A 288,358-nucleotide genomic window follows, 5' to 3' on the forward strand; every position below is an offset into this window, starting at 1 on the left:
AGAATTTAGGACCAAAATGTAAAACAATTCACTTCATCAGAATTTCAGGGAGATCTCAGCATACTTATTCAAGCTCTGTGACTGCTCAGTGTAATTGACTTTAAATGTTAGATTCTAGTTCTTAAACCCAAAAAAAATGTGGATTTATTCTTGGCAAGCCAAATTCTATTCCTTGGTGTTCCCTGGACACAAATGACATGGAGATTATTAAAAGTTTAAAGTATTTTTGGAAAAACCATAACTATTATGCCTAGCACTAACTAATTAATTAACTCTTCCATTGAATTAATGACAGGGTTAATTACTTCAAATGGGATACAGCATTTAGTTGGAGGGGAAAAAAGTTTTGGACATTAGAGTGGTTCTTTTGCCATCTTGTGGTTTCACTCCACACTGCAATGTGTGAATTAGATGTCTATAAAAGCGGGACAGATGCATTGTTCATCTACGTAATTTTAGTATATCTCAGCATGGTATTTAAAGCTGCCACTTAAAAATACCAAATGATTGCATTTGGTCCTTTCTTTCAAAATGCCAAGTACTCAAATGTTCAGTTTTTATTAAAAGGGAGAGTGTTTTCAAACACAGTTGTCAATAAATGAGACAAGATATGTGGAACAGCTGAGTTTACAAAGGAAAACTGAAACTTGCACAGTTCTCTGTTATTCTTATGTTGAAGCTACATTCTCTAAATGAGTGTCATTCCTAGTTTTTATCAGTGCAATTAATGGCATCTCTGGAAGATGTGATCAACAAAATTTAGACTACTTAACTTGGAGACAAAGTGTTGTTGTGTTATACTATGGGTTTTTGTTAATTTTTTCCATTCCCTTGTCCAAATAGTCATTTCCTTCTCCTCCCTCACTTCATTCAAACTGCTGACAAAAAGAGAGTCTGAAAGTTCCCCTCATCTGCAAAGAGCCCTTTCCATTGGTGAGGAAGACACAGCCTCAGGGTATTGGTGCCAAGGTCCAGAAAAACTTTAAGTTCTCCAATTCCCATTCCACTTTTATTTTCACCACAGGCTTAAAACATAATCTTATTCACACAGCATATGTACAACAAAAATTCTCCTACATGTTCATTGCTCAAGAAAATGATTACCAGAGAGAGGTAACTTTTGAAGCTAAAATAGAGCCCACAGCTAAAACAAGCAAAGCTACACTGTTCCGACTAAAACTAACTAAACATTGGACTACAGGTACATCCATCCTTAAATAATGCCCTGCTTCGTCTCAGACATAGCATTACAAATGAATTCACTAGAAAAGACTTCCTAATTTAGATCAGTTAGCGAGGATAGCAAATAGTTGGCTGAGTAATCTGTATCAGTTGGTTTAACAGCACAAAAACCATGCCAAAACTTAGAGGCTTAAAACAGTAATTCTGCAGGTCAACAATTTGGGCTGAGCTCAGCTGGGTGATTCTTCTGGTCTTCACTGGGCTCACATATGCTTCTGTGATCATTGGCTGAGGTGGCCAAAAGGTGGTTGATCCTAGATGGCTTTGTCTGACACAACTTCTCTGTGCCATCCGTGGTCTCTCATCCTCTAGCAGGCAAGCCCAGGCTTATTCTCCTGGTGGCTTGAGAAGGTTTCCAAGGCCTATTAAGGCCAAAATGTAGAACTTAGCTCAGAAGCATTCAAGGACTTGTGAGGCATAGGCTCAGATTTGGAGCAATGTCATTCTATTAGCAAAAGTGAGTCACAAGCCAAAAGAAACACATTGCAAAGGTCATATAGCCAAAGAAGAGTGAAGAATGATTGTGGCTTTTTTTCAATCTGCCCTTTTTATACCCAACATGTAATTGCATCACCCTTATTTGAATACTTTCCAATGGGTTCCCATTCAGTTTAGGACAATAATGTAATAATACAGCAGACTCCCAATGTCACCAAGAAGCTAACAATTTTCATGGAAACTTATTCAAATCATTTTCACAAATTGTCTACCCCAAACCAACCCTATTTTAACCTAATTATGTTATACATTAACTCCATAGATTGTAACCGGGAATTGATAGCTAACTTCAATGTTAAACAGAAAAATAATGCATTCCAGCAGGAAAAGTAGTGAACTAGGAATCAGATAAAACAGTTGCATTTTGGTTCCATCTATGACTCCCCTTAAGATCCTAAGATGGTGCTTTCATGATTAAACCTAAGGACCGTGCAGTTATATGAATTCGTAAAGTCCACTCAATCAAAATAAAAGGAATGAAGAAAGAAGAGGTAGAGGTGGTGATGGAGAAGAAGGAGGCAAACGATTTTCCTGAAATATTCTTATTGGGAGGTAGCCTGATAGAATAGAAAGAGTACTAGCTTGAGAAATAGAAAACCTGGGCTGTACTCCCAGCTCTACCACTTACTTGTTGGTGACCTTGGCAAAGAACTTAATATCTTTAGGGCTGTGTTTGCTCATTTCCATAAATTAAGGCAATGGATCTCAAAAATCCCTGCCACTGCTTAAAAAAATAATAAAAAAATAAGTGCTAACTGGAGTTTCCTGAGTTCACCATAGAATTACTATGCTTAATTCTCATCCTTCCTCACCCTCCCTCTCTCACTTCCAACCCATCCTGGAAAAAGAATTTGAGAACTATGTATGTAGAATGGCTTCAGTCCACTTGGGCTAAGAGTACTTGCAGTGTAAACAGGATAATTCAATATGCTAATGATGGTAGTGAGTGAAACTTGTTTGACAATCAGATTACATGACAGACAAGGCTGCCAAGAGCATCCTATATGTCTGACAGGGAGTGGGGTATGCAAAGAATGACAGTGACATAATGGAAATAAAGGCTTTTCTCAGAAAACAGGTGATACAACAGAGAGTAAAAATGTTTTGAAGAAGGCAGATAAGACTTTTAGATAAACTCCTTGAATAGCAACTGGCATTGGTGATTAGAAAAGGTATGAAAGCCAAGGGTCAGAACAGGAGAACAGAGTAGAGCTCAGACAGGCTGAATGGGGCTGTGTGCCAGAAAAGAGGAGATTCAGAGAGATTTCTAGGAATGGACTTCCAGGAAAGAACCAGTAATCAATTCAATTCAATAAATTCAACACGTGTGTTGAGAGCCTACTTTACCAAGCAATTGTCTTGCAGTAAAAATAAAACAAAATTTTAAATATCTTTGTTCTCATGAAGCATTTTAGCAAGGAAAGACTGAGTCCTATGAGGATAAATAAATCAAAAAAGGGGTTCCTGGGTGGGGTTGTGTAGGTTGCAATTTTAAACAGGGCAGTCTGGGAATGTTTCGAGAAGGTGGCATTTGAACAAAGACTAGAAGGAGAGGACGGAGGTTATGTAGGTGGACATCTAGGAAAATGTGTTCAAAGCAGAGCATGCCTCATATATTCTAGAATCTGCAAAGAGGCCAGTGTGGATGGACTGGAGTGAACAGAAGAGAGAGAGATGAGAGGTCCAAGAGAAGAGCTGGTGTCGGGGAATGCTAGAAAGCCATGGTAAGATCTTGAACTTTTACATGGAACATTCCTCTGGGAAGCCAGGGAATGGCTTTGAACAGAAGCCTGACTTGATTGCATGGGGCTTTGGACTCAGTTTGGCCTCATTGGTTACAAAAACTTATTTGAAGTATAATGCTAAGCGAAATAAGTCAGACAGAAAAACCAGAGAACCCTATGATTTCACTGATATGTGGTATATAAACCAAAAACAACAAAAGAACAAGACAAGCAAATGAGAAACAAAAACCCGTAGACACAGACAATAGTTTAGTGGTTACCAGAGGGTAAGGGGGTGGGGGGGTGGTAGATGAGGGTAAAGGGGATCAAATATATGATGATGGAAGGAGAACTGACTCTGGGTGGTGAACACACAATGGGATTTATAGATGATGCAATAAAGAATTGTATACCTGAAATCTATGTAACTTTACTAACAATTGTCACCCCAATAAACTTTAATTAAAAAAAACATGTTGAGTTTGAGATTCTGGTAGGACACTCAGAGCAATGCATTCAACTGGCACTCTGAAATGTTAACTGGAGTACAAGCATGGAGAAGGAGCTCAAAATACAGATTAAATATTTGTCTGGATAGAGATGATGGCTGAAGCAATCTGGGTGGATAACACTTGCTCTTGTCTAGCTAACACAGACCCTTGGGGAAAGTCACACAGAACAAGTCAGTTTAATGAAAATTTAGAAGTTATAAATTGAAATTGTACTACTAATGATATCATTTCTACATTGTTATGTGTATGATTTGTAACTAAAATTACATCTCCTAGCCTTCTACATAGATTTTAAAACTAAAAACAACCTTTACAATGTAATTATAATAATTTTCATTGTAGAATCAAGTAGAGTAACAGCCAAAGAAATGTGTCACTTGACATATACTGATTCTTACTATTGTCACTATCTTCTGGGTTCATCGTCACAGATTTTCTTTTTCTGGAGTACACTCTCAATTTTCCTTGTATACTGTCCATTTGTTATAAACTTTTTGAATGACTCATTTTGACAAACTCTCTTACCTTTGCTTGATTGTGTCCCTGGGCATAGATTCTAAGTTCAAAATCATTTTATCTCATGTTTGAAAAGAACTTGCTTTGTCTTACACCACCCAGTATTGCCAGTAAGCTATCTGAAGCTGATTCTTATTCCTTTGTAAGGATTTTGTTCTATTTCTTTATCATCTCTAAGGATTTCCTTTTTAGTCTTAGGTGTTCAGAAAGCGTTATCAAACTGTCTAGATACATCTTTTTAAATTTTTTCTTCTTGGTTCTTAGGGGATTCTTTCAATCTAAAGACTCTTTTCTTTCTTCAGCTCAAAAATTTCTTCTATTATTTCTTTTCTCTTTCCATTATTTCTGTTCAATCCTTACGGAATTTCAATGAATGCTGTACTAAATCTATCTACCATGTCCCTAAACTTTATCATATTTCTCATCTCTTTATTATCTATCTCTACCTTTCAGATTGCCAATTGGTTTTCAACCATGTCCTTTCTAGTATTTAGCATGTCTATCGAATATCTAAATTTCTATAAACTGTCTTATCCTCTGAGCTTGTTTTTTCTTCACCAATAGCCATGCTTGTTTTATAAATCGAATTTCTTCTTTCATACCTATAAAGAAACTAACCAGAATTTTTATTTTTTTACATTTCTTCTTTTACCTGAATTGTCTTTTCCAGTATAGTAGTTTTGTACTTACTGTTATTTTGTGCTACCTTTTTTCATCCTTGTGTGTTCTCTCTGCAGTTCTGTTGTTCTGTTTCCCTAATAATCCTTTCATTTTAAAAGGAGAGTGGGTTTAATGTAAAGGCATGACACTTGTCAATAGGCAGCTTCCCTGTAGGGTAGAAAGTCTAGGAAGCAGCCAACAGGCAGAAAGGGCTACCATTTGACAAAGTAAAGGACAGAAGTATTTTAGCATTTTATACCCATGGAGATGCCGCTGCCTATCCTTTAATTTTCCTCTGTATCTGCAATTTTGAGGAATCAAGTTCTGTTCTACTTCTTTATCAGGATCCAATATCCAAACGAGGAACCTGCTCCAGAATCTGCTTAATTTCTTTGAGAAAAAAATGGTGCTTAGTCTGTTATCGTAAACCAGAAATCTTTTCTTAATCAATCTTCTTTGACCTAGCAGGCATGACTAAAGTTAAATAATATTGAGATACTGTACTTTGCATTCAATAGAAACAACAAAATTATTGTGCTGCTGCCTATTATTATCACTATTATTATTGTTATTATTATTATTATTATTGATATTTATTAGTAGTTTTAGGTTTACAGAAAAACTGAGTGGAAAATACAGAGAATTCCCATATGCCCTCTCCCCTCCTTACACACCACTTTCCTCCATTATTCATATCTTACATTAGTGTGACACATTTTTTACTATCTATAAACCATTACCTTGCATTTTTTGAGGTATAATTGACATAAAGCATTTTTAGTTTCAGGTGTACAATATTGTATATGTTGCAAAATGATCACTGCAATAATAGTTACCACCCACCACCATACATAGTTAGTACAAAATGTTTTTTGTGATGAGAACTTTTAAGATTTATTTCCTTAGTAGCTTTCAAACATGCAATACAGTATTATTAACTATAGTCACCATGCTGTACATTACATCCTCAGGACTTATTTATTTGGTAACTGGAAGTATGTACCCTTTTGACTACCTTTACCCATTCCACTCACCCATCACCCCCAACTCTGGCAACTACCAATCTGTTCTCTATGAGTTCAATTTTTTAAAAATTCTACATACAAGTGAGATCACACAGTATTTGTCTTTCTCTGTCTTATTTCACTTAGCATAAAAATTACCTGCCTTAAAAGTAGCAACAACAAAAACAAAATTAAATACTATGTGGTAAATTGCTAACAAGGGTCCAATTATTTACCCTTCCGATATCCAGACCGTTTGCCATGTGACTTTGTAGTTCCTAATACCAAAGAAGTAGAGTGAATCTATTCCTCCACTCCCCACAAAATTTGTACTGCCCTTGGTGACTTGCTTTGGCCAACAGAAGATAGAAACCTTGAGTGTTTTTGCTTGCTTGCTCTTCCTTTTGTCACTGCCAAAAGAACATGCCTGGGATAGCTAGCCATCCTGCTAGAGGAAGAAAGATATATGGAATGGCCAGGTTGTTCCAGTCATCCAGGCAAAGCCATCCTAGATCAGATAACAGCCACCTGACTCCTGAGATGTAAGCCCAACCAGATTAGCAGTCACCTAACCAACCAGCAACTGACCACAGAAAAATAAGTGAACCCAGTCAAGATCATTCGAGCTAAGTCCAAATTAGCCAATCCCTACAGACTCATAAACTAAGTAAATGTTTAATGGTAAGTGCCACTGAAGTCTTGCAGTTGTTACACACTATTATGTTGACAACAGACAACTAGTACATACTATTTAAAAACATTACTAACATGGGAGCAAAGTAGCTGATAATGCTGCTTTGCAGGTTGCTATTACCTGACTCTTGAGATTCTGATCACATGTCCCTAAGGATGACTATTCAGAGTATTCTTGCCTCTTGGAAGACAGTTGCCATCCCAAAAAGAACATCTTTGGAGTTTGCATGAGCAAAGAATAAACTTTTACTGTACTAAGTTATTGAAATTTCTGGGTTGTTCATTACAGCAAATAGCCTATCCTAAATATCTAAGACTAAACTGACATTCCATAATCTTTTGTATGAGTTAAAAGTCAGTAACAAAGCCTTCAGAACTTAATTATTCTGATTTGCATATATTCATCATGCCTCCTGATTCAGACCTTTAATACATACCACTTTTTTATATTATATATAGAGATAACATAATCTATATGCTATGCATTATATATATATTTAAAAATAATAGATTACATACGTAAATTTATATCACATAATAATATAATAATGCATCCTTCAATTTATACATTCTAATGTACTGTCTACCGACAATAAGAGTTAATAAAAATATTAAGTCCTTTGGGTCAAGGGGCTTGATAATTACCAATCTAAGCCAAGAGAGTTGGTCTAATAGGCTAAACCAAAAATAGTTTCACTGAGCAAGTAGTTATCGTGCACTTACTAGATGCCCAGCCATAAGACATTGGAAGATCCAAAGAATTGTAGGAAATAGTCATTATGTTGGCACACACATAGGTTATTTTCTTATTTAAGCTTTTATAGGAGCTCGTATATATTATTTGTATTTTGTAATTCTAATCATTAGGTAATAAACCACTAAATATCTGTGTCTGTACAGTTTTCCATTAGAAATGGTACCTTCTACAAGTCCACACAATGGCTTTCATTAACTGTGAATCAACTGCAAATAATAACAACACATTTGAAATTTAAACTAAATAGAACTACTCAATAGGAAAGAAAGTGAATTGAAAAGAAATGTGGGCAACAATTTATAATGTGCAAAATTCAAAATCAAAGTAAGTAGAAAAACAGAATCTGTTACTTTCTTGACATTCATCTTGGCAATGATTTATTGGATATGACACTGAAAGCATATGTAATAAAAGCAAAAATAAAAAAGTGGGACTATATCAAACTAAAAAGTTTCTGGATGGGGATTCAAGACGGTGGAGTAGATAAACACTGTTCTTGCCTCATCCCATGAACACATCAAAATTACAACTAAATTATAGAACAATCAGCCTGAAGAACCATCTGAAGTGTAGTTGAACACAAATTTTATAACTAAGGATATAAAGAAGCCACACTAAGGATGGTAGGAGGGGTGGAGACACGAAATGGAATGGCCCCCAACCTCCATGTGGTGGATGAAAACTGGGAGGGATATCTCGGTCATAGAGGTTCCCCAGGGAGGAACAAGGGACCCCAGCCCCACACAAGCCTCCCAGCCTGGAGTACTGGTGCCAGGAAGAGGAGCCTCACAACATCTAGCAGTGAAAAATAGTGGGAATTCTGACCTTCCGGGTGAGATGAAAGGGTGCAGGAAACCCAACATTCTCTTAAAGGATCTGCACACACTCACTTGTAGGCACTCACCCGAGGCTCCAGAGGAGGGACAGTGACTCGGGGGGCATAGAAGACATATGGGAGGCAGACAGGTGTGTGGTTCCAGGCGAGGGTTGGAAGATAGTCACCGTTTTCCCTGTGTGAGCTGTTTCTGCCAAGCAGCCAGCAGGTGAGTGCCGTCTTTTCTGTGCAGAGCCCGCCCCCACAGGCCAAATCTGAATCTGATTGGCCTGGTGAGCTCTGCTGCTCCACCTGCTGACTAAGCTGGGACCTCACCACACGCAACTCCATACTGCAGGAGGCTGTATCTGCAGCTGAACCTTATAGGACCTGGCAGGTGGCAGCAGGCCTGTGTATTCTGGCTTTTTGCAGAGCTACCCCTGACCTGGTACTGGTAGCAGCTGTCCTTGGATCTCGCAGTGTGGCCTCTTCCACTCGCCTCCAGGCCCAGCATAGGCAGCGACAAATCGTGGATCACTCTGTAGCTCCTACCAGGTAGTCCCTGACCAGTCACAGGCAGTGGCTGACCTGAGCAGGCACCAGAGCCCCTCCCAAGAGGCTCCAGAACCAACATATTTGAAGGTTGGCTTCAGACCATAGCAGAGCACCACCCAATTAGCCCATAAGCAGCACACCAAAAGGGCAGTCTCAACAAGCCCCAGAGCACTATGCGGGGTTAACCCGCCTTTCCCTGTATAGCAGCCTGTAAGCTGCAGATGTGGCCAAACCCCACAGCCAGTCAGCCTGAGGGTCAATCCCACCCACTGATGTGCTAATAGCAATCAAGGCTCAAATACAACAGGTGGACACCTACAACCCACACAAAGGATACTCCTGGAGCACCCAACACAAGTGACAAGAAGATGGTACCACTGGGCCCCACAGGGCACCTACTACATAAGGCCACCCGGCAAAACTGAAAGAGGTAGCAGATCTCTAATAAATAGAAACAAACACATAGAGGCAGCCAAAATGAGTACATAAGGTAATACACCCCAAATGAAAGAACAGGGGGAAACTGAAGGAAAAAAAAATAAACAAAATGGAGGCAAGCGACCTACCAGAGACAGAGTTCAAAACAATGGTTATAAGGATGCTCAAGGAACTTAGTGAGAACTTCAACAAAGAGATAGAAAGCATTAAAAAAAGACATAGGACCCATAAAAAAGAACCAGTCAGAAGTGAAGAATACAGTAACTGAAATGAAGAATGCACTAGAAGGAATCACCTGTAGAATAGGTGAAGCAGAGGATCAAATCAATGATTTGGAAGACATGGAAGCAAAACACACTCAATTGGACCGGCAAAAGGAAAAAGAATTTTTAAAAATGAGGATAGTTTCAGAGACCTCTGGGACAACATCAAGTACAACATTCACATCTTAGGGGTACCAGAAGGAGAAAAGAGAAAGCAAGGGATTGAGAACCTATTTGAAGAAATAATGACTGAAAACTTTCCTACCCTGGTGAAGAAATAGACATACAAGTCCAGAAAGCACAGAGTCCTAAATGAGATGAACCCAAACAGGCCCACACCAAGACACATTATAATTAAGTTCACAAAGTTAAAAGACAAAGAGAGAATCCTAGAAGCAGCAAGAGAAAGGCAACTCGTAATTTATAAGGGAGCTCCCATATGACTGTCAGCTGATTTCTCAACAGAAACTTTGCAGGCCAGAAGGGACTGACATAAAATATTCAATATGATGAAAAGCTAGGACTGACAATCACTACTCTACCCAGCAAGGCTATCATTTAAAATGGAAGGATAGGTAAAGAGCTTTTCAAACAGGAAAAAACTAAGGAGTTAATCACCATCAAACCAGTATTACAGGGAATGTTAATGACTTAAGATGAAAAAATAAAAAAATAAAAAACATGAATAAAATGGTAACGGCTACATATCTATCAACAATTACTTTCAATGTAAATGGATTTAATGCTCTGATCAAAAACAAAGTGTGGCTAAATGGATAAGAAAACAAAACCCTTACATATGCTACCTACAAGAGACTCACCATTGAAAAATACACACTGAATGTATAGGAATGGGAATTTCATGAAAATGTAAAAACAAACAAACAAACAAAAAACCTGAGGTAGCAATACTTATTCCACACAAGAGACTTGCAAACAAAGGCTGTAAGAAGAGACAATGAAAGACCTAGTGATCCCTTTTCAGGGTATTAGAAGAAACCCAAAACACTACTTTGAGAGGACATCTGCATCTGTATGTTCATTGCAGCATTATTTGCAATAGCCAAGATGTAGAGGCAGCCTGGGTGTCCATCAAAGGATGAATGGATAAAGAGGAGGTGATACATACTGTATTTCCCCAAAAATAAGACCTGGCTGGACAATCAGCTCTAATGTGTCCTTTGGAGCAAAAATTAATATAAGACCTGGTATACATTTTATATTATATTATATTATATAAGACCAGGTCTTATAGTAAAATAAGACTGGGTCTTATATTAATTTTTGCTCCAAAAGACACATTGGAGCTGATTGTCCAGCTGGGTCTTATTTTTGGGGAAACACAGTATATACACAATGGAATATTACATGGCCATGGAAGGGAATGGGTTCTTGCCATCTGCAGCAGTATGAATGGATCTAGAAGGTACTGTTTTGAGTGGAGTATGTCAGACAAAGACAGATACAATGTGATTTTGCTTATGTTTAATCTAAAAAACAAAATTAAAAAACAGTAACAAACTCATAGATACAAAAAAACATTTTGATGGTTGCCAGATGGAAGGGAGGTTGAGGGGATGGGTGAAAAACAAGGGATTAAAAAGTACAAATCAGTTGTTACAAAGTAGTCATGGGGATGTTAGTTATGACGTAAAGAATACAGTCACTAATATTGTAATTACTATGTATGGTGTCAGATGGGTATTACGGTGTTTCCCCGAAAATAAGACCTGGCTGGACAATCAGCTCTAATGTGTCTTTTGGAGCAAAAATTAACATAAGAATTGGTATTGTATTATTATAATTACTATATTAACTATATTATATTATATAAGACTAGGTCTTATATTGTAGTAAAATAAGACCGGATCTTATATTTTTACTCCAAAAGACACATTACAGCTGATTGTCTAGGTAGGTCTTATTTTCAGGGAAACAAAGTAGATTTATCAGTGTAATAGATGGGAGAGGGTTGGGGGTGAAAAGGTGAAGTGATTAAGGAGTACAAATTGGTAGTTACAAAGCAGTCATAGAAGTGTGGGCTAAAGCATAGGGAATATAGTCAACAATATTGTAACAGTTATGAGTTCTGACAATTAAGTTCACGAACACATCCTGGAAGAAGTGCTACATACCTCATTGTTGATTATCATTGCAGTCACCTTCAAAGTACTCCCCTTGGGAAGCTATGCAATGATGCCAGTGCCTCGTCAACCCCTAAAAGCAATTCTGGAACTCTTTCTGGAATGGTCATCAGAGCTGTCATTGTATTACCCTTGATGTCCTCAATGTCATCAAAATGTCTTCCTTTCAATATTTCCTTTATGTTCGGGTAAAGAAAAAAGTCATTGGGGGCCACATAAGGGGAGTAGGGAGGGTGTTTCAAAACAGTTGTTTACTGGCTAAAATCACCCTCCCAGACAGTGCCATGTGAGCTGGTGCATTGTCATGATGCAAGAGCCATGACTTGTTGGTGAAAAGTTCAGGTCATCTAACTTTTTCATGCAGCCTTTTCAGCACTTCCAAATAGTAAACTTGGTTAACTGTCCAGTTGATACAAATTCATAATGAATAGCCCCTGATATAATGAATAGCCTCTGATATCAAAAGGTTAACAACATTGTTGCAACAAGTCCGCAAACTTGTCTGACCTTGTGTATTATGTAGAGGGTGGCAAAAAAATGGATACATATTTTAAGAGGAAAAAAACTATTAAAATTGTAATACTCTATACTGCTAACAAAAGATGAATACAAGTCATGTGTATAGTTTTTTGGCACCCCTGGTATACCATATATAAATATATGGAACATATATATGGAAACTAATATATGCCATGCACAACAAACATGAAGGAAAGTTGCAATGGGTCTCACATGTATCTTGGATTTTTTCCTAAGCCCTAAATATATGTCCTTATCACACAGCAGATCCCTCTTTTATCCCTTTATCCTCCCAGTCTCACTTATCTGTCTGGATTGTGTGCCAAAGCCTAGCCAGAAAGACATTTGCAGTTGTCATCTCTGGGTGGCCCTAAGTATGTGGCTTTCCTCTAAAAATTCTATTTTCAGTTGACAGTATAACACTTTCATCTTGTTTCCTTTCTGAGTCAAAGAGAAAAAAGACCTCAGTTGATATAACCTGTGCTGCTTGACAAACTTGCAGGAAAATTAATGATTTCCTCCAGTCGTAGGCAAGCTATTATATTCCCCTCCTTCTACAATGGTAAAATTAATGAACAATGGATGTTTTCTAAGCAGTGGTTGACAAATTTGTGTTTTAGAACAAAGACTTTTAAACACTCATTAAGAACATAAATATTTGTTATAAAAAAGGGGCTTTGAGTCTACCTTCTCGGCAAATTACAAGTATACAGTATTAACTACAGTTACCATACTTAGTCACACTACATGAGATCTCCAGAAGGAAAGCAAAGAAAGAGTGGAAGGAGGAAGAGGGGAAGGAGGAGGAGGGAGGAGCAGAGAGGGACAGAGGTGACAGAGGCTGTGTGTGTCCCACAAAGCCTAAAGGCATGTTAGTAACGTCTCTAAACCTTGATACCAATACTTGACAATGTTGTAACAAAAAAGAAAACCACAGATCACTATTCCCTCAAGAACCTAGACACACAAAAAACCTTAACAAAATATAAAGAAACTGAATATAATATATAAATAGAATAGTACATTATGTCCAAGTATGCTTTATCCCAGACAGGTAAGAGACCGAAATTGAAAAAAAAGAAAAAATGTAATTCACCAAGTGGTGAATTACAAATGAGAACACCATATGATCATGTCAATAGACAGACATTCTTGATTTTAGAAAAATCTTGATGACTGGGTCACACCCAATGTGATATATAGACGATGTATTACAGAATTGTACACCTGAAACCTATAACTTTACTAACCATTGTCACCCCAATAAACTTTAATAAAAAAAAAATCTCAGCAAACTAGAAATGCAAAGAAATTTTTCTAATTTTTTTTTTTTAAATCTATGAAAAGTTTATAGACAACGTTATACTTTAGGGTGAAATACTGAATGTCTAAATTGAGCACAAGACAGGATGGCTGCTCTCTACTCAGCACTTTGCTGGAGGTCCTAGCCAGTACAGTGAGTCAAGAAAAAGAAATAAAAGGCCCAAAGATTGAAAAGAAAGAAGTCAAAAAGTCTTTATTCACAGATATGATAGTATATATAGAATGCATTCATAGAAAATTGTGAGCAATCTTAAAAAAAAAACCTCTGAGTGAATTTAGCAACATCACAGAATGTAAACTGAATAGTCATGTACAACTTGATGGGGATACATTCTGAGAAATATATCGTTAGGTGATGTCATCATTGTGCATACATCACAGATGTACTTCACAAACCTAGATGGTATAGCCTACTACACACCTACGCAATACGGTATAGCCTATTATTCCTAGCAAAAAGCCTGTACAGCATGTTACTATACAAAACAATACAAAATTAAAACAATCACAAAAGGAAATGATGCAATCAAGAGATGTAAACAGGAGATGAGGCTTCTGTAACATGTCATACTGTTTTACAGCAAACTTTTTAAGTAGAAAAAACAAAATCTAAAATAATAAAAACTATAAAACACAGAAATCAGTAACATATTTATTATCATTATCATGAACTATACATAATTGTATGTTACACTTTTATATGACTAGCAGCACGGGTTTACACCAACATTACCACAAACATGTGAGGAATGCGTTGCATTAGGACGTTAAGAAGCTATGTCATCACTAGCTGATAGGAAATTTTCAATTCCATTATAATCTTATGGGACCACCATATGTGGTCTGTCGTTAACAAAAATGTCATCATGTGGCACATGACTGTATATAAAAATCAAATGTACTTCTCTATATTACCAACAAAAACTTAAAAAATGGAATTAGAGAAACAATATAATTTACCATAGCATCAAAAACACTGCAATGTCTAGCAATAAATTTAACAATAGATGAGCAATATCTCTATTTTAAAACTGTAAACTAAGATCAAGAGAAATGAAGATACAAATAAATGGACAGAGAGATCATTCATTGAAGAGTATATATTGCTTCAGATATGATAATTCTTCCCAAATTGATCTAAAGATTCAATGCAATCCCAAAGAAATTCCTGCTGGCTTTATTGTAAATATTGAGAAGCTAATTTTAAAATTCATATGCAAATGCAAAAAATCTGTAACAGCCAAAATTGTCTTAAAACTCAAATAAAATTAGAAGACCTAAAGCACTTGGACAACTTTTCAACAAAGACCACTAGATATCCATATAGGAAAAAAAAATTGACCTTGACCCCTATCTGACACTATAAAAAAGAAATTAATTTGAGATGGATCATAAAACATAAAAGGTAAATATAACATAAAACTTGTATCTTCCTAAAGAGATACCATTTCAAACCCACTGGAATAACTAAAATTAAAGACTGGTAAAACTAACTGTTGGCAAAGATTGTGAAACAACTGCAATTTGCATAACTTGCTGGCCAGGAGTGTAAAAATGATACAATCACTTTGGCAGTTTCTCACATTAACCATACACATATACTGCAACCTAACAATTCATTCATGGATATCAACCCCAGAGAAAAGAAAACATATGTCCATTAGATAACTTGACAAGAAAATTCATAGTATCATAGTTTTATTCATAATAGCTCAAAACAGGAAACACCCCAAAGATCTATTAAGAGGAAAAGTGGTATATTCATATGGAACACCATTCAGCAATAAAACATAAATGAAAATTGATACACACCCCAGTGAATGAATCTTAGACATTTGCTCAGTGATAGTGTGTTTTATGAGTCCATTTATATAGTTATAGAACAAGTAAAACCAACCTACAGTGATACATAGAATAGTGGCCCAACAGGTGAAAATGGGATTGACAGGAACTGACTTGGACAGAATAGGAAGGAATTTCCTAGAGTGTCAGAAATTTTGTGGGTTACTTAGGTGTAAGATGCGCTTATCAAAAACTCATTAAACTGTACTTAAGATCTATGCAATTGACATGTAAATTACATAAATAAAATAAATGCTTCACTTGAAAAAAGGTCAATCCATTGCAGGCCAAATTTTGGCCAGTATACATAAACATGGAAACATAGTCAGTCACATAACTCTTGACTTGGTAAAGCAAGTATAACAGTTCTCTAGTGATAAAATGTTTATTCATATATCAAACTTTGAAACTTCTTCTGGAGACCCTGAGAAATATAATACACAAGATCCTAGCCAGTTTCACATGAAAGAAATATATCTACACTGATTTTCTTTATTTAAATAAAAGCAAAATTTAAAGCATACTGTTGAATTATAATTCTGACAAATGGAACTAAAATTTTTTGGATTAATATGAGAATACGTAAAATAAATTCAGGAATAGATGCTAGCAATTTGTTTCTGACCTTTAACCATTTTCTGCCCTAAATCTCTATAGTTTTCTACGTATCTTTAGTGCATGGTAACATTAAAGAAGAAACCTGAGTCATTCTATAATGATCTTTCAATAGTAAAATAGATTCTAAGCAGAAGCATTATTGTGAAACCAACAGGTTTCAGAGCATGGCCCTACCAATTCCAATACATCAATTTCAGACTTCTAGCCTCTTAAACTCTGAGACAATAAATATGTTGTTTTAAGCAACCTAGTTTGTACTATTTTGTCACCACAGGCCTAAGAAAATAATACAGGTGTACCATTTACAAGTTCTCTCTTATTGGATTATTTTGATTAGTGATTTAAAATTAGCATTTGGAAAAGATTTTTAAATGAATGGACACATTAATCATGTCTCTTCTGACAAAGAAAGCCCTACATTTCACCAGGAGCAATGATTTTGGTATTCTTTTCATGTTATTAAAATACTATGAATATGGGCAGCATGGCAGGCTACGTGTATATTCATGGAAAAATTATAAGACACATAAAGGAGTTTAAAATGTTTACTGTATATAAGTACACACAAAGCTGAATAAAATTTTATTTTAAAACATCGTAAATAATTACAAACTAAACATCCAAACTGCACAAACTGTTATATATGTATATGTACACACACACACACATATATATATATACATTTATGGATACACAAATGTGTGTATATATACACACACGTATTTAAACTGTGCTTCATCTTTCATCTTTTTATCTGAGTAAAAAGAAGAACACTTTCCTCATTCAGGAGATTTTTGATGTTGTAATAATTACCTAGAAGTAAAGTGATAAGAAAATAAAATTATTTCCATAGGAAATCATTTCCTTTTTATTAAATATTTTAGCCATTACTAAGGAAATTAAAATATACAGCACCAAAAATCAATTCATCTAAACCAAAGTAACTCTTATTTAATTCCATGAACTGAAAAATCCAAGAGTTAGTTTTCTACACCTGAAACTAATAAAAAAATAAATTTAAAAAAATCCAAGAGTTAACTACCACCTATGATCCACCTAAGACTTGAAAGAATAAATTTCACATCATTATGATAATGATATAAAAATGAATTAGACAAGGGTGCAGAAAGGGAAAATCTCTCTGAACCCAATGGTTATTAGGGTCTTACTGTTGTGGATTCCCCTAAACTGGACATATACAAATATAGGTAAGTATAAAAGGTAGAATGTTAAGTAAAATAAAATCTCAAAGTTAAAAAAAGGCAAATGCTACCCTTAAATAAATCCAGCAATACATAATAGCAAAAATGAAATACAGATGGATAGCACACATAAGGCAGGTATATAGTACGGAGTACCATACTGTGACTTTCTATATATTAGAAATTGATACATATCAAGATTAATTAAGTTAATAAATGCAAAGTGTTCATAACGGTGCTGGCACATACAAAGAAATATATAAACATAGCTATTATTATAGTCTCCTTTCATTAGACTGTAAGCTCCATGAGGGCAGAGTTTTGACCTGTTTTGTTCGGTACCCCACATTCTTAGAGCAATGCTTGGTAGACTCTCAGTCACATTTGTTGAATGAATGAATGAATGAATGAATGAATGAATGAATGAATGAATGAATGAACAAAGGAACAAATTAAAATTCCTATTTCCAAAGACTTGTGTTCTTCAATAGCTGATGAAGCATACTATTCTATATGTTTAAAATAACCTACTAAAAATTGTTTGAGTACATGTCTTTGAGGTAGGACAAGAGAAATAATTTTCCTTCCACACTGGATGCAATATGTATTTTCTAACTAAATATGTACATATTCAGCAATAAATTATTATTCAATTTTCATGTACCAAAAACAAATATACTTACCTAATGACAAAATTAAAAGAAAATATGTACCAAATTTCTTTTGTATCAGTCACATCATCCTTCATTTTAATCACTGTGGCTTCCATTTTTATGGTGCTCATGAGCAACTATATAAATATTTAACCATGTGAAAGAAATGTCTTTAATTAGTCTTACCTGAAGGAATATAGAATGAATCCCCAGTTGTTACTATATAAGATGTTTCGTGTAAGGTACATAAAAGGTCACCAAAGTTAACGTAAAAAACCTGTAAAATTAAAAAGCAAAATCTCATTTCAAATAGAACCTTCACAACAACTATACTCCAAAGAAAGATAAAAGAAATGTGGCAGGCAAAATAACTGCCTTTGAAAGATGCCCATGCGCTAATCTCCAGAATTTGCTATGGTATATAGCAAAATGGACCTTGAGATGGGGACATTATCCTGGATTATCTAGATTGGCCCAATCTAATAACATAAGCCATTAAAATGGAGAATTTCTCCGGCTGGAAGCAGAGAAGTCAATGAAATTCAAAGCATGAGAAAGATCTGTGGTGTTGCTAGCATTGAAAATAAGAGGGTACAAAACAAGGAATGTAGGTTATTTGTAAAAGCTGAAAAGGACATCCTGGTCAACAACCAGAGAGGAAACAGGAACTTCAGTCCTACAACCACATGGAACTGAATTCTGCCAACAACCTGAGTGAACTTGAAAGCAGATTCATCCTAAGAGCCTCCAGAGAGGAACAGATCGCCCAACATCTTGATTCCAGCCTGGTGATACTCTAAACAGAGTTCTCAGACAAGCCCACCAGACTTCTATCCTATGAGATAATAAATGATAATAAAGGGTGTTGTTTTAAATCACTAAATTTGTAGTAATTTGTTAAAGCAGAAATAAAAAACTAATACAGGAAGAAATTTATTTCATTCTTCCTTATTATTTACTGGCTTATGAAAATTTCAAAGCACTGTCAAAAATACCACTTAGCTATACTGGAAAAATAACTATTATGTATAATAATATGTATAATAACTAATATGTATAATTACGTATATACCTCCTTAAAAAGTTTCATGCTTGGGACATGTAACTCAATCTGACTGATGAAGCACAGAGAGAACAAAAAGCAAAAAACATAAGCATCAACATTAAGAGGATAAATCTAACTCTTGGTCACACAGGCTTCCTTATTCAAACATGGCAATTTTCTTTTTTTTAATTTTTTTTTATTGGGGAATACTGTGTTTTTTCAGGACCCATCAGCTCCATGTCAAGTTGTTGTTTTTCAATCTAGTTGTGGGGAGGGGGGGGCACAGCTCCGTTCCAAGTCAAGACGCTGTTTTCAATCTAGCTGTGGGGTGACACAGCTCATTGGCCCAAGTGGGACTTGAACCTGTGACCTTGGTATTATAAGCACTGCACTCTAATCACTGAGCCAACTGGCCACCCCAAACATGGCAAATTTTATATTTAATACACACACTGGCAATGATCTGTTTTTGGGGGGCAACTAAATAAAAAAATATAAGGCCTTCAGACAAATTTTGAGATTCCGCCATCAAGAATATTTTGTCTAAGAGAATTATTCCGCCTCTTTTTTCTTACCATTTTGTAAAATGAGCCTAAAACACCAGAAAAACAATAGCACACAGCACTTATACAGCACATACTCTGTGCCAGCCACTGTTCTGAGCACTTTATTTTTATTCATTTATTGTATGCACCTACCAGTGCAATCGGTACTATTTTAATAGCTTTTCACAGATGAAGAATATGGGGCACAGAGGGGTGTAAATGTCACAATTTAAATGGCAGAACAGGGATCTGAACTCAAGCATTGCGACTCCAGAATTCATGTTCTTAACCACTAAATATATTAGTTCCCTAAGTAGGAAAAAAGCTCTTGGAGTGGTTCTAAATTTTATAATAAAACAAATATTTACTACATTCAAAAAAATTTTGCCTCAATTTAAAAGTAAACAAACAACACTACCCAGAAAGTGAACCATATATTTCTAAGTGTTTTTTTCCTTACTTAATCAGTTTGGCTCTCTTAAGTACACCATTCCCCATTTTTGCAAATATTTTACTAAGAAGGCTCTGGAAATCTTAAAATGATGAACTTCCATGAATATCTAATACCAACAACTAACCCTATTCAGAGTCTCTCTACTTACCCTATGCCACATTATTTTGAAATAAATGCCCAGCATCATAAATCATCTGTAAATATTTCAGTGTGTACTAAAAGATCAAGGTGTTTTAAAATGACCACAACACTGTTATCACAGCTAAAAATAAATGAATATTTAATATCAAATATCCAGTCAGTATTCAAATTTCCAAATATCTCTTAAATGTCACATTTTTAAGGATTTGTTTGAAATGGGATCCAAGTAAGAGTCTTAAATCACTGAATCTATAGTGGTTCTCAATTTGGGCATGATTTGGCCCCTTAGGGGACAAATGACAATGTCTGGGTACAGACAGTTTAGATTCTCATGACTAGAGGGTACTACTGCAATCGAGTGTGTAGAGGCCAGAGATGCTTCTAAACATCCTACAATGCACAGGACAGCCGTCCTACAACAAAGAATTAACCAATCCAAAATGTCGACAATGCCATGGTTGAGAAAGCCTGGTCTATAGGTTCCTCTTGGTTCTCTCTTTTTCATTTCTTGAAGCTATTTATTAAAGAAATTTTGTTGGGTATCCGATGGACATGCGTCCTATTTGGGAGACCACCTCAGGGATACTGTGGATACCTGATCATGGCATTGTACACCAGAAGCTAAACATTAATGAATGCCAACTATAATTTTATATATATAATGTGATGGTTCAGTGTGAGGTCGGAGGGATAGTGGATGGGGGGAGGGGGGTTCACAGTGTGAGGGATATAAATGATGAACGTCTAAGTATTACCTTGTCTTGTACACCTGAAACTAATGAATAAGTAAATAAATAAATAAATAAATAAATAAATAAATAAATAAATAAAATAAAATAAAATAAAATGGTAAAAAAAATAAAAATAAAAATAAAAAAAAGAAATCAAGCAGCAAAATTTGTTGTAAAAATCTTTGTTTACACAGCTGGGTTTTGCTGATTACAAACCCAGAGTGTCATTTGAAAGGTCCGCTATTCTTTAGTCCCTGTAAATTAATAGTTAGATCCAAGACTTAATCAAATTCGGGTATTGTGGGGCTTTTTTGTTTTTGCTTGCTTTATGTTTTTTTAAGATGTCAGAGGCAAGACTACTTCATAGATATTGTTGTGTTCTTCCATCAGGAGGCACATTATATGTGGCTGTATTCTTTCATAAATGTTAGCAGACATTGATACTCAATGCCTAGATCCAATGGTTTATCAGGGGTTGCAAAATGGTAATATTTCAGTCTAATATCCTTTTTTATTTATTAATTAGAATATTTCTAACAAGGACAAACTCCTCATCTATTATTTGGTTAACTAACTGTACAGTTTATATGAGAATATATTATTTCCTTTTATTTACCTTGTTAAAACAAATTGGCTTCCTAGAATTCTCCATCAGTGATGAATTAGTTTTTCTTTTTGTAGTAGTCTTACAAATTCAAGGATTTAGACTGTATGTCAATTGATGTGTATCAACCCACTAAAGTTATTCTTATTGATACTCAAGTTTTCATATCTTTGTCCAGTGAGAGCATCTTCAAATTAGATCCTGAGACCTTATGACCCAATCCTAATGGTCTCTGATAGCTTGCTATCAAGAATGATACAAATATTCCAGGCTCAGCCCCAGGCCTGGATAAGACATTTCTCTAAGAAACTCTGGCTCCTTTCAGTATGTTGCTGTCACTATTTTTGTTTTTAGTTCTGGAACATTTATTGTCTAATTTTCAAATATTTCTACTCTTTGTTTATTTGGTTTCTTCTCTCTTCTCCTGGTTTTCTCCTGTTCTTAATATCACTTAACTTTCATATTTTTTTATTTCTTAACCTCTCCTTTTCTTCTGGGAGAGCTCCCATAGTTAATTTGTTAATTCTTCTGCAGATTGATTTTAACAAATCTAAGCTTCTCTCTCTCTTATGCAGATTCTCTAGCACTGAGTTTGCAGGAAACAGTTAATGACTTAAGTTGTTTCTCTACCTTGTCCTTTTCATTTCTCAAAAGCATATATTTAAAAGTGTTTCATGTTAAAACATTTTTTTACTGATTTTCACCATAAAAATTTAAAGGCAATATTTAAAATAAAAATCAACCATAATCACCTAGTAACACGTTTTTCTACAGTCCCTTCAAGTTTGTCATTTTCATTTTTAAACTCTAATAAAAAAAAAGATATTTTTTTTTAATCTTGCAAAGTTTGCTTAAATGTTTATACTAAAGAACTTCTTATACAGCTATTCTTCAAAACAATATGTGTTTAAACTAACATAAAGATGCTTAGTATAGTCCCTGGAAAGTGCTAAATAACTATCATATAATGGTATATCTCATTACTAAATCAAAATATAAACATAACCATTTTCTTCCTGCAGCACATTTCAATGGTTTCTAATTTCTGCAATTACTGCCAATGTAACAGTATCTATATGTTAAATTCCCTAACTTTTATTTTCCTATGAAAAATTTCTGAAGTGAGATTCATAGGTCAAAGGGCACAAGTATTTTTCTAATAATTTCTACTAATTCAGTAATTATAAAGTAGCCTTTGACTTTAATGTAGATTCCTTTGAATGTTAGCCATGTTAAATACTTTTAAGTATTTATTAAAAATTTCTTTTGGTATAATAAAGGCAATACAGTTTAACGGGTAACTGCTATTAGTTCAATGACATTTCATAATGCTTATCTTCACTATTAATTGTTCCTTAGTGACTACACAGGAATCATCTATTACTTTAGTTACATGTACTATTTTTGCTCTTTTAATAATACCTGGAGATCTAGAACATTTTAAGATTGGATTAAAGAATATTTTAAAATATTTTACATTTGGATTCTAGTTATACTAATATAGTAATTTATTTGACCCTCATGTGTACCTTTTCTTTTCCTTGACTCAATTTGCCCTTTATTGTTAATATAAATTCAAAGGTTTTGATACTTTCATTTTCTTTTTCAGCTTACTTTAATTTTGTCAATAAAAAGAATAGTTTTGAATGATACTTCCAATAACACATGATTTCATAGGTTCTTGAAATGTTCCTTACTGAACAATGCCTTAGATGTAATATTTTTTAAATGCTGGTATAACATTAAATATTCGTGAAATTTGATGATTTTTCATATTCTATAATTTTCAAATTCAAAACGTAGAAATAAAACATATATATCAAACCAGTGCTGCAAGGGATGTGTGTCTCCAGTGAGAGAGACAGACAGATGGACAGAGACTGACTCACCTTGCATCTCATTGTAACTTCAGCCAATAATACTGCTGTTTACAGTGAATATATTATTTAGTACTTATTAAAGCAACTAGCTCCCAGTCCTCAGTCTGCTGCTAATTAATTACATGATTTTTGAAGAAGCCTTTTAACCTCTTTATTGCTTAATTGCATGGTGGAAGAAATGAGATTTAGACTTCATCTCAATAATCTCCTCTAGTTCTAAAATTCTAATGGTTTCTGTGCGAACCTATATTCTAAGATTCTTTTACATAAAGACCATTCCTTAAACTTCTAAATCTCAAGGCTACACTGCTATACAAAGAAAAAGAACTTTTAAATAACCATTGGTTGACTGACTCTAAACAGACTTAACAAATAAAAAAATTGCCTGTGCACTATGGTAATAAGATATCATTTCTGAGGAAAAAGCATTTTTAATGCCTCATCATGCCCAATAAATGAGAACTGTACCAACAGCAAAACATAAATATATGAAGAAATATACTCACCAATGTATCTAGGCCAACATGCTGCTTTCCCTTTTCTTGATGTGGCCCTAATATCAATTTCCCAGTAGAAAAAAGGGGTGTATCCAATGTTTTATATACTTTCAACTCACCATGCTCAATAGAAAATTGATATGTATCTCGTGGCCTTAAAAGATCTAAGAGGAAAATATTAATATAAATATAAAGCAATAGCAATGACATTGCTCTATCATGTAGCATATACACTTATAATTACAATAGTTATTTCTAGATATAAACCTGCTTTAGATCATTTACTCTGGAGCTCGAATGCCAGAAATCAAATCCTGTCTTTGTCTTACAAGCTGTATAACCTTAGCCAAGTTACTTATCCTCTCTCCCTGTGCCTCCAACTCTTTTCTTATAAAATGGGAAAATAATAGTTCATCTATGTTAGAGTTGTAAATATCAAATAAGTTAATTTATGTAAAGTAGTTAAAACACTAACACAAAGTAAGCATTAGGTAAGTCTTAGCTATTAATATACTATAGTGTGATTAAAAAATACAGTGAATATTTAAATTTTAAAAAAAAATTATTATAGTAAAAGACACATTGCCATTAATCCCCCTCAAAATACTCCCCCTTGCTTCAAACACACTTATCCCATCGTTCTTGCCACTTTCTGAAGCAGTTCTGGAAGTCCTCTTTCATGGGTGTCTTAAGTTGTGCTGTTGTGACTGACTCAATGTCTTGAATTGATTCAAAATGTTTTCCTTTCAAGGTCATTTTGACTTTGAGGTAAAGCCAGAAGGGTGACACGGTGCCAGATCCGGTGAACAAAGTGGATGAGGACACACTGTAATGTTTTTATTTGACAGAAATTGCTGTACACAAATCAGAAGTGATTTGTGACACGGAACATTGTCATGATCGAGGATGAAACCGTCTGCCTATTTCTCAGGCCATTTTCTATGCACATTTCTCAAAAGCTCTACTAAGTTCACCGTAGTGTTCCTGGGTATAAACTCAGCTCACATAATTCCATCAAGGTCAAAAAACACAATTAAGATCACCTGGATGGCACTTGGCAGCAGCATTCACCATATTTTTTTATCACACCTCATATAATGTCAATATTATTTCCACTATAGTTCAAATGAAAAACAAAAGTAGCTAAGAGACAAGAAAGAATTCCGTATCTTTAAAAAGTTTAATATAGTCCACAATATAAATTTATCATCATCATAGGTTCCTTTGCTTGTGCTTAACTGATTATTACTGTCTCTCTAGTTTAACCGACTTGTCCTCTTCGGTTAAATAGTCCTTGATACTCACAGGTATAGTCATAACAGTTGTTAAGACATTTAAACATTTCCTATATAGAAACATTGCCTGGTTGGTAAATACTTGATTTGCCCTGACTTACACCACACTATAGCAAATCCCTTGAGACCTCCCATGGTCAACTCGATGCGTGTTAAATATAGCAGGAGGCTTCTGGGACCTTTTGCTGGCCCTAACGTTAAGGATTGTATTTGTTTGGCTGATTGATGCCTTTGCTAGTCATCCCCCCAAAGGTTTCATGTCCCAGATACCATTACTGGCATTTCACAGCCAAGGTTATCTAAATCCTACCCACGTTCCCTTCCTGGTCTCCTAGTAAGAGTACATCCTGGTGTCTGCCAACTGACTTGCTATAATTCTCCATAAACAACCCTTGTCACCATGTGTCCTCCTGGTCAAAAGAGGCATGTTATAGGTGACAACACTCCTGATGGCCAGCACTTACATCCCAGAGGATAAATGCATGGTGCTATATGTCCCCTGCCTGAAAGCTGTTGCCATCAATGCTCTCCCAGAGTAGTACTTTTATAGGCTGCTTATTGGAATTAGACCCTCTACAGAATTTTGGCTCTTAAAGAGCTAGAAAGAGAAAGTAGACAAGTCAGTCATCAAGCCAGCAGTTTGTCCTTACTGGCTGTTAAATTAAGCATTTTCAGTATCATCCCTGGTCTTACCCATGAGAATCATTTTTCTTGTTTCTGGGTCCTTAACTCTCGTTGGCTGCAAAGGATCTCCCAGAGGTATATTCAGATTTACCATTAATTTATTCTCTGCAAAAGAAATACAACTGATGAGTGGGAACACACAATGCACTATATGAATGATGTTATTGCAGAACTGTACACTTGAAACCTATATAATTTTGTTAACCAATGTCAGCCCAATAAATTATAAAATATGACTGATATACAAACTGCTTAAAGTTATTTTCAATTAAAAAAAATCTAATATGAAATACAACTATGGACAAGTTATAAAGGAAAATTACCAGAGGCATAAAAATCTCTTCCTATTTATAAATTACCACTCCGATAAACAAAAACCCCAAAACCACAAAAATTTAATATAGAAACAAAACATCCTAAATTTCTTATTTCTGTAAGCCTATTATAACATGACAACTCTGAAACTCTTGCGTCATCAAGAAGTTAAATGTTCTGCATATTCTCTAAGAGAGCTAGATGTATGTAATACACTTTAGAAAGAATTCACCAAAAAGAGTGTTTTAACCATAGTTGGGCATGAAAAAGAGAAGCTTCATTTGACAGGCCAACTTACTCATGTGGAGATGTTTTATACTATGCTTTTAGTCACTTTTGCTTTTAAGGATAAACTCAGTTTGGACTTCTAGTCAAGAAGGCCAAGTATGGAACTGCTGTGCTCACCACCCACCATCCATACATCAAAATTACAACTAAATTATGGAACAACCCACCCTGGAGAACCACCTGAAGACTAGCTGAACAGAACGCCTATAATGAAGGATATAAAGAAGAAGCCACATGAAAACTGGTAGGAGGAACAGAGATGCAAAAGGAGCTAGTCTCATAACCACAGGTGACAGTTCAGAATCAGGAGGGATATCTTGGCTGCAGAGGTTCCCCCCAGAGGAACAAGGGGTCCCAGCCACACACTGGGGTCCCTAGTCGGGAGCACCAGTGCCCAGAAAAAGTCCCCACAATGTCTGGCTGTGAAAATCAGCAGGGATTCTGTCTGGGTAAGATTGAGGGCTGCTGGAGACATGCGCATCCTCTTAAAAAATTCCAACCACAGTCACTCTCACTCACAAACACTGGCCCTAAGCACCGGAAAAAAGACAGCAGCACAAAAAGGGCCAGGGACATATTATCTGGCTTCCAAGTGAGGACTGGAGGGGCAGTTGTATCAGGGAAAGAAGTACTGGCAGGTACCATTGTTCCTTTGTTGAGACCTCCCCACACAGCTTGCAGGTGGAGGCAGGCACCAATTTTGCATCTCCCTTAACCCGGCTGATCCCACTCACCACCCTGGTGATTCCGAGAACCTACTCTACCGAACACACACACCTGACCTGAACTTCTTTCAGAAGCTGTTCCATGTGAGCAGTTGGCCTCAGCCCATGCTATGAACTTACCTAAAATTTCTCAATGGTTCACAAACCCCAAAATAAGCAACAGCTGGCCTCGGCATGTCCTGTACCTCTTGCTAAGTGGCCCCAAATCCAGCACTAGTGGCAGCCAGCCTCAGTGTGCAGCAGACCCTCTGCCACGCACCTCCAAGCCCAGCACAGGCAGCTAACAACCACAGATCACTTTGTAGGTTCCTAGCAGGTGGCCTCGAGCCGGCTGCAGGCAACAACTTTCTTAAGCCGGCACAGGTGAGTTTCAAAAGAGGCCCCCAAACCAACACACCTCGTAGCCAGCTTCAGACCACACCAAAGCATCACCCAGTTGGCGCCACAAATAACATGCCTAAACACTGGATTAAAAAGGCACTAACACTAAAGAAAGTCATTAACATACAAGAGATGAGAGGAAGAGAGTAAGAAAGACACACAGAAGAACAACAAAAACAAACAAAAAACAATTGATAAAATGGCAATAATTACATACCTATCGCTAATTACTTTAATATAAGTAAATCAAATGCTCTAAGCAAAAGACATAGAATGGCTGAATGTATAAGAAAACAAGACCCATACATCTGCTGCATATAAGAGACCCACTTCAGATTGAAAGACACACTGACTGAAAGTAAAGTGATGGAAAAATATATATTTCATGCAGATGGGAACGGAAAGAAAGCTGGGATAGCGATGCTTATCAAACAAAACAGACTTTAAAACAAAAGCTCTAACAAGAGACAAAGAAGGTATTTCACAATGATAAAGGGATCAATCCAACAAGAGACTATAACCCTTGCAAACATTTACACACCCTATGTAGGAACACTTAAATATATAAAGCAAATATTGACAGACATAAGGTGAGAGATCAACAGTAATACAGTAATAGTTGGGGCCTTATATAAATGGATAGATCATCCATTTAGATTACCCAGACAGAAAATCAACAAGGAAAGAATAGCCCTAAATGACACACTATACCATATAGATTTAGTATTCGAACTCCTAGCCACAGCAATCAAACAAGAAAAACAAATAAAAGGTATCCAAATTGGACAGGAAGAAGTAAAACTGTCATTATTTGCAAATGACATGATACTACATGTAGAGAACTATAAGTTCCACCAAAAAACTATTAGAACTGATAACTGAATTCATTAAAGTGGCAGGATACCAAATTAATATTCAGAAATCAGTTGCATCTTTATACACCAGTAACAAACTATCAAAAATAAAAATTAAGAAAACAATCCCATTAAAAATTACAACAAAAAATAAAATAAAATACCTAGGAATAAATTTAACAAAGGAGGTAAAAGACTTGTACTTGGAAAACTATAAGCACTGAAGGAAAAAATTTAGGAAGATACCAATAAATGGACACATAAACAGTGCTTATAGATCAGAAGAATTAACACCGTTAAAATATCCATACTACTGGTGCTCGCTTTGGCAGCACACATACTAAAATATCCATACTACCCAAAGCAATCTACAGATTCAATGCAATCCCTATCAAAATACCAATGGTGTTTTTCACAGAACTAGAACAAATAATCCTAAAATTTATATGGAACCACAAAAGACCCCAAATAGCAAAAGCAATCTTGAGAAAGAAGAACAAAGTTGAAGGTACCACACTACTTGATATCAAACTATTCTTCAAGGTTATAGTAATTAAAACAGCATGGTACTGACATAAAAACAGACACAGAATAAAGAGCCCAGAAATAAATCCACCACCTGTATGGTCAATTAATCTATGACAAAAGAGACAAGAATATGCAATGGGTAAAAGACAGTCTCTTCAATAAATGGTGCTGGGAAAACTAGACAGACACATGCAAAAAATGAAACTACTTAGATGACATACAACAATAAACTTACATCACATACAACAATAAACTCAAAATGTATTAAAAACTTAAATGTAAGACCCAAAACCATAGAACTCCTAGGAGAAAATATAGGCAGTAAACTCTCTAACATTGCTCTTAGTGATATTTTTTGGATATAGCTACTCGGACAAGTGAAACAAAAGAAAAAATAAACAAATGGAACTACATCAAACTAAAGAGTTTTTGCACAGCAAAGGAAACCATCAACAAAACGAAAAGACAATCTACTGAACTGGAGAAGATACATCTGCCAATGATACACCTGATAATGTTAATATCCCAAATATATAAAGTCTTACAACTTAACAACAAACAATAAACTATCTAATTAAAAAATGGGCAGAGGACTTGAATACACATTTCTCCAAAGAGGACATACAGACGGCCAAGAGACATATGAAAAGATACTTAATGTCACTAATAATCAGAGAAATGCAAATTAAAACCACAATGAGATATCACCTCACACCTGTCCGAATGGCTATCATCATAAAATCAACAAATATGTTGGCAAGAATGTGGAGAAAAGGGAACTCGCGTGCACTGTTAGTGGGATTGCAAATTGGGGTAGCTACTTTGGAAAATAGCATAGAGGCTCCTTAAAAAATTATAAATAGAACTGCCTTAGGACCCAGCAATCCCACTTCTGGGTGTTTATCCAAAGGAATCCAAAACACTAATTCAAAAAGATATGCATCCCTATGTTCACTGCAGCATTATTTACAACAGCCAAGATACGGAAGCAACCAAAGTGTCCACTGAGAGACGAATGGATGAAGATATGGTACAAATATAATGGACTATTATTCAGCCATTAAAAAGAAAGAAATCTTGCTATTTGTGACAGCATGGATGGATCAAGAGGGTATTACGTGAAGTGAAATAAGTCAGACAGAGAAAGATAAATACCGTATGATTTCACTTATAATGTGGAATCTAAAAAACAAAATAAACAGAAACAGATTCATAGATACAGAGAACAAACTGATAGGTGCCAGATGGTAAGGTTGTTGAGGGCTGGGTGAAAAAGGTGAAGGGATTAAGAAGAACAAATTGGCAGTTACAAAAAAGTCACGGAGATGTAAAGTCCAGCATGGGGAATATAGTCAATAATATTGTAATAACTATGTGTGGTGCCAGATGGGTGCTAGACTTATCGGAGTGATCTCTTCGTAAGTTATATAAATGTCTAACCATGATGCTGTACACCTAAAATTAATACATTATAATACTGAATGTCAACTGTAATTGAAAAATACATTTAAAAATTAAAAAAAAATAAAACCAGTTTACCTTCAAAATTTCAGGAAAAAGTAGACATTAAAAAGTGAATAATGCAATATATAGATGACGTATTATAGAATTGTGTACTTATAACCTACAATGTTACTAACCAATGTCGTCCCACAAATTTTAATAAAAATTTTTTTAAAAGAGTGAATTTACTAATTTAGTGGTTACCAGAGGGTAAGGGGGTGGGGGTGGGTGATGAGGGTAAAGGGGATCAAATATATGGTGATGGAAGGAGAACTGACTCTGGGTGGTGAACACACAATGGGATTTATAGACGATGTAATACAGAATTGTTCACCTGAAATCTATGTAAATTTACTAACAATTGTCACCCCAATAAAATTAATTAAAAAAAAAAAAAAAGAGTGAATTTACCCTAATGTATCACATCTGAAGTTTTCAGAGGTAAATTTGCAAAGAGCTACTTCTCAAAGCACTGTTATTTATAATAAAATCTAAAAGTTACTTTCAGGAATAAGTTCATACTTCTTTCATCGTTATCAAGACAGATCTTTTTCCTATTAACTATTTTGTTGACTTTTTTCATTTCTCCTTTTGCCTTCCTTTTAGACGGTATTGAGTCTGGGGACAGTATTCCACCAATCACAAATCCTCCTGAAATTTGACAACAAAAAAGATAAAAGCATCACACCGGGGAAGTGAAAACTTTGAAACAGAATTTTTTAAATTAATAAAACAATTTCAAAGTATAAAGAACACACTATTATTACTACATTCTACAGCTAGTAATTCAAATAACACAAATACCAATTTCACTAATGTCTCTACTATCCTAAACGTAGAAGCACTGATAAAATATGATTGAATGACCTCTGTTGCTTGAAATCAGCAGGCATCAGTGAAGGCTTAAAACAAACAAACAAGAGGCCAGCAATGAACTATTTATAGTAATCCACATGTGAGTTTAGTTCTTAAACTTAGATATATCCATCAATGAAAGGAAATAACGTCAAGATAACAATGACTATACTTTCTTGCCCACCCTCTACCATTTCTGTAGAAATATATGAAGAGAACGGGCTGAGAAAAATAATGGAAATACTTAATCTTTGCCAGTTATAATTTTCTCATGTTCTGATTTAATGTTTAATTTTATGTAATTAGAAACCTAGTCATATAGAAATAGTAGTACCCTAAAAAGGCACACACACGCTTCAAATTATTACCAAAAAGAAAACAAAATCAACATCTCTATATCAGATTTGAGTCTTGTCACAATTTGGGGGGGATGATGATTAAATGAGGAAATGCATGCAAATATGTGAGACAGTGCTTGGCACACAATATACATAAATAAACCGTAGCAATCCTCATGCTCATTTTTCATTGTTAGACATTAAGGCATACATTTTACCTGATGGCCTTCCTTGATAATCTACTCGCTCCCCTCGCCAGTATTCCAAAGGTTTCAATCGTATTCTCTTGGTCCTGCGCACATTTGGTGTGTTGGAGGGCAATACTGTAAAAAAATATTCGACAAAAATGTACACATATGTTTAGCTGGATGATACTTTGCAGCAGAAAGATTGATATTACCTTCTAGAAAACTAATAATGTTTCTGTACAAAACGCTAGAAAAACAAATTTTAAGACATATTTGTATTAATAATTAAAGAAATGTAAATGAAAAACTGGACTTCTAGCTTGGCAAATATTTAAAAACTTGATAATACCTTATGTTAATGATGTTAAAGGTATACAGGACCTCTCAGATATTGTAAGTAGAAATATAAAGTGAAGACAATTTGGCAATACTTATAATACTGACTCAGAAATTACAATGACTAGAAAATGAGTTTACAATAATTTTCACAAAAATGGACAAAACTATAAGTATAAGAACATTCATAGTAATACTGTTTATAACAGAAACAGAAAACAAAAATTAAATTGAAAACCATCTAAATGCTCCACAATAGGAAATCTATACATTGGGGGTAATCATGTGTGCATACGTTTGTATGCGTAACACACATATCTACTCATTTTATTTCAACAATGCAAAGTTATATATACTAAGTTGAGTTTGTTGGCTATATAATCAAATTCCTATGTTCTTATTTTTTGTTTGCTAGAGCTGTCCAATTCTAAAAATAGCTTATCGAAATCTCCCATTCTAACTGTATTGTTTAAACGAAAATCTCCTTGCTTTTTCTTACACATTTTGGTTGCTGGTTGCTTGGTGCATAAGAGTGTATGATTTTTCTATCTTCATAAATTGTTCATGTCATCATCACATGTCCTTTTTACTACTGTTCAGCACTTAAATTCCACTTTGCCTAATATTAACATTGCACTACTATTTTATTTGTATTTATTTATATTTATTTATGTGTATATAATAACATACATATTAGACACTATCTAGCAGCAGAAAGAAATTTTCCTTGGTGACTTTGAAGAAGCAAGCTGCCATACTGTGACAGGGTCTATGGAGACAGTCATGCAGCAAGGAATTACACGTGGCTCCAGAAGGTGAAAATAGTGGCCAATTGCTGACAGAAAACAGGCACCTCAGTCCTACAGTTTCAAGGAACTAAAGTGTGCTAACAATCACATGAGCTTGGAAAAGGACCCTGAGCCTCAGATGAGACCACAGCCCAAGCTGACACTTTTGAATACAGCATATGAAACCCTTGAACAGAGGACCCAGCCAATATATGCCTGGGTTCTTACCCACAGAAATCATGGGATAATAAACTTGGGTTGTCTAAGCGACTAAGTTTGTGGTAATTTAGTACACAGCGGTAGAAAACAAATATACATTATCTAAATTTAACCAAATATATTTCTAGAATCATTCAGTACCACTGCTTCCTCTCTTTGGACTCAATTCTGTTTTATATGATACTTGGTTAGAATATCTAACATGAGTATTTTACGTGGAAGATACTAAAGTGAATCTTACATTATCTAAAAAATAAATTCGATTATCAGAAAGAAAACTGCCTTGGAGAGATGTAAGATTATTGGATTGTAATACATTTCTGAAAGTAGCCCATAGATATTATTCTTCCAGTGTTAACACAGATAAGCAGTGCTAGTCATTTAACTTTTACATTCTCTCTGGAAACTTTCCTCTATCCTGAAACTTTAGGAATTTTAGTCATGTATGTCTAGAGGTATATCTTTTTCAATTATGAGTGGTAGTTGCAAATCAAACTGCAAATTTAAGCCTATCTTTAATCCAGGGAAGTTTTCTTTAACTGTTTTCTCTCATCCATTTCTTTGTTTCTGGAAATCCTATTATTTGCATATTTTGTCTGCTCTCTCCATGTTATTTCCATTAGATATCTTTTTTCCTCATGGTTTCCATTTTCGGTATTTCTGCTCTGAGGAATACAGGAATTCCATGTCAACATCAGCTACTAACTGAACTCTCAACAGTGACTATCTCTACTTTCAGTTCATTTGCTGACTTTTTAAACTAAAAAATTATGACATTTTAGTACCAGAAAGTCTTCTATGCTATAACAATCTCTGAAAGTGCTCATGTTTCTTCTGTTAAACTTGTTATCCATCTACCACAAAAGTTATAGCTCACCAGAAGCTGACTACTGTTCTTAATGCATAATGCTTGATCTTCCTCTCTGGTTGCTGGATGCCCTGTTCAGGGACATTTTGCTTCTCTTTGCCTACTCCTGACTCTTCATCATTCCACTCAAAGACAAACATTAAGCACTGCAAAGTATAGCAGCAGTCTTTCTTCAGAGGGGTGGCAAAACACTGAGATGTGAGTTTGTGGTTGAAGCCATTAGAGAAAGCTTTACTCCTACTGGTTCTCTTCAGGTACAATAAGCACAAGAGCACCCACAGCCCCAAGTATAGGGAGAAACACAAAAAGCCACTCCAGTCCCACAAGGTGTTAGGTCCTATGAATCCTGATCTGCAAATATCTCTTTGGGAACCATGGAGTTTTAATCATCACATGGGCCTCTAGGTGGGTGCCCTAGCACCCAGCTTACTACTTACCTATCCTACTGTCATGCAGGGTGTCTGGCGGAGTCTCTGGTCCCACTCCCCACATAAGAATGCATGAGGCCAAAAGGAACACCCACGGAGCCATAGATAGGGGAGTCATACCACTATATTCCTGCTAGTGGCTGGGTTGGAGACACAGGAAGCAGGGGCCACACTCTCCGCAACCTGCCGTCCACTTCTCTGTAATCCGCAACCCACATTCCGCCGTGCTAACTGAAATCTGCTCTTGCTAGCTCAGCCACCATCTTCTTGCTAGCCCCCCATTTGCTGCTGGCGGAGCCACAGTAGTTATATTAGTGGCCAACGGCGCACTGGTTACAGTTGACGGCCAACTAGCCACAGCTGATGGCCATCTAATCAAAGTTGATGGCCATTTACTACCTGAGCCAGCACCTTTCCATGTGAGGCCAGGAGCCTGGAAACTGCACTCCTGGCTCTGTCCCCACACCTACTTATTATTTTGTTTAAGAACGCACTGGATCAAAATGGGAGTAAAAGTTGTCATGGATACCATCTACCTAGAAGCTAGAAATTATAGAATTCTCCGTCCCACATGCTTAACCTGTATGGGATCATGCCCCTTACTACGGGACAAAGAGTGAGGGCTACAGGATTGATTGGTGGATAACAAAGAAACTCCATGACCTGTGATGTTTTACCATAAAATTCATAAAAAAATAAATACATAGTTTTAATGTATGTGCCAATTAATTCAAATAGTATTTGTCCCTGCTTGAGAAAAATTAAGTTATATTTAGAAACAGACATTTTATAATATGAAAACATTAAAAGACAGAAATAATTTTACCTAATTTGTGATGTACTTTGTTCTCTCGTGTCATTTTAGATCTTGTTACTCGTGAGTCATCTGCAAAACACAAAAGGTAATATCCTGAACTATGACTACTAATTCCACGTTGAGTTAAAGTGTATTACTTGGTCAACTTCAGTATAAGTATATTAAACAAAATTTGACCTGACAATGCATTTTATTTCTCCTTCTGTTTCACTGTTGAGGAATAAAGACTAATGAAAAACAGCATAACATCTCTCTAGATTTTGGTACAATGAATATATCTAAAGAACATAGAAGTTAAAAATAAAAAACAGGGGCGGCCAGATGGCTCAGTTGGTTAGAGCGCGAGCTCTGAATAACAGGGTTCACTGTTTGATTCCCACATGGGCCAGTAAGCTGCGCCCTCTGTAACTAGATTGAAGACAATAAGCTGCTGCTGAACTTCCAGAGGGGCAGCCGGACGGCTCAGTTGGTTAGAGCGCGAGCTCTCAACAACAAGACTGCCTGTTCGATTCCCACATGGGATGGTGGGCTGCACCCCCTGCAACTAAAGATTGAAAATGGCGACTGGACTTGAAGCTGAGCTGCGCCCTCCACAACCAGATTGAAGGACAACGACTTGGAGCTGATGGGCCCTGGAAAAACACAGTTCACCAATATTCCCCAATAAAATGTATTTTTAAAAAAGTACAATTCTGGAACTCTTTAAAATAAATAAATAAATAATAGAAAACAAACAGGTTTCCTATTGCTTGTAGACTTCAGGTGAAATAAGCCATTGGGCAGATAAAAATGCAGGGTGTGATAATTAACAAATAATATGCTAATAATATAATCTATAATCTTTAAAGTTCTAAAATAGTACAACTGTACAGAATTTAGCAGTGTGCTAAGTAGATAAGGGCTCTCAACTTTAGTGTGGTCAGTAGCAGCTAAACACAGCTGCCACCAATTCTTTCCTTTCCTATGCCCAAATGTTCTTTATTGAGAGATGAAGTCTAATTCCCTTCTTGAATTTCTACTGGCCATAACTTGCTTGACTAAAAGAATGCAGCACAAATGATGTTCTGGGACTTCAAAGGCTAAGTCCTAAGAAGATATGCAGTTTCCACCTTGGTCTCTTACAACTTCACTCTGGGGACAGCTACCATATATGAAGATTCACTACCCCAAAACTGCCACGCTGTGAGAAAACCCATCCTAACTACATGAGAAGGCCATGTGGAGGAAAAGAGATGCCTGGCCAGCCCCCAACTATTCCAGTCACCCTTACTGGGTGACAAATATGCAAGTGAAGAAGTCACCTGGGACTCTTGGACTTCCAGCTCAGTCAAGCTGTCAAATTATTGCAACCCCAGTAACTTGCATGTAACTATAATACAAATGTGTGAAAGAGCAAGTGAGAACTGCCCAGCTAAGCCAAGTCAACCCATAGAACCATGAGAGATAAAAAACGATTGTATTAAAAGCAATTAAGTTTGGGGTGGTTAGTTATACAGCAGTACATAACTGGAACACTTAAAGTCCATGAAACACCTAAAATTTTTCATATACTTTTGTATATAATATGTATTTCCTTAAAAGTAGGTCTAAGCTTTCATTATATATTCTCACATGAGTCCATGATAGCAAGAAATTGTTAAGAATGACTGAATTAGATACTTTATAAAATTGCAAGTTTGGAAGAAACTTTAGTGATCATAAAATCTAATTTCCCGGTCCAGAACAGCCAAATCGATAGAGATCAAAAGCAGATTAGTGGATACTTAGGCATGGGGGGTAGGGATTGAGAGAATGGAAGGTGCCTGCTAAAGAATATCAAGTTTCTTTTTTTGGGGGTAATGAAAATGTTCTAAAATTTATTGTGGTGATCGTAACACAACATTGAATTATACACTATAAATAGTTTAATTACATGGTATGTAAAGTATATCTCAACAAATCTGTCACACACAAAAAAATCCAATTTCTCATTCAATCCCCACTAGACCAAGTAGAAGGCTAGTTTCAGCTTGAAAATTTTCCCACAGCAGAGGGCCTTGGAGGCAGCTGGTGGGGTCAGAGAAGGAACAAAGCAAATAAGTAAATATACTGAGGATAATGGGAGCCAAGTTTCTCACTATCTGAGAAGGGTTTTATAAAAATGGAAAAGAGAAAGTCAAAGGTACGGGACTGGAATTGGACATATTGATATGGACTCACGATTTCTAAAGAAAAATACAGAAATAGATATAGATGCTTGCGTATGTATAGTGTAGATATATGTATGTGTATAGTATGCATTTTGTATCTTAATCCACTAAGAAAACCTATCAGCAATGATATCCCAGCAACAATAAGCACACCAAGGACTCAGATCTGAGCATCTAAATGCCATCCTCCACTAGAAAGTAACTGGTTCCTTAAGAAAAATAATTGATTCCAGAGTTGAGGCAGGGGTCCTAGAACATCTTATGCTGAAAAATGAAACAGTATTCAAAACATGATAGAAACATGACGAAAGGACATAGGGACCAGTTGAAAGGACGTCTACTGGCCAAATAAGGCCTAGTTTATCAGAATAAGTGATAAAGATTACAGCCCATCGAATAAAATAGAAACCCAGTAGATGTCCATAATAATATGAATAGAAGAATAATGAATAAAGAAGAAGGGGTAAGAAAAACGATTTCTTTACGAATAGAATTACCATATGACCCAGCAATCGCTCTCCTGGGTATCTACCCCAAAAATATAAAAGCATTTCTCTATAGAGACACGTGTAAGCCAATGTTCATTGCAGCTTTGTTTATGGTGGCCAAGACATGGAAACAACCAAAATGTCCTTCAATAGATGAATGGATAAAGAAGTTGTGGTACATATACACAATGGAATACTATTCAGCGTTAAGGAAAGATGATATAGGATCATTTGTGACAACATGGATGGATCTCGAGAGAATAATGCTAAGTGAAATAAGTCAGACAGAAAAAGCAGAGAACCCTATGATTTCACTGATATGTGGTATATAAACCAAAAAGAACAAGACAAACAAATGAGAAAGAAAAACTCATAGACACAGACAATAATTTAGTGGTTACCAGAGGGTAAGGGGGTGGGGGGTGGGTGATGAGGGTAAAGGGGATCAAATATATGGTGATGGAAGGAGAACTGACTCTGGGTGGTGAACACACAATGGGATTTATAGACGATGTAATACAGAATTGTACACCTGAAATCTATGTAAATTTACTAACAATTGTCACCCCAATAAAATTAATTAAAAAAAAAAGATTTCTTATAGAAAGCTAACAAAATAATTAGGGAAATAGGAAATAATCTGGTATCATCATTAGTGGCTGATAATTCCGGTGGGAGCCTTCACAGATGCTAAGATTGGTGTGGAGGTTTGCAAAGGAATGAGCATCAGGATATCACTCCACAAACAACTGATTATGAAAGAGAAAAACTATACCTTTAAAGCAGGGAAACCTGGCAATAACTGGAATGGTGACGAAGACTAACGTCACCAGCAGGAGATGGGTCCCTACTGTGTGCCTCCTAACGTGATGCCCACGGATCACAGCACCACTTCTGCACTGTTTCTGTCACATTGTGCATGGCTGGCATCTGATCGAGAGGAAACATCAGAGAGACCTAGGTTGAAGGTCAACCTAAAGAATGAAAAGCTTGTACTTTCTAAAAAAATGTAAAGGTCAGAAAAGTTAGAAAAAGCCTAAGGAACTGTTCCTTATTGAAAGAAACTGCAGGAACAGGAGGGCTAAATGACATCCATGATCCTGGACTGGAGCCTGAACCACAGAGAAAAGGGAACACTGATGGAACTGCTGGTGAAACCTGCTGCACATCAGTGAAGGAATACCAGTAAGCCCTCCCGTAAGGTGGTACATAAGGTCTTGGGAACTGTGACTTTAAGTGAAACAACATATAAGGAAACGAATTTTACCCTAGGCTAATTGATATAAATAAGAATTAAGTTCCTATATCATATTTCTGATCACAGAAACCAAATCCACAAACTTCTAAATTAAGACCCGAAACACTTCCAATATTAAACACTGATAAATATTAGCTATATATAACAGTTAGGAAAGATTAATAATAAAAACAAGTAAGATCATTCTTTTCCAACCCATTTATGCCAGTTCAGGGTCGACATGGCTGGAGCCTACCCTGGACACTCGAGACTCAAGGTGAGAACCAATCCTGGGCAGCATGTCCTTGCATCACTGGGCCACTCACACACCCCCACACACATGCAGACAATTTAAACATGCCAAGTCACCTCGTATGCACATCTTTAGGATGTGGGAGGAACTCAGAGTACCCAGAGAAAACCCATGCAGACATGGGGAGAACATGCAAACTCCACACAGACAGTGGCCCAGGTCAGGCATCGATTTTTTTTCTTATGAGCATTGTAACAAAACACTGAACGAAACAATATCATTCGAGGACCTGGTGTCCTATAGTGTTATAGTAATGCTGACTTCCTGACTTAGATGGTTGAAGAGTGATTCAGTTCTTGTCTTGCATTGTGTCTGCACATACTCACACATAGTATGTCTGCAACTCATTTTCAAATAGTTCAAAAGAAGCTAATGATAATTAATATGTATAAACATATGTAGGGGAGACAGGGAAGGAGATGAAACAAATGTTAACTGTGGAATATGGATGAAGATGATATAGGATATCTGGGCAAGTTTAAAAGTATTTAAAAAAAATTTTTTTTTAAAAAAGCAACAGACAAAACTCCTGAATTAAACAGTTAAAGAACTAAAGATTCCTAGTAAGCATGGGGATGGAAGAAAACAGGCTATCGACAAAGGAAAAAAGAAAAAAGGCTACCTTCAAATTTCTACTCATCAGCATTAGCTATCACGAAGTAAAAGAGCAATAGCCAGATAGTTTAAAGGAAAAAAGATGACGCAAGATTGTTTTTACTATTCGACTAGTTGTTCAATTGTGTTGAAAAATTCCTGAGTTCTTGTTAGCATATGTGAGAATATCTACCAACTTTACAAAGAGGTATCAAGCATAACTGTTATGAAAATAAGTGTAAATGTTTAAACATTAAAGAAAAAAATACCAACAAAGCAAGTTAAAAATAAAAATCCAATCGTGCTATTATTGCTAAGCCACTTTGTTTTAGTTCTATAAGAAAGTTTAAGTAAAAGGGTGAACAAAAATCTAAGATACAACAAACCAAAGAAAGCAAAGACCACAATATTAACATTAGACAAAACAGACTGTAAGGTAAAAGCATTGTTAAGCGCAACATAAAGAGCGCCACGAAGACCAAAGCATGTACATTCCATACAAAGGAGCACATATGCTCAAAAAAGGCGCTTGATCAATGTACTGTACACCTGAAGCTGAACAATAATGAATGCCAACTATAATTTTATATATATAATGTGATGGCTCAATGCGATGTAGGAGGGATAGTGGAAGGGGGGTGGGGGAGGGGGGTTCACAGTGTGAGGGATATAAATGATGAACGTCTAAGTATTACCTTGTCTTGTGCACCTGAAATTAATAATAATAATAATAATAAAAGAAAAAAAATCCTAACCAAAAAAAAAAAAAAAGGCACTGAAACATACATCGCAAACTGCAGTAAATAGATGGAAAAACAGACCATTGCAGCGGACAACACTTCACAGACTTCACAAATCAAATGTAAGGACACAAAGGATCAGAATAATATAAAATGGTAACATGCCCAAATCTAAAATCCTATTCTTTTCCCCAAAATCTGCTCCTTCCCTAGTAGTCTCTAAATCAAGCAATGATACCACCATTCTTTCAGGTGCTCAGGCCAAAAACTTCATCCCTGGATACCTCTCTTTCTCTTACACCCCACATCCCATGCATCCCAATCCTGTTGACTCTACCTTCAAAAACACCTAAAATCCTACTACTGCTCTCCACATTCCACCGCTACCACTCTAGTACAAGCTACCACCCCCACTTATTATTAATTATTAATAACAATTATTATTATTATTAACATTATTAATGGATTATAAATGTCTCATCAATTGATTTAATGCTTCAAGCTTACACCAGCCCCCTCAAACTCATCAGTCCATCCCTAACACAACAGCCACAGTGATTCTGATTACAGATCCATCATGCCTCTCCTCTGCTCAAAACCCTCCAATGGCTTCCCATTTTTCTTAGTAAAAGCCCAAAATCCTTGCGACAGCATTTAACATCATCTATGATCTTTCATTCTTGTTACCTTATGATATCATCTCCTACTACTCTATCCATCTCTTCCTCTGCTCCAGCCCTCCTGGTCTTCTTGGTGTTTCTCCACCAGAACGGATTCTTTACCACATCAGAACTCTGCCCTAGATCTTCCTTCTGCCTGGGGCACTACTTCCCCATACAGCTGCAGCATTTGCATTCTCACCTCTTTCATATCTTTGCTCAAATAATCACTTCCTCAGTGAGGCCTTCTCTGCCCATCTACCTGAAAATGTAGCCCCCATTTCTCACCCTAAAATCCCTGCTTTATTTTTCTACTCTCAATATCCAACAAATCATAAATTCTGCTCTTTTTTTTATTGTCCTGGCCTCCCAGAAATTAAGCTCTACGAGGGCAGATATTTTTGTCAGTTTTGTTCACTATCATATTCCTAGCTCCTAGAATACATAGTAAGTATTCCATAATATTCCATAAACATTTATAAGTTCCATAAATATTCAAAGTACATTCCAAAACATATATCCATTTACATTATCAACAAAATAATGAGAGGATATATATTTTAAAATACATTATCTATAAACAAAAAATACTTTTCTCTTTTTCAAGGACCCATAGAAGAACTTCAAAATTCTTCCATGAATTTTATGTGATCTATGCATATTTTAGAACACAAAGAAAACCTTAATAAATTCAAAGAATACATACTACAGGCCAAAGTTCCCTAGAATAATGAAATGAAACTAGAAATTATTAACACAAAGCAAAACAAAACAAAGCAAACATAAAATAACAGCTAACATTAACATTTAACATATACCAGGTATTAAACTAAGCAAGGAATTATTCATCCTTATATCAATTTGTGGTATTGGAATTTATATCACCATTTTATAAATAAGGAAGCTGAAGCTAAGAACACTGAAATTTCTTACTCAAGTTAATATAGCTAATAAGTGGTAGAGCTGGCTTCAATCCCAGATTCCTGACTCTGGAGACTAGGTTCTTGACAGATGTACTTCTAAATAACTCCGGGGTCAAAGAAAAAGCACTATAATTTAGAGTACACTAGAAGAAGAAACTGCATTGAAAAGAAAAAGAAAATCCTATCAAATTAAGCCAAAATTATACTCAGGAATATTCGCTGCTTTTTTTCCACCAGGTAAAACGTAGAAAAATAAATATAAAAAGCATTCAACTTAGAAGAGAAAAATAATAAAATACATCGAAACACAGAGAGAAAAAAAGAATTTAAAAGGAAAAGTAATTGGTGAATTAAGGAAAAAAACCTTATAACAGATTAGATTCCAAGCACATATTCTTTAAGAGCATAAGGAAATTATAAAACTCTCCATAAAGATGTATTTTTAACTTTATTATAGAACGTCTCAAACATATTCAAAATAGAGAAAATAGTATAATGAACCTGCTTCAACCATTACTCAGCTCTACAAATCAATACATGACTAATCTTGCTTCATTTATACCCTTATCAACATTTTTAAATACTGGAAGAAGTAGGTATCTTACATGCCAATTATTTGATTATGTCCTACTTGAAAGAAAGGATTGTCATTCATCTCTCTCATTCTTTCTGTCTCTCTCCTCCTTCCTTCAATCTCTCCCCTAGGTATAAGGTCTTACAAATCTGTAATAGAGTTCGGCTCTTAAGAGTAAGTATTCAATATACATTTGCCATTGGTTATCATTTAAATAAAACATCACATACCTAACTCCATACGCATAATGCCATACACATCAAGATAGTAGAAAATAAACAATAACTTACCTGAACTTTGTTGAATTTCCTCATCATCTGCATCAGAATTATTCTTTCCAGACATTAAATAATTCTTGAGCCTAAAAGGTCCACTTAAGAAAAAAAAGTAAATCATAAAATTTGTGCTTTTATAATGCATATATCTAATTATCTATCTCAATGGTCATTTTTCTCCAAAACTAACAAAGGCTTTTTTTTCTTATAAAACCAATAGCAATGTTATGTCACTAAGAATATACTTACTTGCTGCACAAAATAAAGAATATACAATTTAATTCTATAACTGACTGTCAAACATGATAAAAACTTTATTTTATAATCTTTTAAACTGACTCATGGATCAGAGTTATGAATTTAAATCAAATCAAATAACATTCTTTAATAAAAATCAAATTATAAGAAATAATTAGAAATCAGCTTTTTTTTAAAAAAAAACTACCACAATCAAATGGAACTTAAAATATAATCCAGAAATTGTTCAGAGGTGATTCAGCTTATCTCAGTCCTAGATCCCTTTCCACCTATTATGAACCTATTATAGGCCTAGTAGTCCTAACCCAGCAAATAGTGGACAAAGAAATCTTAGCCATCCATTAAAAGTGTGAGAATCTGCTATAATTTACCATTCCTTCATTTTGTGTGTGTGTGTGTGTGTGTGTGTGTATGACTTCAGGTATTATAAAAGTAGGTTAATTTAGTTTGCTCACTGAGTGTGTCTGCTTTAAACATATAGCCACAAATTCTTAGATATTGTTCCTTTCAAGAGGTAGGGTCGAGTTCTACCCTCTCCATGAATGCGGTCTGTACTTAGTGACTTGTTTCTAATGAATTAAGTGGAAGTGACAGTGTGCAACTTCAGGGACCAGGTCATTGAAAGGCACTATGACGTCCACTGTAATCACCTTCTCTTAGATCACTTGCTTTGTGAAGAATCAGCTGCCATATTGAGCAGCCCTATGGCGAAGGCCACATTACAAGGAACTCAGGCCTGCAACTAACAGCCATGTGACCGAGCCACCTTATAAGTAAATCCTCTGGTTCCAGTCAAGCCTTCAAAGGAATGCAAACCAGATAGATATCTTGAATGTAACATCTGATGAGAATCCCTGAGCCAAAACTAACCAGCTAAGACTCTTCCAGATTTCTGACCCACAGAAACTATGAAACAATAAATGTTTGCAAGCCACTATTAAGCTTTGGGGTAATTTGTTACACAGCAATGAGTAATTAACATAGTGAGGAAATCCCATTATCCTTAGGACACATGCATACCTTCCTTCCAAAACTAAAGTCTTAGGCTCTCCAGAATCCGAATCAGACTCCTCTGGTGTTTTGCATGAATATCCCCTGGCCTGAGGCTTTAGATGAACATTTTGAGCAGTCACAATATTCTCATCTTTCGGGCTTTCTGTAACTCTATAAAAATGAAAAGTTTATAATTGTTTACATTTCTTCATAAACTATTTATTCTAGACACAATATATAAGTGGGTAGACAAACAAATATTGCTACCCCTGTTCAGGTCCTAGGACCAACAACCAGCCCAGGAAGGAAATTTAATTCTAGGACCTACCAAGAGTTCTAAATTTGAAAAATTCTGATAAGGGAAATGGCCTAAGATAGAAGCGATGACAGGACACTGGGACACATTACAGACTGGCAGCTTATGTCTATCACAGTTAATCTATCATAGTTTCTTGAAAATCCACAAATAACTGAAATTGTTTTCTCTGATACCCCTAAACAGCCTACTGGGGAATAGTAGGGCATTCAGAGGGCCCAGTCTCATCTCTTTGGTACATACCAGCTAATTACATAGTTTACCCCGATATACTCATATGCAAACAAGATACACTATTCCTAGACTGCACGATTTCCTCTCTTCTCTCACCTCTCTCTTACAAGTCTTATGTTTCAATTTGTTTCTTAACTCAGTTTACCAACTTATTCTTATCATAGTGAGAAAACAATTTGCACGCAACATAACTAAAGAGCATGCAAACTTCTGAATGTTCTTTGACAGTTTATTCCTGTAAATTCTACTGTCCCTCTAGGTCCTACCATCAGAGTCAAACAAAATAAAAGGGATTATTAGAGAATACCATGAACAATCATATGCCAAAATCTATATAACCTAAATGAAAATAACAAATTCCTAGAAACACACAAATTACCAAAACTGATTCAAGAGGAAATAAACAATTTCAAAGAACCTATAGTAAGAGAATGAGTCAGTAATCAAAAAAACAGCCTAGAAAGAGAAGTCCCGGCCCAGATGGTTGCACTGCTGAATTTTACGAAGCATTCAAAGAACACGAATTCTTCACAAACTCTTTCAAAAAATGGAAGAGTACTTCTCAATTCATTTTATGAAACTGGTATTATCCTGATATTAAAACTAGACAAAGATATCAGAAGAAAACTATAGACCACAAAAATTCAACAAAATATTAGCAAACCAAATCTAGCAACATATAAACAGAATTATATATTATGACCAAATGGGATTTATACCAGAGATGAAATTGGGTTTAACATTGGAAAACCAATGAATGTAATACATCATGTCAATAACAAAAATCACATGCTCATCTCAATTGATGCAAAATAAGTATTTAGCAAAATCTAACCTCTTGATAAAAGCACTCAACAAACTAGGAATGGGCTCAGCAAAGGTACACATGGGATTCCAATGGTCACTACAATGTTTTGCTTCTTAAGTGAGGTTATGGGGAATCAGGTGTTACTTTTGTTTTTGTATATCTGAAATATTCCATTAAAAGAAACTGAATGAGAAAGGAGATACGAGAATGGTGTGAAAAAGTTAAATAGAATGCGTACGGGGTATCTTTTTGCACCATGATGTCATACACTAATATACGTTAGGACACTGTCGTTCACGTCAGTACGTCCCCAACACCTTGCAGGTTCTCACACAAACCTAGTATTTATTGAATGCTGTATCATAAGCAGAAATGCATCTATATCGAAAGTAAAAATTAAACATTAAGAACAATAGTTAACTCACTTAGGTTGTTAGGACTGATAAGAATTCATTGAAAGCACCTAGCAAGAACTCAGCAAATAATAAGCACTCGAAATATGTTAACTACTATCATCATAGGGGGAGAAGTATTCTGATGTATTTCTAATGATTAAAATCACATTAACCTCACTTAAAAGGAAGCAACTGAAGTGTACACTTAAAAATGATTAAGAGTAAATTTTACATTATGTGTTTTTATCACAGTAAGAAAAAAAAAGGAAGCAACTCTCAGGCAATATTTACATTACATTTATCACTCACATCCCACATGCCACATATTACTCCCTATTTTAATATTAGGAAACAAATTCAGAGTACACTTTGCTGGGGCATCACCCAGCTAATTAACGGCAGAGCCTGACTATCAGGTCTGTCAGGCTGCAGAGACCTTTATACTAAACTGCCTCTCTATAATGATTAAACAACATAGAGAAACTATTAAATGCTGAACACAAAAATAACTACATTGTCCACATAACAAACATTACCCAGAATGATTAAGGCTTTTCTTCTTAGTGATGTCTTTCTCATCACATTCCAATGACTCATTCTGGGAAGAACCAGAAATTCCATCATCATCAATAATTTCTCTAGTATCTTTTGCATTTACAATCTTCTGTGCTCTTGAGCAGCCTGGATTAGTTCTCTTCTGCTCTTTAAATGGAACAGTTCTTTCCCCAATATTCTTAGATGATTGATTTGTTTTTTCAGCAGGTTTTCGTCTACTGCTGTGATACACTGACAATTCTTTTGTTATTGAAGAATTGCTATTATAAGCAAGACCTGAAAGATTCAATAATAACCTAAAGTTAGGATAATATTTATTCAGGTTAACTGGCTCACTGAAATACTAACATTATTTATTTATTTATTTGTGTGTGTGTGTGTGTGTGTGTTTGTATACACATATACTATATAAACACATACACACACATCAATCTCATAGGCTACATCTGTTTTCAAATTACATTAATAAATTATGTGCTTTTCCATTTTTTTCATACTTGTATGAAACCATTCAAATTTATCACAAGCTTCCAAAACCACCCTCTCTGGCTCTGCCCACTACTCTCCTACGTATATTGTAACGTTATACCTACAAGTATATTAAAACCCGAAATGTTGATATCTTTCCCAAATCTGTTTCTCTCATACCTTTCCTCATCTCAGTAAAGAATTGAGCTCCACTCTTCTACTTGTTCGGGCAAAAAACCCTGAGTCATCCTAGGCTCCGCCCCTGTAACTCCAATCTATCAACATTTCTTGTGTTACCCTCAAAAATATCATGAATCCAATCACTTTTCATTTCTTCCCTCCAACAATCTAGTGTCCATGCTTCCATTTTTGCTCAGCCCTAGTTTCCTCTCTACATCGCAATAAGAATAATCGTTTTAAAAGAGATCACTTTTAAGTCAGGTCACTTTATTGCTTACAATGTTCCAGTAGCTTCCCAATGCACTTTATCTAAACTCTATCACAGCCTGCCTCTCTGCCTTTATCTCCCCTGGCTTAGTCTTCTTCAGCCATACAGGCCTTCTGGATGTTCTTCAAATGTACCAAGCACGCCCCATTAGCACCTATACAAATACTGTTCCCTTGGTCTAGAGTGCTTCATACCAAATTATTTGTATGGCTCCCTCCTTCACTTTTTTCACATATGTGCTCTAAAAGATCATAATGGACTCTCATCACCACCTTTTATAAAACAATATTCTGCTCTGTCCTCTTATTCATCTCCACCCTTGCCATCTACTTCCCATCTCCATCCTTTGTCTGCTTTATTTTTCTTTATTATCTATCACTTTATGAATTATATATCGTATTGTTGGTCTTCTCCATTAGAATCTAAGTCCACAGAGAGCAATAATTTTTTGCTTTTTGTTTTGTTTTTCCATAGCTGTATCCCTATTTCTAGAATACTGTATATGATAGAGCCTCAATGAATATCTTTATAATTAACTGATTTAATATTTCTATCGATGACCCAATTTAACTCTGTCCTCAATAGATTTTCTCTGGAAAATTAGAGTATAAATCAACATAAAGCCTCTTACAGGATGATTTTTGGGGAGTTCCCAATGAACATAGTTTAAATGAAAATACTTACTCTGCTCTGATTTTACCACCCACCAATTTGATGGACGTCTGGAAATTCTTCGACTTCTCGTGACAACTGAAATAACTTCTTCAGGTACAAGTTTGTTCTTGGATCCATCTGAAAAATCCTTCTTTTCACATTCCGTATTTTTTTCCCCATTTTCTGTATGACGAACATTGGTGCTACTTTTCTTACTTCCTAAATTAAAGAAAATCATAAAAACAATCCAAAATGTACAGAACCAAAGTGTTTTAGAAACTTAATTTAAAAAAAATTCTCAATTATAGGAACTTCTTACTTAAATTCATCCTGTGTGTTTCTTGTCATCTCCATTTTTCAAAAGTTACGTGTTCTCAATAAGATCTCTAACTTTCTGTCACTTAAACTGCAAATTTTTCACATTGCCTGATAATTCATATATACTGCTGAGCCAAAAATAAATAAATATATTCTGAGGAACTGAAATATATGATTTCTTCCAACTACTTACCAATGTCCCAAGTAAAAAAAGGTAACTACTGCTTTTATGTTTTGAAATAATTCATGATTTCTATCAATCTAATTTTTGGAAGAGGAGATTTAAAGTGAGTTTTCAATAAAGAGATCTTTCCCATATGAAGGAAAAGTTATAAACAGAATTTTAAAAAGAGGAAACAGAATGCAAAGAGCAATGACGATGGTAAGTTAAATAGCTAATTGAAAAGGTTTGGCATCAACAGTAATTTCATTTCACTCAAAGGCAAATGGACAAAAAAAGAATCTAACAGAAGGGACAGATAAATTCTAGTTTTATTTTTGTGACTAACAACCAGAAAGGAGGAGAAATCAGGGAAATACAGACTATTTTAATATAAATATTGCAGCTGAGATGGGCAGAACCACCAAAATGGGTTTAACAGAGAATTTCACTTTTTCAGAAATAGGTTCAAAATATTAGATGTCAGTAGACAAAATGGAAATTTTTCAAATAAATTAAGAAACCAACATTTATTAAGCATCTGAGACAAAGATTACTATGGAGCCCAAAGAAGGAATTAAAATTATATCAAGTAAAAAAATACACAGTAAATAAAATGTATAAAAATATGTAAGAACTCTAGAGCAGGTATTACATATAACCACAGAATTAGTTATTGAACTATACAGAATAAAAAGAAAAGAAGGAGAACAGTTATACCAGCATCATCTGGGAGAGATTGTTTAAAAATATAGAAACTTGGGTCCCACCCCAGACCTACTAAATTAGTTTATCAATCAGTATTTTAACAAGATCCACAGAGAATTCAAATTCACATGCAAGTTTAAAAGCACTGTTCATTCCCCCCAGTTAAACCTGATTGGGGAGTAGATGGATAGAGGAAGAAATAAGCCAAATTATATGAAGATCCCTTACAGCAACATCATCTCTGATTCTATTTTGATAACAAGTTATAGGATTTAGAAATACTTTGAATTTGGGATAAAGAGAATGATTCATGCTTATAAAAGATGTAAGAGAAAAAGATTAAGCCTTAATGACACTGAACAAGGCACAAAAATGTTGATGAAAATAGAAAGAACCTACTTTACCAATATTGTGCTTAACAATAGTATCAACAAATACTTTGGAAGTAATGACAATGGGAGATACTGGAAGAGCAACAACACACAAAGTAAAAAAATTCAACAGTAAAGATCTTTTAGGGAGTAGAAGTAGAAAACAATAAAGGATCAATTTACAAAACACAAAAGCAAATGTATAGCACTTTCAACATGGCTGCCACTGATTAGTAGTTTAAGAAATTATCTGTACAGCTGCAGGAATCCTCATTGAAAAATTTCATTTTCCTGCCCCTTATTTCTCCATCCTCAGTTCTTTCTCCAACTCCTTTTCCTCTATTTCCTGCCCCCCACCCCGCCCCTTTTCCCCTTTCTTTTATGTTTATCAAAGTAGCCTGAGGAACTGCTATAACAAATGAGAGGTGCTCATGATAACAGAGATTATTGCCCATGTTCATGAACCAACTTAAAAAAAAAAGACAATGTGAACAATGATTGAGCGGAAAAAGAATCTGAGGGGAAAAAAATGCTAGCACCAAAACTTATTTGGACAGTAATACAGAAAAAGAGTATCATACAAAATCAAAAACAAACCAATTAAAACATTATTTCAGAAACCAGTTCAGGATCATTAAAAGTTAGAAATTGAATGTCAAAGAATTTAGAAAACTAATAAACAAGAACACATATAGAAGATACAACTGATATATGAACAGTTAATAATGTGAATAGTTGACTAAGAACTGAGGGGACATGTCATAAGTTAGGCAAATAGCTAGCTAGGAAAAGAGGTGACTTGTGATAAATTTTTACTACTGTAAAAACTGTTCCATATTTACATGTAAAGAAGTAGGATCCTGAGGGTGGGGCAGGTTTTAATAAACACAACAAAATTATTAATCAAAAATATAGTAATATTTCTGTCACTGATGATAATGTATTCCAATGACTCACAGACATGATAACAGCTAAGGTTAAGATATGGGGGATAGTTTAGGAATAGGACAGATATAGTCCCTGTTCTCGTGGAACTTTCAGTCTAGACTCAAGGGAAATACAGAAATTCACCAAGTAATTATGTTTGATAAAATAAAAAGGGAGCATATATAAAGAACACATTGGGCTTAAACCGAGTACAAAGCTTAGTAGGGAACAGGATACAAATTAGGAAAAATTTTCTAAGCAAAAGGAACAGCATATTAAAAAGCTCACAGTTGAGAAAGTGGTCTGTCTATGGAACTGAAGAAATTCATTATAAAGCAATCCAGGAGATGAATCTGAAGAGGTAGAGAGAGGCCAGGAGGTATATGTATAAACTGCTACAAAAATCTAAGAAATAAATGACTCTAGATTGGCTAAGGGGAGTAGAGTAGCAGGTGGAATGAAGAGAAGTAACAGACCTGAAAACTACTTAGGAAGAAGTCAAAAGACTGACTTCCTTTGGATTGCTAGGTAAAGAAAACATTATTTAGCTCCTTCTGAGCTATTAGATTTATTATGGCTCCATTTATGAAGATAGGAAAACTACAGGAAGAGGAATTTCCTATTGGAGGAATTTAGTTTCCAATATGTTCAGTTTGAGAAGCCCGTGGGCCATCAAACATGGAAAAATCAATTGGCTCAACCCAAGTCATCAGTTTAGGCATTACAAATTCGTCAAAGTGTTTTTTGAATTAAAGACAAATTATCATCAGAATAAATATATATTTGGAGTTAAATTATCTTCATATTTGTCTTTGAAAACTGATATGATTGTCAGAATAATGGTCTCCCAAAGATGGACTCATCCTAATCCACAAAATCTGTGAAAATGCTATATTTTAAGAGACTCTGCATATGTGACTGAGGTTATAAAACCTTAAAATAGGGTGATTATACTGGATTATCCAGCTTGACGCAATCTCATTACATGTGTCCTGGAAAGCAGTGGTCAGAGAGAGCGAGCTAAGACAATGGAAGAAGCAGCAAGAGAAATACCAAACGTGAGAAGGCTGGCATTGCTGGCTTTGAAGATTCAAGAGGGGAGCCATGATTCAAGAAATATAGGTGACTTCAAGTGGCTGAAAAAGGCACAGATTTTCCCCTAGAACCACCAGAAAAAAATGTAACCTTGTCAACACCTGGATTTTAGCCCAGTGAGATCCATTTCAGATTTCTAATCCATAGAACTTCAAGATAATATAAATGTATGTTGTCTTAAGCCACTAAGTGAATAGTAATTTGTTATGACACCAATAGAACATACAATTGGTATGGTAGTTAATCAGAACGTTATACTCCCTAATCAATCTAGATCAAAAGGAATTTAATACACGTGAAAATTAGTGTGCAAAATATAGCAGGTATTCAATAAATGTTTAACATTTATAATTAAAGACAGTATCATTCAAGTATGCTTTCTTGATATGTTTCTACTTAAGAAATTTTGGCTATATCAAAATTTTGTGCCTTCAAATTTGTGGATTCATATTCTACTTAAGGGATTAGTAAGAAAAAAACTTTCTTGTAATATAACTATCACCCTCACTTTACTCAGATTCTTTATGTTGTGTTTTCTTAAAATGGCCAACTACTAATTAGAAATTGAAGGAAGCAAAAAGATTAAGAATTTTTTGCTTCCAATAAAAAGAATATGGGACATGCCTAACATTTACAAAAGAGGTCTACAAATAGAAAAGATTGCTTTTTCCCCTCGTTTTTAAGCAGAATTTTTCATATACACAAAAACACACACAGACAAAACTGAAATCAAACAACTATTATTTCAGATGGTATAAAGTCTGTGTTACAGAATATACAAAAAAAAGCTAAAATAATGAGTAATTAGGTAATAACTATATTAAGGTGGAATTTGTTTTTATAAATACTAGCTTAAATATTGTGCTTTAATATGAACTTTCTCCCCTCTAAATCAGCAACATTGTATAGTCATCTAGAACCTTCAGGTACATACAACTCTGGTCAATAGAGTTTTCTGGTTAGCTAACAGTTTTGCCAATTTGAGCATCAAAAACATTTTCACTACTTTAAAACTTTTTCATAGAGCTTAAAAAAATATGGCCCTTGGAGGGGACAGATCCTGGGGCAGTATTTTCTAACCTCCTTTGAGTGTTATCTCCTTATAAGATTGTCAAGAGGGTTAAATTATATTGCACATATATAAAGTATCTAATACATTGGATACATGTTTTCTATTCCACTAACTATTCTGGAGAAAATTCTTTCTATAATAACCACCTTTTTTCTCTATTACTTAAAAAGTGGTACAAAAACCATAAATTGATCTATTCTTCCTGACAGTATCATCATTACAAACCTCAGTCACTGTATAATAATGACAAGGAGGGTGTCCACACTCTAGGTTTGTCTGGGCCAATCCCAGTTTATGCTTACTGTCTTTGACATCCTCTCTCATGCTCAAGTGTCCGAGTTTGGATGATAAGTGATAGTGACCCAAGATAAAAAGATCTATTGAGATAGTAGTCAAATCATTGTTGTCTTTCCCTTTATCATCCTGTGAATGTATGTTTATCTGTTGATCTAGAGACCCCACTAGACTGATCTTTTTTTAATCGTGAAAACTGTGTCTTAGTAATCTTTGTTATTTCAGTGTTTAATACTGTTGTCTGGCATTTAATGACTGTTAGATAAATGAGTAAATGATGGAATAGAAGAGTATGGATTTTTATCCTATAAGAAATAGGCCCACGGGTTTTTCTTTCCCAATTTATATTTAAACCTCAAGAATATATGATGCTGTCTTATTTGAGTTCTTTCAACTACCTGGTTTAGTAGCCTTCCCTTTTCACTTCTCCCTTTATATGTGCTTGCCATGTTAGAAGTTACATACACACACACAAAAAAAAACCATAAGACTTGGGATTGAATAATATGTAAAATAAAGAGATCTTAGAGAAAAAGTCTGTGGGCTTTTGAGGCTCTGTGTAGATTTAGGTTTACTTTGCCTACTTATCAAAGCTAAACAGGAATGTCACAAAAACATAAAGTAGCAGAATAATGTTAACAGTTATATTTAATATAAACACTTACCTACAGGTGGCATCTGTTTTTTGGAAGTGTGAACATTTTTCATCTCTTCGCACTCTTGCATATTTCTGCCTGAATCTCTTTGTGACTTGTCTTGGGCAATATGTGACACATTTATATTCTTATCTTTAGGCTGTTCCATATCAATCTGTTCTTCAACTACATTGGCCTCGGATTTTCTTTTCTGTTTTTCTTTTATAGTCCTTTTGTTTCCAGATGATTTTTCTGCATTCTCAGAATACACTTGATATTTTGTAGATCTAGAATTATTTTCCATTTCATCCGTCAAAGTACAATTCCTACCCAGGTTTTTTTGTTCAGAAGGCTGAGATTTCTCTACTGGGTGAGAGATGCTGGAACGTTTGTCACTTGTCAAAGTTGTAGGTGATATATTGTGATGTTTTTCTCTTGACTTCTTATTTTGATGGAGTGCAGTGCTCTCAGTAGGGGATACTGCACATTGTTTCTGAGGCACAGCCTTTCTTGGTATCGTAATCCAAGATCGACTGGCAAAACTTCTGTCTGATTCATCAATTATAAATTCATCCTCTAACAACTTCGTATCATTTGCAGGAGATGAATGAGGTGGAGCAGTTGTTATATGCCTAACAATAGGACTAAAAAAGGATGTCATAATAATTAATAGCTCAAAAAAATAAAGCTTTTACCTTTACTTAGTGAAAAAAAATAATCGATACAGTCAATAAAATCTACATATCTTTTAAAGAGCAGTTCACGTCTCCTCAATTTTCACTTACCCTTAAAAATCTGTCCCTCCTTTCACATTTCTCTAATATCTGATCACACTCATTTATAACACTAATGGGAGCACAGAAATTTAGAGCTGGAAGAAACCTACACCAACTAATTTGTAATAAATATGTAATCACCCACTACATATTTATTTAAAAATTGAAATCCAGATGTGTAAATATACTCCAGATACACTGACAGTACAAAACTGCATGTTATATTTTTATATACATTACAATTATATATACATATATATGTACACACACACACACACATACATGTGGGGGGAGAGGTGGTTTCCCCCACACCAACAAACAATTCTCAGACACCAGACACCAGGAGTATATCTGAGAATTCAACTCAATTCTGACACTATCTACCCAGAGATACCATCAGATTCCACAGATTAAGGGTTCAGTCCTAGAAAACTGCCCCCACACATGCACACACTTCAGATGCCAGCCACAAGCCCAGACTCTTGCTTCTGACCGATTAGATACAGACTGGATGTTCTCAACAAACTCCTCCAAGTCAGAATGCCAATTCCAAGTCCAGATTGTCACCTGTACTTCCAATCAACTGGCTATAAATGAGGTTTCCATAACCTCCTCCTTGGATTTGATTAATTTGCTAGAATAGTTCACAGAACTCAGATAAACATGTTACTTACTAGATCACTGGTTTATTTTAATAGGATATAACCGAGGAACAGCCAGATGGAAGAGATGCATAGGACAAGATATGTGGGAAGGCATTTCAGTCCACACTTGCCACATCTCCAAGTGTTCACCAACCTGGAAAATCTCCAAACCCCATCCTCTGGGTTTTTAATGGAAGTTTTCTTAGTAGCCATGATTGATTAAATCACTGTCATCGATGACTGACTCAACCTCCAGCCCCCTCTCCTCCCTGGAGATCTGAGGTGGGACTAAAAATTCCATCACTAATCACATGATTGGTTCCATTGGTAATCAGCCCCCATTCCTACAAATGCTTTCAAAAAGTCACCTCATTAATATAACAAAAGACACCTTTCTACACTCTCAACACTTAGGACATTCCAAGAGTTCTGGGAGATGTGAGCCAAGAATTGTGGACGAAGATCAAATAGATATTGCTTATAATCACAATATTGTAAAAGCCAAAACAAGATTATTTCTCAGATACCTTCAAGTCTAATATTCTAAGAAAATACTTATAAATCATATACTAAATTATATTATAGAAAAATTCCAAGGTTGAATAATTCACACACATTTGCAGATGTTTCAACATTATAATCATGGTATAGAAATAAATGGAGTATATGTAGAAAGGTAAATGCACTGGATTAAACAGCACCTCTTCCAATTAGTTGGGAAAGCTTTCTTGAGAAGGAAGAAATTATTCAAAGGATAGTATCCCTCCAAAATTCATAAATTAAACCCCAATGTGACAGTACTTAGGGTGGGGGCTTTAACAGGTGATTAGGTTATTAGGGTGGAGTGAACATGAATGGAATCAGTACCCTTATAAAATAAAATGGAGATTGGCATATGACGAGAAGAAGGTATAACAAAGCAGGAACAACTGAAAATGACCAAGTTGGTAAAAACAGTAAACTAGGGAGTGAAGGCCTTAAATACCAGCTGATAGATCTGAAGTTTATTCTACAGACCAGTGGTTCTCACCCTATTGCCATTAATTCTAGTTAACTAATGTGCAGCCAGTTAAGATTCACTGTTTTGACACCATAGAACCACTGAAGTTTTTCAGTAGACAAGAACAGATTAAAATTTATTTTGTAACTATCCTTTTATTGATACAATCAGAAGAAAAAAGATTTGTAACCTTAATAGTGAAATACAGGCACACTGAAATTTTCTTTCTAAATACTGCTTCATTTTCATATTATATAAATTAGAAAGTGCTGATGAGCACAAGCAGTGAAAGCTGAATAAACTAATTTGCTGTCACATTTAATAGTACCAATTAAATGAGAGTATGGGGGTGTTTACTGGTAAGAAACTTCACTTTCCTTAAAGGTTAAGCATAATTCCAATTAACATTTTGTCAATGAAGATTCATTTCAGTTAAATAGCATTAAGAACCTTTAGATACTGTCCACAAAATATGAAAGAAAATGTCTCAAAAGATAATTTCTTTTTTAAAAAACAAACAAACATAATTTCTTAATAACTCACCTGGATTCACTTTTTCTTTTTAAAGTTTCTAAAAACAATGTTGAAAAAGTCTTTTTAGCTTGTGGCTGAATTCCATGTTCTGACTCTTGTATTATTTTCTGAGATGTTCCCGACAATTGCCTCTCTTGTGGTCTTTCTGATATTTCATCCTCTACATCTGATACTTTATTCTCTATTTCTACTTTCTCCAAAATATCTTTATCTTCGAAGTTTAACCTAAAAGATTAAAAAGAAGGCAAGCTGAATGCACCACAGTTTGTTGAGTTATGAGTTTTCCTCAACTCCCTTACAGCGACAACACAGACAACTTACAAAAATTTCCTTTGGGCCTTTATTTAAAATTTATACATGCTGATTTGTAATCTCTTATACAAAATATGTAAGGCAATTTGCTCAGAAAAATCGTGTTGTATTTGTCAATAGAAAAAAAAAGAATGGTTAAATCACACACCAAGGAAATGTACAGCTTATAGCACTAGTTCTTAAACATTTAATATGAATTGAAGCATTTGGGAAAATCCTATTAAAATGTGGATTCTGATTCAGAAGGTCTAGGGCAGGATTTGAAATTCTGTGCAGCAGGTTCTCAAATAACACTGTTTCATTCAGCATTCTTTTAACATTGATGAGGTCCTGTAGAAACTTATCTCATTTATATCAAGTAGCCTATGGTAAAACATCACTTCACTTAAAGTCACAGAACCTACCAGTGATGTTTAGCGAGGGCTTACTGTATTACTAACAAGCTTCCAGATAATGCCATTGCTCTTGATCATCAAGAACAGGCCACACTTTGAATAGCAAAATCTTAGAATGTACTTATTAGGTCGGTGCAAAATTGCGGGTTTTGCGATTATTTTTAACCTTTTAAACCACAATTACTTTTACACCAACCTAATAACTCCTTAGTTCCAAAAATCACATCTAACCCTACAGAAACTATAATCACTGCAGAAGTCCCCAACAGCAAAAGGCCTTGAACGATCTACTTTGCTTCTTAAAGGTCAAAGAGAAAGCCCCAAGAAATGGACATAGGTTTACCACAACTCATCCTTAATAATAATCCTCTGTTACCCTAAGAAATGACCTGATAACATACCTACCCTTGTAATTACAAACAACATAGAGGAAACACAAGCTGTTTCTCTTAAGAAGTTATACAAAACCTATTATCAGGAAAAAAAAAGAATATGTTTTTTCATAGACTATAGAAAAGTTATTACCCCCAGCTTTCCTGAAGTACACTTTAAGGCCTTCCCTATTATATATACGAAGTCAGACAATTAAGTTCGCAAACTTGTTGCAATGATGTTGCTAACCTTTTTTGATATCGGAGGGATTATTCATTATGAATATGTACCAACTGGACAGTTAACCAAATGTGCTATTTGGAAGCTTAAAAGGCTGAGTGAAAAAGTGAGATGACCTGAACTTTTTGCCAACAATTCATGGCTCTTGCATCACGACAATGCACCAGCTCACACGGCACTGTCCGTGAGGGAGTTTTTAGCCAGTAAACAAATAACTGTATTGCAACACCCTTCCTACTCAGATCTGACCCCCCAATGAGTTCTTTCTTTACTTAAAGATAAAGGAAACATTGAAAGGAAGACATTTTGATGACATTCAGGACATGAAGGGTAATACAACGACAGCTCTGATGGACATTCCAGAAAGAGTTCCAAAATTGCTTTGAAGGGTGGACTAGGTGCTGGCGTCAGTGCATAGCCTCCAAGGGGAGTACTTCAAAGGTGATCACAGTATATTCAGCGATGAGGTATGTAGCACTTTTTCCTAGGATGAGTTCGCAAACTTAATTGTCAGACCTCGTATACTGAATAGATACTAAATACATATATGTTGTGTTCTTCTCATAACACGTTACTATTCCTCAATACTTACCATAAAACAAATAAAAGATTAAATTACGCACTTTTTCATGTAAAAGGTAAAATTTTTATAGAAGGATTGATATTATTTAAATAAATAAAAGTTACCTTTTTTTGGTTTTTAGAGAAATCTCTGTATTTGAAGACAGTGTATTTACTGAATTTTCAAAAGTGTAGGTCTCTACCTTTCGGGCAATAGATGAAATAGCATTTTGTGATACAGATGTTTTTGCATCCAAAAGAACAGAAGGTGAGCCAACAGATAAATAAAATTCCTCATCAGCTTCATTGTGATGATCTTTTATTAACAGTTTTTTACTTGATATTTTTCTTGAGTCAGGTGTATTTTTAGAACCAACATCAGTTGCCAAAATTTTCTGATGAACTTCAGGGGCCTGAACTAGAAGAAATTTTATAAAAATATTAAAATTTTAAAAATAATATGTGCTTTTAAAAAGCACCAAATGTGCTTTTTAAAATTCATCAACAATTGGGGCGGCTGGTTAGCTCAGCTGGTTAGAGCGCGGTGCTCATAACACCAAGGTTGCCGGTTTGATCCCCACATGGGCCACTGTGAGCTGTGCTCTCCACAATTAAACAATTTGGAGCTTATGAGTCCTGTTAAAACGCACTTAGTTAAAAGCAAACAAACAAAAAAATACCATCAACAATTTAATTAGAAATAGTTTTCAGAAAACTCACAGATCATTAAGTTTATAATCAAAGATCTATAATTAAAATACATAAGTACGTACTTTAAATGTTGTAATTTATGAAATTAATCAACTGAAATATGTATTTGGTCCAAGCTCTTAAGTTTTGAAATGACAGAAATCCTCAAACATAGAAAATTCACAATTTTATTGACAAAGTCAATTTATTCAAAATCTGAATAAATCTATGCACAGCTTAAATAATAAAGCCATCTTAGTGAAATTATGAGATTCAATCTTTAGGTTAAGAGTCAGTAAATAGGGCAGCTAGATTTATACATATACATACGCATACATAGATATAACAGATATAGATATATAGATATAGATTAACAGTATACAGATATAGACATATAACAGATATAAATATGTGTGTATATGTATGAAGAGTGTATATATATATATATATAGAGAGAGAGAGAGAGAGAGAGAGAATATATATATTCTCTTAACCCTCAACCTTTAAATATCAAAGAAAAAGTAAAATGGCTGGGTAGTATTCATACTGATTCATACTCTTAAGAAATAAATATTAAAAATTAAAAATACACCAGCATAGGGAATAGAGTCAATGGGATTGTAACAGCTATATTCGATATCAGAGAGGTAGTAGATTGGGGTAGGGGAGTTGTCACTTTGTGAGGGGCATAAATGTCTAGTACGTTGTTTTCTAAATCTGAAACTAATAGAATAAAATTAAAAATACAACCAAAAATGGCTTTTGATTCTGAAACAAGATGGCACAGACTAATTTTTTCTGCTTTTCATTCTAAATACATCAAATTCCCAGGTAGGTATCAATCAAACAACAATAATAGAACTCTGAAAGCTAGACGGAAGAAGGTATATTTGCTAGGAACATCAAGCCTCAAGCAACAATGTGGTGAATCCCCTGGGTTTTCTTTATAGCTCCCATATACCTCGACTAGGCTCTAAGGAACAGCCAATAGGTATAAGGGGAAAACCCTGCATCCTTTGGCCAAAGGACTTAGAGAAGAGAAACGCAACAGAAACCTAGTGGGAAACTCAAACTCACACTGCACAATGACGGCCACGGGCGCTCCATTCCGCAGCAGTGGCAGAGCAGCAAAGCCTTAGGCAGGGACAGGCTCTACTCCATAAGTACTGTAGGATGGCAGCAGCAGGGGAGCAAAACCCTGAGCAGACCCAGACCCACTTTAACAATCAGGGATGACAGGCCATGTGATACACAGGAAGCCTGTGACCTTCCTTGCCACTGCTTCACAAGCCAAGGTGACATTTTCATCCATTGGTAGTATTAACACACCAGGTCATCCCAAACCCTCCTTCCAACAAGGGCACCAATGGATAGTCTAATCTGAGGCAGGAAGAGCATACAAGAGGCCTGTATCCCCCTTATCCTGTCTTACACACAGCCATATAAGGAGATACATTCCCAGCAGCTTCTGACCCCAACCAGAATAAGGACGTCAGGATGCTCAGGAAAGCACCTTCCATCCAACTACACAGAGTTCTATTATTGTTGTTTGATGGATACCTACCTGGGAATTTGTTGTATTTAGAGTGAAAAGTAGGAAAAAATGAGTCTATGCCATCTTGTTTCAGAATCAAAAGCCACTTTTGGTTCTATTTTTAATTTTCTTTTATTAGTTTCAGGTGTAGCAAACAATGTAATAGACATTTACACCCCTCAGAAAGTGATAACACAGCACAAGCAAGAAAAGCTGGAATTCCAGCAGCATTAGAAAATGCAACATACCAAAATACCACTGCTAGGACTCTAAACACTTAACTGTCACTGGAAATAAAATCCATAAAAGTAGGCAAAAACCTACACATTGAACCAAAACAGCACAATTACATGCTACAACAAAAGATCTAAATACAATCAACAGTCTTCTAATATAAAAACAAAATGTTGAGGATACAATCAAAATAATTCATCATACCAAAAACCAGAAACACAACCTAAACAAGAAACTAGGATGAATAGACACAAATGGACAAAGATGACTCAGATTTTGTAATTATTTAACAAGAATTTTAAAGCAGCCAACATAGAAATGTTTTAACAATGAATTATAAATTCTCTTGAAACAAATGAAAAGACAGAAACTCCTAAAGATATGGGAGTTACAAAGAGCCAGTTTTTTAGATTTCAGCCATTCTTACAGATGTGTAGTAGTGTTTAATTGTTGTTTTAATTTAAAATTCCCTAATAAATCAAAACCACAATGAGATACTACTTCACACCCATTAGAATGGCTATCAAAAAAAAAAGCAGAAAATAACAAGCATTGGTAAGGATATACATTATAATACTTCTGCACTGCTGGTGGGAATGTAAAATGATACAGCCACTATGGAAAACAGTTTGATGGTTCCTCAAAAAATTAAAACACAATTACCATATGATCCAATAATATCTTTTTTGGGGTATAAATGCAAAAGAACTGATAGCAGAGACTGCAAGACATATTTATACAACCCTGTTCATAGCAGTATTACAATAGACAAATGATGGAAACCACACAAATGTCCACTAACGGATAAATGAATAAAACAAAATATTGTCTATATTAGTACATGCAATGAAATGTTATTCAGCCTTACAAAAGAAGGAAATTCTGATACATGCTACAACATGGATGAACCTTGAAGACATCATGCTAAGTGAAATAAGCCAATTGCAAAAGGACAAATACTGCATGATTCCAAGCCTATGAGGTCTTTAGTCAAATAGAGAGACAGAAAGTAGAAAGGTGGTTACCAGACTGGGTGGGTAGCGGGCAGGGTGATTGCTTAATAGGTACAGAAGTTTGGTTATGCAAGATTAAGAAGTTCTGTGGATGGATGGTGGCGATGGTTGCACCAATTCCTCAAAAACCAAACTATCAAAATTCTGCCAAGATGAGATAAATAACCTAAATAGTGCTATAACTATTAAAGAATTGAATTTGCAACTTAAAAGCTCTTGAAAAAGAAGTATCATGGATCAGATGATATCACTGGAAAATGTTATACCAAACATTCAAAGAAGAATTAAAACCAATTTTATACAATCCCTTCCAGAAATTAGTAGAGGGAATTTCCAAATCATTTTATAAAGTGAACAGCATTACCTTGATACCAAAACCATACAAATATGGCACAAAAAAAGAAAACCAAAGATCAGTACCTCTCATTAACTTATGTGCAAAAAATTCTCAACAAAGTTTTAGCAAATCATATCCAACAATGCATAAAAAATTAGCAATACACCATAATTGACATTTATAAACAAGCTACTCAACAGAATATTTTTCAAGTGTCCATGAAACATTCATAAAGGTAGGCAATATCCCAGGTCATAAAATAAATCTTCACAAATTTAAAAGAAATGAAATCACATAGTGTATACTACTAAGCCACAAAGGAATCAAGATTAGAAAATCAGTAACAGAAAGAAAACAGGAAAATCCCTAAGCACTAAGGTTAATGGACACCTAAATAATCAATGGGTTAAAAAGGAAGACTCTAAGTATATTTAAAAAATACATAGAGATAAATAAAAATGAAGAGAAAATACAACACATCAAAATCTGTGGGCTGTAGCCATAGCAATACTGAAAGAGAAATTTATACCACTAAATGAGTACACTTGGAAAGTGTATTCACTTAGCATACTGTTGCCAAGGTTCTTCCACATTATAACATGCATCACAACTTAATACCTTTTCATGGCTATACACATACACACATGTTGTTTATCCATTTATCTGATGATGGACACTTGTTTCCACCTTTTGGGTATTGTGAATAATGTTACTATGAACACTGGGGTACAAGTATCTCTTTGAGTCTCTGTTTTCAATTCTTTTGAGAATAAACCTAAGGGTAGAATTACTGGGTCACATAGTAATTCTAGATTTAATTTTTTGAGGAACTACCAAACTATTTTCCACAGTGTCTGCACCATCTTACATCACCACTAGCAATACACGAGGGTTCTAATTTATCCACATCCTCATCAACTGTTGTTTTCCTTTAAAAAACAACAAAAAAAAACAAAAACATTCTAATATGTATAAAACTTGTATCTCCTTTGATGTATCTTTTGATTTGCATTTCTCTAATGACCAGTAATGAACATCTTTTAATGCTTTCGTTGGCGATTAGAGTAATGTCTATTCAAGTCTTTTGCCCATTTTTGAGTTGGGTTGCTTATTTTTGTTGTTGAGTTGCAGGAATACTTTATATATTCTGGATATAAATCCTTTATTAGATATACTATTGGCAAATATTTTCTCCAGTCTGTGGCTTATCCTTTCACACTTTGGACAGTGTCCTTCAGACTACCATATTTGAAGTACATAATAAATATATAACACATGTTCTCATGAAGAATAACATAAAAATGTGAATTCTCACAAAATAACTACACAAATTAAAAGCAATTCTAGTTAGACTCCCAACCAAATTTTATTGGGAATTAGATAAAATTAAAACTTCACAGGGAAAAAAAGAAGGTCTGAGAATGGCAGAAGAATAATAATATTAGCACATATTAAAAATCTACAATTAGTAAAACAATATTGTGTTGACATTAAGAATAAATAGACCAAAATTCAAAAGTACATTGAACGAGATGTGAGATTTAATACATGATAAAAGTAGTACATTCAGAAGGGAATGAATTATTTAATTAATAAATGGACCTGGCATAACTGTCCATCTGGAAGAAAATAAAATTGTAAGATTATGTCACATAATACAGCAAAACACATTGCAGATAGATTAAAAATTTCAATTAAAAAAAGATGTTAAGATGAAAATCTACGACATTTTGTATACCATTCACACATTTGACAACTGAAATTTAAAAATTTACCTATCATAGAGTTAAAGATACTATAAACAAAATCTGTAATAATCAAGGGATCATTTGGAAAAACATCTGTCACACAAATTACAGATAAATAACTACAGAAATTCGATTCAAAGATAACTCATAAATAAGAAAACAACAAATGGGCAAAGGATATGAATAGACAACTCAGACAAAAGCAGACTCAAATAGCCAATAAACCTATAAAAAGGTGTTCAAACTCAGTAGTAATCATGGAAACAGATACTAAAGTAATAATGATATGATTTAGTACTGATCAAACTGGCAAAAAAGTAGAACAGTAAATAAACTATCAGATAAAAGGTATAATACTTTCTCACATTGTTGGTGTAAAAGAAAATCATAAAAGCCTCTTGTAAAAGTATGTGGCAAATACACACACACACACATATTTATATGTTTTCATTTAGGGGCGCTAATGAAGGCATGGAAGGATTCAAAGGTCTCCTCAGCATATGATGGGAATAATTGTTAGAAGCTTTCTCTTTTAAATCTTTGACTCTTACCTCAAACGAAGGACTTTCCTAATTTGGAAAATGCAAATAAAGAAAACAAAAAGCAGCAGCACACATAATTCACTCAATCGCTTCTCGGCCTTTTGGCTAAGATCAAGTGTGCATAATTCACTCAAGTAAATGGAACGAAAGGAGGAGAAAAATAACAGTGACTATATATATATACACAAATATTGAATGATTATGATGTAAACCTGAAATTAATTTAATGCTATATATCAATTATATCCTAATTTAAAAAAAAATGCTCAAGAAGCCCATGGAAAGTTCCATGAGGGAAAAAATTAAGGCTTCTTGTCAGCAACCAGCTCACATGAGCGAGTGATCTTGGAAATAGCTAGCCCCAGTCAAGCCTTCCCAAGACTACCACCCAGGCCAATATCTTGACCACCACCTGACAGATTTCAAAGCAGAACCATTTAACTAGGCTGTACAGAAATGCGTGAGATAAAAAATAATTATTGTTGTTCTAAAATAAAATAAAAATCTATCTGAAAACTACTAAAGCTATAGTCCCCATAATTCTTATTTAATGTCTCTTACTACATCCTACTTAGTAAGCAATGCTCCTACCACTAAAACAAAGAAACAAATAATCAAATGAAACTTATTACTCATGTTTAAAAAAGAAAACAAAAAACACTGACCACAGACTTGAAAGGGAATCATAAACAACTTTCACAATTCTGCCTGGGCTGACACTGCCCTTTTCACTCAAGGCAACATACCACCACCTATAGGCACCGCCTTCGGCATTTGTAACTTTTTAAATATATCTATCTAGGCAAATAACACCCATGGGCATGCCACCAACCTGATTCCTTCACAGCTTCACTTGGTTCTATAGTGAACTGCAGAGAGGCTCCTTCCTTTCTTGAAGAAACTGGAACTGACTCTGGATGGGATTTCTGGCACAGGGCCTAAAAGGAATAAAATATTAGATCTACTCTATTAAAATTATCAGTATTGATTAAATATATTTGCTATTAACTTGGGAAAAAAACAAGTTTTAAAAAACAATAAATCAACTGATGGAGCTGTACACTTTACTAACTACTTTAGAAAACTATTTGGCATTATCTAGTAAAGTTGAAATTTCAAATAACCTATCACAGAAACAATGCTGCTCTGGACAGCAAAAACCTATTCAGAGAGAGATTGGATAAATAAATTATGGGTATAGTCACATAACAAAATCACATATACAACAGTAAAATGAATAAACTATAACAACATGAAAAAATTTATTACATTAATCAAAAAAGCAAGTTGCAGAAGTACATAATAATCCCATTTACAAAAAGTTCAAAATAAATGTAAAAATATGTACCACTATACCTATATGCATATACACACACACACACACAATATAGTATTTAGAGATTCATTCTATGCAGGAAAGAACATAGCAGGCCTAATCATTTAAAAGGCCTGCTTACACTAACCCTTAGTTGGCACCTGGGACTCTGACTTTCAGAATGTTTCCTCCATTACCAACTGATAAGGTTGTACCTGCTATACCAGCCTGCCAAGACTGTTGTATAAACAATCTGATTTATGGTGAACACCTGCCTTTTTTGTTCAGGGAGCATAAAATTTTAGTGGGAAGAAGGTGCTTATATGTCACCTGCCTCCAATAAAAATGGCTAAGTCTCAAAAGGCTTCCCTAGTCAGAAAGACTATACTTTTTATTTCATTTAGTGCTGGAGGCAATGAGTACACTTTATGTGGCCCCTTGGGGGAGCACAGGAAGACTGACAAGGATTCCTCCCAACTCCGCCTGATGCTTCTTTTTCCCTCACTGATCTGACTGTATAGCCTGATTACGTGGCTATAATAAATCTCAGTCACGAGTACAACTATAAGCTGAATCTCCTGAGTCCTTACAGTAAGCACCCAACACGTGGATGGTATTTTAGGGATCTCTGTCACAAGTAGTGGAAAAAGTACTGACACAAATGTCAGCATATACCCACATGTAGTAAAAACTACAAAATAAAAGATGAGAATGATAAAACTGAAATTCAAGTAGTGGTTACCTTTGTGCAGAGAAGAGAAGCAGAAAAATGAGATCAAAATGGGGCATACAAGTATAATCAATAAAAGACTGATTTCCCAACATAGCAATACATTGCTTTGGTTTTCAGAAAACAACCAAACTTGTCAACCTGGATTAGGAACTTCAATAGTTGCCCAATTTCCTGAAAACCTAACTTATGTATTATTTTAGAAGTGAAGAATGTTTGTTATAATTTGACCATTCAAATTCCCAGATCTCTAATTTCAAACATAGGAAATGTCAAATCAAAATTTTCATAAATACCTTCAAATTTTATAGAAAAATCAATGGAAATATAAGATTCCTCTTTAAAAATAAGACTTACCGAACAACTAAAGTGTACCTAACTACATTGTGTATTGCTATTATTAATCTTAATATTAAACCTGTACCAGATTTCCTTTTTGCCTTACCTCTCTGCTTGGTGACCTAAGACAATTATCTTTTATTTTAGGTGTTGAATAAAGCACTGATTTTGTAGTACTTGTGCTAAAATCATTGGCAAGACCTAAAAAAAAAGTAAGAAATTTGTAAAAGGAAGTACAGAATAAAATCTTTTGGTTACAATTAAAAGCAGCCCTATAGAACATGTGAGGAAGTCTGCTGACTCTCTACACACAATTAGTTTAAAAGAAATACAGACATCAATTCAATATTCAAATGTTACTAGAATGTTAGAAATGTTCTAGAAATGTACTAGAAATGTTACAGAAACTAAAAAAGACAAACATGAGGCTGAAGAAATATGTGCTAGACCTTCTTTCACAAACTGTATAGAAGATACTTTTCCATGATTTGTCTTTATTTCTTTGATTGGCCTATTCTCTTAGTCAAATACGTTCTGATGCTAACCAATATACTTAGAAAATGTTTTGCCACTTCTTTAGAAAGGGGTACAAATCACCCAACATTATTTCAAGCTCTGCAGTGATCCCAAGAATTCTGTACGTTTATTTCTATTTTCTATGAAACACTTTCTCTTGCCTATGGTAATTACTTATGGATTTCTAGACTATGAGAATCCAGTATGAACTAAAGAGAATGACAAATTATTCTCATTTTTGCCAGTATAATCCTCAGTGTTTCAGAAGATACATGAAGGATTGCACATGTACTCAAAATTCCTGGGAAAATTTTTCACATGTATTTTAATGCTACAATATGATAAATTTACATTTTTATCCACCCAACCCTCAAAGTCCATTTGGAAATGAAGCTTACTTTTTTCTTCAAAACAGTCTTCTAAGATTACCAGTATGTCTTGGCCTTGCCCCATTTTAATGTCAGGTACCCTAATAAGAAGGAAAGAAGGAAAAATGTTAACATATTTCCCAAAGATATGTTATTTAGCTTACCATCTACTCTGAAAATTCCTTATCACATTATACAATGTCAATTTACCTAATGGGGAAAATATCACCTTTACTATCAGAGGACAAAATAAGTACTTGAGAGTTCAAGCATTCCCAGAAAACTATATGAAGTAGTATGTCCTTATCTACATTAATAATTATACTCCTTGATTGAACAGCCACGTCTAAGGCTATTTTAGGCTAATGCTGTATCTAAATAAGAATGTAAACTTTTTGAACAAATCCATTCATTTCTGAAATGCTTTTTTAATAACTACGTTCATAAGCCCTAACAACTCCAAGTAACAGTCTTCCCTACAAGTCCTCAAATGTACTTTGATTCACTATCATTAAACAGTAGCTTACAAATCAGTGTAACTTTGTAATTAAAAATTATATTGAGATAATTATAAACTCACATGCAGTTTTAAGAAATAATATAGAAGAGATCCTTTGTTCACTTTATCCAGTTTCTCCCAAAATGCAAAACATTTTGCAAAACTTTAGCATATTATCACAACCAGGATACTGATGTTGATACAATACACCAATCTTATTCAGATTCCTCCAGTTCTACATTACTCATTTGTGTGTTTATGTTTGTGCGTATGTACTTAGTTCTTTACAATTATCATATCTGTAGGTTTGGATATCACCACCAGTCAAGATACTGAACAGTTCCATCACCAGAAAGATCTTTCTACTGCCCTTTTATAACCACACCCACCTTTTCTTTTAGCCCCACCGAACAAGCTGCATCTTTCTAGTACCATTTAATCCATTCTACAAAATGCTTTCTTTCCCCATGGTGTCACCAGTCATTACTGAGACTGCCTCTTCCTGGTCCATCATTTGTCAGGTGACTTTCTTTTCTCACTGCCACTAAGTCACTGCATTGCTTGCATTAGTATTTGTCTGTTAGTATAATATACCTAAGATTACTATAATTAATTCGTGGGCATAGAAATCATTATTTTACTCAGAGGTAATAGTCTTTATTCATTTAAAAATTCCACTTTCTGAACATAGGAATAAAAATCATCTTAAATCATATGGAAGTATATAAATCACCCAGGACATCGGCAAAATCTTCTTCTGTAGCCACTTTTGAGGTGATCCTGAAAGAAAAGTATATCATCAATTTGGATTCTTTGTACAAAATATATTCAAATACAATTTATCTTCAAAGTAATTTCACCCCCAATATGAGTATGACAGAAAATGTAAGTTCTTCATTTATTCATCGAGCAAGTATTTTGTTAATTGTCTATTATAATACCTTAAAGACGAATTTTTCTCGATCAAATGAAAGAGAATTTGCCTCATATCTGTTCCCAAACCTCTCCTTGTACTAGTTCCTCACCCTGGGATTCATTCCATCTTCTTCTTCCTCTTCCTCTACATCCCCCCACACCTCTTCCATCACCAACATCCTAACTATCTGGGCTTCCAATAATTAAAGTTGGTTGACTGACGATATCTACTTATTTCCTTTCCCTGTAGGTAGATCCCTCTAAAATAGTGAAAGACTAAAATGGCCTAAAACAACAATAAAAAAAAGAATGGAAGAGAGGACTGCCTATACACAAAAAAATTTAACCTTTCCAAAGATGGAAAGCATTGATGAAACAGAATGAAAGCAGTAGTAGCCTAAAGTAAGCTCAGAGAATACTGTCCTGGACAAGGAGTGAGACCGATCTGCCCAGGGGAAAGCCATAACTATGTAGAACTACGAAACTCAAGACCTGAAGTCGGAAAAGAGTAAGAAAAGGAATAAAAACTATGCAATTAAAGAAAATCTATATAGAGGACAGTAGACCTCCACTTCGCTAATCCCAATAAACACGTAGCTCAAAAAGAGTAGTCTACTGTCTCTTTCTTAAATATCACCAGCATGTATGGATTACCAGACATCTAAAACAAAAGAGGAAAATCAAGGTACAAATTTTAAAAATGACAAAGTAAAAGGACCAAGAGGAAAGCAATATTAAGGATGGGAAAGCAGAAAATTTCAAAAACAAGAAAACTCTAATCAGTACCTTCAATAGAGATTTGAGATAATACTGGACTCAAAACTAAAGTGGCATACTATAAACACTAAACAGAGGAAGAAAAACTCTTAATAATTAAAAACATGATTGCCTAAAATAAAAACAATTATGAAAAAATTCTTTGGGCGGGAGAGGAGAGAAAAAAGACAAAGAGGAGATGGACAAATGGAGAAAGAATAAAACAAAGACGATCCAAAAATTAGGAGGTCCAACTTCTGACCAACTTCTAAACAGAACAAAGAAAAAGGAGATATACTCTAAGAAAATACACACTCGAATTTCCCAAATCAGTAGGACATGAACAGCCAGCATAATGAATTTAAGATTCATACCTCGGAAGTAACAGTGAAATTTCAGAAAAATTGAGCATGAAAAGATCCTAGAATGTTTGCGAATGAAAGAGAAAACCCCAATAAAAAGAGAAAGCCCCAATAAAAAGAGAAAACCCCAATAAACCCCAATAAAGAAGCAGTCCTAATCAATGGGAACCACAGGAAAAATAAAATACACAGACAAGCTATATTGGAGGTCAAGAGCATATCTAAGATACTTTGGGTACTATATTTTAGTTGTAAAATCTATAAAGTGAAACTAGTTACAAATTGGGTAGCAATAGGATGAAGTACATGCTTTTAAAAATGAAAATATTATCACCAATACCAAATATTTATTAAGCCTCACTGTCATCTGGCCCAATGGGATATAGATGACCCCACCCCATGAGGACACTCTTTACCCTGTTCATGCTCTGACATCCTGAGCTGGGACACTCTCCTGACTCCACTCATGCTCCTACACACTGCTCTGGGCCACTGCCATTTCCTATCCATATATTCTTCCCACAGCCTTGCTTAGTGCATTGTATGTCACACATTTAATATCTTTTTGACATGCCAAATAAATAAGACCAAAAACCTATGAGATAAAAATGTCTTTCTTTAAAGGGGAGAGAGTTTCACAGAGCCTGTTATCCTCAGGAAGTAACTAAGGAGCAAAGGATAAAATATATTTTACAGGAAACAAACTAAAGAACAAAGATATCTAACAAGTCTCCATTCATTATTTGATGAAAACTAACTCAAGAACTTTGGTCTCTGTCCAGCACTCAGCATTCTGAAACTGAAGTAAAGCTCTGAGAATGTTAGTTAACAACCTTCTAAGGCCTAATTTGAGGCCACTCTTCTCCTAATTTCACACAATAAATTAAAAGATCCATCAAATTTGCATATGTTTTTGAACAGTAAAATAACACCTGTGAAGTACTCTATTCCTCTTTTAAATAGAAAAAATTAAGGATTAGATAGTTTATTCGTTAGAATACTAATTGAGGACCTACTACAGGGTCAAGTGCAATTTAGAAAACATGTGATGGACAAGACATGGTCTCTTAATTCTAAATTAAAACTTACAATGCAAAAAATAAAAATTTAATTTTCAAAACAAATGCACACTCAAAACCCGCCAATTTCAACTCATTATTCAGTCAATTTCAATTTTAGTTTCTTCCATTCACTGTGAGATTATGTTTCTCAAAGAAAAAAGCATACAGATCAGCAGTTTCTAAACCCCAGCACTACTAACATGGACTGAATGACTGTTTTGAGGGCCCATTCTATGCATTTCGGGATGCTTAGCAACATCCCTGGACGCCACCCACTAGGTTCCCTTAGCAACCCTTCACCCACCCCCTTTCAAGACAACCTGAAATTTTTCCAGACATCATCAAATGTCTCCTAGGGAGTTAAAACCACTCCCAGTTAAGAACTACTAAAGTACAGGAATGACTAAGGATAATCTCTCCTCCCTCCCCTTGTCTTTTTAATGGGTTATGATGCAAAGTCAATTAGAACTAAGACTCAAAATACATCTAAGGTTATGACAGGTTATGACAGTTCATATTTGAAAAATGAACTGTGGTCAAGAGAATGAGCAGACAAGGCAGGCTGACATAAAATATTTGCAAAAGACACATCGGATTAGGGTTGTTATCCAAAATACACAAAGAACTCTTAAAACTCAACAATAAGGAAACCACCAATTAAAAAATAAATGGGCCAAAGACCTTAAATAGAAACCTCACCTAAGAAGGTATATAGATGGCAAACAATCATATGAAAAGATGCTCTACATCACGTCATCAGGGAAACGCAAATTAAAACATGATACCACTACACACCTCACTACACGCCTTTTAGAACGTGGTAATGTGTCAGTTCATCCATTGTAATACATGTTATCACTCTGGTGGAGATGGTGACCATGAAGGTGGCAATGCATGTGTGAGGGCCAGGGTTATACGGGAAATCTCTCTGTACCTTCCTGTCCATTTCGCTGAAATCTAAAACTGCTCTAAAAAAAAAAAATCAAGCTTTTTTTTCCGCCCCCCCAAGAACTGTGGGCATTTGGTAAATTTTATTCCTCCTCTTCCTCCAGTAGTCCTTTATTATGTACAATCTACACAATGGATGCGCGCACAGTAAAAAGTACACACTGTACAACCCTTGAATACATCTCTTTATGCATACAAATATAACGTCATATAAACGGGGCAGTACATCGATGCTGAAGACGTTCTTGACAAGGGAAATAAAGTAGAAGATACACGTTTAGGATGGGGATGACATGGGTTACGTATTACATCGTGACCATAAGCGATGTTTGCAACATGGAAGAGTGAACACAGAGTTTAAGTTCAGAAACACGTAAACAAAAAAATGAGTCCCCCTCCCCCGTCGTTTACAGCTTGCACCCTTTAATAGCGGCCCTTCCGAAAACTTCCTGCGTAACAGACGCTCCATAAATAAATCTGCTTCTCGAGACTGCGTGTCTGAGGCAAAGGCATCCTTTACGGCATTTCAACACTTTTATGGACAGAAAATTACTTGGAAGACTAGGGATTGGAGTTAGGCTACAAAGTAGAAATCACAAGCGTCTCTGAAGAGAAAGATGCCATCACGGCCGGAATTACGAGAAACCTTGAGAAAACAATACAAGTAAATAAACTCTGGCTATCGGCACACAATCAGTCCTGATCTCAAACAATTCGCGCGCGGCTTTCCCACTGAAATCCCCAAGAAGTCAGAGCACCTGCCCAAAGTTTCATTCTTCCCCGCCTCGGGCGCCAGGGCCTGGGGCGGCCGGACTCCCTCCCATTCGCCAGAAGGTGCCGGGACGCGCACTTACCAGACCTGACGCAGCCATGTTCCGGCCCGGCTCGCCTGCGCAGGGCGTCTGGGGTGGCAGCCCTCACAGGACGCGGCTTGAGGAAGCCGAGCGATGAGAGTCACGAGAGGGGCGCCAGTGAAGTGAGAGGCGGCAGGAGCTAAGAAACTTGGCACCCACAGGAGCGCACCAGCGATCCTCCTCATTTATTGGCTCGGACTTAGACAAACACCGGTGTCCGGCGTCCTCCACAGTTTGAAACAGCCTGCGCATGCGCAAAACAGACCGCGCCACCCAATAGGAAGAAAGCCGTTACTAGCGGGCGCCCTCCTTGTACCCTCCCACAGTTCCGCCCTTCGCAGCCCCGCCCCACGTTCTTCCCGTAGCCCCGCCCCGTCCTTCCGTAGCTGCTGCCTCTCTTCCGCCCGGAGCTTCACTTTCCCTCCTCCCCACGCGGAGGCTGGGCATAAAGCTGGGCTTTCACTTGGGAAGCACGGTCTTAGGAACGTTTTTTTCCCTTTGACTTTTCAACGATTCTGTTATAGAGTAAAAAGCAATTTTATTTTTTTATTGAATGTGTGGGTAATGTTTTCGTGATGCATGTATGACTTATGTACATGTATATCATTTAAGCGTGGTGTCCTGAAAGGAGTACTAGATCAGGAGTCTTGAAACCTGCTTAGGTGACTACCTATGTCCTTTAGGACAAATTGTGGCACTGTTCCGCTTATTTCCTTAATTATATACGTAATGGGAAAGCTAAATTAGATGCTCTGAACACGTCTTCCTACATTTTATGATTCTACCAAACTATCCTATTTCTATGATTTAATAAAAACTCGCATGAAAATTTTAATCAAAAAATACATTAATTATTGAATCATTAATTAAGAGTTGAGCTAAGGCCATTTTTTTGGTAGGGAAGAGGAATTACAAATTAACTCTGAAATCAGAGAAGCCCGCGTTCCACTATACTCCACTAATTCTACCATATTGAGCAAGTTAATTAAACTGTTTCTCAATTCCCTTGTCTGTAAATGGGAATTATGTTAAAAGTGTTGAGATGCTGGATTAATTTCTTTTAAGATCTAGGTGATAAGCCAGGAATATAGTAAGAATTCAATAAATAATGCAATTGGTGTTACCATGGTGATTTTTTTTTCATTTGGTCTTGCAGACATTTTGCCAATCAGTCTTCATTATATAATTTGGTGTTGTCACATTTAGAATAGATAATAAAAACTGTCATTTAGTGAGCGTGTACTATTTGCCAAGTTCTATTCTAAATGCTCTACATGCAGTAACTTACTTAATTCTTAGAACATTCCTATGAGAGAAGATGATTAATATTCCTATTTTATATATAACAACAGGGACAGGGTTTAAGTAACTTACCCAAGATCACACTACCATTAAATGACAGCACTGGGGATGCACCCTGGTATTCTGACTCCAGAACTGAGCATTTAATCATTATACTTTTTACCTCTCCGTGGGAAATTTTAGCAAGCTGTCATAGCTGTAGGTTTCCACATGTACAATGATATCCCTCTGCTTCCACTGGAAACAGTAATTCTCAGAGGTATTTTGAGAAACTTGAAATGTAATGACATGCTGGTGTAAAATGCAGGACGCAAAGGGTGTTGGGGATGACTGCTCTGTGCTCTAGAGAAAATGGAGCAACACCATTATGAAAACACAAAGTTATGGAGACTCCACAGTGCCCAAACTTTTCAGTTCCCTCTGCATCTGTCCTAGTATTTAATAGCCCCACCATGGTTTTGGCATCCCCAAATAGGGCAGCTTCTAGATAAATGAGTAATGTTTTTAAAATCCATATTTATCATTATAGACCCCTTCCCCCTCAAAATACATCAACTGCTATGACAAGTGACTAAATCTTTAAGTTTTCCATCACAACTATTTACCTAAGTAAGGTGTGTGTGTGTGTGTGTGTGTGTGTGTGTGTGTGTGTGTGTGTCTGTCTATGGAAGTATGTGTATATAGTAAGTATATGAGAAATAAAGTATCCAGAAATTTAACTTGAAAGGAAAGTAGAAACTTTTAGTTACTTATGATTTTGTGTAGTTTAAAATTGTAATTGTTAAAACTCCTTTAAATAATATTTTAGAACTTAAAAATTACACTCCAAAAATCAATTTGCTCTAGAAATTATAAGTTGCAATTATAATTTAAAATGTGCTAAAGTGAAATAAATTTATTTGTATAATTTTGAGTTGTATTTTTTAATATAAAATTTCAATTATTCTCTTTTTACTCTTCACTGCCTAATATTGCTGCATCTGCTAGGTACGCTCACTTTAAATAGGCTTTTTTGACAATATTATCCTCAGATAGAAAGGCTTTATTAGACTGTAAATGCCAAGTTAATAGTGTGCTTGCAATATGCCAACAGGTGGCAGCAATGTACACACACTCACACACAAAGTTTTACTTTGCAATGGGTGCTTGGTCTGCACTGAGTCCTTAATTCTAATACTATATAAACTGACCTTTACATTTCCCTAGTTACCTCTGATTTCCACTAAATAATTATGATATGGGTACAGATATGAAAAAAAAATCTGAGATGTTCTAAATTAAATTACAGTGGCTGGAGAGTGAAAGAGATAGAACTGTTAGTCTGGTAATGGCTGCAGGCCTGTTAACCAAAGACTTCTCACATTCCCCTTTTACCTGTTGGGATTTCAAAGTAATTTCTACATATTATTTTAGCCAGGCAACATCTAACTCCAGAGCCTCTGTTTTTTACTTACACAGGGCTATCTGAACTCTGCCCCCAGCCCACGCGCAATTCTTTTTTTTTTTAATTTATTTACTTATTAGTTTCAGGTGTACAAGACAAGGTAATACTTAGATGTTCATCATTTATATCCCTCACACTGTGAACCCCCCTCCCCCCATCCACTATCCCTCCGACCTCACACTGAACCATCACATTATATATATAAAATTATAGTTGGCATTCATTAATGTTTAGCTTCTGGTGTACAATGCCATGATCAGGTATCCACAGTATCCCTGAGGTGGTCTCCCAAATAGGACGCATGTCCATCGGATACCCAACAAAATCTTTACAACATTATTGAATACCTTCCCCAAATTAATTTTCAAAAAAACCCTGAGGCCATCTTGTGGTTACCAGCTGCTTCCAAATCCCTTCACCTTTCCCCTTATCCCCAACCACCCCCCCACCCATCTAACAACTCTCGGTTTTTTCTTTGTGTCCCCAAAACTGTTTCTGATTAGTTCATTCACATAGTCTTTTCTTTAGATTCCATATATAAGTGAGATCATATGGTACTTGTCTTTCTCTTTCTGACTTATTTCACTTAACATAATGTTCTCTAGACCCATCCATGTTGCTGCAAATGATAAGATTTCTTTCTTCTTTATGGCTGCGTAATACTCCATTGTATAAATGTACCACAGCTTCTTAATCCAGTCATCTACCGATGGGCATTTCGGTTGTTTCCATATCTTGGCTATTGTGTAAAGTGCTGCAATAAACATAGGAGTGCATACAGATTTTTGAATTGGAGTTTTGGATTTCTCCGGGTAGATGCCTAGGAGTGGAATTACTGGATCATAGGGTAGTTCCATTTTCAGATTCCTGAGATACCTCCATACTGTTTTCCATAGTGGCTGCGCTAATCTGCAATCCCACCAACAGTGCACTACACGCGCAATTCTTTATGTGGACTCTGCTATCCTAGAGCTGGCTCTATTTCACCTTCCCTCACCCCTTTGTCTACAGCTCATGTAAATTCTTTCAGAATACCTCTTTCTTCCCCCTTCCTCCTACTTGATGTATAAAAAATGATTGCAAAATCTGGGACTACAGACATGATGTCTTTTCTTCCTAGCCATACTGCTGGTGGTTTAGACTCCATGCCCCAGGGCCAATTTTTTTGGCTAGTATTTTTAGCTCAATCAAATCTTACTTAAAAAAACAAAACAAAACAAAACAACAAAAAAACATTTTAGTCGTGGAAGTTAAAGATTTTTAGTTTAACACTACTTACTGTCAAATTTATCGTCTCTTCACTTACAAGTTTCCATAGAGAAACAGAAGTCATAACAAAAACATTCACAATAGAGCTGACCCCTTAAAAATTCATCCCTATTCAACCCCACTCCCACAGCTTAACATGAGCTTCTGTCCTAGTCTATCGTCCCATTGGATCACTATCATTTTTGGGTCGATCTCACTCTGGTTGTCAGATATATAAAACAAAACAGAATACAGTGTTAAATTGATTGCAAATCAAAAATGAAAATCTTGCAAAAGATGAACGGCTTCATACGATTCACAGTGTTACTCAAAAAGTCCTCAAAGTAAATGGAAGGCCAAAGACAAATGCAGAGTGAGGCCAGTTATTTTGACAAGCTTGATGATATTCAAGAGAAGTTTGAAATGTCAAAGGTTAACATCATTAGCCAGCAGATAAATGCAAACCAAAACGACAATATGAACAAACTTTTCACTTAGAAAAAGGTTAGATCCAATGTTTAAAATGGACAAAAACATTGAATAGACATTTCATCAAAGAGATTCAAATGGCAAATAAGCATAGGAAATGATGCTCAACATTTGCATTTGGAAATGCAAACTAAACTAAAATGACACACCAATACACAATAGAATGGCTTTTTTTTTTTTTAACTGACTATACAAGGTGCCGGGAAGAAGGACCAGCAACTGGAAATCTCATACCTTGCTGGTAGGAATGCAAAATGGTAAAGTTAAACATACATTTGACATACAACCCCGCAATCCCACACTTTGGTATTTACTCCAAAGAAATAAAAACACGTATCTACACAAAGAATTGAATACAAATGTTTACAGTATCTTTATTCATAATGGACCTACACTGGCAATATGACCATTGACTGGTGAATGAATAAACAAATTGCAGTACATCCACACAGTGGAACACTCCTCAGTAATAAAAACAAACAACTGAGACATGCAACAACACAGATAAATCTCAAAAACATTATACTAAGTGAAAGAAGCCAGATATCAAATGCTATTATATATATATATTATATTATATATTATATTATATTATATTATATTATATTATATTAATTATATATACTGCTTCTCTTAACAAGAACACAACAAATACACTATTCTCAGAGTCTCCATTCTGTATCTCATAGTTTAATTCTAGTTAATGTAATTCTTACCTCGTAAAAAAGAGGTTGTCATTTAGAACACATTGAGATTTTCAAAAGCTTAATAAAATAGTTCTGCATTGCAATATTACCCTGGCAAAGACTTAAATTTTTTTTAATTTTTAAATTTAAAATTTAATTTTTAAATTTTTTTTAATTTTTAATTTTTTAGCAAACTAAAGCAACCTACAGAGTTTGATGAACTGGTTTTTCTTTAATTTTGCTTATTTTTTTAAAGGTAAGAAAGATATAATTAACTAGATGATTATTTCTCAAAATAATTATTTCTCAAATTTTTACATTAAGAGGCATTCTTTTCTCCCTTGTAACTCTTTGGGCATAAAGCCAGTGATTACTTTTCTCATATTACAACCACTGCTGACTCCCGGCATCTTACCTCCCTCCCTGCTTCTTCTCATTTCTCAGTTCTCTACCTCTTTTCCACTTACTCCCTGTGTTATACCAGCTACCAGATGCCAAGAAGGTGGATTAGGTCACTTATCAAATCGAGAGGTTTCCTGTGTTATTCAACTCATTTTTCTTATTACATTGCAACTGAAAAATAGTGTGGTTGCATCTCAAAAAAATTAAGTTGGACTTAGATTTTATTATGTTAGTTTGGGGTAATAGGAAGCAGATCTCAACTTAATATAAAGGCAAGGCAGTAATTCTGAATCTTCAGCTCCCAATTTCTATTTCAAACTGTTTTTATTTTGATAATGTACCCGAACACTCCTCTCTAGTTTACTGATAGTCAGTTTGCACTCACTCACTCTGCAGGCAATTTGGCTTCCCTTACCTACTGCTGTAGATCCAGGAGCTATAGGAATCCATATTGCTGGAGAAAACCATGTGGTCTCTTGATTAGGAAAGGAGGATCAGACTTTCTGGCTTGCTTTGATTTCTGAGAATAGGCTGATCTAACTGGAGAGAATGCTCAGGCCAAGCTATACTGAATCAAGAGTTTTTCTGAAATATTGAGGGTGAAATAGGAAATGGTGGCACTTCTCAGAACCCCTGCAAAACAAACCAGTCCCTTCCGATGTCCCCCCACCCCATCATTCCTTTCATAATGTTGAGCCAAATCCAGTCTCTGAAGGACAATTTCCCACATGTATTTTGCCCCCGTGTAGCTCTATAAATCTTACTAAACAACTATAGGAACCCCCACCTATGCATTTCAGTATCAGTGATCCACAGCTCAGAAAGCATAAAAGAACAAAATTAATGTTTGAAAATATATAGATTTCTCTGCCAGACATATTTCGCCACACATCCACTGGTAACCCACAAACTCAAAATAGTGAAAACTTCCATTCTCTCTTAACTGTGTTTTATACATAGTGGACTGTCAAAATAGGCATGGGATAAAGAGCTCCACTTTTCTAAAAATTTAAACAAAGCTTGATCTCAAAGTACAACAGAAATAGACCTAAAAACATTGTCCTGTGCAGTAATTTTTAGTGAAGTGGAGTTAATTCAACTCATGTCTCCTGGGGATAAAAATGGACAGCAATGAAAAAAAAAAGGTGGAACAAATGTGACCCTGATGTCTCCTCTAATGCCCATAATCTCCACATCAGTTCCTTTCATCCTCTGCTGATGTTAATCTTCTGTTTATTTTGCTACTGTAATTCTAAGTACACATAGGTAACCCAGAGATTGCTTTCTCAAAGTTGGTCTATGCCTGTTTTTTCTTACCTCATAAAAAGAAAAAAAAGTGTGTGTGTGTTTTTGTGTGTCCTATTGGTGGTTTAAAATCGAGTTGGGACTTCCTCTTTGAACATTTGCCTTTTCCTCTCACACAAGGGAGATCTCATTTTGTTTGAGACTGTATACAGTTGAAACCAAACCACACACCAACGAGAGGGTATGATGGCTAAGAAGCCCCCAAAACCAGCCCCTCGCAGGATCTTCCAAGAAAGGTTAAAGATTACTGCTCTGCCCTTATACTTCGAAGGTTTTTTATTAGTCAAGCGGTCAGAATACCAGGTAAGTCAAAGATGATAATGTTAAACTAGAAGCTTCTGTCTTCATATAACATTTATTTCATGGTGATGTGATATGACAGGGGCCTCCTTGTTTCTGTTGGGATTAAACCCTCTTCCTTTAGCTCAGAAATATTATTACAATTTCACACAATTTAAATACAATGTATGTCTTAAACATGTTATATATGTATGCATTGTATATAATAAAAAGTTTCTTATTGTCACTGATGTTAAAACATTCAATAAGCTAAATTTCCAAAGAGGTCATTAAAACATTACAGAAGATTTGGGCTTAGAAGATGAAATGTTTCCTGTCTTTTCTCTGCAATTTACCACTATGCTTTCATGATGACATACCTGTATATCTTTAAGATAAAATATTAAAATTGAAATTAAACCTTCTGCTTCTATTCTCAGTGGTTTGAAGTTTATAAATAATGGTCAAATTATTTTTTAAAGTGGTAAACATTTGTGAAAAATTATGAAAAATGATAAAATTGATACTGTTTAACATTATGTATAATAATATGTTCTAAAAACACTGTTTAAGATAGTGACTTTAAAATATAATACTTAGGATGATCTGTGGGTAGTCTGTACACTATGCAATATAAATACATTCACTCTAAGAAAAATCACAAAGCATTCCATATTTTTAAAACGTAAAAATGAAAATTTGTAATTAGTTAAAATGAGTGCTTTAAAATAGCAATTAATGATATTAATGAATTAATGAAAGCAATTAATGAATAATTAATGATAAATAATTAAAATGAATGGAAGAAATAAACATGAAAGAAAAAAATCAGTAACTTAGGTCAAATTTTATGAAATTTTAATATTAACTGAAACTAGAAAAAAATTAAGTGTTTTGATAAATGCCAGAAGACATGCTTAATAGTGATAATAAAAATATATTTTCTGAGGATTTATTAATATTAAGGAAAAAATGTGTATTTGAAACACCTATAATAGCACATATGTATTGCATACATAATCAGACAATTTAATATTTGAGAGTAAAGACATGGTAATTTGTATTCTGTAATGGGTGCTAAACATGTATTAATAATATTTATCAGTTACATTGGAATGTTTTTTGGGAGATCCTATATGCTCTATTTTCCCCCCTCCCTAACCCCAAATGCTTGAAAAGTTTTACCGGATGGTGTTGCTGCTCACAGCTTGTGATCTTATACAAGTTACTCAGTGTCCTTGGGACTCAATTTCCTCAACTATAAAATGGAGAAAATAGACTTGCTTCCCAAGGTATAATGTCTGGGATACAGTAGGTGCTCAATGTATTCATTCAAGCAACCTCCTATGCACCTCCTATGCACCAAGCAACACACTCAGTTCTGGAGAATATGAATAAAACACAAAGTTCCCTACCTTCAAGAGCAAGGAATGATGACTCCTGTACCTGATTGTTCCTGTATCTTTTCTTAGAAAGCATGCTTTGAAATGGAAAGAATAAACTATCAATATTTCTGATGAAACTAACTTGTGTTTCCACTGGCATTCATAGCAAAGCATCTTTTACTTGTACTCGTATGTCAGAGAAGAGAGCAAGAGAAGGACAATAATGTCTACTAATAGGGTGGTTTCAAGGATTAAAGGGATAATATATGAAAAACACCTGGCTTACACCAAATGTTAGATTCATTCTCTTCCCATTTCATTACTTATCATATTCTTAATTAACATACTAAAATCAGTTTTTGAGTTCACAAGTAAGATGGCTCAAAGGAGAGCCACAGTAATAAAGTGCGTGGAAATAGAAGCTATGAGATAAAGCTATGGAAAACAGTGGGATTTCTAGGCAAGTGGCTGAAAAGTGCCAGGGAACCCTTGAAAGGAAGGTGACCCAAGGATATATAGAAGGTCATCTTTGGAGCTAATGGGCTGCAGAAAGTTGGGAGGCTCTGAAAAATGTTTAGTGAAGTGTCTACTGAAGGAATTCAGAGTATTTAAACTAGGGGATATATAATTCAGGAGTAATCTGGTCTATAAAGAGATTACGTGTTAAGAGGTGTTTCTTAGCTGTTTTTGTGACAGGGCACATGTCGCGACCCGCGCCACAAGGGTTGTAGTGAGCGAGGAGGGTGGAAGGCAGCGCAGGGTTAAGAATAGACAGTAGCCATGAATAGAGTGTAAGAGAGGCCAAGGGGCTGCAGCCTCAAGGACTGGGCCCCAAATCGGCCTACGCATTAGCTTTTATTAGTTAAGTAGGAAAGTAAAGGAGATAAAGCTTGTCAATCTCAAATTCTGTGAATCCTACACATCATAATAGGAAACTGATTCAAGCCAATCACCCTTGCCTGCAGGCAGCAGAACCCTAAGTCTCAGGTGTACTTCCCCAAGCGAACAAAACCTTTATGCATATAAATAGATGGAGAGCACATCATTGAATCACTTCCCCTGCAGATTGTGGGAAGGAATGCAGCCACACAGGCAGAGGCTTTCCTTAGCCAGGGGAAGGTGGGGGGCTGTGCCCACCTCTATCGATCCTATGTATTCTCCTGCTGGTCCCCACTGGACTGTACCTGGCTTGAGTTGTTCCCCCACACCCCCGTGGGGAATCTTACTCGTCATTGGCTGACCAGCCATCTTTCTGGGGCCAAACAGGGAGGCATAAGGTGTAAGCACAAAGGTGAAGCAAAGTCCCTGAAAGGATCCGTCTCACAGACTCTCCTTTCTTTAGGGGCAGGTACAAGGAGACAGACGGGGAGGCTGCTGCGTGGCAACAGACACATCTAAGAATTTAAGGGACTTTGCCCCCAGGAAAATGTGCCAACATACATTATTTAAAATGCAATTCCAGAAGTTTGGTGGATCCCTAACTCATTAAAAGTACATAATCTTCACAGAAACGATAATGTGGGAAAATTTACTTAAACCACAGCACTAGAATTTTGGATTAACCAGAAAGATTTATTTGATAATACGAGCTATTAAATGTCACAATAAAATACCAAAGGCAACACAGTTCTTATAAATGAGGGGAAATCTCATTTTTCTAGAACTGTTTGAAAATAGAGAGTTTGGGCAACATCTCAATCTCTGATGCTCTAAAAATCAAAAACTATGTGTGTAATATGTCTTCTTATTAGCCTAGACATACAAATGTAGTCATCATCATAGTATCAAAATAACATTTCTCTCATTAGTCCTCTAATTGCTACTAATTCATATAGAAAAAGCTCAGGGCTATCTCAGTTGTGCTCTCAAACATAGTCCTCTATGCTAGTAATCTCCAATTTTTAAAAATAACACACTCCTTTCAAGAAAACATTTTTGAGCACAGATCTCTAATATAAAAGTATTAACTTATTTATAAATTATACACGTGTACTTCTGTACTAATACTCCAAGCAAATTATTAGATATGTGCAAAAAAAAAGAATTAAGAAAAATGAAATAAATGCAATATAATTAGATATTCTAAAAGTTTCTTTCCCTGTAGAATTATCTTGCATATCTCTGAGGTTTATGTGCTCCACTTTAAAGACCACTATACAACAAACAGCTTCTCTTAGCAAAGGTGCTTTATTTGCAAAAAAAACAAAAAAAAAGAATGGGAGCTTTTCATTGGGGACAGGGGAAGGAGAGGAACTTAACTGGATTTGACGTTGTAACCCATTTTCACTAGTTACATCAATGAAAAAGAGCATTACGGCGATAAGAGATACGGATATTAGTCCAACGATGGAACTTGGGCAATTCCTTTAAAATTTTTAATCTGTTTCCTCTTTTGTAATATGGATAATTACTCCCTTGCATAATTAATGGCTTGCTGTGATGATCAAATGGACTATATAATAATGGGTCTATTTTCTTTAGGTATTGACATATGGCAGATATCATGCTAGGCTCTTAATGTCTTGTCATTCTGATCCTTATGGTAACTCTTCTAGCTAGAAATTATTTTATCCCCTTCACAGATGAGTGAGTTGTGGCTCACAGAGGTTATGGTCAAGGTTTCCCATCCATTAAGGAGCCTACCTTGGATTTTATTGCAAAGCATTTGACATCATGCTACCTTTCAAACTAAAGTTCTAATTTCATTTGATTGTGGGCTTACAAAGGTTGGGGATGTCTAATGACTAGATCTTTTAATCACATTGAGCTCAACAGTAAACTCAGTAGACTTTCAAAACATTTGTTTAATTGAATAAAAATGAGATAGTGACCTTAAACTCTAAACTTAAGGTCATCTCGTGATTATGAAGCTGGCAATAAATTTGAAAGTCCCATTTCAGTCCCTTTTCTTACTTCAGTGATTCAGCACAAATGATTGCTAAAAATAAGAAACTTTGTGCTAAATGTATTTAATTCAAATATGTATTTCATTTAAAATATTTAAATAATTCTATAGACACAAATATACACCTAGATGTTGATTATTGAGAGTGATATTTATAGATGTCTCAGATTATACTGATGTTCATGAGAGCTCATCAGAAACTAAATCAACATTATGACCCTGCATACCCACTCTAAGTTTCATCTGTTCTTAGGTTTGTGGCTGTAGTTGGAGTTCACAGGGCTTACAGCTATTTGTAATCTTTTTCCCCCAGGCTACCTTTCCTTTCAATTCAGTGCCTTTGTTCTTGTTTCTTCTCCCATTTAATAAATCCCCCTTAATTCTTTCCATGAATCTTTATGTTTGTTTAGCAAAACTCCCATTTTCCCCTGGTTAACTCTATTAATGCATATCATTCTGTCTGACTGAACACCTCTGTAAGTTTTCTTAGGAGCACAAATGGATGTCGGCATGCACATGCAGAAGGAAATCAATGAATCTTGACTGGCTATTAGTGATTTGAGTTTTTCTGTCGGATGGTAGGTTAATATTAATGAGGTTAATTAAAAAGATGAGCAGAGTGGTAGACTTTGACTTCAGGATATGCTCTTGCTTTCCTTCCCTCCAAGAATCAAAGTCTCAAGTTTGGACTTGATCTTAGATGCTGTACATCAGTAAAACTATATAGCCTGTGATTAAGTTTCTAGCCGATATACCCATGCTCTGATCTCCTCCTCACCACCATCCTAGTTCCAAAATACAGAGCAGCCTTGACTTGCCCCTGCACTGAGAGGCTTACCACTTAGGCAGGATGTGAAAGCCTTAACAAAAGAGATAATTTTTTTTTTAAAAAGTGGCCTAGATAAATTTGAATTGTTTTGTTATTTAATCCCAAGTCACTTCTGAGAAAGTTCAAGAGAATTTTTTCATAGAGTGACTAGACAATTTCATGGTTTTTACAAAATATCTGCTTGATCTTAGAGACTGTGTTAGCTAACTTCTCAAGCCATATTTCTCGATGCAGTTTTTTTTTAAATCTCTTTACTTAAGATAATGTGAAAGGGTGATTTATATAGGAATGACAGTGAGTTTCATCATTCTGGTTTATAAGATATCCTTTTCTTATCATTCATAATCCCATTGAAAGAGATCTATTTTAGAGATTTTTAGATGCCACACTGTTACACAAACATACAAATCATCCTGCGGAAAAAGTATTATAAGGATAATGAAAAATGCACAGTACCTATTAGTAATGTAAGTGAGGAAGTAATGCTTTTTTTTTTTTCTGTTCAGTGGCCAACGTTTGTGGAACACTTGCTATGTTCCAGGTCCTATGTGCTTTACATACATTATTTCATTCAGTCGTTCAACAACTCTTTGAGGCAATAAGCGGAGGCTGCTTTCCCTACTTTTATTCTTGATCCCTTAACAGTGAACTCTCACACAGGAAACACAGTCATTATTATTATTATTATTGATCAATTAGTTTACCTTTATTATTAATAAAATCTATCAATATGTGGTTTGGATTTAAGGCTAAAACTGTGCTAATACTTTACCCCAGACTTAGGTAGGCTTGATCTGCCTTGAGTCACTGACTTAGTTTAAGAGCCATAACCCTGCTCCTCTTGGAGGATCATTGCCCCATGGCAGGGAACAAAGCAGAAGAGCTCCTCTCTCCTGGTAGACAGAGTTGGGAGAAGACGGGAAGGGGCTAAGTTGAACATACAGCCCTCCAAACTTACCCATCAAATACTCAGTCCTACTTTCTGGCAGCATTGTGGAGAATACATTGGAGGCCGTCAGGAAGCATCAGAGAGACCAGGTAAAAGACAGTTGCAATGTCTGTAATATTTTGCATCCTATATGAAAAGAAGACTTCTGATGGGGCTGAAGTTAAGGTTTGTTTTCTTGCCTTATTAAACTGCTAGACTGTAAGATGTGTCAGGTACATATTGAGCATCTGGATTTAAGACAACAGGCAGAATCTCTTTGCCCAATTTTATAACTGCTCCTTTGGGGACCATCTATTGGCTCTTCCTTCAATCCTACGCCTTTTTGAATTGTTCTTTTCTATGGTAATTCATTCTTGGTCAGGAAGTATCAGCAGGTTCATTACAATAACATTATTGCCAGCTCTCAATGGGGAAGGTAGGACAGAATGGAAAGACCATGGGGCTTGGACAAAGAAAACTTGCCCCAAGTTCCAACTCTGCCCCTGAGGTACCTTCTGCAGTAATACTATCAATTTGTTCAAGCCCCACTATATTCACTCCCCTTTGAAATGGGACTTTTCTGTTCCTTCCATAAGGAGGTTGAGTATAGTTTTATACCACTTGAATCTGGATTGGGTCATGGTTTGGTAAATATGACAAAAGCAGAGGATTAAAGTACTCGCACATTGGGTTTTACTCTCTCTTGCTACTGGAAATCCTTCTGCCAGTATGTGAACAAGTCTAGGCTAGCTGGAGAATGAGACCATATGGAGGGAGACTCCAGTTGTCTCTTGGGTATTCACCAACACCAACAGCCAATTCTCTTATTTTCTGGACACTAACTGGTTGTTGAACAATTCTGTTGAACAATTCTGAAACTAAATACCTATGCAAATTTAGTACACAGCTTAATTAAGGGCTCAGTCCCACAAAACTGCCCCCCACTCTACCACTTCAGTAACCAGCTGCAAGTTCTTGGCCTCTCATACTTCTAACCAACTGCCTATAAATCAGGCTTTCCCATGAGAGATCCAACAATTTACTAGAATGGCTCACAAAACTCAGGAAGACTCTTTACTTACATGTACTGGTAAGTAAATACAAATGAACAGCCAGATGAAGAAGTACATCGGCCAAAGCCTGGAAGGGTCCCACAGGAGTATAAACACAAGTGCTTCTGTTCCTGTGAAGATGGGGTGCACTGCCCTCTCAGCGTGTAGATGTGTTCACTAATTAGGAAACTCATCAAATGTCATTGTTCAAGAGTTTTTATAAAGCTTAATCTCCAGACCCCTCCCCCACCCATCCTTCCTGGAGGTTGGTGCGTGGGACTGTTCCAACCCTCTAATCATTTGTTCTTTTGGGGCCCAGATCCATTCTGAAGCTCTCCATGGCTCCCATTTTAAGTCACCTCATTAATATAAACTCAAGTATGATGTAAAGGGGCTGATTATGAGTAACAAAAATGTTCTTATCACTCAGGCTTTAGGATCTCTATACCAGAACCTGGGGGACAAAGACAAAATATATTTCTTACTATACCATTTCCATTCTTTCTGCATTCCCAGCTAAGACCCCAGACTTGTGAGTGAAGCCACCCTAGACCATTCAGCCACAGCCAAATATACCCACAGCCAAAGAATCATCATGCAGTCACAGAATGATGAAAAATGGAAAATATTTGCTAAGTTTTAGGGTGGCTTGTTACACAACAAAAGCTAACTAATACAACACCTTAACAGCCATGAAGACAAAGGGAGAACGTAGTTCTACTAAGTATATGAGATAGACGTTATAAATCAAAATGAATTTAATCTTGAGCTTCCTGGGAGCCAAGGCAAATAAAAGCAATGGATTATAGAATTCCCATTGTTTGAGAAAATAAGTATATAAATTCTGAAGAGGTGACAAATATTCTGCTGGTCAAAAAGGAATAAACGATATGTCAGTATTAAGGAGACACAAAATACCATAATATATAAAAGTGTCTTCACATTTATAAGCAAAAGAAAAAATTTTCTTTATGTGACTTTCTTACATTAATCCTCAATCATAAGTCCAATGTGGTAAAAAAAAAATCAGTTCATTAAACCCTAAAGGAAGGAATGGTCAACATGTCCATGAAATTGGCTGGAATATTTTTAAACATACTTTTGGAAAGAGCTGGATCTGAAGGTAAGTCTTTAGATCTGAAACGATTTTATGCTTTAGACCCCCTTGCCATTCTTTTGTAATACAGACAATCTTCATAGAATGTAAGTTCCTCTTATTTAAATAAACTTTCACTTGAGTGAATGAGAGTCTGACTAAGTTAAATTTTTTAAACTTACAAAACTATTTCTATAGAACCCATAGTAATGTGAATGCATTAATAATGAAATGTTCATCACATGAATAAAATTTGGACTCCAAAGCTTAGCTTTGATGTTGTTAAATTATTTGCATCATTATCCATTGTTAACATTTCCTTGATCTATATAAATATATACTATTTATGAAACCCAAAGCATGAGTCATGTATTATGTTATATGCTTTAAGTGTTAATTTATTCAATCCTTTCAACTGTCCTGGAAGGTAGATATTAAATATTGTCCTGTGTCCTGTCTTGGCCCCTTAAATGGCCCCTCTTACAGGTGCAAGCTACTACTGAAAATGGATAAAATGTTAAGTGTCTTCAATCAATGAGGAAAGTTGTGGAAAATGATCTATTTAAACACAAATCAAATTATATCCTTACCTCAAACCTTATACTAATATAAATTTGTGAAACATTTATTCAAAAATTAAGTGTAAAATTAAGCCATAAAAATTAGGTGAATTTTCTCAAGATAAAGAAGACTCTCATATCACACAATTCAGAAAGTTATAAAGGAAAATATCAATAAAAAATAGCTGACTATACACTGATGTTTATGATTTCTTTCCCACAGGAGTACAAACACTATTGGACAGAGTTGAGAGGAACTACACTTTTCTTTTATAACGACAAAAAAAGTACAATAGTAAGTAGTTAAATATCTTTAGCTGATTACATTTTTTCCCAATATACATGCATCATACAGTTTGTTATTCATTTGAGATTTCTGCCTTCCAAGAGTAAAGGTGTTCAAATAAAATCAATTCAAATAAGAACATTTGTATCTGTGAGGGCTATCAATTATAAGACCCATAAGTAAAATTTTCTGGTCAATTCAGAAGAAGATATTAACTCCTATTTTTAACTTTGGACTCTTTTTTTCTGACCCTGATAACAAAACTTGGTTGAAAAATGAAAATTTTAGCTATACATATGGATACAAATTATATAATACAAAATGATAGCCTTATTCTGTCACTTTTTATCTTGCTATGGCATGCAGTTATAATCTGAAAGGAACTTAGATGATCCTTAAAGCCTCATAACATACCATATGTCACAATTTAATCTTTCTGGAAAGACAAAAACATACCCCACCAAACAGGACTTCTAAGAGTTCAAGCATGAGATTAACAATAAAGAGATTCTGAGATTTATTTATCCATATTAATTTCAAATAATTGATTTTTATTTCATTTTTTCCACAAATAAATGCTATGCTTCTAAGACATTTTATGATCCAGTAAATTGTTTACATAATAACCTTTTGGCCCATGGGTGTAGTAGCCCATACTCTTTAGAGAATCATTATTACATGTCCAGATCTAATGAAAAACAAAACAAAACAAAAAACAGGAAAGAGTCTGAAAAATATATTCTACCTGCAGACATTTTAATGTCATTAGGTAAACTAACCAGAAGTGATTTAAGAGAAAACACAAACAAAATGGTCACCTTTCTCCCGAGTTGTGGATAGATCAGATTTCAAATATCATAATAAATTTTAACAAAAGTAATTTCTCTTTGTGCCCTCCAACTTCCCACTGATGCCAATACAAATTTGAAGACGTGGTGTAAACCTTCTGTAATACTCGTAAATGAGAGTTCATAGTTATTGCTCACTAACTACATGGCAAGAGGCAGCACAGCTTAGTGACTGTGGTGTGTCAGTTTGGGATCTTGGGTTACTAACCTGGTCTCTCTGTGTCTCAGAGTCTCAGACCAGGAAGTGGTAGGAGAGATGACATCTCAAATTGGGCAATTTAAAGACAGTTTTATAAAGATGCAATCAATACACAAAGCAGTGGACAGGATGTGGGAAAACCACAAAGGGTAGTACAGAACTGTGAGGCTAGTAACAGTGCCCCATCACCATGCCTAGGAGTAATGGAAAGAGTGACAGAAGAGTAGGGGGAGTTGTGTGAAGATGACCACCTTGCAAGGAGTGTGGTCTTTGATTGAGGAAGCAATCACAGAGGATAATGAACACCTGACTTAGCTCTCCTCACTTTCTGGTCTGCCAGCGGTCAGCAGGCCAACCCAGCAGGAAGTCAGAGGGTAGTGGTACCCATAATGTTGTCTATATAGGTCCAGATCCTGGTGCAGTGTTGGGTGTTGATGGGATAAAAGTGAAGCTAGAGGAGCAAATGAAAGATTTCCAACACACCCAGTTTCAAATTGCTGAAATTAGGATGAAAACAGTAGCTCATCGCAGGTTATCAAAAGGATTAAATGAGATAATAAATGTAAGGCACATAGTAAGCACGCATGCATTTTATGTGCATTATCTCATTTAATTCCCAAAACAACTCTGCAGAGTGGGTACTACTTTAATTCCCAGTTTTGAATGAGAATAGTCAAGTTTAAAGATTAAGAAATTGTGCAAGATCAGACAGCTCATGAAAGGGGTACAATCCAGGTCCTGCTCCTTAGCCAGCCAGCATTCTTAACCACTATGCCACGAAGAGGCTGTCAAAATGAAATGCTGCAGAGTTGCCCATCTACCAATTTTGTTAAAAGGGGATTCAGAAGACTTTTGGGGAAATTTTTTGGGTGATAATCTCAAGAGAAAGTACAGGGCTAGAACAGGTGAGAACTGTAGATATTTAGCCCATAGTAAGGAAGACTTTAAAACTGCCTTTAAATATAGAGGGTGCCAAAAAAAAGTATACACATTTTAAGAAAGGAAAAAACTGTATTAAAATTGTAATAATATATACTGATAACAAAAGATGAATACAAGTCATGTGTATACATTTTTTGCGCATTTCCCCCCCCCCAACCCCCTCCACCCCTACCCTGCTCCAGTATTTGAAAGGATTTCAGGAAGTCATGTGAAAGAGTCACTAAATTTGTTTAATGTTATTGCAGAGAAAAGGGACGAGGACCAATGGATGGAAAATGCCTGGAGCTTAATATAAGGAAAAACTTGCTAGCAGGCAAAACTGCATAGGAGATGTGAGTTCCATGTCGTTTCAGCTGTTCAAATACAAGCTGGATGACTACATGAAGCGTTAGCCCGGAGGAGCCGCAGGCATCAGATGGCAGTTAGATTGGACAGATGACCCTTTAGGCTCTTTCAACATTACAATTAGAAACAAAGATATGACTTCCTTTTTTCTCATAAATTGTGTAGTTTACAGGCACTCTATCTAATGGGGCCATTTCTTCCTCTATTGCTTTCTGCTTTGTCTCAGCAAAATTCGCTGAACTTGATCTAGACAATACATCAGAAAAAGATTCTTGTGTAATTTTAAATATTGTCCTCCTTTCCTTAGACCTCTCCTTCTATGTTTAATTGCTCTTTGTTCACTGAAAATAAATAAGTCAACCCAAACTTACCCTCAACCTCATCAATATGGGAATAGCTCTGGTAAAAATTTTATTATTTTTATGCCCTACTTAGTCAGAAAAATAAGGAGACTTACAAGAATATAATAAAATAAGTTATATTGGGCATAACAGAGAGGAAAATAAAAGGAGATATAAAGAAGTAAAAAATAAGGTTAATTTAGCAAAAAAAATGTACTGTAAAAATCCTACTATACTTACTAGAGGTGGTCCTAATCTTTCTAATATTGGAGAGCAAGCCTGACAAGTTGCACACAGGTCAGTCTATACAGACTAATTGCTCAAAAGAAATATTTTTATCTTAAAAGGATAAGATAAGTATTTCTTAATAGGATCCTCAAAACCAGTGATATATGGTAAAATGTTCAATAACAGCTGTATGTATGAACATATGTACATAAATTTACTATAAATATTTACATAAAGAATGTGTAGCACACAGTTAAAAAATAAAATATACAATACACTTTATTGTAATTTCCATATAAGTAATTGACTCTCATAGAATGCTTTTACTGATTTTTCTGAACACATATCTAGTCAACTGTGATAACAATTCAATCATGATATGGCAAATGGAGTTGTTTTCAATCTGTTTCCCTAATAAATTTATTGTCACTAAATATGATATTTGGCATTAATGTTGGCTAATATTTTTTCTGTATTAACAAAAGGAAAGTAAAACAACAATTATGTATGTCAGAACTTCACCTATTTGTTAATGACATGAGCAACTTCTTCGCTGAATGAGATAACAGTTTTTGAATTATAGAAGACTATTTTGTCAATTTTTCATTCTGCTCAAAATGAAAAAGCTCCAGACGTAACAAATTTTAAAGTTTCATTTGCATTACTAACATTTTACTTTCACTTTCTTAAGTCTAGTCTTAAGCCAGCAAACTATGGCCCTTAACCCAAATCTAGCTTGTGGCCCAATTGTGTATAGTCTCTGAACTAAGACTATTTTTACACTTCTAAAGTGAAAAAAAAATTTTTAAAAAGAAGAATTCGCAACAGAGACTTTATGTGGTCCACAAAGCCTAAAACATTTATTATGTGGCCTTTATGGAAAAAAATTGCTGGCCTCTGGGACAAATAACAAAACAACAAACCAAGCCCTAATTTGTAAGGTTTGCTTATTTCCAAAGTGTAAATACTCCCTCCATGACTGATTTCAACCTATCAGTGTGACCTCACTGAACATGGAGGTGGGAAGAAGGTACAGGAGCATCTCATTGTATAGTCTTTCCACCACACAGAAACGAAGATATAAATAACCTTAAGAGCACAGAGAATATTACATAGTAAGTAACATAATTAGAAAATGATATTTTGAATTTTACCTTTGTTTTTAATATAATTTATTTACTTATATGCTTATATAATTTTTTTAGTAATGGCTGTGTTTAAAAACTGGGTAGCAATAGTCCTAAAATTTAACAAATCGGCTTTTGCAAACCTATACGAGCCAGCTCCAGCACACCACCACATAATCCATTTCCAAATGCCTTCTGGGTTCGGAGGGTGACACATTGAAAACCAGAATATCATGCAAAGTACACAGCAGTTGAAATGACGATATTATTTACTTTCCTTCCTACTAAAAGTAATGTATGTTACCCATGAAATAATTTAATGAGATTTCTTTTTTACCTTTGCAGTATGTTGACAAGTTAGACATAATAGACCTCACATGCCTTACTGAGAAGAATTCAACTGAAAAGAATTGTGCAAAATTCACCCTTGTTTTGCCAAAAGAAGAAGTGCAACTGAAGGTGAGTGAGGAGAAGCAATTTGTCTAAAACAAGTTGTGGTTATAAATAGCATTTATCTCTTCACAGCCCAGTGGCTGAGGTAAAGAGGAATTATAGAAGGCGTGACAAGTCTTATATTTTGTCAATATGTCTTGCCTTTTGCCAAGAACTACAGTTTTCTAAAGAGGGATTTGAAATGGCATGTTCACTTGTTTAGTATACAAGCACATGAAACGTCCATCCTCTGACAAAGTCAGAGATCACACCTGGTGTTTTTTAAAAGCTGTCCTTGAATTAGTATTCAAGAACTTGGTGTGGACGAAGTTCCTAGATGATTCTGAGACATGTCTAACGTGAAAACAGGTTTGGAACCACTGAATTAGACAAACCCATATTTCACAAATTGAGAGACATTCCGCAAGGCAATTCGCCTATACTCTTAAAAAATACTCGTGTAAGAAAGCCAAAGAAAGACTATTCCAACTACAGAGACTATAGAGTCCTAACTAAGTACAATGTGTGATCTGGATTGGATTCTGAATCAGAAAAGGAAAAAGCAAACTAACCAACCAACACAAAATACCTGAAGTTCTAAAGAACATTATTGAGACAATTAGAAATATTTGAACAAGAATTGTGTATTAGATATACACAATTGGAGAAATATTTTATTAATCTAGTTAAACACCACACGGGCAGAGATCTGTTTGTTAAACTCACCAACTGCACACCCAGCATTCAGCGTGAGCCAATTAGAGTCAACCAACAACTATAGTAATAACATAGAGAACAACTTGCAATTGAATAAGAGGTAGTTGGACTTGACCTTGAAAACACTGGTCATTAAGCCTTAGAGTCCTAGCAGTCACTTGTACTTTGGAAATCCAGGCCCCACCCCATAAACCTGAGGCCCAGAATCTACATTTTAAGCAAACCTCCAGATGATTCTGATGTGGTGGTTAAGGGCACAGGATTGGAGTCAGCTGCCTAGGTTTATTACTGGCTGATTTATTCATTAGCTATGTGATCGTAGGCAAGTTACTTAACCTCTCTGTGCCTTGGTTTCTTCACCTGGGAGTAAGTTTGGTCAGATGTAATCCTCATATTGAGGCCTACTTGGACTACTTTATTAAACTCGCAGCCATTTTTCCCTCCCCTAACGGCATTCTCAATCTCTTTAACCTTGCTCTACATTTTGTTTTCCCACTTATTTCCTTCTGACACTATAAAATTTACTCATTATTATATTTATTATTTATTATTCCTTGCTAGACCCTAAACTCCATGAGAACAAGGATTTTTGTTTTGTTCTCCAATGTAGACCAGTACATAGATTGTGCCTAATTCTAAAAGGCACTCAATAAATATATGTTAAATCAATAAATCTGTAAAATAAAAATAAAAAATAGCCATGAAGATTAAATCAGTAAATACACACGAAGTTCTTAGAACAGTAGCTGTCACTTATAAGCACTTAATATATGTTGGCCATATTAGTAGTTTTTAGAGCTAAGAATTGACAATTTCTAAGGATTAAACTACATTGATTCTACTGGTTGCCCGAAACTTGAATGAAGCCACTCAATGTTAAGTACCAATGGGGGGAGTAACCCTAAATTGACATACTGCAGAAATAAACGTGCTAACATTTAAATTTTTTTGAATTAAGTAAATTTGTACAAGTGTACTTGTTCAGTAAGCAAACAGATTACAACTATATATTTCTGTCTTCTGACAAAGGAAAGCAGTATTGAACTATTTCGTAACAAATACACATTAATACACAAAAAGGAAAATTATTTCTTCCTTTTAACTGATTCTAAGTGGTTTAAACAACTATAATTGACTTTTTAAACCAATGTTAGTCAAGAGAAGAATATGCATTTTTGTCAGTCTTGCTGGGTTTTCATGGCTCACACATTTTGAGTATTATAAAACAATCATATGAAATTCTGAAGTTATTTGAAGTTAATAAAAGCATTAATGTTCATAGTCATTCACATATTTTCTTTTTTGTCTTTATCTGTTTTGTCTTCATCTTTAGACAGAGAACACAGAAAGTGGAGAAGAATGGAGAGGCTTTATTCTTACAGTAACAGAGGTAGGAAGGATGTTATTTTTGATTGCTTCATTCATTCAAGAAATATTTAGTGAACACTTACTATGAACCATGTAGAGTAAAAGGGGTTGAAGACATAGCAATTGAAAAAGAGATATAAACCCTCATACTTACTTATGAAATTTAAATTTTTATCAGGTAGGTGGAAAGGGAGAAATAAAACAAATAAACAAACAAGGTAACTTAAAATTGTGGTAATTGCTATGAATAAAACAGAGAGGGCACTGTGCTAGCTAGCAAATAACACGAGTATGCTAGGTGGTGAGGGATATGTACTTTTTGATCTTATCCTTTTCACACAGTAGTCCGTTGTATATTCTGATGTTTGTAGCTTACATATCATCCTCTAAAATACTTTTCAAATCCATTCTTATTCATTTAATACACATTTATAAACTGCTAACTGAGATGGGTTTCCTGAGTAACGTAGGCAATATAACAGGGAGGGAGCACCAAAATAAAACTCACTTTTAAATGTTTGTTTAGTGAGTCTTATGACAAAAGGATGCTTATCTGTTCAACTCTGTGGCATCTTATCTGAGATCAAGAGTAAGATCTACTGCTTATGGTTAACTGTTGCAGCAAGATAACTACCATTATTTAAGTAAAGCCACTGTAACAACTGTCTTAGAAACATGAGGTACTTTGATAACCAGCCACCCAAAGAGCACCATGCTCTCTAACACTTTGAGAGGATAAGACAACTTCCTGAATTTATTAGGGTCAGTAAAATACAGATTCTGTTCAAAGCCAGTTCCTAAGTAAAGGCTTTGCAGTCACAGGAAATAAGCACTGCACGTTACTGAGATGATGGATGCTGGTTCAGCTACCACATGGGTAAGTCATAGGAGGCTTAGAAAGTGGGCCAATAAAAATGTGAAAGACATATTGACTTGTGGGGGAGAGAAACTCTTTGGGTTCTGCGTTCTCTTCCTCTGTTGTGGAAATGCAGCCTGTGTGTCAGAGTAGTTCTTCCACGGTGGTACTAGTATTTCACTGTATCTGAAATACAGTGAAGGAGGGTCAAGAAGGACAGTAAAACCACTGGAAAAACTGTGGAGTGCGTCTTCCTGGTACACAAATTATACCTGATGCCTTGACTCCCAAATTTTGTTTTCAGTTTTTCCTTGAGGAAAGTATAAAAAGCATTATTTTCAAATTAAAATGTACATACATATATTATAGAATATAAAATAAAATATATGTGAATTTCCAAGAGAAGACAAGTTGCCTTGAATTTTGTGCTCCGTAAATGTTGTTTTTGCACAATGATCCCAGATCATTCTGTGTGTACATTGACAACATGCCATTGTTAGGAGAAATTTAGTAGACGTTTGAGAAACATAATTGAGAGAGCTAAGACGTTGCTTTTGAATTAAGGAAAATGGAATTTGAGTCTTGGTTTCACAACTTACTAGCTGTATGACCCTGAAATAGTTATTTAATCATTCTGAACCTGAATCTTTTGTTTTTCCCCCCCTCATTTGTAAAATAGGACTATTACCTATCTTCCTATCTTGCAGCATTGCTGTGAGCATTTGCAATAACACAATACTTGGGATATAGTATACAATTAATACGGAGCAGCTATTTCATTAGTTTTTCCTCATTCTATTACCTTTTTCTGGATTGGTATATAAGAAAATTCCCTTAGTAATTATTAGTTAGCTTAGTTATCTAGAAGAATAGTCTCTAAATCTTTTTGATTGTATGCATTTATTAGTAAATTTTTATTTCAAATTTTGTGTGTTTGTACACATATACATGTAAGTGCACGGTGGAAAGTTCATGAACTTAATTGTCCAACCTCGTATGTATTCTAAAATATAAACAATAATATGAATTAATTAGATAATAAGTAAATAAAAAATGAGGTTCTAGTGTTTTTCCCCCCACACTTTAATGGACTTTCTTATATATCCCCTGGAAAGTATACACCCCACTCTGGAGATCAAGGTATTAATCAGACAAAGGAACCTGAAAATACAGGCTAGATAGTGTCACATAAAAAAAAAAAATCAACCATTCAGATTACGCCTTCTAAGAGCACATAGCTGGTCATAATGAGGTCTCAATCAGGGATATCAATATAGGTAAGGAGGATATAGGTTACTCAATTCAAAATACATCTCTAGGCAAGGTTAAAAAAAAACAGTAGTAGGTAGAGCAGTATGATAACCTAATATGTGAATGAAACTGAAATATACACACAAACACACCAAAATATAGACCTCTGATTGCTGATTCTCAGTCATCTAATGAATAGAGCCATCTCAACCCCATGTTGCCAGATGGTTGGTGGAGCTAATTCTAGGTTACTTGTGGGAGAACGGCGTACTTTGCAGGTGCTCTGGGACTTCCCTGGCAGGGAGAACTAGTAAATTCAAAATGAAAAAATGAGAGGTCTGTTGTTACTTGAATTAGCCTGTAGTGCAAGGTGGGTATACTTTGCTTTGGGGTCACACCAAAGGAAACATTTCTCGGAGGAAGACCGGGCAGCCTGCGCAGGCTCTCGTTGGTTTAGAGGCGTTCTAGGACATCTACCCTACGCCAGATCCTCTACTTGTTATTCTACCATCCGTCTCTATCAGGTAACTGAAACTTCTTAGAGAGGACCAGAATAGGCTCATCTTTGCTAAAATCGGTTATGATTTTGCTGTCTTTCTTGTTTGCCTCCTGATTTAACTTGTTTCAGCTGTCAGTTCCCCAAAATGTATCACTCCTTCCTGGGCAAGTAATTAGAATGCATGAAGTCTTAGAGAGAGAAAAGAAAAGGAGGATTGAGACAGAGCGGCTACCGAACACATCTCTGGAAAAAGAGAGGGAACCAATTGAAGATTATGTGGATGTACTCAACCCTATGCCTGCGTAAGTGCACCATGAACTCCAATTTATTTATTAGATTGTTATTATTAATTTCTAACTGTCAAGGAGAGTTAGTCATTGACCTCATCACACCAAAGACAATAAGCTGTTTTATGGATACACAGCATATCTCTGAGTACACGGCACATTTCCTCTTCTATGGCATGATCAACAAAATGCAAAATGCAGATTTGAATCAACTCTCTCACCACACAGGAAATCCCCTTCCACCCACACCTTTAGACCAAATAGATATTCTTTCCAAAGCTCAAACGTAAATAGAAACTGCTATGAGGAAGGAAGGAAACAATATATTTTTAAGATGCAACTCTATGATTGACTGATTTTTCTATCAGAAAATTATACCAAAGAGTTAAAAATAACTGAACATTCTATCCAGTTGTTCAGTCAGTGAGCTTGTAGTTTGAGGAAGGCCCTGTGTAAAGTGTGTAAGGTGTTCTTGGAAAAATGAAGAGGTACAGAACAGGCTGAATTCAGTAACATCTTACTTCTATTTTTCACTCTTATTGTGTTGAAAAGTGTGACTAAAAATGTGAGCCCTTTCCTCCTGGAATCTTGGTCAAGTTGCCATCAGTGAAACTTGTCTTGGCACCACCTGTGACATCAGTTTCTGATGCATGTTCTATCTGTACCAGAATCAGTGAAACCTGCTAACCGTAACTATTAGCTGAAGCCAGTGACCACTGATAGGCTGATAGGTTAAAAGTCACAGACTGCTTCTTTTCCCTTTTTGCTCAATAAAACAAGTAATATATGTTTATTCCAGATACATGAAAAGAAGACTAAAAGCATTCCTTGTCCCACAACTCAGAGATATTTGCGGTGTTGCATTTTGGTGTATTGCACATCCTGCCAGATATTTTTCTGTGACTATATATTTCATTGATTACAATATTTACTATAAAAATGAGAAGTGCCTTCGTAAAACTGTTACATATAAAAACACCACCAATGTCATAAAAAAGCCATATTATACCAAAATGAGTGAATTCAGACATACCTTTAAATATGAATTATTTAAAAGAGAAAGGGTACAAGAGAAGCATGTTTAGAGATGTTTTGTATCCCTGAAAAGCAACCACCAACAAATATAATATTATTTATCTAAGAGCCTATTATAAACTGAGACTGGAGATACATTGTTCATTCTTAGAGTTTCAAATGGTAATGGTGATTATGTACTGATCAGTAGATAACTTTTTGGGTCCTCTTTGGATACAGAAAGAGACTTGGGATGGGAGCAGGAAGGTCTTAAGCATAAGCATACTCATAGTGGCACAGACTTGTAATAACAGTAATTATATCATTGTAATTATAATAATAAAGCTGGGAATTTTAAGAAAAGTTAACAACTGCAGTTCTTAAAGTTATTTTAGTAGCATTTATTTCAAGTAATGATCTTTATCAGTTAAAAATTATTCTGTTTTTTATCTCACCTCTTAGATGTTTTTATACAGTGTCCCGGAAAGAAGCAACTGAGATGCTTGAGAAGAATCCTTCTTTGGGAAATATGATCCTGAGGCCTGGTAGTGACAGCAGAAACTTCTCCATCACTATCCGGCAGGAGATAGAGTATGTTTAATTAAAAAACATATAGAATTGTTAAAAGCATATTACTTTAGAAAGCAAAGTCATGAAAGTTCAGATCAGCACCTGCTATGTGTTTTGTTAGAGCTATGAACACAAGAATAGGGAGGGGATGTTATATCAACAGGAGTAAAGAATGAGCCAAGACTAATATTGCAGGGAAGAAGTATGAGTAAATTACTTTGGTCTTGGGTATAGTTCTATTGTTCATTCATTCATTCATTTCAACAAATATTTATTGAGCAACTACCATGGGCCAAAGCATATTCTAGGTGCTAAAGATACAGCAGTGAACAAACCAACATCCCTGATTTAAGGAAGTTTACGTACTTGTAAGGAGACATAAACTATAAATAAATATATAACCAAAAATGTCATGTATATAACATAAATGGTAATAAGGTCTATGGAAGCAAAATAAAGCAGGATGAGGGAGATGGGAAATCTCAGAGATAATAAAGAGAGAAAATGTTTCTGGTTGCTGTTGTTGTTTTAATATGCAGTGGTAAGGGAAGGCCTACTTTATTAACTGACATTTACGTAGAGACCTGAAGGAAGAGAAGGAACCATCCATGCTAGTATCTGGGACAAGAGCATTCCAGGCAGCAAGTGCATAAGCCCAGGGGCAGGAGAAAGCTTGGTTTGTTCAAGAAACAAGAAGAGGCCTCTGACTCTGGAGTGAGCTAGGAGAAAGTGGTAGGAGATGAGGTTCCAGATGTGGGGGTAGGGACTGATCACTCTTAACCCTTCGGGTCATTGTGGGGACAGAGGTTTTACTCTGAATGAATGAGAGGCCACTGGACTGCTGAGTAAAGAAGTGACAAAATCTGAGGTATCTATAAAAGGGACCATTTAGGAGCCTCTTGTCAAGGTTAATAATTTCTTTCTTGTAAAATGATTTATGTTTGATAAAGTCAGTAACATTTACATGCAAAAGTTGATTTTTCTGTGTAACTAGGGTGATTGGATCCTTTAAGCTTCACTCTAGCTCTGAGAGTCTATGAAAACTTGCATTTCAACAGGGGCTCTGGCATAGTTAACACTTTCACAACTGACAACAGAATTAACATATAGAGGTTTTTGTCCCATATGAAAATATTCAATAAATGAGTATTTTTTATATAAAAGCATACACAGAACTTTGATTCTTGAATTTCTTCTGAGGATAATATTCTATTAATGTTTTAGCAATAACATCGATCAGTGAATCTATCTACCAATCCACCATAAATATTAATAATTATAAATAGATTAAATATGAAGACATTGACAATGAATGAAGGCAGTAAAAAGAAAAATAAATAACTTACAGGAAAAAATTAAAATTATGGCATTATGGCTGCATTGCTAGTGTAATCCATGGTCTAATTAGCTTCATTCACTTGCCAGTTACTCTGTATTAATGTGTCTTTATACACTAGTCATGTACACTGAATGGATGGCAGGAATGTTACATGGTAAATCAGATCCTGGTCTGTGTGCGAAGAGAATCTGTGTGTGTGTGTGTATGTGTGTGTGTGTATGTGTGTTTTCCATAATGAATATCTATGTCAATTTAAACTTTTGGTGTCAATATTTTTTCGTTTATTATGGGCTAACATTTGGAGTTAATGATTTTCAGTTAACACGGTAGAATATCACAGAATACTTGGTTATGATTTATTTGATTTATAATTTAATTGGCTATCTAGAAACAAATCCAACATAAATAAAAATTATGTTGGCCATTGAATATTAGTGAACTCAGAAGAACTCCAGGAACTCCAGGAAGAAAAGTGGATTTTTCTGTTTAGGATAGCTTGATCAAAGAGATTCTCTTTTCTCAGGGTTTAAGAAATTTAGTACCACATAAAATATTGAATGTCTTTAACTGTTTACTTCCAGTTTAAAAAATTAGAATATATAAAACTGAATTAAAATTTATCTTGCATATTTTTTAAAAAAGAAAACATTTAATTGCTTGAAAATCCTGAGACTTAATTGCTCTTAAAAGACTGTAGATTTTCTACACAGTAACAGTCAGGTCTGTTTTAAGGTAGTCTAAATTAGCCCAACTTTTATATTGCACTTTTTGTACAAGCGAGCAATGAGAAATAACAGCGTTTTCTGCCATAGATGTGGTTTTTGACCAAATGCAAGGAGTTTCTATACTTAGGATATGAATTTAATGTCACAATTTTTAGTTACATTTTATTGTATTTAAACTTATAAGAAAGAGTCTGGCAAAGGAATTTATTTCAAAGTTACATAATTTGAATTTTAGTATACTCACTGCCAGTTTGAATTCATTTAGAAGTTCATACTTTTGTAAGCCAATGGTCATTAAAATATAACATTTCATAAAACTAATCACCCTTCCCCCCAAAGAAGTTCATATTTAGAAAGCAAGGAGGTGGAATGGTCAAACTAGAACATTTTAACACTGGAGTCAGTATGAGCTTATTTAGACTTTGGGGCATAGTTTATAACATGAAAGTGGTTAAAATCCTTTTTAACTATTAGTGTACAAATTTCCCTTCTGAGCTAGATATATCTATAATATTAAGTATTGTTATAGTGTTCTCTAATGCCTCAAGACAGGTCTTTGGAATGCCTGGATTTAATATCCTCTTTTTAACAGACCACTTAATTTTAAAGGATGGCAATTGTAGAGAGTAGTGGAAATTTAGCTTGTTAGCCTATAGAGCTTAATGTAAAGATTTGGCAGAAATCTAGGAAAAACCTGTGTTACTCACAAACTGATTCATTCTCTTATAGGTTGTAGGGGAAATGTTCAGCTATGAAAGTTTAGATGAGTGTCTGGTAGAACACTAGTGAAAAGGACAAGTTGGTTTACAAAACACCATGAAAGTAAAATTATCTCCATCGGCTAACAAATCAGCTGTAAGAGAGAAGACTAGCTCTCAGGAAGAAGCAAATTATTCAATGCTAAATTATCACGTGATTCCTCTCTTGATGTAAAATATCTTCCACACTTACCCAGCTAGTGGTGTGTGAATTCGTAAGATAGAGCTATTCTTCCAACAAACTTCATGGTTTGGTTTGATTTGGTTTTTTAAAAATTGTTACAACTATGTGGCAACTTATCAGTGTAAACACTGGAAAGCCATTAGCCAAAGAAACAATAAAAAATATTTACCTCAAATTCATTCCTTTGCAAACATTGGGGTCAAAATCTAAGAACAAATACTTTAAAACACATTTAAAGCCACACATTCTATTTTAAAGACAGGTTATTTCTTTTTCGGGGGGTCATAATCAGGAAACCTCAATATAGCAAATTTTATTAATCTTGGTTGTTTCCCCTTTCTGTTTATTCCCTTACAAAACCAAAACAAAATATGAAAGAAAAACAAAGGTACTAAAAGAGACTCAAAGGTACCAAAGTGACTTCAATGGAATTTTTTTTTACCTTACTTTCTGCTTCAGTAGTCCTATTAGTCAAAAGTTCCAAGAGCCCGTTAACCTTCATTACTTTTCCTCCCACAACTTTACCATGGATGATGATGATGATGATGATGATGATGGTGATGATGATATGATGGCTACTAACAACAATCATTGTCCTCACTTACCGTACCATTTGTGGGTGCTATGTTGAGTGCTTGACAAACATTTCCTTCAGGCACAGTAAACACTGACACAGATAGTATTTTCCATGTTTTACAAATGAAGAAGCTGAGACTTACAGAAACTACCGAGTTAAAACAACATATTTTAAAAGCAGTAAAAAGTAGTTATAATTTACTGAGTGTCTGAATGTGTCAGCCACTGTACTCAGGACTTTTCAAACATAATCCACAACAGTCTTGTGAGGAAAAGCATTACTTACCATCTCCATGTTATAGATGAAGAGATGAAGGCTCAGAGAGCTTATAAAACAGAACCAGAATTTGAACCTAGTTCTTTCTGGTGATAAAGGCCATGACCTTCAAGCTTCCTATCCATCTTCCACGGAATAATAATCACTTATTTCATGGGAATACAGAAAATATAATTGGAATTGGTAAGAGTTTTCATAAGTAACTGTATGATTATAATGGTCTTTTCATGATAGGGGCAAGATAAAGCCAGAACCAACCACCCCAAAAGAGGATACCTGTAAGACCTTTTATCCAAAAATGTTTGTTCCTTCAGTCTGTAATTTATTCCTGAATGTTCAGCATTAATGCTTTCTGTTCCTTTTTTTTTTTTTCTTTTTTAGGAGGGGAGAGAATTGGTTAGGTTTTAGCCCATGTTTTGAAAATACAGAATAAGCCATTGGAATAACATTATTAGCTGTTTTGCAACATTATATCAAAACGAGATATTTGGATAATAGGAGATGAGGAGTGAGTCCCTTGAATAGAAGTATAGATCAGTCCTAGGGAAATGTGACCTGGAAATGGAGAAAGGAGTGATGAAAAAGAAGGTAGGAGGCCCTGTAGACAAATTTAATCTGATAGACAATTTTGCCTTAGCCAGCTTCTATAAATTGGACAGATGAATTAGTTTGTCTTTAAAGCCAATGGCTATGTAATAAATGCTATTCACTTTTTAACATTAAACAAAGTCTTGGTCCAACCCTAATGCCATATGAATCAAGGGAATTCAAGGCAAACATACTGTTCAAAACTAACAGGCATGGACAGTGATTTATGGTCTCAGTATAAATTAATTCTAGCAAATAGCACTATGAGGTGGACTTCTAAAGTTTAAAATTCAGTTTCATAAATATTTATTGTGTGCCTGATGCTGGACTACAAAAGTGAAGAGAATGTGCTTCTTGTTCTCAAGCAGTTCCTGTTCAATAAAATACCAAGTGTTCAGGGTGGGATTAACTTAGAATGCTATGTGACCCTAGAAGAGGAAGACACATTGCTTTCTCTACTGTACTTCCATTCTCACCTAACACCTAGCATTTGCCAGATCTCAAAGCCCTGGAGTTAGCAGGAGTACACAAGCCAGCAGGCTACTGATGGCTTTCTGACTGGAAAAGTGACGAGGTGGAGTAGGAAGTAATTTGCTTTCAGGAATTCTTTCTACTTCTCTTTTAGCACAGAGAGTATGTATTTGACTAGTATATGCCCACCTAGGATTTTATAACGTTGTTTACTTTGGAAACTACTGGCATTTAAAAAAAATAATTTCTGCCTGGAAGATTTTCAGTTCTTGATTCCTTTATTTATCCCTGTTTTTTCTCATTGAATCACTCAGTGACCCAGGTTTTCTATATCCCTAGCGTATAACCTCCCAAAAACAAACATAGAGAACCAGGTAAATAGAAAAAGAAAACTACGTTTCTTTTCTTTCTTTCTTTCTTTTTTTTTTTTTTTTTTGCCAAACTACAGTTATTGAAACATATAAGTTTTACTGTACAGGTGATATTTTATACTCACTTTAGTTTGATTTGACCCAATAGTTACTCAAATGGAGATTAACCTTTTTCTTTTTTCTTTTTCTTTTTCTTTTAGCATGCCAAGAATAAAGCACTTCAAAGTGATGAGTGTAGGAAAAAACTACACTATTGAACTGGAAAAACCTGTAAGTAGTTATTTCCTCATTGTTGATGAATTTTCCCCTGCTTCCTTCCAAATCTACCTTGTAGAATACACAGAAAGGTGGAAAGGCAGACTCCTTGCCTGGGAAGATAGTGCTGGAGAAAAACAGCCATGTTAAGGAGCCCCAGAAGTAGCAGATAACCAGGGTGAGAAGTGAGACGCAAGAGCAGGTGGATGAGGCAGAAGAGAAGATAATCTGCTAACAATGTTTTACACTTTTCTTTTTCTGTCTTTATCTATATAGTTGTTTCAGGGAGAGAGAAATATTTCTGTTAAGCAGTTGTTTTACATCCTCCAAATTAAGTACGTGTGTGCATACTTCTGGGGGAAAAAAAAAAGCCTGGGAATGCTTAGTCCTCTCATACCAGCCACGTAGAAGTTTAGAAATCCCCTTCTTAAAGCAACATAACAGGGAAGAAAGGGTTTCATCTTGTCTGCAGCTCCTTTCCTACCCCAACTTATTGTGGGGCTAATAATACATATCATAACCACTAGATACTGTGTTAGGCACAGAGCTAGCAGTTTACATGTACCATATGATTTAATCTTTATTACTACCCTGAGGTGACACAGGTCAAAAAACTGGTACTTCCATTGGTCTCAACCAATGAGAATGTAGTAATGCGGCCTATGGTCCAGGATGCTGAAAAAGGGAAGACAGCCTTGTGGTCTTTGGTTGCAGTGGTGGGAAGATTGCGCCAGGAAAGTGACATCACTTAGACAGAACCCATGGGTCTTGAAGACATTGACAATATCTTCTCTAAAACTGAGCTTCTAGTTCTCCTGCCTCCCGGGCCCATTGTGGTGATTGGAGAGAGAAAGGGTCAGTGTGGTTGAATTTCTTATGTTTTGACCATAACCTTTAGAGTGCAGCAGTGACCTTTGGCAAGAACCAGGAAGCTGCTGATTCATACACCCTTCAACCTTTGCCATAAATGCCTCCCAGAGCATCTCCATTCTCATGTCCATGCCTGACTGGGATTTTTTCAAAATTCTAATGAAGGAAACAGAGAACTAGATTGCTGGAGGGTAATCCAAATAACCAAGTGACTAGAAGCAATAGTCAGGGAAGAAGAACGTGTCTCTGCAATTGGTGAACTGGGGTTCATTTATCTGTCATTAGTCCAAACATGTAAGGAAACCTAATGGCCTGTATTATTATTTCACTTTTCACACACCGTCATCCCTACCCCTCAACAAGGTTGTCATTTTGTGAATTATTTTTATTCTGCAAGGTTACCAGAGATATTCAGTTTTAACCTGATTTTACTTATATACAAATATTGGGGGTAGCAACACATTTCGGTTACTCCTAAATAAGCAAATTATCCTGCTACAATGAGGTATTAAAATGCTAATTTCTCTATTGGTTTCAAGCAGAAGAAACCAACTACAGCCAACTTAAGCAAAAATAAATTTATTTTAAGAACGCAGGAAGCAAATAGCATGACTGGAAGGCTAGAACACCTTCAGGGAACTAGGAAGCAGTTAGTTATAGTGAGAACCATCTGATTAGGAATCTGTTATTCTTCCTGTACCTCTACTCAAGGTCAAATTTCAGGAAGGGCCTAACTTGACTCACATCCTCATGTGATAATTGGGGAAGGGCAGAGTATTGTCCACTAAAATGTATCCATTGAGAAAGGGTAACTCCTTAACAGGGAATGGATATGGTTATAAAGGAGAACTGAAAATGAACTGAAATGCATGGGTCGGTAAAACCATTCAGTAAACCATTGAAGTGAGGTATTGATACGATTTTCTGGAGATCAGGAATTACACAGTAATCTCCATGAAATTCCAGGAGCTTTCTCTCACTCTATCTTTACACAAGTGACACTGACCCTTCTCTCTCTCTCTCTCTCTCTGTACAGGTAACACTCCCAAACCTTTTCAGCGTCATTGATTATTTCGTGAATGAGACTCGAGGAAATTTACGACCATTTATATATTCAACTGAAGAAACCCTGGGTATGTTTTTCACCTCACTGCTGTATTAAGGAAAGCAAAGCAAAGCAAAACAACAACAAAAACCCCTGTATATGATTTGTAATACCAAAGGTGGGACTGTAGCTGAAATTCATTAATTTGGGAATCATTTTGTCCCTGACCCTGTGAAAATAAGAGAGTAACAACATATGCTGGTAGATAGAGTATGGGCCCATTCTAGAGAAGAAAAAGCCTGAGGCATGTGTTATGACTATTAACTTCATTCCATTATTCTACTTGGCTTTATCAAACAAGTCCAGAGGTAAGAAGAAAACCATACTGGTACAGAGTCATGGAAACCAAACAGCCGTCCCTTTTGGTCAGCTGCCTTATTAGAGAATTCTTCCTTGATATTGAGTCCGAAACATTCCTTCCTTTAACTTCTACATATTAATCCAATTTCTGGCTTTGAAACAGACTTTTAAAAAGCCCATCAAATATTTAAAAACATACACAATACACAACCCCCCAACTCTGTCATCTATAAATTATTGTTCCTTGAGCCATCTTACTCTCATCTTTCACCTGCTGTGTACACTAATTTCTGAACATCTCGCTTAAAATATAATCACAATGGATGAACCCGTTACTATAGGTATGGCCAGCATAATATATTACTTGGGTTTTATGCAGGAAAATACCACATAGTAGAAACCTCTAGGAATGAACTATTAATACGTGCTGCTTTTTTTTTTTTTCAGAGACCAAAGGATTTCCTGTAACATCTCTAAAATAAAATTTAAAAAAATTAGGGTGGGAGGAATCTAGTATAATTGTCCTCCTGCATGGATGATATTATGTCAGTTATTTAATGCTGTGCAACAAACCAATCACCCCCAAAACATGGGGGTTAAATCAACAAACCTCTTATTTGCTCATGATTCTGTACATAAGCAACTTGGATTGGATTCAGTTGGGTAGTTCTTCTGCTAGTCTTACCTGGTGTCACTTACATGACTGTAATCAGCTGGTGGCTTGACTGGCGTGGATGGTTCAATTTGGCCTCACCCAAATATCTGGCGCTGGTGGTCAACTGGGCCTGGATGAAATACCCTCTTCATGTGGTCTCTAATCCTTGAGGTTAGCTCAGGCTCCCTCACATGAGATCTCAGAACAGTTAAGACTAGAAGGGTACCTGCCTGCCTTAGTGTTGAGAATAAAGCAAGCAAGTCCTCTATTTAAGTTGTTGACAGGTTCTGTGACTTTAAGCAAAATGAGGTTTAACGAAACCAATCTTACCATAATTGATATAAACAAGAGGTAAGTTACTATGGAATTTCATCAACATTACAACAAAACGACATTGAACTAAATAACATTAATCTGAGGACCTGCCCTCTTGCAGCTTTTGGTCTAGAAGCTATGAATTGAATAAATAATTTCAAGTGTAATGTGTCTTATGTACAGGGTCTATATTTTTCTTTCAAAAATTATTTAATTTACATACAATATAATTTACTTTTTGGTGTATAGTCCTATCAGTTTTGACAACCACCACTACAATCAAGATAAAGAAAATTCCATCACCTCAAAAAAAATGCCCTAATCGTCTTCCTTTGTAGTCAGCCCTTTTCACTGACAATCTCTGGCAAAGACTGATCTGTTTTCTATTCCTATAGTTTTGCATTTTCCAGAATGTCATAAATGGAATCACAGTATGGAACCATTTGAGGCTGATTTCTTTCACTCATCATGTTTAGATTCACACAAAGGTTGTATTACTAGCTTGTTCTTTTTAAAGGCTGAATAGTATTTCATTCACTGCAGAGGTACCAATTTATTTAAATAATTTGGTAAAGTATGTTTAAATCTTTTCCCATAGTTTTATTGGCTTTTCATATGGTTGAGATTTGACACAACTGTGCATATTCTGAACATAAATTCTTTGTCAGATATATGACTTGCAAATACTGTTTTTTAAAAAATTCTTTTAATAGTGTCTTTTGCAGAGCAAAAGATCATCCTTTCTTCATTAAATCGCCTTTGCACATTTGTGCAAATCTTGATTACTGCCTCCTTACAGTAATTCTTGAAATCTGGAGGTATGAGTCCAACTTTGTTCTTTTCAAAATTGTTTGGAGTAGTCTGATTTCTTTGCCTTTCAATGTAACTTTTAGAATCAACTTATCATCTACAGAAAAATCCTCCTGGGTTTTGATTTGGATTTTGTTCAATCTGTAGATCAGTTCAGGGAGAACTGACAGAGGATGAGTTCTCTCTTAGGGTTTTAGGTGCTCATGCTGCCACTGCTCTCATGCAGCATCTTAATTAGGGGCCACCCTCAGAGGAGGGTCAGAAGAGAAAATGGAAAGAAAAACACAAAAATGGGCTGTTCATGTAAAATGTCAATACTTTTAGAAACATACAGATTACTATTACTCTGGTGGCTGAACTGGTTCAGTTTGCTCTGTGATCAGTAACAAATTACTAATCTCCCTGAGTTTCAGATTTGCTTGCTGTAAGGATTAGGGAATGATATATGCACGGATAGAATTAAAGGGACATATGGAAAGAGACTTATATAATCAGACTATCTTCTGTAGAGTAATAATATATTTTCTTTCAAAAGCAGAAAGATGATAGAAGTATAAACTGAACAGTGAAGGAGGGTGGAAATAGGGCTTTCTAAGAAAAAATTATGAAAAGGTCAAAACCCATATTGACAAATAGTGCTCAAATTTTAAGGAAACTTTGGGGAACCTGAAAATTGTTTCAGGAAATTGGATTCATAGCTGATTGGGGCACACTGGTAATGCTACAGCCCTTAGCTTTAAGTTGCCTTGAAGTGGGATATGGGAGTTGTAAAGCACCTAAAGATTAAAATCTGGAGACTTGGATAAAGTTAAGGTGTTTCCAATAAAATATTATCAAAAAGAAAATGAGATTTTCTTTGATCCTTGTTAACCCATGTCAACACTGAGCTTTCACTCTGACACCAGAAGCCAAAAGCAATGATGGAACAAGAATGGTTAAATATTATTTCCTCAATTGATTTTTCCAACTTCAGAAATTAGAAGTATAAACTAAAAGCCGCTTCAAAATATGACAGGGCAGGTAACTGATATTAAGCTAACCAGGAAGGAAAAAATGCTCCCAATAGAAAAATTTATTAGGAACCAAGTTACAAGTCAAGGATAAAACAAAAACTAAAAAAGCATCTAAATAGTATTTGATGAACTGACACTTATTAAACACACCACCAGTGTCCTAAGTACAAGCAGGAAAATCAATTCATGTTGAAGACCAAGAACTGCCCTGTTCCGTGATATTGGATCTTTCAGCTTTCCCAACCACAATTTCCAGGCCAACAACTAATCACAGAAGGAAAATCTACATGGGGCCAGCCCAGTGGCTCAGGTGGTTGTTGCTCCGTGATCCTAACCAAAGTTGCTGGTTCAATTCCCACATGGGCCAGTGAGCTGCGCCCTTTACAGCTAAGATTGTGAACAACGGTTCTCCCTGGAGCTGGGCTGCCATGTGCTGCCAGGGGCTGCCTAGTGCTGCTGCGGGCTACTGTGAGTGGTTGGCAGCAGGCTGCCTTGAACAGCTGACTGACGACTGGCGACTGACTGCCTCAGCTCAGGGAAACGCAAGGCTCCTAATACCAGTGTGGGCCAGGGAGCTGTGTCCTACACAACTAGACTGAGAAACAACGGCTTGAACTGGAGTGGGTTGGCGGGGGGTGGGGGGGAAGGAGGGTAGGCAGAAGAAGCGGGGCAAGGGGAATCTACATATTGTATGAAATAAAATGCAAAAATTATCTTCATGTATTTTGGTAATTATTTCTAAAAGAAAGATCTTTTAAAGAAAATCACCTCTATTTTCCTCATCCTCATTACCAAGTCACTTACGTGGACACCAGAATTAAACATTGTAGCATAGAATTCATTGTTGTATTAGATTTAAACCAATACACTGGGAAACCATGCAATAGGGCTGTAAGGTTAACTCCTAGATAGCAGGTGAGACAATTAAGTTCGCGAACTCATCCTAGAAAATGTGCTACATATTTCACTGTTGAAAATCACTACAGTCACCTTTGAAGTACTCCCCTGGGGAAGCTATGCACCTCTGTCAGCACCTAGTCAAAGCAATTGTGGAACTCTTTCTTCTGGAATGGCCATCAGAGCTGTCATCATATTACCCTTAACGTCCTGAATGTCATCAAAAGGTCTCCCTTTCAATATTCCCTTTATCTTTGGGTAAAGAAAGAAGTCACTGGGGGCCAGGTCAGGTGAGTAGGGACGGTGTTCCAATATAGTTATTTACTGGCTAAAAACTCCCTCACAGACAGTGCCCTGTGAGCTGGTGCATTGTCATGATGCAAGAACCATGAATTGTTGGCGAAAAGCTCAGGTTGCTTTCGTCTTTTTCACGCAGCCTTTTCAGCACTTCCAAATAGTAAACTTGGTTGTTTGTCCAGTTGGTATAAATTCATAATGAATAATCCCTCCGATATCAAAAAGGGTTAGCACCATCGTTGCAACAAGTTCTCGAACTCAATTGTCAGACCTCAAATACTCATTTCCATGCACTGATGTAAGCTGAAAACATGGTCCTTTCTAGATGAAATTTTTATTTTTCCTAGGCTTCAGTTAAATACATTTCTCTCTATATAATTTCCACAGCAGATTATGTAGTTCTAAATTCTAGCAATTCCAAAAATATAAAAGCCTCACTAGGTTTTGTTGAAATCTGATTTGACCAATTTATCTAATATCAGTCATTCTAATTATCCAGCTAGAAACCAGACATGAAATAAATGTACTAGGAGAAGCCTTTTTCCAATGGAAATAATCTATGCCACATTTTTCGTCACTGGAAATTAATCCATTTCCATGTTTTTCTCTGATGTTTTCTGTTTGCTGGCTCAAAACCACTCATACTTCCTTTTGTAAAAATAGTAATCTACAGGATGGTAAAAGGCGATATGTAATCACCATTTTAAAAGTAACACATAGTATGAGATTGATTACAATCACTCAGAATTCCTTAAAAGTATTGATTCCTTAGCCATACATGAGATGTACTGAATTAAAATCTCAGGTATTTTTTCATAAAAATTTTTCTTAAAAAGCCTCTAAACTGATTTTGATGGTCATTCAATTTGGGAATCACTTGTACAATCAACTAAGAATCAAAGATATCGCTTATACTTTACTCCTGGTTCTAATTATTTTGATGTTTGACTTCTTTGGTTTTCTTATCTAAAAAATGATGAGATTAGAATGGATTCTTAAGGTCCACTTATCTTCAACATCTTATAAAGATGTGTTTTTATAAGAAGATGAGATTGGGACGCAGAGGAAAAACCATGAAAGACAGAGGGAGAAGATGACCATCCACAAGCCAACAAAAGGCCTCAGAAAAAAATCGGTTAAGCTGATCTCAGAGTTTTCGCTTCCAGAACTGTGAGAAAACAAATTTATATTGTTTAAGGAACTCAGTCTGTGGAATTTGATATGGCAACCCTAGCAAACTAATTCAATGAGTTATTTGGGATGCCTGAAGACAAGCAGAATGCTACGCCTCCCTCAGACTTATTGAGTTAATTTCTGAGGGTGAGTCCAGAAATCTGCCTTTTTTACCGCACATCATAGTAAAGTTTGCTACACACAACAGTTTGCAACCTACTTCTTTAAAATCTGTGATATCAAGTGTTAACTGACGCAATGATTACAAAAGATCTATCTAATCTGTATCTCATTCCCAAGGGCCTTACAACTGAGTAAATCCAAATACAGATAAGAAACAAGAGCCTATAGAGTTCCAATTTGTTACCATCTCAAAATGTTGAGTGAATTCTTGCATTCTACAAGAAAATACAGTGGTTAATACAAAATACAGTGGTTAATACAAAATACAGTGCTTAATACAGTGCTTTAAAAAATGGACTCCTGAAGATCGTGAGACAATGTGGTTGACTGCAATAAAGTGAAAAGGAATGGATAGGGGAGACAGAAATCAAATTTATGAAAAGGTCCTCAATTTCACTGGTAATTAGGGAAATGCAGAGTAAATCTTCAATGAGATACAACCATGCATCCACCAGACTGGCAAAATTTTACAAAATCTGTTAACACCAGTGTTGAGCAAGATGTGGACATTTCTATGGCTCAGTAAAAACTCTTGTTATTATCTAGTAAGATTTAAGATACGAATACCCAATAACCAAGCAATTGGAATCCTATGTATATACCTTACTTGCTCTAGGAGATACATACAATAATGTTCACTGCAAAACAATGATTGCTCCAAACTAAAAACATACTACTATACTACACTACACTACAGTACACTACACTATACACGATCCGGTCTTATATTATAGTAAAATAAGACCGGGTCTTATATTAATTTTTGCTCTAAAAGACACATTAGAGCTGATTGTCTGGCTAGATCTTATTTTCAGGGAAACACGGTAACAAAGACATAGTTATCACAAAAGATAGGGCAGTATTATTGCCAGATGGTATGTGGGGGTAGCTGTTTGTGATTGGGAAGGGACTACAATGGGGAGTTTTCTGGGCTGCTGTCAATGTTCTATTCATCTGAGACCTGGTCTTATACAGGTACATATAGAATGATTCCTTAAACTGCATATCAATATTTTATGTACTCTTTTGAATATATATTTTTTGAATATTTGTTTTTCAATTTAAAAAAACAAAGCTAGGACATGGCAAGAGAAAAATGGACACAGATTACTTATTGATTACTTACTGTGACCGCCCCCCAAGATCACAATTTCCTGTTTTTGAAGTTGTTTAAAGTAAAATAGTCAAACTCACGTCTAATGGTTGTATATTAAATAATTATACATTTACAATTACATATATAATTATATATACAATTGTAATGAAATTTTGATAATATTCATTATGGTTGAATTAGTAGGTCAAGGGATTTTCCCCCCAAATCTCAAGAGAACATTTAATTGTCTTTCTGTCTTCAGTTTGTTAATTATAAAATAGTGGACTCAAACAAAGATACCCACTTATTTCCAAGTTCTCCCTTTGGGACAATTTAGAAGAACTTATAGATAAGTTAACATAACTGCTCTGAACACCAAAATAAATGGACTTTAGAAATCCCCAACCAACATTCTGGGATTTATTAGATTGTCTGTTTTACAAGGTTACCACCATTTCCACCCTAATTGTTTTAACAGAATTTTCAGGAGCCAAAGCACTTTGAAATAAGTCCCTCCACATCCAGTGACGGTTGTATCTACATGACTGCAAAACTTGAAAATTAGGAAAACACCAATGCAGTATTACCCACAAAATAAATTGTAAAATTGGAATCTCTGGAGTCAACTATGGAACAGGACTTACAAATATATTGTCAAATTTCTTAATTTATTTTTAATAAGTAAAAAATTACTCAGTGGTACCGTACAAAATAAAATCATCAATTTTTGCACCTATTTCAATCATCAACAGTAAGTTCATGGAACAGTAATAAACAAAACAATGAAAAAAATTGTCATTAATTTTACCTAGGCTTTCCAGCTTACTAGAACCAAACAGAAGAAATTAATGGCAATACCCATTACCTACAGAAAAAAAAAGCAGTGACAGAATGGTTTCAGGTACAATCCAAAATGAACTTAATATTTGTTGATTTTGTTTGTATGTACTAAAGCACTAATATCCATAAGAATTGATAGACTACTTCTCAATTCACTTCTGAGGAGATGTGGAGATTTAGATCAAATGATAAGCAAGCTATTAGATCACAGTTGAACGGCTACCTGGAAAATATCAGTGTCATAGAGCACAAAACAAAGTGAAAGTGGGAAAAAGGCTTCTTACAGAAAAGTCCTTTTATTATTCCTAGTCTATAAAGTTCCAATTCATAGAAACTTGATATTCCTGGATTTAATTTCAAATAATATTAATTTTAAGCATTACACTTGCAATATGCACAATGGGAGAGGGTAGGACATGGTGAACCAATAATTACTTGCTTATTTCAAAGGTAGCCATTTTCTTTAAACTCATCCTACTCACTTCCCCCCACCTCCCAATGCACAGATTATCCTTTAATCATCAAATTCACCCTCTAGTCTTAAATACATTTTCCCAGCTGGATGATACTTCTACAAAAGAATAATATAGCTGGTTGACAAAGTAATTTAACTATTTGTAAATGAAATATAAAGGAAAGTTAAGTAGATGGTATATAAGAAGATACCAAATTGGAGCAATACTGATGTGAATTTAGTTTTTAATTTATCAAAGTACCTATTAATGGTCTGAAGACAAGAGAAGAAAAGCAGCTAGACGGAAATAACTTCATGGGGTTATAAAATGCCAACTGCTTTAGAATACACAACAGTTTTAGAAACAAAAGGAACACTTGCTGTTTTCATTGAGTTTACAGTGTTGAGTGCACTTTACATCATTTTAATGAAAGCACTTCTATGAACATCTGCAATAGCTCACATCAGAAAACAGAAAGTTTCTAATAATAAAGACCTAAAAAAATAAATTTTTATCTTCATCAACTCCCTTTCTGGGAATGCAGAATAAAATAATACATTCCTCTTTAAAATAAAATATCAATTTATTTCTGTCCAATAGGTTGCTGGAAGAAAAAAACATCGAGACTCAACTAGTGATAATTTTTTAATTTCTATTTTTCACCTACTTTTAAAAAATACTGCCTTCACAAAACCTTTTAGTCTTATGTACTATGACAATCAGGTTTAGAGTTCCAAATAAATAAAACAGCCACATTAGAAAACATATTGAAGAACAAATGATCAGCCACATTTCTCTGTTCACATTCATGGATTCTCTCAGAGGGTTGTCAGAGTCCATATAATACCGTTAACGTTTAGTCCAACTTAACATGTGTCATCTGACCTACTGCTCATGGCTTACAACACTGATGCTATCAACAGAGACCCTAATTTTTAAGAGACAGTGATGTAACAAACTCTGGTTAAACTAGCAAAGGTAACAGGACAGTAAACAGTAACCCTACAACTTAAAAATGTTTACTGTCCATCAACTGATAGCATCCCTCCAATTCCCACTGGTATTAAATTCAAAACCTAATCGTAGGAGTTACAGGGTGCCCAATGCTATTTGTATAGAAAAATGGACCTCAAATACTAAATAAGAAATTCGAAAAATAGGATTTTTTTTTAGATAGTTGCATTTGTTACTTTCAATTTCTTGATCTGTTATCTCTTCTGGTCACGGATACATATTTTTTCCTTCTATTCAGACAGAGAGGTTAATACACAAATTTGTTGTAAGCATTGTAAAATGGCATTCCAGTTCAAAGTTGCTCGTGATCATATCCACATATGAATCACTAGACAAGTATATACAATGTTCCAAAATGTTGTTTAATTCTTCAGTGTAGTTTCCTACTCGAATTTCCCTTAAATTAAGGCTTCCTTGAAGAGAAATCCATAGTATTATGGACTGAGTTTTCAGCTTCTGAATTAAGTGCATTCTTTCCAAAATCAAGTAGTCCTGGAGTAACTTTAAGACAACTTCTATTAATCAGTGTCATGACTAAAGTAGTATCTTACTGGAGGTCCAGGCAAATCTTCATCTCCATCAGTGTCTGGAGCAAATGACACAGTAAGATCCACGTATTTCTTTTCAGTAGAAGGTTTCACAAGTTTATGCATTCTAATAAAAACAACCAAAGACAAATAATTTGGTAAATTCTGTAAAATAAAAGTTTTCGGCTGTCTATTGTTGCCCAGAAAATCTGAACTTATATCTAGACTTTAATTTCGTTTTTAAATCTAATACTCCATCCGCTTTCATATATTCATTTTCTTTTCTGTTTTTTTTTTGCTAAAAGCTCTGAACTTGACACTCATTTACCTACCAGTGAATCAATTTGGACCACTGCTGGTAGTGATAAAGAATACAAACCAAGTGTTAAAAGAGAAAAACAAAAAGCAAAACAAACCCCAACATATAAAAACCCCCAAAAAAAACCCAAAATGATTTTTGAAAGCAATGTTTTCAAAAAACGAATTCTCCTATACTCCTTATAAAGTTTGGAGGCATCATAAATTCTTCTCAAGCACTTCTCTGTAAAGAGTAAAATGCAAGCAAGATTTAAATCTTCAAACGTAAGCTGAAAATGTAACAATAAAAGACATTCTTATTTCCCTTATATCCCATGTTTATCCTACTTACTAAAAAACCACTTAGGTTTTGCTATTGTCACTTTTACTGTCTTAATTCAAGTCATCATTTTTATGCCAAATTATTGCATTAGCTTCTAGCCAGTTGTCTCCTGCTACCTCCAAACTACTCTGCTGCCAGAATCCTCTTAAAATATATATTTGATGTTACTCTCCTACCTAATAATGTATCATATATCATGTACCTATCTCGTGCCAGACTCTGAACTATAAAATCTTTATAGCTTTCTATTTTACAAAGATATTTTGTCCCATATATAACTTTTCATTCTTTCTACCATTCATTCTCACCACCTCATCCTTAAGTCATTCCAAAATACTTGATTTCCCAAATAGATCATGTATGCTTTTTATTATTAGCTGCATGCCTTTGCACAATCTATCGCTTTTGCCTGATATAATCCATTTTCAAAGGTAGCTTCATTGAAACCTACCCTAAGCTAAAGGTTTGAGTTAGCAGTGCCCATAGTACTCTGTAAAAACCTTTATTCTAATTATTAATTACATTTTAATGATTAACATGTCATTTTCCTTTAGTAGACTGTAAACTCCTTGAGGGCAAGGGCTATCTGATAAAGATGTATGTATGATAACAAAATATTAACTGGAGTGACATTTATGGACTATTTCTTACTTGACATTACACCACTAGGTCTTACTATTATTTTAGTGCTCAAAAGTTATGGGCATAATCATCCCTATTTGTGGGTAGGAAAATAAGTTTCAAAGAGTTTAATAAGCTATTCAATATGACAAAACAAGTAAGTAGCTAGGCAAGGATGTGAACCCAGGTCTTTCTAAAGCCAAGCTTGTCTAGCCACTTCATAGGTACTCAATAAATATCTGCTAAGTAAACAATGTAATAAAATAAGAAATAGTCACAGAACTATCATGTTGGAGGTTTCAAATGTTGGCCAACTCTATAAAGGATTTTTGAGATTTGCAGCAAATTTTAAATTCCACTAATCAATACACTTCACGACACACATTCCAATCTCATCTAGGTAGTACACAGTAAAGGAATTCTAAATACTATCCTTAATTTATCGAAAAGAAGATATTTAGGGACTGGAATGAAAACAAACAAACAAAAACAATATAAGGCAAATTAATGCCTTAGCTAATAAAATATTTTTTTTAGAGAGAACTGATTGGATTATAATAAAAAATAGTGAATGACCTCATTAATCGATAATTATAGTTAAAGCCGACATATCTATTAAAGCACCACCATGCAGATTCATTTATTCATATGACAAATATTTATTGATGCCTATTACATGCCAGGCATTGGTCTAGGCTCCTGAAATATATTAGTTACCAGATCAAATAAAGATTCCTGCCCTGGTGAAGCTACTAGTCTAGTGAGGGGAGACAGATAATAAATAATAAACATAAAATGTACAGGAGCTATAAGACAGTGATAAGTCCTACGTAAAAAAGTAGCGCAAAGGATATTGGACATGCTAGGCTGAGGTTGGAATATTAAGGAGGGCTTAGGGAGGCCTTTGCAAGAGGTGCGAAGACCAGAGCTGAGAGTTAGCCAGGCTGCCATCTCAGAAAGAGTTACAAGCTGATTAAACAACTAGAGAAAAGTTCTCATGCTGGACCATGACAGGAGTGTTCAGAAAAAGGCAGGAGGTCAGTGTAGCTAGAATGTTGCGAGCAAAGGGAGATTAGTACAGTGTTTCCCTGAAAATAAGACCTAGCCAGACAATCAGCTCTAATGCGTCTTTTGGAGCAAAAGTTAATAGAAGACTCAGTATTGTATTATATTAATTATACCCAGTAAATAAGACTGGGTCTTACATTAATTTTTGCTCCAAAAGACGCATTAGAGCTAGCTGATTGTCCGGCTAGGTCTTATTTTCGGGGAAACACAGTCTGAGAGGAACTTAGAGGGATAACTGGGAACCAGATCAGTCAGGGCCTTGCAGACCACTGTAAATGCTGTCTTTTTTGCTCCCTTTCTTCTTTTAGGTCTCCGCCCAAATATTATCTTAACAGGTATTTCTTGTGACAGGTAGAAGGAATACATAGACCACTCAACATAATATACCAACTTATCCCCTTACTCTGCTTTATTTTCTCCTTAGCACTTAACACCACCTGACATGTTGTTATGCAAACTCCTCAGGTAGGGCAGGGACTTTGCTTTGTTTGTTGTTGTATCCCTAATGCTTACAAAAGTACCTGGCACATAGCAGACACTCAAAAAAAATATGTTGAATAAATGAATGAAAATAACAATTTGGTATTTTTGTTTTATACTTCGGTCTCATAATCCTGGTCATTATGTTTCCACATGAGAGGTGGATCTATTTTCACTGGTGTATTGACTATATCAGCTTTCTAAGCCTCCTGACTGAAAAGCTAATCGGAACTACAATAATTTCACAAGGGTACCGCAATCCTATGAACCTCTTGAGAGGCAACCCACTGAGCTTGGTAGATCCACTGTCTTTATCACTCCATTAGGAGTAAGTAAAATACTTTTATCTGAATTGTGATAACCTCTGCCTCTAACCCCCCAGTGTGCATCTAGCTTGTATGTTTCAACTCTTGAGACTCTTTTGCATATGTTTAATACGTACGTTAACTTCAATCTTTTTGCATGACCAGGCATTACAGGAACGTAAAGCATTTTGACGCCTTGTACCACCATTGTTGGCTCAATTCCGTACTTCTCCTAAAAGTGGATCCCCAAAAGAGAAACAATCAAAGCTCTGTCCAAATATAAAATGTTAGGTGACAGAGTTTTACAAACAGTAAAAAGGGAACGAATTTCTGCTAAGTAACATTATATAAAAATCTCAAATGAAATTATGCATTAAAAAGTAACAGACTCAAAGCAACTAAGTGAATAAGTGTCTCACTTTGACTGCATTTATGAAATCCAAGAGGGTGAAATCTTCTTTGCCATGTATAGTCCATCTGTCCCAAATTGTAAATGATATTCCATTTCTGTTGTAGAAAAACATTCAGAAAAACATTTTAATTTTCTTCCCTTAAGTAATACTAAAACCCTCCAGAAGTCCATTATTTATAATTTAGCTAGATAATAATGTAAGGGAACAAAAGAAAATACAACTTCAAAAATGTTCCATAATCTTATTTCCCCATCACACCAACACAGGTAATCACTTTAATCAGTTCCTTGCTGATCCTTCCAAGTGTTTCATTATAAATCAGTATGTCTTAGAGAGAAAGTTCTTTCCCTGTCTCTCTTTTTAAAAAGCTGCATGGGTTTTACTGCGTGGATGGACGTTCCAGTACCCTATTACTAGACACTTGGATTGCTCCAATCTTAGGCTATGATAACAATGCCAGAGTATCTTGTTCATATATCATTTGAGGTAAGTGTAAATGTATCTGCAAATTTGAAATATAGTGCTATATTCCTTTTATTACGAGTTACACTATTTTATACTCTCATCAGTAATATATGAGAGTGCTTTCTCACACTTTACCAAGAAAGGTGTTTTCAAATTTTTGGTTGTTGCCAATCTCAAAAGTGAAAAATGAAGGTCCAGGGGAATCGTTTTGCCTTGTCACATAGCTTTTGGAATTAGACTCTAAATTACATGATCTATTAAACAGACACTAGAGTGCCTTCTAATTCATCTGAGTAATGTAGATGAAACAGTAAGAAAGTACAACACTAAAGAGTGTGGCAGATTAAATGTTGTGAGAGGTCTATGGCTAGTTTAGTCAGAAATACTTCATGAAAATGAGATTTAGACCCACTCTTGAAGTGATGGTAAGGTTTTACACATATAGAACAAAAAGAGATGTGAAGCTAGTATTTTTCCATTTTAAAAGGTAGAAATTTTATTTCAGTCTCATTAGGCAAGAGAAATAGACCTTCATGCGTACCTGATTTCAGTTTTTCTTACTTCAGATGTCTCTGTAAACACTATAATGGGAAGGGCTAAGTTAAGGAAACAATTTTTGTAGGCTTCAAAGGGATAGCCACCAGCTACTTTGATCATCTCCAATGCAACCTAGATAAAAGAAGGTGATCTTATTATATAAACAGCCTAAAACTATTCATGACTTTAATTGCATCTATTTGATTTTCCTAAATCCTTCTCAAGCATTTCCCTGTAAAGAGTAAAACCTACTATTGGACTGGCATAATATAAATTTCTTGTCTCTTCATTTTTAGCATATTTTATACTTTCAAACTCTCTACCTGTTCTATACATGAACAAAGTTATTAAAAAATATATTAATTTGACCATGTAATCTTCCTGCCTTGAAAGTAGACACTGCAACTCAAGAAATACAATAGTCTAAAGTCATTTGATATAAGAGCAGATAATTACACAGCTTCTAAGAATAACACTATATATAGTACAGTATAATAACTAGGGCCATCCTAAAGATTCTGAATCATAAAGGACAGATGAAATTGTAAGAAATCCGATCACAAACAGGAATTATACTTTTATTAAGGCAAAGAACTAAACTCCAATACAATCAAACAGTAAAGATTAGGGCAGTTTATTTAATTCAAGAAAATAGAGTATGGAGGACACAAAGCTGATGAAGAGGATTATCGCCTGCAGGAAAATTGGACTCTGTCTTGATAGTTTAATTTTATGTTAAAAAAAAAAAAAGTTTGTATATCTGTAAAACCTCAAAATGTAGATTATTTTTAGAAATATTTTGAAATTTTAAATTATAAGATAAGTATGTATCTCTCCTTCTCTAAAATTTCTGAGGGACTGGTTGGAGATAGTATAATGGGAGAAAACAGGAAAGAGGTGATGAAAAAGCAGCATTCTCATTCAAAGAATAATAAACTCACCAAGCCAGACACTGCAGCAGTGGATGTTGCTATAGCAGGTATAATTTTACCAGCTATGCGCTTTGTTTTGAAACGGTCAGCTGGCTCAATGCTATACATTTTGGCACGAAGATTTGATGCAGCTGTGATGAAATCTAGGTGTCCGCTACGATCATCATCTTTTTCAAATGTAAGGACTGCCATCTGAAGGTCACCTGATCATAACAACCAGAAAAAACAAAGTGTCCTATTAAGTGGTAAAGGTTTTACTAGATTAAAAAGCAATGTGGATTTACCACTATTAAAGATTTCAGTCATGCTTTGTTTTTAAATGATTGAAAAACACAAGAAAAATCCAGGAAACTGCAGTTATTGAAAGACATATAATGGCTTTAATACCACTAAATTAGAGAAGTTTCTATATTAAAAAAAGCCTTTAGAAAAGTAACAAAGCCATGTACTATATCTGCTATTAAGTGTTTTACAATAAAAAGGCAACATTTGGTATTGATCGCAAATGAATTCCAAAAATGCTATTCTGAAACATTTTGCCACTAATAACTAAGAAATTGGTCACATAAAAATATGGATCTTTTTGAAAGATCAGTGGTTCCCAAAATCATTCTGTAGATAGCTGTAGTTTGATCTGTGATGAAATGTGAAAGTAAGAAATGACAGTACATTTTTCCCCAGAACTATATTAAGCTGAGATAATTACCTTTTATTTGCAAAATAAATAGTTGGCTAATCCAGGTTGTTATTCCTGAATTTTACTGATCTGTGCATAAAACCCAAAAGTTTGGCAACTGCTGATTCGTGTAATAAAAAAGTGGTAAGCAGGTCTAAAAATATGAGCTAATAGCTCTGCTTTTAAGGAATTAAAAGTTTGGTTCCCCCAGATTTAAGATATCAAGAATGTATGTAGCTCAGTTTGTATTCTCTATGTGTAATTACGGGGACTAAGAAGCAGAGAAAACAAAAATCTGTCTATGGTTTTTTATCCGAAAGTGACTTAACTGGATTTGTCTAAGGGTTAGTCTCCACAAGAATTCCACTTTTTGTTCATTATGTTAGCCATTAGTTAAAAAGGAATCACATAATAGAATTTCAAGGACTAAAATAATCAGAACAAAGCAGACTTACATTTTAGCCTTTAAGGATAGGGCGAAGGTGGAGAAAATTATGAATTTAATCACAGTTAAAGATAAACAGTGCCTTTTATATGATCAAGAAATCAACTGCTATTATTATTCTTGTTGCTATTATTTAATCCCACAAGCTTTTGGTGTAAAGTTTACTAAAAACAAAAATCCCTCCAGTTCAAAACATTTTAGTAAAGCTCACTTTTGGTAGCTTCATTAGATGAAATAGCCTTTTCCAGTTGGAAAACAGCATTCCTTTCATCTTCACTGCTGACAGGAACATGGTCTGGTTTCCTTGCTGTTTCATCTGTTTGAACAACCTTTAAATATATGAGAAGTTAATTTTCTCAAACTAAGAAATCATCAATAATTAAAATATTATTTCTTATTAAAAACACACCTAACTCATGTTTGTACAGACTAAATATTATTATAATATTGAAGAAATATTAAGAAGTCAAGGAAGCAGAAACTTTTGTTTGCTAGGATGTCTCATTGATATTTTTGGCTGTAGCACCCGTTAACTAGAAGTGCCAGATCATGAAGCTTTGGTGTGAGTTATTTCAGGGAGCTGTGGAAGCTTACAATTCATGTTAAAACCACCTAAATTGCCCTGGATAATTTATTACACCAAAACTTTGATAAAAAAAAAGTAACTCAGGCCAGAAAACAAACAATAAAGACTAGGAAGTTACTGGGGTATATTTCCTTGGCTTATGTCTAACAGTTTTGCTTATTAGAAACATGCGCTAGAAACCTTCTTTATATAGAAATGCTGTTTATCCTTTCTGTACTTTTACTCTTAATAAGCTACAAGTCATGAACATCCCATTCAACAAATCACGTGCTTGTATCTACTGCTTACAAGTTTTTCTTTTCCCTAAAATAAAAATGCAGAGTGGAAGACTAGACACACTACTACTTTCTTGAATTTTACAAGGAGGAAGACATTACTCCACATTTTCCAGTATAGCTAAATGTTAAAGGAAGAGAAGGGCATTTTATGATTTTTAGAGTGCATACAGAAAGGTATATAATGAATATGTGAATAAAATACTTAATATTTTCAAACTGTCCTATTTACCCTGTCTAAATTTCATGTTCCATTTTTATTATTATTCCCTCTTTCTCTTTCCAACATATTTGCTTGGCAAAATCCCAACCTTGTTATATCCAATTTTCCATCTGTTCTACAGTAACACCCAAGTACCTTTTTCTCCAGCCACATTTAGTGGAAAAACATTAAGTGGAAACACATTAAGTGGATCCTCAGTGCTGTCTCACAATTCTACTATATCTTTTAATTAAGTGACTTCACATTCCCCTGGGCAATAATTTCAAACCTTTTCTCTGCACAAACTTCCTTTATCTTCTTCTCCCCTTCATTCAGACCTACTAAGTAAGCTTGTTTCTTATTTCAAATAAGAAAGTTAACGAGCATTTTTTCTTTCACACTTCAATTCCAATCTCTTACAAGTCCTCTCAGTTACTGCAAAATATACACAAAATCCAACCCCTTATCACAACTATTACCTACTCATATTACTTCATTCAAACCATCACCATCTTTTGCCTATAATCTCCTAACAGCTTTCCCTGGTTCCTCTCTTTTGTCTTATGTAATCATTCATAACGTAACAGCCAGAATCACCTTTTAAAATGTAAGTCAGATTATGTCCTCTGCTTAAAACCCTTCACTGGCTTATCTCATAATAAAACACTAAGTACTTAACATAATCCTAACTACCCTTCCAATCTCACTGTCTACCATTTTTCTCTTGCAAAGTCTCCTCCACTCATTCACATCTTTGAAAGCCTTTCAAGGCCTGCACTTGATTCCACTGTCTGCATTGTTCATTCACCAGGTAACAGAATAGCTCCCTCCCTCACTTCCTCCAGGCTTTAGCTCAAAAAATACCTTTCCCTTTATATCCCATATGAAATTACACCAGTTCCATAACCCTTTATTTCTTTCTCCTGTTTTATTTTTTCTTCTTAGCACTTATGCCCACATTGCAATATTATATAATTATTGGCATTTTTTTTCCCCTAGGCTACCTCTGGCCCATTAAAACATAACTTCCATAAGATCAAGGATTTTGCATTGTTCATTCACTACAGGATTATCCAGGTTTAGAACAGGACTTGATACATGTAGAAGTTCAATAACTATTTGCTAAATAAAAGAATTTCTAAGCATACCTTGTTGGAAGGTTTGAATTCCTGAATCTTTACTTTGGAAAGAATATTCAAGAGGCCATCTGTTGATAAATCCTGTTTTGAAAAAGTAATTTTATGAACAAATTTATTCTTTTAATTCTGAATTCTCACTAAAGCTAAAAACATCCTATAAAAGATAATTTATCATACTAAAGTATTTGAATAATTTATCATTTGACTAGACAATATCCATTTACGACATTATCTTTATTTCTATAGAAATATCAACCATAAAGGCTGGGAGGAGGGGGCGGTATGTATGAAAAAGTACTTATTTGTCAACAAACCTGAAATCTTAGTTCCTTCCACAAATTTTTATAAAGGTAGTTTTAGGCCTGGTTTGAGGATCAGACTGAGTGCTTTGAGATCAGGGACTATCTCTTTATTGTTTAACAGAGTTCCCTGCACAAATTTATTATATACTCAATAAATAAAATACATGGAATTCATATCTTCGAAAGCAGGAAAATACTTAAATGGTTGAAGAAGAATTTGGATGAATTTAAGGCTATCAGATCCATATTCATTATTAAGAAGCTGCTTAGGAAAAACTGAGACATACTGCTTTTGAGGTCCCCTAATACACTCAGCACAAAATAGCCACTCTTTTTACAAAAAGAATACCAGACCATATGCCACTATTTTTACCAGACATTTATGGTATATTTTACTGTGCATTAAGTCCAGAAAGAATTAATCTACAATAGACATTTTTATCGGGCTTCAAAATAGCTAGATCCATTTGGATCTGAATCCAAAATAGCCAGTGTGAATCATGGATCTGTTTCACATTTCCCTATTCAGCCATTGTAAAAGTATAACAATTTATTTAGCTCTAATATGTAATGGTGAAGAAAAAAAGTATACAAATACTTTTGTATTCGTGTATTCACGAATACAAATTTGCCTCTCAAATAAAACTATTAGATCCTTTAGTTGTCAGTCAATGAAAATGATGTCTAAGAGAATGAGTATGATGATAAAGGTTAACAAATGTCAAAATGGGGTAGCATTTTCAAATTTCCTGAAAAGAGTATACATTAACATCATAAAATAAGCCAAACAGATGTTAACAGAGAATCTCTAAGGAATATTTTGAAATTGCTATAAAATAGTTCCCTTAGGATTTTCAGAGTAATTACTGTTTTTATTGCAATTGCAAAATGAATTGTTTTTTTTCACCTCTTTTTCTGAAATTTCATTGTTAGTATATAGGAACACAATGGATTTCTGTACATTGATTTTGCATCCTGCAACTTATTGTATTTATTTATTGTTTCTAATAGTTTTTTTTGGTGGAGTCTTCAGAGTTTTCTATATAAAGAATCATGTCATCTGCTCATTGTCACTAAAAAATGACAATTTAACCTAATTTTAAGTTTGGTTTTTCAGAGTAATTATAATAATTCAAGTTAATAGGTTATAAATGTTGTAAAAATAAAGTACGACTACTTTTACAAATACTTGTTTCACTACTTATATTTATAAAGAAAAATTTTACTTTCTTCTACCAACTAATGTTGCAACAAGATTTAGCTTCTGCTACCATGTTTCCCCGAAAATAAGACCTAGCTGGACCATCAGCTTTAATGAATCTTTTGGAACAAAAATTAATATAAGACTGGGTCTTATATAAGACCTAGCCAGACCATCAGCTCTAATGCATTTTTTGGAGCAGAAATTAATGTAAGACCCAGTCTTATATTAGACTCGACTCATATTATAGTAAAATAAGACTGAGTCTTATATATTATATTATATAAGACCCGGTCTTATATTATATTAAAGTAAGACCAGGTCTTATATTAATTTTTGCTCCAAAAGACACATTAGAGCTGACGGTCTGGCTAGGTCTTATTTTCGGGAAACACAGTATGTTAGAACGGGTAACAATACAGCAAAAGAAAAGGCTTTTATCAAAGAACAATTCTAAGATATAAAATTTTGATGATAAAATTAGCTGATATCATCTAATTCAAGCCTGGCTTTGTATAACTTTCTAAGCTTGAAGAGTATCTTACCTCTTTTGTAAATGGAATGCAATAGATTGCAGCATATAATTTTGCAGCATTCAGAAGGAAACTGAAGTGCCTTTTGAAATTAAAAAAATAGTGTAAATGCATAGTTTCAAAGATGTTTAATTCATCAGAAACTACAGTGTTTAAAATGTTGAACAAAATGACCACAGAATTTCTGTCAAAGGATTATTTTTTTTAAAAAAAGTTAGGTAGTGAAATTGTGATCTAGACCAAAGCATTGCAGAAGCTACAAAACAAAAGCACATTAGAAGCTTATACTCATAAGCACCAATATTCAGTTAGTGATCACGCCAACTGTGGGGATATGAGTAGCCAGAAGAACAAAAATTAAGACTAGTGAAAGAAAATTCATTTTAAGTCGTAAGAAAATATTACACATTTGGTTTTAAAAAGTGTATATCAGGTTCAAACTAAGCAAATGAGTTTATTTAAAAACAAAGAAAGGAAACTTTGATAGGAGCAGCAGTCAGAATAAGGTGATTGGAAGCCTAAAATAAACACAGATAGAAGGTTAACAAGCTAAATTGTTAAATATTAAATTGAAATGTATTCCTCTGTGTGTGTGTGTGTGTGTGCGCGCGTGTGTGTGTAAATAAAGCATATATCTAATATGGACAGATATACAGGTATTCACTCAAAGATCAACTCCTTTGAAAATTAATTTGAGATTATTCAGGGAGATGTTTAGTAGTAGTCATCATTTTTACCCCCATATAATTAAAGTTTCTTATATAAACAGATTGTGTAGAACGAAGGCTGTGACTGGCTTGGTTGGCCAGACTATGTTAACTCTTAGATTAACAAGGATGCAATAATTCAACACTAAAGAGTCTGAGATTTTCACCCAGTAATGTAAACCTATACACAGTTAAAATGTTTACAACATAGAATGCATATAAAACTGGATATAAATACTCACAAAGGCTCATTGAAATCAAATTTTATTGGACAGGGAGGTCTCTTTGGTGATTGCCAAAACAAACCTAACAAAAGATACAAATATTATTTTAAATGTAGGCAGCCAGTAGTAATTAGATTAAATTTTATTCTCAACACTTGCTTATACTTACTGCCATCTTTTAATCGAGTATCCAGAGGGAAACAGTGAAGAAGCTGAAGAGCCTAAAGAAAAAAATGAAGTTAAAAAAAATTAAAATGCATAAAAAAATACACAGTGAAGTCTTCTAGCTATCTGTCCATTCTCACTGCCCCCCATACCTGAAATAATTTGTATTGTTATTTTTAAATCAACACTTATAGTTTGTGTGGCACTGAAAAAAATAATATAAATGGAGATACTTCAAAATGGAGTTTGAGCTGCCATCCCAAAGGAACTGCCTTGCAGGTCTTACTCCTCAAACCTTTGGAATGCTAAAACTGTACAAAATAACCCTTGAATTGAGCCTAAAGCAGCACGGTATTCCAAACTGTTTGTAAAGCTGATAGGAAAAGCAGACAGTATGACTACCACACTGAAAATTAAACACATTTTCTAAAATTAGCATCCTATGTTAGTATTTGCATCTACAGAAATCCTGTCCTTAGTTTTTTTTAACACCCATAAAAATTCCTTCCTTCTATTCATGTAATTATTCCACTTTCCCTTCTCATAAATACCCTTTGCTTCAAAACCATCTGGGGAAGGGCACATCGGGTTGGGTTATGGATGAAAATAAGATTATCTATGAGTTGATAATTGTTAAACCTGAATGACAGATACATGAGGATTATTACATGAGGGTTCATTATACTATTTTCTCTACATTTCAATTATTGAATTTTTCCATAGTAAAAAGTTTCAGAAAAACCTACAGAAGATAAGGACTACAAAGAGTTCTTAAGATTTTGAAACAAGAGGTCATGGTAATCACGGGAAGAATAATTTGAATAGCAGTGGGGAAAGAAGACACCTTACTGGATGAGAACTTGCCAAAGGTGAGTAAAGACCACTTTTCCAAGAAACAGAGCCAAAAAGGAAGAGAAAAGCAGGGATAAGTGTAATCAAGAAGCCTTTTTAAAAAGATGAACTTATTTTATATTTCAATAGGTAAAAGACTGAAGAGAGGGAGAAACTAAAGAGAGTGCAGGAGATATCCTAGCAATTGTAAGTAATTGGAGGTAAGAACAACAACTATATTTAGTGAGCATTTATCCGCCAGGTTCTGTTCTAAATGCTTTACCTATGTTAACTTATTTGATCTTCATGAATACCTTATTGTTAGGTCTCTGAAAGTTAGGTCTCAGAGACCTTAACTTACAGACAGAGCCATGTCTGCAAGAAAACAACAAAATGTCTGCTGGCCTGTACCTGCAGACAGAGCCAAACTTGCAATAATAGAAAATGCCACAAAACAGCTACTGGCTTACAGGCAGTCAGCATTTTCTGTTCAAACAATACTACCCTGTCAGCACAGCCCCTATAAAACCCTCCTCACCCCCTCCCTCAGGGCTGCAAGTCTCCTTTAGGCATGCAGCCTGGACTGTAGCGGTCTTTGCTCAGTCCGATATACTTTTCTAACAATAAAAACTTTCTTAACTTGTCTGACCATACGTGTTCCTTTAACGGCCAACCTATCACTTATGAATTAGGTACCAATTTATTATCCCCATTTTACAAATGAGGAAACAGACACAAATGTGATTATCAGATATGGGTAGGGAAGGCAAAATTCCAAAAAAATTTCTGACTGAATTTCTCAGTCTCTTGCTTTACTCTGAACAACAAACTACTTTTAGACTATTGATGAAATATATTCCTTATTCTCCAGAAGGAACCTCTGTCTAAAAATCAATTTTGCACACAGAAAGACAAGATCAGTTAAATGCACAACTATCAAGCCAATGGGTGAAGTTTAAACACATTCTTTAATCAGTAACATTCAAAGAGAAATTAGTGGAGTGCCCAGCACTTGTTTTCACTTAATTTACTACTCATTTCTGAAAAGCTTCCTGAAAGAAAAGAGTAGGCATTTCAGGTCAATGAAATTAATTGGTAGCAATTAAATGAGCCAAGGTCAGACTTTTCTTAATTTTTCATAATCCATACTTACCTTATGGTTAAAATATTTTTCAAACTTTAATCTTGCTAATTCTACACACTGGGACCAACTTCTAGGTCTTCTGCTAAGTAACTTAATCACTTGAAAACAGCCTTCTAAACTCTGTCCAGTTTGTATCTTCTAAAATGAGAGAAACAAAACAAACATTTCCAATTAAACACACCTACACACATTCCCAGAAGTATTAGCCAAAGTTTGAAGTGCCATCTCATGTGTCTTATGATTTTATTTTTTTTCACCTCAAGCTCCTTGTCCTTGCCTTTCTCCTTTCTCTCTTCCTTTTCTTTCTTCGAGGGGAAACGGGAAAAGGTAACACATGAAATTTTAACTTTAAAGGTTCTTGTCTCGCAAGTGATCCTCATGTCTTGCTCGCTATATAATTACATTATTATTAAACATGTACTTACTATAAGAAGTGCAAGAATAACATTTTGTACTAAAAAGTTGGCATTTTTTAATACAGAATTACAGTAAGAAAATATCTTTGAAGTGCCTTCACCACGAGAGTAATAAATCTGAGATATTACTGTCCACTAGTGAAAGTTTCTCTAGAACTCAGGTTAACAAGCTGCTTTATTATTTGTAGCTCTCTTATAACTATTATAACATCCTTATTATGAACTATATGAATTGCTGTTTTGTGGGTCAAACATGGTCAAATATTGGCAATTCCATATAGTTCAATCAAACTAAAAAAAAGGGTCATTTGTGACCTGCTACTTTCCAGATTCCTCATGTACTTTCTACGAACAATAATAATGTTATAATGCCTTTCTAAGGAGGTAAAATGAACCATTTGTAGGGAATTTGAAAATAAGATTAACCAGATACAAAGTGTGAAGTCTCTATTAAAATGTATTGATTTTTACCTGCAAGACTTCTTCTGCAGATGGATAGGTTTGCCAAAATCTGTTAAACAATGAAGGTTTGTGGGAAAAGGAACTTTCAAACTATAAAGGAAAAGAGGGGGAAAAGTTAAATCAGAAGTCTATTTGAAAGTTGGAAATAGTTTCTTTTCTACCACGAAAACAATTCCTTGACAAAAGATCTTGTTTACCTTGTCTCTTGCCCACTGTATAGTATGCTCGATAGCAGCTGGGAAGGATTTTAGAGTACAAAATGGGATTTCCTCTTCTGGGGGATCCCGCTGATTTGCAACATATGACAACAGATGGTGTAAGAGAAGCAATGACAATTTTTTATTGACTGAATTTACTTGAGTGTTTTAAATTTAAGACCATTAAAAAACTAAATTCAAAAATAAAATAAATCCAACATTTTTATATCTTCTTTCCTAAGCACTAAGAAGAAAAGTTGATTCTTTTCACACTTAACCTATTTGTTAACAACGTTCACAACCAACACGAATTCTATTATCACATATTATCTGTGCATTCATTTAGTACCCCATGTAGTACTCATGGTTGACTACCATATATAATTCATTTTTTTCCACAAAGAATCAAGGTTACATTTAAAACTACAACAGTTTCTACTTTGAAAAGTAATTCAAGAATCCCCAACACAGTGCTCAGCATACCATGAGTTTCTCCATGGAAAAAAACATTCAGGAGTATGATTATGTCCTTGATGCTTGGTAGTTTTTACAGAAAGTGTGTATTAAATAAACAGCAAATACTTATGTTATCTTAGGTGAAAAAGTACCACGAAGAAATCCATATTACATTACAGGCTACATCTGGCCTAGGATTATTGGTTTACACAATCTAAAATGACTCACTTCGTTTCTTTTTACTTGAAGATTATGTTTTAGTTTGTTGATCTATGAAATACTATGAAATACAAGCCAAAGAGGGAAGCCACAAGAGTACTAAATTCTGGTTTTTGAGTATGAAATGAGAGCATATAGGAGATGAAGGTTTGGGAGAGACATAGTATAATGAGAGAATCAAGGGAATTTTTGGAATTCTGTAACATTCATTCCCTTCTCTGAAAATTTTCCAATGATACCCAACATATCATGATTTCCTCCATCTAATTAACTTCAAATTAAACTTACCAATTTTGTCTACTATATTTTTTTATTATATAAACTTGTGATTTCATGAGTAGTTGGGAAAACAAATTTTATAAAAATTTTGAAATTTTACTAAGCCAAACATTTTCATTAAATAAAGTTATATTTACAATTGTAAAAGAAGTCTATTTCTTTCAATTTTACTTCAGTTGATTTTTTTTTAAATCCTAAGGCCTACAATTATTTCTTAGATCAGTGACTTTCAACTCTGGCAGCATCTCAAAATTAGTCGTGGGGGTTAAAAAAGATATATCTATATCATTTATACACACTATTATGTATATAGATGGTTTTATCTTCCCATGGAGAAACTAATTCTTTAGTAAGATTTTAGGGGAGTAACCAGTAGAAAGGTTGTTATAGAGCTAATCAAGCAGCTCTGAGAAATACACAGTAGACATAAGAATAAGATTCCAAAACAGAAAGATTGGGGAAGCTAAATCAAAGTGGTTGACTGATGAAGACAAAAAAAATTGTGAGATAGAAAGAGAGACAATTACTTTAAAAAATTGATTCACTTACATGACTATTATAGGATTCGGTCAAATGAGGTACAATAACTTCAGTGTGTCCCTTAGTGCCCATTGTTCCAGAATCCAGGAGGGGCCGCAGATTTGCTAAGCAACGGCTATTTGAAAAGATAATAGGTAATTAACATAAAAGTGATCAATAACAATATAAGTGGAGGAAATTGTACCACTTTCTACAACCACTTCACACATTGATCATTTCTTGATTGTAATATTTGGAAACAGATACATTTATCAGGAAACAACTTATTCATCATTTCCGCCTCCGTCCCCCAACAAAATCTGTTGTTCAGTATAGTAATTTTTGTCTCTACCTTCTGCTACTACTACCAAATTTGGGGCTTCAACTTGTTTTCCACTAGGTTAACTGTGTTATCCTTTCTTCTCTTGCTTCCTATTTCTTCTTTGGTTATTTTCGGGCTACGAATTCTATCCCATTATATCTTTTCAATGTTTTCTTTATCCCAAACAATATATCTTCTTAATATTTACAATACCTATATTATACACACTTTAATCTTTTTAAGTTTTTTTTCCCTTCCTCTGCCCAACATTACAAACTTTCCATTACACTCTCAATTGGTAAATTTTCCTCTTTTAATATATCTGCTCTAGCACTCTAACAATAGTCATATAATGATGTAAGAAAAATTATGTAAGGGGTATACATTATAATCATTCATTCATCTACTTATTTAACAAATATTTACTGAATGACATTATGTATTGGGCGCTGAGGATACAGTGATGGGAAAATAAATGGTCCCTAAGAAATGATTTAATGAGGAAACAAACATTACATAAATATGTATATGAACTTCTATGAAGGAAAAAGCTTAGATGCTATAAAAGATTACCATAGTAGATTCGAATTTAGAATTGGGGGTTAAAAAAAATGCCTGTTTGAAAAAAGACATTTAGGCTGCAACTAAAGGATGAGGAAAAAAAATAAAACAGGTGAAGAGTTAAGTAGGGAAATTTGGGGTCAAGAGTTCTCGAACAAGATAAACAATTTCCTGAGGCTGATGGAGAATATGTGGCAAGTCACTGAGAATAAAAAGAAAAAAAAGCTAGAGTACTCTGACTTGATACCCACCCCAGAAATGAATTACTCATCATTTTCTCAATATCCCCTGAGAGTTCTGCCCTGCTCTCTTTTTTCTCTATCATCTTACATTGCTGGGCAGTGTGGTAATTACACTTCTTTAAGATCCTTTAAAAAAAACATAGTTGCAAAAATGTGTATATCCTGTAAGACCTGAAAAAAGAAACGTGTAACATGTAGCTGGAATAAGGGGAGCCAGGAAAGAAATAGGTAAATTTTAAGATGTAGTAGTGGACAAAGGGCAGATACTCTACAAAAAACCTTTAGGTCATTTAGAGATTTTGAATTTTATCCTAGGTATAATGGGAAATTATCAGAGGGTTTGAAGAGTCCTACAATAGGACCATAAAGAATAATAAAAAAAAAATTCAGTAACTTTTAAACAAATAGGCATGGGAAATAGAAGCAAAAACGAAAGACAATTCTTTATGAACTTGAATTTCAAAAACATACCTGTCTACATATCTCCGGGCTTCCACATTATCTAATGCTGTAATAATTATATCTTGTTTAGTATAGAACTCATCATTATAAATAGCCTCAGTGGCTGGACATACTTTGTTCAAGTGTGCATCTATCTTTATTTGAGGATTTATTTTCAGGGTTGCATCAGCAGCAGTATAGCTTTTAGGTTTCTAAACAAACATCAAAAACAGAAGAAATAAATTTAAGCAGAAAATACAGGCTATGATTGCACTTACATATTCTTATCACTCGAATATATATACGAGGTGAGAGTAATGAGACCAATTTTTAGTTTGTGGAAATTACATACCCTGTAGTTATACTACATTTAGTAGTACATATTAGTCTAAATAATTTACCCAGTGAAATCTAAACAACCTCTCTTTTAGAGCTAAGTCCTTTAGTTCTTAAAATATTAGTTAAAAGTCCAATTAAAATAAAAGTATGTATTTTCCCTAGGTATGAGGTTTGAACTGGGTAAGTGCCTAGAAAAAAAACCCACATTCAGTAAAATATAAGAAATCCAAATTCCACAGAAAATGAACTCTAACAGGTATGGAAATCTAATTTTTTATTTTATTTATTTTTTTTAAACTTTTATTTTTATTTTTTTATTATTTTTAAAAATTTATTGGGGTGACAATTGTTAGTAAAATTACATAGATTTCAGGTATACAATTCTGTATTACATCATCTATAAATCCCACTGTGTGTTCACCACCCAGAGTGGAAATCAAATTTGGGAATGAAATCTTTTAAAGATTACTATTACTAAAAATTACTGCTATTTCATTACTATTTCTGGATGGAAATATTTTTTAAATTCTTATATGTTTTAGTTTTATAATAAAAAGAGTACCCTAAATAAAATTCATTCTTTAGTGTCATTTCAAGTGTCATCAGAATTCATTTGGGAGTACTGGCTCTGACACTAAATATCTATAGACCACTCTGAATACACGCATCTACTTTTAATCGTATTTCTGTCTCTTTTCACATTGTTAAAATGACATGTTTTTACTTCTCAGTGCTGTCAGTGTACATACAAAGCAGAAACTGTTAGATCTCAGTAAAACAAGAATAAACAGGACTTCATAGTTCTTCTATAAGTAAAATACACAAAGTAAATGAATATTGTGACATATATTTTAGTTAGGAGAGACTCTGTTACTGAGTTCTTTATATTTGGAAAGGTGAGGCAATTAGGTTAACCATGCCACCTGCTTTAGTTACTGTTCTGTTTCATGACATTAGTTAAACTTAGTTAACTATGATGTGAGTTGTTTAAAAATATAGTGAAAAAAGTAAAAGCAAATTTGCTTGACTGCCTAAACTTCTTTTCTTGACTTAAATATTTTGATCTATAAAAGAGATTGATAACAAGCATTATTTTACAATAAAAAGTGATGTTAAATAGTCAAACAAGATCAAAAGAGCACAAAATTCTAAGTGCTAAACTTTACCTGTTTTGTAATAGACAAAAAAACGAACAGGAAAAATTTGTGATCTTTTAACATTTCAAATTAGAGAACTTGTTTCTATACATATCCTTAGTTTCTAAAATTATACATGTAGACTCACTGTGGTGATCACAAAACAAAAAAATTTCATATCCATTTGAATATGAAAACCACTCAGCTTTTCATATTCAAAATCAATACCAAAACCATTATTTTACATTAAAAAATAAGTATATAGTTTCCCCATAATCATTCCCATTATTTGATAATTTGAGATTCTAATAAAGATTATGCTTGTCAATAACATTATGCTTGTTATCTTTTACTTATAAAAAGTAAAGTCTGTTTTGTATAACACAACAGATGATTTAAAATTGAAACACAGAAAAACAGCATACCTGTATGTGATGAGGACGAAATAAGAACTGTCTATTCAAGTTGGATTTTTCAATCAAGTCTGGATCTGTAACTGTAACCTATTATCAAGAAAAGGAAATGGCTGAAATTACATAACAAGTAAGTTTAAATCTATTTTGGTTTTCTCAGGATGACTAAAACAATTCCCACAATTTATTCTGAATTATTTTGGCTGGTAAAAGTTATATGAATAGAAATATTCCAAATGATTACCAATAGTACTTTTTTTATACCTATACTTAATGTTTAGCATAGGAACATGTCAAACAAAACAGTTGAAACCAACTGCAATTCCTGCTTAACACATTTTTTCTATTTATAACAAAATAGAGGCGAAAACCTTACTATCGTATTTTAGAAATGTAATAGATTACCCAGAGGAGCTAGCTCTTCTTTTTTAATCACTTAAGCTAGTATTTGTATACAAGATTTGACTAAAAGCAGTATTTCTCAGTGTGTTCCAGTTGTTAGATGTTGACTGGTGTTCACAAACATATTCATTCACTTTCTTTTAGTTGTTATTTCCCTTATATAACTGTTTCTTTTGTTTTCAACATTTCTATGTAATTATGTGCTAGAGGGTGTCTTTTTTAAATAGAAAAAAAGCCAAATAGAAAATATCTTTTATCAAAAAAATTAATATATAATTATTGTGATTACTGATATAAGGTTTTGTTTTTTCCCACCTCCCCCAACCCAACTTTTTATCCCCTCCACATTCGTCTTCTACTGGATTGATCAAATTTTCTTGATTCCAGCTTCACCTTCTCCACAACTGAACAGTTTGGAAGTTAAACATCTATATACTAAAATTTTTAACATGAACCTGTGACTTAAAAGTTAAAGTTAATCAAAATATCTTCCTCCTGAACAATTAGAAGATATATGAATTCTACCTCCTGATTTTCATGTTATCAGGGAAGGTTTTACTTCTTTTTAAGCATTCCACTGCCAAATCAGACAATATTTTAATTAAAAAAGTTTAAAATAAATCTAAGAATGTTGACAAATGCCTCTACTTACTCTTGCTTCATGTATTGCTCATGTTATCTAATAGTTCTTTCAGTGAGAACCAGTAAGTGATAATCTTGCATCATTTTGCTTGTCTTTAAAGATAATGTAGCTGAATATAGAAATCTGGATTTGCCCTTGTACGATGAAGATTGGCTTCCCTATCTTTAGGAATGCATTTCTTGATGAGAAGTCTACTAGGTAATCTTTCTTTTTAGCTTTGCCTTTGATTTGCTTGGGACTAGTTTACCTTTTGAATCTGAATACACTTGTCTCTTCAACTCTGTCAACTTCTGTCATTATGTTTGGAATACATTGCTTCTTCTCCATTATCTTTATTCTCTCTTGAAATTCTACTACACTTACGTTGGACCAAGCAAATTAATTCTCTTTCATTACAAATATATCTTCCTGTACTACATTCTGGGTACTTACATGTATCTTCTAATTCATAAATTCTTGCTTCAGCTATATCTGATTTTTAAGCTCACTAACTATACAGAAGTTCTTGTTTGGCTCTTTGTAAGAATTTCAGTACCTTCCCCCCCTCATGTTTCTATTCTTTCTCTCTTTATGGTCGTTTCTAATTTTATTTTAGTTTGTTCTATTACCTGTAGCGCTCCTGTTATCTATACTTCTTACAGGGCAAATTTTTTCATTTACCTTGGCTGATTCTTCTTCCACGTAGTAGGTATCCTTTTTCTAGAGGATCATCATTTTTCATTGTGAACCATTTTGAATGGATGTTGATTTTCCTGCATAGTCTTATGTACTCTGAGTGTGTGTATGTATCATTATGATGCAATTCTGCATTTGTTTTAGTCAGAGATTTGGAGGTTTCAATAATCCTAAATTTGCTATATTCAATCCTATGCTTGAAATTCTTATGACATAATTTTGGACTCCATACGCCACTGTGGTACATGCTCTGAGCTTTAATTTCTTGTGAGTGACCTCTTTATTTAATGTTTTAGACACATATTCAAGATAGAAATGTGGGCCGGCCCAGTGGCTCAGGCAGTTAGAGCTCCATGCTCCTAACTCCGAAGGCTGCCTGTTCAATTCCCACATGGGCCAGTGGACTCTCAACCACAAGGTTGCCGGTTCGACTCCTGCAAGGGATGGTGGGCTGTGCCTCCTGCAACTAGCAACGGCAACTGGACCTGGAGCTGAGCTGCGCCCTCCTCAACTAAGACGGAAAGGACAACTTGAAGCTGAGCTGCGCCCTCCACAACTAAGATTGAAAGGACAATAACTTGACTTGGAAAAAAATCCTGGAAGTACACACTGTTCCCCAATAAAGTCCTGTTCCCCTTTCCTAATAAAAAAAAAAATCTTTAAAAAAGGAAAAAAAGATAGAAATGCTTGTGAGTCACCATAGATTTTAACTCAGGAATTTCTCCTTTGGCTTCCAGAACTTGGAGATTCCTCTTTCCTTCTCTGCAGATAATTTGTACAAAGACTTATAAAAATTTATATAGCAAATCTATGTGTTTGCAGTAGGATAAAAATCTATCCATACTAACATACCTTGTTTTGTTACCTGAAGTCAGTAAGTCTGTTTACTGTAGTTCTTTTCCTGATCTTTATATGCTAATATGCATTGTGAATTTCCAAGAAGTCAAAGTATCTAGGTGATTACCAAACTTATGTAACCAACAATTTTTTTTTCTTTTTTTTTGAGAATTATCTTTTAAAACCACCAGAACTAATAGAGGTTTTGTGGGATACAATTTAGAAATTAGGAGGAGGGACACAATTTAGAAATTAGGAGGGACACAATTTAGAAATTAGGAGGAGGAATAATATAAACGTAGAAGATTTGCTCATAACTGCAATAGTAACAAACACGTTATTTAAGCGAAAAAAATAAACCCAGTTTAATTAACTATAAAATGTGAACTACCATATAAGTTTTAGTGATAATTACTCACTTTTAGTAACCATGATACATCTATGAAATCACTACTCTGGGAAGCCAGTTTACATCTTAAAGTGAAATATATTTTTATTTAAATATATAACATAGCTTCCCAATTAACTCACACACTTATAGTCTTAAGAATTTTAATTGTAGACCCAAGTTTACAATATTCCTTCTTCTTTTGATAATCACCAATTCAAATTATATCTGAATATTCTTCAATTTTCTAATGTTAGCTTTTCCCATCTTAAATAATTACTTAATAATAAGTAGTATCTAATAAAATAATAACAATATTAATGTACTTTATAGAATTCACATTTAATGTTAGCAATAACATCATGAGGTTGGTAGTACAGATATAAGTTTTGCAGTTTCGAGAAAGAAAATTAGGAGCAGAGAATTAAAGTAATTTGCCGTAAGGTCACATCACTTTTGAAAAGTAGTCAGAGTAGAATCAGAATCTTCCAATTTCTAGCTTAATGATCTATCCTCAAAAATCAGTATTTCAAATCTACTCATATTTAGTCAAATTCAGTTCAAAACTGGAAGCAAAGGAAATATAAACTTTTAACTCTCAAAGATTTATATCTTACCATTCCATTCTCTTTGCTTGTGCCAACACCAAGTAAAGCAAAATTTTTTAACATTTCACAGCCTATGGCTCCACATCCTACCTATGGAGGAGAAAAATACATCATATTAAATAAAATCAGAACTTCTACTTCCTTAAAAGCAATTTCATCTTAATTTTCATCAAATGCGAAGTTATAATAAATACATATTTTTTAAAATAATTTGAACATTTGTGATTTGTTTTAAAGTATTTAACTTGTTTCTGATTCCATTATTTGTTCTCCATTAAAGAAAAAAATATATAAATTAAAAAAACACACAATACTTACATTTCCTTTAAACAGAAGACATTTTAAAATTCCAAACAAAAGCCAAACACTGAACTCATTTTTTACATAAGATAGAAACAAACAGCACAAAATATCAGTGCAACAGTTTAATGAAAAAGATTCCTTGGATATTTAAGAAAGGTAAGACTCTACCTACATATTTCCTCATCTGGTGAGGAAAACAATAAATGAAAACCTAACCAATTTTTAATATATTTCTAGAAAATCATTTCATGTTTGAACTATCACATTCATATCATCTTTTAAATGTGCTAATTCTTTAAATCAGGGGTTGGCAAACTTTCTCCATAAAGGCCAGACAGTAAATATTTTCAGCTTTACAGGCCTTATGGTCTCTGTCTCAACCATTCGACTCCACTATTACAGCATAAAAGAAGCCAAAGACAATACATAAATGAATGGGCTTGGCCGTGTTTCAATGAAACTTTATTTATAAAATCAGGCAGCAAGATGAATGTGGTCTGCAGGCCAGTTTGCAAACTCCTGTTTTAAACATTTACTATATATCTACTGCATTAGGAATTGTACTCACTTAGACTCAAATTTGCTTTAATAAATTAACCTGATGATATACAACAACAGTTTGTGCTATTTATTCTCATTATTCGTACTTACTAAGAAGATATTCAAATTTTGTAGCTTCTGACACAAAGTGTCTCCAATGCAGGCTCGTAAGGCATCATATCTATCTCCTCTAAAGAAAATAACACATACCAACAAAACAGAAAGACATTAAAAACATTATTAAGATTAGTTTCATTATTGTTAATACAAACTTAATGTACTTTAAATTGAAAGCAGAACTTTGGGCTATGTGAATTTTGGGAAGAATGAATTCATAAGCTTTTATCAGATATTCAAAGAGATTTGTATTTGTGACTCAAAAAAGTGAAACACTGATATAAATAAAAGTTGCAGATAGCAACTGTTTTCGTCTAACATCACAATGGTATTTTGAATGCTAAACATTCTCATGAAAATGTACAATTTAAAACTTTACACTCATTATTTATAAAGTGGTAAAGAGACACGGCATCATTATGACATGTAACCTCTAAATAGAGAAGAAATGACTGCAGAAGTAAATGAGTTAGGAGAAAAGACATTTAAAACAAATGCATATTTAAACAAAAATTCCTTTAATCTAGTTGCCTTTTATAAACATACAAATAAGAAAAAAACAACAGAAATTTCAGTATTACCGTGGGAGAAATTCTTCATGTTCAGGTTTGCCTAAGGATTCGACAATATCGGCTGCTTCAATGTATAACTTAAAGTAGTGGATAAAAACACAAATTATGTATGAAATGCAAATTACTAGGAAAAGGAGTTCTCTTCTGTAGTTACTTAATAATTAAGGAAAACAATGATAAAAATACCAATTCCAAGTAAATAACATTAAAATACACTTGTTTTTCATACAACATACATTCCTGTATTCTTTTATTAAAACAATAATTAAACCTGAAGAATCTGTCACAAGATTAATTTAATTCATGTCACTTAGCCATCTTAAAGATGATATATTTTAATTTTAATAAACAAAAAGAAATCTTACTTCCAAATCTCACGAATCTTCCAAATCTTATAACTACACTGAAAACTGTGGAAGCCTCATGCAATTTCAGCTACATTTGAATAAGTAACGAAGGGGACCAAAGTTTTGCCACCCCAAAATATGCCTTTTGGGATATTGATTTTAAGCTGGTTATTAAGAATGAAAGATTCAGAAAGAAATTTAATCCTTCCCCTTTACCTGCTTAAAGGATTTCAGATAGAAAAACCTGCTTAAAGGAAGGAAGCATCTCCTTATTATAATATAAACTAAATGTGGCAGATAGGGAGAAATCTAGCAAAACCTATTTGTTGAACTTCCCTTTGTGTTCAACAGTTTCTGGGTGACCCAGCAAGTGTTTATCACATATTTGCTCTTTCTCATCTGTCTGTAAATTGTCTGCTTTCCCTTTGAAATTCCAGACTCCTGCCTCCCTCTCTTTTGTCCAGGTGGCATATAAGCCTCAGCTGCCCAATGTCTCCATGGGGCCTCATATTCTTATGGAATCCCCACATGTACATTTGTAATAAATTTTAGACATTGTCTCCTGTCATTCTGTCTCATGTTAATTTACTTAAAAGCCCAGCTAAAAGAACTTAGAAGGCGGGAGAAAAATGATTTTTTGGGCCCCACAGTAATTTGATTAGTCTTTGATGAGAAAGTGCCTAGTCTATATTTATTTTCCAGCTTGGGTATGTTATATGGCACTTATAATTACACACTATATAGAGGAGCTGATCTAGGAAGCCACAATTTTAGCATTTAAAAAAAATATCAAACAGAATTAGTTTAAGCTAATGAAAAAAAGAACTAAGTCACCCAATTTCAGATAAGCTACTTATGTGGCTAAACTGGAACATGACCAAATGGTTATTATTTAGTTATAACACAGAATCTATATTAATAACATAATTCATATTATTTCTCATGCTGTTAACAGCTGTATCTAATTCAGACTTTTACAAATGAACTTGTACTCTGTATTAAAATAAACCAAATAATTCAGCATCAAAATGGCATTATGTGGGCACTTCTTCAAAAATAAAAAAATGATAAATGTTTAAAGTGTTTCAAAAAAAAAAAGGCCTAAAGAGTATCCTTGGATACTCTCTGCCAATTGTTCCTTCTGTTAACAGAAATGGGGGTTTATATTCCATCTTACGAGTTTTTTACCCTATATAGTTCTAAACTCTACCACTCCCATGCTTTCTACCTTTAGAAATGTATACCTAGGAAGGGATTCTGAAGATTCATGATGCCAAAGATTCCATGGAACAAGTTCAAGAGTCCTGAGAATCCATGAGTGCTAAGTTAATAATAGAGGGGACTAAAGATTAAGGATATAAAATTCATTCCCTCACTGTCACAAATGAGGAAATATATCCTAGAATGCAACTTTGGGTTGCAGTCCAATAGCCTCAACATATGATATTTATCACTTTCAATTACAGAATTTAGTTTTGGTGGCATGACACATTTTCCTCATGCATCAAAAAATATTTTAAGGCTGCTTTTATAATATATTAATACTATAATTCATAACAGAAATTCATTGTATGGGTGGCTAACTCAATCTTACATATAAAAAATATTAAAATACAGAACTAACCCACTGGCACAAAGGAGAAAACTTTCCTGTCACAGCTTTCAACACTTCTTGGCTGGCAACACCTCCTACTGCTGCAGCAAGTGGGGGTAAAAAGCCTTGAGCAGTCCAAGAGAGCCAACGCACAATGTCAGCATTTACTTCAGGCTGAAACACAAGCCATGAAAGACAATAATATTAGCAATATTTACATACTACACTCAAAGTTTCAATGATTTAAATATGAGAATTAGAGCTTAACTCAAAAAAGTTACTCAATTTCCCAATAAATAGTTTTTAAGTTCTATAAAAGTTCCAATCTCACAATAAAAGACCCAATTGCACATCAGTAATCCTAAGCAGTATTTCTCTTTACCAGTACCTGCCATTTTTACTCTCTGGCTTTTTATGCTACACTAGGGTACCATTTAGAATTAACTGGAATATCTAACATTCACAGTTTTTGTTAAAGAACAGCTCTGTGATATATGTCAATATTTATAAACAACCAGAATTTCAAAAAAATTGTTTTAATGAAAACTATGGAAAAATCTTGAACCTAGATAAATGGAAAGAAAAATAAAATGATTCATAAAAATGAGAAGTAGCTATCAGCTTGTACTCAAAGTAGTAAATAAACAGTGTGAAAAATAATGAAGCAATACATTGTAAAAAAAGGCACTTTAGAAAAAAATTAAGAGCATAATGGCACTTTTGCATAATAATCTAATGTAAGAGCTAATCATTACAAAATTCTCATTAGCATACTAGACCTGAAATATTTCTCAAACTAAGATTAGTATTTTTAAGGAAATATTGAAGAATTGGATTTTAGAGATATTATTTTAGATATTTTCTTATCTGTGACAAAGATCTTAAACTATCTTCTCTTTCTCTTCCTATTCTTTGAATATTAGTCTTAATGTTAACTTTAAGATTAAAGTAGGGCTCAATTCATCTCCTGAACTCTTGTGTAAAATAATACTTCTGCATTTAGGGGGAGAAGAGGATAGCTTTTATTACATTCTCAAAGGTATCAGTAACACAGAATGAGGCTACTGTCTAGTCACTATTCCACTCCATTTCAAATTTGTATTTCTCATTATTTTTCAACTATTTAGCACTAAACTCAACTCAGATTATGATTTCATTTAATCTGTACCATTTTGAATGCGGATATTGGTGGCAGTGATAATATTGAAAACGAAAATGTTAACAGAAGCTCTAGGACAATGGCAATGGCCTAAATCTGCAGAAGATACATATCTACAAGAAGTGAAATAAATCAGTGGCAGGACTTCAGTATTAATAGAAAACAAAGAATATTATGAACTTAAAATTACCCATAAATAGAAAAATAAGTACCAAACTCCAACAGAACTATTTCTGGATTTCATATTGCTACAAACCTGCACAAAGCAGGATATGTGTAACAACAAAATCATCCTCAGAAAACAGAAGGTCTCACAACAAGGGTAAACATTACTGAAACATGTGTGAAATATGGTCAATCTCAGCAATGGCTATGGTGAAAGAATGTCTCTGGGAGAGAATGATGTAACTAGAAAGTGAATATACCCTTTGACAGAGAAGGGTAAAGAAAGAAGAGAGGAAAATTAAGGATTTGACAGAAATCAGAAATCCACAAGACACATCACACATACGTACCCCCACAAAACCAACCAACCAACCAACCAACCAACCAACCAACCAACCAACCAACCAACCATCCATCCATCCATTAAAGAATATCATTTTCGGTATCTGGAGAGAAGAGGGGTTCTAGAAATACAAATCTAAAAAGCACCCAAAACCCTTGCCCTGTCCAAAAAAAAGAGCAAAAAATCAGTTTACCATACAAAGCTAATGTAAGAAAGAAACAGAAAACTAGAATAAAAACATTTCAGCTACTGAAAATTTCTCCCCCAAACTAATCACAAGGCAAAGGAAATTTGATTGAGTGAATTATACATCCTTAACAAATACTTGGAGATATGAGAAAACAAACATAAAAAACTCGACCTTGAATCAGAAACTTAATAACTAAGAACCAAAATCATCTATTCCTCACACCTCCCCCCACCCCCGCAAAGAAGGGAATAAATAAAGAAAAGAAAATCTAAACCTCTGTATCAACGTGGACCTGGGAAATCTGACTAAATAATCAATGCTGAGACATAACTTGGTAAAACTATTAAGACTTTACAGATGAAAAATTATACAGCAGAAAAAAATTAGAGTCTCAAAGCAAAATGACCAGATTACTTATTAAGAGTAAGAAAATTAAGCTGGTATGATATTTCTCAACAATAAGATGTAAAACAAAATATTACCAAAGAAAGTAAGGGACTAGAAGTTTATATCCATCCCAGCTGCCTTTCAAGTATAAAGGCTACAGAAAAAATTTAAAACATCTAAGTTTAAAAATTGAAAATTCAGGAATACTGCAATTCTGGACTCTGAGAAATATGAAAAAGACCCAAAACTGATTTCCAGACTTACTATACTGCTAAAGTAATCAAAATAGGATGATGCTATCGTGTTTCCCCGAAAAACAGACTTAGCTGGACAATCAGCTCTAATGCGTCTTTTGGAGCAAAAATTAATGTAAGACCCGGTCTTATTTTACTATAAGACTGGGCCTTTAATATAAGATATAAGATATAACATAACATAACATAACATAACACTGGGTCTTATATTAATTTTTCTCCAAAAGACGCCTTAGAGCTGATTGTCTGACTAGGTCTTATTTTCGGGGAAACAGGGCAGCAAAAGAATAGAAACAATCAATGGAAGATAATAGTTCAGAAATAGCGCTACACACACATGATCAATAAATTGTCAACAGATATCGAAAAAAAATGAGGAAAGAAATGTCTTTTCAATAACTGGGCTAGATTACTGGATGTTCATATACATAAAAATTAACCTTGATGTATACCAGGCAAGGTGTAAAAAAATGAATTCACAAAAGTACAAAACTGTACATAATGAATTCAAAATGTAGTTATGTACACCTGATCTATGCTTTGTATGGTATAAAAAAAATGAATTCCCTAAACTATTAACTTCTAGAAGAAAACCAGACAAAAGTGTGACCTTGGGTTAAAAACACAGAAAGAAAAATTGATAAATTGAACTTCAAAATTAAAAACCTGCTTTTCAAAAGACACTAACAAAATGAAAACACAACTTACAGGTTGGAAGAGAATACTGTGAAACATGTATCTGATAAAGGTCTGACATCCAAAATACATAAAGAACTGTCTGAATCAAAAAGAAAATATTCAATACTAATAAAAAAAAAGAAAAAGAAAGGAAATGAGATAATTAAAAAACAGGCAAAGATTTGAAGACATTTAACAGCTAAAAACAAACATAATACAAAGTTATGGAGACAATGCAGAACTCAAACTCTCATAACATTTCTGGTGGAAATGCAAAATGGTACAACTATTCTGTAAAACAGTTTGGTAGTTTCTTATAAAGTTAAACATATGTATCTATCCTATGACTGTAATACACTATTAGGCGTCTACCAAAGAGAAATGAAAATATATGTCCACACCAAAATCTGTATGCACATGTTTGTAGCAGCTTTATTCATAATTGCCCAAATTGAAAACAACTCAAATGTATACCACCTGGTGCAAGAACAAACAAACCGTGGATTATTACAAACATCAGAATACTACTCCGCAATAAAAAGGAATGAACATGCAACAACATGGATGAAACTTAAATTCATTATATCAAGTAAAAGAAGCCAGACTCAAAAGGCTACATACATATTGCATGATTTTGTTTATGACATTCTGGAAAAGGCAAAACTATAGTGGTTACCATGGTTTGGCTGGAGGAAAAGGAGATGATATTTTAAAGAGGTATGAGGAAACTTTTGTCATTGTGGAAATGTTTTATATTTTGATTGTGCTGGTAGATACATAACTGGAAACTTTGAATTTATTGTGTACAGTTGAATTAATTGTATATAAAATTTTGTATAACTGTACACCTGAAAAGGGTGAAATTGACTTTTAAGTTTTATCTCAATAAAGTTGATAAACCCCTAATCACATTCTTCCTTTTAGTCAGATTTCAACAACCTATATCTAACTTTTCATACTTTTTAACTTTATAGTTTTTGGCTATTTCTATTCTATTTTAATATTAAATTTATTGGGGTACACTTATATATAAACTTCAGGTGTACAACTTTACAATACGACATCTGTATACTCTATTGTGTGCTCCCGACCCAAAGTCTAGTCTTCTTCCATCACCTGTATTTGACTCCCTTTACCCTCTTTGCCCTGCCCCCACTCCCTTCCTCTCTGGTAACCACCATTCTGTGACCTGTATCTATCAGTCTGTTCATGTTTCTTTCGTTTGTTTGTTTTTTGTTGTTTTATACCCTATGAGTGAAATCTTACTGTTCTTGACCTCTCATACATTTTCCTAATCAGTATACAACAAAAAATCTTTCACTTATGACTAGTAATTCATTGTTTTCAATACATTTATTATTTTCTTCTTTAATTACATAAAATATGAGCTCATCTTATTTTTACTACTAATGTTCACACTTTCATTTCTCCTTTATTTTTATACAGTAAGTATAAAAACAAGTTTCAAATAAATATACAAACATTGCTATGTTTATATCAGCTAAAATGAAACTGTTGGCCAGCAGACACTGGCATTATAACATAAAAAAAAAAACATTTTCTAGGTGATATGTCCACACACGATATGCAAAATACAATTAGGAGATATGAACATATAATTTATAAAAGAGACAATTTATAGGAAATTTGATGACTTTATATAGTGAGTTTTCGTGGGTTAAAGTAAATTAGAAGAGATACTACTAATACTAAAAATATAACAGCAGTAAATTGTAATTACTGTATGCCACATACTGTTCTATGTACTTTACAAAATCAAATCATTTAATGTTCACAACAACCCTATGAGGTAGGTAACTGCATTTTATAGACTTATAAATTAAAACAGAACAAAGTCAGGTAACTTGCCTACTATTAGAGTAAATAAGTAGCAAAGCTGGGGTTTGAAGGATAAGAGAATATTAACATACAAAACATTTATGTTATACATTTTTTGATGGCTGTAACTTTGAATATTTACCTTCTCTTCCAGGGTTTCACTTATATGTGTTGCTAGTTTCAACAGTTCTTCTGAATCTTTTTGGCATCTAGGTTCAAAACAATGCACCCCAATTTCAATGTTCTGTACTGCTATAAACAGTAAGTCACACTCAAATCTAACAAATATATTTAAAAATGTGGAATTTTGCCAACAGGTAGCACAAAGTGCTTCACTGACTTGAAGGTAACTGGCTTATAAATACATTACTTCAAAATCATGCTCACCTAAGGATAGTATATAAATAAGTTTTAGTTTTAAATATATAAGGCAAAAATCTTTTGCAACATTACTTCTGACTTAATAAGCTAAAGGGTAAAATATTACATGGTGGATTAATAAGTCATTAATTCTCAGATGTTTTATTGTAGTTCAGAAGTTGTAGCTTTTTAAGACTTCAAAATGGGAAAACTCTTTATTTAATATAATTCCAGTTTTATAAATTAATGTCTCCATTCCCACCAGAAAAAAACCCAGATCATAATAAAAAGTTATATAGTTTGGTGTATCCATATGTGTAGCAATTATAAGAGGATTAGTCACTCTTTAAATTTTTTAACCTGTAATTTCTGAAGTACTGCTTTTATAATAAGGAAAAAAGTTATTTCAAACAAAAGGCATTACCCAATATTTGGCTTGCGACTATAGTTCTCTTGAAACTGGTCCAAGGCAAGCATAGCTGTATGAATCTCTAAAGGTGCCTATTTAGAACATTAAAAATTGGTCAATGTAATATGTGTCAGACACTGTGCTAATGCTTTTAAAATATTATTTAACTTAAATCCTTACAATAAATGACTTAGCTTAATACTGTTATTATCTCCATTTAACAGAGGAGGAAGCTGAGGCTTGGAGAAGTTAAATGACTTGACATAAAGGCAATAAAAGAATATTTAAGCAATAGATCTAAGTCTCAATTACAGATGGTATGACTAGTTTTTACTAGGTTCTTTTTATAAAATGTACAGTAAAATCAACTGAACAAAAGCAATGAAACAGTTGTACAAGATCATCTAATTCTTTTTCCTTATCAACATTTACAAATTTGGAAACTTAATATAACTATTTCTGTATCAACTATACTCATTGCTACAAAATTATATCCAGTGATTACACAAAAACAAAATAAATGCTTCCAAGGTTTTCCGGAATGTATTTTATTATATATTATAATATAAAACTATATGGTTCAGAAAATCTTTTAATAAGGTCACCTTTGCATATATTATTGAAATTGCCTTTTAACTATCAAAGCTGGCATATCATTATAATAGTAAAACTTTTCCCTATTATTCTAATATTTTTCCATAATATAAATTCCCATTTTAATTCTTGGGAGTCAACTTTACACATGTGAACACAACCTTTATTAAGGAAATCTGATAGAAAGATACATACATGGTTACTCCATTTTAACTTTATAATCTCTTTATCAATCTCCATCCCACACTCTGCTGCCTCTCTTAAACCTACAAAGTAGTTACCTCAGGTTTGCTAAGGTCCGCAATAAGGCACTTTGGGTGTTTTACCTGCCTCTCCATTGATTCCTAATAGAAACAAAACAAAACAATTACTCCAGTGCAAGTGACTACTTGACAAACTATACGGAACACTAAAAGCAATGGCTCTTCCCCAAAGGTCTGAAATAAATATGGTTGAACTAATAAGTTTTAACTGAAAACATAAAATAGCTACCATTCTCCGTTACTCCTTTCTCTTATTACCACACATTATTACTTTTTAATGTTAAACGCAATTAGACAACCTGACCCACAAAATAAATTTAGGAAGAACTAACAAAAACATCTGTACACTTGAAAAAAATCTACTCTTTTAATTGAAAAGCTACCATATTTTTCTGATATCAAGTTATCAAGACTTGTTATGCCTGACAAGACTTAACTACTCAAAGTTAAAACTTTCTGTGTGAAGCAACGAACACAGAAAGGCCAAAATAAAACAAAAAACCAACCAACCAACCAACCCCCAAGAAACAAAAATCCCCAAACACCCACCCAATCTCAATTTTACCTGAAGCATAAACTAATTAAAAATTGGGGACAGTGGCAAGAGGAAGTAAGGCATGGGTACATTTGACTAGCTGTAGTTATTTTAATCTGTTGTTTTGTTCTAACTTTGGCTTGAACAAAGCATTGTAGAGGACAATAGCTAATAACTTGTTCTGGAAAAGAAAAGGCAATTAAGTTAAAACCTTGAAAACTTGCAAGAAAAAATAAAAGATGTATCTTTTAGTTCATATAGAGAAGTGGCCTAAGGATTTAAGCAGCAGGAGACTGTAGTTTCTTAATATAACTAGCCTCTACATTCTCTCTCTGTAGATACTTACATTCTCCTTTCAATGTCAGTTTACAAGAATTATTTTATATTTCCAACATATGCACTGTTTCTTGAAATTAAACTTTAAAAACCTAGATTAACAAGTATGATAAATAAAAAATACTCCCTTTACTTTTAAAATGTAAGTAACTGAATAAAACATACACTATTTCAATACTTCAATTTTCAAAAATATAGCAGTTTTAACTTTTGTCTTAGTAAATAACTGTAAAAAGTATGATCAGATCTTTGATGATTACAAAGGTATAGTTCCTTTGAGGAAATTTACATACCTCAATTATATGCATATAGAATCCTAGTTGTAAATTTTTCATTGACATCAGTTTAGTTCCTTAGATTGATACTATTTCCCTCAAAGTGAGTGCAAATTAAAAAAACAAAATCTGTTCAGGCTTTAAATTAACTGTTTGTTTAACTGAGTATTTATTGCTTTTTTCTCTTCTGCCATTTATTCTGTAAAGAAATATTTTTTAAGCAGTAAAAAAATACTTACAAAGTAAAATGTTTTAGGTGTTTTAACTTGGACAGCTATGCCTCCATGTAAGTAAGGTTCCAGTTCTGTAGTATCACCAATGCTAAAAGAAAATGGTGATACCACTGAAAGAAAACAAAAAACAAAAAATGGTCACATATTGATATAGGTATTTAAATTTGAAGATTTATCATCATAAAACAGTGAGGAAATGATAGTACAATTCTATAAACCTTTGGGGAAAAATGCTACCTAGCAAAGAATCTATCCCAAATGAGTAAAAGTTTTAAATGTAAAAAAAAAAAAAAAGCCAAAAATATTATAAAAGCATGGGAGAAAAATTTCTTTAAAACATTGAAAGGAGGAAGGCTTTTCTAATTATGACTCAAAATAAAAACCGTGAAAAACATTTAAAAATTTGATATTATATACACACAGTAAAAACCAATCACAAGCAAAGTCACATGCTAAACTAGAAAAAACTTATTTGTAATTTATATTAAAAACTGGACAAATAAGCCCAATATTTTAAGAGTTCCAAGAAATGGCTAAGAAAATAATCAATAGGTCAACAGGAAAATGAGCAAAGGATAGATAATCCATATTAAAGAAAAAAACAAATAGCTCTAAAACTTAAGAAAAGATCCTTAAGCTCATTCATAATAGGTAAAATGCAAATTAAAATTATACTATGATACAACTCATTACATATCAGGAAATGCTATGCATCCATAAAAGAAAATTTATAGGAACCAAAAAGAATGTTCTGTAATTACTGATGTGAAAATATCCAGATATTTTGCTTCATGAAAAGGCAAAGGGCAGATGTATATATAATATGCTACACTTCTGTAAAAAAGCAGAAGGAAAGCCTGGAAAGACACAAATTAAGAACAGTAAATGGGTGATAACTGAGTGGGAGCCACAGGAGGGCAGAAAAGTTTTCACTGTAAATATTTGGCTTTTATTGTTTTTGAACCATTTGCTTATTAAAAAATAAGTAAACAAACAGTAAGCCCTTTCTCCCCACAGGAGATACACACACACACACACACACACACACACACACACATGCACACACTAGTTTCAAGTGTACAAAACAATGTAATAGACATTTATACCCCTCACAAAGTGTTAACCTCCCTCCCCCGATCTATTATCCTTCTTATATAGTATATAGCTGTTACAATTCGACACTATTCCCTATGCTATACTCTACATCCCATGGCACTATACATACATACATACATAACATACATACATATATATGTATGTATTTAGATATATACATACATACACATACATGTGTGTATATATACATATATGTTTAATTATAGCTGACATTCAGTATTATTCAGCTTCAGATTTAGGTGTACAGTGCCTTATATACTGAGTAGAGAAAAAAGGTCAGCAGAATAAACATCAAACAGCTGCTGTTACCTCTGGAGAGTGGAGGTCTGAAAGAATACTCATTTTCAACTCTAAACATATATTCATGCACACACACACATATCTACAATACACGTTTTAGCTATTTAAAAATGTTTTGCAAATAACAGAAAATTATCTTAGAGCAGTTAAGTACCAAATAATAAACGTTAAGGAAAAAAAGTTTCATAAACAGCCACTCTATTTAAATATTCTCTCTGCCCAAAGAATTTTTGGGACAAAATGTGAATTTTGTTTATTTTCACTCCGTGATACCCAGTGGCTCCTCCATTTATATGTATTCTCAAGTCTGATCCATCACCACAATCCATTATCGCATGGACCCCAAAATAACAATTTAATCCTAAACGATTAGATGAGTCATTATCTGCAGAAACAGATACAAATTCTTTAATATCAATGATCTGAACTTGTATTTTACATATTTAGATATAGACTGGGAAACAAAATGCAATAGTTTTTTTTCTTTTTTAACCGAAGATGCTTAAATACAGATCCAAAGTTGTTTTTCTATAATTCATGAGAGGAACTGAGTTTTCCTCTCCTAAGGATCCATTTTGTAATCATTGAAAGAAAAAAATAGTAATCCATTTACTAGCCTGTACACTAATTACATAATTATACTTTCAAACGCCCTAAAGATAAAACTGACACATGTCAACTGAATAGGTATAAACTTGCTATCTTTGATGTCTAGCAACGTCTTAAAACATGGCTGGAGGAAAAAATAAAATCACAAACCATGCAGACTTACACTGCTATGAATTCATTATCTTCAACTTTAAATGGGTCATCGATTATGCCTGATAATCTTCCTATTTTTTAAGATGTTTATTCTCCTCAAATCTCTGGCCTTGGCACCTTTCCTCTCTTCTGTGCAATGATCTCATCTTAGTCCATTGAAAAAACAGATTCCTTCTATGTCTTTCTAACAAACCCACAAATTTACCTGCAGTAACATCCATTCATTTCTTTTATCCAAGCAACTGAACAAAAACATGTATGTCCACTTGAATACTTTACTGCCACCTCAGTCCAAAAGCCTAAACTGTACTCATTACCTTTTCTCCAAAACCTGCTCCCTTTCTTGCATTCCCTACATGAATAAGTAAGTTGCTCATGTGGGAATCTTCTTTTACCTATCATATGAGATACAAAGCGTCCTCCTAAATGTCTTAAGACACTTGCTATCTCAACTCCCACTGCCAGCCCTGCCATATTATATCTTTTAGTTCCTTGAATTTCGTCTCGTCTTAATATTTGTCTCTATACAGAATAATCTTTTCACCACCTTCCTAAGCCAACACTGTCTTCAAATTTTAATCAAGATACCTTGTCTGTATTGCTGCTGCACCCAAACTGGGTAGGTTTCCTTTCTAAGTTTAGAGTTCCCAGAATGCTTGTTAGACCATCACAGCTTAATGTTAATGTCATCTCACTTGTATTGAATGTTCTGAGGCCAAGAACAGCATCATATCTGTCTGAGTTGATGTTGTGCTCTCAACACAGTATATTATCTGAACTACAAATGTGTTGAATAGTGAATAAGTATAAATGAATTAATAAAACACATCAGCTTACCAGTTATTTGTCGTGTAGATCTGTTTAAGCCTGTCATTCCATTAATTTCTCTAAATGTTAAGAACTGTCCTGTCTCAAGTTTGTGAGGACGATTTTCAAGGCAAGTGACAATGCCAGGATTAGCCTAAAAATAAGAATAATGTACTATTAAAGAAGTTCATGTATTCCCTTTCGTACAAGTTCCCAGTCTCACATAAAAAGTACCATGTAATTATAAAATTCTCAAAACAACCAAAATTCTAAGCCATTCTTTTTCTCCCTCAGTAAAACAAACCATTAAAGAATTGTCACAAAATAGTGACCAACTTATTATTTCATTATAAATATTTAAAGTATAATTTCTATGTTTGGGGGAGACAGAGATTCCACACAGGAGCTCAAATATTTTATAGATTCAAAGAGTCTAGTGATTTATAAAAAACACTTGAAGTTATCGATGTAAGTTTTAAAGTCATGTTATAAGAAACTCTATGTACATAAAAGATGAGAGTCTAACTTTGAAGATTAAAAAGAGATGAGAAAGCAGGATGGAGATTTAAAGCCAGGGAACTGGTAGTTTAAACCTTGCTCAACACTTTAAAGCAAAGAAATATCGTGTAGCCCAGCTTATCAGGATAAAAATAGAAACAAATTGGCTTATGTCACCAAAGAGGATGGATGAGACAGGTCAAAGGCCTGGAAATTTCCTAACTGCATGTAATCCTACACACTGCTTGACGAAGATGATAGTTTAATATACATGAAATCTAATGGAATTATCTTTCTCTCATAATTGTGTAGATTCTAAAAATTCTCTTGCTGCTTACCGATTTGGATAAGAATAATAAAATCATGATTACACACATTGTTGATAAAATGAATGTAATGTGTGTTTGCAATTATCTCAAGAGGAATAGAATTCATAAGGACTTTATTAAGGAGAAACAATTTCTTGCAGATAAGTTAAATGGGACCATTTATGATATTTTCTAATTCTTTATGGATAACCTCTGTATTTCCTGCATTATTAAATAAAAAAATACCAATGCAATACAAGGATCCACACTCTCCCTTAGAGCTTATTCCAACTGTACAATATTCTCAGGAACAAACTAAAAACAACTACAGAAGGTAAAAGACTGAATAATAAACCATTCTGTAAGTACAGTGATACACAGAATATTTCAAAGAATTTTTCTTAAAAAGGGGTGAGAAATGCAACATTACATTGGGTTTTAAAAAAAAGCATAAAGAGAGAAGCACAAATACTGTTAGGTCAAAGTATATTATCATTCCCTTATATTGGCTTCTTTTGATCTTTAATGTTAATTGATTATAAAGAGCGCAAATAAAGTTAATGATTTCAGATAAAAAGAAAGGGTAAAAATGAATCATGATTTTTCCAATTCTTTTAGTGAATAAAAAATTAAGCTTACATAGTATCAAAAGATGTGGTTAGAAGACTTAGTACATCTATGACCTGACACAAACAATTCAGCAAATACTGAGTCACAATTCATGTCCCATAGGAACATGACACAGGACAAAATTAAAATTAAAACTTACGACATAAGCAAATGTTGATCTATCAACTATTAAATAATGGTAGAAAGAATCAGGAATATTCTTAATATTCTAACTTCAATTTAGCTTTAACAGAATGCAATCAAGAATTAACAAAACATTCCATTATGAATTACCTTAAATTCTTGTAAAACAACTGAAAAATATTGCATCTTACAATATTTTGCTAATACCACCTTTTAAAAAACAGCATGCACATCAACTTAAAAAAATCAATCTCATACATATAAAATAATATACATGTACAATCATACTTGCGTTATATTTGAAATGAAGATTTCTCTTGGTTCTTCTCCTGTTCTGTCTAAAACCTCAAATTCATCACCAAAATCACAAAACAACCGTGACCAAATCCCATGTATATCTGCACTGATGAACTGTGAAATGATAAAAACAAGTTCAAGCATATCTATTTATATAAACAAAAAATAAAGCTCAACTACCTTAGGCCGTTTCATGTCAATTCCATTTCTAATTAAATATACCATTTGGGATATAAAGTTAATCATGAACAGGATAATTTGTCTGTAAATTGGTTCAGGAATCAAGGATATTGCTATGTAGGACTAGATATCTAGGGTTACAAAATTAGAGGTAACAGCAATACTTCATCATTATGCGTTTTATGATATTTAAATAACAAAAAGTAGGAGCATCATATTTGCCTGGTTTTTCTCTTGCCCTCCACGAAATCCCACTAGTGAAATGCAGAGGGCACATGTAGTGGGTTCCTTTAGAGGAGAGGAACACTGAGCTTGAGGCACCCCTCTTAACATCATGCAGAAATAATACTCTATTCTTTACCTAGCTTTTTTCTTCATAGGACTTGAAACTATGTATTTATTTCCTTGTTTACTGTATATGTTTCCTACTAGAAGGTAATTTTCATGAGTAGGAAAACGTGCATGTCCTGTTCACTAATGTATTTCTAGTGCCTAGAACCGTTTCTAGTACACAGTAGAAGCTCAATTAATATTTGTTAAAAAAAGCAATATACCTCTTAAAAACCACCATCATATCATATTTAAAGTTAGATGATGAATTCAGTATTTATTATCTTTTCTATTCCTAATCTTCATTCTTCCTTAGCTTTGGCAATTTGCCTATAAACCAAATTTGATTCATAGTTTTAAAAATAGGAAATAAATATGATACCAAAATTAGAGAAAAATAATACTGTGACTGCCCTTATGGAAAAAGACTTTGCTAAGTGTATATAACCTGAAAAGAAAAAATTCTAACAGTGAAAGTGCTCTTCCTTTGTTAACTACATGTCATTATTAAGTGATGCTATTACCTTAATTGGAGGGCACCGAGAGCGGCAAAAGTCATTGATTTTCTTCTGTAATGGAAGTCTGATCTCAGTCAATACCACACACTGTTGAAACGAAAAAAATTAAAGTTTGGAGAATATACAATTATTTTAATGTACAGCTAAATCAGAAGCATTTCAGTTTGCATTATGCTAAAATTATATTGTTTTCCTTGTAAAAAAAAATAGTATCCTATTGTATTCCATTCTAAGGTTAATATCTTCAGAGGTATGAAATAACAAAAGTAAAAATAACACAGGGGAAAACCTACCCATATTAAATTAAATTACCATTATGGACCACACAATTAGAAGCAAACCTTAATTTCCTACATGGTATTTAAGTACTCCAAATGGTTGCAGATTTTGCCTGTTACTGCCAAGAAAATACTAATACATTTATCAGAAGACTAATTTAATACTAACTTAAAGGGGTAACAATTGCATTTTTAAAGAGATACATTAGTTGGCTTAGCTTTCTTTTACTTCAGAGATTCAACAGACTCACAATATAACTACTTTTACTTTACGACAATTTCATTAGGGAAACCACCAAGTTCTGTAATAAGCAAATTATTATAATTTTTAATGCCTACTTAATTTTTTTATCATTACCCTGTAAAATAAGTAGAGAAGGTTTTATAATCAGGTTTTATCATAAGTTAGACTTATAAAGGTCTTTGTAAGACTTATAATACTTTCTTAGGGTCATTTGTCCATCAATTAGCAAAAGCAGAGCTAGATTCTCAATCCAGAGCTTTCCTTGCTGCTGGTTTCCATGACTTATATAACTTAGTTTTATTATAAATATCCAAGTGTGGATTTAGTTTAATTTATCTAGCTCAGAATATGGTGTGCTTCCTATAGGGAGATATTTCTTCACAGATCTCTCATTTTTTATACGTCTCACTAGGTATGCCATGAATGCAGGGCTCTGGCCATTTTTTTACTAGGGTCATGTCTCAGGATTGTATTTGTCTCATGTAACCAGAGAAATGAGGTAATGTCTCCCCTCTGGGATAAAGCGCAAGCATATTTACTCCTTGCTGTAAAGCAGTAGGTGCCCCAAGCTCAGTGTTCCTCTTCTCTAAAGGAACCCACTATATGTGCCCTATGCACTTCACTAGTGGGATTTGGTGGAGGGCAAGAGAAAAAACAAGGCAAATATGATGCTCCTACTTCTTATCATGCTCTGAATAGTAAAGTCCTTAAGTCTGTAACCCAGAATCTCATGCATTCTGCCAGCATTCACCAAACAGTAACAGGTTAACTTAGCTTGTAAATAGGGTAAAATTAATTTCCAGACTGAATATATACTGAATCTAATTTGTGTTTCGTCAAAGCTACAAAAGTGTCAGCCATAATTTATTTGAATAGCTTTTCCTAATACTCTCCTTCCAGAAATTCAATCTCATGAATTGAAACATTTCATTCAACCTCTCATTTACTTTTTTTCTTATTTTCTCTTATTTCTGGGTGCAGTAATCTCAATAATTTCCTCAGCTCTATTTTTCAATCCACTAATTACTACTCTAGCTGTATCTATCCACTGTTTAACCTTTTCATTGAGTTTTAATTTTTAAGACTATATTTTCATTTCTGAAGTTCTATTTTGCTCTTTAATCACACCTGCTTGATTGTTTTCAATGTCTTACTTTCATATTGTATATTTAATCACTTTTTTAAAGATTTAGTTAGTTTGAAAATCTATATTTTATAGTATATATCCAATTCCATTATCCGAAATTCTTAAAGGTTTAATTCTAATCGTTTGTTACATCCACTGACTCTTTTTTTTTCTTTTAAGATTTTTTTTTTTTTTTAATTGGGGAAGGGGTACAGGACTTTACTGGGGAACAGTGTGTACTTCCAGGACTTTTCTCCAAATCAAGTTGTTGTCCTTTCAGTCTTAGTTTTGGAGAGCGTAGCTCAGCTCCAGGTCCAATTGCCGTTTCTAGTTGCAGGGGGCACTGCCCACCATCCCTTGCGGGACTTGAGGAATTGAACTGGCAACTTTGTGGTTGAGAGCCCACTGGCCTATGTAGGAATCGAACCGACAGCCTTCAGAGTTAGGAGCACGGAGCTCCAACCGCCTGAGCCACCAGGCCGGCCCTACATCCACTGACTCTTGATCATGCTGAATTTTTTCTTGTCTTGTTCTTTTGTATTGTGAACTCACCTTCGAAGGGGCTTTATAAATTGAAATATACTGTGGCCTAGTCAAAGGTATGTTTCTTTAGGTCTGTTTAGTTTTGTTTCTGTGTGGTATTCCAGGGTATCACCAGTTTAGTACTACTTTTTATGTTAAGTTCTCAGCTTGGGAAATTTTACTACAAAGGTTTATAAAGTGAACTCTAAACTTGTATGGTTATGAATTCCCAAGGAAGATCTTTATTTTTCATCCACAGATCAAGAGAAAAAAAGACAGGCTTCTTGTTGTGATAGGCAAAGATTATTCTTATCCACCCTTTCACTGAGGGTGTAGCTGAGATTTCAGCTTTACAAAGACGGGGTAGATCTCAATTCCATTTCTCAATCTCATGTAGACCTATTTTGCAACTTCTGTTTCTGTGTGACTATTAACTCCTAAGAAATATGGTTACTGAGACAGGCAAGCTCATCCCTGAAAGTGACCACTAAAGCCAATAGTTCACTGGTCATCTTTTAGCTACCTATTCATTTTTGGTTTCTGAGTACTTCCCTTATATTATTTAGCACTCAAGTAGTCATTTAAAAGAAAGTTTATTAAGCACTTCTATTATAAGAAGGTTATTAACTTTGTAGCAGGATGGATTTCAAGTTATCCAGTCCAGAATGGAAGTCTACACTGATTTTTAAATAGGTATGATTATTTTAAGAAATTCATATTTTGGCCATCATCCAATGTTCCTGGCACATAGCTCCTAAAACTCTTGTAATTTCTTATAAAAGAGGTATAGGGGTATATTTTGTTATAATATTTAGTTTGTCTCAGTTCCTGAAATAACTCCAGAAATGAACGACTTGTTATACGTAATAAGTCTCTTACACCAATACCTGAGTTTATGTTAATGCGGTGACTTTTGGAAAGCCTCTAAGGATGGGGCTGGTTGCCAGGGAACCAATCTTGTGATCAGAGGGTCAAAACTTTAAGCCCTATCTCCCAAACCTCTAGGGAGGGGAAAGGGCATGGAGATTGACTTAATCACTAATGGCCAATAACTTAATCATTCATGTTTGCATAATGAAGCCTACATAAAAATCCCTGAAATAGTGGCTCACAGAGCTTCTGGGTTCATGAACATGTGGAGGCGCTGAGAAGGTGGCATACCTGGAGAGAGCATAGAAGCTCTGTAACTTCTTCCCCATACCTTGCCTTATGCATCTCTTCCACCTGGCTGTTCCTGAGTTATGCCTTTTTATAATGAACTAGTACTTTAGTAAGTAAACTGTTTTCCTTAGTTCTGCGAGCCACCCTGGCAAATTAATTGAACCAGAGCAGGGGAGGGAGTATGGAAACCTCTGATTTATGGCTAGTCCTCAAAAGCACAGGTAACAACCTGGACTTCCGACTGGCATCGGAAAGCAGGTAGAGAAGATATTCTTGTGGGACTGAGTCCTTAACCTGTGGATCTGAAACTACCTTCTCCAGATAGTTTCAGAACTGCTAACGAGAAAAACCACAGCCCAAAATGGTGCCATTTGTGCTAAAAGAAATTAAGACTTATTTATATTTAGATAATTATAGAATCTTGACATGTAGCATCCTGTTGTATTCCATAGTAAGACACACAATCCTAAAGTGCACCCTTATTGTGTCAAGCAGAAGGCAGACTCGAGTCAAAGTTCATGGAGCAGAACCCAGACTCTTGAGTTAAACTTCAGTCTGGAATAGCAGAACTCCAGCTGACATGCAAATGTGTAACAAAGAATGAAATGCATGTTGCCATAAACCATTGAGTCTTGGGTAGTTATTTATGCACATTACTATGAAAATATTATAGCTGACTGATATAATAGCTTTGTCAGAAGTTCCTTGGTCCTTTCCCTAAAATGGAGCATTTGAAATGTATTATTCTAAAGCAAGTCTTTGAACCTAAATTTTTTTGTTCTGCTTAATAGACTAGGTTAAATTAGTTATATTAATAGTTAACAATTTGCCTTGGAATCTGCCAGTAATATCTAATATAAAATGGAGTACCAACCTGGTATTTATCCAAGAAGGAGAGATCTGTGGTTTCCGTTAAAGAAACAGAAGATGATGTGACATGAACGTATGGATTTAGTTCTGCAATATGTTGAAGAACAGCTTCAGCCCTAAAATTAATATAAATAAATAAACAAATAATCGATCTTTACTATTCTTTCATTCAATATAGTCAATCTCTCAAACTTGGACACCAAAGTGTCCAAGAAGAATGACATTGGAAGAACCTCAATGTTACAAAATTCCAATGGAAATTTAATAAACTGTAAAGGAAGAAAGAAGCTAGGATTTATTTACATTTATAGATAATGATACAATTTTTAGATATAGCATGCTGTTGATATTCCATAGTAAGACACACAATCTCAAAGTGCACCCTCACAGTTCCAAACTCCGTAAGTCTTTTAATGGTCCAGAAATAATACAGACTTCCTTTAACAATTTTCCTAGGGAGCAATGTGAATGTATTAAACATGCGACAAATATAAATAATCAAATTAAAACATCCTATCATAATACATCACAATATCTTGTCACCTGTTTCTCATATTAACAACATCATCTTCACAGAGAAAGAAGTTGGTTCCCAGGTCCCATGCTTGGCATTTTTCTGCATCATGAATGGTAAGTGCCTTCAAAAAAGAGGAAAATATATGTTAAAGTCAAGAATGAGACAAGGATGTTCACTATCTCCAATACTATTTACATTGTATTAAAAGTATTATCCTGTGTAATTAGACAACTGGAAAGTAATTAAAGGCTTAAGAATAGGAAAGGATACAAAGTTAAATGAAATGACTATATATATTTGGAAATGTGTTTCCAAAAAACTTACTTTGAAAACTACTTTGAGCAGCAAAAGAATTTAAATTGAGAAAAGTAGCATGTTATATAAATCAACATAAAAAATTTTAAAAATTCACATAAACATTTCCAAATGCTCCATGTTCAAAGTAAGAAAGATAACTGGAAAAAATGTTTGCAACTTACAGGCTACAAATCTTATTTTAGAAAGGGAGCAAGGTATATGAACCTGGATTATACTGAAAAAGAAATGCATTTGGCGCTGTAAAAAAATATGTAAGGTCAAGAATTAAATACCCTTTCTCATTCGTCAGAATGGCATAAATCCAAAAGTTTGATAACATACTCTACTGGTCAGAATGAGGTGAATCAGACATTCCCATATGTTACTGTGGGAATGTGAAGCAGCACAACCTCAATGGAAAGGAATATGCCAATTTACAGCAAAATGACACGTGCATTTATCCTTTGACACAGCAATCCCACCTTTAAGAACCTAACCCAAACACACACTGGGAATAACATAAAAAGACATATGTACAATAGTCTTAACTGCAGCACTATGTGTAATAGCAAAAGAGTAGAAATAATCAAAACAATGAGGAACTAGGGAACTGGGTATAATAATAAATGCTATATCCATGAAAAGTATATCAATGCAGCTATAAAAATAGAATGAAATACATGTATTTATCACTATGGGGTAATCCCAGGATATGCTGTTAAATGAGAAAAAAAACAAGGTGAAGGAAAGTATGGCACTTTAAGAAAAGCAGATGGGGATAAACATGTATACACATACGTACAGATTTTCATGTTTATATGTTTGCATTTACTTTTATTTAAAAACAATAAAAAGAGAGGGATGACCTAATAAAGAAAGGAGGAAATAGGGTACAGAGAAGCTAGACTTACCCAAATCTACACTGTTTTATAAATTTGATTTTGAATTTTGTTAAGTCTCACATAATAGTAGAACTAAATTAAATTAAAAAGCAATCCCTAAACATCCAAAGCAAAATAAATAAATGGAGAAAACTATTTAGTTAATTTGTTGCATAACTACCCAGAAGAATGATTTAAAGTGACTTACAAAGAATCTTAAATTGTTTTCAATAATTATATTTTTATTAATTATGTTAGAATTGTTGTTCTGAAATTATGTCATAGACAGGTAGAACAGAATATAGGATAAAGCAAATAAGTAATTAGGTTCATGTTGTTAAGACCCAAACTTTATAGTAAGAGATACAAATATAAAATCAAAGAAGTAAATACCCTACAAACCTAAACTTGAAACTCAGAAATTTCTGAGTTTACTCATAGTGAATGTTCTAGCTCTGTCAACTGAAAAGACTTTACAATCAGTGACAATCAAAGACTATGGGGGTGTGTCAAAAGGACTCAAGAACTTAGAAGAAAATCTCAGCAGGCAAAGATAAAATAATTTGAGCAAAATGAGAATGACTGCTACAATGGGTCAAAAAATAACACACATGTTTAAATCCATGAGTTTATCATGATGTTCACACACACATTCACTGGTCACTCTTGAGGGATGATAGAATACTACTGATTTTGAAAATTGGTAAATAAACTGGGGAAAAAATCAAGTATTAATCCTGCTGTTCATATATGTATAAACTGCATTTTAGTGGAACCAAACATGCCATGAATGGAAAATTTTCTTTCTAAAATATGATTCTAGCTAATAAATGAAGAAGGGAGAGAATCAGCATATAAAACTGCCTCTCGGATTGGGCAGGCATCAAAGTCCTGCTGAGGCAGATCCTGCTCTGTAGAATCAGCCCCTAGAACAACTCTTCCACTGTAGTCAAGGCCAGTCCTCACAACTAGTGAGCCCAAATGGATGTGCAATTATCAACCAAGGCTCAACTACAGGAGGAGGGCACACACAACCCACACAAGGGACACAACTGGAGCCCATGGCTCAGGTGACCAGAAGACTGCGCCACTGAACCCCATAGCATACCTACTACATAAGGCCACTCTACTAAGACTGGAAAACATAGCAGCCCTACCGAATACATAGAAATAAAGACATGGAGGTAGCCAAAACGGGGAGACAAAAAAAAAAGTCCCAAATAAAAGAACAGAACAAAGTTCCAGAAAAAGAACTAAGCAAAACGGAGATAAGCAATCTATCAGACGCTGAGTTCCAAACACTGGTTATAAGAATGCTCAATGATCTCAGGGAGAACTTCAACAGAGAGATAGGAAGCATAAAAATGGAAATGGAAACTGTAAAAAAGAACCAGTCAGAAATAAAGGACACAATAACGGAAACAAAGAATATATTACAGGGACTCAAAGAAGATTAGATGAAGCAGAAGATCCAAAGAGCAATGCAGAAGACAAGGTACCAGAAAATACCCAACCAGAACAGCAAAAATAAAAAAGCATCCAAAAAATTGAGGAGTGTTTAAGGGGCCTCTGGGACAATATCAAGTGTACCAACATTCACATTACAGGGGTACTAGAAGGAGAAGAGAGAGAACAAAGAATTGAAAACCTATTTGAAGAAATAATGACAGAAAACTTCCCTAACCTGGTGAAGGAAATGGACATACAAGCCCAGGAAGCACAGAGTCACAAACATGATAAACCAAAGAGGCCCACACCAAGACATATCATAATTAAAATGCCAAAGGTTAAATATTAGGTTGGTGCAAAAGTAGTTGCAGTTTAAGAGGTTAAAAAAATGTAAAATGTGCAATTACTTTTGCACCAACCTAATACGAAGGGAGAATCTTAACAGCTTGAGCAGGAGAAAAGCAGTTAAGTTACCTGCAAGGAAGACCCCATAAGAAGTTTCTCAACAGAAACTTCGCAGGCAAGAAGGGAGTGGCAGGAAATATTCCAAGTGATGAAAACCAATGACATACAACCAAGACTGCTTTACCCAGCAAGGCTGTCATTTAGAACTGAAGGACAGTTAAGGAGCTTCCCAGACAAGAAAAAGCTGAAGGAGTTCATCACCATCAAACCAGTATTACAAGGAATCTCAAATGGATTTCTTTAAGATGGGAGTGGGGGTTAGGGATGGGTGAAAGGGGAGAGGATTAAGAAGTACAAACTTGTTGTTATACAGTAGTCATGGTGATGTAGAGTATATCATTAGGAATATAATCAATAATATTGTAATAACTAGGTATGGTGTCAGATAGGCACTAGCTCTATTAAGGTGATAGATGGGAATGGAGTTGGGAGCAGGGTGAAAAAGGTGAAGGCACTGAGAAATAGAAATTGATAGTTAACACAGTATGGGGAATATAATCAACAATGTTGTAAAGATCACTTAAGTTGTCAGATGGGCACTGGACTTATCAGGGGGATCACATCATAGACTGTGTAGATGCCTGACCGATGCACTATACTCCTGAAGCTGAAGTAGAATAATATTGAATGTCAACTATAACTAACTATGTAGGTATATTTAGTCATAGGATGTGGAGTACAATGTAGGGAAGATAGTTGATACTGTTTTAATAGTTATATAAGATGTCAGAGGGGTAATAGGTTGGGGGGGTTATCACTTTATGAGGGGTTTAAATGTTTAACTATTACGTTGCTTTGTATAGCTGAAACTAATAAAAAAAATTACTGCTCCTAATAAAATATGAATCTAGGCGATAATCATTAATAGTCAGTAATAATCACAAAAAGTCAACAGGTATTATTTCCTCCTGATAGAACACAATATCACCTGTGAAGTAGTAGCACAAAAAGAATCAAATCTGAATCTGATTCTCTGGATACAACTACCAGTTTACAGGAAATACAGAGGTAGAGGTACATGTGACAAATGACCTGGTTTCTTTAGTAAGTAAATTGTAAGGAGAAAAAAAAAATCAGTGAAGGGAAACCTTTAGATCAAAAGAAACCAAGTTTAGTGTATGGACTTTACTTGGATCCCGATTAGAAGAAAACAAAGTTTTAAAAAATCACGTAAGATAATTGGGAAAATTTGAACTCTAATTAGATATTAGATGACTGTGGTAGGAAGGCTTCTAAGATGGCCCCCAATGAGTCTCATTTTCTGGTATTCAGGCCTTTGTGTAATCCCCTCCCTTTGAGTGTAAACTGGACCTAGTGACTAGCTTTCAAGGAACACAGCATAGGTGGCGGAATGTCACTTCTGAGATTAGGTTACAAAACACTGTGAATTCTCCGGCTAACACATTCCCTTTCTTGTCTTACTGCTAGCTTACGCTGATAGAAGCAAGATGCCCTATGGAGAGGGCCACTTGGGAAGCAACTGACCTCTGACCAATATCCAACAAGGAACTAAGCTGGGAATGTGAAGTGACACAACCTTGCCACTGAATCCTGAGCGACACTGGGAAGATCTTTCCCCTACCCTTGAGATGATTCTACGCCGTCAGTATCTTGACTGGAGCCTTGTTAGAGACCCTCAAAGAGAGGAACCAGCTAAGGTGTGCCTGAGATAAGTGCTGTTGCTTAAGTTGCTAAGTTTCGGGGTAATTTATTTCGCAGCAATAGATAACTAATACAATGACACTGAGAACATTATTTTAGGTGTAAAAGTGGTATAGTGTTATATTTTCAAAAGGAATCCTTATCTTTTAGAGCTATTTACTAAAGTATTTAAGGATGATATAATAGGATATCTGACACATCAAAATAATTTGGTGGTTGGGGGCCAATGGATACATGAAACAGATTTGTCTATAAGCTGGTAACTGCAACTGCATGATGGGTATATGGGCTATTCTATTTTTGTATAATTTTGAAATTTTCTATAACAAAAATTTTTTTTAAAGGAAAGTACAGCGTTAAAACAATATTGCTACTAAATGAAGAAGCAATAATTAGGCCAAAGTATAAACAATATCACCACTACTGAGAGTAAAAAAAAGAAAAAAAGAGTTCATAACAAACAATCCTTTTTACCAAGGACATTTTTCTCACCTTAATCCCTGCAAGAGTAAGATTCTTTGCTATAAAGGAAAAAGAAAAAGAAATAGTTTATTATTAGGAACGTGTATTAGCTATATCTTCATGGAGTTTGGTCCTATCTTTGACAAGTAAATTTTAACTTTTTTACTACTTAAGAAATACAAATCCTTTAGAAAATACAGATGAACAAAAAAGAAAAAAATTTCCATAATCACACCACACTGAGATAATCACTTAAAATTTCAGTGTATTCTTCCAGGTACATTATTACAAATATACGTACGTGTGTTCTATCGTAATAAATTAATGAATACAGAGAATGATCATTAATGGCTATTAACATCACAAAAAAAAGAAGCAAGAGAGTCATTACTGATTCCTTGTGAGGGAATGTAACAGTATTAAGAAGTATTGCTAAAACAATGAGAACTAAATCTAATCAAGATTTTGTACCTACATAATTTCCTTTACAGAAATAATATATGGAGGAGTTAAATCTTTAACTTATATTGCTCAAAAGTGTCTTACAAAATTATAAATAAAAATACTGCTTACCAATTTCCAAACCAAGACCACCCATACCACTTAAGAAAACATGGGACTTGGCCATCTTCTGCATTGCTGTGTCTCCAAGAACATACCTCTGTCGGCTATATGTAAAAACACAATAAAAAACAATAAATTATTTCATCAAAATTATATATCCCTTAAAGTGTTTGCAAACTAATAGCCTGGCAACTAGATCCTGCCCACAGTTTGGTTTTAGACTTTTGGATCACTTGTAAACTGTTTAAATTTTCTGAATTGATTGCTAAATGTATGACATATTTTGAAAATTGAGAGGATTTGGCACCAAAGTCCACATTCCTTCATGACAACAGACAGATGGAGTTGAACAGGAGTTCCCTATTTACACAGGGAGGACCATGTGCTCTAGACTTTCAACAGTTCCCATCCTGCTTCTCTCATTTATGACCTCAGCGGCCACTATAGGCATTTGAGTTTGCCATTTCCACTTTGAGTCTCTCACTGTAAAACAGGATCTCTGAAGCAAAAAACTGGTTCCCTTCTTGGAGTTCAGATGACTTAAAATTAAGCAGTTTTCAAAACTGCTAAAGTATATAAAACTGATGAAGTATATAAAGGATCTTGTTAAGTCATCCATCCTAACAGCCACAAGGTAATATCAGGATGGGAATTTCAAAAAATACACATTGACAATTTTTAAAAGTCAGATACAATAATCAAATCACTAATAAGAGTTTATTTGACAGAACAGTGATACACTTGATACTACAGTTTTTTAATCCAATGGACATTTCAATGGATTCTTAAGAGAATCATTTAACAGATGAGTTCAGTATAAATAACAAATAATTCCAGAACCCCTTGGGCTGCAAGTATTTCTTTTGGAATTCACACACACACAGACGCACACACATTAAATGTGTGTCGTTTTAATATGTAGATGTTTATCTAACTTCCATACTTCAGCTATTCATATTCAATACTTCATATTCAGCTACTCATATTCAATAAGAAGCCTAAACCGGGCTTCTGCTTCGTCAGAAGAAACTTTACAAATACAAGCTATCTTTATTTCCTTCCTTATTCCCTGTAAAATATGATAAAACTCAAACTTTTCTGTTTAAATTGGTATTCACCATATTCACCATTCTGTTTCAGAGATAAAAACTATTCATTGGTTCTATTATGGTATGTATGTGTATTACTAGCCTTATTTGTGTACACCTTAACAATATATTTAAGTTGTCTGTTTTGAAACTTTATGTAAATGGAATCATTTTGAATGTCTTTTTCTGTGTCTTGATTCTTTCTAATGAAATTATACTTGTGAGATTTATCAACGCATGCAGTTGTTCATTAATTTTTCATATCTGCTACCATTCTATTGTAATAAGATACCATAATTTAAATATTATACAGTTTTGAACAGTTGCCAATAATGAGTCTATGAGCATTCTTATGTCTCGTGGTACACACGTGTAATAGTTTCTATAATATATCTAGGAGAGTAAATGCAGGATTAACTTTATTAGGTAATGATAAACTGTTTTCCAAAGTGGATGTACCAACTTACTCTCCCTTTCTGGCAGTGTATCAAAGTAGTTTCATATCCTTAACGTGCAGGGAAAAGTTAACATATCAGGCCTGCTTACACTAGCTCTTAGCTAGTGTCTGTGAACTTGGCCTTTGAAATGTTTCCTATGCTAATAAATTCTAGCCTTCTATTTTTTCACCCCCTAGTTTCCTAAAATAAAAACTTATTAATTTTCTAGTTGTTTTCCTAAAATACACACATAAAACTTTAACTGATCTTAAACAGCATCCTAAATTTTGATATAGTACTTTCATTATTTTCCAATTTTAATTATGATTCATTTTTGACTTATGGGTTAATCTAAAGCATATTTTAAAATTTCTAAATTTATGGGGAGTTTTCTAGTTATCTTTTGTGTTGACTTGTAGCTTAAATACACTGTGAATAGACATCATAATCTATACGATTTTACTCTTTTAATATTTGAGTATTTCTTTGGTTAATTTTACAAATGTTCCATGTGTTCTTGAAAAGAATGTGTACTCTATAATTGTTAGATAGAACATTCTTTATGTATGCTTTAGTTTAATTTTAATAATCATGTTGATGAAATCCATACCTGATTTTTTTGTCTGCTTGTTCTCTTGATTACTAAAAGCAACATTTAAAAAATCTCCCACACTATGACTGTAAATTTTTCTATTCTCCTCATATATAAGTACCTGAATAGTGCTGATATGTAAGACTAACTGATAAAACTTACTAAATGTTTACTATGCACCACAGATTGCCTTAGTGTTTTACTTGTATTAACTCATTGAATCCTCATAAAAATTCTCATAAAAATTTTAAGCTATTATTATTCCCATTTTTACAGAGAGGAAAACTTAAGCACAGGGAAATTAAGTAACTTATACATAGTGGAGGCAAGATTCAACCCAGGTAGTCTGGTCTTAGTATCCTTACTCATAACCACTATGCTACACTGCATATAGATTACAAAACTCAATTCACACTACAGTGATTTACAGGAGGAAAAAAAAAAATCAGTTCCCTGACCTTCTCTTCTCTACCCCAATTACCACCTCCCAAGGAAAGCACTCTCAATTCTTCTAGTTACTTCTTCTAATATTTACCTCCTTATTTTTCAATAACCTGTTTGTACTTTTACACTTGGTTTTTCAGTTTCACATATTACCTATTAGTTTCCTATTAAGATGAATCATTTTTCGGAAGTACTAATCTGGTCAAATCATTCTCCTACTTTAAAAACTCCAGTGGCTTTCAATTTCGCTATGATAAAGTCCAAATTCTCACATAAGTCACAGGCCCTACTCTAATCTCTGCTTGACTCTCGTCCCATCTTTTGTCATCCCTCCTCCAAATTCCATGTTCTAGATATACCAAAGGTTTTCAGTTCTCCAAACACAGTATGTTCTCTTTACCTGGTAGACATTTTTCTGCAGTATTCCTCTCCCCCAATATTGTATGCTTGATAACTCCTACTGGTCTTTAGGTTTCAGTGTATATAGTAGTTCCCCCCATGATACTTACACTGATACCCCTAACCTTTCTCAAGACAGTGTTGGATAATTTTTTATGTGCATCCATAACACCCTACATTCAATGTATTGTAACACTTATCACAGTGTATTTTCACTACTTGTCTATTTTTCGTAGGAGATTGCAGATTCTTTAGAGCAAGGGCCTATGCCTTATTTACTATTTTATCCCCAGTGACTAACAGTGCCTGAATAATAATAATATCACTCGAAGGGCATTATATCAATAGTGGGGAAAAATCAGTCCCAGACTTAAATCTCCAAGTAACTTAACTGAGTTCCTGAACAAAGCTCAAACTTTAAAGGAATTCAAAATTATCCAGCACTCAAAAAAGTAAAATTCACAAGATCTGGCATACATTAAAAAATTACCAGGTATGCAAAACAGCAGGGAAACATAACTTACAATGAATAGAAAAATCAACAATAGGACAGATTTAGAAGTGACGTAGAAGACAGAATTTTTAGAAAAAGACATTAAAACAATTATAATTATAATCCATATTCTCAAGAAGGAACTAGAAAGCATGAAAAGCAAAACGTCTAGAGATGAAAACTATAAAATCAAAGCTAAAAATAACAAGGATGGAATTAATATATTCAACACTGCAGAAGCAAATTTGAAGACATAGCAATGGAAATTTACCAAAATGAAACACAAATAATAAAAAAAAAAAAGACTGAAAATAAGTAGAGCATAAGTGAGATGTGGAACAACTTAACTTGATCGAATATATGTGAAATTGAAGTCCCCGAAAGGGAGTGGAGAAGGGAGAGAGAATAATATATTTGAAGAACTAATGGCTAATATTTTTTCAGGAATACAACAAATTCACAGACCACAATGCAGATACCCTAAGAACAAAAAGTATAAAAAATGTGACATCAAAGCATATCACCATTTTTTAAAACTAGGGATGAACAGAAAATATTAAAAGTAGTAAGAGAAAATAGGGCATATTAGGAAAGATAAGAATGACAGCTGACTTTCTCCGAGGAGGCAGTACAAATCAGAAAACAGTGGCACAACATTTATAAAGTACTGAAAAAAAAAAAAAAATCAACCTAAAATTTTATATTCAATTTCAAAAAAGAAAGTAAAGACTTCTTCAGACATACAAAAGCTAAAAGAATTCATTGCTGCCAGGCCTTCACTGTAAGAAACAGTAAAGTAAATCCTTAGGAAAAAAAAAAATGATACCAGATGGAAATTTTAATTTACAGAAAGAAATAGGGAATACCAGAAATGACAAAAGGATGGATAAAACAAAGACTTTATCCTCTTACTTTAAAATCTCTTTTAAAGGTAGAGTATTTAAGCCAAAAACAATATATTTTTCAAGTGTAATTGAAAAATAAAACAATTATCAAAACAAAACAAAAAACCCACAATATATTGTGCATTCATAACACATGTAGAAGCAAAATGTAGGACAATAATTACTAAATCCTGGAATAGGAGAAATAGAAGTATAGTCATGTGCCGTATAATGACATTTACATCAATTAAACTAAACGCTTGTTCTCTGAGAAGACATCTAGCCAGAAAGATCAGGAAAAAATAAAAAGACAGAAAAATTACCAATATCAGAAATAAGCAAGGAATATCCTTTTATATTCTATAGAGATTACAAAGGATATTCAGGAAGTACTACAAACAACTTAGAGCCACTAAATTCAACTGCTAAGATAAATGAACATATTCCCCAAAAGACACAAACTACCAAAGCTCACTAAGAAGAAATGTATACTATATGAATATGCCTATATCTATTAGATATTGATTTTGTAGTTAAAAACTTTCCAACAAAGAAAACTCCAAAGACAGACAGCTTCACTGTGAATTCTAACAAAAATTTAAAGAAGAAATAATGCCAATTTCTATGCAAACTTTCTAGAAATTTGAAGAAATACTTCTCAACTCATTCATTCTATGCGATCTGCATTACTCTAATACCAAACCGGGGCAAAACCAATCAAAAAATACTCCACACCACACAAAGATGCAAAAATTCCTAAAAGAATTTATATATACGTATGTATGTAAAAAAAAAACACATCACGTCCAAATAGGTTTTATCCCATAAAATGCAAGGGTGGTATAATAAAGCCACAATTGTAATTTACATTAAAAGACGAAAGAAAAACCACATGAACGCCTCAGTGAATGCAGAAAAAGTGTTTGACAACCTGACATCCATTTTGATTTTAAAAAACAACAAAACTAGTTATAGAAGGGTACCTCCTCAACCTAACAAAGAGTATCTATGAAAAGCCTACAGCTAACATCATACTTCACCATGGAAGAATGAACGTTTTCTGTCTAAGATCAGGAAACATGTGATGCTGTCCACATTCACTACTTCCATTCAATACTGTATTGGAAGTTCCATCCAGTGTAGTAAGGCAAGACAGAGAAATAAAAGGCTTCCAGACTGGAAAACAGGAAGTAAAACTTCTTTATTTTCAAACAACATGACTGTGTAGAAAATCCTATAGAATTTACAAAAAAATTTATTAGAATAAGTGAGTTTAGCAAGATTGCAGAATAAAAAATCAATATGCAAAAATCAATTGTGCTCCAATTTAGAAGTAATAAATAACTGGAAATTGAAATTTAAAAATCACCACTTACAATAGTATAAAAAATACAAATTACGAAAACAACAGTTGTGCAAGATCTAGGAGAGAGAAAAGAAATTGACATACTCCGTTAATGGATCTTAAAATTCAATATTGTTAAAATATCAGTATTCCCCAAATTGAACCACATATTCAACACAAAAACAAATATCAGGAAGATTTTTTTTTTTCTAAAGAATCAACAAGCTGATTCTAAAATGTTTTTGGAAATTCAAATGACCTAGAAGAAAAGAGTCACACCAACTTTGTAAAAGCAGATCAAAGTTGGAGGAATTATACTCCTAAATTCCAAGATTTATGATAAAGCTACAGTGGGACTGGTGTAAAGAGATACACAGATCACTGAAATAAAAGATTCCAGAAATAAAGCCACAGATAGTCTATTGAATTCTGTCAAAGAAACCCAGGGAATTCAATGGGGATGGATGATCTTCAAAAAATGATGGTGAAACATTGGAGTTATATGGAAAAAAATAAACCTTGGCCCTTACCTCACACCATATATGAAAATTAACTTGAAATGGCTCATAGACCTAAATTTAAGAGTCAATACTATGAAACTTCAAGAAGATAACATCAGAGAAAATGCTAGAGTCCTTGAATTTCGCAAACATTTTTTTAACAGTACAAAAGAGTATGAATTATATATAAAAAATTGTATCAGCAGAATTTAAAATTTTGTTCTGCAAAAGACATTGTTATGAAAAGAAAGTCAAGCCACTAAGTAGGAAAAAATATTTCTAACCATATATAACAAAAAATACGTACACAGAGTACATAAAAAACTCAATAAGACAATCTAATAAAAAAAGAAAGACAAAAGATTTATAAAGACACTTCACCAAAAAAGAGAGATGACAAGGGAGGCTAAAAAGGGTAAAGGAGATCAAATATATGGTGATGGAAAGAGATCTGATTCTGGGTGTTGAACACACAATGTAATATACAGATGATGTATTACAGAATTGTACACCTCAAATCTATGTAACTTTACTAACAACTGTCATCCCAATAAACTTTAATTAAAAATAAATAAATAAAAAATACTAATACCCCAAAAGAAAGAAAAGATATTGCCATAACACATAGTAAATAAAACTAGAAATTATTGAGCTCTTAGGCCCTATTCTTTATGATGAATTTGTAATTTGTATACCTTTTTCTCATTAAGTATTTCTTGAATGAAGTATGAAAAAAATGAGTGAAAATAAAGGTTAGACTTAAGAGGTTAAGCAACTTGCTTAAGATCACACTCATAAATGGTGGAGGATGATTCAAATTCAGATCTCATACCAAAGTTTATATGCTCAGCCACTATGTTATGCTGTATTCGAAAGGGGGCTTGAATGCTTATTATATAGTTTGGCCTCACCAAAGCAGACGATAGGGAACAATTTAAGGATTTTAAACTGAGGAGTCATGTGCTCTGAGATAAATTTCAAAATAATACTTTGAATAAAGTACGGAAGATGGGTTAGAGATGAGTAGCTCTAAAAAGATCACATAAGAGAATATTACAATAGTTCAATGAGAGATGATGAACGCAGGGAGAGAGAATGAAAGAGTTGGAATTAGGAGTTGTTTAGAAAGAACTGGAAGGATTAAAAAAATTAATTGAATTTGAAGGATGACAAACAGGGAAAAATATCTAAGATGAAACCAAGGTTTCTAGCTTAGGTTACTAAATGGGTATGAGAGCATTTAATTAAACTTAAGAACAGGAAGAAGAAAAACGGATCCAATGGTGCCGAGTGCTATTTCATGTCAAAAACTATTTTATATTAATAGTTTTTTTTAAATAAAATCTTTAAGACTAAGGTAATATTCTTAAGCTATGACATATTATTCTCATTTACACATGAGAAATCGGAGGAAGAGAAGAATTTAAGGCAAAGAATACAGAAAAGAGATATCAAGTACCGTATTTTATCATTACCTGAATCAGCCCAAATTACTTCCAGTGGAGAGTTCTTTGTTCAAAGGATAGTTACAAAATCAAGGCAGGAGTCCTAAATTGGGACTCATTCATTTCTTCAGATAAATCTTGGGATCAGCAAGCTCAGACACATCCTCAGAGGGAAAGAAATAAATGGACAGACCTACAGAACTGGCTTGGGTCTAATTCATTCAAAAATTTGCAGGCACTAAAAATGTTAACAGTAAAGAGACATGGCTCAGAATGCTGTTAGAAGTGGTGCCCCTACTCCCAAACAAAAAAGATCTTTAGATTCTGAGAACAATTTCAGATTTATTTGATCAGTAACTATGAGGTGACGATTGAGCACTAATAAGAAAAAAGTGAAATGTATTCAGAAAGACATTTTGTTCAACTAGACTGCTTGAAAGTGCTCTAAAAATATTTCCTGCTTAGATATATTTACAAATATTAGAAACTTAACTAATATTCAAGATTCGTAGATTTTTAGAGCGTTTTAGTTTTGTAGGAAAGCCTAACTGTTTAGAAGTAATTATAACCTGAGACTAAATTTTCATATTTGGGAAAACTTGTATATCTAGTAAATATTAACCAGATTTCAATTACAGCATCTAGTAGGAAATAAACAATATTTAAAGGATTGACCTTACAAATATCAACATATAAAATGCCAAAAAGTTATACTTCCTCTTTAACTTTTAGGTAAAAATGAATTTATGTATATTTGGTCTGTTAAAAACACGCTTATTTGCTCAAAATGTCCCAATTCCAGAGAAAAGAGAAACTTTCGTTTTTCTATTCTTCCAGTTATCAGAATTTTCCAGATGTAAGACTGTCTTATTGTACTTCCTCATACCATATTCCTGTAGAGGGGAATACTGGACCTTGCCCTGATACTGTTTTGCCTCAGGATGAAATGTGTAAATACCTTTTTAATATCAGTATCTCCTAATGTAAGTACCACATGCACCCTTTTCAGACTTTTCTGTCATATCTTTTGATTCTTCTAGTTTTGTTTCCTGCCGATTCACTAAACTGCCATCTATCGAGGGTTCAAGACCACAAATCAATCTGAACCCTCTGTCTTGCTCTAGTCATTCAATAATCTTTTAAGCATTAGACAATGTGCCATAGACCTGAAGTTTGAGAAACTCAGTTTGACAGAGTCAACATATATGTAAAAATATACTACTGAGACAATGTGATAAGAACTTTTTTTTTAGGTACTTTAATAGCAACAAAAATAATGTGTTTTAGGACTGAGCAGAAAGGAGGAAAAGTAAATCATGTAAAGTATCAGAATAGACATTTGAGTGATTCTTTAAACGTAAGTAGAAAGTACTTTTGAGACACAAAAAGGAACTCTAGGAAGACAACTGAGGAGTAAAAGTATAAACTATGTTTGTTATGAAAATAGTCTAGTATGGCCAGTATATTCAGAGAAAAAGTACTAACACATGGTGGTGGGAAAACTAGGTATCTGCATGCAGAAGATGAAATTGGACCTTTATCTTATACTACACACAAGATCAATTCATAATGGGTTAAGGACTTAAACATAACACCTGAACTATATATAATACTCCTGGAAGAAAATTATAATACTCCTAGAAGAAAAGTTCCTTAACATTGGTTTTGGCAAGGATTTCCTGGTTATGACACCAAAAGCACAAGCAACAAAAGCAAAAACAGACAAGTGGTGCTACTTCAAAACTAAAAAGCTTCTTTGTAGCAAAGAAATGATTAATGAAGTGAAAAAGCAAACTAGAGAATGGGAGAAAGTATTTGCAAATCTCTGATAAAGGGGTAATAACAAAATATATAAGAAGCTATAATTCAATAACAACAACAACAAAACCCCACAAAAATTCCCCAAATAACCTGATTAAAAAATGAGCAAGGACTAGAATAGAGTTCTTCAAAGATGACACACAAATGGCCAACAGGAGTATGGAAAGGTGCTCAACATCACTAATTATCAGAGAAATGCAAAACCACAATGAGATATCACATCTGTTAGGATGGCCATTATAAAACAACAAAAAACCAGAAAATAACAATTGTTGGTGAGGATCTGGAGAAACTGGAATCCTTGTGCACTGTTGGTGGGAATGTAAAATGGTCCAGATGCAATAGAAACCGAAATGGATAGTCCCCAAAATATTAAAAATAGAACTACATTATGATCCAGCAATAATGAACCACTACATTCTGTAACTTTCAGTCAAGCAAATTGCAGCCTACTTACATAGCACTGAAAAAGGAAATTTTGATCTCTGGTTTACTGAAAATTGTTTATTAATCAGCAATTACAGGGTTGTAGAGATATAAAAGTTTCACAGGATTTTAACTAAATAATTAATAAAATTAGCCAATGCTATCTCAAAGAGCTGCCATTTGTTAATCAAAGAATATGACCAAAAGTACATTAAGAACATCATAATTACAGAATAAGAGTCCAAACTTAAGGTGACTTCTGAAGTATACTTATAATCAGGAGACCATATGATAAAATAATTTTTACATAAGCAAAATTAACTTAGTCTTTTACCACTTTTTCCAAGTGTGTAACACAAAACAGATTTGAAATCAACATATCAACTCCTCCTGAAGTACTCAAAAATGACGCTACATCCCACATTAAAAAAAAATATAAAGAGGAATTCAAAATACACAATGATCCTATTTTTCCAAATTCTACATACATAAAATATATTTTTCATGATCATATAAAAGAAAATCTAAAAACTTTTAAACTGAGATGATACTATCTTACATACAAACAACTTGAAGTATTACAAAAATGTCTTAGGAGTGATAGGAATGTGTGTGTTTTTAATTTCTCTTTAATTCTGAAAAAAGTATTTTGATTTCATGAAAAAGTATGGTTAAAAAAGTTCCACTAAATTCCATTCAAATCACAGCTCTTCAGTCACACAGTACTTCTCCACTGTTTATACAGTGCAAACACACAATGTTAATGAGATTACACTGAAGTAAATACATTCTCTAGATGCTACTGTATAAAGTGGAATGGATTGCTTTTCATGAGATTCTTGCACTATTAAGAACATAAATATGTACTCCTGTCCAAAAAGAAGAGGTATATTTTGTAGTAGATGATTTTAGTCATACCAACTAAAGTATGACAAGTAAATGATTTTAGTCATACCAACTAAAGCAACTGAAATTTAAATATTCTAGCTTTCAAACTATAGTAAAAAAAAAAAAATCACAGAATCACTAATTTTAACTTGACAGCAACTCTTAGGCTGTATTTACAAAATTCCGCATAGGCCTAATGGTATTTGTTCAAAGAGACTACTCCATTATTTGAGAACAAAGAATGGGGACAGTAAGTCAGTTTCCTTAAGGTTCTTACCTGTATAATGCATCATCAATCTCCACAGATTCTGTTGACATGATGGGCAAATTTTTATTTGTACTGAAAAAATAAAACACAATTTATAAGGCCAAGTATGGTTACTTAATATTCACATCCTGTAATGTAACATTCAATTATACATGGGATCAGATACACCAGTTATTAAGGGAAGTTTTACAAACCAGATACATATTTTACTATCCACCACTTTTCTAGGATTTTAAAAATAGTTCAAAATTAAATTCACTGATTGCCTACGCTTTCTGTGTGTACTGCAAAATTACAGCCCATGGTTATTTTCTCAGGTGTTGTTTTATCATTGCTACATATATTCTGATGAATCTGTATTTTAACAATTTTGTTGGAGTGCCCCATAAACCTCTAATATACAATATTCCTAGATAATCTTATTTGGTCCCTGGAATTTACCAATATACTGATAATATCTAAACTTGTTACTCCATGTTTGATCTCTCCCGTAACCTCCAGCTTTTACACATCTGCCAAAGCAATATCTATATTCTGATGTTCAGTTAGTATCACAAATATAACAAGCCCAAAACAGAATTCAACTCCCCCCCTCTTAATCTACTCTTCCCCAGTCTCTCCCAATTCAGTTTTTGGTATGACCATGTACTTGCTCAGGCCCAAATATCCAGGGAATCTTAACTTTTTCCTTCAATTTCTCTATCTCTGAGTCCTCTTAGCTCTTCAAAAGAGATCTTAAATCTGATCACTTCTCACTATTTCAATCAGCATACACTAAGGCCAAACCATCATCATATTTCACCTGCTGTATTTTCTTCAACTCACTTATCATTAACTGTGTATTAACTGTCTGCTTTCCCCTTTAAAATGTATGATCCGTTAAGAATTCACTACTGTAAGAAAAAATTCACTACTGTATTCCATATACCTAAAATAGTACCTAGCATTTAATAATAACACTGTAGTCATACTGTTTTAATGTTTTAGATGTTATAACTCAGTTAACCCTTACAATAACTTTATGAAATAGATACTATTACCATCTCCACTGAACAAAGGGGTGAAAAAAAGGAGGGTGACAAACGTTAACTTAAATAACCTGCTGAAAGTCAGGGCAGGTAAATGGCAGAGTCAGAATCTGAACCTCAGCAGTCTAGCTGTTGACCAACACTCAATACTGCCTACTGCCTCTCATGGTAGGCATATCAAAAACATTCAAAAAATATCTGTTGAATGAGTTTTAAAAATTAAAAAGTTAAACGTACTAGTATGACAAGACATACTTATAATGATATATATCATTTACCGCAGCCCATCCCAATATCTTCACAGCACAGAGTAGAAAGAAAAATGTTAATAGGATAGACACTGGGAAACAGAGATGGTTCCCTGACACAGCGAATCAGCCTGAGGCATTTGGGCCTGAGCCACCATGGCAGCTAAAATCAATTATCATCTTAATAAAAGTGTAATATCGTGTTTCCCCGAAAATAAGATCTAGCCGGACCATCAGCTCTAATGCGTCTTTTGGAGCAAAAATTAATATAAGATCCGGTCTTATTTTAATGTAATATATTAATTTAATATAGTAGACAGGGTCTAATATAATATAATACTGGTCTTATATAAGATAATATAATACCAAGTCTTACGTTAATTTTTGCTCCAAAGGATGCATTAGAGCTGATGGTCTGGCTAGGTCTTATTTTCGGGGAAACACGGTAATCTATTCCAGGTTCTGGGAAGCTCTAATGATCAATTACAGGATTCTAAAAACAATGTGATAGAAAGAAATTCAGTTTTAGAATCCAGTTTTCTAGGCCTGGTATTGATATACAAGCCAAAGGATTTGTAAGTATAGTTAATCAAAATGTTATCATTTATCTTACCAAACACTGAATGGTAGCATCAAATGGTACTAGCTTCTAGCTAATTAAAATTGGTAACTATTAAAAATATTCCTGATCGTAATCATGAAAGCAAACCAGAAAATAGCTGTGTTTAAGAGATCAGTTATCTAATAAAAACACACACATACACTATAATACCCTGCTTTGGCATTGTAACAAAATATGAAAACAAAAAAGTTTCGTCTCACACCATTTTCTTACCCCTAGTACTTTCACTCGCTGTCTTCCTTGCATGGAGGGTAATAGCCTAGTGGGTAAAGCTCTTAAGTAAAAATGAGAAGAGTTACATTCTAATCAGCTATATCACTTAAAATGTCTGTCACGAGCATACTTTTCAGAAAGTTCTGCCTTACTGGAATGTTTCAAAAAATCATTTTTTATAATAAGGTCTATATGTTAATCAAACACGCTTTACATAAGGGGAGTCTCTGTACTGCGTAATATTCCCCAAGTGAGTCTGGCAGTGTTGACAACAGCAGGCAATATCATGGTACAAAAATCATCCCTTTCAATCTGAAGCGGGTGAAAAAGTTACAGGTTTCTGGAAGTCTTACTTTAGCTCAACATCACATATCCATCACCGTTAGCATATTGTATCCTGGTCACGGGCAGGATGTAACATCTTTATTAATTACGAGGTGATTGATACGGGACCTATAGGAACATCCCACCCCCCCCATAATTTCGCAGCCGTGGAAAAGACGTTTAGAACCTCAACCCCAACCGGGAAATAAAAATGATTAACTCATGTTTCTTTTCCTGAATTTTTTTTTTTTTTTTTTTTAACGGTGGTCAACAGAGGACCTCACAGTGTTCTGACCGCCACGGATGCATTACTACCAAGTTCCCTCTGGTAATAGTTTTCAAAGGAGAAACTCAATGGAGGATCACGCACAGAACTTTTAGCTTTCATTTTACCGAAAGGAGGGGGGAAGGTGTTAGGCACCAGGTCTCGGGAAGCTCACAGCAAACGAGCCGGGCCAGAACTCTCGGCTGGAGCCCTCTCGCCGGCACCCTTCCCGTCCGGTAACCGGGAGGGAGGAGGATGGCAGACCCCGACCGAAACTGAGAACGCGCTGAAACCGATGAGAAGTGGACGTTTTCCTCAGAGCGGCCGGGAGCCGCAGAGGTCGGAGCCCAGGCCGCCACACCCACTCCGCGCGCTCCCCTCGCCTCCCCGGGCCGGCTCTGCCTGGCCCCGCGGCCTCACGAGAGCTCTCTACCCACCCGACGGGGAGGAAAGCAGAAAGCTAGCGTCGGGGTCCCCGCCATCCCTCGCTTCTTCGCTCCCACACGCGTCCTCTCACCTGCCGTCTCCCCATGAAGAGCAGGACGCCTCTTCCCGCTGAGGTGCGACCACCGGTTCCGATCTCTCCATGGTCCAGTGAAGTCGCCGCCTCCGGGTACAGGGAAGGGGGCGGGACCGCGGGGGTCAAGGGGCGGGCAGTGACATCACCGGAGGGGGCGGGCCTGGGGAGCGCGCAGGCTGGCCGCGCCTTCCCGTCAACCCCCGGGACGTCGTGATTTCCGGTTTGGGTGTGGTCTCGGAGCGCGCTTTGCCGCAGGTGGCTGCGGTGAACGGCGCTACTGTGACCCGGATCCGCAAGTGAAATCAAAACAGTCATGTTATGCGTGGTCACCTGTGGCTCTTCGGCCAAGCACAGAGCATTCCAGTGGCCAACGAAATGATGGGGCTGCGTAGCAAAATTCTTGAATTTTGTAGCGAGGAGAGGAAACCTTCATTTCGTAAATAACCGAAGACTAGTAATAGGTAGCTCCAGATTTCCATCTGAAATTTCATTTTAAGACGTTGTACTTTTAACATAATTTTGGGCGTATACTACATGTCAGGCACTGTCACAGGTTTAATAGAATGTGATATTTAGAGCTATAAATGACATGCCATCAGTTTGCCCCTTCACTTTTTGGGTGGAGGAAAGGAACTTCCAGTCAGTGTAAGTGACTTGGTCAAGGTCAAAGAGCTGGTCACAGAGCTATCACTGTCGGGTTAAGTACGTTGTGGGGACAGAGCCACAGAGAGCAGTTTCCAGGCTCTCGGCCTCACATGCAAAGGTGCTGGCTCATGTAGTAAATGGCCATCAACTGTGATCGGATGGCCATCAGCTGTGGCTAGTTGGCCGTCAGCTGTAACCAGTGAGCCATTGGGCTCTAATATAACTGCTGTGGCTACGCTAGCAGCAAATGGGGCCTAGCTGAAGATGATGGCTGAGCTAGCAAGTGGTGCCGTGAGGGTTGCGAACACTGTGGCTCCTGCTTCCTGTCTCCAACCCAGCCGCCAGCGAGAATATAGTGGTATGACTCCCCTACCTATGGCTCTGTGGGTGTTTCTTTTTGGCCTCACCGTATCCTGCGTTCTTATGTGGGGAGCGGGAGCTGAGACCCCGTATCACACCCTGCATGACACATGTCTAGGAACTTCTCATCTAATTCTCTTTCCATTGACTCCCCTTTCACCTTTCTTAGAAAACAAAAGTTAGTGGGACACAATTACATTAGAATTTATCTTTCATTCTAAATAACTATATTTGAAGAAACGCGTAGGATTAAAAAATTAGCATATGCTTTGACTTTGTATATTTATATTATATACCTTTTGCAATGCATGATATTTTTACCTAATTAGAACTTCTTCCTCTAGTGTGGAGAGAGGGTCCAGGCAAAACTGCATTATCCTTTGTGCCTTTCCATTCTCTTTTCAAAATTATACATCTCCAAATACCTGGAAACTTAATGCTGTTTACCTATGGCATCTTTCAGATTTCTCAATCCAGTTGTGTACCTTTTCTATATAACCACTAAAATGACCTCGGTCTATGTCCCATTCTTTCAAGGTTCTGCTCTAGCACTAGGTGTGTCCCTGTCTTTACTCTTTATTCTAAAGTTAATAAATATAAATATCTTTGTCCCACCCCACAGATAATTGCAATTTCTGTATTTCCTTTGAATTTCCCCCCTCATTTCTTTCCTTCCTAAATATTAAATGTCTATTAAACTTTAGGAGCTAATGATTAGACAGTAATCAGGCGATAGACATACAGTGATCCCTGATTTTGTCAGTCTCACTATGGGAATCCAAAAAATGGAAAATGAATGAAATTATAATTTCAGAAAGTAAATATAATGAAATTGAAAAAGGGCAAGGAGATAGAAAGTGACTTGGGGATGAGGAGGAAGACAATTTTTGATAGTCACAGACAGGCTCTTTGAGGAAGTGACATTCGAGCCAAAACCTAAATGGTGTGAGCCCTGCTAGATATTCTAGCAGAAGAGTATTCTAGACAGAAGGAAATGCAAGTGTAAACTTTTTATTTTATTTTTTTTAGCATCTACCATGTTTCCCCGAAAATTAGACCTCGCTGGACCATCAGCTCTAATGCGTCTTTTGGAGCAGTAATTAATATGAGACCCGGTCTTATTTTGCTATAAGACCAGGTATAATATAATTAATATAATATCGGGTCTTATGTTAATTTTTGCTCCAAAAGATGCATTAGAGCCAGTGGTCTGGCTAGGTCTTACTTTTGGAGAAACACGGTATCACCTTCTGGTGTATATTTATTTGTTTATTTGTATATTGCCACTCTACCTTTAAAAGAGACTGGGCTTTTCCTGGAAGGGGAGTTTGATGTGAGAGAGATTTTCCCTTGCTGGCTGTGAAGAGGGAAGGGAATGCATGGAAACAAATGAGAATGGCCTCTAGGAGTTGAGAGTCGCCCCCAGCTAGCAGTCAAAAAGGAAATGGAGACCTTGGCCTACAGCTGCAAGGAACTAAATTTGGTCAACAACCTCTATGTGCTTGGAAGAAGAACCCAAGCTCCAGATCAGAACACAATTGGTTGATACATTGATTTCAACCTTGTGAGGCTCTGGGCAGATAACCCAGCTATGCTGTGCCCCCAATTCTGACCTGCAAAACTGTGAGCTAATAAATTTATGTGGTTTTAACCCACTATGTTTATGGTAATTTGTTATACAGCAATATAAAATGAATATACTGTATTTCATCTAAGACCCAACTTCTTCACATTTTAACATCCCTGAAATTAGAATGCATTTTTTAAATTAATACAGAAAACAATGATGTTCTTAAAATTGAGGTCATCTTAGATTTGATGAAATATGGTGTGAATAATTTCAAACATACAATATAACAAATACCTGGATTTAACAGATTTTAATGTTTTGTCACATTTGTAAAATGGAAAAGAAAATTGGAATATTATCAGACTTTGACAGTGAAACTTTTTTGACAGAAGAAAGTAGAATCATATTTAGAATACTCAAGGAAAAAAGTGTGGGCCAAGGAATTTATATCTAGCAAATCAACTCTCATGTACAAAGGGTATAAACTATTATCAATGCTTGATATGATACCAACATTTGACCAGACTTGTTCCCATGAACGCTTCCTAAAGAATTATTAGAGAATGATCATCAGAAAACTAAAATGACTAGAGAAACATCAACCTAAGGATTCTTGACAGAAGATTGCTTTACAGAAAATATCAATTTGTTGTGTTTACAAGCTTTTGTTTCCTTTAGTTTATTTCTGTGACTAATTTTCCTGTTTCTGTCACCTCATTTCTGAGTTTTCTGATTTCTCCCAGCTTTATTGCAGTGTAATTGACAAATAAAACTAAGATATTTAACATGTACAATGTGATGATTTGATATATGTATACACTGTGAAAGGATCCCCTATTGAGTTAATTGAGATTTTCTAATTCCGAATCATGTTCTTTCATACCATGTATCATTTTCTTAATCTCATTTAGCTAGTTTCAAAATAGTAATTTACAGTTTTGATATATTTTTGTGGCACATCTTTCAGGCACACTTTCATTATCTGTAATGATGCTGTTATGTTCCTTACTCTTTTTTCTTATAATAACTGTATAGAATGTAAACCTGATACTTTTTGGTTGCTCATTTTTATGTGACATTAATTTTCCTGAACTTTTAATGTGAGGCAGTCTTCCTAGTCCAATAAGCCTAGATCCATCAAGAACAAAACTGTATCCCAAGAAAGTCAGGTTTCTACCCATTGCAAAGAGGTACTCCAACATTCCAGAAGAACCATGAACTGCCTCACCAAATGTTTAGGAGGAATTAAAATGAAGTTTTAAAATGTTTTAGTAGGCTCAAAAGGAAGCAAGGCTGTATGTAAAGGGGTCTACGTTAGGTCTGGACTACAACATGGACCCAGGATGCTTTTTTTCTTGAAAACTAAAAGGTTAAAATAGATGTTTTCACAAACTTTTCTGAAGTTCTGCCCCTGGATTGGAAGTAGAGGCTATTTCTTTGCATCATAATTACTGAGATCTTCTAGCCAAGAGTGGGATATTTCAATTTTTTAAAAGATTTATATTAAAATATAGGTAGCATACAATATTATATTAGTTTCAGGTGTATGTCATAGTTATTCAACAGTACCCACCTGGCACTATACATAGTTATTAACATATTATTGGTTATATTCCCTCTGCTAAAGAAGTGATCACTATGGTAAGTCCAGCAACAATCTGACACTGTACCACGCTATCACAATATTACTGACTGTATTTCCTATGTTGTATATTACTTCCTCAGGACATACTTGTTTTATACCTGGAACTTTGAACCTGTTATTCTCCATTTTAGAATTTTTCAATTATACTTGACATTCAATATTATTTTAGAATTTTTCCCCTTTTAGAATTTTTCAATTATACTTGACATTCAATATTATTTTCTATTAACTTCAGGTGTGCAGCATAGTGGTTAGACATTTATATAATTGAAGAAGTGATCACCTTAACTAGTACCCCCCTGGCACTATACATAGTTATTACCACGTTATTGATTATATTCCCTATGCCGTGCATTCCCATGACTATTTTATAACTACCAATTTGTATTTCTTAATCCCTTCACCTTTTTCACCCTGCTCCCAACCTCCCTACCATCTATCACTCCAACAAATCTAGTACCCATCTGACACCATACGTAGTTATTACAGTATTATTTACTATACTCCCTATGCTATATCCTACACCCCCATGACAACTCTGTAAGAACCAATTTGTACTTCTTAATCCCTTCCCCTTTTTTACCCACCCTCGAACCCCCTCCCATCTGGCAACCATAAAAATATTCTCCATATCTATGAATTTGTTTCTGTTTCATTTATTTTGTTCTTTAGATTCCACTTATAAGTGAAAACATATAACATTTGTCTTTCGCAGTCTAACTACACTCAGACAATGCCCTCTAGGTTCATCTATGTTGTCACAGATGGCAAGATTTCATTCTTTTTTTACAGCTGAGTAATAGTCCATTGTATATGTGTACCACCTCTACATTCATTCAGGGACACCCAGGTTGCCTTCATAGCTTGGCTACTGTAAATAATGCCAAAATAAACATGGATGAACATGTCCCCTTGAAGTCACAATTTGGGTTTCTTTGGGTAAACACCCAGAAGTGGGATTACTGGGTCCTTCTTTGTCTTTTGTTGTAGCCTTTGTTGTAAAGTCTTTTTTTCCTGGTATAAGTATTGCTACCCCAGCTTTTTTTTATTTTTATTTTTATTTTGATTTTCACTAAATATCTTTTCTATCCCTTTACTTTCAGTCTATGTGTGTCTTTTGATCTGTAGCAAGTTTCTGTAGTCAGTGTCTGTAAGGGTCTTATTCTCTTATCCACACAGGCCCCCAACTTTTGATTGGAGCATTTAATTTATTTACATTGAAAGTACTTGTTAATAGGTATGTAGTTATTGCCATTTTGTTTTATTTATTATTATTTTTGTCTTAAAAATGTCCCTCTAAGTTTCCTTGTAATACTGGTTTACTGGTGATGAATGCCTTTAGATTTTTCTTGTCTGGGAAGCTCTTTATCTATCCTTCAATTCTAAATGATAGCTTTGTTGGGTTGAATAACCTTGGTTGTAGGTCCTTGCTTTTCATCACTTTGAATATTTCCTGCCAATCTCTTCAGGCCTGCAAAGTTTCTGTTGAGAAAACAGCTGATAGACTTATGGGAGCTCCTTTGTAGGTAACTAACTGCTTTTCTCTGGCTGCTTTTAAGATTCTCTCTTTGTCTTTAATCTTTGGCATTTTACTTCTGATGTGTCATGGTGTGGGCCTCTTTGGTTTCATCTTGTTGGGATTTTCTGCACTTCCTGGGCTAGTATATCTATTTCCTTTGCCAAGTTAGGGAAGTTTTCCATCATTATTTTTTCAAATAGGTTTTCAATTCCTTGCTCTTTCTCTTCTTCTGGTACCCTATGATGCAAATATTGGTATGCTTGATATTGTCCCAGAGGCCCCTTAAAATATCCTCATTTTTTGGAGTCTTTATTTTTATTTATTTATTTATTTATTTTGGTGTTCTGATTGGGTGTGTTCTGCTACCTTGTCTTCTCAATCGCTGATTTGATCCTCTGCTTCATCTAATCTACTGCTGATTCCCTGTAATGTATTCTTCATTTTCATCATTGTATTCTTTATTTCTGACTGATTCTTTTTAATGTTTTCTATGTTGATTTTTATGTTTTCTATCTCTTTGAAGTTGTCCCTGAGATCATTGAGCATCCTTATAACCAGTGTTTGGAACTCTTGTTTCTGGTAGATTGCTTGTCTCCTTTTTGTTCTTTTTCTGTAGTATGTTCTGTTCTTTTACTTGGGACATGTTTCTTTGTCTCCCCATTTTGGCTACCTCCCTGTTTGTTTTTATGTATTAAGTAGGACTGCTATGTCTCCCAGTCTTTGTAATATGGCCTTATGTAACAGGTGTGCTGTGGAGCTCAGTGGCACAGTCTTCCAGGTCACCTGAGCTGCATACTCCAGGTGTGTCCTTGTGTGGGTTGTGTGTGCCCTCCCCTTAGAGTTGATCCTTGGTTGCTGTTTGCATGTCATTGGTAAGGATTGACCCTGGGGCTCATTGGTTGTGAGGATTGTTATTGACCACAGTGGAGGAGTTGTGTGGTATAGGGGCTAACCCTACAGAATTGGATCTATCTCAGCAGGGCTCTGGTGCCTGCCCAATCCACCCTTTGGGTGTGTCATCCTTGGAGGTGGCTGGGTGATGCACCAGCTCTTTTCAAAGTTGGCTACTTGGTATGCCAGCCCCAGAGCCACCTGGGAGGTGACCTGCTGCAGGCCAAGTTCAGTTGCAGCCTTTGTCTCACCTGGGGTCACTTGTCCCATCAGCCATAAAAAAATCCAAAAAGGTTTGCGGCCTGCGGCCTGCTTGGAAGTGCCTCAAGAGGCCAAGCCATGAACCAAGACCGGCTTCTGCTAGTTCTGGGCTTAGGGCTGCTGCTAGAGATATGGGACATGCTCAAGCCAGATACTGCTTCTCTGTGTTCCGCAGACCTTTGAGAGACTGTAGGAAAGTCGTTCAGCATGAGCCAAAGCAGGCGCTTTGTATGAAAAACCCACTGGAAGCGGCTTGGGTAACAACCTGAAAGTTGGGTAGGGCAGGGTCTCAGAATTACCAGTGCATGGAGAATGAACGGCGTTAGTCAGCTGGATGGAGATTCAGATAAGTGGCCACCTGCTTCTGCACGCTGGGAAGGGGGAAGGCTGAACAAAGACACAGTGGCTTTCGCCAGCTCTTCCGTTTGTTGAAAAGCTGCCCCCCTCCAGCGCTTGTTCTGCCACCAGACAACTCAGTTCCCCACCCCATATGTCCCTATCACCTCTCCAGCTGCTGCCCCAGTGCTGGAGCTGGGAGCTCGGATGCCATTGGCGAGTAAGTCTGTTCATGGTCCCTTTAAGAGGAGCGCCTGGACTCCAGCTGCCCTGTGTCTTACTCAGTCACAATCTCTGCTGGTTTTCACGACCACAAATTATGGGGTCTTTTCTCCCTGGCATTGAAACCCTGGGCTGGGGAGGGTCTGGGCACCCTGGCTCCTCAGGGGAGACCTCCGCAGCTGAGATATCCCCCCTGATTTTTAATGGTCACACACAGGTGTGGGACCAGTCTCTGCCCCTCCTACCACTCTCCAGGTGGCTACTTCTGCATGTCATTAGTTGTAGGGCTACATTCAGTTCAGCAAGATTTCACGTAATTCTCAATGATGGTGATTTTTAGTTTAGTCCTAATTTTGATGTGGTCGTGAGAGAAGGTAAGCACAGTGTTTACTTACTCTGCCATCTTGAGTAGCATCTCGGATATTTCGATCTTAATAAAGGGATTTCAAAGAGAAAGTTTTTGATAGTCTATAGCTGTGGAAAAAAGGGTTATCTGTGAGTAAAAAAGCAGTAGTTATGTTACCAGTGTTGTTGTAGTTCTTGGGTTTCCCAAGATAGAAATTGATAGGAAACCCCAGAAAAATTTCCAGATTAATTTTATTAAGTTTATGCCCAATCACAAGGGAGGCAGTACATTCTAACAAGGAGACTGGCTTTGCTTGGCTGCTTTTATAAGCTGGGGATAAAGTGGCTTCCACGTGATGGTGGGCTTTTGAAAGTGGTGGGCTTTTTGAAAAAGGTGGGCTTTCTTTACCTGCTATGTTGCCTGCTGACTATGTTCAGGCCTGTACTGTGGGGGATTTGGTGGACTGATCATTTTCGCAATCTTGGGAAGGCGGTGTAGTTGTTGAGCCTTGATCAACTGCGGATGTGGAACAGTGGTTTCATCTATACATAACTAAATGCTTAGATGGGCGAAAATAATCAGCAGCTGTTGCTTTTTTACTCTTTCTTTTTTTCTTTTTTTGGTGTGTGTGTGTGTGTGTGTCTCGGGAGTGATGGTATGGTGACTTTCTTGTGATCAGTTTATCCACTGTTCCTCCTGTCCATCCAGCATTCCTTTGGCCCTGGGCCCAAGTCCCTATATTTTCTCGGTTATTCTAAGTGTGTGTGCGTGTGTGTGTGTGTGGGAGAGTTGTGCCACCTTATAGCATATTCTTGAGAAAAATATTTTTTTGTAAACTACAGCTGATTTTACCTGTGTCTATTGTCCATATCTGATTAATGGCAAAGCAGATTTTTACTTTCTTAGTTCAAACTCATTTTTTCTTTCTCATGGGTTTCATGAAAACTTTTCTAACTTCAGAGAGAGCTCCTTGTTCTATTGCTTTTGTGTAGTGTTTAAAAATATGTTGGCTTGATTTCCTGGCTCCTTTCCCTTCTCCACTTTGATCTGTCAAAGATAAACTGTCTCCTTCCTTCATTTCTGTTGTTCCAGTGCTACACACACACACACACACACACACACACACACACACACACACGAGTGCATATATGAGTGCATAGTTACATTCTAAAGGCACAGCACAATTATATTTCAAAATCTTTATTTTGGAATAAATTCAGATTTACAGAAAATTGGAAAAGATAAGACAAAGAATTTCTTTATACTCTTCACTCAGCTTCCCATAATGATAACATCTTACGTAATGTGATACATTTGTCAAAATAGAAGTTAATAATAATATTGGTACAATACTATTAACCATACGTATTATTCAGATTTCACCAGTTTCCCCACTAATACCCTTTTTTTTTCTTTCCTAGTTTCAATCCAGGATAACATAATGCATTTAAAATTGACCCATTTTTATTATTATATAGGTGTACATTGTAATGAATATCTTCCTGAAAATTTAAGTGCATATTGGATTTCTATAAATCAAACAGGTTGCATCACAAATTAGAAAGATTGCCCACATTATCTACACTGTGTTTTGTAATTATACATGTATTTTTTTTACTTCATACTGCTAAGTTATTGAATATTAGCACACATTCTTAACAGTCATCTAAATATACAACCCCATTGTTTTTAAAGAGGATGACTCAAACAGGTTAAATGTGTTGGATAAATTCACATCATTGTAGGTGGAGAGCCAGGATGAAGATCCCGTTTTCTTTCTCATTGAGGATTTTTCTAATATATCATGCCCAGATCCCAACAATTAAAACAACTGTTTCATCACTATCAAAAAGAATAGGAAGTACTGAATCCTGAGATCTGGCCTTCAAGAACTTAGTTGGAAAGCAGTTGACTTTTTGAGTGTTGAGATGGGCTCCTTTGCCCAAAGGTATTGCAGTACAGTTGAATTGCCTTAAAGCAAGCTAACTATTTAGAAGAACCCAAAGAAAATTCCTTTGTGAAGTAAATAAACCTTTTCAAAATATGAATACAGTAGCCCCTTCCCCATCTGTGATTTTGCTTTCTGTTGTTTCAGTGGTCATTGGTGATCTGAAAACATTAAATGGAAAATTCCAGAAATAAACAATTCATACATTTTAAATTGTGCATCATTCTGAGTAGCATGATGAAATCTAGCACTGTCCTGCTCTGTCCCTTCCTGGATGTGAATCATCCCTTCTCCAGCACATCCACACTGTATATGCTACCCATCAGATCAGCTGTCCCAGTAGTACAGTGCTTGTGTTCAAATAATCTTTTACTTAATAGTGACCCTAAAGTGCAAGAGTAGCTTAAACTTTATTATATTAATAGGTATGTATGTATAGGAAAAAACATAGTATATACATGGTTCAGTACTATTCGTGGTTTCAAGCATCATGGGAGTCCTGTACCGTATCTTCTGTGGATAAGGGGGATTACTGTAATATCCTGTTAAGTGAACTATGAATTAGAATATGTGCATGCTACATTTTCCTGACATATTTTTAAAAATTACCTATAGAGCAATAAGAAGACAAAGTACCATAGATTAACAATTGAAATATAATTTCCAAGACACTTTATTGTTTGATTTAACTACTTAAGCAACAATGAGTGAAGATAAAATATAATAAATTATGCTCCCAAGTTTAACCTTCTGCTAATAATGATAGAAAACAGATGACAAAACTGAAAATCCCTAAGTGGGGCATCCAGTCCTCATGGCTTTCTAGAACATATACTGTACACTCATCAGGATGTGCCCCAATCGAGGGTAAAGGCACTTCAGTCCTTTATGAAAGAGCACATTCAGAGCCCTATTCCAGGGATCCCAGTTCTGCCACAGTCACTGTTCACCATCAAACTCAGTTGCCATCTAAACTATGCTGTTGCATTTTAGATCTTTCTTCTTGCCTGACACAATGTTCAGATCATCTACCTTCTCATCTTTGGCTTGTTTCCTCGTCTTTGGTTTGACAGCCAGATCTTCTAGCCCAGGGAGCATCAAACTTTAGCAGTCACCAGAATCACCTGGCATATCTGATAAAGCACAGAATGTTGAACTACAATGTCCGTGTTTAGTTTTCCCAGCAAAGGTAACTGGGATATGTGTTCAGAGTGAAGTAGATATGGCTATAGAGAAAAGTTTGTGTGGGGACAGAGTCCCAGCGAGTAGTTTCCAGGCTCTCTTCCTCACGTGGAAAGTACTGGTTCGGTTATTAGATGGCCATCAGCTGTAATCAGATGGCGATCTGCTGAGACTAGGTGGCCATCAGCTGTTACCGATTAGCCATTAGCCACTAATATAACTGCTGTGGCTATGCTGGTAGTGGCACTAGCAAGTGGATGGCGGATTGCAGCTAGCAACTGGGGTTGGTTGGTTGGTGAGAAGTGCGGATGGCAGCTAGCGAGGGGGGTTGGTTGGTAGAGAAACAGATGGTGGATGGCGAATATGTGGATCCTGCTTCCTGTATCTCCATCCCAGCTGCCAGCGAGAATATAGTGGTATGAACCCCTTATCCATGGCTCTATTTTTGTTCCTTTTTGGCTTCACCATATCCTGCATTCTTGTGTGGGGAGCGGGACCAGAGTCCCTGCATGCCACCCTGCATGACACATGGCACAGCGAGCCGGGTATGGTGCTGGCCAGAGCTCTCCAGAGGGCGGTGGAGCAGCTTGTGCGTATGGAAGCTCAGTCTCAGGAGGCCCGTGAGGAGTGCCAGGAGCAGGAGGCGTGATCTGCTTGGCAGAAACGTAGCCCCTCAATGAATTAGTGGTCCTCTCAAGCCTCCGGATGGCACACCACCCTACTGGCCATAGCAGGCGTCGCCTGCTTTTTGGTGGTCCGCTGCTGCTATGGACTCCTAGAGTCGTGGACATCTTGTGCCGAGGCCACCACTCACGCAGACACCTGGTGCAGCGAGCAGGATTCCGGCCAGGTAGGAATGGTGTCTGACTCTGGGCAGGAGGACATGTGGCCCCCACAGTGTATGGTACCCGGTGGCCACTGTTCTCAGGAGCTGGACCCCTGTGGGGGTGGGAAGACATGATGGTTCTCCAACCAGCAGAGGCTGGAAAAGGCGAAGGTGGATGTGGCCCTGTGGGCTGGCAAGTCCTTGCTAAGGCAGCTCAGAGGCGGGACTTGTGGTCCCAGGAGGAAACGTTTGCTGAGTCCTAAGATGTGGGTGAGCATCCCTCCCCCCCAGGTTGGAGAGGACTTGGAGCCCTCGCCCTGCGGAGAGGGCACACATTGTGAGGCCATTGCACAGCCCTGGCGAACGGTTGTGGACTATAGAGAACTGAATAAAGTGATGCCACTTGTGCGTGCCGCAGTGCCTTCCATCCCTGATTTGATGGATCACTTGACTGTTTGCTTGGGAACGTATCACCACGTAGTGGAACTGCTGCGTATTTGCTTCCTGTGTCTCGCCTGGCCGCCAGTGAGACTGCTTCAGGGAGACCCTTTTGGGGTGCAGGTGCATGTTTGCTTCCTGTATCTCGACCGGCCTCCGGGAGAATATATAAGCACCTTAACTGTGAGCCCCTATTGTTCCAGCACGGTAACCCTGAGAGCCCTGGCTGTGCCCAGGAGGTCTGGCGGTGTCCAGAAACACTGGCTGTGACCAGAAAGAGTGGCTGTAGCCTGAGAAACTGTGGCTGTGCCCAGAAAGTAGGTGGACATCGAGGGACACCCCCTTGGACATTACTTGAATTGGACTGAAACTTTTTCTCTTGAGCTGGGTTCCTGACACAGGGCCCCTTGCAAAAGACGCTTGTCACATAGATTGTGAGGTGAGACCCTGGAGAAGTGGAGTGTGGGGACAGAGTCCCAGAGAGCATTTTCCAGGCTCTCGGCCTCACGTGGAAAAGTGCTGGCTCGGTTATTAGATGGCCATCAGCTATAATCAGCTGGCCATCCTCTGTGGCTGGGTGGCCATCAGCTGTTACTGGTTAGCCATTAGCCACTAATATAACTGCCATGGCTATGCTGGCAGTGGGGTTAGCAAACAGATGGCAGATTGCAGCTAGCAACGGGGGTTGTTTGGCAGAGAAATGGATGGTGGATGGTGGATCATGTGGATCCTGCTTCCTGTATCTCCAACCCAGCCGCCAGCGAGAATATAGTGGCATGAGCCCCCTCTCTATGGCTCCGTTGTTATTCCTTTTTGGCTTCACCATATCCTGCATTCTTGTGCAGGGAGCAGGACTAGAGGCCCTGCATAACAGTTGGTATGGAATACTGTCATATAGATATTCATGGCACCATAAAATCTGACTCAGCATACACTCTGGTTGATAATATGGTTAAGGTTATTGTGTACTGGGTGCTTGATATCACGGTTTCTACACAAATATTACAGATGGCCCCATTATCTAATATAACAGCACAATTGGAGGGCTACAGAGAAGATGGAATTGAAGACCTTAGCTACACCTAAGAAAAACTAAGAAGCTAGGTAAGTGGAGGACTCTGTTCCCTATAACAACTCTTAGCAGAAAGGCAAAATAGAAACTGGTTTTACAACCAACCAACAGCCTGAAGACCTGTACTTAGGTCAGCTAGCTTCTGAATCCTATTTAACACTCAGTGAGTGATTTCCTTTTCAATGGTGTAGTGCCTAGAGGCACAGGTATTTTTAACACCTTTTTTGCCAGTGATGGCATCCTAGGGTGAACTTCATCATTTACAATTGGTTCTAGCTCTACAAACATTCTTGTAGGGACATATTTGACAATACCAGTCTCACTAAAGAAGGTGTTGAAGGAGTCATCTCTTCCTTCCAGTTCAGTCACTTCCTTCTGTGACCACCAGGTAGCAGAGGTAGCAGACGTGCTGCCACCTGCATGGTCCACCTCTCACCTCTGAGGGAGGGGATTTGAGTAATTGTTCCTTACAAGCATGTCTTCCAAGAGCTTCTTTTTTCCAAGTAACTCGTGGTTTTGATCCACTTAAATAACACACACCCTCTTTCAACCCTATATGTAAGGTTGCCCTCCATTAGACATACCATAGGGAAAGATTTCATTGGGGAAAGCATGTTATTTATCTAGGAACCATTTCATAAGCCATTCTTGTAGTTGCGTGGAGACTACATAAGACTCAGTCCAAGGCCAACCCTGAAGGTCTGAATGGGACTCAGACACCATCCAGCTCCTTTCAAACTTCTGGGAAGGAAGACAGGAACTCAAACAAAATGGAAAAGGGTGTAATTTCCTTCCAGTTCCCAATGCTGGAGAGCTAAGGACATTATGCAAATAATGGTCAGCAGGGAAGGGACATTTCCTAAAGAATGCTATTACAGTTTTACAAACCCTCTATCAGAGAGGGAGAATCTGCAGCCCACAAGTCAAACTCCAAAGACCAAAGGCAAAAGTTCCGCTTACTGTTCTAGCAGAGCATCAGCCCCTTGGCTCCATAGGCAGCGTTTTGGGAACTTATATTCAATAGCTGACAGACTTACGTCACAGTGGAGAACATTTTTCCTTTTTTTTTTTTTAAATTTATTGGGGTGACAATTGTTAATGAAATTACATAATTTCAGGTGTACAATTCTGTATTACATCATCTATAAATCCCATTGTGTGTTCACCACCCAGAGTCAGTTCTCCTTCCATCACCATATATTAGATCCCCCTTACCCTCATCTTCCACCCCCCAACCCCCTTACCCTCTGGTAACCACTAACCTATTGTCTGTATGAGTTTTTGTTTCTCATTTGTTTGTCTTGTTCTTTTGTTGTTTTTGGTTTATATACCACATATCAGTGAAATCATAGGGTTCTCTGCTTTTTCTGTCTGACTTATTTCACTTAGCATTATACTCTCAAGATCCATTTATGTTGTCACAAATGTTCCTATGTCATCTTTCCTTAACGCTGAATAGTATTCCATTGTGTATATATACCACAACTTCTTTATCCATTCATCTATCGAAGGATATTTTGGTTGTTTCCATGTCTTGGCCACTGTAAACAAAGCTTCAATGAACATTGGAGTACACGTGTCTTTATGTATAAATGATTTCAAATTCTTTGGGTAGATACCCAGGAGAGGGATTGCTGGGTCATATGGTAATTCTATTTGTAATTTTTTGAGGAACCTCCACACTGCCTTCTATAGCGGCTGCACCAGTCTGCATTCCCACCAACAGTGTATGAGGGTTCCTTTTGGAGAACATTTTTCAAACACTGTGCTCTCACAGACTTAAATAACTACTCTTCGAGAAGAAAGACACTTCATGTTAGCACTCTGATTTCTTTCCTATGAACTCAGTATGACCCTCAGTGTATGGCTCTGAGATTCAAGTATGTCTAATTTTTAAACCACTCATGACCTTTCTCAGTCATTTATTTCATTTTGATTGAAGTCTTCTAAACATCTGAAGAGCTGTGAGCAACCAAGCAGCACAAGTAGAGGGTGTGTATCTTGTATATGCCATAGCCCTATAGTTCTTGGATGAATGTTTTTGGTGGCACTTCTCATGTGCAAAACATCCAATTAATATTTGTGAAAGAATTCATCAGTGCGTGAATGAGCTGAAGTCGTTGTCTCTCTCCTGAGTTGGCCTTAAGCATGACTTTGGAACGTAATCAATTGAGGGCATTAGGGGAGCTTATGAGTTACCCTGGCAGCTAGTTGAACCACCCATGAAGTGTGGGAGAAAAAGTCATTTCCACAGTCCCCAAGGGCATACCTATTGGGTGGGGTTCTGGGAGCAGTTACTTAAATTTGTATAAACAAGACCTATGGTCCTAATACAAATTTTGTAAAAATGATCTTAACTGTTGTATTAATAATCACCAAAAGAGAAAAAATATTTACCATCACCACCCACACACAATTATTAATGCTGAATGGAAAAAAAATAAATATGGATTTAAGGTCTAAAAATGAGTTACCATCTGCCTCAGCAATCCTACTCCAACATAACTATCTACCCACAAGAAATGAAAAGTTGCATTCATGCAGAAGTCCAAGTGCACATGCGTACATTACCTTTTCTTATAACTGCCCCATTCTGGAAACAACCCAATGCAAAGGAAACTGCTTTAAACACTCCTCAAAGCAGAAAAGTAGAGTTGAACAAAGGGAAAGACATATCAGGTTCTTGAATAAGAAGACTCAATATTATAAATATGTCAATTATCCCCAAGTTAAGCTATAAACGTAGCATGATCTTAATAAAAACAATAAGAGATTTTTTTCCAGTCTGAAGCCAAGTTGATTGTAAAATTCATATGGAAAAATAAGCAGAAACAACACAGAAAGTCCTATGGATGGGGAGGGAATAAGCATACCATATATCATACAATTTTGAAATAAGACTCTAAAATTTAAGATGGTATAGTATTGGCACATTAATACACATTAATAAACAGAATGTCCAGAAATGGATCCAATATCTATGAAAATTTAGTATGTGAGGAAAGGTAGCATATCAAATCAGTGGAGAAAACATGGGTTTTTTTTATTAAGTGGTATTGGTACAAAAGGAGAATCATTTCGAAAAGATAAATTTGACCCAACGTATCACACTGTATATCAGGATAAATTACAAATGAATACCACAAAAAAATGAAACCATTCAAATATTAGGGGAAAAAAAATGAACAAATGCTTTTATAACATGGGAGTAGGGAAAACATACCTAAATTATGACTCAAGTACCAGAAGCAATAAAAGACGGACAAATTTGACAATATGTAAACTTTACAAAAACATTTGTATAGCAAAAAATACCGTAAGCAAAGTTTTAAAATAAAGGAGAAATTAAGAAAGGTGTTTATAACTAAAAGTTAACAGGACAAGGAGCAAATATTCTTACTACCCTATTGCCCCCAAAATGAGACCTAGCTGGACAATGAGCTCTAATGCATCTTTTGGAGCAAAAATTAATATAGACATGGTATTATATTATATTATACACAGTATTATTATATTATATTGTATTGTACTGTACTATATTATATTATGTTATATTATATATTATAAAGACTCAGTCTTCTATTACAGTAAAATAAGACTGGGTCTTATTTTAATTTTTGCTCCAAAAGATACATTAGAGCTGATTGTCCGGCCAGGTGTTATTTTCAGGGAAACACGGTATCTTAAGACCTCCTAAAAAAAAAGACTACCAACAAATCAAAAGAAGAATGGGCTAGAAATAGGAAATTATGGTAGGCATCTTGTGACATGGCCCCCGATGAGTCTCACGTCTCTATACTCACGCACTCAGTCTCCTCCCCTTGAGTGTGAGCTGGCCTTGGTGATTTGCTTCTGATAAATAGAAAATGGCAGAAGTGATGGAATGTGACTTCTGTGATTAGGTTATAAAACACTTGTGACTGCCATCTGGCGAGCACTCTCTCGCTCTCTCACTTAACTTGTTCTGAAGAAGCCAGCTGCCATGTTCTGAGAAGCACTATGGACAGGTCCACCTGGCAAGGAACTGAAGACTCTCACCAACAGTTTGTGAGGAGCCAAAGAAATGAATCCTGCCAACAATGTAAGTGCGCTATGAAGTGGATCCTTCCCCACTGAGCCCTCAGATGAGACCACAGGGCCAGATGGCGTTTTGACAGCAAAATTGGTCATCCCTCTAGTACATTTAGCAACATATGTATTTTTAATGACAGATACATTGACCTTTCGATCCAGGAGTCCTAGAAATATATCCTACAGATACTGGCAAACTACAAAAAGTTGTATGCACAAAGTTATAATACATACCTACGTGCATACACATCCAGCTGGTTGAATGAAGTAGGGTACATCCACACAATGGAATACTGTGCAGCCAAAAAAAAAATGAGAAAGGTTTCCATACACTGATATAGTGTGATCTGCAGGAATTTGTCAAGTGAAAAAAGTAAGGCGCCAAATAATACATATATTATGATTGAATTTTGAAAGAGTGCTTTAAATTAAGATGTCAGAGGCAGAGTGAGCACTTGTAGATTTTCTTTTTTTCTCTTTTATCATGCAATTTAGAATTATTTATTAAACTGTAAATTCTCATCTATGTTTATTTCACAATTCTCTCTTAAACATTTATTTTACATTCTTTGGATTCCATTTTTATGCCATGAGGTCAATCTATTGCATGGAATAATGTTCGTCCCACATGCTATGAAAAAATATTGAGTGCATAAAGTGTGAAGAATTTCCTTTAAACCATAAAAAATGGAGCATGAAATCCTTTTTAAAAATAGTGTCTGTAAAGAGAAAAACTATTTCACCTAGATAGCAAATTTTCAGAATTTCTAAAGTATTCTAATTGTAGCTTATATGCTATTGGGTTAAATCAAACTTTCTATTGAAGTATATAATATACATAGAAAAGTTTAAAATCACAAGTATACAGTTCAATAAATTATCACTAGATTTACATACCAGTGTAACCGACGTTCAGTTCACGACTAAACATTATCAGTACCCCAGATATCCCCTGATAGGCTTTATCACGATCCCTTCTCTTCTTCCCAAAGATATCTCTTTGATTTGTAAAGCCATAGATTCGTTTTGCCTTTTGAATTTTATATAAATAAAAAAGTAGTATATTATTTTTGTGTCTAGTTTTTTCTCTCAATATTATTTTTATGTGATTTATCCATGTTTCATTTTTTCATTTATCTATCTATGTATATTTATATTCCATTGCATGAGTTAACCAAAATTCAACCATTCTTTTTGTGATAGACATTTGGAAATAATCCAAATGTAGATTTACTTTTGAGGTATATAAAAATTCTAAGTATTTGATGATAACAAGGAATGATTGTTAATTTTTTTAATGTACAATACGATTTGTGCAAGGAAACATCTATTTTTTTAGAGAGTAATATTGAAGTGCTGAGGGATGAAGGGACATGACGTGTGGGGTATGCTTTAAAATCCTTGAGAAAAAGAAAAAAAGATTAAAAAGGAAGAAAGGAGAGATAATGCTAATATGGCAGAATCTTGATAGTTGTGGGGTCTAATAATGCATGTGGGGGGATTTCTTATACTATTCTCTCGAGTTATGCCCATTTTGGAAAATTTTATATGATAGAGAGATATTATTATCACACCACAGGAAATAAGGTCAGTTGTTTTTTAGCAGATGTTTAAGAGTGAAATGAGAGGCTCTCAGGAACTCTTATTTCCATAGAGTAGGTTTATTGTATTGATGAAACAATAATTAAAATCCAGGTCCATTAAAACCAACAGGCAGGTGGACAAGATTTTTATTAAAATGCAAGTGCCTTAATTTAAACAACCAATTGATGAACAAATTCAGACACAGAAGATAACAAAACAGTGGGCCGCTGTCTGCCCCAGACCCCCTTTGCCATGGTCTTCAGTCCCTGGAAACATGTCGTAGAACATCCTAAAGATACTTCCTGGTAATCTGGGGATTGCAAAGCAAATCCAAGCTGGATTCGTACATTTCTGAAGCGTCAGGATGCACTTGGTTGGGCAGGAGGCATTTGAAAGAAAAGTGAAACCGCACACTTAACAGCATCAGGAAGGCAGCCAGATACGCCAGGATCATGGCGTTGCCCATTTCCTGCCGATCTGGTTTGAGGGGTATATAGAAAGATGGCGGGAAGGATATACCCTCTCCATTCACCACGGACTTGTGATTCCAGATGACAGTAGTCAAGATGCAGAAACCGGCAGCCATATTCAGACTTCCCGAAACAGCAAATGGATTGCAGGTGACGCTCCTCCCGCGAATCCCCATGGAGAGTTTCCGGAATCCATAGACATTGAAGACCTTCCCCAGCAACCCCAGGATGCTGGCAGCCAGCAGGAGGTGTTGACCCACGCGAATACTGGCAGGGAGGAAGGTACCACCGTAGGTGTAAAACCGGCACAATGTGCCCCTGTCAAAGTAGGTGACATGGCGGTAAACGCAGACTTTCCACATTCCCACACAGACTGGGCTAGGCTCCAAGAGGGAGGTGCCGTTCACGTGCCACACTCGCCACTCGACGAGGCCCATGCACTGCATACACAGGATCCATCCTACGGTGGCGATGCCGAAACCCAGTAATTGGAAATAGCCGGTGTCGCTGCGTGAGCCCATGGTGGTCACATACAGAGGGGAACTGCAAAAAAACACAGGACGACATGAAGAGGGGACCCTCTGGCCTGGAACAGCCCCCGGGGCGAACAGTGCTGTTTTGGACAGGGGGGTGCTATATTGGAGAATGGAGACATTTGACCCGCGCGCTCTGCCAGCCGGAGTGCAGAGCAAGCAAACTTTGTCAAGGGCCGTTTGGCAATATTTACCGAGAACCTGAAAATGCACCAACCTTCACACAGGCAGCACTCAGACATACTGGGGAAGGGACTGTCAGTAGCCCTTTGATGTCATTGGGACTCACTCTTGAAACAGGTCCCTCTGACATACTCAGTTTTGGCAAAGTGCTGGTAGTCTTGACATTAATTAATACTCAAAAAACGGAACAGACTTCTCCAGGATCTCTGAGAACATCAGTCAAGACAGACACGCTAACCCCTTCCTGTCTAAGGTTGCATAGAGTTTTGTGAATTCTGGTTCCTTCATGTAGGCAAGTTGTGTGGTTTACAAAAAATCCTGAAGCGTGCTCACAGTGAAAGGCGCATACACAATGTCAGTACAGTATGACGAGCTCTGATGCTTCAGGAGATTGAGTAATGCCGGCTCCTAGAAATCTATGCACCATTAAAATATTGCCACACTCCAGTCTCACAGATAGTACAGGAAGGTACAAAACCCTATGAGCCTTGCAATCAGCCAGGTGATGAGATTGGAGCACTCTAGAACTACAGGAGCTCCAGAAATAGGGGGAGGGGAAGGCACTTTTGAAATTTCAGCCAAATGCCCTGTAACTCACTCTTCCCTCACCAGGAGGGTCACGCCCAGGACTGAGCCCGGCCCCATCAGCCATCAAAGCAGTAAGAAAGAAGAGTGGGAGGGCACTTCTGCACTTGTAAGTGCCAAAGACCTTAAGCTAACTGTGAAGGGATCAAGGGGTCTCTGGAAGAATAAAAGGGACTAGGTCGTAACTGGTGGACTGACTTGGGGACTTGGAGCTGTTTTTAGTGTAGATTTGTCTTACTCCCTTGGACAGGAGACCCCAACAGGGCTTCCTCAGTCCCCATCTCAGCAACCATGGGGCTACCGCTCCCCCTTTCCCACACATCCAGCATGAGGCCGGGGCTATAGGGTCGGGGAGGGCCCTGCTTTTCTCCGCATGGGATTGCCAAGTTTTCAAGCCTCAGCATGTCTGTGAGGTCAGAAACCTGGACTCGGGGTGAGGGGGAAGACCTATGCTAGCATGCAACAAGCAGTCTTAAAACTTTCAAGGAAGAAAGAGCATGAGCTAGAAAAGGACAGTTAGGAAGTTCATTTTTATTTTGTAGCATTCCATGTATGGTTGTAACCAATTTGAATATCCATTCTTCTGTTGATGAACCTTTGGGGTGTTTCCAGTGTCTCCAAGGGAAGCAACCTCGGGGCATCCCAACAGGCTGTGGCTGGCATCTGAGCCTAAAATTCAGCCCCACTATGGGTAGGGGAAAGCTAACTGCCCTCATCACCTCTGTGTCACCCATGCATTCAGGTTCCTTCCTTTAGGTACTTCCTGGAGAAGAGAGGGGAACCAACCATAGGGCACCTGTTCCCCCCAGGAGCCTAGAAAGGAAAGAGCACTGGGAGAACAAATGAGGAGAGTCCCTGGGAGAGGCTATGAGAGGGACTACATGGTTATCGGGACAGGGAAGCTCCCTGCCCCCCACCCAGGATGGCTAGTAGGCATCCTGGGCGGGGTGTGAAACACAAAGCCAGAGACAAGATGAAGGCTGAGCTGTCAGCCTTGAGATAGCTTCATCTCACAGCTTGTCCTCCGCAGCCAGCATCATTCCCCCACATGGGCTGTGCACTTTCCTGCCTGGAAGCCCTATTGCCTGCATCTCCTAAGCTAGTTCTGGCACCTTGGGCATGTGAACAGGTGGCCAGGATGGCAGGGCTTTGCCCCAACTCCTGGAGGGACATGCTGGAGTTAGGCCAGCAAGGTACAGACTAAACCCTTCAGACTCAGGGGCCTGCAGAGGATGGGTTTCAGGAAGGCATTTGGGAGGTGAGATTATAGAAAAGGGAAGTGAGGGCCAACTCCAGCTCCAGCTTGAGCGGGGCTTGGCCTCTCTGAGCAAGCCCAGTCCCAGCTCCCATGCCCTGCTCCCTACAGCTTCTCAATCTGTCCCACCCGTCTCCATTCCCAGTAGGCTGCCACTTTCCCTGATCTCCTCCACCTTCTTCCTCTAACTCACATCTCACAGTCCTCTTCCACGTACATTACCTACTGGGTAAAGCCACAAAAGGACAAATACTGTATGGGTCCACTTACAGGAGGGCAGTGGAGCAGTCAACCTTGGAGAGAAAACATTGGTTGCCAGTGCTGGAGGGAGAGGGTGGGGAGTTTCTGTTCAGTGGGGACAGAGTTTCAGTTTGGGAAGGTGACAAAGTGCTGGAGATGGGGGTGGGGGTGGCACAACAATGTGAATGTACTTAATAGTATTAAACTATACACTTACAAATGGTTAAAATGGTAAATTGTATGTTTCGTAGCTTTTACTACAATTTCAAACCTATCACAAGAAAAGACACTTTATGAAGAGCAAAGATGTATTCAATTTATTGAAGCAATGAGATGCTATGGCTTGGTTGCACCATCACTTCCATTTCTAGGTCACACGTTAGCCATTTGCTTTTCCACACTCACACTCAGTCATGTCTCCTGTAAAGAGTCATGTTTCCTGTAAAGAAAGATGTGATGGTGGAGATGACCTTCCCTAATGTTATGAATTACAGTCCATATTCAAAGTGACACTCAGATGCCTTCAGAGTGGCTCAAATGGTAAAAAATCCAATACCACAGAGGTTAGTAGACCAGGCCAAAATTGGGATATTACTTTAATTCAAAATTAAGGTGGCCTGTACTTACCCCTTTTGTAGGACCTTCTGATGATAGAGAAGGTGGAATGAAAATGGCCCTCAAGAAATCTCCAGGCTCTTCTTAACCAACGCCAAAAATAAACCACACTTCTTCCCCGACAAATTAAAAAGGCAGGAAGACTATTCGTCAGTTGTACAGTCAATAACTGCCAAGTTGTAAGGGAAATATATAAATCAAAACATTCTTATGTTTCCACGACTACCAAGGCTGACAAGAGATGCTTTAAAGGGCCAGAGGCTAGAGTTGTGGAACACCCCTTGAAGAGTTGAGAAATCTTCGAGAATAAACATTTCTTTTTGAGGTCCTAGGCCAAATAGTCACTGTAATTCATGAGATTGTTAAGTAGGAAAGCTGTTAGAAGGGCCACAGCCAATTGTAAGGAAGACATGTCATGATAGGAACCAAGGTCAGGGCCATGGGGAATGTGCCTGCCTTAAGTGACCTTGGACAGTGCTGTGAACCCATTCTGGCATAGGCCCTCAGCTGTGGCTTTGTTCTCTTTCAGTTGCAAAGGTCGATTCCATTCTTCCAGCCTCTATTCTGCCTTAAATATGGCTGTCACCTGGCGATGCTTATAACTGTAAATTTATAGCTTGAATTTTACATTTCCTTCTAGAAGCTCACACAGAGGAGAAGCATGAACCAGGGATAACAGTGGGCAGAGAAGAGAAAATTGGGGAGATGGGAGATGGCAAATACGGAGAAAAATGGGAGAGGCTTGGAGTTTCATTTTTTACTACTTTTGGTTTTATATTTTAGTTGAAGTGTAATTTATAAAGAGTAAAATATACCAGTGTTAAGCTTGCATGTTGAGGTTCCCCTGTAACCTCCACTCAGATCAAGAAACAAAATATTCCTGTCTCACAGGAAGGTCTTTCACGCCTCTTGCTAGTCAATAGGCATGACTGCCTGACCCTGCAGGCCCACAAGCATTTGGTTTCTTCTGCTCATCATATTTTTGAGAGTCATGTGTGTTGTTGAATGTCCCATCACATTGTTCATTTTTATTGTGTAGCATTCCATATATGGGTGTAACCAATTTGTATATCCATTCTTCTGTTGATGAACATTTGGGTGTCTCCAGTTTGGGGCTATTATGGGGAGGAATTTATCGGTATTAAAAAAAAAATAAGGCATGTGTTTTCTATAATTTGTTGTTTACGCTCAAGGGGAGGTAGGAAATGTGTGCTTTGTAGAATTCGTTTTCTAGCAAAAGTACAGCTAGTTAGATGGATCTTGACATTTCATAAGAGACCATGCACCTTATTTCTGCTCCCCTGATTTTCTCTGTGGAGGGAGCTTCCCTCTTCGAAGAGGAGATGAGGCCTCCGAGAAAGGCAAATGGATGGAATATTCTGTACGCCAGAAGTCTTGACCTGTCTCCTAGAGGAAGAGCATCTGTCCTAAGAGGAGCATGAAGAGGACATTGTGAGTGGGTGGGGGAGGTCTCTAATCAGACCTCTCAGCCAGGTGAATAGTAGGCTTGTGGAGCAGCAAACTAGCTCTCCAGCAGATAATATTATCCCTTGCTTTGACTGTTAAGACAGAGGACTGTGTCAGAAGTCCTGTGCTTTCATCCCAGCTCCCCTCAGATCAAAGACAAGCCACTTAGAACCTCTAGATTTCAATCAGTCATGTGGAAGAGGGAGCTACCTGCCCATTGTCATCTCTCTGTCACAGGAACACTGTGATCCCTGGTGACCCACCCTACCCAGCACATTTCCCAGGCCAGCTCAGGGCCTGCCAGGAAGAGAAAGGTGAAAGCGACTCGTGAAACACTCAACTCATTGGGCATTGTGACAACTGCCACCTCCTGCTGTTTCTTCAGAGTCCAAGCTGGGACTGAGGAGATGGCTGGGAGCATGAAGGAGTTGGCAACACTGACCTGTGCCACTCTGCTGTCCCTCCGTCTGGGAGTGCTGTTACCAGTGACTCCTTTCTTCCCGGCCTCCACAACAAATGTCCTGGCGGCAGCGGCATCCTCAGTGTGTGTTCTGCCACCAGGAAATGCACAGAACACATTCTCTGGCTTCTTCCCATAAAAAATAGTGAGTCTCTCATTAAAGAATCTTTCCAAAACTTCTGTCATTATGTCTTGAAACTCCTTTTCCTTTTCTCCTTTAACCCTGCTCCCCCAAAGCAGACCCTGCCTTGGTGATGCCCTCACCCTTTGTGTCTAAAATCTTTATGACCCATTACCTCACTCTCTGTGGAGACTGACGGCAGAAAAGGGTTAAGGGACCACTTTCCACAGCCCAAGCCAGTTCAGTCACTTCCTTCTGTGACCACCAGGTAGCAGAGGTAGCAGACGCGCTGCCACCTGCATGGCCCACATCTCACCTCTGAGAGAGGGGATTTGAGTAATTGTTCCTTACAAGCATGTCTTCCAAGAGCTTCTTTTTTCCAAGTAACTCGTGGTTTTGATCCACTTAAATAACACACATCCTCTTTCAACCCTATATGTAAGGTTGGCCTCCGTTAGACATACCATAGGGAAAGATTTCATTGGGGGAAGCGTGTTATTTATCTAGCAACCGATTCATAAGCCATTGTTGTTGTTGCGTGGAGACTACATAAGACTCAGTCGAAGGCCAACCCTGAAGGTCTGTATGGGACTCAGACACCATTCAGCTCCTTTCAAACTTCTGGGAAGGAAGACAGGAACTCAAACAAAATGGAAAAGGGTGTAATTTCCTTCCAGTTCCCAATGCTGGAGAGCTAAGGACATTATGCAAATAATGGTCAGCAGGGAAGGGACATTTCCTAAAGAATGCTATTACAGTTTTACAAAACCTCCATCAGAGAGGTAGAATCTGCTGCCCGCAAGTCAAACTCCAGAGGCCAAAGGCAAAAGGTCCACTTAACGTTCCTGCAGAGCACCAGCCCCTTGGCTCCATAGGCAGCGTTTTGGGAACTCATATTCAATAGCTGACAGACTTACGTCACAGTGGAGAACATTTTTTAAACACTGTGCTCTCACAGACTTAAATAACTACTCTCGAGAAGAAAGACATTTCATGTTAGCACTCTGATTTCTCTCCTATGAACTCAGTATGACCCTCAGTGTGTGGCTCTGAGATTCAAGTATGTCTAATTTTTAAACCACTCATGACCTTTCTCAGTCATTTATTTCATTTTGATTGAAGTCTTCTAAACATCTGAAGAGCTGTGAGCAACCAAGCAGCACAAGTAGAGGGTGTATGTCTTGTATATGCCATAGCGCTGCAGGTCTTGGATGAATGTTTTTGGTGGCACTTCTCATGTGCAAAACATCCAATTAATATTTGGTGAAAGAATTGATCAGTGAGTGAATGAGCTGAAGTCGTTGTCTCTCTCTCTCTCCTGAGTTGGCCTTAAGCGTGACTTTGGAACGTAATCAATTGAGGGCATTAGGGGAGCTTATGAGTTACCCTGGCAGCTAGTTGAACCACCCATGAAGTGTGGGAGAAAAAGTCATTTCCACAGTCCCCAAGGGCATACCTATTGGGTGGGGTTCTGGGAGCAGTTACTTAAATTTGTATAAACAAGACCTATGGTCCTAATACAAATTTTGTAAAAATGATCTTAACTGTTGTATTAATAATCACCAAAAGAGAAAAAATATTTACCATCACCACCCACACACAATTATTAATGCTGAATGGAAAAAAAAATAAATATGGATTTAAGGTCTGAAAATGAGTTACCATCTGCCTCAGCAATCCTACTCCAACATAACTATCTACCCACAAGAAATGAAAAGTTGCATTCATGCAGAAGTCCAAGTGCACATGCGTACATTACCTTTTCTTATAACTGCTCCATTCTGGAAAGAACCCAATGCAAAGGAAACTGCCTTAAACACTCCTCAAAAGACAAAAGTAGAATACCTGTTGATCTTTCATTGTATCTGATTGTATCTCTTACTGTGCTTTTCTTTTCCATTATATAGCAGGAAAGGGAAAACCTATTGAGAGACAGAGCATGAAGGATGCTCTGGCAAAATTTTATCCCAAATGAGAACGTCATTATTTTATCTTAAGACAAAGGGACATATTATATTTGAATGAATGTGTTCAAACTCATAATACTGACACCACTAATTCTATTTCATAAGAGCAAAATTTCATTTATTGATATTCTAATCAATAACAAAAATGTAAAAGAAATAGCACTGCACATATTGTGTCTTCATTTATTTATACGACTTAAAGATTTTCCTCAAATGGTTTCTCAGATTATTATATTTGAAGAAATTACACTTAATAATTAGCTGATTGGCACAGAAAGAAGTGTCACACTATATGTCTTTAAAAGTTCATTTTGTGAAGTAAAGTTTTCAATTTTCTGGGTAAAAGAAGAAAAACAATTTGAATAGGACAACAGTCTAAACCTGATGATTACTGACGTCATCAAGGTACTTAAGTAAATATGATGTGCACACATAATTATTGGGAAAGTAAGAAATGTCATTCAACATAACAGGTGCAATGTCCTGGGGTGCTTTTTCTACACTGAGCAGCAAATAGATGCTGTGAATCTATCACTAATGATGAATATAAAAGCACTTTAATAAGTCATATGATGGCACTCAACCAAAGAATCCAAATACAATGAAATCAAGTAATTTATAAGAGATTTCGTGTCATGCTACAAAGAAAGTAAGATAAATAAAACTTCCACAAGTTCCTACCAAAGACTCCCCATGGATCATGCTTATAAATGTCTTCTAATGTTTATACTACACCTTTTAATTCTAAAACCACATTGCTATCCTTTCTATAATATTTTTTATACATGGTTAACAACATGGCACCTAGCCTATCCTGGAAATTAATTTGGTAGATTCATTTTAACACTGCTCCAGAAATATAAAGCTTCTTAAAGGATAGGGACATGAAAACATGCTAGAAGTTTCACTTTCTACCATTTATAAGTTATTTTTGATGTTGGTAAATAATTCAGATGGTAGAAGTAACATGTAGAAAGTTTTATAAGGCAGACATTTTTGATTAGCAAACAAATCAGAAAATACATATGCCAGTGCTTCCCATTTGAAGAAAAAAAATAAAAATACAGTAATATCATTTACATTTTAAATAGTTCATAGTTATGTGAAGTATTCGGGGTCTTCAGATTATGTTCAGCCACTGTCGACTTTGGGATGGAAACAGTTATATTTCTACTGGCTTATTAAATTTGATAAGTAATTTAAGCTTTCAGTTGTTTTCTGGTTGCCATTTTTATTGTGACCATTAATATTTTATAACTAAGCACCCAAGGACATTAAGGGTTAGATCAGTAAAAATGACCGAATTGACTTTTCGGAAGAATGCATACTTTTAGCTAAAATCTTGAGTGGTTGTGGCTTATATTCCTTGAGGTAGTGGTTTCCAGCATTAACGATATAGTAAAATGTAACAGATGCAGTCACTGTCAAAGTCAAAATAAAAATGTTTTGCCATATATGCCTTCATCCACATGAAAGTTTGACTAAACTAATATAAAAGCATAATAATATGCACTTATTTTATTAATGACAATATAATTCCAAACATATTTTTAAAAACTTGAAGCATATCAATGACTGTGTGCTTATAATATATTCATGTATTTCTTCACTAATAATTCCTTTTCATTAGTTTATAAATTGCTTTCTGGGGCATCTTTAACATTTTGGAAATTTATTTTCCATTAGATATATAAGGACACATTTGATGATGTATCTTAGCAATAAAAAGTCTCAAATTTCTTTAGATTTTGTTGTTCTGACTCAATTGGAAATGCCTGCAGTTTGGTCTGGTCATCTTTTTCTATAATAATTATTTTAGCCTCAGATAACAGAGAATGTTTCTAAAATAAAATGAAAAGTGATTATCTTCCAAAAAAAACCAAAAACCAAAGAAACCAAAAAACAAAAGTAGAGTTAAACAAAGGGAAAGACATAATAGGTTCTTGAATAAGAAGACTCAATATCATAAATATGTCAATTATCCCTAAGTTATAAACGTAGCATGATCTTAATAAAAACACTAACAGATTTTTTTTCCAGTCTGAAGACAAGTTGATTGTAAAATTCATATGGAAAAATAAGCAGAAACAACAAAGAAAGTCCTACGGATGGGGAGGGAAAGCATACCACATGTCATACTATTTTAAAATAAGACTCCAAAATTTAAGATGGGATAGTATTGAAATGTCTTTAAGTCTTATGAGGTCAATGATGGTTATAGTTGTAGATGTTATGCATATTCCATACAGTATTCTATCTTCCTCCTCAACATAATCATACCACATACTTACAGTTTTGTTATCTGCATGTTAAATCCACCCACCCTGGACATTTTCCCATGTTACTAAGTATGGTACTAGTCTACTTTAATGTCTGCTAAGTTTATGGTGAATGAATTACTTTAATACCTACTAGATACGGCAGTGTCCTTATGTACCTTATGTACCAGAATTAATCAATCTTCCATTGCTTCACAACTTTAACGAAGTCTTTTTATTGCTTTCCTTATTTCCTTGCTCATGGCAGAAATACCTGAAAATATTGAACAGCCAGAAATCATTTTAAAATGGGATTTCAAAACTTTAAAAACTTGAGTTCATCAAAATACACCTCTAAAAGAATGCATAGCAAAGCCCCAGATTGAAAGAACGTTAACTGATAAGCCATGATATTTTATTTCAGAGTTATATTTTGCCTGAGGTATAAAATTATTTTTGTCCAGCATGAAATATGTTGGAAAGATACAAGAAAACAAGATGCACCCAACTCCAGGGGTTACTAGTGATTGTTACTAGTGATTTTTTATTTATAGGAAGTAAAATGAAAACGGAAGTTTTTTCTTTGCTTTAAATAGATTTTTATTAGTTTTTCTTAAAAATTTTTTTCCCACAGAGGAATAACATTATGCTCTAACAATCAGAATACTGTTACACACGTCCGAATCATACTACAGGACCAGATTGAGGTGGTTGTGTCCTTCAGTCTGTCCATATGTCACAACATGGTCAACCAGAGTCTCATCATTTCAGCCAGTCTCAGCACGAAACACCCAACTTGGTTCCATTTGGAATGAGACGACAGAGCAAGTGGGAAGGTACGACTGGTCATAGTGTGTGTGCATTTGGTCCCTTCACATAAAGCCACATGGATCTGAGGAGGCACCTAAGAGCTCTGCTGGGGTCCTCCTTGCACCTGAGATGTGATGGGTAAGAGCAAATTGATGAGGGTTGTAGGCAGGGACCCAGGAGCAGGCATGCTCCAAAACAGCATCCATTGACATGTGATACCCTGCTAGGGTCAGAACGGCCAAGGCCAGACAGTGACAACCCCCTTGAAGAGATCACTCAGACATACTGGGGAAGGGACTCTCAGTCGTCCTTTGATGTCATTGGGACTCACTCTTGAAACAGGTCCTTCTGACGTACTCAGTTTTGGGAAAGTGCTGGTAGTCTTGACATTAATTAATTAATACTCAACAACTGGAACAGACTTCTCCAGGATCTCTGAGAACATTAGTCAAGACAGACACGCTAACCCCTTCCTGTCTAAGGTTGCATAGACAGGAATTCATAGTTTTGTGAATTCTGGTTCCCTCATGTAGTCACGTTCTTCAAAGAACTACTTATAAAATCTGGCTCATGCCAAGGAAAAGCCAAGAGGAAAAGTTCATACAGCCATGCTTTTAGATCAACCTCAGCTTAAGCACCAAATATTTGTTGTCCACTTACTTTAGGTATTTTATTTGTTTATCAAACTCCTTCTTCATGTATTCCTCAGATAAAATCTTTGGTTCTCCATCTGTATTGACAAATGATGCCCATTTTGGATGGTATAGGTCATTAATAAATTTCCTATGCAATCGGTAACTCTGTTGCTTTCAGCCAGAACTGGTTTTCTCCTGTTGTCCTGGTATACAACTAATTTAAATTTGTCCTAGATGTCTTTTTTGAAATGCATTATTATGATTAACAGGTGAATTATAAGAAGTTTTGACTGGTTTTATATACATCTGCTTTTTACTTTCAGATTCTGCCAAGTTCTGGTCTACTCATGTGGATGACACAGGTGCACTGAACAGAATTCTCACTTGAATATGTGGTTAACTCTGAAAAATCACCCGCTGATAAACCACTTCTATTCCAGGTCCTTTACAGATGCTAGGTTACTAGCAAGTCCCTTTCATTGGCCGTGGGCAGGACACTCACTAAATAAAATGAAGTGTGCTCAGACACGAGTGGTTAGAGACACCTATCTCTTCCTTGGACTCTTTATTGGTAAAGCCATGTCAGCCACTCTAATAAATAAGCCCCAAGATTTTAGTGGTTTATCACAATGGAAGTGTATTTCTCCTTCATGTAACAGTCATTGAAGATGTGACTGGTCACTGAGCAGTTATCTTGCCCCTGGTGATGTGGAGACCCAAGTTCCTGGTAACTAATGTTGCCATATTTCAAATAGGCTCCTCTGTTGCCTATGTCTAGATGGTGAACCAGACAGAGAACTTCTTAAAAGTCTTGGCCTGTAGGTGACACATACCACTTCCTCATATATTTGATAATTGTTTACTGGTCACACATTCAAGTCAAAAGGACTTGATGTGGCTTTCCATCCATCCTTGATGTGGCTTTCATGTTTCCATTTCAGTTTTATATTATGGAAAGGTAACACAATTTTTGGTTGACAGCAAGCACTCAATGTCACTGATTCTTACCTTCACGTATTTCAGTAAAATGAATTCCCCAGATGGATCAATGCTTAAATGCAAAAACGTAGGTAATTATAATAACAGAAAAAAAGGAAAGTCTGTCAATTATGACACAATATCCAGAGCTCATAGAAGAAAAGAATTAGTTAATTCAACTGAAAACACAGCCTTGGCAAGCAGCAATATGGGTGAGGCAGGGTGGAGGCTCATGACTCAAAAGACAGCAAAACATAATCATTTCAATATATAAATGGTTCCTATATGTCCTGAAGAAAATCCCCACAATCCAAAAGGAAAACTGGCAAAAGATAATAAAAGATAGTTCACCCAAAGAGGAAACATGATGATTCTAAGCAATAAATTAAAAATAAAACCAAAATAATATGCCAATGGAACAAATCAAACACTTGACTGACTGACATTCTGAGATAGGCTATAGCCAAACAAAACCTCATACACTGCTTATGAAGGTGTCAATTGATACAACTTCTACAGATCTTAATTAATCAATAGTTGTAGAAATTTAAAAGGGGGATACCCTTTGCCCTAGTAAACCTACTTCTAAAGATTATCTCATAGACACAGTTCTTATTCTCTAAATAAGAGACATTCATTCATTTGACACTGCTTGTATCAGTAAAAGACTAAACCACTCACAGGTCTATTGATAAGGTTATGACTCATTAATCTTTGTTTCACCCATACACTGGAAAAATTATAGAGCAGTTTAAAAGAAGAAGATAAATTTATATGCACTTACATGTTATGGTAAGCTCGTTGTACATCTTAGGTCAAAAATGTAATTTGCATATACAAATAATTCAATAGTCTATGAAAATATATATTTACATATATTTCGGTATTCCTACAAATGCATAGAAAGAATTTGTGAGGACAAACACCCACTTTTTACCATGTTCTTCAAAGAGAGGAATGGGATAGAAAGATGGTTTAGGGATGGGTTTTGGATTTTTTATTTTCAAATTTCATTGTATATTATTATTTCTAGCATATATGTATATATTACATGTGTAGTTAGGAAAAACAATTGTAGTTAGAAAAAATAAATTAGGTGAAACCAGGTTCATTAAAAAGCCTTCCCTGAGAAATATGCCACCGGATGAGTCTCACGAAGGAAAAAGATGGCAATCACAACACATGTAATATCTGTGTGATTTGTATGTGTTTGCCTGTGAACAAGCTAAAGTCTTCCAATAATGTAGATCATGTCAGACACGCACACATGTTATTTACCTTTAAAATGTTCTTTGTATTAACTGGACTCCTGAGAGGACAGGCCACAGACACAGATATGGGTGGTCAGGCTACAGGGCAAATAACGTGCTGCCTAACAGAGCTCCAGCATCTGCATGCAAGTAGTCAGAGCTCAAACTGACTTCCTTAGAAATTCTCCCGGAAACTGTTGGGTAGGGCGGAGATGGGCAATACATCCAGCAGCTACTTTTGGTGATCTTGAGAAGATACCCACTAAGAAGGGCTCCTGATGCTAACTGAGCTCAATTATGATAACAGAGCCTAGCAGCCATTTCTAAACAAGGGCCTCTCAGGCAAACTGCCCTTCAGGGAGAAGCCTGCTCTAAGCTGCGTGCCTCCCACACTGAACTGAACATTCTGCCTGCACTCTGTCCCTACCATCTGAGCTAACCTGTACGAAGGAGATCCTGGAATTGTATTTCAACCAAAAGGATTGAGCTGTTCCTTCTTTCAATAAGAGCTGGAACTGCACAGCTCATTAGTTGTACAGAAATTTAATGCTGCACAGCTCATTAGCTGTGCAGAAATTTAAAGGGGTTAAGCTGTGCATAACCCCATTAGCATTTACACAGACCAAACAGAGTGGCTCCATTCTGACCAATTAAGACTGTGATTTTTGGACCAATCAAATTGAGAATGTCAATTCTCATGGGCATGAAGACCAATCAGGGACCAGGGGTGGGGACTTCTCTTTGTATAAGTCACCTCCTCCAACCCCATTAGAGAGCACACTCTCCCTTGTTATTGAAGGCTGAGTTGACCTAGTTGGAGCTGAAATACCGAAGACATCTCACCAAAGCAGGGCAGACCAGAGCTGAGTGGAGGAGAGCAGGTGAAGTGGGCCAGACCAGACTGTAGCAGAGCAGAACTATCAAGCCAGAGAGGGGCCTTGCCCCAGGGCCCTCTCAAAGCCATGCAGATGCACAGCCGAGCTGTCTCTTAATTGAGCTGTAACACTATTGAGCTTCACCATAGCTCTGTTGTATCACAATTGAGCTGTTTACATTGAATAAACTTCCCTCTTTCACCACACCACAAATTGTAAATCCTCTTGGCGTTGAATTAGCACCAACGACAATCAGTTGACACTTTGTTGTTTAAGAACATTGCCTCTCTTTCCAGGACATGAGCCTTAGTCCCTCTAAGGTTGTGTAAGAGGCAGATCCCAAGCCCAGTCTGATCCTAGCTTGAAGGGAGCTTAAAACACGAAGCAAGGCTAGAACCAGAAGCAAATTTGGAACCAGAAATGGAGTCATGGCAAGGAGCTGTTTGGCAACCCCAGGGGGTTTCTTAACAGTCTTCAGTCAGAACAGGGGTCAGAGACACAGGGGTTCTCCAAGGAAAGATGGGAGATCTAGAAGAAAGATTAGTATGGAAGCAGGGGCCAGATCCAAGCCACACAACTGGCCCTAAGTCACAGGTTTTGTAAGCCTGAGATCCAGGGCCATAAACTAAGATGAGACCAGCATTGGGGCAGGGCCCAGAGATATTCTCGTTGTCAGAGCACAAGCTGAGCCCAAGCCAAGCAGGGAGCCAACCCCATTCCTTGTGAATACTGGTTTCTGGCCTAGTTTTAAGGAAGAGAAACGTGGCCCCAGGGGGTATAGGGACGTGGCCACTGTGGGTACCACTAATAAATTGCCTCATAAATTCATTATTCTGGAGAGGAAACATCTCTTAGAGAACAAACCAAAAAAGCATGGGGCTGGGCGGTAACAGAAAGGTAGGAAGAATGAAAACACTCTGTTGTGTAATTAGTAGGATAAACATTTTTATTTTTATTTTTTATTTTTTATTTTTTTTGCCAGGCCTCTCCAACCATAGATTCTTCTCTTTTCCATCTTGTTAAGCTGGTTCCTGGGTGGGAATATGCCCAATGAGAAAAGGATAGGGAGCAGGAAAACTCTTAAGTCACACATGCTGCCATGATGGTCTAATACATGCCTTCTCTGGGCTTGAATACAAAACTCATCCTCACGTGAGTGCTTTCAAAAGTTCCTTGGACATTTCTCACTCCTACTTCACTGTTTTCCTGAGAATTTCAACTCTTTTTTGGACAGCACATCTTCGACGGTCCCTGAGAGATCCCTGTCCTGCCTGTCTCACACACACTCATATATGATGGTTATTCTTTGCCTACATGCATTCACCTCAGACAGAACCTAATGCAAATACGTTCTAGGGTGCCATTTTATTGTTTTGCAGAGATGCATTTGAACAACAGTGAGACTTTTTTAAAAGGTTATGCTCCAAATTGAACTTCATTCTATGGCATGTAATGGTATATTTATTGTTTAAAATGCAAATTCCTAGGCTCTACCCCCCCAATCTGTACTCAGATAGTGTGAAGTTTGGGCTGAGGAATCTAAATCTTAACCAGAACCTCGGGGGATTCTGATGAGAGAGGTAGGTAGATAGTAACGAGCAGGAGAAAGAGAGACTTAGCCCCAGTTAGAAAGCCCCTTGTTGCAGCTCCTACTTGGGTCAAGACTTCTTGCAGCTGACCACAGGATTTCAGGCTTACACATACCTCTAAATCAAAGAGATACGTTGTTAAAAGTCAGAGAAAGGAGGAGGACATCCTGCTTATCACAGCACACATCCTATTTGTCAGGACCACAAATACCTTACTAGCCCAGCAGAAGAACGAGGTACGATGTCATTCCTGGTAACAATTCTTTAGCACACAAATTTAAGAGCCACTGGTTTATCAGAGTATGTTTAGGAGATCTTTTTTGAATGATTAATTGGAATAACGTGGACTAAGCACCACTCCCTTCCATAGATTTTATAGTTCAGCTCGAACTTTTAACAACCTGGATGGCATATTCTTTGAGTAAGAAATCAAGTCTCCTGTAAGAATGGAACTTCTAGTTTTTTGGCACCCAATGTTGGAAGTTACTTGGAATTGAAGTAAATTGCAAAGCCTATAATATTTGTATATTGTTATACATTATTTATTCTTCCTGTAGCATTAGTTCACTTAGGAGTTTTATAACTTGCAGGGAACCCTGAGAGAAGCAATATTCTTAGGAACAAACTATGGTAGCTTCTTAGTCTTGTCTTCAGTGGTCACCTGTGTGTGCCCATGAGAATATCTCATTAGTGCTCTCCTTTGTGTTCCTTTGTGAAATGTCTCTGGATGGGTGGCATAGGACCCAGGAAACTTTTTCCAAACTATGTCGATGGTCATGCTCTGGAAGCAGCTTTTAAACTGAGCAAGAAATCCTTCAACTGCAGCCGGCAGAAAATCTCTCTTGGCATCTTCCACCTTATCGGTTCTTTTAATGGGAGATTCTAAAAGTGTAACAAACAGAAAGTGAACCCAGTAGGTCTACCATTCCAACTCAACTTTGCTTTTTTCTTGTCTCCTTCTCCACAGTAGGGTGCTTCCTCTGTGAGCACCTAAAGCTTTGACTTCACCTTCCCCAACAGGTACCACATGTAGTTTGTGAGCACTAGACTTTTGAGTCCCTTGACACAAAGAATTCCACTGAATTGGTTCTAAATGATTTGGTGTCTTTTTTCCTCATCCTCCACTTATATGGTATTCATTGAAATTCCATTCACTATTATGAAGACTACAAGAAATAGAGGAATAGGACCCCTTCTTCTGGAGTTCCCCATATTAATACTTTTAATCCAAGTTCCAAGTCTCATGTTCGCTTGAGCTCTCCTCTCTCTCTCTCTCTCTCTCTCTCTCTCTCTCTCTCTCTCTCTCTCTCTCGTCTTCTGCAACTTTTTAATTATCTTCATAGGTTTTTCTAGAATACTTTCTGATCCCCTTTTCTTGAAGAATTTTTCGTCACTTCCGTTCTTTGCTGTTTAATTTCAGAACCGCGCGCGCGCGCGCGCGCGCGCGCGCGCACACACACACACACACACACACAATTCCCCGTGCTAACTCTGTGTCCAGATGCCGTTTTACTGGGAAGTCAATGTTTTACCTACCTTTCCATTATTCTACAATATACCACGTGCCAGGAGAAGCAACTATTTTCTTGTCCACTTCTTATTCTGAACCACATGTCACACTAATATGGAGCAAAAGAAAGGGTCTCAGCCAATATGAGTGCTTTCCTTTGGCGCCTTCTACTGGACACAAATAGTCACAGGTTGAGAAAATCAGATTAGACTTAATGAGCATCGGGAGGCCCACTGCATACCTGGAACTATTCTGAACAAATTGTTTCCTGCTGGAGAAATGCTTTATATCACTTTATAACAAATCTCTCCCACCTTCTAATGAGTATCTCAGAAGCTAAGGGGTCTTTCCTGCTACTTCCTTTCCATTTCCTTTGCAGTTTCATAAAGTGCCAGTTTTATTTAGTCAAACAGATTTAAGGAGCCCTGTGACAAACAGCAAAAAACAATTAGAAAACCAAAGCCACGTTTTGTCATTGTAACTAGCAACCAGCATAGTGACAAGCGGTCTGGAATTGGTTTGTTTTGTTTGTTTTGTTTTTTGTGGCTTTTGGAATGAAATAATAAACAATATTTGAAGTGGAGTATATGACACACAGATGTCTTTATTTTAAGGAGAGAGACTTCTAGACTTGCCAGTCTGGGTGAGTAATGATTAATAAACTCCTAAGAACGCTTTTCCCACCTCCAAAGTATTGAATCTGTTCAGACTAATGGGTAAAACACTGAAAAGAAAAATCAATCACCAACTCCTGCAGGAAGGAATAAGGATTTTGTATTATAGGTTCTCCATGAAACTTAGGCTAAAACTGAAGAAATATTAGACTATTTCAACATTCTTCTTAAAATTGATCATTAAAATATTTGCCCAGTGTCATGGTTAATTTGGCTAGGACAGAATGCCAAGTTGTAGGTCACACCAATCTGGATGTTTTTGTGAAGGTATATTTTAGATGTGATTAATATTTAAATCAGTACCTTTGAGTAAAGCTTACTACCCTTCATAATATGGTGGGCCTCGTCCAATCAGTTGAAGGCCCTAAGAGCAAAGATTGAGGTTCCCCAAAATGGAAGGAATTTTCTTCAAGACCGAAGCATAAAATCCTGCCTGTGTTTCCAGCCTGCTCCCTGTGTGATTCAGACGCAAGACTGAAACATCACGTCTTACCTAAATGTCTAGCCTGCCAGCCTACCCTACTGATGACGATAGATAGACAGGTACATAGATAGATAGATAGATAGATAGATAATCTTCTATTGTCTTTTTCCCTTCGGGAGAACTTTGACTATTATACCCAGTACTGCACTGTAATGTATACTCCATATAACTGGATCTCCAACTTTGACACACAGCAGGACACACACCATTTTGAATCATTGTCTCTGAGAAGACAGCCCAGTGCATCTGTATACTAGATAATAAGTACACTTAGTGTAGAACTATGTGATGTGCATCACACCAGATTTAATGAAGGGCTTTTAGGTGCATGTTATAAGCTTATTATGTATGGCCCAGAAAAAGGGGAAGGAAATAACTTTTAATTTACATTTACTAACTTTTAATAAACACCTGCTATGTGCCAGGTAGCAGACTGGGCTCTTCCAAGTATACCACCTTCCATCCCATAGAATCTTCTTAATATTATAGAATAGATAGAATTACCTCAGCAAGATTAGGTGACCTGCTCAGGACAACCTTTCATTTGTTCATCAGGTATTGCTTAGCAGCAGTTTTTGGTCAGGCACTTTGCGTGGCTCTGGGTCCAGAAAAGTAAATGAGAAACGTGGTCTCCTCATGGAGCTAAAATTCTAGAAAGTATAACTAATAATAGTCAAGTGAACAAGAAATGAATAACATTGTAGGGAATAAAAAAATGCTGTGAAGGAAATGAGCAGGATGAAGTGACATGGATCCAATGCGACGTTGGTCAGAGAAAGGTAAGTGTAAGCTCACTGAGATCTGAATGAAGACAAATAAAGAATGAAGGTGGGTGGGGTCAGGTGGCATCCTGGGCATTGCTGGACAGGAACGCCATCAGACCTGCTTTTGTACGTTCCAGAAGGAAACTCAAAGAAGGCGCCTGACGTGGGAATGTCATGTTTGGTATAATCAACGCATCGATGGGATTTAAAGACAAGGGAATGACAAGATCACCCGGCAAGAGACTCAGAGGATGGAGCCCTGAGGACTCCAGCCATTAGAGGTCAATAGGAGGAGTGCCAGCAAGGACGCTGAGTAGGAGGGGCCACTGAAAATGGCAGGAGGAGAACCAGGAGAGATGAGTGTCCCAAAAGCCAGCTAGTGCGACTGTCTAGGATGCAGATCTGATGTCTGCATCCATGCCTTACCATTCCCTGGGTTTTAGCTACATCACTCCAGTTTCTGCCTACATTGTCACTTGACCATCTTCCTTGTGTATGTGCGAGTGTGTCCCCAAATCTCCCTCTCCTTATAAGGATGCCAGTCATCAGATTTCGGTCCCACCCTTATTCCGTATGACCTCCTCTTAACTTGATTACATCTGACAAGAGCCTATTTCCAAATAAGGTCATAAGGAGTTAATGTTTCAACATATTTGGGTGAAGGGACACAATTCAGCCCACCACAGAGGAAATATTAGTTTTTTATTACACAGTTTCTGTGGATTAGGAGTTCAGGCACAGGTAAGATCATGGTGTCATCAGGCTGAAATCTGGGGCTGAGGTTCACATCTAAAGATCCTCTTCCAAGTTCACTGGTTGTTGGCATAATTGAATTCCTTGTGGTTGTAGGGCTGAAGTTCCAGTGTTTTTCTTCTGTTGGCCAGGGGTTAGCTACATCTTCAAACTCAGCAGGAGCACATTACTCCCATGCTTCACCTTGTAAAGGCTTGCCTGGTTAAGGCAGGCCCTTCCAGGAATCTGTTTTGATTAAGTCAAAGTCAAGTGGCTAGTAATCTAGTCATGGGAATAACATCTCATCATATTTCCAAGTTCTACTCATACGCAAGGGGTGGGAGACATCTTAGAATTCTGCCTACTACAGAAGAAGCTTCTTTTAACACCAGGAAGATTTAGAATTAAAACATACGTTAAATCTTTAAGAGTTGTGAGTTTCGACTTTTTTTTTTTTACATTAAGGAGTGTGCATATTTGATATTTATGTACTTGCAATGTTTAAGAAAATTTGCCTAATTGGACCAAGTCAGCCTTATAACTCCCATCTAAAATCATAATTGTGAATGTATTTAAGTTGAAACTTTCTAGTATCTTCAATTTTAGGAGAATTTAAGAATAAGCCCTTTTCACAGTTACTATACCATGTCTGAGTTCTTTATATGGTTGAGCTTTTCTGAGTTGAAGGGATGCCATTTCTGACTTCTTCCATCTGCTTAGAGAAATCTGTAATTCACTGAGATTGTAGCTAACTTCTTCAGCCTTGATTAGATTCTTAATTTTTAAAGCTTTTTTTTTTATCCTAATATCTGCTATCTATTTCCTGAGAGTCCAGGAGAGTGGGACCTGGTGGGGCGTGCTCAAGGAAGGCTTTCTTTCTTTTTTTCAACTTTTATTTATTTTAAGTGTGTTTTTCCAGGACCCATCAGCTCCAAGTCAAGTAGTTGTTTCAATCCAGTTGTGGAGGGCGCAGCTCACAGTGGCCCATGCAGGGATCGAGCCGGCAACTTTGCCATCAAGCACACCGCGCTCTAACCAATGGAGCTAAAGCTAACCGACAGCCCCAAGGAAGGCTTTCTTAAGGAAATGATGTTTCATCTGAGACTGGATAGATGAGTCAGTGTGGGCCAGGCAGGAGAAGTGGGAAAGAGCATTTTGCTGACTGACTCACGCATTCTGAGTTCCAGCTCTGGGGCAGCAGCTGGAAAGGCGCCAAGGACACACAGGGAGGAATCAAATCATCTGGCTGCAGAGCGAGAGCCAGAGAGGCAGCCTCCCCACAGCAGAAGTGCTGGCAGAAACCATGGATTCCCCGCTGAGCCCTTCCCTCACCCACTGTCCAGACTCAGGCAGGTGCGACATCTGAGCTTCCACCAACCTTGATCCTTATGATTTTAGAAAGCGAGTAAGGCAGGTGTCATCCGTTTTTCAGATGAGGACACCGATACTCAGAGAAGTGAAGTAAACTATTAAGTGATGGAGAGAGGATCTGAGCCCAAGTCTTGAGACTGCTGGCTGTCTTTCCTGCTTAGTTGCCAAACTCTTAAAGATCATTTTTATGGCTTATCATCAAAAAGCTTGTCTTTTTACAAAAAGCACCTATTGCATGAAATAGTATGCAAAACAATTACTCTATTGTTGCACATTACTGATTAAGATGTTTTCTGTGACAAATGAGGGAAAGTAAAAGAGGAACCCATTCAAATGTCAGAGATCTGGACTTAGAAGAACTGGGAAAGAAAACAGAGGTTTCCTGTGACCCCCAAAAAACTCATGAATTTTATTTTTTCTTGACCTAAAATCTGCCTGGCAGATCTCCCAAAGCTTTCTCTCAACTCCTTGGCTTCCAATGGGCCATTTTTGTGATGTTGGGGAGACAAACAGTCAGCTGCCAAAAAACCTGGGAAAGAGTTTTCAGTCTTAGGTGCTGAGGGAAACACAATGGAGCAACTGACCTGAAACTTAGTCAAAGAGACACTGAAAGTAGGAAAACCACACCTCAAAAACCATCTTGGAGTCTGGGGGCTGTACCCTCCCCAAACTGAATAGATGACAATCAGAATGGGGGGGGGGGTGGGCAAGGCAGAGGAAGTCCACTTTGGATCATATGGAAGAAATCTAGCTACCCTGAAGCAGCCATGTGCGTGGAGTGGGAGGTATGCAGGGGGGAAAAGAGCCCCAGCCCTTTGAGTCTTCCCAGGTGTTGAGATGCCCCCAGCTTTAGCTACCATCTGACTGCTGAAGGAATTCAGTCAAGAACTGCCAAGCAGAGCCCCACTAACTCCCAGATTCGTGAGCAAAATAATTGTTACTGTTTGTCAAAAGTTCAGAAATAACAGAAGTAAAACCAACAAATCACCAAAGTAGTGATTAGTAAAAGGTTATTGGGTTCACACCAAAAGACAGTTTACAAAGTAAGAATATTTCAAACCCAAACATGGAATATTGTTATAAATCTCACAGCTTATACAGTGAGAAAGCAGTGACTGTTTGGTCTTCACAGGGGTTGGTTATTATATTAGAATTTTCTTAAATGACAGGGAAATTGGTCAGCAGTTACCTCATATCAACCTTGGGAAAGAGTTCACGTTTTGCTTCTGATTTCCAGAGGCATAAGCAAGAAATGAACCAGGTCAAGTTAGACTTGCAAAATCAGTTAAATTAAACTCTGCTGATATGTCTAAACTAATTTTGTCTGCTCAGGGAATTTTCAAGGCTGGTCTCCATTTGCTTTTGTTTTAACAGTTTTAAGCCAAAAATTGTATGGTTGGGAGGGTGGTTGTTACACAGCAATAGATAATTGGACAACTGTTAACCTCCCCCATATCCCCAACACACACAAACACACACACACACATTTGATAATTAAGAAGCATTTATTGACTGATTTCAATGAGAGAGCCACTGTTCTATGCTCTGTAGCTATAAAGCTGGGGCAGAGGTAGGGGTGAGAATCTCTAGATGATTTCTCTCTAAGATGCTTACAGACTAGAAAGCAAAAAGATCAAAACAAACAAACAAAACAAAACCGCACGTGTGCAAGGTTGTAAGCACAGCAATCAAAGCCTGCTAAGGTTATTATAGACACACAGGGATGGGGCACCCAACCCAATCTGAAGAATGGCTGGAGGAGGTTTCAGCTGAGCTGAGCCTCAAAGAAGAAAAGGATAGAAGCCAGGAAAAGAGGAAGGGAATGGGAGTGGGCAGACAGCATGAGAAGGACAGCAAGGAGAGACATACACGCAGTGTGGACAGGGACAACACTGCAAGGTGGCTGTAATTGACACTTGAGGTAGACATGATGTGGAAGCTGGTAGGAGATGTGGATTGAATCTCCCAATGTCATTTCAGCAGGGGTCCAGCGTGGTCAGATCTCAGTTTGGAGCAGACCTCTTTGGCATCGGGCTACAGAATGGCTGAGGCAAAAGAAGTTTGGAGCAAGACGCACAGGTTGAGAAAGCATCAATGGGAGCTGGGGCCCGTGTGGGTGGGAGCTTGTTTTTATCATCTCACAGAAGACAATTAAGTTTTCAGGAATTTAGGGGAGAGACTGTGAAACCTTTGAAATCTTCCACAGTAGGAATATTTGCTCTACAGAAATTACTAATTGCTGTAAAGCAAGGCTTCCCTCCAGAGCAGGTGGCTAACCATTTACCAGCACATCACTGATGGAAGTAGAGATGCTAATAGATTCCAGAAAAGCTTAAGAAATAACAAGGGGCAAGCCTTGACGATTAATTCACTATGGGGGAAGACCAGAGGTGCCTCCAAATTTCTAATGTATACAAATGGGTGAATTTCAATGATGTGAGTTGCGATGGAGAATAGCGAGGAGAAGACAGTTTGGCCAAGATAATGAATTTGGGGGTTGCAACATGTTGATTTTGAGATGCCAGCAAGCAATTGATTGCAGACGTCTGAAGCTTGGAGGAGGGTATGTGAAGGCCATGAGGGTGAGTGAGATTGTCCAGGCTGGGGAAGGAGAGCGTAGAAGCATTAAGCATAAAGCAAAGATTTCAGCTGTGAGGGAGCTCTCAGACGGGGCATTCGGAGTAGCGGGGAAAGCACAGAGTGTGTGATCACAGGTGTCAAATGCAGCAGAGAGGGTCAATAAAATAATTCAACAGTAAGTATCTGTAAGTGATGCATCCCATTTCACCATCTTGAGGTATAAAACGTGGCATTTCTTTAGTAGTCAAACACCCAATCCTCTAATTATCCACCACCCTCCCAACATTCTTAGGGTTTCTATCTCAGATAGAGTCAGACATGCTTACACGGTGTAGATATCTGTCCCAGAAAATGAATATCTTACATTCTATTACTGTGTTTCCCCGAAAATAAGACCTAGCCGGACAATCAGCTCTAATGCGTCTTTTGGAGCAAACATTAACATAAGACCTGGTCTTATTTTACTATACTATAAGACCGGGTCTTATCTAACATAATATAATATAAGACTGGATCTTATATTAATTTTTACTCCAAAAGACGCATTATCGCTGATTGACCGGCTAGGTCTTATTTAAGGGGAAACACGGTAATTCTCCTTCTCTGAAGAACCCTGATTAATACAAACAAAAAGCCTAAACTGAAATTAAGTTAATTTGGTGACTACTAAAATCGGACACCAAATACAATGACCCAAAAGGAATTCACGTTTTTTTCAGAGCTAGAGAGAAGCTAAGAGTTCACCTGTCCTGGCCTCTTTACCTCCAGAATCTGCCCAAACTGTGGGACCAGATCTAATAGATGCCTCACAAAGCTGTGTGACACCAAGAGCTTGCCTGGTGCTTCAGGGGCTCAGGAGACCACCAATGCCCACCCCTTCCACTCTAGAGCAGTCATTCTTCTCTCCAACTGCTGTAAAAGCCCCTTACCCCATCCAGCCTATGTCCCCTGTCCCCACCAGGACACCTGGGATATATACAGTTTTTTTTTTTTTTTTTTTTTGGATATATACAGTTTTTAGTGAGTATGAGCTCTCTCAAAAGACTAAAAGGATCCTGCAAATGGCCTTGAAGTAGGAAACACAGGGATTAGCTGTCTTCTTCAAACAGAAGGAGCTAGGGGGTGGGGAGGAGCACAGAGGTCATTTACAGAAACAGAGGGATATGTCCCTAAATACCCCACCACAAAATCACATCAATGAACAGCTAAAAGCAAGTTACAGTTTCAGTTTTCAGTTTTCTTAAGGGCACTTAGAGTCCATCTACTCCTGGAAGTGTGAAAGAGGAAGGAGGTACCGCCTGGGCTATTCACGCTGAGAAGCAAAGCTGGCTCTAACACTAGCAATTTAACAATACAATTAACACGATGCACCAGGCATTGTTCTGAGCATTTTACATGCATTCTTCCTTTAAGCCTCACCAGGACATCAGGCAGTAGGTGCTGTTGATTTCAAGCCTTTGCAGCAAGCTCTGATTCAGAATTCAGAATTGTTTGCATGTTAGCAAGGTAATACATGCCTGTAATTTATATAACATAACTCCCCAAGAGGATCTGAAGCAGTTCTCATATGAACTAGTTAATGTGTCTTCAGGGAAACAAATAATCACAAGTGGTCTAAAGACTGTAAAAGGTTTTATTTACATCATTTAGGTCAGGTTTTGTCCTTAAGTGAATTAAGAAAGGGTTTGGTTCTCGGAACTTTTTGTTGTTGGGGATCTGTAGTACAGCCCCCATTTTACAGAGAGCGAATGAGGCACAGCACAAGCGGGTAATTCGTCCAAGGTCACATAGCTGCTTAGTAAGAAGTGGTGGAGGTGCTCAGTGCCTCAGAGGCCCTTCCTGCTGGGAGCAAGTGGGTGGAGAGAACGCCCTCCACCACTTTCTGTACCAGAAGCTCATCCCCAACCTTCCCACTCTGTAGCGTGGGCTGCATTGCATATGACCTTCCTCCATTCCCACCCCCCGACCCCTCCCCAGCTTCTCCGATACTCAGTTCATCTTACCTTACTATGGTTTAAAATAGAAGGACGCCCAGTGGAGTGTGACTCACCCCTAACAGGCCCAGGAGGGGCGCTCTGGAATTGAGTCTGGGGGCAGTTACTAACTCGCTAGCTGCTCCTGCTCTGTTGCGGGGCGGGTTTAACCTCAGGGTGGTGTGAAGGGCCAGGCAGGAGGAGCCAGCCCGGAGCAGGCGGTCTAGATAGCGCAGCAGAATCTTTCCGGGATGCCAGGAAAGGGAGCACACGCCTCTTGCCACTTGTATTAGGATTCTCCCGCATCCCCGAGCCTGCGGCTCCTTTCCATCTCACCAGTGAGCAGCGTGGATGCTCATCCACACGCTGCTTATTCCCACTGATTTCAGCAGCGTCAGCTCCTTAATTCCAAAATCAAGGCTTCCGGGTATGACGTCCTTCTTGGTCGTCAGCACAAACCTGCTCCCAGACTCTTCCAGACCACCGGCAACCCCGCCCTAATTGCTGTTTTCCAGTCTTGCTCGAGGGTCCCGTTGCCTGCCGGATGCTCGGACCGCACCACCTTGGCCTAGTCCTTGACCCTGAGATCAGATGACTTCTGCTTCAGAGGTGCTCATTCCTGCTCATCGTGCTTAGACTGCAAACTAGCGCGGTTCTCCCTCCTTCCTCGTCTTATTTCTTTCCTTTTAATTCTGACAAATCCGGAAGCATTTTCCCTCCTCTGGTCCAGTATAGCAATACTCCTGCTTCCCAGGTACAATCCAGGTCAATGCAGTAATCCCTCTGCCCGGGGCAGCTGAAACATCCAGGAACAAAACCAGGTGTTTTATTCCCTGGTAAGAAAAGCCGGAAAAGCATCCTGCAGGCTTTTGGTTTATAATTAAAGATCTATCTTAAGTGTAAAATCAGGTGGAAAGCCATGCGTGCTCAGTTACCTATATCCAGATCTAAGGCTTTTAAATAGAGATCGACGCCTAGTTCCAAGGATGCTTGGGACCATCCTCCTCTTTCCACGGGGTACAGCGACCCCCTGTGGATATGGCTTTATCTAGGTACTCCTGTGGGGAAGACCGACTCCGCACTCATGGTTAAATTAATAATTTATTTTGATTATCGCCGTTTGTCACGGTTATCACAGTGACACCTTGGCGCAACTCTCATTATCCCGGTGGGTGCCTTGAGCCAGCGCGAGTCGTCACGGGGAAGAGGAGCAGCAGGATACGCGCGGCAGGGCCCTCGGAGGGGCGGGGCCTGTCGAGGGCGGGGCCTGTCGAGGGCGGGGCCTGTCGAGGACGGGGCCTGTCGAGGGCGGGGCCGGTCGAGGGCGGGGCCTGTCGAGGGCGGGGCCTGTCGAGGGCGGGGCCTGTCGAGGGCGGGGCCTGTCGAGGGCGGGGCCCGGGAAATTCCCGGTGGAGGCGGGGAGGCCCGCATGGCCGTCCGCTGTGCGTCGCTGGGCGGGGTCGCAAGGCCGCAAGTGAGCCCGAGGCTCCCCGAGTCCCCGCCGCCGCCCTTCCGCGGGTCCTCTGTCTGCGTCTGTATCCGGGTGCCGAGCCTCCCCCAGCGGGCACGATGCCCAGGAAGCAGAGACCCGGGGAGAGGCGGGAGCGCGGGCGCGGGGTGATCCGGGGCCGGGGACGGGTAGGGGTTGCGCGAGGCGGTGGCTCCTTCTCTTATCTACCCTGGAAGCTGTTCCCGCAGACCCCTTCCCTGCCATCCTGAGCCAGTAGGGGAGTGGTGGCGAGGGGTGGGGAGTCCCCTCCTGTGGGAGGGTTTCCAGCTCCCCGCGGATCCTGACCTGGTGGGAAAGGGCCCCGAGGGCGCATCCCTAAGCCCTTCCCCCCCCCCCCCTTTACCGGCCTGGCCGGCGGCAGTTGACTTCCTCTGAAGGTCGCGAAGGTGGGGTAAGGTGATACCCTCTCGAAGGTTGGGAATCACTGTGCAGCTAGTGCCTCATTATAAGGAAAGTGGTTAAGGGTACAGCTTTGGAAGACGTAAAAAACTGAAAACTACTCGCTTTAGGAAATGGCCCAGGAACGCTAAAGAACAAATGACTTCTCTCAGGTGGTGGGATACTGAACAGCTAGCTACCTGAAAGGAATCTTCATAAACCGTTGTGTCTAGAACATGTGTGTGTGTGTATGTGTGTGGATATGTGTATATACATACTTCTATACATGTATTTAGACAGAGAGAGAGAATGTGGATATTTGATGAGGCTGAGGAATTGCTTTTAATGTTGGAGATGTGTAAGCTGGAGGCAATAAACATCGAGGAGAGGAAATGAAACCAGGTTCCTCTGCCTCCTCCACCAGGAAAACTGTTGTAGGGAAATGTGTGCCACAGAGATGTTTAAGGAAAACCAAAGCTGTAGGACCGTAAGGTGGTGGTAGGACACGGAAAGCCTGAGATCTGGTTCAGCAAGTGGCACTGTGAACGGGAACCCCCCCTTGCTCTTTGTTTAGGGGCCAGGCTAACCCTCAGGCCCTGCCCAGTCTGTAGTGGGCTGGACGACCCTGAGAGGAGGTCAGGGCCAGGGACCGCCCTGGAATGGACTACCCTGGACAGAGAAGACAATGATTAGAGTCTTTGGGATGAGCGATACATTTTTCTACTGGGACACTTTTAGTAGTTCTTTAGATATTGTGAACAGCATTATAAAAGTAGTGTCTTTTTGTAATTGACCTCAGGTTGCATCTTATGCTATGGAATCCAAGTAAACCCTCCAAAATCCAAAACAAACTTATTCTTGAAAGGAACTGGTCACTGTATTTATTACCTTACCATGGAAGCCCCCCCTTTAAGTAGCTCTCCGAGCCCTGCTTCTTGTGAACTTTATAGATACTTGAACCGTGTGATACGTTCTTTGGAATCTATGGAACAGTAAATACAAAGGAAAAGGAAAAAAGTAAACTTTGTTTTTTGAAAATAACATCTATTTCATTCAGAAAAAAATATATTAAAAGTTTTCATTGTTTTCACTTTGATGTACATGAGGATTGAATAACAGAATATATGTTATGAATTGATGTACAGATGTCTTTACATTAAGTTGGTGCAAAAGTAATTGTGGTTTAAAAGGTTAAAAATAAATGCAAAAACCTCAATTACTTTTGCACCAACCTAATAGTAATATAAAAAACAGTACTGATTTTCAAGGTAAGTTTTAAATGTTGAACTTAAGAATGTGGAAGTGAATGCCGTAGAACTGTAGAAAAACTCATAATACTATCATGTGGGTTTGTCACCTATACAGCAGAAAGTGTTTTACTTGTGTTAGACTTTAAAATACCTTGTTAAACTATATTTGCATTTCATTTCAACAAACATTTACTGAGGGACTGCTGTGTGCCAGTATCTAGAAAGAATGAAATAGAGATTTTGGCCTAAGTTTGACAGGAAAATGGACGGGCATGGGGTGAACACTTTGCAGAAAAGGGCCAGGGAGGTGGAACACAGGTGGAACGCACTATTGGGTACGCTGAGGAAAGAGCGGGATATCTATTTGAGCTGGACATTGAACTGTCCAGTGGCTGTTTCTCAGGGCAAAAGGGGGCCATTCATTTCAAGCACAGGGCAGAACACAGATACAAGGGCTTAGAAGCAAGAGTGCAGGAACTGTGAGCTCTGTAATGTCCTCTGGGTATGAGTGGCATGGCGACAGGAGATGATATTGGTGGTTAAGTGACAGCCAGATCCTGAAAGGCCCTATTTGTCTCACTCAGGAAGGAGCTGGACCTCTGTCTTGTATAGGAAGGGTTTTAAGCAGGTGGATGAGCTCATATTGGGGCTGAGAAGGAAAGATCTGAGAGTCAGACTGTGTAGGAGGCTATGAAATTTCATTCAGGAAGTATTTGTTGGACCCCCAAATATGTCAGGTAATGTCCTAGATGCTGTGGACCAAATAGGCAGAAATCCTGTATTCTTTTGGGTGCAACGTTGATATCTATAGTACAGACAAGACAAGAAGGGCCTGACCTAAGCTGGCGAGGATGGAGAGGGGGCAGAAGTGATAGCCTTTGGTGACTCATTTGTGACCCATTAGACTTGGAGGAAGAAGAAATGGGAAGACTCAAACACAACTCCCAGGTTTCTGCCTGGGGCGATGAGGTGAAATCTATTTCCATTTTCTGTATATTAGCAAAATCCAAAATCAGGATACCATTTCTGGCATAAAAGATGAGATTTGTTTTCATCCCCCCAGAAGGATACGTACTTTGAGTTCTTTTCCCAGTAGGGTGATGGGTTTAGTTGGTGCAGTCTTTGAACTTTACTCAGCTTCCTGTGAACCCAAACTAGAATTTGCCAATAGCCAGCTATTGTCTCCAATCACCAAATAGGTTTTCACTGTTTAAAATTTCTTCATCCACATGGGCATTGAACCTATGAATACTTAATCAGCAAATTTGGAGAATCAACCACACCAGGGTAGGGTTAGACTTATTCTGTATTATTGTGTTTCCCGAAAAAAAGACCTAGCCGGACAATTAGCACTAAAGCGTCTTGTGGAGCAAAAATTAATATAAGACCCCGTATTCTATTATGTTAGATGAGACCCGGTCTTATATTATAGTAAAAGAAAACCAGGTCCTATATTAATTTTTGCTCCAAAAGATGCATTAGAGCTGGTTGTCCGGCCAGGTCTTATTTTCGGGGAAACACGGTATTTCCATTGGTCCAATGTCCAGTGGGGGGAAGTCAGTATAAGGCAGATTATGTTCAATACAAAATGACTTTCTGGCAATCATAAGTAATATAATGGGCAGTTGCCTGCTAAGGTCATTGCTCATATTTTCTGTCATTGAAGTCATTTATGCCTGGTCTATATGACCATCTGCCACAAAAGCCAGACAAGACATTTTTGCTGTTGTTGTTCAAGACCAGGGTTAAATTTCTAATCTGCCATCTTGGACCACCAGAACCAGAATAGGGAGTTGGACTGAATCATTTTAAAGCCCAACTCAGGGATGAGATTTAAGCTCATGCTTACAAAGTCAAGTCATTGCTGGAACTACTTGACCTCTGGAAATAAGAATGACAAAAATATATAATCAGGAATTCAAATAGTGGATCTGGGAATAAAATCCCAGAGACTTTGCTTTTGATCTTTTTACCTTCTAGGCAGCTCTCCTTCTTCCTCATCAGGGAAATCTTGACAAATCCTGTGTTAAATTAATTCAGCCTTCTGTAGTTAAATATCACCTTTGCTTGTAAATGACACATTTCAGCTCCACATTAGTTGGACTTTTATGAAAAAAATCTGTTATCAGGTAGAACTTTGGGATAAATGGCTTAGTTTCAATTTCCATAACCTTTGAAGATGCGTGCAAGGATGTATAATACATCTCTGTGTTTGTTTCATTGAAAGTAGCTCAAGGTGTTGTTAAAAACAGAGTACTCAGCTCCCTCTCACTGGCATTCTACCAAGAGACCTTTCACATATGCACTGTACTGTGATAATTCATAACGAGGCCCCTTGAAATATTCTAAAATCATAAAGTTCTCTTTGAGTCACCAACAGTCAGTTACAATGCTTTTAGTAAAATTTTGGTACTAATTTACATGCTTATAATTTTGGTATTTACATACTTATATTCAGCATACAGGCTAACTTTTTATTTACTGTGACATCTGCATTACCAAATAATTTTTCCTAACAGTGCTGAATAACAAAGGCTTTACTATAACTAGGATAGGCATATGTATTATTAGTGTGAGACGGTGGCATGGCCCTGAGGGTGTTAGGGTGCATGTGTTGAATGGTATGGGTTGGACTGTGACTTTATTAGAAGGTGAAGAACACTTTTTGAGCGGAAAACTACTGTAATGATCATTTGCTAGATAAGTCACATTTGCTAACCATCGCAAGAGGTCAGGTGACATCTGGAGATCACACATCTGGTTATTGGTACCCAGTGTTTATTCTACTGTCTCCCTTAGTATAACCCTATTTTTTTTCCTGGTGTCCTTATACACTCTGGGCAACCTGGAAAAGTGAGAGGCACCAATGTAATAACTAGAACATGTTTAACTTCTTTGTGGCATGTCTGAAACTTGGTAGAGTATTATAAAGGATAGTCAAAGAGGAAAAATATCTGGGTGATTTTCTTTCCTCCCTCTCCCCTCTCCTTTCCTTCTCTTTCCCCTCTCTTGGAAAAACTACTAAGGAGAAATGTGTGCATATAATGATGGAACCAAACACATTTGTAGATACCTGCTTAGGTACTTTTTAAAAAATCTGTTAAATGTTTCCATTTACTTTTTTAAAGTGTAGTGTAATCACCGAATACTGGAGGAAATTTAATGTGCACAAGTAAATGATACACGTTACAAGTATTTTATCTTTAGGTCTATCACCTAGAATTTTAGTATTCCTCTGCAAAATTGATGGGAACACTGATACTAAGTCAAAACCCATTTTTATGAAGTGTTAGCACCAACATCATTCTGTACAAAACTGAATTTTACGGAAAGCCAGAAACTGGCTTTATTCAAATTATTTTTGTCCAAATTATTTTGTGCAAAATAATCCAGATTATTTTATTGTGGAAAACAAAAGCAGCTCGTTCTCGTCTCCTGATACTATCAGACAGCACGCATCAGCAGTATCCTCTTTGCTAAACGAATTGGGATATGGGACATATCGGTGCCTTCAACTGCTCACACGTGAATATTGTGCTTTATCAGTGTTTTTTTACTTCCCGACATTGCCATCTTCATTAAAGAATCTCATGAGAATGTCTTTCCTTGTGCTAGCTGCCCTGGGGAGAAGTCACACAGGTGACACTGTTGGGGGCCTGCTGTCCCATCAGTAGTAGCTCCATCTCTGATTTCCTACAAGTACCTTTAGACCAAAGGCAGGTCGCTGGCCTCTTGGTTCCAGGAGACCCCCAGAGAGCCCAGGTGCCGCTTCCTGTTGGATCAGGAGGAAATACCGCCCTGCACTACTGTGTTTGGTTGCCTTTTCTTATATGGGCACTGGGAGAGCACTCACAGTCGTGATGATGCAGTGAGACATCAGAGAGTGTACTTCTCTCTCCTCGTCTTCACTGACTGCAGTGTCTCATGAAAAGGCTTATCGTCTTCTTCATGAAATGTGTAAAAGACAATGTTTGCCTGTAGCATGTAGCCAGTCATGAGAAGAGAGTTCTGTTTGCCCAGGTAATAGGCCCTGCAGAAGTGGAGTTGGGATACACTTGTCTCTTATTTACGTTGGCTTTGCCCCCTCTACAAATTAAGTGGTATGCTTAAAATAGTCTCAGAACATGCAATAACTAGGCGAGATTTCTTAGTCTTTTTAGTGTGCTTTGCAAAATGATCAAATATTGAAGCCTAAATATTTAGTCATACCCTTATTGTCCTGTAGGTCTGGGTTTGGAGTCATCCTTGATACTTGGTTGTGCCTCGTCTTAAGTGGCCTTGGAAGAGCTATAAAACCTCAGTGAACTCAGCTCTGTCACCTGTAAAATAAATATAATTGAGTTTCAGTGAGGATTACAAACTGATGTGTCTGATGCAGTGATTCAGGACATAGTGAGCATCCGAAATATGTTAGTTCTCCCTTTCTTCTAAGCCAAAAACACAAGAAGTAAAATATGGAGATTATTAACAGTTTTATTGAGATATACTTAACGTACCATACAATTCACCCACAATATGGAGACTTGAATGGAATGATTTGCATGGGAAAATCAGCTTAATGATACTTTGCCCAAATCTACAAATATATATATATGGAAATCCTCCTGAATGACTCTTGCTAAGATTCCTGATCATCATGATGCTGGGCCCTTTTTTTCCTCCTGCATTTCCCAGCTCCTCTGTGTACCCCTTACACACCCATATGCACAGGCATCCACGTGCACACACATACACACTGAGCTAGGATATGCCTTTGTTTAAAAAGAGTCAAAAAATATTCAAAATATGATGGGAGGGAAAGTAGGTAACTTTTGGAATGCATAGTAGCAATTGCTAATGGATTTGAGGGGTACAGGGGGAGTCCTTGCAGAGAACGGACAGCTATATTTTCTGTTTGTAACTTTTCCATAGGATCTGTTGCTATGTCCCACCAACCGCTTAACTGCCTAACTGAAAAGGGGGATAGCCCCAACGAAACCACAGGAAATGGACCCCCCCAATCTGGCTAACCCAAACCTGGACACATTCACGCCAGAGGAGCTGCTGTGGCAAATAAAGGAGCTCCTGATGGAGAACCATCAGCTGAAAGGTAAGCAGCACCTGGCCCCCGTGTTTCTCCGGTCACTCTGGACCTTCCTGAACATAATACCCTTTGCAATAAGGCTTGTCGTGAACTCCTGCTCTCTGTCTGGTTCCTGGGGGGCAGAAAGAGCACAGAATTAAGCTTTCAGTAAGGCTAAAGCTGCTTTCATTGTTTACTTTTGGGTGAAGGTGAGAATAAAAAGTATTTTATGTGTCTCAGGGAAATGGTATAATGACATTTAGTTAATTTGAAAGGAAACAGAATGAACAAAGGCTGCTATTATTATAGAGTTAGTCCTAAATATAATTACCTTGTTAAGAGGAAGCATTCTAATATCTCAAGCCATGGCTTTTGGCAGAAACTATGTTTGAATCTGGTTAGTCTTTGTAGTTATACACAGGTACTTGTGCTATATGGAGGTACCTGAACCAATTTTATTTTCATGAGACTTACGAGGACTAGATATAACATTAGACCCGCTAGTCCTGTCTGAAAACAAAAGCCACTCATCTTGCTACAGTCTTCTTCTGGCTGACCCTTGGGCCCAGGCCCAACATGGTATATTTAGACCCAGAGCCTCCTGGTGAAGGGGTCTGACGGGCAGTGTGATTCATGAAATCAGGTTCAGTCCCCTGGTGTGTGACACCCTCACTCTGAACCCCATACAGAAGCCATGAAGCTAAATAACCAAGCTATGAAAGGACAATTTGAGGAGGTTTCAGCCTGGACAGAGAAACAGAAAGAAGAATGTCTTTTTTTTTGAGATCCAGAGCAAAGAAGCCAAAGAACGCCTAATGGCTTTGAGTCATGAAAATGAAAAATTGAAGGAAGAACTTGGAACACTAAAAGGGAAAACAGAAAGGTTATTCCAGGTGAGCAGACTGATTAGCTGTGTTTTATTTTACTAATATTTGTAGTATCTTATTTGTAGAACCTTATTTGTCTTGACTTCTAGATGAAAACCTTTCATGGTTCAGGTTAGACAGATGTTTTGCATTACCTTGAAAGAAGTGTTCTTGCTGAGAAGATTGGTTGCAGTTTTAAGAGTCATGAATAATCACTGTTGGGGGAAAGAAATTTGTAAAGCTTTGACCATATTGATTATAGTCAAAAGAATGCTGCAGTTATAAACTAATGTTTTGTATTCATTCTAGATAGTGCAGAAGGACCTCTACCTAGAACCATCCAAGTGTTAGTTTTTAATGTGTGTCTGTGATATAAAATTACATTTTAAGAAATCTATTACTCAGAACTGTTACTTATTGACCTTGTCCTTCCTCTGTCTAAGATAGATTCATCACTTTTCATTGTATATTTACTTCTGAAAGATGGTTTAACAAATGTCATATTGTGATAGAAGATTATATAGGGTTGCCGTGTTTTCATTGACCCAAAGAACCTGGGAAATATGCTCACAGCCAAGAGTGGGTATCAAAGATGTTAGTGAAAAACAAAGCAGAGCACATGTGCAGCTTCTGCCTGGTTGCTTACGCTCACTGGATATTATTTGTTTACATGGACGCATCCGCTGTTCATTTTCTTCCAAACCTGGAACTTAACTCTATGAAGGACGGAGCACTGGGTTGATTCAGGGAGGATGTAACTCCAGATATCAGTGATCTTTCTTGAGACTTTACCTTGAACTTTGATGATCTCTAATTTCTTGAATGGGTCAAGAATGCGAACAGAGAAATAAAATGGAAAGAAAGTAATGAAAAGGGGATGATATAGAATAATCTAAAGAATGAAAAGGTGTTTAGAAAAGTATCAGTTTGTATCAGTGATCTACTCATCAACTCTTGCTCATGAGACAATGAAAACATTGAGCTTTAATACATTTATATTAGTGTTGGAAATGTTTCACTGTGGATAAGGCTTACCACGTCTGATGCTTCAACGTGTCTTCCAGTTGAAAGAGCATTACGTCACTTTTGGGGGGAAATTGCTCACTGTCTGAATGTTTTTGAGGTATAATACTCTGAAGAAATGATTACACCTGGGATACATGAGTAATTTGTATTCTCTGGAAGAAAATATCTTATATGGTTTTCCTCCCTTGGTTTTTGGGAGGTGAACTGACAGTTGGCTTTAGCTGGCTGTAACCTAGCACATTGAAGCCAAAAAGGAAGATTCCAGAATCAGTTTGAGATTATCTGCCTGTAGGTTTTCTTACAGATCCCAGCATTGGAAGAAGTTGAGATCAGAAGTTGAAACTCTGGACAGCTTGTTTCAGTGTAGGCGATCTGTCGAAGTGAGCTACAAGCAGGACTCAGAAACGAGTCCTTGGGACAAAGGATTTGGGTGTTTGGGACAATGAGATACTTGGGGCTCTTTAATACCCTTGGTCATCAGCCTTCTACCCCCCAAACTGTGCCTCCCAGGCTGACCACTTGCCTCCCTTGAGGTGGTTTTTAGGTTAGGCGGTCATCTTCCTCCCTTAGTAAAGCTCTCAAGGCCTGGGATTGTCTCACTCATGCTGGCCCATCTTTGCTGCTGTTTCCACAGTGGGGAATCCCCCCTCAGCATCAGGGTTTCTCAAGCGTTTTGTCCTATACAGGGAAGAGAGTTGGAAATTTCCTCTAGAGATCTGCCTTCCAGTCCTCAGGGTGAGGCTGAGGTATTAATGGTTCTGTTTGATTTCACTGAATTATACTTCATATCATGTCTCTACAGAGTACTTTTTAAATTTTAATTGCAGTTTGCTAGGCAAAGGTCATTAGATAGGCTTTTCTTCTTGGATTATAGAATCGGATATCAACTGGGCACTTTGCTAGGACCGTAGGATAGAGACATTATATAAATACAGAGAAAGAGAGAGAAGTTGTTGTGTTTCACAAAGTCAATGGTAAGTGACTAAAAGTGAGGACAGTGTGACAAATAGTGGAATTGGGGCTGAGATCCTAGAAAATAAACCATGGGAGTTCTAGTCCAGGAAGTCAGTGAAAAGACTCTCGGGGGTAAAATAGAGAGACATGCAAAGTGTTAGAGTACAAGGTGTTTATGGCCAAACAAATTGATTCATATTTTCTCAAAGGCATTTAAGAGATGCTCACAACTGTGAAAAAGAAAATTAACCTGACAGTCGGAGATTCTAGTGTCACGGCCTTATATCCCTGGTCCTCAGACACTTGTTTAAAACTTCATTCCAGGAGCATTCTTTTATAAGGAGACAGAAAAGTCAAATAAAGCTCTAAGCCTCTGTCTTTTTTAAAAAATGAAACTCTATTTCCTACTTTTCTGGCAAGGTAGTTTTAAAAAATCCATTCCATAAAATGTTCTCTGACAGATCAGGTGGGTAAATGTGAAGATTCCCAATGATCCTATGTAGTCTTGCTGTCATCTGTTTGCTTCCTGGTTCCAGGCTCAGTGGTACCTTTCCTTATGTGTTTTCATTCTTTACACGTACGTTTCTTTGGTGAGTCTTTACTGAGAGAGGTGGCACAGACTTTTAACCTTTCCTTGCAGACTTGACTCTTCCGTTTCACAAGAGGTTGCTTTGCTCGAAGGCCTGTGCTAGTTTCCCAGCAAGGAAATGCTCCAAATGAAGGAAGAGCATGATCTCGATGGTAGGAGGGGCACCTCCATGCTGCAAGTTAATACCTGTCCATCAGTTTTTAATATTTCATGGACGAGCTGGTTTATGTTCCAGGCACATGCCATTCTGAAACTTTTTGGTTCCACTGCGAACCTTTGGGCCTGGTTAGGAAAGCTGGCACAGCTGGCATTCCTTAGGAAAGCTGGCACAGAGAGGGGTGTGTGTGTGTGTGTGTGTGTGTGTGTGTGTGTGTCTCTGTGTGTGCATGTCAGTTTTCTGATGTGTTCCCTCCTCTGACAATCTCAAGTGTACATATTTCTGGTGGTGCCATGCCCCCGAGAGTAGTGAAGGTTTCCTGAGGAGGAAATCAGAGAGGCCAAGAAGGTCATAGCTGGAAGAGACCAGAGACCCTGTGGTACCATGTCTTTCTTTCTAACTCAAGTAAACTGAGGCCAAGACATTAAGTGAATCTGCTCAAGGCAACACATACACTGATGTAACAGAGTGTGCAGTCGAGTCTCTTCTCCTTGCTCGCAAGTAAAACATGGCATCTAAACAGGGTCTTTCTTCTGACTTTGTCGTATGCAGTGATTGCATTCGGCTGAATACAACACGTACTTGATGTGTTGGTGAAGTATTAATGTTTATAGAGGCTGAAATTTAATTTCTTTTGAGCTTTCATACCAGCCTGTGAACTTTCAGTTTGCTTATTTCTCACCAGACTTAAGTTTAGCATCTTAAAGCACCAACCCAGAGTATTATAGTATCCAGACTATATACCTGGGAGAATTGTGGACCTTTCATTGTGTTTTGCTGTTACTGTGTCAAGTGATGTCCTTGATGCTTTGGCTTCTAAGTGGACATGACAGGTATGGGGAATGAGGGGGCGGGTATGCATTTGTGGGGGAAAATAAAAGGGAAGAGGTTGAATTGTGGCAGCATTTTGTCCTTATTTTCTGGTATTCTGGACTAAAACTTATAAGTCTACCATTGCCAAGGTCTGGTTGGTTATTTTCATAATATCAGATTATTCCAGCATGCTGAGGAAGCCTTTCTTTCATGAGGTTATTTTAATTTGCTATTATTTGAATACAGTAAAATGATATGAAAATGTTCTTTTTAAATGTTATGTAAAAATAAATTGCCAAGGACAAGCTAGAATATTCTATAAATATTCTAAAGCATAGGGGGACTAAGATGTTGAAAAACTGCCTTCCCAGTGGGTGTGGAGCACTCCACTTTGACGGCCAGCTTTCTGGTTTGATTAGTTAATTCAATTTATTCCTTGTCGTTTCCAGGACCCCACTGGGGACCCCAACGCAGTAGCAGAACAGGAAATAGAACAGCGAAAGACCCAGGTGACACACCTTTAAGCTAAAAAGGCAGATCTGCTGGGCATTGTGTCTGAAGTACAACTGAAGCTGAACTCAAAAGACCACTCTGAAGACGCCTTTGTTGAAATTAGGATGGCTGTAAGTGTTTTGGCTTTGGTTTTGTTTTAAGCAAATTACAGAACTTCACCTGGACAGTTGATACAAATACCACCATTTCTTTTCAACACAGAGGAGCCCAAGTAGTGGGAAAATTTCAGTGTAGCAAAGATAAACTGGCTCTTATTTCTTAAGTATAACATAATGGAAAAATATCGATTACCTTTTATGACAAAAGAGATCGTCCTTCTTTTTCCAGTATGTCCTGACAAACAGCCTTCTCAGTATTTAACAAAAAGCAAGTCAGTGATTAGTTGCCAAGACTAATGTTTTCTATGTGGGTGTCAGGTTGATGAGCTCCTCCTAACTAAGGTAGGGCTGAAACCTAGAAATAAAATCACTGATATCTGAACATCCTGGCTTCATTTACACTCTATGTAAAATATGATGAAAACACATCCCAAGACTCAGCATGTGTTTTTCTCAAATAAATAAGTTAATCTGCATTGCCACTAATCACAAGAAATTGGGGTTTAGACAGTATAAAATTTATTCTGAAAATTTAGGTGGTTTGCGGGGAGAGGGAACAGTAGATTTGTCTTTCTTTCATTGTTTGTCAGGTTTAACATGTCACGTAATTTGTGTTTTCTAAACAAACTTAAACTGACAGCCAGTAAGGAGAGGGGAAGTGTGTAAGAAGTGTGACCCAGGAAAATTGAGTAGTAGCAAGGCAACCCAAATTGGAAAATTCGCCCTAGAAAATGAAAATAAGCTGTAATTCAAATGTAGGTCAAAACTGTGGATGTATGAGTGGTACGATAAAGGCGCTCCTTCAACCCTGCACCAGATGGCTCCTAACCCACTTACTTGCTGAGCCAGGAACTGAGCCTGTGCACCAGATAGGTTTGGCAATTTGCAAGATACCAATATTGTTTGCTTTACTTTTTATCACCACTAAGTTCTTTTTTTTTTATAGTTTTATTTTATTTTATTTTTACATCCCTCACACCGTGACCCCCCCTCCCCCCATCCACCACCACCCCGACCTCACACCAAGCCATCACATTATACACATAAAATTATAGTTGGCATTCATTAATGTCCAGTCTCTGGTGTACAATGCCATGACCAGGCATCCACAGCATCCCTGAGGTGGTCTCCCAAACAGGACACTTGTCCATCAGACACCCAACAAAATCCCCAAACACTATTGAATAAGTTCCCCAAAGTAATTCTCAAAAAACCCTGAGGCCATCCTGTGGTCACCAGCCGCCCCCCAATCCCTTCACCCTTCCCCCCATCCCCAACCCCCTCCCCACCGCCCATCTAACAACTCTAGGTTTTTTGTGTCCCCAAAACTGTTTCTGATTAGTTCATACACATATTCTTTTCTTTAGACCCGGAGAAATCCAAAACTCCAATTCAAAAATCTGTATGCACTCCTATGTTTATTGCAGCACTTTACACAATAGCCAAGATATGGAAACAACCGAAATGCCCATCGGTAGATGACTGGATTAAGAAGCTGTGGTACCACTAAGTTCTTTTTAAAAATCAGTTTTGCATTCACACAGTTTAAGAATCGGTTGTTCCACAAGCTTTGTATAGAAAAACAGCAGCTCCTTGGCCACGCCCCCACCTGCTTTTCCTGCTTCCCCAGATAAACACTTTCAACATATTTAGCTGGTTCTTTCCATATTTACCTCCACATACCAGGCTTAAATTGCTACTTAAAATTTCCCCCCTGTTTTAAACATAGTTAGGTTATTGATCTCCCACTATGAAGGATGAATATTTAACTGTCTTTCATCCCCATCATCGTCATCACACACACATACTACACTCACTAAGATAAAAAGAGAGAAGACACTAATTAACAAAATCAGAAATGAAAAAGGGGAAGTTATCACGGATGCAAATAGAAAGGATCATCCAAGAATACTATGAAGGACTACATGCCACCAAATTCAATAACCCAGAAGAAATGGACAAGTTCTTAGAAACATATAGCCTTCCTAGGATGAACCATGAAGAACTGGAAAATCTAAACAGACCTATCACCAGTAAAGAAATTGAATCAGTCATCCAAAACCTTCCCAAAAGCAAAAGTCCGGGACCAGATTGCTTCACCAGTGAATTCTACCAAACCTTCAAAGAGGATCTAATACCAATCCTGCTCAAACTCTTCCAAAAAATTGAAGAAGAGACAGTACTCCCTAACTCATTTTATGAGGCCAACATTACCCTGATACCAAAACCCGGTAAGGACAACACAAAAAAAAGAAAACTACTGACCAATATCTCTGATGAATACAGATGCAAAAATCCTAAAACAAAATTCTAGCAAATCGAATGCAACAATGCATTAAAAAGATTATTCATCACGACCTAGCGGAATTCATCCCAGGGGCACAAAGATGGTTCAACATCTGCAAATCCATCAATGTGATACATCACATAAACAAAATAAAGCATAAAAATCATATGATTATACGCTAATCATCAGAGAAATGCAAATGAAAACCACAATGAGATATCACCTCACCCCAGTCAGAATGGCTTTCATCAACAAAACAAATAGTAACAAGTGTTGGAGAGGCTGTGGAGAAAAAGGAACTCTCATACACTGTTGGTGGGAATGCAGACTGGTGCAGCCGCTATGGAAGGCAGTGTGGAGGTTCCTCAAGAAATTACGAATAGAATTACCATATGACCCAGCAATCGCTCTCCTGGGTATCTACCCCAAAAATATAAAAGCATTTCTCTATAGAGACACGTGTACTCCAATGTTCATTGCAGCTTTGTTTACGGTGGCCAAGACATGGAAACAACCAAAATGTCCTTCGATAGATGAATGGATAAAGAAGTTGTGGTACATATACACAATGGAATACTATTCGGCGTTAAGGAAAGATGATATAGGAACATTTGTGACAACATGGATGGATCTCGAGAGAATAATGCTAAGTGAAACAAGTCAGACAGAAAAAGCAGAGAACCCTATGATTTCACTGATATGTGGCATATAGACCAAAAAGAACAAGACAAACAAATGAGAAACAAAAACTCATAGACACAGACAATAATTTAGTGGTTACCAGAGGGTAAGGGGGTGGGGGGTGGGTGATGAGGGTAAAGGGGATCAAATATATGGTGATGGAAGGAGAACTGACTCTGGGTGGTGAACACACAATGGGATTTATAGACGATGTAATACAGAATTGTACACCTGAAATCTATGTAAATTTACTAACAATTGTCACCCCAATAAAATTAATTAAAAAAAAATCATATGATTATATAAATTGATGCAGAAAACGCATTTGACAAGACACAACATCCATTTATGATTAAAATACTTAATAAAATAGGTATAGAAGGAAAATACCTTAACATAATAAAGGTCATATATGACAAGCCCTCAGCTAATCTCATAATTAATGGTGAAAAACTGAAGCCCTTTGCTCTACGTTCAGGAACACGACAGGGCTGTCCCCTATCACCTCTGCTTTTCAACATAATGTTGGAAGTCCTTGCCAGAGCAATCAGGCAAGAGAAAGAAATAAAAGGTATCCAGATTGGGAATGAAGAAGTTAAATTGTCACTCTTTGCAGATGACGTGATGCTATATATAGAAAACCCTAAAGACTCCACCAAAAAGCTGTTAGAAACAAACAACGAATACAGTCAAGTTGCCGGCTACAAAATCAACGTACAAAAGTCCATTGCATTTGTATATATTAACAATGAAATCTCAGAAAAAGAAATGCAAAAAACAATTCCTTTTGCAATTGCAGCAAAAAGACTAAAATACCTAGGAACAAACTTAAACAAGGATGTGAAAGACCTATATGCTGAAAACTATAAGACATTTTTAAAAGAAATTGAAAGAAGAGACAAAGAAATGGAAAGACATTCTGTACTCATAGATTGGAAAAATCAACATAGTTAAAATGGCCATAGTACCCAAAGCCATATACAGATTTAATGCAATCCCCATCAAAATCCCAATGGCATTTTTTAAAGAAGTAGAACAAAAAAATCATCAGATTTGTTTGGAACCACAAAGTGCACCGAATAGCCAAAGCAATCTTAAGAAAAAGAACAATGCTGGAGGTATCACACTGCCTGACTTTAGCTTGTACTATAGGGCTACAATAATCAAAACAGCATGGTATTGGCAGAAAAACAGACACATAGACCAATGGAATAGAATTGAGAACTCAGAAATAAAACCACATAAATATGGACAGATAATTTTTGACAAAGAAGCTAAAAACATACAATGGAGGGAAGACAGCCTCTTCAATAAATGGTGCTGGGAGAATTGGATAGCCACGTGAAAAGAATGAAACTGGACTGCTATCTGTCACCATGTACCAAAATTAAGTCAAAATGGATCAAAGACTTAAGCATAAGACCTGAAACAATAAACTGCATGGAAGAAAACATAGGTACTAAACTTATGGACCTTGGGTTCAAAGAGCATTTTATGAATTTAACTCCAAAGGCAAGGGAAGTAAAAGCTAAAATACACGAATGGGACTATATGAAACTTAAAAGCTTCTGCACAGCAAAAGAAACCATTGACAAGATAAAGAGGCAACCAACAGAATGAGAGAAGATTTTTGCAAACAGTGCCTTCGATAAGAGGCTAATATCCAAAATATACAAGGAACTCATGCAACACAACAACAAAAACACAAAAAGCAAAAAGTAAGAGAGGATTACAGACAGCATTATCGAATTAATACATTTTTTTGTTGTTGAAAAAATGTTGCGATCATCTCACTAAACATTCACAGTGTGAGATGTGATTTCTCCTTAACCTTGGGAATCATTTCTTCTTGGAAAGCAATTCAAATTACCATGAATCATTTGTAGCTGACAGAGGCCGAAGTAACTCAAGATGAGTTACTTGTAACTCCCTCCAACTTCTTAAGAAATTATGGAGAGTTAAAATGGGGAACAGGTGAGAGACTATCAGAGGAGACTTAACAGTCATTTTATAGAAGAAAGACATGAAACAATCATTCAAGAAATAGTAGAAAATCAAGTGCAGATGTTGTATGGCAAAGTCGATGACAATAAAGGATGCATTTTTTGAGACTCCAGACTCCTGGTGCTTTTATCTTTGTTCTTCATTCTGAGTAATTCAAGGTTCCACATTCTAAGACTCTGCTACAGTATCCATGACATTTTATTGCAACTGAATTTATTTCAAAAGTTGATACTGTTTTGGGGTTAGACTACTCTCAGTCAACTTCCTTCATAACCAAATTATACTATGTTACTCATTCAGAATGATGATCTCACAGCAAAACTGGAAACTGCATCTTCAGAATGTCTCCATCTGTGGGGTGGCCATTTGCTCAGTGGTTAGAGCATTGTGCTCATAATACCAAGGTTGCTGGTTCGATTCCCACATGGACCAGTTCGCAACACCCTGCACAACTAGATTGAAAACAATGGCTGGAGCTTGGAGCTGAGCCCCTGGTGGGCGGCCGGCCGGTTGCTAAGTGGTTAGAGTGCAGTGCTCATAACACCAAGGTTGCCAGTTCGATTCCCACATGGGTCAGTGAGCTGTACCCTTCATAAGTAGTAGATTGAAGAGAACGATTTGACTTGGAGCTGAGCTGCGCATCCCACAACTAGATTGGAAAACAATTACTTGACATGGAGCTGACGGGTCCTGGAAAACACACTGTTCCCCAATTTAAAAAATAAATTTTTGTTTTAGCAAGTTTTTTAGAAAAAGATGTCTACATCTTGTTGAAGAAAATCAATCTTAAACTGGAGTTATTATCTATGAAAGGAGTACAAAAGTCATGTGAAAAATTAGAGAATAAAAAGAAGTGGAGATAAAAATTATTAAACCTCAAAATTCATATAATCACGAATGTGGTAGAAAAGAGTGAAGCAGAACACTATAAATTCTGGGATATTGAAGACTGAGCAAGACAGGATGTAGTAGAAAAAATTTTTTAAATCTATTTTTACGGGTTAATTCATTGATTTTTAACATGCCTTAACTCATTTCACTGCAAATTACCTTTTGGATATACATATTGTATGTCATTCCTCTACCCCCTTAACAGCAGTTACTTTTTTTCTTTAGATTTCTGGAACTAAGGTGGTATTTGCTTCTCCTTTTTAATATTTCAGTTCCCATCATTATTATCACTCAGTTGATCTTTGAGAATCATTCTTTCTGGAAAATCGTTTTATTTTTAAGACCAGTTGATATAAAATGAGACTATTAGGAAATAAAGAAAAAGGGTGATTTAAAAATTGCACCATACTCTTAAATTATTAAGTCATGTTGTTCAATTTTTAAAATTTAAAATTGATTCTCTTATTAGAATAGTTAGATGAGTTGATTCAAAATATTTTCATAATTCAGATTTATTTCTTTCCATATTGATGATAAATATTTTAAACTTCAGCTTTTTTCCCATTTAAATTGCCCTCCAAATCATTGACTTAAAACTAAAGAATACAAATAGACTATAATTATTCAGTTTATAATTTAAAATTTTATAATTTAAAAAAATTATAATTTTTATAATTTAAAAAAATTATAATTTTTATAATTTAAAAAATTATAATTTTATAATTTAAAATTTAAATTATAAAAATTTTTTAAAAATTAAATTAAATTATAAAAATTTAATTTAAATAATAAAATTGAATTATAAAAATTTAATTTAGATAATTAAATTAAATTATAAAAATTATAATTTTTATAATTTAAACTTTTACATTTTACATTTTAAAATGTATCCTTTCCGTTGGCTTCAGAAACAAACAGCATTTCACGAAAACGTAGACCCGTTAAATGACCATGGTGACACTTCCAGAGTGACATGGAGGTCAGAATTCAATGTCTGGAATCTGAACTCTCCAAAGTGAAAACTTCTCAAGATTCTTTTAAAATAGAATTGAAAGAATGTAAGCACCACTACCTAGAGGAATTAAAACTTAGAACATCACTGGAAAACAAACTAAACAAGTAAGTCCAAACAAAGTCAGAGAAAATCAATCGAGCTCATTAATTTGCCTCTAAAGTATAATTTTTATCCAGGCAGATTCCCAAGATTAATAGGAAGTGAAAGCTTACTAAATAGTATAATTTTGGAAAATGATGTTAGTGAATAAATTACTTTTAAAATGTTAGTTCATAATCAGAAACAGTTTTGGGGACACAAAGAAAAAACCGAGAGTTGTTAGATGGGTGTGTGTGGGGGGGTTGGGGATAAGGGGAAAGGTGAAGGGATTTGGAAGCAGCTGGTAACCACAAGATGGCCTCAGGGTTTTTTTGAATATTAATTTGGGGAAGGTATTCAATAATGTTGTAAAGATTTTGTTGGGTATCCGATGGACATGCGTCCCATTTGGGAGACCACCTCAGGGATACTGTGGATACCTGATCATGGCATTGTACACCAGAAGCTAAACATTAATGAATGCCAACTATAATTTTATATATATAATGTGATGGCTCAGTGTGAGGTCGGAGGGATAGTGGATGGGGGGAGGGGGGTTCACAGTGTGAGGGATATAAATGATGAACGTCTAAGTATTACCTTGTCTTGTACACCTGAAACTAATAAATAAATAAAAAAATAATAAAATAAAATAAAATGTTAGTTCAGGACATTTGCATCTTTCCCCATTTTTGGTTTTACATGACTGTATTTTTTTCTCTCGCGGTTTTCATAGAGTTAAACTGATCTACCAGTCTTTAAGCAAAGTGTTTTTCAAGTTTTATGATTTAGACAGCGGTATTTATTATAAAATTTCTAGTCGGAATTCCCCTAAATAGTTTTTAATGAGGTAACTATTTATTATAAGAGAACAACTTAAGCCCAAAGGATTAAGTACTCTGCATATTCTGACACTTGGGTAAACGTACTTTCTCGATTGTGCTCTGTGTTATTATCTCTAGAGGTAGCGTTCAGACAAGCTATTTTTTTCTTGTCTTTCTGATGTCCACAAAGGCATACATGTGAAATATAGGAGAAGGTTAACGTAGGGGTGAAGGGTAGTGTAACCCACGAAGTGGCTAAACAAGTAAGGTGGTCAGCCTGAGGGGGTGTGTGGAAGACAGACAGCGCAGAGCCCACGCCCAGCGCCTTGGTGACAGTGTTATGAGCCACATGCCTCCGGCGCTGTTGCAGTTCCGTGTGATCACCCAGCAGGCTCCCTCCTTCTCCCCCACAGTCTGTTGTTCTAAATGATGCGTCACTGCCAAATGGTTAATTTCTTCAGGGTAATGAGGGGATTACCCAAGGCGGTGAAAGCAAAGGCTTGAAAATATCTTGGTGGGATTTTTAAAAAGTTTCTAAACTCGTGTACTATGTATGTCTCATGGCAATCCTCAAGAATCTTATTGGTTCAGCCCTTCCAGAAGGCAGCAAGTATTATCTGTGAAGCCGTCGACATCACTGATGGCCCTTTTCCTCCCCTCCCGACTTTGAATTACTTCTTAGTCTGGCATCCCCACAGAAACATATGTACTTGTTTAGAACAATTTGAAACCTATCCTTGTACATGCTAGGTCTGCCCTGACATATTTTCAGTGTTCGTTTCATGGGCAATTCCACTTACAATTATGGCAACATTAAAAAATGCAAATCATTAAGGAAAATAAAATACTAAGCCTGTATTCTTATAATCTTCACAGGACTAATGACGGGCTGGCAGAGATGAGAATCCAGCTTCTCATGAAGGCACCACGGAACACTTTACTCAGCACCGCTCCTAGGAGGCCAGTCCTGTAGCTACCTTGTATTAGAAGGCTAAATGATCGGTTCCTACCTCAAGGAAATCTCACTCCAACAGAACAGTTGGTGATTCCTACGTCAACCCCACAGACTTCTAATAATGGCACATTTACCAAATAGATGAAGGTTAGTTGTATTATCTTCTTTCCTTGGGTTTCAGATTTCCGATATAATTCTTGTTTTTAACTTGGTGAGATTCTGAGTTGTTTCATTGACTATTGCACACAACGTAAAAGGCATAATTATGTGTGCTAATGTAGAAAGCAGACAGAAATTTTACAATCTTTTGTAAGTCCCTGCATCTCCCATGTTTTAAGAGCTATCTGTCATTAACTGTATTCAATAAATGTAATTAACTGACACATTTTAAATTTCTGGAAAAGCTGCTTTTCAATTAGATTTTACAAATGAAATATTACTGCCCAACAACGAACGGTATGCTTTGAGATGCTTTGGCTTACTTCTGCATTGGTTTTAATTTGCTGATGGTTTATAACAATTTTAGTTTTTCTGCAGCCCAGTTTTGCCACCCCTAAGTGTAAGTGAGTGATTGACATTCACTAACTATATGTGGACGTTTCTTATTTCAATGAAATCGAGGGAAATCCTTTTTATGAATTCAGCAAATTTGTAACACTAAAAAGATTAATTTGTCTTTCAAAGTTAAAAGTTGTTATCTTTTTACATGATAGTACATCCTTAATTTCTATTTTACTTATAGCATTTTTTATTTCGATGATTTAAAATGTCTTGCTTAAGAAGTAATAATAATAAAATAAAATATCTTGCTAAGCAACAGTACATTTTCTAAAGAGGTAAATTGAGCAAATATTTGAATTTCTAAAATGAAGTCACTTATATCTGTATATCTTGGCATCACTTGAATAATTGATGACTGAGATGGCAATGAAATGGTGTCTTTACTAGCAACTTGTTTTCTTTGTGTAATAGTGTAATTAAAATATCCATTTTTGATCTCATTTCTTGAGTTCTTCATTCAGCTCCAGGATTTCTGTTTGGACCTTTTTATAGTTTTCCTTCTGTTCATTAATTTTACTCCTGAACTCATTGAACTGCCTTGTGAGTTTTCTTGTATCTCATTGAGATTCTTCATGGCTGCTATTTTGAAATCTCTATCACGTAGATCACAGCCTTCCGTGAGTTTGACTTGGTTTCTGGAGAAGTGTCATTATCTCAGTGTTACCGTGTTACCTTGGTTGTTCATGCTGCTGGATGGCTTGTTCCTCTGCAGGCTCATTTGAAGTAGTGAACACTTTCTTATTTATGCACATTTTGATTCGAACATTTCAGTAGCTAGATAATTAGACATCTTTGTTTTGTTTTTCAGTAGCTGATGCAATAGCACAGTTTCTGTTTTCTCTCACTGGTGCTACTTGAGCCTGGGGGGGTCCAGGTGTGGGGCTTAGCTGTGAGTGTGGGAGTGCTGGTCTGGGTGACCAGGGTGATGGGTGTTGCCACTGTATCCAGATCACCAGGGTCTCTGGGCACCAGCACCGTGGGAGGGAACAGGAAGGGGCTGGTTGAGGAGAGCCTGTCTTGAGCCCACTGAGCCCACCTGGTTCCCTGTGGCCCTGGTAGCACTGTGCTGTGGGTGGAGGCTGGAGAAGTATTTCTGCTGCTGCTACTGGTCTCTGGTGGTGCCAGCTCTGCTGCAGTTGGGGAGGGTTGGGATTCTTGTGGAGGTGGGGACATGCTGCTGCTGCCCCTCTTACCCTCCCCTGGGCTGTGATGTGGGGGCTGCGCCCCAACCCCTCCACTGCTACTGCCTTTGCTGGGGCTTCAGGCTCAGCCTTGTCCACCTGGAACCAGGTATGGGCCTGTCGCTGTCCTTCCCCCTATCCTGCCTCCCTTTCACTTCCCATACACCCTCCTTCCTTTTACCTATGTGGGATCTTTTAGGCGTCCTAGTGTGTGGGGCAGAGGAACCTCTTTTGGGCTATAGATGTCCAACTAGTTATAGATGTTAGAGGAGAAACAACGTTGTTGTGTCATTTGCCATAATGCTGACTGACATCACCTTTTAAAATAGCCATTTCTGTCGATGCAGATTGGTTTGTAATTTTGATGGTATTTTTATGGCCCGCTTAATATCAAGTAAAACAGCATAGGCGTGTGCTAAATGAGGTTTCCACCTTGTTTTTTCATTTAACTTCATCATACAGAGCACAGCAGAACCAAGTATTTTGAGACAGACTTTTGGTCAGATAGGGTCTCAGTGCTTCGAAGTGCTGACATTGGAATACTGGGTACAAAAGGAAAGTATATGTCTAATGTTTCTGTAAGTTGTTCAGCGTGATACATACTTCAAATGTTCTCATTAGTCGTCTCCAGAAAAATCAGAAGATGAAAGAGTGTAAATGCAGAAGCTACGCAAGAGAATATGCTTGTGGACATTTTTTCTTTAATTAATTTTTGGTGGGAAAGATGTATTTAGTTTTTCAGTATTTCTAGATAAACTGAGAAATGGTTTATTTTAAACTCAATGCCGTCATTCCAAGGTAGACATTATCCCCTTGTGGCGCGTTGTTTTGCCCAATCATGCAAGCCTGAATAAGAGAGATGAAAAAGCGCCACTCCATCAAGATACAGAGATATGTCTCCCAATCATGACAGAATGCTGGAAAGACTTATGGTACAGCTGTGATGATGTGAGGTTAGACAGAAGTGTGCTAGATGATAAAGAGAAATCTCTTTTGTGGTATAAGTTTTGCTTGCTATAGATAACCCCAACATGGTTAATACATTTGTTGGTTGATATCGGTCAACCAAGTTTTATTTTCAGGAAAAGAAAGGTTCCTTTCAGGAAGAATTTCCTCAGTTTGAGTTTGCTTTCTGTAATTAAAGATTTTCTCCTTTAAGTTCTCGGTCCAGTGTTGAGGAATGTGTGTGATTTATATATTGAGTGTATTGACTGCTATTAATCGGAGTTCTGATATCAGTCTCAGTTTCTTTATTTCTATTCATGACTTTAAAGCTTATAATTATTTAGAAAGTTACTATTTTGTTTCTCATGCCTCAATATTGGTGAACTACATGACAAAGTTTTACGTATTCATTTTTTCTGAGTCAGAAATTGATGGAAATTTCCTGAATATGAGGAAGTATCTGGCATGTTACTCTGGCCTCAGTAAGAAGTCCTAAAGCCCATTCCTGGCCCGCAGCTCATTGTGACCTTAGGTGACCTCTAATCTCTCTGAGCCTTGGTTGCCTGTTATGTAAAATTACGGACTTTGACTAAATCAGTGACTTTCTGACTTGAAAAATATTTATTTTTCAGTCTAATACCGTTCTTTTAAAAAACTTTTGTATGAAACTATATTATATAAAATATAGACAAGTAGAGCTGCCTAGCTATGGGAGAGATGGGGACTCTGAGACTTTGTGATCCTGCGGGGCCCCCAGTGGAACCTTAGATTTCTACGGGACATAGTCTGAGAACTACCAGTTATGAGAAAACCCTTCTAGTGAAACTCCTTTGAATTAAAGTTTGTGGATACATTCTTTTCCTGTGTATAATTTTCTCATCTTTCTATATTTTTGATAAATGGAAAAGTATAAATAAACTTGCAGAAGCATTCTCCTTCTTGATATTGGACTTCAAGCTACTTCTACTATCTGAACACAATCCTCACCTAGAAATAAACATAAAGATAATTGAAGTAAATATGTAGGAAAAGGGCTTTGGGAAAAAGAAAATAACGATAATATGACATCCAATGCCTTTACAAATTCAGGTGTGAAGAAAAATCTGTTGGCCATCATATTTTCCAATATTTGCAGAGACTGTTTTCCATACACCTTTTTGTCAATAGCTTCATAGAAAGGGCTTATAAAATGACCCTAAGGTCAGTTCATAACATCTGCCTTTTGGTGTGTTCACCTTTCATAATCCTTTTTCCATTGAGAATGAGCAGGATCTGTCCCTTGCCTCTAACCCTCAGAATGTGGCAAAAAGTAAAGGAATTTTGCAGATGTAAGTAATTCAGATCATTCCGAGTCAATCAAAAGGGGAATTAATCTGAGTGAGCCTGATTTAATCACCTGAAAATAACATTACATTTGTAGTTCCCTAATTCGAGTCATGTAAAAATGTGATTTACATGTTATATATTGTTGATTAATGGTAATTAAAATTGTTTCATGACAGGCCTCTCCCTTCACCTGGTATTGGGTTGTTGTTTTTACAAGGCCTGTGTGAGGACAGAGCCCGAGAAAGCAGTTTCCAGGCTCTCAGCTTCACATAGAAAGGTTCTGGCTCAGGTAGTAAATGGCCATCAACTGTGATTGGATGGCCACCAGCTGTGGCTAGTTGGCCGTCAGCTGTAACCAGTGAGCCATTGGCCACTAATATAACTGCCGTGGCCACGCTAGCAGAAAAAGTGGGGGCTAGCAAGAAGGTGGTGGCTGAGCCTGCAAGCAGGAGCAGAGACCCTGCAGGCTGCCCCACATGACACATGGCGCAGCGAGCAGGGTTGTGAGGGGTGGGGGCTGAGTAAGAAAGAGTATGACTCCCCTACTTATGGCTCCGTGAGTGTTCCTTTTTGGCCTCACCATATCCTGTGTTCTTATGTGGGGAGCGGGACCAGAGACCCCCGCATGCCACCCTGCATGACAAATGGCGCAGCAAGCAGGGTACCGTGCCGGCCAAAGCTCTCCGAAGGGCGGTGGAGCAGTTTGTGCATATGAACACTCAGTCTCAGGAAGACCAGGAGGAGCAGCTGCCGGAGAGCTCGATCCCTGTGGAGGGGTGGGAAGATGTGGATGGTTCCCCAACCAGCAAAGGCCAGAGAAAGTGAAGGTTGTTGTGGCCCTGTAGGCTGGGAAATACTTGCTGACACAGCCTAGATGAGAGACTTGTCCTGGGAGGAAACACTTGCTGAGTCCTTGGGAGATGAGGAGGAGGTCAAGGTCATTCCTCAATCCCAGGAGAGCCCTGGCGAATGATTATGGACTATGGGGAATTGCCTTCCATCCCTAATTTAATGGACCACTTAACTGTTTGGGAACATACCACCATGTAGTGGAACTGGCGGATGTTTGCTTTTGTGTCTTGACTGGCCGCCATCGAGAATATGTAAGCACCTTGACTGTGAGCCGCTGTTGTTCCAGCACAGTACCCCGAGAGGCCCAGAGAGAGTGGCAGTGCCCTGAGATCCCTGGCTGAGTCCAGGAAGTCTGGCTGTGCCCAGAGAGAGTGGCAGTGCCCTGAGAGCCCTGGCTGTGCCCAGGAAGTCTGGCTGTGCCCAGAGAGAGTGGCAATGCCCTGAGAGCCCTGGCTGTGCCCCAGGAGACTGGCACCCTAAGAATCCCAGGAAGTCTGGCTGTGCCCAGAAGGACTGGTGGTGCCCTGAGAAACCCTGGCTGTGCCCACGATATTGCATTCACCTCCAGGCTCCTCGCACAAGGCCCCTCATGGAAGATGGTTGTTGCGTAGATTGTGAGGTGAGACTCTGTAGGGTGGAGTGTGGGAACAGAGCCATGAGTGCAGTTTCCAGGCTCTCGGCCTCCCGGGGAAAGGTGCTGGCTCAGGTTGTAAATGGCCATCAACTGTGATTGCATGGCCATCAGCTGTGGCTAGTTGGCCATCAGCTGTAACCAGTGAGCCATTGGCCAGTAATATAACTGCTGTGGCTATGCTAGCAGAAAATGGGGGCTAGCAAGAAGATGGTGGCTGAGTTAGCAAGAGTGGATTGCAGTTAGCACGGCGGATTGCAGCTAGCAAGAGGAAGTCGGTTGGTTGGCAGAAAAGTGGACAGCTAGTCGCACGCCGTGTGAATCCAGCCCCCAGTGAGACTATAGTGGTATGTCTCCCCTACCTATGGCTCCGTGGGTGTTCCTTTTTGGCCTCACTATGTCCTGAGTTCTTCTGTGGGGAGCGGGAGCTGAGACCCCGCAGGCCGCCCCGCACGACAACCTCCCTTAGAGTTTTCATCAGTGAGAAATGCCTGGTAGTGAATCTCTGTTTATATTTCTTCTGACTCTTGGCACGTATTTTTTACTGCATAGAGAATTATAGGTTAGTGGCTCTTTGATGATATAGAAGATGACATTCTGCTGCTCTTTGGCTTCCATAATTGCTGTTGAGAATTGGTTCCCCAACTGTTCCTCCTTTGAACATAATCTATTCCACACCCAGACCCTGTCACCACAATCTTTGGTTACTTTTAAGGTTTTACTCTTTGTTTTTGGTTCATGAATCAGGAGCAAAGTAATATTCAGAGACCGGGGCTTTTGTAGTGCCAGGCCATTGGGGTTTGCAATGGCCTATTTGTGCCTGGTGATCGTGGAGACTTTTATTTTCTTTCGGACCTCCCATGGCCTCTGCAAACGCTTTTCATCTTAGGCGGTGTATTTTGACCTTGGTGACCACTGTAATTCATGGCCACACTGACCCCGGGGAAGTGGTGGTTGTTATGCAGCCTGATGCTGTGACACGTGCTGGTCTTTCCTGCTGGTGTTCGCTCACGGTGCCCAGAGGGCTGGCTTTAGAATTTGGATGACTATAGTTTTATTTTGAACTGCACTCCAGTTTAACAAGCTTCACAGGGTCTCTGCAGACAGTGTGTCATCGGGGCCTAAGTAACAAGTGCAACTGGGGAATGGATTCATTTATAAGGACAAGAGCATCTTGGGTGGGGATAATTATTTGCTGCTTTTACAATCTGAATTTTCAAACTGGTGTGCAGGTCAGACATTTAGTGCAATAAATTCCATGTGTGAAGTTAACAACTAGTGTATGTAAGTTAGCTTTAAACTGTGTGTACAGATTGTGTTCCCTTTTGGTGGTGTTTTGAAGCCAAATAATGAGCAAGGGGGGAATCTATGGACAGGCCAACCCATGGATACACATTGTTTATAAACAGACTTTTAAGAGTCATTCCCCACTTTGTAGTTTCAAGTTGGATCTGGATTTATTTAGATACACACTGGTCTCTTGTAGACATCTGAAACCTACAGTTTGGCTTTGACTATAGAAGGGTAGTAGAATTTTATTTACAACAAACAGAAAGATGGGAGCTTTATTACAAAAATAAACAAAAACAAAACATAGCACATTCTTGGTTTGAGGGAAGAAATCATTTCAGTGGGAAGGCACAGAAAAGATGAGCTATATTGGAGGGAGGGTAGAAGGAAAGATCATGTACTGTTGACTGATTTTGTAATAGTCATTGGTCTGATGGAAGGATCTCTTCTGGGAAGGATTATGTAACCCAGGAAAGTTGAATGTGGACAAGATTTGTTTAAACATCAGATGCTTTTGGCAGAAACCAAAGTTCCTGTTTTCACATATCTCACTATGGAAAACTGCATAAAACAAAATCTAGAGGAATATAAGTGTTAGGAAAACATCTAGGGCAAAAAAAAGGGGAAAGAAAAAGTACTCAGAACCAGCAAAAAGCATAGCCCTACTTGGTAGAGAAGGAAAGAACTCTGTGAGGTAGGGTAATGAGCTAAGCCTTCCTGAAACTACTGGTAAACTGAAACAATAAAGGCATATAGCTTAAAGGACATAGCTGATAGAAGTGATATACAGAGCCAGTAACATCCTACCTAAACCAGAGGAAAATACCTCTCTTGAGTAGTCATGACACAGACGGTCACTAGGGGCGCAGTTCATTTAAAGCAACTTATTTCAGAACCTGCTGTGGTTCTCTCATTGAAACAATAATGGGGACAAAGTGGGCAGCAGAATGTTCCCTGGGAAGCAGGTTTCCCAGATCCAAGTAATTCCATCGTGAGTGGCAGCAACCATAGTTGCTCAGGACCAAAATCACTGGTCCATGGGAGAGGGTGGAATCACGAGGTGGAGCCCACAGGCCATGCAGCATCAGAATGCCAGAAGGAGGACACTCTATGCGCTGGTCAGAACTGAGAGACTGAAAATGCTGAATGGGAAGAACTTCTCAGGACCTGATACCTGGAACTACTTCCACTGAAAATTTTAAAGAAAGAAAGGCAGGACTACCTTAAACGACAACCTTGGGAAAGGAGATGAGTGAATCTCAGCCCCTACCCCATCCTGGTTCCATATATATAGAAAATCCCATAGTGTTGAATTTAACCTCTTATGGAAGGTTTCTTCTAATTACTTTTTAGAAATTTGGAGCTAATATAACACGCTGTTCAAAAGAGTGCAAATCTGTACTTTTAGTATATTGATTATGTTGTCACACCATCACCAATATCTAATTCCAGAATATTTCTATCACATCAAAAGGAAACCCTGTACCTGTTAGTGGTCAATCCTAATTCTCCCCTACCTGCCCTCCTGGCAACCACTAATCCAATTTTTGTGTCTATGGATTTGCCTCTTCCAGACATTTCACATACATGGAACCATACAGTGTGTGGCTTTTTAGATGGGCTGATTTCACTTACCATCATGTTTTCAATTTTCATCCATATTGTAATGTGTAGCATTACAGATTCCTTAGTAAAGCTGAATGATATTCCATTGTGTGCATATACAGTATTTGTCTATCCATTTGTCAGTTGATGGGCGTGGATTGTTTCCATTTGGTGCTATTACGCATAATGATGCTATGAGCATTGCTGTATGATCCTGAATGGTTTTCAGGGTCATGATCACAGACCCCAGACAAGCATCATGGACTGACCAGTATACTAGCAAAGTTGAAACCAACTTTTTTTAGATACCTCGCAGTCTATTACGGCCTTTGACTACACAAAGTACTGGGGTTGGGAAAATAATTATGTTTGGGATAACTGCACTAGGAGTCGGGGATTGCTTTATTTTCTAAAATGTGTAAGTGTGGAAAACAATTGCCATGTAATTGTTTTGAATCAAAACTTGCTTGACTCCTTAAAAGTGAGGCTCCTGAGGTGCTTAGCAGTGAACACACACAGTTGCAATGCCCTGAACTGCACCCACTCCTGGCTGCAGCTGCCAAAGGGATGCAGACATGGGCAATTCATCTGATCGAAACTGGCACAATGAGAAGTCCGGGAGAATGGATTCAGGCTCTAAATGGAGATTTGGGACTTTAATTTCTTTGGATTCATAATGCCCAAGGACAGCCAGGCTTTTTACCTTATAGCTCCAGTGGACTTTAACTGAAAGATTCAGGATTTTAATGTTTTAAGAATTTAATCTTTTAATTATATGACTAGAAATTAATGGGGGGAAATTAATACTTAATTTTGGAGTATCACTATATGCTGACATGTGAGTAGGGGAATGTTTTAATTTAATTTGGAATATTTAATTTTAATGTTATTTAATATCATTGCAGAAACTCTGAGAGGGTATATTGGTCAATATGGCTGGTCAGAAGTTGGGGTAGGAAATAGCTTTAAATTCAGAATGGTTATTGAGATCATTCAATTAATATAATATTATTCTGTTCCATTTCAGAACCTAGAGCAAAATCTAATTCTTTCAATAGAAAGAAACGTCCTAGAATGTCCTTGAAAGATCGATACCTTAGTACAGAAGTGCAGTTATTTTCTTGTGACAAATATTTTGTTCTTCTAATGGTAAATATATATATACCATAGTTCTCTGCTAATGATGCCTCATTGGGTATCTTTTGAGGATATCTAAAGAGAAAGAGACACACATTTAGAATACATTTTTTAAAAGTAGCACAAGCTAAGTTATCTCTTATTCAAAGGGAAGGGCAAAAGCACAGGAACTGGTGGTTATATTATCACTTATAGTCCATCAAGGAGATGAAAAGATGCTTTTGCTGTAGATTTTTTTAAACAGCTAGATTACACAAATATTAAAATGTGGTGGTGGGGAGGGGAAATTCCTCCATTTTTCTTTTTTAAATTTATTTATTGGGGTGACAATTGTTAATGAAATTACATAATTTCAGGTGTACAATTCTGTATTACATCAACTATAAATCCCATTGTGTGTTCACCACCCAGAGTCAGTTCTCCTTCCATCACCTTATATTTGATCCCCCTTACCCTCATCTCCCTCCCCCCACCCCCCTTACCATCTGGTAACCACTAAACTATTGTCTGTGTCTATGAGTTTTTGTTTCTCATCTGTTTGTCTTGTTTTTGGTTTATATACCACATATCAGTGAAATCATAGGGTTCTCTGCTTTTTCTGTCTGACTTATTTCGCTTAGCATTATACTCTCAAGATCCATCCGTGTTGTCACAAATGTTCCTATATCATCTTTCCTTAACGCCGAATAGTATTCCATTGTGTATATGTACCACAACTTTTTTATCCATTCATCTATCGAAGGACATTATGGTTGTTTCCATGTCTTGGCCACCGTAAACAAAGCTGCAATGAACATTGGAGTACACGTGTCTCTATAGAGAAATGCTTTCAAATTTTTTGGGTAGATACCCAGGAGAGCGATTGCTGGGTCGTATGGTAATTCTATTCGTAATTTCTTGAGGAACCTCCACACTGCCTTCCATACTGGCTGCACCAGTCTGCATTCCCACCAACAGTGTATGAGGGTTCCTTTTTCTCCACAGCCTCTCCAACACCTGTTGCTATTTCTCTTGTTGATGATAGCCATTCTGACTGGGGTGAGGTGATATCTCATTGTGGTTTTTATTTGCATTTCTCTGATGATTAGTGATGTTGAGCATTTTTTCATATGTCTAATTGCCATTTGTAAGTCCTTTTTGAAGAAATGTCTCTTCAGGTCCTCTGCCCATTTTTCAATTGGGTTGTTTGTTTTTTTGTTGTTGAGTTTCATGAGTTCCTTGTATATTTTGGATATTAGACCCTTATTGGAGGAACTGTTTGCAAAAATCTTCTCCCATTCAGTCGGTTGCCTCTTTATTTTGTCGATGGTTTCTTTTGCTGTGCAGAAACTTTTAAGTTTCATATAGTCCCATTTGTTTATTTTAGCTTTTACTTCCATTGCCTTTGGAGTCAAATTCATAAAATGCTCTTTGAACCCAAGGTCCCTAAGTTTAGTACCTATGTTTTCTTCTATGCAGTTTATTGTGTCAGGTCTTATGCTTAAATCTTTGATCCATTTTGAATTAATTTTGGTACATGGTGACAGATAACACTCCAGTTTCATTCTTTTGCACATGGCTATCCAATTCTCCCAGCACCATTTATTGAAGAGGCTATCTTTCCTCCATTGTATGTTTTTAGCTTCTTTGTTAAAAATTATCTGTCCATATTTATGTGGTTTTATTTCTGGGTTCTCAATTCTATTCCATTGGTCTATGTGTCTGTTTTTCTGCCAATACCATGCTGTTTTGATTATTGTAGCCCTGTAGTACAAGCTAAAGTCAGGCAGTGTGATACCTCCAGCATTGTTCTTTTTTCTTAAGATTGCTTTGGCTATTCGGGGTCTTTTGTGGTTCCAAACAAATCTGATGATTTTTTGTTCTATTTCTTTAAAAAATGCCATTGGGATTTTGATGGGGATTGCATTAAATCTGTATATTGCTTTGGGTACTATTGCCATTTTAGCTATGTTGATTCTTCCAATCCATGAGCATGGAATGTCTTTCCATTTCTTTGTGTCTTCTTCAATTTCTTTCAAAAATGTCTTATAGTTTTCAGCATATAAATCCTTCACATCCTTGGTTAAGTTTATTCCTAGGTATTTTATTCTTTTTGCTGCAATTGCAAAGGGAATTGTTTTTTGTATTTCTTTTTCTGAGATTTCATTGTTAGTATATAAGAATGCAATGGACTTTTGTACGTTGATTTTGTAGCCAGCAACTTTACCGTATTCATTGATTGTTTCTAATAGCTTTTTGGTGGAGTCTTTAGGGTTTTCTATATATAGCATCATGTCATCTGCAAAGAGTGACAATTTAACTTCTTCATTCCCAATTTGGATGCCTTTTATTTCTTCCTCTTGCCTGATGGCTCTGGCAAGGACTTCCAACACTATGTTGAAAAGCAGAGGTGATAGGGGACAGCCCTGTCGTGTTCCTGAACGTAGAGCAAAGGGTTTCAGTTTTTCACCATTAATTATGAGATTAGCTGAGGGCTTGTCATAGATGGCCTTTATTATGTTAAGGTATTTTCCTTCTATACCTATTTTATTGAGTGTTTTAATCATAAATGTATGTTGTATCTTGTCAAATGCTTTTTCTGCATCAATTGATAGAATCATATGATTTTTGTCCTTTATTTTGTTTATGTGCTGTATCACATTGATGGATTTGCAGATGTTGAACCATCCTTGTGCCCCAGGTATGAACCCCACTTGGTCGTGATGAATAATCTTTTATGCATTGTTGTATTCGATTTGCTAAAATTTTGTTTAGGATTTTTGCATCAGTATTCATCAGAGATATAGGTCTGTAGTTTTCTTTTTTTGTGTTGTCCTTACCAGGTTTTGGTATCAGGGTAATGTTGGCCTCATAAAATGAGTTAGGGAGTACTGACTCTTCTTCAATTTTTTGGAAGAGTTTGAGCAGGATTGGTATTAGATCTGTTTGAAGGTTTTTTAGAATTCACTAGTGAAGCCATCTGGTCCCGGACTTTTGCTTTTGGGAAGGGTTCGGATGATTGATTCAATTTCTTTACTGGTGATTGGTCTGTTTAGATTTTCCAGTTCTTCATGGCTCAGCCTTGGAAGGCTATATGTTTCTAAGAACTTGTCCATTTCTTCTAGGTTATTGAATTTGGTGGCATATAGTCCTTCATAGTATTCTTGAATGATCCTTTGTATTTCTGTGGTGTCCGGGATAACTTCCCCTTTCTCATTTCTGATTTTGTTAATTAGTGTCTTCTCTCTTTTTATCTTAGTGAGTCTAGCCAAGGGTTTGTCGATTTTGTTAATCTTTTCAAAGAACCAGCTTTTTGTCACATTAATTTTTTCTATTGTCTTTTTGTTCTCTATTTCATTAAGCTCTGCTCTGATTTTTGTTATTTCCTTTCTTCTGCTGACCTTGGGTTTCACTTGTTCTTCTTTTTCTAGTTCTTTGAGGTGTAACATGAGGTTAATTATTTGGGATTTTTCTTGTTTCTTGAGATAGGCCTGTAATGATATAAATTTCCCTCTTAAAACTGCTTTCGCCGCATTCCAAAAATTTTGGTAGGATGTATTTTCATTGTCATTTGTTTCTATGTATCTTTTGAGCTCTCCTCTAATTTCTTCTTTGACCCAGTCGTTCTTTAAAAGTATGTGGTTTAATCTCCATGTATTTGTGTTTTTTCCTGCTTTCTTTTTGCAGTTGATATCCAATTTCAAAGCCTTGTGATCTGAGAATATGCTTGGTATGATTTCAATCTTCTTAAATTTGCTGCGGCTGCTTTTATGTCCCAATATATGGTCTATCCTTGAGAATGTTCCATGTACACTCGAAAAGAATGTATAGTCTGATGTTTTAGGATGAAGTGCTCTATATATGTCAATGATGTCCATTTCATCTAATGTGTCATTTAGGGCTGCAATTTTGTTATTTATTTTCTGTTTGGATGATCTATTCATAGCTGTCAATGATGTGTTTAAGTCCCCTAGTATAATTGTGTTTTGGTCAATTTCTCCCTTTAGTTCTGTTAGTAGTTGCTTGGTATATTTCGGTGCTCCCTGATTGGGGGCATAAATATTGATGACTGTTATGTCTTCTTGTTTTATAGTCCCCTTTACCATTATGAAATGTCCATCTTTGTCTCTTGTTATCTTTTTCACCCTGAAGTCTGTTTCATCTGATATCATTATGGCTACACCTGATTTTCTCTGGGTACCATTTGCTTGGAGTGCCAATTTCTACCCTTTCGCTTTGAGTCTATGCTTGTCCTTGTAGCTGAGATGTGTCTCTTGGAGACAGCATATGGTTGGATTTAGTTTTTTGATCCAATCTGCTATTCAGTGCTTTTTTATTGGTGAGTTCAGTCCATTTACATTTAGGGTGATTATTGATATGTGAGGATTTCCTGTCATTCTATCTTAATTTTCTGGTAAGGCTGTTACTCCATTGTTTCTTTGCTTTTTTGTTGTTGTCTATTATTTCTGTATGGTGGTATTCTATGATGTTTCCCTTTGTTTCTTTTTTTATTACTGTATATATTTCAGTTCTGGATTTTCTTTGAGTGGTTACCCTTAAGATTATGTAAAAGAAAGTTTGATATTTAGAGTATTCCATTATCTTCAGCATGCATACTTTCTCCATTCCCATATTCCGGTTCAGGCCTTTACGCTCCCCCTTTTTATGTTTCAGTTGCCACAAATTGTCCCTGTTGATGGTGGTCGAATAGCCTCCTTTAGTATTTCTTGTAGTGCAGGTCGTGTATTAGAAAATTCCCTCAGCTTCTGGATGTCTGGAAAGGTCTTTATTCCTCCTTCATATCTAAAGGAGATCTTTGCTGGATATATTATTCTTGGCTCATAAGTTCTCTCTTTCAATAGTTTGAATATTTGGTTCCACTCCCTCCTGGCTTGTAGAGTTTCTGCTGAAAAGTCTGATGATAATCTAATGGGCTTTCCTTTGTAGGTTACCGTCTTCTTTTCCCTGGCTGCCTTGAGGATTCTTTCTTTGGTGTTAATTTTAGACAGCTTCAATACAATGTGCCTTGGAGAAGGCCTGTTGGGATTGAGGTAATTAGGTGTTCTATTTGCTTCTTGGATTCGAGGATCCAGTTCTGTCCACAAGTTTGGGAAGTTCTCATTAACAATTTCTTTGAGTATATTCTCTGTTTCCTTCTCTCTTTCTTCTCCTTCTGGTATGCCCATTATTCTTATATTGCTCTTTCTGATGGAGTCAGAAAGTTCTTGTAGAGTTCTTTCATTTCGTTTAAGTCTCAAGTCTCTTTCTTCTACCATCTGTGTAATTTCCAGGTTTCTATCTTCGATGTCACTGATTCTTTCCTCCATCTGGTCAACTCTACTACCTAAGCTGGATATTTTATTGTTAATTTCTTCTATTGAGTTCTTAATCTCCAGAAATTCCATTTGGTTCTTTTTTAAAATTTCAATCTCTTTCGTAAAATGCTCATGTAGTTCTTTGATTGTGTTTCTGAGTTCATGAAATTACCTTTCTGTGTTTTCTTGCATCTCTTTGAGGTTTTTCAGAACTGCAATCTTGAATTCTCTATCATTTAAGTCACATATTTCCATATCTCTAAGTTCCTTTTCTGGAGACTTTTCACTTTCTCTCTGAGCTGTCTTGTTGCCTTGGTTATTCATGGCAATTACTGATTTATTATTTCTCTTCTAGACATCTACAGGAGTGGCTTCTGCAATAGGTTGATAGGAAGAGGTCTTTATTTTGTTTTCCAATACTTGTTGGAAGAATGTTTTATTTTCTCTCTGACTGCAGCCTTTTTTTTTCTCTCTGACACAGTAGTGCTATATTTTCTCTGCACTTTTCCAGCTTCTCACACAATGGGGGGATTCCCTGGGAGATGGGTCTCTCCTCTGTTAACAGTTCACCTGGGTCATAGGGCACCACGTCCCTGTGGGGGTGCGGAGAGCTTTTGAAGTTCCAAAGCTCTTTCTGCACCCGATTCAGAGCCCATATGTTTCAGCAGTTCTGTTTACTCCTGCAGGGATCCGCCCAGATAGGTGGGGCCAGGGGCAGGGTGAGTTGTGAGAGGTGGCCCAGAGCAATGGCAGCGACCACCACCACCCCTGGTCCTGCTTCCACAGCTCCCTCCCCTTTGCCGGAACTAGTTGGGCTGGGAATCTGTTTCTGCGGTCCACAGTTCTCAGAACAGCAAAACTCCTGTCCTTTTGATCTGACTGCTACTTTATCGCTTCTAGCACCGGGCAGGTGGGGGTGGGGCGAGCTTTGGGAGGGGAGGGAGGGGCGGCTAGTCTCAGTGCCTAAGGCTTCTGTTCTCAGCTTGGCAGTGAGGGCTTAAACCACAGTTTTCAGCCTTCTTCCCTCAGTCTTTGCTCCGAGGTGTCTGCTGGGAGCGTTGGGTTCAGCCGTGTTATATGCTGCCCCCTCAGCCCTGTGGGCCGTAAGCGGAGCCCTAGCAGTCCGAGTCCTTCCCTCTCCCGCAGCTGCGGAAGATCCGGGAGCAGCGGGCTCCAAGCACTGAGCTAGGTCTGCGTCCTCGCCCGCGCGGCTCTGTCTCCGCACTTCTCCCTTCCCCCCTCCCACCCGCTCGTGCGATTCACCCACCTGGAGGTGAATTCAGTAGTGGACCTCTTCGTCTTGCCTGTGCAGGGAGTCCTTTGTGGAGTTATTGTTGTCCGATTAGTTGTAAATTCAAGGAGAGCTTCACAGAGGCTCACCTCACGCTGCCATTTTGATCCGGAATCCTCCATTTTTCTCCCTTAGCTGAGTCTTTGCTACTGCCATTGCCAGGTGTGTAAAAATGATGATTAGATTTTGACCCTTTAGTGTTCCGTCCTTGGGCCAAAGTAGAGGATGAACCTGGGACCTCTCCCAGTGCAGGCCTTGAACTCTTTATCTCCAACATGGGAAACAGACTGGGAACCCAGGATGCCGTTTCTGCCCCTGCCTGTGGTAAGTGGGGATTTCCAGAATCCCCCCAGGTGCTGCCGCTGTGCATACGCTCCTCTGCAAAGTGAGTTAGTTTTCCATTCCTGGTGTAGTAACTTCATTTGGTGCAAGGTTTGTGGTAGGAGATTGGACTTTTTCTGGTTTCACATTGGTAGACATGTTCCTCACTCTTTCTGCTTTTCTTTTTTCTTTTTTTGGAGGATAATCTGATTCCTTTTATTTATATTCATACAAAACAGAGTCTTAAGCAGGTCAGCATTCAAAAAGTATGTGATTAAGAATTAAACCAAACCAACCTAGAAGCCCCTTCTCAAGGAAGAGCAGGAGGAAATAATCCTTGCTTGTCTTCGTCTAATCGACAGGGACTAGACAGTTATCTTTTCTGAGGAAACCCCCAATTCTGGTGCTTGCTTTGGAACGGAGTTCCTTCTGTCTCCTCAGGCCAAGCCCCAGTTATCACTGCCCCAGGGCATTGGGGGTGAGGGGACAACAGCATAAGCTAAAACCAGTGACAGCTAAAGGTCACCCTGTGTCACCCTGTCCTAGACCCACTGGACTTACAAGTGTTTCTCCCTCCCCCACTAGAGAGGGAGCATATATATATGTATATATAGTATATAGTATATATATATAGTATATATATATATACACTATATATATAGTATACTATATACATACATATATATGTATATATGTATGTATATAGTATACTATATATACATACATATATATGTGTGTATATATATATATATATATATATATATATATATAGAGAGAGAGAGAGAGAGAGAGAGAGAGAGAGAGAAACTCTTTATTTTTACTTCTCCATAACCAAATTGAGGGAAATTGCCTCAATTTCCCATTTTAAAAAGTTTGTCACATTGCTGTTTTTGAGTTTTTACATTTATTTTTTTCCTGATTACAAGCTGTTGGACAAGGTTTGGCTATATGTTCTCTCAAATATGCAGTCACACTCTATAAAACTAGGGTCACTGCATTAAATAATAACCCACAAGTAGAATAAGATTTGTGATTTGCATTGCTCATACAAAGGCTCAATGTGGGGGAATGACATGAATAAAGTGGATACTGCACTAATGTTGCTCACAAATGTTTCATTACAGACCAAGTTTCAAACTCAGTGCAACCTAGTGGCAATTTGATAAGCCCTTTCTCATGCAGACTCATCAGATTCCTTTCTTTCTTTTTTTCTTTTTGGAAGTGGAAAGAGCAACATGACTCCATTATTTACAAGCCAGGCAGTAAAAAACACTAAAAACTAAGAATTTATTGGCATGCTTGAGATCTGGCTATACATGTTTGTTTCGTAACCGATTTTGAATGCATTTCTGAGATTGGATGGCCAAGAATAATAATTAAAGCAGTTTGCATCCAATTGCTCTCCTGCTGGCTTTTCTAGTAATCCTACAAATGGAATTTAGATTTCTCCAATTGACTGCAAAATAGCATTTGGCTAAATATTTATGATCACATTTTCCGTGGTGTTGGTGTTAAAACAATTCAAAATTGTGAAATCCTTTTCTGTCAGTTTTATAACTCTGAGACTGACCCCAGCCTAGTGAGTTTGGGACAATGTCTGAATATGACGAGATGGCGTCAGATTAAGCATGTTTGTTATAATTTTTTTCTGTATTAGTTTACAAGTGTTAAAACGTGTGTCTCAAAGGACTTAAGGCAAAGATAGAATTTATTTCTCATTCAGCTGAATAATCCACAGGTGGCCTGGCTTCCAGGGCTGCTGGATTCTGGCCCCTCACCTGATGGACTCCTCTCACTACATCAAGTCTCTACTTCCCTCCTTCCCAGCTTAGACAGGTCTGTTCCTCAATGGCCAATGCCTCCACTTGTGTTTTGGATCCCATCTTCTTGTTCTTTCTCTAGGTCTTTACAGGAGTAACAACCTGTTCTCTATTTTGTAACCTCAGTCTCTACTTCTAACTGAATCCTTGCTTTAGCTTTTAAATATGTTCAAGATTCTCCCATTAAAAGTAAGTGTGCTTGGTGCTCTCATACTGCCCCCGCTACCCTACTATATCCCTCCCTTCCACTTCCAAACTCCTTCAAAACTTATTAGGACTCACAGCACCCACTGTCTCACCACCCACTTACTGCCTAACCCATTTCCATCTAGCCTCCGCCTATTCTCGACACCTTTCACTGACGTCACCAGTTACGTCTCTGCAGTAAAATCCAGTGCACACTGTCCAGGCCTCATTCTTTTTGAGGTCTTAGCATCATTCAGGGCAGTGTGTCACTGGCTTCCTTTTGAACCATTCTCTCTTTCCTTGCCTTCTATGACCCAGCCCTCACCTTGTTTCCTCGCTTCCTCTCTGGCTACGCCTCAGTCCCATCTGCAGATGTGTATCCCGCTTCCCAGCCCCTGTATTTGCACCTTCCAACCACTGAATTTACTCTTTGCTCTGGTTTATCTCACCTATGCCCAAAGTTTAAATTATCACCTATGTGAAGTTGATTCATAAATAGATGTCTCCATTTTAGTCCTCTGAGTCCTTCCTGATCTATAGATCCAGTTAGTTTCTGGACATGTGCACTTGGTTGTCTCAGAAATTACTTCAGCTCAGCAGTTTTTAAACTTGTTCCTCAAGCTCCAAATCCAGTCCTATTTCTATGTTCCCTTTTCATTAATGGGCACCACCATTCATCAGGCTCTGCTAGCTTACCTCTCATCCAATCCATCACGGAATTCTGGCAATTTCTTACGTCCTGACTCTCCTCTGAATTCTTCGCTTCCCTCAGTTTCCACCCTGGTCTAAGATCGCAACGTCTCTCATGTGGTGTATTGCATTAGTCTGAAAAGTGGCTTTGCTGCCTCCAGTATGAGCTCTACTAGGCAGAATAACCCTTTCAAATACAAATCTGATCGTGCCATCCCATAGATAAGACACTTCAGAAATTGCCCTCTACAATGTGACAAACTTTTTAAAATGGGAAATTGAGGCAATTTCCCTCAATTTGGTTATGGAGAAGTAAAAATAAAGAGTTTCTCTCTCTCTCTCTCTCTCTCTCTCTCTCTCTCTCTCTCTATATATATATATATATATATATATAGTATACTATATATAGTGTATATATATATACTATATATATACTATATACTATATATACATATATATATGCTCCCTCTCTAGTGGGGGAGGGAGAAACACTTGTAATTCCAGTGGGTCTAGGACAGGGTGACACAGGGTGACCTTTAGCTGTCACTGGTTTTAGCTTCTGCTGTTGTCCCCTCACCCCCAATGCCCCGGGGCAGTGATAACTGGGGCTTGGCCTGAGGAGACAGAAGGAACTCCGTTCCAAAGCAAGCACCAGAATTGGGGGTTTCCTCAGAAAAGATAACTGTCTAGTCCCTGTCGATTAGACGAAGACAAGCAAGGATTATTTCCTCCTGCTCTTCCTTGAGAAGGAGCTTCTAGGTTGGTTTGGTTTAACTCTTAATCACATACTTTTTGAATGCTGACCTGCTTAAGACTCTGTTTTGTATGAATATAAATAAAAGGAATCAGATTATCCTCCAAAAAAAGAAAAAAGAAAAGCAGAAAGAGTGAGGAACATGTCTACCAATGTGAAACCAGAAAAAGTCCAATCTCCTACCACAAACCTTGCACCAAATGAAGTTACTACACCAGGAATGGAAAACGAACTCACTTTGCAGAGGAGCGTATGCACAGCAGCAGCACCTGGGGGGATTCTGGAAATCCCCACTTACCACAGGCAGGGGCAGAAACGGCATCCTGGATTCCCAGTCTGTTTCCCATGTTGGAGATAAAGAGTTCAAGGCCTGCACTGGGAGAGGTCCCAGGTTTATACTCTACTTTGGCCCAAGGACGGAACACTAAAGGGCCAAAATCTAATCATCATTTTTACACACCTGGCAATGGCAGTAGCAAAGACTCAGCAAAGACTTTTTATTTATATACAAATAAATAATCTCCATCATGAAACAGTCTTGTAGCACTGTATTTCAGGAATAAGAATGACGGTCAGTCACTTTCATCAGTTTCATTTACAGGTGAAAGAAAAATTGTGGCATAGAAATCACTGAAAAATCCCTCAGCCTGTCTAATGGTCTTCTGGGTCTACAAAAAGAGAATTACTGTTTGTCCCATGAGAGTCATTTCAGATGACTACACCTGTCACACCTGGCTCATTTTGCTTTTCCAATATTCTGGTTCAGGAGGGATTTACCATATTTTCCTTGGACATTTTCTCGTCTGCTACCCTCAAATGAGGCTTTACCTGTTTTTCTAAACAATTTTACCACCAAAGCACCTATATAATTTGTCTGGCAATCTTGAATCTTGGCCTATGATGTCCAAGGAAGGAAACCCGTCTTTTAATCATATATTAGATTTCTCTGAGTGATTAACTGTTCTCCTCTGCCTCAAAACTTCAGAACTCCCAGAGATACCACTAAATCCTTCCCCTGTAAGGCCAGGTTCTATCTAACTTGGTCACACCTGGAGACAAGGAATGTGATGGAAGCAAATCACATTTATTGAGCACATACATGTAGTACGTACTGAATTAGACCCTTAATTTCTGTTATTTCATTTAATTCTCATAACTGTGAAGTGTGAATTTTCCACAGTTTATAGAAGGGGAAAGTAATATACGATTTAATGATTTGCCCAAGGCCAAACAGTTAGAAAATGGTGAACACAGACTATGAGTACAAAGCTCTATAACAACAAAGTTCATACACTTTTACCTAGAGCAGGGCAAGAATTAATTCCTCTGAATGAAGACTGGTATATATCAGCCATGCTGATGAGGCAAGGGTGACCTCAGTGATATCAGTGCAAGTGTGAAAGAAACACCGCAGGGATGAGCAAAACATTCCTTTCAGAAACAAGAAACACTACTGGAAAGGTAGGACTAGAAACTTCCACAGCAGTGATGTCTGATAGAACTGTTTGTGATGATGGAAATGTCCTATGTCTGCCCTGTCCAATATGGCAGCCTCTCACCACATTAGCTATGGAGCACTTACAGTGTGCTGGGGTAGGGTTCTTGGCGAGATTTTGTCTCAGCCCTTCCTAACCGCTTGGATGTGTTTTCCCTCTTGTTTACCTGATGAGCAGGGGTCGCTCTACCAGTTGTTAGTTTATTTTTCTCAGAGTAAATTGTTCCATATATAGCTGTAGATTTGGTGTGTATGTGGGGGGAGATGAGTTCAGGATCTTCCTATGTGGCCATCTTAAACCAGAACCCATTCCAGCAATTTCGAAATGTCACTGCCCTGCTTTCTGGCCTCCATAGTGTCTGATGAGCAATATGCCCTGCATCTCATTGCAGATCCTTTGTACTGACTTAGTTTTTGTTTGTTTGCTGCTTTCCAGATTGTTTGTCCTTGGCTTTGAAGAGTTTGGTGATGTGTCTTGGTATGAACCTCTTTGATTTATAATTTTTGGAGTTTATTAAGCTTCTGCATCTTTCATCAAATTTGGAAAGTTTTCAGCTATGGTTTCTTTAAATATTCTTTGTTTTTTTTCCTGCTTTTACTTTTATTAGCTTTTTTTCTTTTTTTCTTTGATGCTGAATTTATTCCCGGGTCATAAGTTTTAGTTTCTTCACTTTCTTCTCAGAGATCTTTTCCTTCTGTGCAGCCTGTTCTTCTGGTTTAGGAACAATAACAATCTGCTCTTTCTGAGTTAGTGTCATCTCTCTGTTGCAGGGAGAGCTCCTGTGTGGGTTAATACACCCATGAGCTCTGTAAGTTCTGGGCTGCATCTTGGGAGCTTTGCTCACCTGCATGTGTAATGACAAGAGAGTCTACATCTAAACCCTTAAGTTCAGCATTGCTCTCTGCATTTTCAAGCATGTGCAGTGAAAATTCTGCTCTCTTTTGGGGTTGGACTGTGTGTCCAACCCTATTGTTTGGCCTGGGCACACTTCTTAACACCACCGTTATGACGACAGAACAGCACACATTGCTTTTGTAATGTGACATCCTTTAGATACTTGGTGGCTTTTCAGATATGCATACCCTTGATGGCCTGGGCAGTTTCACGAGTGATGAACAGGTAGATTCGAACCTCTTGATTTACATGATTTTGTGGGGTTCTCTGAGTCAAGCGAATAGCGAACCATTTTCAGAGGTCACCTCAGGCTGCTTAAGGGAAGAACTCTATGTTTGGTTTTTTTTGTGTGTTTTTTTTTTTTTTTCTGCCTTCTCTTCTTCTGGGCTTCCCACTGTATGTTGGTTTGGTTGAACTCTTGGGCTCTGTTCATTTTCTTCATCCTTTTGCCTTTTTGCTCTTCCAACTGAATAATTTCATTAGGTCTATTTTCCAGGTTGTATATTCTTTATTCTGTTTATACAATTCTGCTATTGAAATCCTGTAGTGAGCTTTTCATTTTAATTATTATACTTCTCATCACTAGGATTTGTATTTGGCTCTTTTTAATAATTGCTGTCACTTTATTGATATTTTCTATTTGTTCACACATTATTCTTATGACTTCCTTTAACTATTTCAACATATTTGAGATACATGATTAAAAGTCTTTGTCTAGTAATTCCAATCAGTGTGCTTCCTCAGAGACAATGACAGTTAACTTTAATTTTTGTGTGACTGGGCCAAATTTTTTTTCCAGGCTTTGTAATTTTTCATTGAAAACTAGACATCCTGAATATTATCATGTAGTCTTTTCAATCAAGGTTTTCTCCCTCCTTAGGGTTTCTGTTGCTTGTAGGTTGTAGCCGCTTGTTTAATGAACTTTATCAACTATTTTACATGTCTGTATTCTTTATCATTTGTGATCTCTTAAGTCTCTGTACCTCTAGCTATTGTTCAGCTAGTGCTTGACCTAAATTTTCTTGAACATTAGAAGCAAAAAATAAAAAGAAAAAAGAAAAAGAAGAGAGAGAGAGAGAGAGAGAGAGAGAGAGAGAGAGAGAGAGAGAGAGAGAGAGATTTAAAAATATTTTTGAAATCCTAACCTTTTCCTGGCTTTGCAAATTCAACCTAGGCTGGGGCACTCCTTCAGTGCTTAGCCAGGCCATTTACAAGTCCTCCTTAGCCTTTACTTCCTGCTACACTGAGCCCAGAGATCAGCCAATGGTGAAGGTTTAGAGTTGTCTTATGTCTTTCCTGAGCAGGCATCCTGCCTCGAGGATGTGTGTGTCTAAATTTCCAGCATACAGGATTGCCTTTGAATACCTCAATTTTACAAAGAAACTCCCTCTCTAGCTCTTCACCCATGGCTTTCACTGGTCTATTGTGTGCCTCAATCTATAATGTTTTGTCCTTACTGGCTGTGGGTTGTCAGTTTGCCTTACATTGCTTTTGCAGACTGCCTTTTATCACCATGAGTGAGTTCTGAAGTAGTCAAAAGGGGGCAGTGCTTTGTGTCAGTCTTCTAGCTTTCAGACAGGTTAGAACATACAAATAACTCTTTGTGAACAAGGTCTATTCTGCGCCCTCTGAAAGATAGCCCAAGGTCCCACATCAGGAGCACAAGCCCCTTCTTGAAGACGACCACCAGCACTGTACTTACCAGGCAGTGGGTTGGAACAAAGGCAAATTAAAATGCCACAAAACATTCTATCATTTTTAAGTTGCTTTTTTTTCTCCCAGATTTAGTGTTCACTTTGTTGATATAAAGCTTGGCTTGTTTTCTAGAGTTCTATCAGAGTTGATTTTGACAATTTTATGTGATTTTTAAGTTTCTGTGGTGAAGCAGGCTCTACGATTAGCCTCTTCTCTTTTGTGCACTGATGTCAACCCAGATATATTTTGCAGTGTGCTGTGAGTTAAATCCAGGGCCCCAAACCAACAAATTCCACAACCAAAGTAAATTGCTTTGTTATGATAAATCTTGATTATAATGAAGACTTTCTTAAACTACAGCATCAGTTTATAAAAGTTTAAGATAAAAAGTAACTAAGATAAATTTTGAAATCTGAAAGATTAATGAGGACAACAGTTGTATAAGACATGTTTATTTATTTATAACATTTGAAGCAGTTACAAAACTTAAAATGTTTTTGAAATCGATAGATATTCGTAGCTCAAATTTATCCTTGGGATTGAGGAGGAAAAAAGTCCTGAATATTGCTTGCTCCTTTAATTTTTATAACTTCCTTACATGATAAAGAAAGTAACGTCAAATATTGAATCACATGATGAAACAGTTGAAATTATGAACCATGTGAAAATGATGGCCACCGATTCGGGCTCACGTGAAAGGAGTCATGATTCTCAGTGGTTCAAAATGTGCAGTTCCGTATGGCTGGTCACTAAGGCCAAGGTTAGAAATGGATTCTTCCTTGTGACCTCTGTGTAATGGACTTCTGAGTCTACATTCAGGGAGAGAATGGGGTCATGCAATCAACTCAACTGACTTTTAAGAGAATCACACCTTCCAGGATGGGACCTTTGGTTGTTAGGGCACAAACAATAACTTTCTAATTTCTTTCATTTCAGTGTAGGAAATCAGTAAATATGATTTAATTTTTTATCTGCTCTTATTAGGGTGAATTCCCATGGAGAGTTTCCTGAGTGCATAGACATTGAAGACCTTCCCCAGCAACCCCAGGATGCTGGCAGCCAGAAGGAGGTGTTGACCCACGTGAATATTGACAGAGAGGAAGGTATCACCCTAGGTATAATGGTAGCACAATGTGCCCCTGTCAAAGTAGGTGACATGGCGGTAAAAATGGTGGAAAATTTTGTATGATAGATATTTCACACCACAGGAAATAAGGTCAGTTGTTTTTTAGCAGATGTTTAAGAGTGAAATGAGAGGCTCTCAGGAATTCTTATTTCTATAGAGTAGGTTTATTGTATTGATGAAACAATAATTAAAATCCAGGTCCATTAAAACCAACAGGCAGGTGGACAAGATTTTTATTAAAATGCAAGTGCCTTAATTTAAACAACCAATTGATGAACAAATTCAGACACAGAAGATAACAAAACAGTCGGCCGCTGTCTGCCCCAGACCCCCTTTGCCATGGTCTTCAGTCCCTGGAAACATGTCGTAGAACATCCTAAAGATACTTCCTGGTAATCTGGGGATTGCAAAGCAAATCCAAGCTGGATTCGTACATTTCTGAAGCGTCAGGATGCACTTGGTTGGGCAGGAGGCATTTGAAAGAAAAGTGAAACCGCACACTTAACAGCATCAGGAAGGCAGCCAGATACGCCACGATCATGGCGTTGCCCAGTTCCTGCCGATCTGGTTTGAGGGGTATATAGAAAGATGGCGGGAAGGATATACCCTCTCCATTCACCACGGACTTGTGATTCCAGATGACAGTAGTCAAGATGCAGAAACCGGCAGCCATATTCAGACTTCCCGAAACAGCAAATGGATTGCAGATGACCTTCCTCCCGCGAATCCCCATGGAGAGTTTCCGGAGTCCATAGACATTGAAGACCTTCCCCAGCAACCCCAGGATGCTGGCAGCCAGCAGGAGGTGTTGACCCACGCGAATACTGGCAGGGAGGAAGGTACCACCGTAGGTGTAAAACCGGCACAATGTGCCCCTGTCAAAGTAGGTGACATGGCGGTAAACACAGACTTTCCACATTCCCACACAGACTGGGCTAGGCTCCAAGAGGGAGGTGCCATTCACGTGCCACACTCGCCACTCGACGAGGCCCATGCACTGCATACACAGGATCCATCCTACGGTGGCGATGCCGAAACCCAGTAATTGGAAATAGCCGGTGTCGCTGCGTGAGCCCATGGTGGTCACATACAGAGGGGAACTGCAAAAAAACACAGGGCGTTATGAAGAGGGGACCCTCTGGCCTGGAACAGCCCCTGGGGGCGAACAATGCTGTTTTGGACAGGGGGGTGCTATATTGGAGAATGGAGACATTTGACCCGCGCGCTCTGCCAGCCAGAGTGCAGACCAAGAAAACTTTGTCAAGGGCCATTTGGCAATATTTACCGAGAACCTGAAAATGCACCAACCTTCACACAGGCAGCACTCAGACATACTGGGGAAGGGACTGTCAGTGGCCCTTTGATGTCATTGGGACTCACTCTTGAAACAGGTCCCTCTGACATACTCAGTTTTGGCAAAGTGCTGGTAGTCTTGACATTAATTAATACTCAAAAAACGGAACAGACTTCACACAGGCAGTTCCACTTCCAGGCATTTGCCCAAAGACACAATTAAGATGGGCCACAAATAGTGAGTGACGAAGATGATCGTCACAGCATTGTTTGTGACATTCAAAAATGGGAAACAACTTCAAGTACCACAATTGGGCTTGGCTAAATAATTTCTGCTATATTCATATGGTGCAGCCATATGCCAACATTAGAAATCTAACTAGAATCATACAAGGTATGCTATTCTGCATTGGGGCCTTTGGACCTCGCATAATGTTTTTACGGTTCACCCAGGTTGTGGCCGTGTGAGCAGATTAGTCCTTTGAACTACAGAGTAGTGTTGGATTGCCAGCATGCACCACAGTTTCTTTTCTCATTCATCAGTTTTTGGACATTTGCATTGGTTCTAAGTTTGGGCTCTTACTAATAGTGCTGCTAGGACCAGATTGAGGTGGTTGTGTCCTTCAGTCTGTCCATATGTCACAACTTGGTCAACCAGAGTCTCATCATTTCAGCCAGTCTCAGCACGAAACACCCAACTTGGTTCCATTTGGAATGAGACGACAGGGCAAGTGGGAAGGTATGACTGGTCATAGTGTGTCTGCATTTGGTCCCTTCACATAAAGCCACATGGATCTGAGGAGGCACCTAAGAGCTCTGCTGGAGTCCTCCTTGCACCTGAGATGTGATGGGTAAGAGCAAATTGATGAGGGTTGCAGGCAGGGACCCAGGAGCAGGCATGCTCCAAAACAGCATCCATTGACACGTGATACCTTGCTAGGGCCAGAATGGCCAAGGCTGGACAGTGACAGTCTCCTTGACGAGAGCACTCAGACATACTGGGGAAGGGACTGTCAGTCGTCCTTTGATGTCATTGGGACTCACTCTTGAAACAGGTCCTTCTGACGTACTCAGTTTTGGGAAAGTGCTGGTAGTCTTGACATTAATTAATCCTCACCAACCAGAACAGACTTCTCCAGGATCTCTGAAAACATCAGTCAACACAGACACGCTAACCCCTTCCTGTCTAAGGTTGCATAGAGTTTTGTGAATTCTGGTTCTGTCATGTAGGCAAATTGTGTGGTTTACAAAAAAATCCTGAAGCATCCTTACAGGCGCATACACAATGTTAGTACAGTATGACGAGCTCTGATGCTTCAGGAGATCGAGTAATGCCGGCTCTTAGAAATCTATGCACCGTTAAAATATTGCCACACTCCAGTGTCACAGATACTACAGGAAGGTACAAAACCCTATGAGTCTTGCAACCAGCCAGGTGATGAGATTGGAGCACTCTAGAACTACAGGAGCTCCAGAAATAGGTGGAGGGGAGGGCACTTTTGAAATTTCAGCCAAATGCCCTATAACTCTTCCCTCACCAGGAGGGTCACGCCCAGGACTGAGCCCGGCCCCATCTGCCATCAAAGCAGTAAGAAAGAAGAGTGGGAGGGCACTTCCGCCCTTGGAGGTGCCAAAGACCTTAAGCTGACTGTGAAGGGACAAAGGGGTTGCTGGAAGAATAAAAAGGACTAGGTCGTAACTGAAGGAGAACTTGGGGGAGACTGGGGCCCTAGTGGACTGACGTGGGGACTTGGAGCTGTTTGTAGTGTAGATTTGTCTTACTCCCTTGGACAGGAGACCCCAACAGGGCTTCCTCAGTCCCCATGTCAGCAACCATGGGGCTACCGCTCCCCCTTTCCCACACATCCAGCATGAGGCCGGGGCTATAGGGTTGGGGAGGGCCCTGCTTTTCTCCTCATGGGATTGCCAAGTTTTCTCCAAGCCTCAGCATGGCTGTGAGGTCGGAAACCTGGACTCGGGGTGAGGGGGAAGACCTATGCTAGCATGCAACAAGCAGTCTTAAAACTTTCAAGGAAGAAAGAGCACGAGCTAGAAAAGGACAGTTAGGAAGAGGGAAAGGGAAGCAACCTCGGGGCATCCCAATAGGCTGTGGCTGGCATCTGAGCCTAAAATTCAGCCCCACTACGGGCAGGGGAAAGCTAACTGCCCTCATCACCTCTGTGTCACCCATGCATTCAGGTTCCTTCCTTTAGGTACTTCCTGGAGAAGAGAGGGGAACCAACCATAGGGCACCTGTTCCCCCCAGGAGCCTAGAAAGGAAAGAGCACTGGGAGAACAAATGAGGAGAGTCCCTGGGAGAGGCTATGAGAGGGACTACATGGTTATCGGGACAGGGAAGCTCCCTGCCCCCTACCCAGGGTGGCTAGTAGGCATCCTGGGCGGGGTGTGAAACACAAAGCCAGAGACAAGATGAAGGCTGAGCTGTCAGCCTTGAGATAGCTTCATCTCACAGCTTGTCCTCCGCAGCCAGCATCATTCCCCCACATGGGCCGCGCACTTTCCTGCCTGGAAGCCCTCTGGCCTGCATCTCCTAAGCTAGTTCTGGCACCTTGGGCATGTGAACAGGTGGCCAGGATGGCAGGGCTTTGCCCCAACTCCTGGAGGGACATGCTGGAGTTAGGCCAGTAAGGTACACACTAAACCCTTCAGACTCAGGGGCCTGCAGAGGGTGGGTTTCAGGAAGGCATTTGGGAGGTGAGATTATAGAAAAGGGAAGTGGGGGCCAACTCCAGCTTCAGCTTGAGTGGGGCTTGGCCTCTCTGAGCAAGCCCAGTCCCAGCTCCCATGCCCTGCTCCCTACAACTTCTCAATCTGTCCCACCCGTCTCCATTCCCAGTAGGCTGCCACTTTCCCTGATCTCCTCCACCTTCTTCCTCTAACTCGCGTCTCACAGTCCTCTTCCACGTGCATTACCTACTGGGTAAAGCCACAAAAGGACAAATACTGTATGGGTCCACTTACAGGAGGGCACTGGAGCAGTCAAACTCGGAGAGAAAACATTGGTTGCCAGTGCTGGAGGGTGGGGTTGGGGAGTTTCTGTTCAGTGGGGACAGAGTTTCAGTTTGGGAAGGTGACAAAGTGCTGGAGATGGGGTGGTGGTGGCACAACAATGTGAATGTACTTAATAGTATTAAACTATATACTTACAAATGGTTAAAATGGTACATTGTATGTTTCGTAGCTTTTACTACAATTTCAAACCTATCACAAGAAAAGACACTTTATGAAGAACAAAGATGTATTCAATTTATTGAAGCAATGAGATGCTATGGCTTGGTTGCACCATCACTTCCATTTCTAGGTCACATGTTAGCCATTTGCTATCCCACACTCACACTCAGTCATGTCACTGTTTCCCGTAAAGAAAGATGTGATGGTGGAGATGACCTTCCCTAATGTTATGAATTACAGTCCACATTCAAAGTGACACTTAGATGGCTTCAGATAAAAAAATCCAATAGCGCAGAGTTTAGTAGACCAGGCCGAAATTGGGATATTACTTTAATTCAAAATTAAAGTGGCCTGTACTTACCCCTTTTGTAGGACCTACTAATGACAGAGAAGGTGGAATGAAAATGGCCCTCAAGAAATCTTCAGGCTCTTCTTAACCAGCGCCAAAAATAAACCACACTTCTTCCCCAACAAATAAAAAAAGGCAGGAGGACTATTTGTCAGTTGTACAAACAGTCAATAACTGCCAAGTTGTAAGGGAAATATATAAATCAAAACATTCTTATGTTTCCATGACTGCCAAGGCTGACAAGAGATGCTTTAAAGGGCCAGAGGCTAGAGTTGTGGAACACTCCTTGAAGAGTTGAGAAATCTTTCGAGAATAAACATTTCTTTTTGAGGTCCTAGGGCAAATAGTCACTGTAATTCATGAGATTGTTAAGTAGGAAAGCTGTTAGAAGGGCCACAGCCAATTGTAAGGAAGACATGTCATGATAGGAACCAAGGTCAGGGCCATGGGGAATGTGCCTGCCTTAAGTGACCTTGGACAGTGCTGTGAACCCATTCTGGCATAGGCCCTCAGCTGTGGCTTCGTTCTCTTTCAGTTGCAAAGGTCTATTCCATTCTTCCAGCCTCTATTCTGCCTTAAATATGGCTGTCACCTGGCGGTACTTAGAGTTGTAAATTTATAGCTTGAATTTTACATTTCCTTCTAGAAGCTCACACAGAGGAGAAGCATGAACCAGGGATAGCAGTGGGCAGAGAAGAGAAAATTGGGGAGATGGGGGATGGCAAATAGGGAGAAAAATGGGAGAGGCTTGGAGTTTCATTTTTTACTACTTTTGGTTTTACATTTTAGTTGAGGTATAATTTATAAAGCGTAAAATATACCAGTGTTAAGCTTGCAGGTTGAGGTTCCCCTGTAACCTCCACTCAGATCAAGAAACAAAATATTCCTGTCTCACAGGAAGGTCTTTCATGCCTCTTGCTAGTCGATAGCCATGACTGCCTGACCCTGCAGGCCCACAAGCATTTGGTTTCTTTTGCTTCTTCTTCTTTTGTTCCCCCAAAGCTCATCATATTTTTGAGAGTCATGTGTGTTGTTGAATGTCCCATCACATTGTTCATTTTTATTGTGTAGCATTCCATGTATGGGTGTAACCAATTTGTATATTCGTTCTTCTGTTGATGAACATTTGGGGTATCTCCAGTTTGGGGCTATTATGGGGAGGAATTTATCGGTATTAAAAAAAAATAAGGCATGTGTTTTCTCTGTAATTTGATGTTTATGCTCCAGGGGAGGTAGGAAATGTGTACTTTGTAGAATTCGTTTTCTAGTAAAAGTACAGCTAGTTAGATGGGTCTTGACATTTCACAAGAGACCATGCACCTTATTTCTGCTCCCCTGATTTTTTCTGTGGAGGGAGCTTCCCTCTTCGAAGAGGAGATGAGGCCTCCGAGAAAGGCAAATGGATGGAATATTCTGGATGCCAGAAGGCTTGACCTGCCTCCTAGAGGAAGAGCATCTGTCCTAAGAGGAGCATGAAGAGGACATTGTGAGGGGGTGGGGGAGGTCTCCAATCAGACCCCTCAGCCAGGTGAACAGTAGGCTTGTGGAGCAGCAAACTAGCTCTCCAGCAGATAATATTATCCCTTGCTTTGACTGTTAAGACAGAGGACTGTGTCAGAAGTCCTGTGCTTTCATCCCAGCTCCCCTCTGATCAAAGACAAGCCACTTAGAACCTCTAGATTTCAATTAGTCATGTGGAAGAGGGAGCCACCTGCCCATTGTCATCTCTCTGTCACAGGAACACTGTGATCCCTGGTGACCCACCCTACTCAGCACATTCCCCAGGCCAGCCCAGGGCCTGCCAGGAAGAGAAAGGTGAAAGCGACTTGTGAAACACTCAACTCATTGGGCATTGTGACAACTGCCACCTCCTGCTGTTTCTTCAGAGTCCAAGCTGGGACTGAGGAGATGGCCGGGGAGCATGAAGGAGTTGGCAGCACTGACCTGTGCCACTCTGCTGTCCCTCCGTCTGGGAGTGCTGTCACCAGTGACTCCTTTCTTCCCGGCCTCCACAACAAATGTCCTGGCGGCAGCGGCATCCTCAGTGCGGGTTGTGCCACCAGGAAATGCACAGAACGCATTCTCTGGCTTCTTCCCATAAAACATAGTGAATCTCTCATTAAAGAATCTTTCCAAAAATTCTGTCAGAAGGTCTTGAAACTCCTTTTTCTTTTCTCCTTTTACCCTGCTCCCCCAAAGCAGACCCTGCCATGGTGATGCCCTCACCCTTTGTGTCTAAAATCTTTATGACCCATTACCTCGCTCTCTGTGGAGACTGACGGCAGAAGAGGGTTAAGGGACTACTTTCCAATGCCCAAGCCTGACTTAGAACCTCTAGATTTCAATCAGTCATGTGGAAGAGGGAGCCACCTGCCCATTGTCACCTCTCTGTCACAGGAACACTCCTGTGTTCCTGTGTTAGGCTCTCATCACTTGGCTTTGGGAGGGAGGCTGGATTTTATATTCCAGGAGGTGAGCTACTAGCAGGTGTTTTTAATCTGGACAATAGCATCACCAGTGCAGTTAGGGAGGCTTTAACTTAAGATGGTAGGGATAGGACGCAGAGGTGTGGGAATAGATACTGAGGCCAGGTCATCATCTCCAGTAAGCTAGAAATAGGGTATCTGTTTTTATTATAATAATTAGTGAAATAACAGTTTTAGAATGCAACTCAAAAGTTTGTCTATGGATTATTATCAACTAAAGATAATATTAATAATAATAATAATAATAATAGCAAATTGCTTACATGACTCCAGCCCTCTCCTGGTGAGATTTTTATTTATTTATTTATTTAAATTTATTGGGGTGACAATGGTTAATAAAATTACATAGGTTTAAAGTGTACAATTCTATATATATATCACATTGTGTGCTTACCCCCCAGAGTCAGTTCTCTTTCCAAGTCTTAGGGAATTCATGATACATTTGCCCACTACTACGTTTCATGGATAGATGTGGTGATTGCTTCAAAGAGGGAAATACCCCCATCACTTTTAATACTTCCACTAGAAGGGAAAAATGGTCATTGATGACATCTAATCACAACTTCTCTTTAGTGCTTCAAGTTTCTGGAAGGCAATTTGATAGACATTGTACCCCCCTTTTTTCTTATGAATGATCTCCCTTCTTTCTTGCTAATAGCATCTCAATTTTGTTCAGATATAGGGTTGCCATGAGCTTCATGGGAAGCTGGATTTCTCCTTAACCCTAGATACTGAATTACCAGTGGTCTGAAATAGTCATAATCCTAGTCTCCTTGCAGTGTAGGTTTAGGCACTGGTATGTTAGGCAATTCTGGATAATAAAAGTGAGAGGTAGTTTTATAGGTAGGTTACTGAAGAAGTTTCTTCCTTTTTTTTTTTTTTGTTCTGTTTTCCATTCTTGTAGTTTAAAGCATCCTAACTGATAAAGGTAATACTTTCTTCCATTACCTAATAGAAACATTAAGACAGCAAACTTTTATTATTTATGCATACAGAGAGATATACAGAATTTTACAGGGCTTTACATATTTCATTTCTCTTAATACATGTATGTAAATATATATATATACAAAATTATGAATACTCAAAATAAAAATGTATATTATACACATACACACACACACACACACACACACATTCCCTAAACTGCAGTGTAGGTTTGCTATTATGACACTATATTAATTCCATCTTTTCCCAGAAGGAAAAATGTTACATTTGCAATGTATCAAAGCCTCCCAGCCTGAAGCCAGGATTGATTATTCAAAGTACCTCTAGAATACCTAAGTAAGAAATTTAGATTTTGTTTTAAGTGTGGTGGAGAGTCATTATGGATTCAGCAAGAGAGTGACATTTTAATTATATTTTAAAAAGAGCATTCTGGTTGCTTGGTGGAGAACAGGAGAGCAAGAAAAATTTACTAAGATGTTTATGGCTCTAATCAGATTGAAAGAGATGATGATGGATTATACTAGGTGAATGACAATGGAGGTAGAGAAAAGAGGATAAATTTGGAAAATATTTTTCGGATTAAATCAACTGGATTTGTTGATGAATTGGATGTACGACATTGGGGAGACATATTAAGGATGACTCTTGGGTTTTGGCTTGAACAAACTGCACTCAGAAAGAGAATTATACGAGTATGACTTGTTGGGAATCGTTTAGGGTGTACATGCTAGGTTCTGTACTAGGTTCTGTACATTTTATACCTTACTTTCCCTCCACTGCCCACATAGTTCTGATGCCATCTGTCTAGACACAACCATATGATATGACCGAGGCCCTATACTTTCCTGTCCAAGCCAATATGGGGGAGGGGTATAGCAATATTTCATCTAGATCTATGTCTAGAACCTTACTGTGAGGGTTAGCAGTGACTTAACTATTCATGAAAGTGACCAAGAACCACATAGTATCCCTCTAGATTCAATGTAAATATATTCCTAATTCAATAGTTCCTTGCGTGGATCACAAAGATATTTATGGCCATTCCAATACCACTTCATCTGAGGGGAGAAATATGACAGAGAGGAAGTAAAAGTAGAAAGAGATAGTCTTAACTAATTGTAATATTTTACTTTTGTGAATTTTATAAAAACATATGACCATGTAAAGACTGTTTTTCCAGGGCCTCAGTAGGGGGCAGAGTAAGTGGAGAAGCTTTGAAGTTGTTTCCTTAGCTTCATGGGAAATCTGCTTCAGGTTGCCACATATGTAATTATTAGTTTACTGGACAATTATTCTCTGGATCTGAAGTGATAGCCAGAATGTTAAAAAGTTGTGCAAATTTTTTACCCAGTGGATCAATTATAAAAACAGACAGACAAATTAAAAACAAGGACCAAAAAAGTCAGTAATTGAGTTACCCTCTATGCATTGAATGAACATTCCAACTACTAGAGTTTAAAATGTTTGAATTTAGATTGTGGAAAACAATAAAATCTGTTCTTTCCCTTTAGGGCTACATTTACTGTGCAATTACTATGTTCCAAGAAGTATATTTAGTCTTTATGCTTTGTATTTAAATTATGTACAACTTAAACTTTGTGCTATACATAGTCTCAATTTATTTTGAGAAATTAATTGATGATTGTGGCAAGTACTGCTGGCTTCTAAGTCCCAAAACATTCCCTTTCAGCTCTTTCTCTCTCTCTGTCTCTCTCTCTCTCTCTGTCTCTCTCTCTCTCTGTCTCTCTCTCTCTCTCTCTCTCTCTCTCTCTCTCTCTCACACACACACACACACACACACACACAGTGAGAAAAAAACAACTACAGTTTTTTTCAGTTACAGTAGTACCTCAGTTTTCGAACGTCTCCTTTGATGAACATTTCGGTTTACGAACGCCGTAAGTTTTATGGATCTACAGTATCATTAGATAGTAAATTTCATGATAAATTTTCAGTTGTAGGGGTTGATTTTAAAGGTCTGGAATGGATTAATCCATTTTGCATTACTTTCTATGGGGAAACCACACCTTGGTTTTTGAACGTTTCAGAACTCGAACGGTCTTCCGGAATGGATTACATTAAAAAACCAAGGTACCACTGTATTATATCAGGTGCCTAATGTTTTGAGAAATTGTACACTGCCTCCACAAGATAAATCATACCTTTACAGTATTTGAGGTAATCCCCTTCTCCTTTGCTAGTTATTAGTTTAGGGGTGGTCATGTGTTCAGGGATGGTCATGTGTTCTAGCCAATTGAAGAGGCAATGCTCAAATTATGGGAAAGAGAAGTACACAGAGGGAAGCCACCCTTTTTTTCTGCTTTTGAGACTCCCAATAAGTGACAGCTAATTTCTAATCACTGAAATAAAACCTAGCAGAAGCATAGAAAATAACTCAAAGTTCTGTATTAACAAACTCTACGTACTTACTTCTGTACTTCCTGTAACATGAAATGAAAAAATGCCACTTCTAGTCTGACATTTCTTTTTCAGCAGAAACCATTCTAATAGAAACAATGATGCATAAAATAAGTCATACAAACACCAACACATATAACGTTTATTATATTTTTTCCTTATTACAAAAGAAATATTATGTTAATTTTGGAAATTTGGAATTACAGGAATTCACAAGAAAGAAAATTTTAAAAATTATCACTGAGAGATAACTATATCAACACATTTTACATATATTCTGTTGTTCCTATGCATGCACTTTATATATTATATAACTTTTAAAATTAGACTAATTGTTTTAAACTTGATTTTTAAAAGTTAATAACTATAATAATTAAATTGAACATTTAAATTAATTGATCTGAATTAGTGATTAAACTGAGCCTTATTTAGTTTTTATAGACATAATTTATAGTAATTAGACAAGCTCAATTAATTGGTTCAACATTGGAAACTAGGCTAAATGTAAGATGGATGAACTTCTAAATATATCTTAATTGCCCACAAATATCTCTTTGTGATGACCAAATAAATTCTGAGACCAGGTCACTTTAAGGAAATTCCTAACTTACACTGATTTATGCTGCCTGAAAGATAGTGTTTGTGGTACTTCCCTTCCCCACAGCATTTTTTTCCAGCTATCTGTTTCTTAGGCCAAAATTGAATTAGTGCAATCTTTCTTCAATTCATTGTTATTAGTTCATGAAATTTCTTTACTAAATCGAGTAGCAAGAGTAAATAGAATTTTAAACGAGTTTTATATGTTAAATGATAGAAATCTTAATTTTATTATATATTGAATTCACTCTGCAGAATATATCCTTTTTTACAAGGAATCCTCATCTTTTATTATGATCAGAAATAGAGTAAATGACTGGAATATCAAATATTAAATACTCTGTGTTGAGTGGTGTATATTTTTAATTTAAAAGCCACATTTACCAGTTGGGCTGTGAATTTTAATTTAATTATATCCATATGCATATTATAATTTATGGACCACAATATTCATATTATATGCTTATGTTTGCAAAATTTTTCATTACATATTGAGCCTTAAGAGAGTTTCTAAGTTTGAAAATGGTAATTAAGTAGAAACAGTAGTTTCAATATTAACATTATGCATGTATATAAACAAATGAATACATTCTTATACATTTTTATTGTAATGAATTTCCTTATAAATATACAAGAATTGGAATGCTTAACCTTTGCTTGTGATACGGGGATCCTTTGGCAGTTTGGTTTGGCCTATAAACTCCTCTCAGAATAATGTTTTTAAATGTGTAAAATAATCCAAATACGAATGGAAAAAAAATGTTGCACTGAAGTATAGTTTTGTGCATGGATCATAGATAAAAGACCCCCGTATCAGGTTTGAATAGCCCTTTACTCAATGTATCAAAAATGCCTGAGAACATATCTAAGTAGAACAGTTTTTTGAACATATAAAAGCCAAACTGATATATGTTCATTGAACACATATTTTAATATAGCCCTTAGACTGTATCTTGTGTGTTATTTTTGCCTTTAAAGGCAGAAATAAGGATTGTTTTCAGTTTAGGAATAAGGATATGATAAAGAGACTTGGAGAACATTGGTTTTGTTATGACTTATCTATATTCCTGTGTCATCTATCAAAAATATAAAATATATACATGCCTTTAAGCTAACTTTGAGCATTTTTGTACATTATAAATTATGAGCCTTGCCCAATTCAACTGTAATGTTGGGACATTGATTGGTTAATGATAGGTATGAGTTTAGTGAAAAACAAGATATGAATGAAAGAGTAGAAGGAAGGAGCTAAATGATGATAGAAACAGGACTAATGGAGAGAGA

At 36.8% G+C, this 288,358-nt stretch overlaps 5 protein-coding genes across 6 annotated transcripts; 1 reads left to right on the top strand and 4 right to left on the bottom strand.

The window, feature by feature from the left end:
• Positions 1-13,831: 13,831 nt before the first annotated feature.
• On the bottom strand, positions 13,832-73,834 carry CENPC (centromere protein C). 2 transcript variants are annotated; one of them, XM_081059834.1, is made up of 19 exons: positions 73,581-73,834; positions 69,418-69,464; positions 68,216-68,286; positions 67,408-67,502; positions 65,750-65,855; positions 58,946-59,237; positions 56,949-57,164; positions 54,016-54,629; positions 48,436-48,624; positions 46,817-47,111; positions 44,555-44,698; positions 43,292-43,374; positions 35,294-35,353; positions 31,859-31,963; positions 30,970-31,098; positions 25,863-25,958; positions 23,884-24,038; positions 18,164-18,254; positions 13,832-16,935 (listed from the first exon to the last, which is right to left on the bottom strand). In XM_081059834.1, the coding sequence occupies exons 1-19, from the start codon at positions 73,596-73,598 to the stop codon at positions 16,865-16,867; spliced, it is 2,877 nt and encodes a 958-aa protein (XP_080915960.1). In that variant the 5' UTR covers positions 73,599-73,834; the 3' UTR covers positions 13,832-16,864. The 2 variants fall into 2 exon arrangements, 1 of the variants encoding a protein (XP_080915960.1); XR_013994015.1 differs by having other exon boundaries at positions 13,838-16,935; positions 30,859-31,098.
• Positions 73,835-80,548: 6,714 nt separating this feature from the next.
• STAP1 (signal transducing adaptor family member 1) lies at positions 80,549-112,130 on the top strand. Its single transcript, XM_081059872.1, has 9 exons — positions 80,549-80,759; positions 89,714-89,785; positions 94,152-94,265; positions 96,289-96,345; positions 99,059-99,231; positions 100,693-100,821; positions 106,290-106,359; positions 108,251-108,347; positions 109,067-112,130. Exons 1-9 carry the CDS (start codon positions 80,640-80,642, stop codon positions 109,099-109,101), a joined length of 867 nt encoding a protein of 288 aa, XP_080915998.1. The 5' UTR covers positions 80,549-80,639; the 3' UTR covers positions 109,102-112,130.
• A 3,577-nt stretch (positions 112,131-115,707) lies between these two features.
• UBA6 (ubiquitin like modifier activating enzyme 6) lies at positions 115,708-183,544 on the bottom strand. The gene is made up of 33 exons (XM_081059820.1): positions 183,448-183,544; positions 180,240-180,302; positions 169,210-169,304; positions 168,667-168,695; positions 163,447-163,541; positions 162,908-163,019; positions 158,709-158,789; positions 157,666-157,788; positions 155,849-155,972; positions 152,840-152,943; positions 151,473-151,535; positions 150,613-150,689; positions 149,971-150,037; positions 144,844-144,987; positions 142,882-142,949; positions 142,295-142,373; positions 141,350-141,430; positions 137,800-137,877; positions 135,930-136,111; positions 134,364-134,469; positions 132,861-132,950; positions 132,673-132,753; positions 131,795-131,923; positions 129,815-129,866; positions 129,664-129,727; positions 128,727-128,796; positions 126,688-126,759; positions 124,688-124,805; positions 123,365-123,558; positions 122,428-122,555; positions 121,428-121,515; positions 121,146-121,240; positions 115,708-118,021 (listed from the first exon to the last, which is right to left on the bottom strand). The coding sequence occupies exons 1-33, from the start codon at positions 183,516-183,518 to the stop codon at positions 117,886-117,888; spliced, it is 3,159 nt and encodes a 1,052-aa protein (XP_080915946.1). The 5' UTR covers positions 183,519-183,544; the 3' UTR covers positions 115,708-117,885.
• A 19,111-nt stretch (positions 183,545-202,655) lies between these two features.
• LOC308499227 (claudin-34-like) lies at positions 202,656-203,357 on the bottom strand (the record flags this gene model as incomplete). The annotated part of the gene is made up of 1 exon (XM_081052232.1): positions 202,656-203,357. The coding sequence occupies one exon, from the start codon at positions 203,355-203,357 to the stop codon at positions 202,656-202,658; it is 702 nt and encodes a 233-aa protein (XP_080908358.1).
• Positions 203,358-275,683: 72,326 nt separating this feature from the next.
• Positions 275,684-277,020, bottom strand: LOC308502294 (claudin-34-like). Its single transcript, XM_081059886.1, has one exon. The coding sequence runs from the start codon at positions 276,867-276,869 to the stop codon at positions 276,168-276,170; it is 702 nt and encodes a 233-aa protein (XP_080916012.1). The 5' UTR covers positions 276,870-277,020; the 3' UTR covers positions 275,684-276,167.
• Between the last annotated feature and the right edge of the window lie 11,338 nt (positions 277,021-288,358).

This window comes from Rhinolophus hipposideros, assembly GCF_964194185.1.
Source record: "Rhinolophus hipposideros genome assembly, chromosome: 1".
Taxonomy (NCBI): Eukaryota; Metazoa; Chordata; class Mammalia; order Chiroptera; family Rhinolophidae; genus Rhinolophus; species Rhinolophus hipposideros.

Bases quoted from the DNA above. Each gene is read 5' to 3' on its own strand.
- LOC308502294 (XM_081059886.1), bottom strand. From the start codon at position 276,869: ATGGGCTCACGCAGCGACACCGGCTATTTCCAATTACTGGGTTTCGGC.
- UBA6 (XM_081059820.1), bottom strand. From the start codon at position 183,518: ATGGAGAGATCGGAACCGGTGGTCGCACCTCAGCGGGAAGAGGCGTCC. The intron at 157,789-158,708 runs GTAATAGCATCA...ATCATTTCACAG, and splicing joins CTCGGTGCCCTCCAATTAAG to TTCATCAGTGCAGATATACA. The intron at 142,950-144,843 runs GTTAGTTCTGTA...CACTACTTTAAG, and splicing joins TTTCTCCTTTGTGCCAGTGG to TTATACATTGAAGCAGCCGA.
- STAP1 (XM_081059872.1), top strand. From the start codon at position 80,640: ATGATGGCTAAGAAGCCCCCAAAACCAGCCCCTCGCAGGATCTTCCAA. The intron at 96,346-99,058 runs GTAGGAAGGATG...AACTTGTTTCAG, and splicing joins TTATTCTTACAGTAACAGAG to CTGTCAGTTCCCCAAAATGT. The intron at 106,360-108,250 runs GTAAGTAGTTAT...CTCTCTGTACAG, and splicing joins CTATTGAACTGGAAAAACCT to GTAACACTCCCAAACCTTTT.
- CENPC (XM_081059834.1), bottom strand. The intron at 44,699-46,816 runs GTAATGTTTGTT...TCATTTTTATAG, and splicing joins AAAAGCCTTAATCATTCTGG to AGTTACAGAAAGCCCGAAAG. The intron at 35,354-43,291 runs GTAAGTTATTGT...TGTGTTTTGCAG, and splicing joins GGAAATTCAACAAAGTTCAG to ATGACTCACGAGTAACAAGA.